General features: G+C 36.6%; 3 protein-coding genes and 2 pseudogenes across 12 annotated transcripts; 1 reads left to right on the top strand and 4 right to left on the bottom strand.

Annotated features, from left to right (window-relative positions):
* Positions 1 to 6932: 6932 nt before the first annotated feature.
* Positions 6933 to 47994, bottom strand: MTARC2 (mitochondrial amidoxime reducing component 2). The gene is made up of 8 exons (XM_074222714.1): positions 47659 to 47994; positions 27154 to 27327; positions 26087 to 26249; positions 25280 to 25420; positions 15308 to 15369; positions 15147 to 15218; positions 14115 to 14281; positions 6933 to 7350 (listed from the first exon to the last, which is right to left on the bottom strand). Exons 1-7 carry the CDS (start codon positions 47952 to 47954, stop codon positions 14155 to 14157), a joined length of 1035 nt encoding a protein of 344 aa, XP_074078815.1. The 5' UTR covers positions 47955 to 47994; the 3' UTR covers positions 6933 to 7350; positions 14115 to 14154.
* On the top strand, positions 38598 to 39124 carry LOC141513162 (ubiquitin-conjugating enzyme E2 C-like; annotated as a pseudogene).
* A 48093-nt stretch (positions 47995 to 96087) lies between the features above and the next one.
* C2H1orf115 (chromosome 2 C1orf115 homolog) lies at positions 96088 to 121642 on the bottom strand. The gene is made up of 2 exons (XM_074222713.1): positions 121260 to 121642; positions 96088 to 98167 (listed from the first exon to the last, which is right to left on the bottom strand). Exons 1-2 carry the CDS (start codon positions 121572 to 121574, stop codon positions 98048 to 98050), a joined length of 435 nt encoding a protein of 144 aa, XP_074078814.1. The 5' UTR covers positions 121575 to 121642; the 3' UTR covers positions 96088 to 98047.
* Positions 121643 to 122573: 931 nt separating this feature from the next.
* Positions 122574 to 123575, bottom strand: LOC141511173 (glyceraldehyde-3-phosphate dehydrogenase-like; annotated as a pseudogene).
* A 9872-nt stretch (positions 123576 to 133447) lies between these two features.
* MARK1 (microtubule affinity regulating kinase 1) lies at positions 133448 to 283251 on the bottom strand. 10 transcript variants are annotated; one of them, XM_074222706.1, is made up of 18 exons: positions 283174 to 283251; positions 221062 to 221265; positions 219309 to 219362; positions 203420 to 203468; positions 200315 to 200380; positions 191411 to 191481; positions 183847 to 183903; positions 179148 to 179384; positions 178896 to 179015; positions 169848 to 169947; positions 168010 to 168122; positions 166230 to 166404; positions 162811 to 163001; positions 154828 to 154928; positions 146051 to 146212; positions 145179 to 145433; positions 138954 to 138998; positions 133448 to 136401 (listed from the first exon to the last, which is right to left on the bottom strand). In XM_074222706.1, exons 1-18 carry the CDS (start codon positions 283189 to 283191, stop codon positions 136047 to 136049), a joined length of 2373 nt encoding a protein of 790 aa, XP_074078807.1. In that variant the 5' UTR covers positions 283192 to 283251; the 3' UTR covers positions 133448 to 136046. The 10 variants fall into 10 exon arrangements, 9 of the variants coding, with proteins under 9 accessions (XP_074078807.1, XP_074078808.1, XP_074078810.1 ...); XM_074222704.1 differs by lacking the exon at positions 283174 to 283251 and adding an exon at positions 281816 to 281921 and having other exon boundaries at positions 133449 to 136401; XM_074222705.1 differs by lacking the exon at positions 283174 to 283251 and adding an exon at positions 281816 to 281921 and having other exon boundaries at positions 133449 to 136401; positions 166251 to 166404.
* Between the last annotated feature and the right edge of the window lie 5107 nt (positions 283252 to 288358).

Here is a 288358-nt window from a genome sequence, read left to right as displayed (position 1 = left end):
GAAAAGCAGAGCTCAGATAACATGAGTTAGAATGGCAAGAATGTGAGGGCTAGTTCTTTTTTAATCATGATATTTGGTGCTCAACTCAGCACTGATTAGGTGGGTTGGGATGCCTGCATCTGATTAAGATCTAAAAAGATTTTACTGCCCACCAGTGTGCATAAATGCTGAGGGCTTGTCAGAAGAAAAAAAGAATTAAGCTGTTTTTCATAGACACTGCATTGTGGTGTTTATTCTGATTTCCCAGAACCTAGAGAAAAGGCACTAGTGGAGCACCTTAATACTTACTGAAACATTCTCATAATTTTCTTCATTCTTGAACTTTTAGAGTTAAAATTATCTCTCTTTTGTATCCCGGTTTTACTCTCTCCACCCTCTCTGCTCACTGCGCAATACCTTCTGCCTATCCACTAGGAAAAATCTATAGATACAAAGGGGAAGGGAAGAAACAGGAAGGATGTTGATGTTTTCCACAAAGAGTTAAAAAAGAAGAGTAAACTGGGACAACTCTAGCTCTAGTGGAAGAAACAGTGAGTAACAGCTAAAGATATAAATCTAGAAAGAGGATCATAAATTTAGAACTAGAAAAGCATTCCTGTGGTTTTCTAGTCTAATCCCCACATTTTAGCAATGAAAAAAAAAATTAAAGTTTGGAGAAGTTGTGACTTGCCAAAGGTCATGTGGGTAGGAAGTAGCTTAACTAGAATTAAGCCCAAGTTCTCTTATGCTAATCCAGCTGTGTTTCCATTTTGTCTCCTGCCTTGGCATAGTAATGTACATGATTTCAAAACAAGTGTCCTCACATACTTACATATGCACATCACTAATTATATTTCTACCTCTCTTCTTCCTCCCACCTCAACTTTTTAATTTGAAAATTTAAGTGTCAGGCTTGATTTCAGCAGCACAAATACTAAAATTGAAATGATACAGAGAAAATTCAAGTCTCAACATCTCTTTTTTTTCTTCAATTTAACATGAAATACTGGAAATCTGGTTTTCAGATTTATTTCTAAAGATAACCCAAGACAACAATGTTCCTTTCCAACTGTTTGCTTAGCTTTAGAAAGAACTCAAGGGGGCCACTAGGTGGCGCAGTGGATAAAGCACCGGCCTTGGAGTCAGGAGTACCTGGGTTCAAATCCAGTCTCAGACACTTAATAATTACCTAGCTGTGTGGCCTTGGGCAAGCCACTTAACCCCATTTGCCTTGCAAAAACCTAAAAAAAAAAAAAAAAAAAAAAAAAGAACTCAAGACCCAGGATTTCATTTGATCATAGATTTAGAGTTGGAAGGGATTTTAGGTTATCTAGTCCAACCCCCTCATTTTATGAATTAAAGAAATTAAACCTACAAGGTTAAATGGCTTTCCCAAGATCACGCAAATAGTAAATGACAGTACTATGATTGAACCATTGGGCCATGAAGATGCATTGACCAAACAACTACCCAAAGAAGACTTTAAAAAGGAGAAAAACCAATCCTTCCTCCTTGACTAAAGTAAAATAGTAGAGGTTGAGTGAAGTGTCAAAGGAGAAAAGAGAAAAGATTATAGAATGTAATTCTCTTCATTGAACTTGGGAAAATTCACAAAACTTTGTGAAATATATCATGTTAAATGCTAGGAGGAGAATAATTAAATACATCTATGATCTCATGAATGTGAATGTTTTCTCTAGTTATGATGATTAAAATTGATCCATATCTGCTCATTCTCTTTGCCTCTTGTACATGTCTTCCCATAAATCTGACTTTGTCAGAGGGTAGGAAGAGAATACATTTATTAAACTATTAGGAAGGATAGAATATTACCTTAACCCAGGAAAACTTCATAGAAGAGGTAGTATTTGAGCTAAAACTCCAATGAAAAGAAGTAGTATTTCAGGTATGTGGAGATGAATGCATATCAGATACAGGGTTAACCTCTGCAAATGCTTGGAGATGGGATATAGAATTTCAAGTTTAAGAAGTATTTGATATTCTACTTTTTATGGAAAGTAGAACTCATAAAATAGAAGAATAATGTGAAATAAGGTTATATAGTATGGTAAAAGTTACTATAGATCTGAAATGGGAAGTTGAGGAATTTGTGCTAGATCCTTGAGGCAATGGACATTTACCCATATCATTCCAGTGAAAAGTTCTTAGTTGAGAATGACTTTTATCTAGAAACTGATCGCAGAAATTAGGTGAAGGCAGCCCAGTGCTAGGTGGCATAGTGGACAGAGCACTAGCACTGGAGTCAGAAAGACCAGATGTTTGATACTTATTAACTGTGCAGCAACAGGCAAGCATTTAACCTCATTGCCTTAGGTGAGGAAAGAAAGAAATTAGATGGAGGAAATATTGCAAGAAGGCAAGTTAGGAGATTGCTATGGGAATCTAAGTGAGATATGATCAGGGCATGAAATAGAGAAATGGTAGCATCAATAGATAAAGGAAGCTAAATGGCTCCATGGATTAGAGGGTTGGACCTGGAGTCAGGTAGACTTGAGTTCAAATAAGCTAGAGTCAAGGATGAATCCAAGGTTATAAATCTAAGTAAGGAAGATAATGGTGGTATCCTCACAAATAAGTAAATTTGAGGAAGGAAAAGAAATTGGGGAGGAGATTTCAATTCTGTTTCAGACATATTGAATTTGATATGCCTATTGAACATCCAAGAGATAGTCTATTCAGTGGTCGTTGTTTGAGATCAGGGCTTGATATAATGATGATGATGATGATGATGATGATGATGATGATGATGATGATAATTAGTCTTTATATAGTACTTTAAGATTCCCCATTCTACAGTTGAAGAAACTGAGACTAAAATGATTTAAGGATTTCCCAGGTCACACAACCAGGAAGTATTTGAAAGAGGCTTCAAATTCAGGTTTTCCTGACTCCAAATCAAGCACTTCATCAAGCTTGCCGCAAGCTGGTTGATTTTTAGATCTATGAAATAACACTTGAAATAAGTAGGGAAAGTAGGTGGCACAGTAGATAGAGTCCCAGGTCTGGAGTCAGGAAAGCCTGAGTTCAAGTCTGGCTTCAGACACTTATAGGCCATGTGACCCTGAGAAAGTCACTTAACCTCATTTGCCTAAATTTCCTCATCTGTATGAGCAAAAGAATAAAATGACAAACCACTTCAGGATCTTTGCCAAGGAAAGCTCAAGTTGGGGTTACAAAGGATTGGACATAACTGAAACAACTGAACAACAACTTGACTAAGTAAAATCATAAAGGAAATGGAGAGAGAAAATATAAGAATATTGAGGACAGAACTCTAGAAGACAACCAGATTAAGTTACAGGAGATAAGTCATGATCCAACCTAAGGAAATGGGAAAGAAGAGTCAGGAGAAATAGGAAAAGGGAATAGCAGAGAGGTCAAAGAGGGAGAGAATATACAGGAAGGGCCAAGTGGTTAACAGTATTAAAAACTAGAGTTCACAGAAAATGAAGACTGAGTCAGAAGCCAGATTGTGAGATTTGAAAATGAGTAAGAAGTGAGGAAATAAAGGAAATGAATTTAGATTATTTTTCCCCAGGAATATGATAGTAAAAGGGAGAAGGGCTATAGGATGATAGGAGAGGATAGGCTGTTTGAGAGGTCAACTAAGAATTTTTTAAGGTATGAGGGATATCTCAATATATTTATCTCCAGGAGATAAGATGAAATAGAACATGAGAAAAGAAGCAATGTTGATAGGACTTCCCAGTGGAGATTCTGAGCAGGACAAAAATCAGTCCTTCCTTGTGGACTGTAGTAAAGCTTTATAGGTTGAGTATACAGGACTGTGTAGTTTGAGTACAGAACATGAAGGATCGTAAGACAGATGTCAATAAGTTAAGTTAGAGATATCTGATGAGAGAAAGGTTTGGTATAGCATTGGGAGCTTAAGGAGAGAAGAGGTTTGCAACGAATATAGGGAATTTAGGGAAAAATTAAAATTATGTCATGTAATAACAAGGACCTAGTTGAGAAAAAAATAGCTTGGAATTTGTAGTGGCACAGTTGGGTTGGGGAATGATTTCCTCTAAAGATATTCAGCATCGTGGAAGATAGGTGATGGTGAAGTTGATCCACATTTGAAGACTGTCAAGGTATGAACACTGAGAATAGGTTGGAGAATAGTGTTTTAGTAGAATCGGTTTACTTGTAAGGTTAAGATTAAGAAGAGAGAAGTGAGGTTGGAACAGAAATGAAAGAATGAAGGAAGGACAGAGGTTCTAGTGAGGACTATGTAGAGGCTATGGGAAGGATAAAAGACAAGAAAAGGGAACATCTCAGTTCAAAACAGTGGAGGTAGCACAGTTACAGGTGACAGTGAAACCTAAGATGTCTCTATTCCTGTATGTAGCTGAGGTAAAGATATAGGTCACAGTTAAGAAGACTGATGAACTAGAAAGCTAGGATGTTCAAAGAGATATAAATATGTATACTTTTAAGTAGCAGAGAAAAGGTTGGGGCTCAGAAGATGTTTACCAAGTACTAACCTCCTTGCAAAAGGAGAATAAGTCATTGAAAGAAAGTGAACTTCAAAAACAAAAGGGGAGATTTTATAATTATGGTATGAGAAGTTCTGGAAATGACAGTAGAGATCAAGGAGTATGCTGCCTCCAGGACATTTTGAAATGTATTTTTGAAGCTAATAATGCAATATCTTCTGAAAGGAACTAAGCTTCTGCAAATACAAAAACAGAATGTAAAAGAAAAAAATCTAGAATGAAAGGAAGCTTGTCAGTGTTATAAGTTCCATGGAGGAGGAAAATGGAAAGAAAACAAAAGGAAAAGAACTAAGAAAGTTGAGTTGCATTTAAAGGATTATAGAGAGATAATAAGAGAGTGGGGTTTTAATCTCAGGAAATGGAAACCCTAAATCACAGGACTCAGGGGAGAAAGAGGGACAAAGTTAATAGCCATAGGACTGGGGAATATCCAGTTGGTTGGTGCCCCCAAATCCATGTCCTTATAATAGTTAAGGCAATGATGTTGTGTGTGTTCACTCTCCAAACATCAGGCGTTGAAATGGTGAAGGAAAGCAGGAGATCATAAGAAGTCTGAGTCAATAAATGATACATACCTACTGCCAAAAGGGCTCAACCAGGGTCTCAGACATCATACTTGACACAGAGTTGTGTGCATGTTCCACCTATGGGAATAGCTTCTAGATGTGACTGCTCTCCCACCAACTTGGGATGAAGCTACTCAGCTGAAGTCATGTGGAATTCTGTTCAGTTCCAATTTCCTGGCATGGATTGTCCCAGGTTTCTTTTGCTATCTTTTCATATTTGTCCAAAATCCCAAGGAGCAATAGCTAGCTATAGAAAACTGTGCATAGGGCTGATTCCTTTAGCTCTAAGAATGTACAGTTAAGAGGGATCCCACAAGCAATGCTATAAAGATGTGAGGAAGATAAGAATCAAGTATTTTTCTGCTTCTGTCCAGTCAATATCTTGTGAACCTTGAGCTGTAGTTTCTGAACAGAAAGAAATGATAAGAACAATCATAGCCTACTAGGGGAGATAATGTTTCCTTCTGAAAAATATAAGCTGATACTGGAAGCCTCCATCCTTGAATTACTGCTTCCTTCACAGACCTTCATCTCAGTATTCAATATTCCTATACTGGAACAATCAAAGACATTCTTCACCCACACCAGGTATAATATAGCTATCACTGGAAATATTATTATGTTCCTGTATCTTTGCCTGGAGACTGAGATCAGCCATGTCCCCTAAATTTCATTCCAGTAATTTAGTTTCATGTAAGTTTGATAAATGGATTGTTTTTTCATTTTTCTAATTTACCAAAAAATCCCAATTTAGAAAACATTTCTTTTTGTATGGTGGACAAAACGAATAAGTCCCTCCTATAAGCTGAACTCTTAATTCACTATTGTGATATGAAGATACAAAGTAATAATTGTAAAGTGAGGTGGCCATCTCTATGAAACTTATTGTGTTCTTTAACACAAAGAATGAGGGGGAAAAGTAAAAATTCTAATATAGCCCATAAGCTTCAAAGTTTAAGAATGTTTAATTCAAATTTATATTTATTACAATAAAATATATCATAAAAGCAGAAGTAGATTATTTCATTGACAGACTGATTCAGGGAGGTTTCTTTCTTAATAATGCTGCTAAAATAGGAAATTTCCATTAGTTTAAGCTAATTTTGAATATGTCTAAAAATATTCATACTCCATTTAGGTCAATCCTTGACTTAAATATTCATTCCAGTCAAAATTCCATTCTCTTGTCTTCACAATTTATTAAAAATATTTCTGTCTCAGAAAAGTTTCAGAATAATGTACACATCAAGTACAATCTTTTTTCCAAATAGCAGGAAAATAAAAGTAACAAGTGATTTGTGAAATAGAATCTAATAGTGATATAAGTAAAATAGGAAAGAAGCAAGTATCTGAGTCCTCCAATGGGAAATATCAGAAACACTACAGTTCAAAAGACTTACTAATTTTTCCTCAGCTCTTTCCATTCTTTATAACTCAATATTACCAAAGTTAGTGATTTGAGATGTCATTTTTAATTAGCCTATTTAAAAAAAATAAGTTTTATTGATATCTTTCAATTTTTTACATCACCAGAATTTCTTCCCATGTTCCATTTATTTTCTCATCCAAGCAAACCATCCCACATTACAAATAAAATTTTTAAAGGGGAAAAAAGGAAAAAGAAAAAGAAGAAAAAATTAGCAAAACTGATTAACATATCAAAAAAGTCTGAATATATGTGCAATATACTGCACCTGTGGACATCCCACCTCTGCAAAGGAGTTAGGTGCAGGGAAGTTAACTTCTCATTTCTATCTTTTGAGCCACACTTGTTTTTTGTAAATTTTCAACTCTCACCTTTGATTATTTTATGGTTATTCTTTCTGTTTAATTGGATTACATTTTTTACATTTACATTTTACATTAATTCTTTTTTTCATTTCATTGCATCATTGTAGTCACTGTGGGTGTTCTTTTCTTTCTTCTGTTCATTTCACTTTGCACCAGTTCATGTAATCTTCCCTTGTTTCTTTGTTTTCATCATATTCATCATTTCTTACAGCACATTACATTCATGTACCAAAATTTGTTCATCTATTTCCAACCAATGGACATCTACTTTATTTCCAATTCTTTGCTACCAATAGAAAGTTTAGCCTATTATGTTATTCCTTCTTCTCCTGCCCCACCCACTCCCCAGATCTTTTTCTTTTGTCACAGTAACATACATAAGTATCAATAGAGTCAGGGCTTTTCTAGACAAATCTACTAAGGTTTTATCTTATAGTGTCTGCAGAGATGTTGCTGCTGTGTGATTCCCGTCAGTCCCCTTCCAGGATTGTGACCTGAATGAATTATAAAAAGACTGGTTATTTTACTTTCTAGATGACTCAAATATAAAATTCCTAGGACCATACACCCCTTACCCCCCACATCATGTCATTTCAATTGATGAGATTTCTTTTTTGGGGGTGGGGGGGGGAGTAAGGTAGTTTCCTACATGTGTTATCGCATATGTAATTAAATCATGGGATCATAGATTTAGAATTGGAAATCACTTCAAGATCATGTAATCTAACTCTATAATTTTACAGAGAAGAAAACTAAGACACAGATGTAACTTGCCCAAGGTCCCAAAGGTATTGCAAAAATTGTGACTAAGATGGATATTCCAAACATGGGAAATAGCTCAAGTAAAGATAGAAAAGTAGGATATGGAACATCTGTAAGACCAGTTTGGTTGTACCTTGGAGAATGGGAAAGGGACCAATGTGTAATAAGATTGGTAAAGTCAGGTGGGACCTTTAAGTGCCAAACAGAATAGTTTATATTTCATACTAGAGGAAATAGGAACCCACTGGAATTTTATTAAGTATGGAAGTAACATACTTCAACTCATGCTTTAGAAAACTCATTTTAATGCCTTTTGGAGGATGGACTGGATAGATTAAGAAGCTAATTGTCCAGTAAAGAGGTGATGTTGACCTGAAGTAGGGTGATAACTACATGAGAGGAAAGAAGAGGACTTAGGGATGACTTAGAGGTAGAAATAACAAAATTTTTCAATGATTGGATTTGTGGGGTAAGAGTGAGGAACTAAGGATGAATTGGAGGAGTTCAAGTTAAAAGGAATACAATGACCTCTGAATTCTAGATTTTGTCTATTTAAAAGAAAAAGAACGCTTTTGTTGGGTGCCTGCTGTGTGTCAAATCATTTCCAAAATATGAGGGGAATATTACAAAATAAATTTGAGATTCATATGAAGAATAGCTTTTTTCAGTTTAAACCAAATTCCACCCAGATTTCCTTACTGATCAAGTACCTTTCTCCATGTTCCCTGATGCCTCCAACCAACAGCTAGTATTTAGACAACAATATTTCTCAATAATTGAGCTACAAAGGACACCCAAGGTATTTAAAATCTCAAATCCTACTCTTCCATTAACAACAATCTGTAAGAGTTTGGGCAAGTTTCATAGTTTTAGGCAATTTGTCTTTTTCTTCCTGTGACCAAATAACTAGTGAATAGAGCTGTGTTTTTCTGGCCTAATTCAATTTTGTTTAATCATTTACTATGTGCCTCTATCTGAAGGGTTACAAACAAATCCATACTAATTTCGATTAGAGAATAATAATAATCCTATATTCATATCTCTTTGTGCTAATTTAGCATGGATATGACAATAGTCAAGACAGATTAAAAAGGATAATTCAAGAAGCTGCCAGAATAAATGGAAAATAGGATTTGTAAAGTTTATAAAGCTCTTCTTGAAAGTAAGGGATTTACATTATTTTTACATTATTTCCATACTGTACATAATTTAAAATGTACATAAATCCTTTATATTATTGAATTTTACATTATATGAATTTTTACAATGGAGGAAACTGAGGTTCACATGGTTACTTAGTTAAGTGCTAGAGTTGGGACTCAAACCCAAGTATGTCCTAACTTGGGTCTAGCATTCTTTCCATTTTATATTTACTATAACAAGAAGAAAACAACAACACAGTTACATTGTATTACTCTTTCAGGTTTAGTCCTTATAGTGATGCAAGGAATTATGGACATAGGAGATGTTGTGATTAGAAACAAATTTTGTGGAAGGAAAAATACTGTCTGCCTAACTGGGGAGCTCTGTAGTTCCAAGAGCTTCCATTGTTAAAATGACTCCCACCATCCAGATGGAAGTGGTTTTGGATTGTTCACCTTCCTCCAGCTTCTAGTTTCCAGCTACCTGACTTTGGCCACTGATGGGTCAAGTTTGCACTGGCCTGACAGGAAATGACATGTTGGATTTACAGGTCATGCACCTTGGGACAGGAAGGACCAAGACACAGCTTGCCTATTGGAGAATACCTGGAATCAGGTGCTAGACCACTCCCCAAGCACCAGCCTTGTCCAATCTACTACTGAAGTACATTTAAGTCAACTGGAGGATCACACACACACACACACACACACACACACACACACACACACCTTTACCCTTGTCTAGCCTGTCTTCATGGGAGAAGAAACAGTTTTAATCTGCACTCTTTGTAGGCTTCTGTAATAAATCCTGAGCAGTTTTAAAATCCCAGGGCTGTATGTGAATTCATTCACTTTCACCAACTCTCAACCTTATACTTGGCTATACCAATCTGGCAACAATAGCATTTCCTTTACTTTATGGAAGACTTCCTCACTCCTCATGGGATCTACGCCTCTAACTTCAAATCCATCCCACTGCCATTCAAAGGTAAAAATTTCTATTGAAGCAACTTCCCTGTGGACTTATGATAAAGAATGTGATCCATCCCAGAGACAGAGCTGATGGTAACTGAGCACAGACTGAAGGACATTTTATTTTTCTTCAGGTTTTTCTGTGTGGGGAGGAGCTATTATATTTACTTTTACAACAAAACTATTGTAGCAATGTGAAAATAAATATATAGGGCAGCTAGGTGGCACAGTGGATAGAGCACTGGCCTTGGAGTCAGGAGTACCTGGGTTCAAATCCAACCTCAGATATTTAGTAATTACCTAGCTGTGTGGCCTTGGGCAAGCCACTTAAACCCATCTGCCTTGCAAAAAAAAATCTAAAAAAAAAAAAGAAAATAAATTATTGCAAAAAAAGGTACAATTTTCTGCCTCAGGAAAAATTCTCCAATTTCACATTGCTTATAATCAATTATAATCAGACTTAGTTCAGTCATTTTTCAGGCATGTCGGCATGATACTAGACTAGGTAGCCATTTCCTTTCCCAACTCATTTTACATATGAGGAAACTGAGGCAGTTAGTAAATGTCTGAGGCCAGATTTGAACTCAAGATGAGTCTTTCCAACCAGACCTGGTTCAGTTTCCCTCATCTCCACAATCACTACCTAACCACTACTTTCAATTTCTCCTAGGAACTCCACCTCTTTCCCTAGTCCAGTCCTTCCATACAAAGGATCAGACCATATCACATCAAACCCCTTCCCCCAAGTCAGCAAGCACTAATGGCTCCCTGCCACTTCCAAAATCACATGGAAAATCCTCTACTGGGAATCTAAAGCCCTTTACAACCTGGCCCCTTTACAACTTTCTTTTTTATTATACTTTATTCCCTCCTATATATTTTATGATCCAGCAACCCATCAGCCTTGTGGCTTTTCCTCATACACAACAAAAGGCTCTAATCTCTTTTCACAGGCTATTCCCCCCCCCCCAAGCCTGGAAGCCTCTCCCTCCTCATCTCTGTCTGCAGGCTTCTTTGGTTTCCTTGAACTTCCATCCAAAATCCCACATTTTCCAAGTGTGGTGTCAAATTTAAAAAAGAAATAGGACCACTGAACCATAAATATGGTGAATTTTAAAATGTAATGCTATCTATGTTTTATTATATTGTTATTTATTTTGTGAAATATTTCCCTATGATATTTTTAAATGATTCTGTATGGCCCTGGAAGTGTTGTGGGCTCTAGTCTATGGGAAGTCCTTTCTGATTCCTCTTAAAGCTAGTACCTTCTCTCTCTTGATTTCTCCAATGGATCCTGCTTATAGCTTGTTTGTATATGGTTGTTTGTCTGAAGTCTCCACCTTTAAACTCTGAGTTCCTTGAGATTGACACTGCCTTTTGATTATCTTTGCATTTCCAATGCTTAGCAAAGTGCAGAGAGGATTAAATAAATGTCTGTTGACTGACTGACCTATTTCAATAGTCTTTCAATTGATCTCCTGGCATCATCTCTCACCTCACCAGTATATTAACCCCATAGCTGCCAAATAGATTTTCCTAATGCATAGGAATAGCAATGTCATTTCTCTGCTCACAAAACTCCAGTGGCTCCCAATAACTCTAGGATCATACAGAAACTTGTTTGTTTGATTATTTCCCTTCAAACCTGAGTCCAACCTACCTTTCCAGACTTATTACACATTATTTCCTTTCACATACTTTCTAAACAACTAAATTGGCCTTCTTCCTGTGTCTCAGACATATCATTCCCTCTTGTGTCTGCTTTTACACAAGCTTTCTGTTCCTCATGCCTGAGATGCATTTCCTCTACACTTCCACCTTTTAGCATTCTAATTTCTTTCAAAATTCAGCTCAAGTACTACTTTCTCTATGTGAGTCTTTTTCCTAATTCCACCAATAATTAGTGCCTATCTTCTTCCTCCATCCACACCCCCCACCCCGACAAATTACTTTGTATCATATTCATTTTTAATATACTTATTGACTCTTGATCCATTGAAAAATATTTGTTCATGGTTGATTGTCTTTCATAAAACTTTATTATCCCAATTCCTTTCATCCCACTTATCTCTGACCACCCCTTTTCTATCTTTCACTGGCTTTTAATTCCTCTCACAAGTTCTGCTCTTCTTTCTCTATATTTTTGCCCTAGGAGATCTTGCCAGGCTTCAGCCACCATCTTTATGTGGATGATTTCTAGGGGTGTACTGGTAAATGTTTAACAATAGATTCTAAAGGGGGAAAACCAGCAAGCACAGTGCAATTTTAAGTTTAATCTTTATCACTAACTTTTTCTTCATCACTTTAAGTCTCAACAATCAACAGAGTAATAAATCAAGCCCTGATTTGAAGCAGCTGCCAATTTCCAAGGTGTAGAATGCCCATGCTGAAAAATCAGCTCCAAGTTGATAGAGCCTGGGTCCATTACACTCCTAGCATCATTGATTATTAAATATAGACTTTTGTCTTTCTATTGAACATCAGTACCATATTTCCAACTAACTCCTGGACATTTCTACATATAGATTACACTAGTACATCAAACTCAACACTTATAAAGCCAATCCAACCTTTCCTTCAAAAGTTTCTCCTCATGATTTCCTTACTTCCATGAATGATCCTACCATTTTCCTGGTCACTCAAAATTGAAATTCCAACCTTCTCTTTGACCTCCTTTATTTTGTCTCCCACATTTACCATCTGCCAAGTCCTGCTAATCTGTCCTTCACAACCACTCTTGGATCTCTCCCTTATTTTCTATTCCTTTTGCCACCACCCACCACTGATGGCTTCATATCTGAACTAGTAAATACTGCCTCCAAATTATTCCTTTCTAACTTATCTTCAAGACAACTCTGCAAGAATGAAATGTCTCACATCTAGGTGAGTAAACATATGACACAGGACAAATTGTGATGATTATTTACTTTTAAATTCACCTTTTTACCCAGAATACAAGGTGTTATTCCAAACACCCAGTTCTTAGGATCATAAATTTATAAAAGATGGATTTCCCAGATAGTGCTATGTTAACTTAAAAATCAATAAGGGGGGCGGCTAGGTGGTGCAGTGGATAGAGCACTGGCCCTGGAGTCAGGAGTACCTGAGTTCAAATCTGGCCTCAGACACATAATAATTACCTAGCTGTGTGGCCTTGGGCAAGCCACTTAACCCCATTGCCTTGCAAAAAAACTAAAAAAAAAAATCAATAAGAGAATGATGGAGGTAGGAGTATAACACCACCCTGGCAAGAAATGTAAATTATTGTTTAAAAACCTGAGGGAAGAAGCTAAGAAAGATCTTCCTGTGGAACTTGATGAAATGGGAAATAGTCCTCTTTCCTGGAATGATTTTGGTTTTTTGTTTGTTTTTTTTTTTTTTGGGGGGGGGTTGTTTTTGCTAGACAATGGGGTTAAGTGATTTGTCCAAAATCATACAGCTAGGTAATTATTAAGTGTCTGAGGCCAGATTTGAACTCAGGTACTCCTGACTCCAGGGCCAGTGCTCTATCTACTTTGCCACCTAGCCGCCCCATTCTGGAATGATTTTAATGCAGCCTATCTGACAGGAAATTTTTGTTTAAGGACCTACAGAGGTCCTGTTCAACCTAAAGGGTAAAGTTCCTTGGCTGAGAGGAAAGGAAGTATCTCAGCTAAGACTGTTCAGGTAGGTCCCTTATGCAACATAACATGTCATTATAGCCTAGGATCATACATACATGGCTGAAAGATCTCTGGGCTCATCAAAGTTAATCTCTTCATTCTATATATTATGGAAACTGGCTATTAAAGAAGTTGAGACTTGCCCCAGATCACACATAATGATGGAGCCAGAGTTTAAATTGAAGGCCTCTAACTTCCAATCCAGGTCTCTTTTCACTACCCCATCAGTTAAAAAGCAAAGTTCTCTGCCCTTGAGAGGAAAATGTTCAAACTTTAAATTGCATTTTTAAAAATTTTGATGAAATTTAAATTTGGTTCAATAACATGATACAATTGCCTTTGAATTCCTTTATCCCTTTCTTTGACTTTTCTAAAAGATATAGAAAATATGAATAGAGAGCTCTTGAGAAGAAATGACCCACATTATAAAAGGACATTTGAAATGAATTAGAAATATTAACCAATGAACATCATCTCACTGGGGGGAACCAATATAAACTTTTTATAATCTAATGGAAAGTTGAGATGGAAAAGGTTAAAATAGATATTACAGTTGCCAGAATGAAGGAGAGAAAAACATTTCTCCAAGTTCCAATATCATATCAAGGATAGTACACTCTCCAGAGATCTAAGGAAAGGAAAATGGAAAATCCTCCAATGTAAGCCAATGTGATTATTATTTCATGATAATTTTGTGCAGAAAGGAAGCTTTGTATTTACCATGTCAACTATGTGGCACTTGTCATCCCCAGGACTTCCATCAATCAGTCATAAGGTACACAGGATCACCAACTTTTAGGCTTCCAATTTTTTCCACTGAAAAATACATCCCAAAGAGTGGGGATGATTTGTATATATGCTTCTCAGCTGGATCACAGAGGCGATAGCTGAAGGGGACAAAGAAACATCATCAGGCATCATCAGGCATATGGAGAAAATCATATATAAAATAAATATAATGGACCAGGGAGTTGTGCAAACAACTTCTAAAACCTGAAAAGTACAGCAAAGACAAATTTCTGGCACTTCCAAGAGCATACTGTTATTATAAATGAACTTAACAACATTGCATTTTCACCTATGTTGCATTAAAAAAGTTTTTAATTTATTTGCTCTAAATACTCTAAATTAATTTAGTTGTTCAGTCATTTCAGTCATATACAACTATCTGTGACCCCATTTTGAGATTTTCTTGGCAAAGATACTGGAGTGTTTTGCCATTTCTTTCTCTAATTCATTTTAGAGATGAGGAACTCAGGTGACCAGGGTTAAGTGACTTGTCAAGGATCACAGTTTATGACAAAAAGCTGAATTTGAACTCGTCTTCCTAATTACAGTCCCAGTGTTCTGTCCACTGCACCATCAACTATGTGGCACTTGTCATTCCCAGAATTTCCATCTAAGTCTAAGATTCCCTTAGAATTATCACAAATTCATGAGTTTACCAGTGAATCAATCACTGGGGAATCTAGAGCAGAGCAGTCAACCATGAAAACAGAGATAATATTATCAGAAACTTCGGGTGTGATCTGAAGCAGAGCTTGAATCTGGGACTTTAAGGTGAATCAAAAAAATCTAAGATTTGAAGGACTCTAGACCCATTCAGTCCAGGCCCTAATACCTACATGTTTAACCCTCACCTAGTTCTGCCATGATAATGGGAATGATCATATTGATGATAACATATAGTAATATCAAAGATGTTGAATCCTTCCCTTACCCCACCTCACACTCCACCACCATATGATCTACCTTTTCAATGTTTCCAGGGGCTCTTTCCTAGTAATAATCCCAGTGTCTGGGTCCACTGTTGTCATGATACATCTGCAAAACATCCAAGAGAGAGTTAGACAATTGTGCACAATAAGCAATTGGGCAAAGCTTTAAGTACTGAGTTTGCTTATAACTTTTACCTGGGGCAAGCCAAAATCTTGTTCATTTCTACACTCCCAATTAGAATTTCATCCCAGGTATCCTAGGAGAGATAAATTAAGTTTTCTTATGAATAAAGGCATAATCATATTTTGTAACAAGTTTGTTAGTTGGTAGCAACTGTAGCTGGTTGTAAAGAACTATCCTCCTCCCTTTAAAAAAGTGCCATTTAAAAAACCAGGAATCTGGGAAGTTTGGGGGGTGGTGTAGTCTAACAGCTTTGCAGAGAAATTCGATTTTTCTTCATACAGGTTTAACTCTTCATGATTCTTTTTAGAGTTTTCTTGACAAAGATATTGGAGTGGTTTGGCATTTCCTTCTCCAGCCCATTTTAGATATGAGGAAACTGAGGCAAACAGGGTTAAGTGATTCTTCCAGATTACACAGTAATTATCTGAAGCCAAATGTGAAGTTGGATCTACCTGAGTTCAGGCTCAGCTATTCTACCCACTGTGCCACCTAGCTATCCAAGACTACTGTAACCTTCCACTAACTGTGTCTAGGGAATAGACTAGTCACTGGATTTCTTCCTAATCCTTTCCATTTCATTCTATCTCCTCCCATCTGGGGAGATCCAGATATCAAGACTTCAGGTTCAGGGTTCTGAGATGCACATTCTTTTTTTTTTTTGCAAGGCAAATGGGATTAAGTGGTTTGCCCAAGGCCACACGGCTAGGTATTTATTAAGTGTTTGAGACCGGATTTGAACCCAGGTACTCCTGACTCCAGGGCCGGTGCTTTAACCACTGCGCCACCTAGCCACCCTTGAGATGCACATTCTTAAAGGGAAGTTTTAAGGGAGTTCAATTCTCAGGGTTACCATTACAGAACTTTAGAACCTAGAAGGTCATCCAATCAAATCCTTACCTAAACAGCAATCCTTTCTAAGACATGCTTGAAGACTTCCAGAAGGAAGTCTGCCTCCAATTATAATGTGGTTGTTCCTTATGTCAAAAATAAATCTGCATCTCTACAATGCCTGTAGGAACATTTTGAATCATATAGGCTTCTGTAATTAGGTCTGAAAACTTGGCCATCATTCATAGCACTATTTCTAGAGGGAAATTCACTCTATGGGAAAGAAACTGAATTATAAACAAAGTTTTGCAAACAAAATCCATTTTGAAGTTGGGAACTGGCTGAGAAATAAATATTTCCAAATCATTTTCTGATGTTGCACTCATTTTAAGCAAGTCAATTCCATGAGACATGATGACAAGATAATTTGGGCAAACATGCAGGAGCAGCTTTGCTTCATTATAAAAGCTGCATGCTATCCACATGTTAGATCTCAGAACATCAATTTGTTGAAACAGTTCACCACAGGAGGGCAATGCAGTCACAATAAATACAAATTTGGCCACCTTTCTAAAAGTCGGAACACAGATCACCCTCAATTCAATGCCTTTCTAAGTAATGCAGATCTCAACAATTTGAAGTCACAAATTTATGCTAATTCCAAATTCTAGTTGTGAATTTAAAGTCACAGAGTCTAGAACTTTAATGAAAAGTTTCTCACAGCCATGATTTGATAACAAATAATTTTTATTCACATGCTGTTTGTTTAGCCCTTGCAAATTAGCTTTCTCAGCAGTCTCAAATGCCAGGCTTACAGTTTCTTCCTAAACAGAAAAATTATTTAACATTTGAAAATAAATTCATCTTTTATACTGAAATAAGGGTATATGTTTAGGAATAGTGAACTGGTTCCAGATTTTTGGGGGCAAAAGATTTATATAAAGGGGAGAAATACAAGGCAATTTGAATATATTACCTTATTTGGGCTTTACAATAACCCTACTACTGTTATCCCCATTTTACAACTGAGAAAACTAAGACAGAGAGAGTTTAAGTGGCTTGTCCAGATTATACAGTCAGAGCATTTGAGAAGGGATTCAAGCCTAGGTTTTTCTGAAGCAGTTAGGTGGCAAAATAGAGCACCACCCTGGAGTCAGGAGGACATAAGTTCAAATTCAGCCTCAGATGCTTAATAATTACCTAGTTGTGTGACCTTGGGCAAGTCAAAGCCTTGTAAAAAAACAAAAAACAAATGTTAGTTTTTCTTACTCTAAACCCCACCACTTGATCTTTTCACTACATTACCTTGTCACTCTTTGTGGCTGCAAAGTATTTCCCTCCCTTTATTATAGAAATAGTCTATGAGTTTGAAATATTAACTACTCTGTCAGATTCTGTAGATGTTTTCCTTTCTTTTTTAAACTTCTGTTGCAAGAACTGACTCTAAATGAAAGAGAAGAGATATTTCAGAAATGAATATGAAGTAGAAACAAAAGAAAAGAATATGATTTTTGGAAATATTAATCTTGGAATCTTTTATTAATTGTTAATTATTAATCTTGGATATACTACCAATTACTGTGTATGTGTTTTAAATAAAATCAAGTTTTTAATATATGGTAGCCAGTTTGCAAAACAAAAAAGAATAAAATGAAATAAAATGCAGGTCATTGAAAGGGCATTATACATGATGGATCTAAATAATCTGTAGCATATTACCAAAGGAGGACTATACACAAGAAACAGCCTAAAATATATCATCAAAGAAGTAAATAACCAAGACATGTAGGAAGACTTGGAGGATGACCAGTGGACAACACATGTGAACCAAGTATCAAAAAAAATTAAAAGATCTAGAGAAATTTCTATCAGCAAGTTCTGTGCCTGTAAAGTATCTATAGAAATACATCAAGTGTCTATAGAAAAGTCCACTGAAAGTTAAGAGAAGACTGCAGAAGAGATGGTGACTGAGCTGAACCAGATATTGAGATTTTTCATTCATCAATTAGAGGCAACTTGGTTTAATGGAGGTAGAGCTAGTGTCTAAGTCCTTTTGCCTCATTTTTTTACCTTGCTTAAAATCACTAAATGGGTTTTGCCTCACACAAACTGAGACCCGAGAATGACCTTAGCTTAAAAGTCAATGTCTCCCATTGGCTCTTGAGGATAGAGTGAGGCTGATGACTTTGCACAGCCCAGCTTCGTTTAAATCCAATAAACTTGCAAGTCAAGACATCACCCTCCTGAAATCATTGATCCTTTTCAAGAACAAAGGACAGCAATAATCTTTATCTTGTAGTAGTTGCCCCTGTGGGGACCCAAGGTCAGTTCCAACTGGACAATCTTCTTTCCTTTCTTGCCTCCTCCTCTACCCTTGTCCACATGGAGAATTATATTCTAACACATGGGTACTCTGCCCAAAACTTTGCAAGATAATCTTGGCAGCTAGATTTTATTTTCTCTTCCCCACTTATTAACTTATCCCTATCATTTAAAAAGAAAAGAAAACTGGGACCATTAACTCTTTTGTCCCTTATAGTCTCATTTCTGATTTCTCGAAAGAACACTGGAAAACAAGTTTGGATAAAGCCCATTAGGATTCAAATGGAACTACCAGACTGTCTTTAAATCCAATCACTTGGGCTCTTGCTGAATCCAAGTCTCTGATAGGTCATTATTTGGGTTTTGATGACTCAGAGTTAGTGTAAATAGGAATCATTTCTCTTCTGGTCAGGAACATTGAGGGCCTACCCCTCACAAATTGACTTTCTCCTTTTTGGTAGGGAAATAGCCATTTTTTGCCACATCTCTCACCTAGTCTTAAGTCACTGAATGAATGTTGCCTCAGACAATTTTAAAAAGTCAAGGTCTCTTACTGCATGTGGGGCCATCTCCAGTTGGACTGAGATGACTGGAGACTAATGACTTTGCACAGTCCTGCTTGGACTTAAGTCCAATTCACTTGCAAGTCAAGACATTATCCTCTGGATGTCATTTGTCTTCTTTGAGAACATAAGTCAGAAAGAAAAAGTCAGAAAGATCTGTATTCAGATTTTGCCTCTGAAACCTATTGACCATAAGACCTTGGTCTAGTCCCTAAATCTTTGCCATGCTCAGTAATTCTTAGTCTAAAAGTGTAATGGTATCAATTTGCATTAGTAATGGGAATTTCCTCATCCAGGCATTCCTCATATCTAGGAAGGCACAGGTCTAAGTGCCTGAGGCTAATCAATTCTGCACAAAGTGAAAGCTGGTCTCTCTCCTAAAAGGAGAAATGGTTCCTGAGCTCCCTCAGCATCACAGGTCGTTTGATGCTTTCCAGCTTACACATATAGCTACCCCAAGAATGGCTGTGGCAGCCAGGCGTTTGTAGGGTGTGGGAAGAACTGGACAGCAAACCAATTCTGTTCTAGTCCTAGAATTTGCCATAAATTACTTGCAGACAGATTATCTGCTACAGCAAGGTGTACGGAGCATGTTCAGCCAATGATCATTTTTGCCAAGAGAACATGAAGTTAAATTCATCTCTGCTGGCCTCAGTATCCCCAAGACTTTTAAATCCAGCTCCCAGAGAAGCATCCCTCCCTCCCCAGGAGAGACCCCCACACACACCCTACCCTTAGGGACTTTGGAGAAGCAAAGCACCTCAGGAGCCAACCTGGGGGGGGGGGGGGGAGGATTTCCTATGGAACATTTCTTTGCTCGGGTCACTGTTTTGCAGACTGGGAGCTGCAGAGAGGCGTGGGTGCTGGCGCAGAGCCCCTTTCTTGCCAGGCTGGCGGGGCCCGCTCCTCGCACAGCCATCGGTCGGCGCTGTCTTCCAGCAGGGCAGCTCGTCCGCACCGAACCACAGGGCAATCTCCCTGGGGGGGGGGGGGGGCGCTTTCCACCCAGTCGCTGCCGTGAATGACATTTTTGCCAACTTCAACACAACAATCTCCTCGGATGGGGCCCGGAGAAGAGTCCGTGGGGTCTGTGGCTCCTCTGAGGGCCCGAGAGGAGCGCCCCACGTCCAGCCCCTGCCGAAGCAGGGCAAGCGCCGGCCCGAGCTCCCCAGGCAGCTATAGAAGGGCCGGGCGCCAAGCGGAGCAGGGCTCCCTCAGGGTTGTTCCTAGGCATGCACCAGCTTCAGCCCCGCCGGCTTGCAGGCCAGGAAGGTCGGCTCCTTCAGCCCGGTCCAGCGGCGGAGAGGACGGGTTGGGCGAACGGGACCCGCGTTGGGGCTGCCCCAGCTCCAGCCGCGACCTAGCCCTCGGCCTAGCCCGCTCCCTCTGCGCCGCCCCCAAGAACATTTATTAAGCTTTGATTACATGCCACGTTTTTCTGGGCACACAAAATAAGAACTGAGGGCACTTGCAGCCCTCAAGGAGCCCACCGTCTCACGAGAGAGACAAGGATGCAGAGAACCGTGGGCTTGGGAAACAGGGAAATCAGTTGAACTGCTAAGTCTTCCTTCTTCCTTTATCCCTCTGTTACATACTAGGCCAAGGCCTGACCTTCAATGTAATCTAGCTTGCATTCTCTTTTGGTAAAGGGCAGGAAGGCTGGAAACATCTGAGACCACCCACACCAGAACCTGAGACCCTGAGACCCCTCCCCAAAAGTCATCTCCAATGTGGTCACTCCCGGGTCACCACCTCTTCCCATGGACCCTGAGGGGAAATTTACAGAGATTTCAGGAGGGGCTGGGTCTCTCTTCCTTTCCAGACTTCAGCTGAGTCTGGCAGCTGGTCTGCCAAGATTAATTAGCACCCCCCCTTTCTTTCCCTGTCTCCAGCCAAACAATCACAGTAAATTTTTATGCTATAAATAAATGCTACCTATTTATTTAAAGCAAGTTTTTGTAACAGCAGTTCTTTTGTAATGTGAATAATGATTCCCTTTTACTTCTACCAGATTAATTTATCTTTTTTCATTTGTTTAAACTTCTTTTTTTTTCTCCTGGGTATCCTAATATGCTGTAAACCAGGTATACTCATATGCTAAAAACCACTGAATACAACAGTCTAGGAAAAATTAAATGTGAGCACCATTCACAGAAAAATCATTACTTCGCATTGCCTTTCCTATGCTAATTCACTAAGTCGCAGAATTCTGCTTTTTTATTCACTTGACCTCTTAAATACTGATATGCGTTAGCATTTCCCAATATTATTTAACAGGCTCACCAGGGAATGGTAGGTGTTATGGTTGAGCAATGGCATCAGGTGGCAAAGTTAATACCACCTTTAACTACTGTCCCTCTTGGGAGGATACATTCACATTAGCAATATTAATCCAGGATAGGATTTTTTTTTCATTTTAAATGGCTACATATTTCACTTTACTATAGGAAAAGGATAAAATGTTTCATAATTTAAAGGGCATAAGGGTTACTTTAAACTTATCCTATTATGGAAAGCATAACTAAAGTTACAATATGAATATTGATAGAAGTTAAAACTCACCTATAATTAAAAAACAAACAAACAACTATCATGTATCCGAGATACCTAAAAAGTGATATTTAATCCGGGTTAATAAATCTATAGCTTTTTCTTGTTTTGTCAAATCACTAGAATATGCAACTACTTCTCGTGGGAAATATAAAAATGTCCTGGATTCCCCTAAACCATGAGTATTTTGTAGAGCTATTGTTTTATAGCAGAATTTTATAAATCCTAACTACCAAGTATTTAACTGTGTAAAATAGTTATCTATAATGCTTAAATACAATTGAGACATAAATTTTTTTTGATGAGACATTTGGGGTTAAAGTGACTTTCCCAGGGTCATATATAGTAAGTGTCAAATGTCTATGACCAAATTTGAACTCAAGTCCTCCTGACTTCAGGATCAGTACAGTTGCCCCTATTTTTTTTAAAATAAATTTGTTGTTGAATGTGTTGTTTCAGTCACATCCAACTCTTCATCATCCCATTTGGGGTTAGGATGTACTTAGATTTCTTTCTTCATTGTACAGAATAAGTATGCAATCCTCATTCCTGCCTCTAAGAATAGTGAACTAGGCACCACTCTCACCTTTAGCAATCTTCCTCTATCAGTCAATTGTCCCAATATATATGACGACAACTCCACAGCCCAGACTTAAGCATTACTCACCATCTTATGGTATCAAGGGGAGAAGAAAAGCCAACTACTACTGCAGTCACTGACTGTGCAATCATCCAATTAACACAATCTGAATGATTTTAGCATCTAGAAGCACAACTTTCTATTCACTTCACCATCTAGCTGCCCTGGAGTCAGGAGGGCATGAATTCAAATCCTGCCTCAGACTCTTACTAATTACCCAGCAGTGTGACTTTGGGCAAGCCACTTAACCCCATTGCCTTACCAAAAAAAAAAATTAAATTAGGTCAGAACTGCTTTCAAGTGGGTTCCTGCAAAATCCAAGAAGTAGACAAAGCAGAGAAAAGTGGTTCCATCTACATATCACTAGAGAGATCAGATTACCAACAAAATTCTTCCAAAACTGTGGGCACATACTCCCCCAAAATACTTGCTTATTATTGATCCTTAAAAGCAAAGTTGAGGACTTGGATGAGAAAAAAATCTGATGATTGTTGTTACCCGTCCAGAGGAGATGCATTCTGGGAAGATGGCAAAGCAGGTCAGAATTTCCAGGCTTTCCAGATTTCCTCCACAAACCATCCTCCCCTTCCCCCACCCCATTTCTTTAGAATTCAGACTATATAACCTAGTATGCCTTAATACTGCTTATTTGTAGCAATTTGATTACTTTCTTGCTTTATCAGCTATAGTAGTCTGACTATCTCAGTGGGGGTCAACAAAGTCTTAGAGATAGCAATGAAATGCTATCAGTCAGGAATTTCTTTGTGAAGGAGATGGCCTATTTTGTCATGGTAATAGAGGAAGAGGTGGTAGAGTTGGAGGTAGAGAATCAGTGTAAGAGAACTTAGGAGTGTTTGGCTGCCTGCCCAGCCCCTGTTGCCTGACTTGGACCAAAAGGACCATAAAGACCATCAATTCTTAACCTGGGATCTTTGATTAGAGTTGGATCCTTCATTTTAGATGAGGAAAAAAAACTCAACTTTATTTCAGTAGAATAGATTTCCTTCTTAATCCTATGTCTTACGCATCAAAAAAAAGATAATTCTGAGAAAAGACCCATTGGCTTCATCAGAGTGCCAAAGGGAATCCATGACACAATAAAGTTTAAGAATCACTTACCTAAATATACTTTTAAGTAAGATGATAAATCTAAAAGGAAGTCAGAACAATCTGCCTCTTTGCTGAGATGAACCCAGGAATATTTCATTTCTAAAGAGAGAACTTTTCAGAACACAATGGGCTGATGAATGGAGGGTTCCTATGGAAATTGGTCTTTAGTCACTCCAACAAGAATAAAACTGGAAGGGAGCTTAGAGATCAAGTGATCCAGGCACCTCATTTTACTAATGAGAAAACTGAAATCCAAACAACAAAATGACTGATTCAATATCATGCAATGATTTAGTGACAAAACCTAGACTAGATTTCAGGTTTACAAACTTTCAACCAACTCAATTTAATTCAAAGAATTGATTTAAGGATGTTTGTAGTATAGTCCATCACCAAATGGAAAAGCTATGTGAAGTCAGGGATTGTGTCTTATCTAAACTTTAAAACTTCCCAGTGTGTAGCCCAGGGATAAATGACTATTGAATGGATCAATGCACAGTGAGCATTCAAATGACATTATTAAGAGTTTTTCAATTGTGTAAGGTGGGAGAATATACGAGGAAAAAAAAAGCATAGCCCCTGCTCCCTAGGAGTTTGGTCAGGGTTAGGGACTGGACCTGTAACTTCATTGATACAGGGAATTTCCAGGTAAAGAAACTCCTTCCACAAAGCAACACAATATCTTCTCTGCAACTTACAGATTTAGAGAGTTGCTAAGAAGTTAAAGTTAAATGACTTGCCCAAGCTAGGAAATTTCAGAGGAAAGACTTGAATTGATATCTTCCTGGCTTCAAGGCTGAATCTCTATCTACTACACCATACCTGGGGAAACAAAATAAATATTCATGAAAAAACTGTATGGCAGAGGTTTTGTTCCTGGGAGGAAGAGAAGAAAGGAATTGGATAAAGGTCACCTACTTTTTTTCTCTTCCCTTCCCAGCACAGCTAGGAATGATTTACTAGGAGCAGAGGTTGGAATTTTCTGACCATAACTCAGAAAACAATTAACTGAGATAATCTGAACTTATAAATACAACAGATAAGTCAATTCAAATGGACAGACTTTAATTCCTAAGGTCTTTTTATAGCTGGCTGGAATATGAGCTCTTCAGAGCTTAGATTCTCATACCTGCCACCATAGCTCATCAAAGGAGCCAAATAAACCCAGTGAAGAGCAGTAGTGGGGAGCTCATCAGAAAGACATCCAGTCAGGAGAGCAACTAGATGCCTAACAGAGAGCAAAGTGATGACATCATCAGAGGGCATCTAGATAGTCATTCAGGGTCAAGGTCAACATTGCCACTGGACACACATATTCCTGGTCACATGGACTCTTTACCTGTATGACCCTCTGTACATGTTCCTTATCACATGCTCCTTGAATGTGCCCCCTCTCTCACTGGTGGGCTGGTAACAAGAATTTACCCCTATGTGGTTGGAGGAGGATGTAAAATGTTTCTTGCTATTTATTTTGCTAGATTATCTAATTAAACGTATTTTGCTTTATATTCTATCTGATTGACCTAGTAAAAAAAACAATAACAACACATCAGAAGGGGTTTGCAGGCTCTGGTTTTGAATTACTTTAAAACTGGAGAATCCAGGCTCAGGGGCGGGGGGGAGAAGATGTGGTCTTCATATGAAAGGGACCTTGAGTGCTACACAACTAAAGAAGAAATTACAAGACAATTTAAGCAAAAAGAGAAATGTATACGTTTGTATGATTGTGTCTGTCTGTGTCTGTGTGTGAAGGGGGATAGTTGTATGATTAAAAATGTCTCTCCCTTTATAAGTAACTCTTCCAGGCACCTAAATCAAGATTATTAACTCAACTTGAGAGCCTTTCTTTTTAGGTTTTTTATACTGCTTAAGATAAAGGATGATACTTAATATTTTTACCTGTTTAATATTTAACTTCAAAATATGAGACAACTCCAGGAGAGATGTAATAAATGAAGGTAACAGCTTACCTCTTCAAAAGCACTGCAACCAGTCACCACAATATTTGGTCTAAATTGTTCCATTTTTATTTTCTTCTCAAGTCTGGTATTAAGATCAATCAGGGAAGCTTCTGAGAGCATCATGATGGGACTGCAGTCAGGATAAGCCACCTGTTATAGAAATATATTACAATGACATTGGGGGAGCCTTGGGGTAATCCTTTATTTCAGTTTCACCCAGGGTTTGGGGTGGGACATTCTGAGGGGCTTCATTAGCAAAGAACTAGTGAGAAGAAACAGTTCATTGCAGAGAAGTGGATGATCAAAGAGGAAAATGTAGTCACTATTTTGTCAGCTTAACTTTGCTGAAAGTTTTTTTTTAATCTCAACTGAACTACTTTTGTGTATGTCCAGTCTACACAATTTGATGCTTATATAGCATGTATCTGTAAAGGGGCAATGACCATCTCTGCTCAAATTTCAAAATGCTAGAGGAAATACCATCTTGGAGTTCTGTCTGAGCTATAGGACAGAATCAATATTTCTGTGGATATGGTTAGGGGCATAGAAGAGGTGGGAAAGCATGAGAAAAAGTAAGCAAGAAAATAAAATGTAGTATAGAAATAAATTTCAGTCCCTTCATCACTAAATAATTTTGTGCCCAAAGTGCTCTAGCTCTTCTTTGCCTGGATGCAGTTGTTTTCTTTCTTAGGCCTAATTAAGTCAAGGAATAGACCCAGAAGAAAAGAAAAATTGACTCCTTTCTCTATCATTTCCCCTCCCAAAAGCTGTTAGAAGAGGGAAAGAATAGGAAAAAACCACAAGGTCTCACCTCACCTGGTAATTCTGAATAAAGGGTTCAAAAATTTCTTTTGACTTTCTTCCCATCATGTGGGTCTCAAACTGAACCAGTCGAAATGTTTCTGTTTTTAAGAAGCTGGTAATCCACTGAGCTACTTCATCTCCACAGTCTCTACCCTGAATGTCAACACCAAATATCCTGAGGGAGGTTTACAAGAGAAAACAGAAAGTACAGGGAGTCAGTGCTCAGAATGATTGCCACCATGATTTCCATTTAAAAAGACAGTCTAGTTTCCCTTCTACTATGAACAGTCTGACCAAACCTGTCAGAGGCTTACCCAGCCCCTTCCAGTGTAGCCTGTGTAGCCTATGTCCTTTGCAATTTGTGGTTGAGCCCAGGAACTTCAGGGTTATTTTATACAGTGATTTGGGATCATGAGCCTCCCTGGTCAGAGAATTATCTTCTCTGTTGCCCAGACAAAATTCCCCAGAACAAAAATCTTGAAATTACATTTGATAACTTTTTTATTCTTCAACTCACCAGGGTATGGGGGGGGGGGGGGGCGGAATTCCATTGCTCATTCTTGTACCAGGTTCAGAGATAGGATGAACTCAGTCTTAACCAGGGCAAGAAGAAAAAAATAGCTTGCAGCTATAAGTTTCTTATCCTAGAAGGAATGTATCCAAAAGCCCCTTATACTAACCTGCTTCTGTTTTTTGATATTTCTTAGAACAGACTCCAGAGTCAGCATTCTTTACAATTATTATGCTGCCTCCTAATGGAAAGCACTAGGTAGGGACAATTCTCCTGGAACATGTGCCAAAGTCTACAATTCAGACTCTTGCCCTAAAAGTTATATTTCTCCACTTATTCTTTATCCCCCCCCCCTTTTTCCAGTTGTAGATAAACTTGTATTATTTAAATCCTTTATTAGTATTAAATAATATGGCTTTTTTTTGGGGGGGGGGCGGATGAATCCTAGCACTGAAATAAAGCTTTGAGAAATCATAAAAAAAAGGAAATCCAGTTCTTATATCCCAGTAAGTAAAGAGTGGAACCTTCCTCCTCCCTCGCACACCCCCACCTCACAGAGGCAGAGTACCTGCAATTCCGAATAGGATTGGTAGAGGGTAATTTTTTAGGTACAACCAGTTCATTCATATCCGGAGCACTGAGGGTCATCTGGTCATTGGCCCACGTTATGGAGACCAGCACCAGGCGAGGCTCCTGCCTTGCAGTAACCATGTGACCATCTTCCTTAATCACCAGCCAAAACCTACCGAGACAGATAAAAGTTTTCATCCCATTAAGATTGGTTCTCTGATCCCCTTCTCTTTCCATCTACAACTACTGGAAGTGGCAGCAGCGACAAAATGCTATGAGGTCCAACAATGGTTTCTAGAGATTGACAATTCCCTTGTAACCTCTTTGATCTGGATGTGGAGCCAAGAAAATTTGAATTTAAATCCCACCTTTGACATAGTTATGTGATCTTGAGAAAGTCATTTAATCTCTCATCTGTAAAATGATGAGCTCCAAGGTCTTTTCCTGCCCTAAATCTATGATCCTATGTTATAGAGAGGTGGACCAAGCATTGGAGTTTGAGGCAGAAATAGATCTGAGTTCAAATCCTGCCTCAACTCCTTCCTAGTTTTATGTCTCTGAACAAGTCATTTAACAAGTCATTTCCCCTTAGCCTCAGTTTCCTCATCTCTGAAAGAGGAATGAAAATATAGCTCTTAGCTCACAAGGTTGTGTGAGTATCAAATGAGAAAAGATATATAAAGTGCTTCACAAATCTTAAGGTGCTACCTAGGAAGCTATGAAATTGCTAGCTATTATTATTAGTTATGAGAGATATGTTCCCATAGTCTAGGAAATTCATCAATTTTTTGTCAAGAGAGGAAAAAAACAACTTATGGGTCAGGATCTGTTATTTCAGAAGTATTCAAAAACTCATATAAAAAATTTCCTCTCACAATGGGTCAGTAGCTTTTCTGTAATATAGCATTAAAGTGTTTCCTACAGCATTGGGAAATGATTTTCCCAGGATCCTATGGTCTGTATCATTTGGGTACCTGAACCCAGGTCCAACCAGGTCAGTTCTCTCCCTCTCTCTGTAAGATAGTTTATTTAATGAGCTTGGCAGAACATCATTCATTAGAAACCCTACCCCCCCACTCCAAACTCCTAGTTCTAAAGAAGAGTTGGGGGGCAGCAGCGGATAGGGTAGTGGCCTGGAGTCAGAAGGACCTGAGTTCAAATGCAGCCTCAGACACTTAATTGCCTAACTGTGTGACCTTGGCAAGTCACTTAACCCCAATGCCTTAACTAAATTAAAAAAAAAGAGAGGGGAAAGAGAAAGGTTCTTCTAGAATCCTTTGGCCTGGAATGAGATGGGATCATTCCAGATTACCCAGTATTACTGCCACATAAAATGAATGATCCAAGGCTTCTGTAATCAAGAGTCTTAAATACAGCCTCTGGGGTGAAATTATGAAGAAGTGAGAAGCACACTATATCTGGAGTCAATGGTACATGGATTCAAATGTTGGACCCTCTCCCTTACTACTTGCATGACCTTGAACTAGATAGCCTCTAAGATCTCTTAAATCTGTGATTCAAAATGTGTCCTCAACATGAATCATTCATATACTTATTCAGTATCCTGAAATCCTTCATTAACAATCCTGTTTAATAAGCAAAGTTTTACCAGCACAAGATTGATAAGAGAGTTGTACTAAAACTCCCAAACTCATGCTCTGGACAGAACAAAGCATACAAAGGCAGGTTAATGGGGGATTCTGTGTGTGTGTGTGTGTGTGTGTGTGTGTGTGTGTGTGTGTGTGTGTGTTTTACAAAATAATGAACAGGAAAAAATACCATCCACATCCACAGACAGAACTATGGAATCTGAATTGTGACACACCAAAGCATTCTATTTTCCCTTTAAAAAAAATTTTTCCCACCATCTGAACCAAATATTAAATTATTTATCTGAGAAAAAAAATAAAATAAAATAAAATTTTTTCCCTTTCTCGTGGTTTTCTTCCTTTTGTTCTGATTCTTCTTTCACAACATGACTAATACAGAAATACATTTAACATAATTATACTTGTATAACCTATTCTTAGTAGATTACTTGGGGAGGGGAGGAGAGGAAGGAAGGAAGGGAGGAAAAATGTAGAACTCAAAATCTTACAAAAAAATTAATGATCAACTTTACATGAAATTGGAAAAAAATACAAAAAAAAATAAAAACAAAGGCAACCATCAAGTGAAAGTCCTCATCTTCTTGAAAGTAGGTGCTTGCCAAGTTTTTGTCTTTGTTCTCTTTCTCTTTCTCTCTCACCACTCTTTCCCTTGGTGATCTATTTCATGTTCAGAGTTTCATTTACCATTTCTTGCAGATGATTTCTACATTTTCTATAGTCTTGATCTCTCTCTTCTAAGCTCCAGACTCATCTGTTTCCTTTGGTGGCAATTACCAAAGTACAGACTCTCATCTCCTCACACCTGGACTAATGCAATAGCAGTTGGTTGCACTGCATATGCAAGTTTCTCTCCACTCCTATATATATCTTCCATTCCGCCTTCAAAGTGATTTTCACAAAGCACAGCTTCAACCATGTCATTCTATTCCCCGTTCAATAGACTCCATTGGCTTTCCATCGTCTCCAAGATAAAATCTTGCTTGATGTTCAAAATCTTTCATAACCTAGGGACCCCTTACAAACACACACACACATACATACACACACAAACACAATTCCAGCCTTCCTATACCTTACACCACCCCACATAATCTTTGATCCAATGACAATGACATCCTTGCTGTTACTCAAACAAGATATTCTTTGTCCTAATTCTAGGCATTTTCACTGGCTATTCCTATTCCTGGAATTGTCTCCTTTGTTATCTCTACCTCCTGGCTTCCTTGACTTCCCTCAAGTTCAAGGTAAAATTCCATCTCTATAGGAAGCCTTAACCAATTAATTCTAGTGCCTTTCCTCTGCTGATTATCCTTCTATCTATCTTGTACAGAGCTTGTTTGTACATCATCTTCTCCAACTCCCCAAATAGATTGTGAGCTCCTCAGGGGTAAGAATTGTTTAGTGTTTTAAATCCCAATGCTCAGGACAATGACTGAAATGCAGCAGGCAATTAATAAATATTTATTGACTGATTACCAGACATTTTCTCCACTTTATTCCCTGATCACCTCAAACTCAATATTTCTGAAACTAAGCTCATTTCTTTCCCTCAACATGCTCCTTCTTCTGACTTCATTATATGTAAAATTAAAACAATTCTGAAGTGCCACCTCTTTCCTATCCGACTGGCTAATGTAACAGAAAAGGAAAACGATAAATGTTGGAGGGGATATGGGAAAACTAGAACACTAATGTACTGTTGATGGAATTGTGAGCTGATACTATTATGGAGAGCAATTTGGAACCCTTTGATCCAGCAAAACCACTGCTAGGTCTGTATCCCAAAGAGATCACAAAAAAGATAAAAGCACCCACATGTATAAGATCTTCATAGCAATACTTTTTGTGGTGACAAAGAATTGGAAATTGAGGGGGATGTCATCAATTGGGGAACGGCTGAATAAGCTGTAGAATATGAATATAATAGAATATTATTGCTCTATAAGAGATGATGAGGAGGCAGATTTTGGGAAAGTCTGAGAAGACTTACATGAACTGATGCTGAGCAAAATGAGCAGACCAGGAAAACATTATACATCTTAACAGCAACTCTGTGCAATGATCAACTAAGATGGTCTTAGCTCTTCTCAGTACAGTGATCAAAGACAATTCTAAAAGAGCTGCAATGGAAAATGCCATCCACATCCAGTGAAAAAACTATGAAATCTCAATGCTTTGTTGTTTTTTACCTTCTTGTGACTTTTTCCTTTTTGTTCTGATTCTTCTTTCACAGCATGACCAATATGGAAATATGGGTAACATGATTTACATGTTTGACCTATATCAGCTTGCTATCCTAGAGTGGGAAGGAAAGAATGGGAGGGAGAAAACTTGGCAAAAAAAAATGAATGTTGAAAAATTATCTCTAAATATAATTAGAAAATGAGAGAAAGGAAGGAAGGAAGGAAAGAAGGAAAAGAGAAAGAAAACAAACAAATAAATAAATAACACCATAAACCCCATCTTCCATATTTATAGCCTTAGAATTGTCTTTCATTCTTCTTTGTTCCTTTCCTCTCATTACTAGGTAGCTATCAAGTCTTATTGAATACATTTGTACAGTTCTAGAGTCTGTCCCTTCTTCTCTGTTATTTATTATTACTAGATCCTTATTTCTATATGCCTGGACTAGAGAAATAGTTGCCTTAAAGTTCTTTCAATCCCCGTCCTTTCTAACTCTAAAACCAAATAATATTTCTTACACACAAAAATGACCATGTAATTCTTCTATTCAAAATCTTCAGTGGCTCCATATTTTCTATCAAATAAAGTTCAAACTCCTCTACCTAATTGGAAAGTTTTCCAACTCAGAGAATTATGAGACCTGAGATGTTCCATAACATTCTTTAACTCTATCTTTCCAATATTATCATCAGTTATTGCTCTCCACACTATCTTGAGTGAAACAAGAAAGCTATCTTCCCCACAAATATACACTGTCTTTTAACAACTATTATGGTGATGATAGTGATAACTAGCATTTAGAGTACTTTAAGACTTGCAGAACATTTAAGAAATATGCAGTCACTTTATCCTCATCACAATCCTAATATGTAGGTTCTATTATGATACCATTCTACAATTGAGAAAATTAAGGCAGATACAGGTTATAAGTGATTTGCCCAGGATTAAACAGCTATTAAGTGTTTAACGATAGATTTGAACTCAAGTCTTTCTGACTCCATGTCCAATGCTCTATCCATTGTACCACATTGCTCTTCTTATTCATTTGTTCAGGATGTCAATAGTAAGAACTGACTTTTATATAGCACTTTACGTGTTCTATCTCATTTGCTCCTCCAAATAACTTTATGAAATAAGAACAACACACCAGATATTGATGGCTGGGAACTACAAAAAGGAATCAACACACTAATTGGCTATGATCTAGTTTCAGAACTTAAAATGCTTTGAGGATATGAGGACAGTTAGATGATTTTGCTGGCAGTGTTCACTTTCCAAAAGTTATAAAGGACAAAGTAGAGCACTTAAGGAAATCTATTTATATATTATCCAAGAAATTAGGTTAACTTTAGATGAAATAAGGATCTCTACTCCAAAGGAATTTGGATCTAAACAAATCATGAATTCTTGGGAATGGGTTTTCTAAGGACTGATTGGTAATCCAACTTGGTTATATACTTTTACCTGGAGATACTGATGCTATTTCACCTGAAGATACTGATGCTATATAAGTTCCAGTATGTATAACATTTATTTGGACTTTAATAAAAAGGAAACAGTTTGACCTCATTTAAAAAAAAAAACCAAGCCCCAGATCTCACCTACAAGATCATTGTTCTTTCAACTTTTTAGTGGAGTGTCCTTTTTTCCCTCTCATCTTTAATACCCAACCTAAAAGTCACTTCTTTTGTGAAGCCTTTTCTGATTTCCCCATCAAAAATAACTTTTCTCCTCAGACCTCATGTAGCCCCTTGTTTTATAACTCAATAAAACATTCATCTTATAACTTAGCATTATATTCATTATATATATATATATATATATATATATATATATATATATATATATATACTTTAAATGATGTGATACCAAGAGGCTAAGTTAGGTAGCACAGTGGATAGGTATTAGATTCAGAGTTCAAATACCTGAGCTCAAATCTAGCTTTTGGACTACCCTCACTTTCCTCAATTATACATTGAAGATAATAACAATACTCACCTAACAGGATTGTCGTGAGGACCAAATGAGATAATATTTACAAAAAGCTCTTGGAAAAGGGTCTTAGCAACAGCTAGGTGGCATAGTGGATGGAGCACTAGCCCTGGAGTCAAGAAGACCTAAGTTCAAATCTGGCTTCAGACACTTAATAAGCATGTAGCTATGTGACTTTGGATAAGTGGTTTAACCCCATTGTCTTGCAAAAATCAAAGTTAAAATAAAAGAACAGTCTTGCTTATTCCTTTCCCCCAAAGAAAGTGTCCATCTAACTTTCTTTGTCTCTCCAGTTCTTAGCACAGTACTCTGCATATAATAGTTTCATAATGAATGTTTTCTTATACTTTTTTATCATCTGAATATTTCTAAATATGAGATGAAAAGAGAAGCATGATACCTTTTGAAATGATTTTCTGAGAGTGCCTGTGAAAGTTCCTTTCCACAATGAAATATTTTTAATATTTTGAAATGTCTTAAATGGTTTAGGTATGAGGTCTCTTTAGAGGCTTTTTTTGTCCCTATTGGCACAATACCATTAAAGCTTGTTTTAGCTGAAAAGTTGTTTGCCTGTTATTACAGTTGAAAATCAGCAAACAACCTTCACATAGCAATGATAATAGATCAATTGTTCGATGATAGACAGATGTGTTTGTGTGTGTGTGTGTGTGTGTGTGTGTGTGTGTGTGTGTGTGTGTGTGTTGCCTTAATCCTATTTAAAGATAAAGATGAAAGGTAAAAGATGTGGTGTTGCTACCTCAGCCACAACCTAAGGAAATAAACAGGTAATAATATTTATCAACCTCTACTCAAGTAATAACCCTTATCACCCATTTTAAAGTACTGTTGCTCCATAAATTCATTGCTAATGTCATTCTTCCATATTTGGAAGTAATGGTGTGGATAATTTGGTCCTTGTTATCAGAAATTATACTGTAGTCACAATCTGTTACAACATATTTAAGTGTTTTAAAAACTAAAAAAGATAACAACTCAATCAAAAAATATAAAACTTAAAGACATTAAAATTTACAATAATATCTCATATTTATATAGGCTATAAGGTTTACAAAGCATATTCATCACAACCATCCTATGAGGTAGGCAGCACAAATATTATTTTTCCCATTTACAATGATCTGAGGCTCATTTAGATTAAGTGATTTCATGGTTACAACAAGTAAATAATGAAGCCAGAATTAAAACCCAAATCTCCTACATCAAAATTCAGTTCTTTTTTCCATTAACTGAAAATGTTTGATAGATAATATAGACAGGATGAATGTAGACATATTCACCAAATTTTGAAATACTATAAGAAAGACACTTTCTATGAAACTTGAGGTAATTTGGGGCAAATAATTTCTCATTCAGGGGGTACTAAACTTAAAATATTCATTCAATTCAAAATCCCTTGAAATGGTTCAAAGGGGATTTTAAATTTCTTTTAAATAGTAATAAGAAATTCTTCAGAGATGAAACTGAAAGGACAACAAATAGATCCAAAAAGAGAACAGATTTGGCAGCATTTTTGTAGCAACCTGGTCTCATCAACAAGAAGATGCTAAAAGTAGATGTGGTTTATATATAGTCTTTTAAGGTTTGTAAGGCATTTTTCTATTGTGTTTAATCCTCAAAAAAGTCTTGTGAGTTAGGTAATAAAGAAACCATTATCTTCATTTTATAGATAAGGAAAAGGTCCCAGAGAAGTTAAGTTATTGGCACAGTCACATCACTAGTAGAGTTCAAAGGTGGAATTCACATTCATGCTTCTGATTCTAGAACCACTCTTTTTACATTCTAATAAATTTTCCTTTGAGTACCTCACCACTCAATACACTTTATGAAGAAGTGAAAAAGACATATAAGATGAAGCTAGGAAAAGCATCTGAACCTGACTAAATAAACACAAGAGTAATCACTGTTGGAGGCAATTATTGAGGAACTAATTTTTAAGAATTTCAAATATTTGAAAAAAAGCAGAAAATATTATTTATTTAAAAAGCAATTAAATGGGGCAGCTAGGTAGCTCAATGGATAGAGCACCAGCCCTGGAGTCAGGAGTACCTGAGTTCAAATCGGGCCTCAGACACTTAATAATTACCTAGCTGTGTAACCTTGGGCAAGTCACTTAACCCACTGCCTTAAAATTAAAAAAAAATACAAAAAAGCAATTAAGAAAACATTAATAACCACCAGCTTATATGCTACCATTCTGATATCTATGAGATCCTTATAAAAATATTATACAGAGAACATCCTTGATGAAAATATGTGAGAGAATGTATGTGAAAGAGGCAGACCTTTTCCAGACAATTTTCCATACCAGACTATAGCATCACAATAATATAATTGCCTGAGAAATGTGGAAAATACATGATTCACCTTGTTGTTTGATGAAAATAGTGAGGTGCTAGGAGAGAAATGTAGATTTATGCACACACACACACACACATATGCATGCACACAAATATAGTCAAATAGAAGAAAATCTTTCTCCAAATATGTGAGCTTATATAAATATGTGTATATATATAGAGAGAAATACACACAAACATATATATGCTTATCTAATTCAATTCAACAAACAATAAGTACCTACTGTAATCAATGAATCAACTATCATTTATTAAGCACTTCTCATGTTACAAGTGTTGTGCCAGGCTATGGAGACACCGAGTATGGTGTGCCCATTGCCTCTAGTCTATAATATCCAAGATCTTTTCAACTGTCACTTAAGAGAGACAAACCATACCCAATTAGAACCAATTACAACATTGCAAATTTGTATTACTTAGTTTTGCTAAAATGACTGTTTTTCTTCTCTTTTCTTCTTCTTCTTTGAGAAATGAATTTTTTTCATATTTAATAATTATTATATTAGTACCAAGTTTTCTACTTCCTCATCCAGAAATCAACCAGTGTGGGAACTCTCTTTTAAAGACTTAGACAGACCAAAATCTAATAAAAAAAATGAAAGAAATTTTAAATTTAGACCAAAGGGTATATTTCTACCCATTGTGTTTGCTCAGACAGGTGCTGGGAAAATGTTGATTCTCCTTATTATCAAGACAAGGTGATATGCAAATTTATGGTCTCTTTGAACAAGATTTGAATGACCTAAGTCATGTACATGGGTGCATAGCCCACCTCATATTTGATCAACCAATAACATTTGAGTAGACACCCCTCAGAAACATCTCCTGTTCAAAGGGTATATAAGCTGTGACCCCACCACCATTAAAGAGATAGCCAAAATGGTTATCCTTTTGTAACAACCTTCTAGCCTTATTAATAACATGATTAAATTATCCAGAAAATTTGTCTCTAGAATATTTTTAATTTTCATGGTTATGGCAGCCATGAAGAGATCAAAGTCATATATTCTAGATTCTTAACAAGGGTATCCCCTCAATTGGGTCCACATGGAGAGTTTTCCCACAAGAAGAACTCTGACAGGACTTTTACCAGTAAGTAAAATTTATTTGAGTAAGCATTTTTGTGTCTATATGTCTATTTTTAATGTTTGCTATGCCACGGGTTTTTTTTCCTAATTTTCACTTTCATAGTGAGGAAATAATCAGGTAGATGTGTCTACTTGAAAAAGATCCCTTAAGTAAGCTATAAGGGATGAGGAAGAGGAAGCCTGTGCACACAGTCAAGAGTCATCAGGAAAATTCAGTACTATGGATATTCATTTATGAAGCCAATTGCTGGTGAACCCCCAAAGCACTAGCAATATATTTTGAATTTCTTTCAGGATTCGAATTTTGAATAGTGAAATCTGGATCAATACTCTATGAGAGAAACTCTAAAGCAGGAATAGAGAATATCTAAACAGGTTGTCATTTAAGACCAATCATTTGTTCTTGAGCTTCCACTGCAACCACACAGGAAGGACTCAAAATTCAATAAATCTTGAAACCTTTCAAGGGCGAATTAATTAAAAATTTGACCAAATATAGCAGATTAATTTTTAAGTTGATAATTTTATATGGTCAGCAAATGAGATTATAAATATCCAACTTATCCTAGGCAGAAAAAAGGTGCCCCACTCCTGCTCTAAATTCTCATTCAAGCTTTTGAGATTACATAAAAATTAAGCAGTTTGTGTGAAAGAAACTCTGTAAGTAACTATATAGAGGTGTATAAGACTGCCCAAAGGGACCTTGAAAGATTCTATTCTTACTGTTTCCGGGCAGATGTGTCAAAAGGATTCTTGTTGGACAGGTAAAATGAACAGTCAGATATTAGAGCAAGGAAAGAAAGTATTTTTAATCTTAACTTTTCATTTTCAGAGTCACTAAGGCTCTGATCTCTTTGTCTCTGTGTTCATTTGTGTAAAGTTTTCTAAGATTAGTTTGTTAAAGGAAAAAAGTAGAATGAGGTTCTCCCAGAAGTTCATTTTGGAGAGGGCCAGGGAAAGCCTTTTCTCTATAAGCATTTCCTTAAAGTCAAAGGTCCAGTTTTTACCATGGGCACCAGAGCTGTAGCCTGTAGAGCTGAAGAGAGAAAGCTACAGTTGACTAAGTAGCCACAAAAGGGATTTCTTGGTGTATTCATGAAGAAAAGAATACAAAAAGTCAGTCAGAGGTGGCAGATGAGTGATAGCTTTCAATGCATTTGAATAGGAATACTCAATACTTAATAGGAAACCTGATAAAATCCTAAACTGAGAAATGTAGTTCTGAAATAGATGCAAATCTATTTTGGCCAGATAAGAGATGGAAACTTGGTTATTTTGGTCAGATGAACATTTTAAACTTGATTTATAGATCTAAAACCTGTGCTGAAGAGAGGACTTTCAAATATATATTATCCTCAATGTTTTAAGGGAAGGGAGGTTTAGAAAAATCTGAGAAATAACTGAGGGGAGTACCACCACTCCCATCCCCCAGAATCACATGGAAGTTTGACTCCTCTGTAAATAGTACTTAGAAAGTTTTTTAAAAAATGAGGGGCAACGGGGCAGCTAGGTGGAGCACCGGCCCTGGAGTCAGGAGTACCAGAGTTCAAATCTGACCTCAGATGCCTTGGGCAAGCCACTTTAACCCCATTTGCCTTGAAAAATCCTAAAAAAAAAAAATGGGGGGCAAGGAGAAGAGTCCCTCTCTTCTCCCTTTCTGACTGTGGCCCAAGTTGGAAAGGTAAAACTATAGAAAGAAATATTAAAATTAGAATAAGTTGCAATCTGTGATGTGGTTGAAAAATTAAGGAAAAATTTGTAACTTAATTTGAAAATCATTATAGGCAATTCTATAAATTTAGGAGAAATTCCATAAGCACCATGCTACTGAGTGAAAATTAAAATCTTTTATATACTGCCATTTAAAAATTCTTTGGCAACAGATTAACTGGTAATAATGAATCCCATAATAGCCCTTGTGTAAAATATAATAATAAATCATTAAAATTATAAATTGAAGTTCTGTATAATAGCATTTGGAAACTACATCCAGGTGTAATTGAATTTATTCTAGTCTCATTTTTAATGAAATTTATTATTATACTATATCAGGAAACTTGTTAACTGTGGGATTTTTAAGCCAAGTTACCCCAGTTATGTGATTTGTAATGTGTTTAAAGATAATGCCTAACATTAATTTGATAACTTACTGTATAGAAAGTATGTTAGACTCTCCCTCCACGATCCCCCATGGCCTCTCAGAACTGAGACCCGGCCGCCACTCCCGTAAGGGGACCGAGCCCGGGGCGGGCGGCGCCCACGGGTCCATGGGCAAGAGGCTGCCGCAGGAACTGTTGACCCTGATGATGTCTGGAGACAAAGGCATTTCTGCCATTCCAGAGTCTGACAATCTCTTCAAATGGGTTGGGAGCATCCACGGGACCGCTGGGACGGTATATGAAGACCTAAGATACAAACTCTCCCTGGAATTCCCCAGTGGCTACCCATCTAATGCTCCCACCATGCAATTTGTCACACCTTGTTACTATCCTAATATGGACACTCAAGGCAATATCTGTTTGGACATCCCCAAGGACAAGTGGTCAGCCCTGTGTGATGTCAGGACCATCCTATTATCTATCCAGAGCCTGCTGGGAGAACCCAACATTGACAGCCCTTTGAACACACATGCTGCTGAACTTTGGACAAACCCCACAGCCTTTAAAAAGTACCTGCTAGAAACCTATATGAAGCAGGTGGCTAGCCAAGAGCCTTGAGCCTGACTGGATAGCCTATCTTTCCTTCACCTCGTGTGTATGTCTTTATGTTTGTGTGTTGGTGTTACTTTTTCCCTTCTGCCTAATCTGTCTTCTTCCCCTTGTCATCTACAGGACTGTATCATAGACTGTTTTCATTTTTTTCCCCTTAAACTCTAGTTCAGCCCTCAACATTAATGTATAAATAAAGTTTGTTTTAAAAAAAGTATGATAGAAATGTGAATTCTTCATTAGTTCTTTTGGATTATGTATTTAAAGTGTTAAAAACTGACATAAAAAAATAATCAATAGCAGATCAAGAACTGAGTTGGGGTGGCAGTATTTTAAGATTTCAGGATCTAGCCTCAAGCTTAAGTGGTTCAACTACAGTGATTTATTTGACTTCAGTTAAGAACTAGAAGTTACAAAGCAAAACATTTTTAATAATCAGTCTGTAACCATCTAGAGTCTAACAATAAGGTTAGATATCTGGTTAATCATGTCCATTCATCTTTCAGGATAAATCTGTGTGAACTACATAAATATTGGATTTGGTAAAGATATTTAGATATTGTTATTTGTGATTGATATAGATTTTTAATTTTTTCCTTGTACTATTCAATTATTGAATTATTATTTAATTCAAATCTTTAAGTAACTCCAAAAACTACTGAAGGTTTCTGTCTGGGGAAACTGGCCACACCTTGCTGGTATTAAATCAAATTCCTTTTGTCTCTTTGAGTGGGTCAAAAGCAGCAGTACAATTTAGTCTTGGTTTATTTTAACTTAGCACATTTTAAGCTTACCTGATAATAACAGATGTGAATTTGAACTGTTTGTAAAACTTGAGATATATATATATATATATATATATATATATATACATATATACATATATACACATAAACACATTAAATATATAATTATATTGTGATTATTATATATTATATGTTTTAATATATATTATATATAAGTGATAATTATATATTCAATGTGTTAATATATAATTTATATATACATATATATATATATATATATATATATATATATATATCCTAGTATATGCTGCTTAAAATTCCCAGGAGGAGGGGCAGCTAGGTGGCACAGTGGATAGGGCACCAGCCTTAGAGTCAGGAGTACCTGGGTTCAAATCTGATCTCAGACACTTAATAATTACCTAGCTGTGTGGCCTTTGGCAAGCCACTTAACCCCATTGCCTTGAAAAAAAAAAATCAAAAAAAAAAAAAAGAAATTCTCAGGAGGAAGGGAATCAGGAACTGGAATGCTCTTTATCTGTTAAGTCTCAAAGGCAGAGACAGGGAATCCTAGTTCTTTTAGGAAGCAGAGGAAAAGATTATTCAGAGACTCAGAAATGTCACTATAAACTTTTTTTAAAAAAGAGGAAATATTTTATTTTTATGGATATTACTCTTTTTTCTTTTAAAGTACTAAGAATATTAGGCCTTAGTAATTAAAATGTTACCATTAGCAATTATAAATCCAGATTTGATTTGATTTAAGCCAAAAAATCTATGCTGAGGGAAATAAGAACAGGGTCTGAGAGTTCTCTCCTTAGTATTATTATGGTAAATTACAACCAAACACAAAAAAGATATTTGGTATTAAGAATTTTATTGACTGGCCCCAAGAAAGTTCTACTTGCCTCAGTTTACTCTTCTGTAACAAGATAATAACAGACCCCACCTCCCAGGGATTTGTGATTATTACAAGATAGTAAAGTGCCTGGCATAAAGACAAAAGTTATTTGAATGTTAACTATTTTTAATCTAACTTGATGTAGTTGCTTCAAAGTGATAATTTTATATGGACTTTTAAGTGTGAGTATACAATACCAATGTTTAAGAGATAAGTGATTTTCTGTGTAAGGTAACTGACCTGAATTAGTAGTGGGATTGTTTCAAAATTTAAATACATAATATTGTCTAAGTTATTGTTATGTTCCTAAATTTCCTTATGTTATATAATTTGGTAAATAATTTCTTCAGCTATGTTGCTAGAAAAACAATTTTTTCTCATAATCTAGATGTTGTGAGGTCAAAATCTAGATGTATTATCAAAAAAAGAAAGAAGTGATTAGGTTATTCTATCAGCCCTACTGACTGTTAGGTTTAACATTCTGAAATACTGTAATTTAAGAAATTATAAATTTGCAAGTTTGCCTATATTAAAAGAAAGTTTCACCTAAAATTATGTGGTTATTACATATGAAAATTATGAGATTGTTAACTAAGCTTATTGGAGTTATTGTTTTAATCAAGAATTTACACAGGTATTTTGAAAGGAAAATTGGTAATTGAACAAAAGATTTTGTAAAATCTCCTTTGTAAACCTACAAGGATTCTTAGAACCATCTAGTCATAAATTCTTTTCAAACCTGTTTTGTGGAATTCCTAATGAGTTAATGGAAATCCTTGAACAAAATGAGGGATATTATTTTCAAGCTTGATTCATTCATCTGTGATGTGTGTGTGTGTGTGTGTGTGTGTGTGTGTGTGTATGAATTTAGGTTTGCATCAATGCTGATTTTCTAGAGGGTCTAAATGAACTATTACATATTCACTATCCACATGGGATTCCAGCATTTCTTAGTGATATTATAAAGTCAAAAGAAAGAAAAATATATTGACCAAATTCTTAAGGAACTGGTAAACTGTGTTACTGTGATAAGGTTATTTTAATCGATTATGTTCTTTTTGGCTTATAAAAACTGAATCTTTTCCCCATTGCAATATCTTTTGATGAAATAGTGGTGTAACTAGGAATTTTATCATAAGGAGGAATTTATTTTGTTTAGGATTGTTTGAGATTTATATGTTACTTAAAAAAAATTATACCACCCTAAGTTTTGATAAATTCCATTTAAAATTTTATTTTTGATTAAAGTTTGAATAAGAGAAAGATATGTCTTTTTTAGAGATCTCCAACCAATTTACTTCATGAAAGTTTAGTGATTATGCTTTCTAACATCGGGATAAATTTTAAGCTGTTATTAAGACAGAAATATTTTTAGGAAGTAATGTTTAAGTAAAAAAAATCTTTTATGCAATTTTTAGAAGACCTACTAATTTTAATTCTTAAGCTAATTTATTGCAATAATTTGATAATATTTATAATAATTAAGTCTAAATCTACTATGAATTTCTAAGTTTCATTCTTAGGAATATTTGTCTTTGGACTGCTCTTTAATGGACAATTTAAGAGACAAATCAGCAGTCAGCACTTCAATATACAAGCAATATCTGAGCTCTAAGGCTAGTGAATATCAGTCCTTGGGAATAAGGTAGAAAAATTATCTTGGGAAAGGTTGGACATTCCCATATAAGAAATCTGTCCACCTGGTTCCACATGCTATACACTTATATTGGTATAGGTCTTGAGGATCAGTTGTGATGCTATTATAACTATGTTCCTGCTTATAACTCTCATAACCAATATCTATTATCAAGGTAAATGCAAAGTGGAAGTTTGCCATTGCAATTCTGAATCTTTTAGTTTTAAGATTAATACTAAAGCATCTGAATTACTGAAATAAACCATAAAAGAAAAGATCATATTGTTTTGAACCAAATTTATGATCATTCCATGGGCTAAACAATAGTTAAGTTAGTGCTAGAATTTGTCATATGTAAAAGATTCAATTCTTGAAGGATGTCATTCTTTCAGAATGATATGAGTATAATTAGACAAAGGTAAACAAGTTTGTGAAACAAAGATGTAAATGTATTGAATTGTGAGGTTAAAATCAGGAATTTCTTTTGTTTTCGTTTTAAGGAGTAGGATTTCAGTATAATCAGTTATGTTAGTGAAGAGTAATAACTTATAAGCTATCTAGTATCATCCTAACTGGAAATCTAATTTTACTTATACTTGTTATTTAATGAGATTAGAACATGTGTAGAAATGCTTGCAAATTATTCAATGTATAAAGATTTTTGCATTTCTTAAAGGAGTTCAGAGAGCAATAGTAGTCTATGCTTCTGTCCATTTGAACATCATTAATAACTGAATCTGTTTTACTATAGACAATATTTAATATGAGTTGTTCTGTATACAATTTGAGATTATTATATTTACACCTCCCATCCCAAGTCTTTTGTTGTTTCCTGTTAAGCATCTTATAACAAAATCAGTTGTGTAATATTGAATTTAGGAATGCAACAACATCTACTTAGCATGAGTACAGTTATATCAATTGTGATTTTTTATGATGAATTTCTGTTACTGATGCAAAATTATAATCAACACTTATCTTGAATATATATGATGCTTGAAAGCCTAATCCACCTGAAATTCTGGATGCTGGAACCTCCTATCTAATATCTTATGGGTCTGTTAACTGATTTTATTCTGAATCTAACACAGATATGATCACTGAGCCAATGATACATTGTGCCAGGAACCCTATGGTATTTTACATCCATGAACTGCCAGGCAATTTCTCATGGAAAAAGGATGAGAGAATGACTTTTGGCTTGGGCTGAGATAATATTCTCTAAGTCAATTTCCCCAATATATCATTTCTTGATTAGAAACTATTCCAGGGGTGGTTAGGTGGCACAGTAGATAGAGAACCAGCCCTGGAGTCAGGAGTATGTGAGTTCAAATCTGGCCTCAGACCCTTAATAATTACCTAGCTGTGTGGCCTTGGGCAAGTCACTTAACCCCATTTACTTTGCAAAAACCTGAAAGAAAAGAAAAGAAAATATTCCACCTGACTGACTTTAAGCTCAATGCTTATAGGTCATTTATGTAACTTTTGCTTGGAATTGATACAAAAATAAGTGAACACTTTCCCTTATGTCCCTATTCTTTTATAACAAATTTTTATAATCTTGTCAGATGATCAGTATGAAAAATTTTGTCTTGTAGTATAGGCTAATAATGGGGCACATGTGAGTTACGATAGTAAGATGAAGGTATAAGATTTGACCTATTGGTCTAGAATTTTCATCCTTTCTATATCCCAGACAACTAAGTATTTAACCTTGACATCTGTTACTGGTTATATATTCCTATGTAACTTGAGGTCCTTTAATTTCTCATACCAGAATGGTGATAATTAAGCAAATGATGCAAAGATTTCTGAAACCAGTTTATGATTTTGTTATTTAACTAATATTATAACACTCAGTTCTGTGTTAAGGAAAGGAATATCAGTGCAATTAGTTACCTTAGAAGAAGAATGGCTTGTGCTTCATCTTGTAAATGTCTTAAAGAGACATCCGTTTTTGTTAGGGGTTATTCATTTGAACATGGCTAGAAGTTGGAAATGTTTTATTGTAAATAATTTATTTGATAAAGACTTATGAAATTTATTATTCAATGTATTTACATATATACATTGTATACATATATACATATATTTTGTATACATATATACATATATACATTTACATATATACTATCCCTGAACCTTTTTGTTATAACTGAAATTAGTTTGGCATTCATTTTTGAATTCATTTTTGAATGAGAATTCATCTAATAAAAAAGTGTTCTTTTATTAATTCCTTAAAGGAATTTCATTCTCCTAATGAGGGAATGAATAATGCCAGGTATAAAGACCAAGTTCTAATTTTCTGTTTGCAGCTGAGTTTCCTATACATATCAACATGACAATTGTTCATTCTAAAATTGTAAAATCCCTGGTCTAAAAGTTTCCAAATTTTATTTTGGAAGTGTTGAGTTAGCTATTGGCAAAGTAAATTTAAAACTATATTAAGCATAATTTTGTTGGACATTTTTTTTGCAAGGCAATAGACTTTAGTGACTTTCAGGATTTGAACTCAAGTCATCCTGATTCCAGGGCCAGTGCTCTATCCACTGTGCCCACCTAGATGCCCCTTTGTTGGAGATTTTTAACAGAGAAAGAAGATCTCTACAAAAGACCTGAATCTAAGAAAGCAGCTGAAAACTGCTCCTAGATCACAACCAGACCAAAGAACTGCATCAGATAGTATCTCAAGAATAAGGCACTGGTCCTGGAGTCAGGAGTACCTGGGTTCAAATCTGATCTCAGACACTTAATAATTACCTAGCTGTGTGGCCACTTAACCCCTTTTGCCTTGCAGAAACCTAAAATAAATAAATAAATAAGGCAGATGTACAAGATGAGACTTGTGAGTCTTAAATGAATAATTTTGCCTTTTTTTAAAACTGTTTACTTTTTTCCCTTTGTGCCTTTTATCTATAAAATATGCTTATAGAAGGGGACTGGCACCTTTGGTTTTGTCAAATTGTGGATCAATTTCATTCCCTTTTCCCCCTCACATTGTTAACCATTATAAACCCCATAATTAAGAACTCTTAATGAAATGTTTGTAATATCAGTTAGTAATTCACTGAGGAGACTTTGTCTCTCAGAATCATATGGAATGTGAGAAATAAATATTTCTCTAATTAATAATTATGATATCAGGACCAAGTTTTCCCCCTTTTCTACCTTCTCATCCAGAAATCAGTGTGAGAAATCTCTGAAAGATTTACCTAGGGTACTTCTAATCAGATTGTAAAAGAAATTCTAAATTTAGATTAATGGGTATATTTCAGCTCATTGTGTTGGCTCAGGCAGATCCCGGGAAAATGTTGATTCTCCTTATTATCAAGACAGGTAATATGGAAATTGATGACTCTCTGTCCAAGATTTAAGTGACTTAAGTCAGGTATCCCAATATAGCCCACCTCCCAATTGACTAACCAATGAGAATTGAGTAGGTACTCCTCAGAAAAACCTCCTCTTCAAAGGTATATAAACTGTGACCCCATTGCCATTAGGTCTAAAAAAGAGATGGCTAAATGACCTTTCTTTTATTAAAAATCTGCTAATCTTATTTAAAAAAAGATTGTTATCCAGAAGCTATCTTTGAAACTTTTTAATCTTCATACTAAGAAATATAAACACATGATTTTTAGACTTTTTCAATGTATTCATCAGTTAGGTTTATTTTTTCCCCTCTCTAAAAATACTATTTGTTATAATGAGATGGCTCTGGCAGAGGAAGAGGAAGAGAGATACCTAAGACAACCATGATGAGGTAAGAAACAGAAAACATCAATAAAAATTTATTTTTTTAAAAAAAAGTTCCTTCCATACTGCTGGTTGTTCTTTTCCCTGTTTCCTTGTTTTATCTTATTTAGATGGCTGTTTTAATGAAAGTGACCCAGCTGGAACAAATAGTCTTTCTCTGGGGATTAAGGATATGCTTGAGAGGTCCACCTTTCACAACTTAGTCAAATGATGGGTACTATATCTACCTATCTTGAAGCATCCAGCAAAGAAAGTGAATGTATACTTTGAATAACAGTAGACAGTCAGAGAGAGGGAAGCATTCTTCAAAGATTAATTTGCTCATACCCTGCACCCCCCCCTAAATCATCCTGGATATATCTATGCACCTTGGTAGAGTAGAAAGAAGATGGAATTAATTATGTCTCAGAGTATACCAGCTCTGTCACTAACTGACTTTGTGACCTCCTTTCATCAATCAAAAACACCTACTATGTGCCAAAGAAAGCCTGCATTAAATTTTACTACTGTATTGATTTTATTCCTCCGTTTGGGAAGATGCATACTGATCTCTCATACACGCATAAAACATTACTTCATCTTTAGGCTACATATTACAAAGAAATATTTTATTTTTTTATTTTATTTTTTGCAAGGCAAATGGGGTTAAGCGGCTTGCCCAAGGCCATACAGCTAGGTAATTATTAACTAATTATTTTTAATTGATTTAATTAATTATTAATTGTTTTAATTAATAATTAATTAATAATCTAAGACCGGATTTGAACCCAGGTACTCCTGACTCCAGCGCCGGTGCTTTATCCACTACGCCACCTAGCCGCCCCCCAAGTAATATTTTAACAATAAGAGGCATTGCCATGTAGTCAATGGAGAGATGGTTTCAGAGCTAGGAAAATTCGGATTCAAATCTCATGCCTGACCCCTAACTGTGAGACCTGGAGCAAGTCACTTGGTGTTTGTTCTTAGGCAACTCTAGAACTCCCAGTTGTAAAGCAAGTGTCTCATCTGCATTAATAAGGAGTTCTCTACCTCATCTGGGAGCTCAGAGCAGCAATAAAACCACAGGTCATTTTCATGGGGGACAGGTGATCACTTTGGTCTGAAGGCTTCGAAAATTTTGATCAGTCTTTGACTATCAATTAATTCCCAGGGTCCTACCGCGACATCATTCTACGCCATTTTTGCCAATACCTGCTTTCTGAAAGGAAACTAGGCCAAAGTTTAAGAACTCTGAAGTTGTGTTACGCGGTGATCATGCGCCCTGGAAGCGCAGCTGGCTGACCGAAGCTGTACCTAGGTGGGCACTGACGTTTCTTCTGCTAATAGGTCCGCTTCGGGAATCCGGAGCCTAGAACCGGACAGCTTCAGGAACACAGTCCCCAGTGCCCCGAGCTATATGGCCTTTGCCATCCTCCTTTTCCGGTTAAGGCTTCCCCTCCGCACCCGGTTCTCTCTACTGCTGGACTCCACAGCCCCTCGGGCCCCCCGCCCTTCCCAGGAGGAGGGCTACCTGTCCCTCAGGTGACCGCTGCTCAGGCCCATCTCCGTGCATTCGGCCTCATTCACACTCACTCCCTTGCAGGACTTGATGGGGTAGATCCAGATCTCTGCCACGGTGCCCACCTGCTGCAGTCGCCGCGGCCCCCGCCGCCGCCGCCGGCCCCTCGTGTTCCAGGCGGCGACCCCCAGAGCCGCGGCGGCGGCCAGTCCCAGCGTGGCCGCCCCGACCAAAGCGGCCCTGGCTTGCGCCGAGGCTGGGAGGGCAAGGCGGAGGCGGGCCAGAGCCGAGGAGGCCGCGGCGCCCATGGCGACCCCTAGACCCAGACCAGCAGAGGCAGTGAGTGCTAGCGGACGCTGCCTCCGGGTGGCTGGGCCAGATGGGTCAGGGAAGGGCACTGGACTCCAGCGGGCAGCCGGCCGGCAGGAGGGGCCAGGTTCCCCCGCCTCCTTTCTCTGGAGGGGCGGAGAACAGAAGTGGGGAGCAGGAGGGGGGCAGAGAGGGAGAGAGGGGAGGAGAGAGACGCCTTGTTTTATACCGAGACAGACTTCCCAAACTTAAGAGCAATTTTGATCAAAAGAAAACTAAAAGTGCTGGGAAGCAGGCTTCAACTAGTGTCTAGTATTTTGTTCGGTAAGAGAATTTATCGAAGTTAGAAAGTGTTTTAGAAACATTCACATCTTAGATCCATAAATCTTCCTTTCTCTTAATTGAACTTTAACTGTTGTACTCTGAGGGTGCCAGTTTGGGAGCAGGATGACTACCTTGCAGTCTCAGATAAATGCGCACATTAAATAACTTCCAGTTTATTCATAGAGATGTTAAAGGCTTCTTTCTCTGTACAGAAAAGTAGTAAATCTACTCCAAACTGCGCAGACTGCCCACCATGCTCAGCCCCCCGCCCTCCAGGCAAGTGCTTTTTCTAATTATTTCCCAGAGAAGAGAAAGCACGCTATCACCCACTTGTTCCCCTTCCCCACCCCCACCGCCACCCCCAAGGTCATTCCGCTCTAAGGACCGACCTCCTTGGCCTTCCTGTCCCCACACCCACTGCCAGCTCCATTCCAGTCCTCGCTCCCATCTTGTTTGTCCAATCCCCTTCCCTGACATATATCGCCCCCAGGAGTCAGCATTGCTCCTTAGGGAGACCTGAGTCTGATCTGGTGAAACTCCGAGAAACCTGAGAGCTTTTTAGAGAATCTATAAGATCAAAGCTGTTTTTCCTTATGATACTAAGCTGTTATTTTCTAATAAAATATACCTCCCCCTTCCTACTGCACAACGGAATGAAGCTGGTCTTTCTTCACATACTTCAATCAAAACAATATTCTAACAATGAACGCAGGACCAGTTATCCCCTTGCCCATTTTATACCGTCCCTTGGAGTCTGTATCACTCTTCCGTTCAGATTTGTTAGAATGACTAAGATCAGAGTCTTATTCAGAGATTCGAAAGCAGGAAAATTTTCGAGATCATCTACTCCAACTATCTCATTTTACAGTTAAAGAACTGAAACCCTGGGGAATGCAGTAATGTGTTCAAGATCCCAGTAAGTAGCCATGGATGGATTCAAACAAAGCCTTCTGACGCTATCTGAAGGCCTCTACCATTTTCACTGTGGCAAAGTGGAGGGAAAACCGACTGAGATTGGCTTCTACTGATTTTTTCACCCTCTCTCCTTTTTGGGCAAGTCATTTCCACTCTCTGGAAACTCTCTTCAATTATAAAATGAAGAAATTGACTTCATGATCTCTCAGTTCTTGCCTGCTCTAACAATACACAAGCAAAAAAAGGGAAGGTGGGATATAATTGTTGAAGATGTTAAGAGGATCCCTTTCGCCCCGCCCCCCATAGGGGAACAGTTACAGAAGTATTTTCTAGAATATATTGCCTAAAGTGACCGAGATTCACCTCTTTCTCAACACACACACACACACACACACACACACACACACACACACACACACGGTTTGGTTTGGTTTTTAAGAGATTGTCCTCTTTTAAATGGTATCTCTGGGAGCTCCCGGAAAACTTCCCGAGACTGAAAATTAGAGGCTCGAAGGAAGCAGTCACTTTCCAGGCTTGGTATTGGCAGTTTCCTTTCCCTCCCATAGGAAAAAATCTCCTGTTCTCTCTTTAAAAAAAAAAAAAAAGGCTGGGGGGAGGAGGAATACCCTTTGACCTAAGTGTTTCTTCATTATATAAAAGTGTGGGAGAAAACCTGGACTGGATTTCGCAAAAAAGCTGTATTATACGCCTCTTAGGAATTACTGCTTTCATTTCCTACAGTTCATGCTTAGGGATGCGGGGAAGAGGAGGGGGAGGGAGAGACAGACAGACAGACAGACAGAAAGAGGCAGACAGAGAACTGCTGTAAAAGATAAATTAAACTATCTTGTTACGTGTGTTTAAATTATTAGCCTGTCTCTCAAATTTCAAAGAACTTAAGGGCTGGAACAGGGCTTATTACAAGGTGTCTCAAAAGTCTAAGTTTATTTTAAAGCTTCATCTTAAACTTTAAAATGCACTAAGATTTTTGGGACTCTCCATGTCTAATAGGGATATTGAATTTACAAAAAAAAATGTGTTTTATAAACATTAAAGTCTCAGATACATTATTACCCGAGAGAAATATATGAGGGTGTTTGGGTTCCACCAGAAAGTTAGGGGAGAATTGTTAGTTTACATTACAAAGACTGAGGTCTGCTCGTATTGTTGCCTATGGGCAGATATGTGAGTTAGGACAAAAGACTTAGCCTCAATTTGATTAAAACCTGAGATTTGGTCAGGTCTGCCCCACCTAGTTCTGAGTTAACCTAGGGTCTCCTTTCTTCTTTGCTATAGGAGGAAAACCATAGGATTGAATGTCTCTATTAGATTTGTGACCCCAGCCAATTGTTGGCATGAAGGAGCAAGAACAAAGCCTTTCAAAGTGCATATAACACCTAGAAGTTACTGATTTCAGGGCTCCTCTTCCCTTGAGAGAGGTATGCCATTTATTAAGATGTCTTAATTTAAAAAAAAAATTTTAATCACTCTGGACCAAGTATTCAAGAGCCATTTATAACATTACTCTAATGGAATTTTGAATATTGTACTCTTTGGATATCAATTTAGAAGTAGGATCACTAATATGTAGTTCCAGATTAATGAACACATTAAATAAATTATAATTCTTTTGATTATAAAACAGCAATTTTAATATGAACAATAAATAGTTTATAACTACACAATAATCACATTTTTCTTATAGATCTATGCAGAAGTAACTATCAGTTATTTTGAAATTCTATTAGATAAATGTTCATCTGCATCCAGGCACTTGGCAGCTAAGTGGTCCAGTAGATACAATGCTGGCCTGGAGTCTGAAAGACCTAAGTTTACATCCAGCCTCAGCTAATTGATAGCTATGTGACCTTGAGCAAGTCACTGAGTTCTTATTATTTGCCTCATTTTCTTCAATTGTAAAATGAAGATCATAATAGGACTATCTCACAGGGTTGTTGTGATAATCATATAAAAAGCATAGTCCCTAGCACATAGTAGTGGCTTAATAATTATTTCTTCTTCTCTGAGCCTCAGTTTCTTCAAATATAAAATGAAGGAGGTGCACTTTGATCTCTAATGTCCCTTCCAATTATAAATATATGATCCTATGAACTTAGTGCCTTTCTTTATTTTGGGTTGTTTTTTTTGCAAGGCAATGGAGTTAAAGGACTTGCCCAAGGTCACACACAGCTAGGTAATTACTAAATGTCTAAACCTGGATTTGAACTCAGGTATTCCTGACTCCAGGGTCTGTGCTCTATCCATTTCCCTATCTAGCTGCCCCTCTATATAATTTTCTCCAGGTTCTGGGAAAGAGACTCTCTTTCTCTTTCCAAGGCCTGCCTATGAACTTGAGCCTTTCCCTTCTCATCTTTTCTGATAGTTTGCCACTTCTATTATTCCTCTATTTCATCTTCAATATCTTCTTATCTATTGACTTCTTCCCTGTCCACGTTTCTTAAAAAAAAAAAAACTTTTTTTATCCAACCATCATTTCCAGCAGTTATCTTTTATCTCTCCATCCTTCATAAACACACAGAAAAACATAGTCTAAATCTATTTTCTATAATTCTATAATTCCTTTTTTCAAAATTTTATTTATTTGCAATTTATGGAATAAAACAAGCATTTTCATAGCATAGTAGAATAATAAAAAGATAATTGCACATGAAACTGCAAATCTTTTAATACAACTTGCTATTCCTTTTAAATTTCTTTTTAGGCTTTTGCAAGGCAATGGGGTTAAATGACTTGCCCAAGGTCACACAGCTAGGTAATTGTTAAGTGTCTAAGGTCAGATTTGAACTCAGGTACTCCTGACTCCAGGGCCGGTGCTCTATCCACTACGCTACCTAGCTGCCCCTATTTTTTTTTAAATTTTCAACAAATTTATCTTTATAAATTGTTCCCACTTATTTCTCAACCTTCTTGTGATCTAGTTTCAGATCCTACCACTCAACTGAAAGTGCTCCCTTCAAAGTTACCATAAAACTCTTGACCAAGTAAATACAATGACCTTTCCTCAGCCCTCATCTTTTTGCTCTCTGCAACTTTTGACTATCATCACTCTCTCTATTCTCCTGACCATTCAGATTTCTTGGCTCAAGTGATAGTGCTCTCTTGGTTGCTCTCCTCCCTGCCTGACCACTTGTTCTCAATCTTTGCATCATCCATATCCCACTCTAATTTGGTGTTCCTCAATGCCACTTTCAGAGAACTCTTCCCTCCTCTCTCTCTACATAAAATCCTCAGTTTTTTATGGATTTAATTATAATTGCTATGCAGATGATTTCTGAATTTATCTATTTGTCTCCAGTCTAAATTTCTCTAGTATCTCATTGTCAAAAACACTAAGTCATTTCCAAATAGATGTCTCAGTTTTTCCTCTTATCCTTGAACCTCCTTCAAACCTCCTTATTTCTTATTACAGGACCACTGTTCTTCCAATCACCCAAATTCATACTCTTGGAGTTGTCTTTGACTCCTCATTCCTCTCCTCTTATAATCTAATTGTCAAATCTTGTAAATTCTACATCTCACATTCCTCCCTTTCTCTTCACTATGAATCCTAAATCAGACCTTATTATCCTTTTACCAGAACTAATGCAATAGGTTCTTAATTTATATCCACCCTCCAATAATCTTACAAAAACTAAAACAACACTGAAGTACCACCTCACACCTATCAGATTGGCTAATATGACTAAAAAGGAAAATGATCAATATTGGAGGGGATGTGGGGATAACTGGGACACTAATGCATTGTTGGTGGAGTTGTGAACTGATCCAACCTTTCTGGAGAGCAATTTGGAATTATGCCCAAAGGGCAATGAAACTGTGCATATCCTTTGTCCAAGCAATGCTATTAGTGGATCTGTATCCCAAAGAGATCAGAAAAAAGAGGTACGAACCCCACATATTCAAAAATATTTATAGCACTTCTTTTCATAGTGTCAAAGAATTGGAAATTAAAGGGATGTCCATCAATTGGGAAATAGCTGAACAAATTGTGCTAAATGAATGAGATGGAACACTATTGATCTATAAGAAATCATGAGGGATAGAACTTCAGAACAGGCTACATTATACACAGTAATAGCAACATGGGTGATGATCAACTATACTGGGTTTATTCATTTCATCAATACAATAATTAAAGACAAGTCTAAAAGACTTGTGATAAAGAATGCCACTCAGAGAAGGAACTATGAAGTTTAAATGCAGACCATTTTCTTCAATTTTTAAAAGTTGTCTTGTCTATTATATTTTTTCTTTCTAATGTCTTTTTCTTCCAGTTGGAATTGATTCTTTTTTTACAACATGATTAATATGGATTAGCATGATTAATATGTATTAATATAACCAGGTTAACATAGTTATACTATGTAGATGTATGTGTGAGCCTATATTGGATGACTTACTATCAGGGGGACAGGGGAGGAAAAGGAGGGAGGGAGAAAAATGTAAAACTCAAAACCTTGCAAAAATATGATTGTTGAAAACTAACATTGCACATAGTTGGAAAAATAAATAAATATTTTTTAAATTCTTCCAAATAACCTTAAAGATTAGGTTCTAATATCATTCTCTTACTCAATAACTGTCATTGTCTATGCCTTCTAAATAAGATACAAAGTCCTCAAACTGACATTTAAAACTTTCTCCCATCTGAATAACTTGCCTTTTCATGTCATATTACTCAACTCGTGTAATTTATATTCCACTCAAACTGACTTAATGAAACAATTCCCTGAAGCCAGCATTTCATTTCCTATTCCCAAGTCCTAGAATAGGCTATCTGTAACATTTGACAATTTATCTCTCTCTTTTTGAACACTTTCTCTCCTCTGGGCTTTTAGTGAAACTGTTGCTTGTTTTTCTTTCTACTTAGTTTTTTTTGCTGGTCCTTTATGCATATAATATTATGTAACTGGATGGACCCCAAGGCTCTAATCTGAGCCCTTTTCTCTTCTCTTTCTATTTATTCTCTTATATTATGACCTCATCAGCTCTCATGGCTTTTTTTTAAAATTATTTCTATGCTTATAATTTTCAGATCCATACGTACAGTGTTAGTCTCTCTTCTGAATTCATCCTGTATCTCCATCTACCCATTGGACATTTTCAACTTGTTATCATGTATGCAACTCCAATTTAACTTGTCTAAAAAAAAAAGAAGTGATTCATTTTCCCTCCCATTTCTGTTGCTAGTAACACTATCCTAATCACCCCAACCTCATAACCTTAGAGGCATCTTTGATTCCTCACTCTACTCTCCTCATATTATTAGTTGTCAAGTTTTGTTCATTCTCCACATTTCACACACTTTTCCTAGCACAGACCCTTATCACCTTTCACTTAGATTATTGCATCAGATTAATTGGTTCACCAGTCTCAGCTCTCTCCTCTCTAATTCATTCTCCATACAGCTGCCAAGAAGATTTATATAAGGTACAAGTTTGATCATGTCAATAAACTCCTGAAGTTTAATAATAATAATAATAATAAATTATAATTTATATAAATAATAATAGAAGAGCAACCTAAAGTCCTTAGGATAAAATATAACCTTCTGTTTGGGCTTTTAAAGCTACCTTTCTAGCTTTATTGTATTGCATAATACTCTCCTTCTTCCACTCTATAGGCCAGTCAAACTAGCTTTTTTCTCACACAGGACTCTCTCTCTCCCTTGGCACTGTTGAATCACAGTTTAGTTCAGTTTTATAAATGGTCCTATAACTCTAAATACATTTGTACTTTCCATTCCCCATGTTAGACTACATTATGGTTTCCCTTCCCATTTAGAATTTTTAGCTTCTTTCAATATTTAATTTAATTTCTCTCCTTCATCAGACAGATAAGAAAACTGAGGATTATAGAGATGATTTAGCCACCATGGTACAGGTAGAAGAGATAAAATTTAAATCTTTTTTTTGTTTTTGCAAGGCAAATGGGGTTAAGTGGCTTGCCCAAGGCCACACAGCTAGGTAATTATTAAGTGTCTGAGACCAGATTTGAACCCAGGTACTCCTGACTCCAAGGCCGGTGCTTTATCCACTATGTCACCTAGCAGCCCCGATAAAATTTAAATCTAAGCATTCCTCTTTCAAGTCCAAGGCTGTTCCATTATACTAGATTAATATTAATAATGATTAAATAAGTTGATAATGAAAGAAGCTGGCTTTCAGCAGAACACAGAAGAAGTAGGGTTTGGGTTTATCTTAAACTTTTGAAATCCTTCAATATATCAGTTTTATGAAACTAGGAAAACCATACAGCATTGCCAGATAACCCTACTCAAGCATGTGAATAAAAACAAATCATCACAGGATCATAGAATTAAAGATGGGAGGAAATTTAGTAGTCCCTAATCTAACTCCTTCATTTTATAGATGAAGAAACCCAAAATTCAGAGAAAGGAAACTTGTCTAAGGACAAAGAGTAAGTAGTAGAGTTAGAAGTCATTTCAAATGGAATCCTTTATTCCATTGAAACACATACATAAAACTAGTTGAACAAAATTAGCAATCATGCATGAAGGCACGATTTATACAAAATCCTTCTCTTTTAATTGATTTCTATCCCTCTGTTAAACAGAATAAATGGAAGAAGATGAAATATGTATACATATATATATATATATATATACATATATATCAGAATTGAAACTTCGGATCATTTAGAACTTGTTATTGTTGATGATATAAAAAACTAATTCAGAGGAAAAAATATTTCACAGGGAATGATAAGTTAATCAGCAAACATTTATTAAATGTTGACTTTACTATGTACTTTCATGTACTGGGGATATAAAGACAAATATAAAACTGTCCCTAGTCTCAAGGAGTTTATATTCTAGTGGGAGATACAACTTGTGAGCATATAAATCCATGAATCAATGAGAAAATTCCCCAGGGGGGAAAAGCTATCTATAAAGGTTACCTGGAATTTGGTGGAGAGGGAAAGAGCTATATTACCTTGTAATATATGGAATACTAGAAGAGAAGAAGAGGAAGATAATGAGAAAGCAGTACAGCTGTTCAAAGCTGTGGAGACCAGGAAACAGAGAAGAATCAGTTTAATGGAATGGAAATCATCTGGTGTCCCCCTAGAATGGGCAACATCACCCTATTTAGCAAACAGACAAGATTGTAGCAGCCTATTTGGAGGTAGGGCCTGATTGGCAGTGGATTTCTCTAATCAGCTTCAGAGGACAGTAGTTGTGGGATGTCTTCTTTCTTCTTTCCCCTTCCCACTCTGCATCTTGGCAAAAGTGAAAAAAATTCAAGCTATGCCCTACTTAGCTACCCACCACTGGCTGAAGGCATTTTGTTATCATGATTTTCTTTTTATAATTTAGTTCATTCCCTTTGTCTCCCTTCAATTTTTATATGACATAAGAATATGAATGAACTGTCCAGAAGGGTTTTGTATTTCACAAACCATCTATACTAGAACCATACAGTTTAAATGTAGAAGATTAAGATCTCCTTTAGGCTACTGAATCACAATTTGGTTGGATGAATGATCCTATAACTCTTTAGTAGAACCCTAAAATCTTAATACTCACATATATTCTTTGGAAGAATGAGCCATTGGAACATGGTGCTTAAGGGTGTGAATGCATGTCCCAGAGGTTAAACTTTGCCCAAAGAGTAAGTGAATCTGGAGTGACTAAAATATTTTGTGTCACATAAATGTATATAAAACAAATGCAAGGGATTTTTAGAGGAGAGAGGGATGGACAAATCATGAAAGAACTTATGTGTGATAAAAATACACTAAAGAAAATTTCCAGAGACTGGGTCTGAGCAAAGAAAAGTTTTTATTTACTCTTCTTGAGAAAAAGGCAGACTCTTCCCTCAGAGAGCTGCCCTGAAAGCACAGCAAGTTTGGATTATATAGATTCTAATGGCAATTTCCCCACCCTAACTCCCTTCCCCTTTAGCCCATTGGCTAGGTTCCAGGGAGTACAGTCTATTCAAGGAAATCTATTCATGGAAATCTACCCCAGAAACAGAAGCAAAGAAAAGAATGTAATATTTCAAAATATGTATCTTACCAGATAGTGGAGTGACCTATTAACAGATCCTCTTAGTTTCGAGATCCTGGTGACCTTCATAACTGTTTTGACTAGAAAAGTAGAATTTTCATGATCAGGATGTCTCAGCAAAACAGTCTTATTGCAAAAGTGGGATGTCCTGGATCCCTTGGAATGTAAGGTTTTTCTTGACATAAACACTTCTTTAACCCTGAAAGGACTTCACTAGAAATTTTCCCACACAGACTCAATTAGGAGATTTGAGCTGATATATAAAAGAAAAAGAATTTTAAGAGCCAGAGGTGAGGAAGAAGTTCATTTTAGGTTTGAGGGACAACTTAAGCAAAGACTGGACAGGAAAAAAGACAGATGGAACACTGAATTTGAGGAATAATAAGCTTGGTTTGGTCTAGATAGTAAAGTTTGTAAAGTACAGGTTTCCTTTTGCTAATAAGGAGTGATTTCTCAATCCTCTTTGAGTGAAAATGTAACAAGCTGCTCAGGAGAAAGGTCATTTTTAATGGAGAAAAGATCAGGAATCTACTCTGGATTACAACACTGCAACAAAACTGTCTGCATCATGTTTTATGTGAGCATTTGACAATTCCATTAATGACTTTGAGCTCAAAATCTTAGGAAATAAAAGTGATTTAAATATCTCATATCCTGAACAAATAGGTAGCAAACATATTTTGTGTTTTTATGGCTTCATCCATCTGGAAGTACTAAATAGTAAAACTGTTCTTTTGTTGTTATACATTGCAAAAAAAAAAGAAAGAAAAAATCAACAGTTTCATTTACCAGGTGTAAGCAGGCTTTTGGAGATGTACTTGTTAGATTTTGGAGACATTAATTACTTGTTTCTTTTTTGTTTCATGGGTTGATCTATTATATAGTAGTCTAACCCTGTAATTTCTAGATTGCCACAACCAGAGATTTGCAGAAGTTATATCCTCATTCACCACTCAGTTAATGTTCCTTACACCACACTCAGCTGTGGCTCAGTAGCCAAAAAACAGTCATAAGGATGGATACATGTGCATGCTCTGCTGTGAAATCAGTGCCCTTCCAAAGTTTCCCCAGTTTGGTTTGGGAAGAGTCAAAGCACAAAAAGCATTCTCTGAAGACAAAGTTTCCACTAGCCCAGTATCCGTTCTATGCATAATTTCACCCAGAAGTTAAGGAGTGTAAATTAGAACACTGTTAGTTCCTGGACCTGTGGGGAATATTTTCCTGGGGAAAGGAAACCCAACCCTAATGGCAAGAAATAGAACTAAGTGATCAATGATTGAGAATACTTGTATCTTTATATCAGTGAAACTATGACCTTGTTCAAGTGGACACTATCTCCATAGCACCTCTTCATGTGCAATTCCAATCCATATCTTTCCACAAAACCTATACACCTTTTATACCCAATGTACTGGATACTGTCCTCTGGTTATTAAGTATAATATGACATAAAGCAAGCTCACTAAAGGCATGTACATAGAATGAATTTAAGGAAGTGTAAATGGAAGGATTGCTTATAAGATGAGACCCATCCAGATACTCTTATTTTTAGCCAGTTGTTCTTGTTAGTCAATTATATTGAGTCTCTTTTACATCACATTTTCTCAGTGAGGATTCTTAACCACTCATTAAGGATAGGACTATCCATGAATAACAGACAAAACAGGTAGATGATGAATACCTATTGCTCAGATTACAACAAGCACTTGGATAAGCAGCCCTTTGAATTAGTCAATTTGTACCTGAATCTTAGACAGGCCTTAAAGATAACAAACAGTCAGTCCATGCCAGACATTGTACTAAGTGTTGAGGATATAAAGAAAAGGAAAAAGCAGTCCTTACTTACAAAGAGATCACAATGTAATGGGAGAGACAACATATAAATAACTATATATCAGCAAGTTAAATAGGAAATAGGAAGATAAATAGTAAATAATTAAACAGAGTTCTATCTCTGTCTTTGTCTCTGTCTCTCTCCTTCCCCCCACCTCCTTCCCCTTTTTAATCCTCTCTCCTCTCTCTCTCTGTCATTCTGTCTCTATGCACATGTATGTATGTAAATATGTATATATAATCCTGAAACACTACATCCCTCCTCGCCCACTGACATTCCATATATATGTATGTGTGTTATATATACTTAGACTGGATATATGAATGTATGCATTTAGAGTAAACATGTTGTTTGTAGTCCATGAAGTTAATAATAACAAACATTTATATAATACCTATTATGTACTAAGGTAAACACTTTACAAATATTATCTAATTGGACAAATGGTGAAAGGATATGCAAAGGCAATTCACAGATGAGGAGATCAAAGCAATCCATAGCCATATGAAAAAATGCTCTAAATCATTAATTATTAGAGAAATGCAAATTAAAGCTTCTCTGAGGTACCACCTCACACCTCTTAGACTGGCCAATATGACCAGGAAGGATAATGATCATTGTTGGAAGGGTTGTGGGAAATCTGGGACACTATTACACTGTTTGTGGAGCTGTGAACTCATCCAACCCTTCTGGAGAGCTATTTGGAACTACGCCCAAAGGGCAATAAAAATGTGCATACCCTTTGACACAGCAATACCATTACTGGGTCTATATCCTGAAGAGATGATGAAGGGTAAAAACATTACTTGTACAAAAATATTTATAGCAGCCCTGTTTGTGGTGGCAAAGAATTGGAAATCAAGTAAATGTCCTTCAATTGAGGAATGGCTCAGCAAACTGTGGTATATATATGTCATGGAACACTATTGTTCTATTAGAAACCAGGAGGGACGGGATTTCAGGGAAGCCTGGAGGGATTTACATGAACTGATGCTGAGTGAGATGAGCAGAATCAGAAAAACACTGTACACCCTAACAGCAACATGGGAGTGATGATCAACCTTGAAGGACTTGCTCATCCCATCAGTGCAACAATCAGGAGCTATTTTGGGCTGTCTGCAAAGGAGAGTGCCATCTGTATCCAGATAAGCAGCTGTGGAGTTTGAACAAAGTTCAAGGACTATTCCCTTTAATTTAGAAAAAAACAGATATCTTATTGTCTGATCTTGTTACCTCTTAGACTTCTTGTCTGTTCTCTAAGGATATGATTTCTCTCTCATCACACCCAATTTGGATCAAGGTACAACACGGAAACAAAGTAAAGACTGACAGATTGCTTTCCATGGGGGTGGGGTGAGGTGGAGGGAGGGAAGTGAGATTGGGGGCGGAAATTGTAAAACTCAAATAATATCTTTAATAAAAATAAATTTAAAAAAAACCAAATACTATCTAATTGGCAGGAAACTGAGACACAAAAGTTAAGTGACTTGTCCATGGTCACACAGCTAGTAGGTGTCTGAGGGCAGATTTTAAGTCAGATCTTCTTGATTCTAGGTCCAGTTCTTTATCCATCATACCATCTAGCTGTTAGTTTCTGAAAACAAAATTCTTTAGATTACCATTTTCTTTGTAGAGTAGGAGGAAGATAGGGCAACTAGGTGTGGCAGTGGATAGAGCACTGGCCTTGGAGTCAGGAGGATAGGAGTTTGAATCCAGCCACAGACATTTGACACTTACTAGCGGTGTGACCTTGGGCAAGTCACTTAACCCTGATTGTCTCACATCTAGTTGTCCTGATCCATATCTGGCCAGTGGACCCAGATGACTCTGAAGGAGCAGATGAGGTTGGTGACTTAGCACAGCACCCTCTTACTCAAATCCAATTCATGTGCTTGTCATGCTATAACCTCTCTGATGAGCTGGCCTTTGAGAATGAAGGACAACTAATGGGAAGAGTTTGATGGAGGGTGAAGTATAGAGGAGAGAGATCATTGGGTGAAGCCCTGTGCAAGAGAAGAGTGCTTGTCAGCTGCTTCTTGGTGATTTTATTACATTTTATTTCAATAAACCAAGTAACCATAGTGTGATAACTATCATAGGTCAGTTTTTCAGTCTTGTCCAACTCTTCATGACCTCATGGACCACATAATGCCATTTTTGTCTTGGGCTTTTTGGAGCAAAAATACTGGAGTGGTTTGTCACTTCAGTGTAAAGATACAGGGTTTACTAGGTTAGACACAATTTCTCAGAAATGGAGTGGAGGCAAGCCAGTTTAGAGTTCCATACTTTTAACATTTCAGAGTTATATTCCATTTTCCTTTATTTCCTTAGATTAATATTGAATTAAGGTTAATGTCAGGCTATGCTGGCAACCAATTTATAAGCATTTAATAAGCACCTGCCATCATCTACCAGGTACCAACCTTACAAAGACTAAAAATAAAAACAGTTTCTATTTTTATTATAATTACATAGATGAGAAAACACTAGTAAGGAAAGTTAATGTATTCAGTTTATTAAATAAGCAGCATTTAATAAATTGGGATGGAAGTTCAGAGCAATTTGACTAAAGAGAAACTATTTAGTTTTTAATAACTGATATGGTACTATCAGAATATATTTCCTGATTTCCTTAAAACATAGTTTTTGCATGATAGAATGATTCTAACAAACATAATTAGGAAGGAAAAGATAAAAGGGAATAATTATATTATAAAAATAGGGTGTGAAAGGAAGAATTAATACAGAGGAAGTAAATGAGAGGGGTGAAGGGCTAATAATGTTGGAACTTTAATGTCATCTAATTGAAGAGGAAAGACTTACATTTGGAAGAATGTAGAAGCCTTCTGAAACATGTAGAGAGGTGAGAAAAGTCAGGGAAAGGGTAGAAGAAGGACTTTTAAAGGGTATGTGGATTAAGACTGAGAGGATTTTTGGAAGAGTGGGAGGTAGGAAGGTAGGAATAGAACATAAGGCAATGGAGATTAGGATAAAAAGAGAGACTGAGAAAGAAAATGATGAGAAAAATAAGATAGCAGGAAATTCACAAATAATAATTATAATTGATTGTGAATAGAATGCTTATACCACTTTCTTTGTGGTAGAAATTACAGGGACCCTAGGGGCTGTTAGGTGGCATAGTGGATAAAGCGCCGACCCTGGAGTCAGGAGTCAGGAATACCCCGGTTCAAATCCGGTCTCAGACATGTAATAATTACCTAGCTGTGTGGCCTTGGGCAAGCCACTTAACCCCATTGCCTTGCAAAAAAAAAAAAAACAACCTAGAAATTACAGGGACCTCAAGCAATTGGAGAATGATTGAACAAGTCATGGTATATGATTGTGCTATAAGAAATGAAGAGGTCATTGATCTTAGAAAAGCATGGAAAGATGAGCATGAAATGATGAAGAGCAAAGTAAACAGAACCAAGAGAATTGTATATTATAATATCAAGATTTTTTGAACAACTAAGTCATTTTGACTATTATAAATACACTAAAAATAAATATAGAGATACTATCTCCATCAGAGAAAGAACTATTAAGTTATATAGAATCATTTTATATTTATATAGAAGATATATATATATATATATATATATATAAAATACACACATACCTCTTTGTATCTAATGGTAGCCATCTCTAGGATGGGGGGAGGGAAAAAAGAAAAAGAAGAAATTTACATGATAACTTGGAGGAATAAAATAACAAGTAGTATGTGGTAGATTTGTAGTTTCATGTACAATCATCTTTTCTTTTTAATTGTATTGTGTTATGGAAATGCTTGCTTTGTTTCCTGAACTGAAATAAAAATACATTTTTAAAAGTGCATAGAATGAAAACTAAAAAGGAACAAGGATTAGTAGCAGGTAGAGATAAGGGTTAATACTTTATGTAATCTACAAGTGAGTATGACTGATCCCCAAACCTTGCTGTGCAGAAATAATAAAAATAAATATAAGGTAATTAGTAGAGAAGAGCACTTGCAGTTGGCATGAAAAGGAAAAAAAGTGGACCTTGAGCTATGATTTCAAGAAAATAAGAGATTCCATGAAGCAAATGTAAGGAGAGTCACACTTGATGGATGACTACTGAAAGAACATAGTGATGTGAGATGAGAGACCATGTAAGGCATAGAGATATCAGTTTGCATGGACTAGAGAGTCCAGAGTAATACACAATGAGGTTAGAATAATGAGATTTGGGGTCAAATTATTAGGGGATTTGAAAACCAGTTTATATTTGATCTCAGAGGGAATAGGTAGACATTAGAGCAGGGATTCTTAACCTGAGGTTTTTGGGGGGATCATGATTATACAGAAGGAAAAAATATTCACTAACCTTTCAAATTTAGCATTTTTTTTAAAGATTTTATTTATTTGGGGTTTTACAATTTTTCCCCTAATCTTACTTCCCTCCCCCGCTCCCCACAGAAGGCAATTTGCCAGTCTTTACATTGTTTCTGGGGTATACATTGATCCGAATTAAATGTGATGAGAGAGAAATCATATCCTTAAGGAAAAAACATAAAGTATAAGAGATAGCAAGCTCAGACAATAAAATATCAGGTTTTTTTTTCCTAAATTAAAGCTAATAGTTCTTGGTCTTTGTTCAAACTCCACAGTTCTTTCTGTGGATACAGATGGTATTCTCCATTGCAGACAGCCCCAAATTGTCCCTGATTGTTGCACTGATGGAATGAGCAAGTCTATCAAGGTTGATCATCACACACATGTTGCTGTTAGGGTATACAGTGTTTTTCTGGTTCTGTTCATCTTGCTCAGCATCAGTTCATAGCATTTCTTTTAATTATGAATTTTTTTAAATTCAGAGAGAGTCCATAGGCTTTGCCTGACTGCCATGACACAAAAAAAGTTTAAGAAGTCCTACATTAGAATTCATTTATCAAAGAAGTGAAATACTTGGATGTGAATCTGAAATTAGTAGTTATATAGAGGATGGATTTGAGTGTGGAAAAACTTGAGGCAGAGAACCAATTAAAAGGCCATTGCAGGGGCAGCTAGGTGGCGCAGTGGATAAAGCACCAGCCCTGGAGTCAGGAGTACCTGGGTTCAAATCTGGCCTCAGACACATAATAATTACCTAGCTGTGTGGCAAACCACTTGACCCCATTGCCTTGCAAAAACCTAAAAAAAAAAAGCCATTGCAGAATCTAGGCAGGAGGTAGCGAAGGTCTGACCTAAAGTGGTGGCTTTATTAATTCAGAGAAAAGGTTGGATGAGGTTGTGGAGATTGAATAGCAAGACTGGCAACTGAGGGAGAAATGGAGAGCTAGAAGCCCTTTAATCACAGTAAGGTGTTAAAGGAGATTCAACTAGGAGTTAGTCTTAGTCGGTTGAACACCCTCTGGTAAGTAACACTTCACTACTCTTAGGTATGAATATAGTTGATCCCTAAACTTTGCACAAATATTTTCAGAATAAAATTTTTAAAAAGGACACATCCTTGTTTCACTCCATTGGTGGAGGAAATCTTGAGAGCATCATCCACTATCCAGAACCCAAGCATGCATGCCATCATGAAATTGATGTACAATATGTAGTAATATTAAAAATATTAATAAATAGTAACATTAAATATTAATTGATATTAAAATAATAATATTTTAATAAGTGTAAAATAGATTTAAAAATTCTCTACATTTATATATTCATATGAATAAATTTTACTACACACTCACACACACACATATACAATATACAAAAGCACACATTTTAATGGGAGAAAAGTATTTACAGTTGAAAAATCAGGAGAGGCTTCATGTAAAAGCTGTTACTTGATCTAAACCATAAGGAAATTAGGGATTTAGTGAGGTGAAAGGGTGGGGGGGGGGAGAGAAAGATTACATTCCAGGCTTGGGAAGATGATCAATGCAGTTTTTTAAGGTAATAGGAACAAACACATGTGATTCAAGCAGTCAATTGACTGGTGGCTTGTCTCTCGCCATCTGGTGTACAATATATGTATAACACCTATTTGTTAAATTTGTTAAAGAGATGTTTTTCTTTTTTGGTGGGAGCATCATATTTTAAAGATAATTAATATGGTTTCCAGTAAATTTTTCTATTAAAATATCACAAGAATATATTTGTTCTCTCATTTCAAAATATTATCACTGAATGATTTATTCCAAAGTTTCTGTGGATGATAAGATCAGGATTTTCCTTCAAAGTTACAAAAATCTTATCTCCTCAAAAATCTTATCTCCAAAAAGGACATCATCCATTGTACATTTTCCCCTCTCTCCACCCCTCTATATTCCTTTCAGGTAAAATTGAGAATGCTTCCAAGAATGAGGACAATTCCTCACAGAATCACAAAAACAGTAAAATTAATGAACTAGTTTATAAAAATTACTTTGAGACCTTTTCCATATATTATGTCAGTATCATGTTGGCAAGATTTTTTGCATTTAGGAAATATGTCACAGTAAGATTTCCAAAGCCAACACTGTACTGATTAGGAAAGGGGCAGGAGGTGGATAAAGTGCCAGGTCTGGATTCAGGAAGATATCTCTTTTTGAGTTCAAATGTGACCTCAGATATTTACTAGCAGTGTAACCCTGGGAAAGTGATTAACCCTGTTTGTCTTAGCTTTCTCATCTGTAAAATGAGCTGGAGAAGGAAATGGAAAACTATTCTAGTCTGTCAAAAAAAAAAAACCCAAATGAACCCATATAGGTTCCACTGAAACAAACAAGCAACAGCAAACTGATTAGGGAAATAAAGGTATGGTATGGAAGCATGTTAACTAATTAGTAGGCTTCTCTACCCAAATAATCTCCTTCATTTTTTGTATTCTTGATATTATAGTTGTTATACACCCAGTCATTCCAACTAAGATAAGATGCAACAGCCATGCTCGAACACTTGTCCCCACTCATTAAACAAGACATGACAAACAATCATGTATTGTTTATTCAATTGAAGTTGAGGCCAGGTATTGTTGTCCACTATGGCGGACATTCTTAATTTAGTTACTTCAAAAGTAACAACTAAGTCATTTAGTTCAGAAGAACATTATGTCCTTTATCCGTTTTAATCAAAACATCTTAAAATTCTGAGATGGAGCAATTTTTCATGGGTTTCATGGTCCTTCCCTCCTCACAGAAGTCTGAAGACAACTAAAATTTCATACATATTGATGCCATTTCTAGTCCTTCCAAATTCAGCAAAGTGAACTTGTTGAACTATCACATTTTTATTTTCAAGCAATTTTGGATTTATTTCAGGTTCAATCTTAACAAATTCAACTTCATCTCACAGACCTTTGAAGTTAAGTCCATTGTCTGAAATGGAGTTCCAACCTTCATGAGTATATTATGGAAAGGGCTTCAGCTATATGCTCAGGTAAACCCTGAGGGCATAATGCCCATATGAAGGGCTCCTGCTGCCCTGATACCATCTATTGGTCATGGCTATGACAACCTCACAGACACCCCTTCCCAAACCCCTGACTTCTTTGTCCTGGTTTGTTTTTTGGTAGGTGTTCAAAAAGAACTTTGCAGACAGATGAAGGCTGCTATTTTTATTGCAAGTACCTCAAAGATCATCTGAACCAGTGTGCTAGGGCCAACTCTAACCAATTCTTAAATTTTCAGCATGAGAACTTATACCTCAGAAACCAGTTACAAATCAAGGCTTGATTTGCCATTTTTTGTTGAGTATCTAGAGTTAAGAAAGTGTTAGTAATGCAGTTTAAGCTTACAAGTGTGAGTACATACATTTTCCCTTCTGGAGAGCCCACTTTTTAAATAACTTACAAGCATATCCCTGTCTTGCTATATGAGCATGGTTTGACAAGCCCAGGACAGGAACCCAACAAGATTGTGGAGGACTACATATTTTCTCTGATCCTTGTAACCTTTCAGACCTCTTCAAAACCGAAATTATATGCCAAAGACTAAACAACTTCAGTTCTCTCTGTGATCTAGGATATCAGAAACCCAAAAACAGATAAAAAGAAACCTACCAGAACCAAACCTGCCTTGAGCTTATTAGCACCCATTCCCCCACCACCTTCCATATTACCATCACCAAACCTATACTCTCTAATCCATGGACATGACTTAAGTCTTGTGACAAAACCCTACCCCACACCCTGGGGTTCTCCCTCTCTCTTTCTAGTGCCATGGAGATACAGACTTCTGACTTCCAAAACCTGCTGGGACCCTAATGGTCAGAGTCATGGGAGTATCTTGGACAGCAAAGGGGAAAGGAAAGACTTGTGATGGAAAATGTCATACACATCCAGAGGGAAAACTCTTGTTGGAATCTGAATGCAAACCAAAGCATATTATTTTCAGTTTTTTGAAACTTGTTTTTTGGTTTCTTATGATTTTTCCCTTGATTCTGATTCTTTTTTTCACAATATGACTGATATGAAAATGTCAAACTTGATTGTACATGTATGTATAAGCAATATCAGATCATTCAATGTTATGGGGGGGACTGAAAGGAAGGAGGGAGAAAGAGTGGAACTCAAAATCTGACAGGAAGATGAATGTCGAAAACAATCTTCCCATGCAATTAGAAAAAATAAAATAACATTTTTAAAAAGGGAAAGGAGGAGGATACATGCCAGCATATATTGAAGTGGAATTCAATCCTACACTCTGACCCCACAAAGTCCCTTCCCAAAGTTTTCAAACAATATAAATCAATCACCAGCTGCAGTATTGCCAATTCGTCAATACTCTGAACTACAGGGCTAGAGAACTGAGGAACAGAGAGAACAGAGCCAGACATAGCTGATGTGATCCTGAGCTAATCCAGGTTGTGGAACCAAGGACCATTAGACTGCTCTGGTGCCCACTCCTCAGTTCCAGATCACAGACCTAGGGTGGAGAGAAACTGGCCCAGAGGAACAGACACTAGCAGGGTTAGTGTGTGTTGAGCAAGAAACAAGTTTGGAAGCAAAGAGTAATTGTGTGGCTCTGATTCCAGGGAAAAAAAAACAGAAAGTCAGATTTAGCCTGCAGCCTAGGATGGAAGGCTTCTGTGGAATAATCAGGTAAGTCCCAGAGCAATGGGGACCCTGCAGAACTTCCCAGTGTTCTAATAGGTCTGCAGGAATCTACTGAAACTTCCAACCAGGGACAAGTCAATGGACTCAAAATTGGTTCAGGTGGAGCTCAGACTAGGACACAGTGAGCAAGAATCACCCTGGATTTTATCACTTAAAAACACTGAAAGTTACAGACACCAGACTGAGGTGTGAAAATAGTAGTACAGAGGAAGACAGAAGCTTAGGCCATACATTCTTCCCATACAAAGTGCTTAGGGTCTAGAACTAACATAAATCAAATAACATAATCAAATTAAATAAATCAAATAAATAATAAATCAAAAATCAAGAAGTAGGCTGAAATAATGTGCAAAAAAAAATAATAACCACATCATTAAGAGCCAATATATGGGTACAGGGAAACTTCAGACACAAACCCAGAAAACATTTACAATCAAAGGCTCAAAAAAAAAAAATACAGCTTGGACATAGAACAACCAGAATTCTTAGAAGTATTAAAGAAAAAGTTTTTTTCAAAAAGCCAAAAATTATTTTAAAAACCAGATGAGAGAAGAATGAAGAAATGGGAAAAGCAATGTGAGTTGTGAAAGAAAGATTTGAAAAGATAATTAATATCTTGGAAAGAGAGGTTTAAAACCTTGCCCAAGACAATAACTTCTTGAAAATTAGAATTAACCAAATAGAATCTAATGACTCCATGAAATATCAAGAAGTATATTTTTGGGGACTTCCAGCCAAGATGGTGGAGAGAAGACAGGCACAGTTCTAAAGTCTCCTGATCTTCCCTCATAAATAATATGAAACAAATCTCTTAACAGAAATCCGATCAACAAAGCCCAGAAAGAAAAGCCAGGAGACGAACATCCACCATAGGATCTGTCTCCCAAGATCCTGGATGAGTCTGGGCACAGGGGGCAGACTCTGCCAGGAGACGAACATCCACCATAGGATCTGTCTCCCAAGATCCTGGATGAGTCTGGGCACAGGGGGCAGACTCTGCCAGAAGCAGGGGACTGGTGAGAGTTTGGGAGCCTGGATCAGCCTCAGATTAGCCTGATTAGCAGAGGGGCTAGTATCATAAATGAAAAAGTGAACTTACCACCAATGAGGAGGAAATTAAAGTAATAGTTCGGAATTATTTTGCCCAACTCTATGTCAATAAATTTGATAATCTAAGTGAAATAGACAAATATTTACAAAAATATAAATTGCCTAGATTAAATGAAGAGATTAAATACCTAAATAACTCTATCTCAGAAAAAGAAATTTAGGGGCAGCTAGGTGGGGCAGTGGATAGAGCACAAACCCTGGAATCAGGAGTACCTGAGTTCAAATCCCACCTCAGACACTTAATAATTATCTAGCTGTGTGGCCTTGGGCAAGCCACTTAACCCCATTGCCTTGCAAAAGCCTAAAAAAAAAAAAAAATCAATAAGCCATCATTGAACTCTGTAAGAAAAAACCTGCAGGGTCTGATGAATTCACAAGTGAGTTCTACCAAACATTTAAGGAACAATTAGTTCCAATTCGATATAAACTCTTTCTAAAAATAGGGAAAGACGGAACTCTGCCTAACTCTTTCTATGACACTAATATGGTGCTGATACCTAAACCAGGAAGAGTTAAAATAGAGAAAAAAAATTATAGACCTATTTCCCTAATGAATATAGATGCAAAAATCTTAAATAAAATCTTAGCAAAATGATTACAAGTTATCACTAGGATAATACCTTATGACCAAGTAGGATTTATCCCAGGAATGCAGGGTTGGTTTAATAATAGGAAAACTGTTAGTATAATTAATTATATCAACAACAAACCTATCAGAAATTATATGATTATATCAATAGATGCTGAAAAAAGCTTTTAACAAAATACAGCACCCATGCCTACTAAAAACACTAGAGAGTGTAGGAATGAATGGACTGTTTCTTAGAATAATGAGCAGTATCTATACAACAGGGATAGGCTTGAGGCATTCCCAATAAAATCAGGGGTGAAACAAGGATGCCCACTATCACCACTACTATTCAATATCATAATAGAAATGTTAGCCTTAGGGCGGCTAGGTGGCACAGTGGATAGAGCACTGGAGTCAGGAGTACCTGAGTTCACATCTGGCCTCAGACACTTAATAATTACCTAGCTGTGTGAACTTGGGCAAGCCACTTAACACCATTGCCTTGAAAAATTAAAAAAAAATCCTTCAACAGTAAGAGAAGAAAACAGAAATTGAAAGAATTAGAATAGGGAAGGAAGAAACAAAACTCTCACTCTTTGCAGATAACATGATGGAATACCTAGAGAATTCAAAAAAATCATCTAAAAAAACTACTAGAAATAATTAGCAACTTTAGCAAAGTAGCAGAATATAAAATAAACCCTCATAAATCCTCAATATTTCTATATATGACTAGCAAGATACAGCAGAAAGAGCTAGAAAGAGAAAGCCCATTCAAAGTAACCTTAGACAAAATAAAATATCTGGGAGTCTACCTGCCAAGGCAGACACAAAAACTTTTTGAAAACAGTTACAAAACTCTTCTCACACAAATAAAATCAGATTTAAATACCTGGGTAAGCATCAATTGTTCATGGATAGGCCAAGCTAATATAATAAAAAATGACAATTCTACCAAAACTAAACTATGTGTTTAGCACCCTACCAATCAAAATTCCAAAAAATTACTTTAATGAGTTAGAAAAAGTTGTAAGTGAATTCATATGGAGAAATAGTCAAGAATTTCCAGGGATTTAATGGAAAAAGTGCAAAAGAAGGTGGCTTAGCCCTACTTGATCTAAAAATATATTATAAAGCATTGGTCCTCAAAACTGTCTCTAAGAAATAGAGTCATGGATCAGTGGAATAGACTAGGTGCAATAGCAGGAAATAATTATAGTAATCTGGTGTTTGATAAACCCAAAGAGTCCAGCTATTGGGATAAAAACTCTCTCTTCAATAAAAAACTGTTGGGAAAATTGGAAGTTAGTATTTTAGAAACTTAGATTAGACCAACACCTCATACCCTATACCAAGATATGATTAAAATGGTTACAGGATTTAGACATAAAAAACAATATTATAAGCAAACTAGAAGATCAAGCACTAGTTTACCTGTCAGATCTATGGAAAGGGAAATAATTTATGACCAAGGAAGAGATGGAGAATATCATTCAAAACAAACAAGATGATTTTGATTACATTAAATTAAGAAGCTTTTGCACAGACAAAACCACTGTAACCAAGATCAAAAGAAATATAGTAAATTGGGAAACAAGTTTTGCAATTAATATTTCTGACAAAGGACTTATTTCTAAAATATACAGAGAACTGAGTCAAATCTTCAAAAAAAAAATCCATTCCCCAATTGACAAATGGTCAAAGGATATGCAAAGGCAATTTACAGATGAGGAAATCAAAGCAATCCACAGTCAAAATTGCTCCAAGTCATTACTTATTAGAGAAATGCAAATTAAAGCATCTCTGAGATACCACCTCACACCTCTCAGACTGGCCAATAGGATCACAAAGGACAATGATCACTGCTGGAAGGGTTGTGGGAAGTCTGGGACACTAATACACTGTTGGTGGAGCTGTGAACTCATCCAACCTTTCTGGAGAGCAATTTGGGATTATGCCCAAAGGGCAACATAAATGTGCATACCCTTTGACCCAGCAATAAATACCACTACTGGGTTTATATCCTGAAGATTTTTAAAAAAGGGTAAAATCATCACTTGTTAAAAAATATAGCAGCCCTGTTTGTGGTGGCAAAAAATTGGAAATTAAGTGAATGTCTGTCAATTGGGGAATGGCTTAACAAACTGTGGTATATGTATGTCATGGAACACTATTGTTCTATTAGAAACCAGGAGGGATGGGAATTCAGTGAAGCCTGGAGGGATTTTCATGAACCGATGCTGAGTGAGATGAGTAGAACCAGAAAAACACAAAACACTGTACACCCTAACAGCAACATGGGGGTGGTGATCAACCTTGATGGACTCACTCATTGCATCAGTGCAACAATCAGGGACAATTTGGGGCTGTCTGCAATGGAGAATACCATCTGTATCCAGAGAAAGAACTGTGGAGATTAATCAAAGACCAACGACTATTACTTTTAATTTAGGAAAAAACCTGATATCTTATTGTCTGATCTTGCTATCTCTTATATTTTATGTTTCTTCCTTAAGGATATGATTTGTCTCTCATCACATTCAATTTGGATCAGTGTATACCATGGAAACAATGTATGGACTGGCAAATTGCCTTCAGGCGGGGAGGAAAGTAAGATTGGGGGAAAACGGTAAAACTCAAAATAAATAAAATCTTTATAAGGAAAAAAATAAGGGGCGGCTAGGTGGTACAGTGGATAAAGCACCGGCTCTGGAGTCAGGAGTACCTGGGTTCAAATCCAGTCTCAGACACTTAATAATTACCTAGCTGTGTGGCCTTGGGCAAGCCACTTAACCCCCATTTGCCTTGCAAAAACCCGAAAAAAAAAGGAGGAAAAAAAATAGAAGAGGATAGCAGAATGGGTTAGAAACCAAAATCCAACAATGCTGTTTACAAGAAACATGCTTGAAACAGAAATATACCCACAGTTAAAATGATCAAATGGAGTATAATTTATTAAGCTTTAGCTAAAGTAAAAAAAAAATGATCTCAAAGAAATCAATAGCAAAACTAGAATGAATAAAAAAGATAAATGGGGAAAAATGCATTTTACTCAAACATTGGATTGATATCAGTTCTAAAGTTACGTGCACCAAAAGCATAGGATGTAAAATCTTAAGGGAAAAGTTAAATGAGTTGTAGAAAAATAGAGTAAGACTTACCTCTTATACCTAGGTAATTTTAATCCAAAAGTAAATAAAAAAGAAACTTTAGATAATAAACAGGAATAGAAGAATATGCTAATTTCTTGATTAATTATGGTATTTTCACAAAAGATATCTATATATTAGAACAAAAAGAAAAATTCACAAATTGGGAAAAGCAGAAATAGTAAGTGTATCTTTTGCTGACCATAATATAATGAAAATAACATTCAATGAAGGCCTTTTGAAGCAAATTATTTTTAAATTTATTTAAGGCAATGGGATTAAGTGATTTACTCAAAGCCACACAGCTAGGCAATTATTAAGTGTCTGAGGCTGGATTTGAACTCAGGTACTCCTGACTCCAGGGCTGGTGCTCTATCCACTGTGCCACCTAGCTGCCCCCCCAATTTTTTTAATCATTTGGAAACTAATCCTAAAAAGAAGAAATCATGGAAACAATTACTATTTTCATAAATTCACTGACAAAAAGGAAATAACATATCAAAATCTTTGAGTTGTGGACAAAGAAGTACTTACAGGAATTAGAAGACCAAACTTCAAACCCCAGCTCTGACATTTGCTAGTCATGTGAACCTGGGCAGATTATTTGACTGTTCTGTAATCAACTCTCTCTAAGACCAAAATTTAACAAAGTCAGAGTGGGAAAAAATAAAGATCAATGAGAATGATGAAAGCCATTTTAGTTTTTTATCTTTTTTTTCTGAAAGTTCTTTTGTCAATAAAGTCATAAAAGGAAGTCCTCAGAGTAATGAAAATAAGTAAAATTTAAAAAGTGAAAGTCTTTTCTGGCCACTGTTGTACTTGCTTTAGATATCCACAGAGAGGAGCTGTGACCAGGGTGTCTGGAGAATGGGAGAAAGAACTTGAGTGAGCTTGCCACTCTGCTTCAGCTGGTGAACAATAAAGGAAACTATTGTCCCGCAGAGGAAATCCTTTTGACCATGGTCCACTCTCTTTGAAACTACAGTAGTTTAAATGATTCAGCCCAACAGAGAATTAGAATTAAGATCACTGGAATTTGGAGGCAGAGAAACAAAGCAAAACTTTACAAAAGGAAAGGGGCTCTGTTTAGGTGGGAAAAGGAAAGGGAGGGACAGGAAAAGGAGAGAGAAGAAAAAGAAAAGTTCTTTCTATTGTAAATCAGACCTTGTTAAAGAAAAAATCAAAGAGATCCTCCTAACTTTGTTGTTGTATTCTAAAATTAGGTCAGTGTGTTAATTGCTCAAAGAGAATTTAAACTCTTTTTTTAAAAAAAGGGATTATTTCATATTTTTGTATTTTTCTGTCCACAGTGCCTAATAATAATAATCACTAATCATCATCATCATCATCATAAATCATGCAGTGGAAATCAATGGACTTAGAGTTGGGACATTCTGACTTAACTAGTTATGTGACCCTGAGCAAATTATTTAACCTTTCTTATCCTTGATTTCCTTAGTCATTTATTATAAGGGCCAAATTGCTTTGAGATAATATGTAAACAGCATTGTGAACCTTACATATAAAAGCTAGCTAATACTATTGTTTAAAGTTTTATTAAGTACTTTATGTTATCTTATTTGATCCTAAAACCTAGAAACTCATCTTGAGGAAGGTATACCTATTTCAAGATGAGGAGACAACTGAAAGAGGTTAAGTGATTTGCCTAGGATCATAACTAATAAGCACCTTAGGCAGGATTCAAACTAAGGAGTTCCTGACAACAGGTCCAACATTCTATTTACTGTGTCATATAGTGGACATATAGTTTGTTAGTTGTATCATTGGTTGATAAGTAGAATTCAAGAAGTACTTTCAAACTATAAAAGAGACGATTTGTTAGGATTTTATCAGCATAAGAACTATAAACTGAATTTTCTTTGGCATCAGCTTCTTCAGTATTTCAAAAGATAAATTCCCAAATCATGTCACACAACCATGAATGTAATTGAAGAATCTTTCCTGAGTCATTTTTTCCTCTATTACCTTCTCACTTGGTATCCACATCAGGAGCCATAGATTTAATATCATCTCTACAAAGATCCATGGAAGAAGTTAAGTAGAGCAATGAATAAAGCACTCAATTTGAAGTCAGAAAGACTTAAATTCAAATCCAACCTCAGATAATTACTAATTGAATGACACTGGGGAAGGTATTAGCTTCTGCTTTCCTCAGTTTCCTTATCTGTAAAATGGGAATAATAATAACAACTTCCTTCCAGGGTTGATGTGAGGAACAAAAGTCATAATATCTGTCAAATATAAGATATTACATAAATGTTAGCTATGATTGTTATTATGATCATATTATTAACCACATAATTAACTAAAGGCTCTCTCCTGAGCTTCAGTTCTAGGTCAACAGCTGCCAAATTGACTATTTCCAACTGGATTTCCCATCAATATCTCAAACTCAGCGTGTCCAATACAACTCAGGATCTTTTCCTTCAAAACCCTCCCACCTACTATCTTCTGAAATTCTTCTGAACTTCCCTATTTCTGTTAAGGGCACCATAATCCTTTTAGTCTCCCAGTCACCTTTTGACTCTTTTTCCCGATTCTGACATATCTAATCAACTTATAAATCTTGGTACTTCATTGCTCTCATCAATCCCTATTTTCATCTCACATAGTTCAGGTCCTCATCATGTCTATCCTGGATTACTTATTGTCTCCTAATTTATCTTTCTGTCCCAAGTCTCTCCCTACTCCAATCCTTTCTCCGTGGGGCTTCTGACAAGTCACTTATCTAACTTAAAAAACTCCAGTATCAAATATAAGATAGTCCATTTGATTTTTAAAACCATCCTATCTTCCTAGGCTTGTCAAATATTACTCCCACAAATTCTAGTAAGTTTGGTCAAACTGGTGTCTTTGCTCTTCTCTCATGCCTCGAATGCACTTCATTCTCACTTCTATCCTCTTGAATCCTGTTTTTCTTCATTATTCAATTCAAATACAATCTTTTACCTTAATCTCCTTTCAATCCTCCTTTCTCCCTAAGCTCTCTTGCATTTATTTTATTTGTATTCTCTTCATATTTACTTACTTATGTCTTGCCTAATAGAATGTAAGCTCCTTGAGGACAGGGACGATTTTAGGAGTTCTGAGTAAAACTCAGAATCCCTCATCTGTAAAAAGGGACAAAAATACCAGTGCTATTGGTCTCATAGAGGTCTTGGGAGGGGCAGATAAGAAGATCTACAGAAAGTACTTCTCATTTAAAAATTCAATAGAATACAATTATTTTTCCTAATTAATTCATAGGCAAATTATAATTTTCAAGGGGCCCCTTGGCCCTTATATGTCCTTGATATAGCAGGAGTGCCAACACAGTTTCTTCAGTGGTCATGTCTTTTGTTTCTCTGATTCTCCAATTGTTTTTGGCTAAGCTTCAGCTGCCTGCTTCCTCCTTGGGTGTTTTTGCCCTGCATTTGTTTTCTTTGGCTGCCACAGAAGGATTTTGCTTTTTATATTTGCAGCATATGTCCTGTTGAAGGATAGGAAAGTATGCAATAACAGGATGGTCTACAGGATGCTATTTTTCTGAGAGTTTAGAAATTCTTTCTCAAGAGTCATTTTTAAGACCTGGCAACTATTACTATGAATGATATTCAATGCAATGCAATCAGTAGTCTTAGCCTAGTAGATCATCTTATAAGGAATCCCTATTCTGTTTGAAATGTTCACTGGACCTCCAACCATCACATGGGACAAATACTTTTGTCAAGCATAGATCTCTTTTTCATGACTTATTTGATATTAATAATCAGAGGTCAGAGAATAAAATTATTTATTGTAACTTATTTCAAATAATTTTATAGATTTTGATATATAACAATGGAAGATGACTCATAGAAGGAAACTTTGGGGCCTCACTTTGCTCTACTGAATCAATGCTTTTTTAAGTAGCTAACAAGCAATAAAGATAGTGAAAACTTATTTTCTCTACAACTTTTGGTTAATCTAATTGCTCTCTTATACCTTCATCAAGAATTCCCTTGATGTGAATATAGACAGCTCTCATAATGATTTTGTGGATATGGGAAAGTGGCATATAGATGAGTTATGATTAATATTCATTAGGGGAGGCTAGGTGGCACAGTGAATAGAGCACTGGCCTTGGAGTCAAGAGTACCTGGGTTCAAATCCAACCTCAGACACTTAATTACCTAGCTGTGTGGCCTTGGGTAAGCTTGAAAAATCCAAAAAAAAAAATTCATTGGTATTGAATCAGTCACTGTGATCTGTACAGGTGTTTGAGATTCCATTGTTTTTCAAGTATTTTGAGAATTGATAACTTATTGACTTATTAACATTATGCCACATTATAATAGAGATATCTTCTCTGATCTAATGGAATGTTTCTTCTCATTTTTTCCCCTTACTATTTCCTTTTCTAAATGCAAAGCATCAAGTCTTAAAAGATTACCAATTTATTTGATGTGACTATGAAACATCCAAGTCTAAGTATCTACTGACAATATGGAAATATGGGGAAAATAACTAATATATAATGATAATAGTATAACAGTATTTGATTAACATGGATCTGTGTTTAGCATGATTATCCATATATAGTCTATATTAGATTGCTTTCTATCAGGGGACAGGGAGAGAAGGAAGGGAGGGAGAAAAATGTGAAACAGTTTTTTTTAAACAAATTTTGCAAAAAGTTGATTGTTGAAAACTATCATTACATGAAGTTGGAAAAAGAAATAAATGAAAACTCCTCTATGAAATTAATAAACACTCAAGGAGTTTTGCCTTAATTATCTAGTCACTCAGTTGTTAGGTATCTGAGACTAGGTTTGAACTCAGATCTCTCCAGCTCCATTTCCAGCAATCTATACACTGCCCCATGTAGTTCCAACAAAGATCTGAAACAATGGCTCATGTTTTTGACAACAATATTCTTTAGGTATGGCTGCCTCATATGAGTAATAGAATATCTCAAGCTCCGAGGAAATTAAATTCTGAGTCAAGGGATGCATACTGGGTGAGTATTGACTAATACATATATTACTAGTAAAAAATAGCTCAGTAGAAGCAGAGAGAGAAGGATATTACCTAAAAGACAATCTGGTTGAAGAGTCAAGCTCTACAAAGGGACGCCATACCTAAAGGGAATTTCATAAGAATTCTAGCAAAAAAGACCTCTAAGGAACCCTTCACCATATAGTCTCGCTAAGCTTTGTCCCACTTTCCCCCTGGATTCTGTATGGGTGTCAATGACTTTGGAGGGTTATTTTTCTATTATCTCTTCTTTTTGTGTACTATGTTCATAATTTAAAAAGCTTTTATAAAAAGTCCTTTTTTTTTTTAGGTTTTTGCAAGGCAAATGGGATTAAGTGGCTTGCCCAAGGCCACACAGCTAGGTAATTATTAAGTGTCTGAGATCGGATTTGAACCCAGGTACTCCTGATTCCAGGGCCGGCGGCTAGGTGGCGTAGTGGATAAAGCACCGGCCCTGGGTCAGGAGTACCTGAATTCAAATTTGGCCTCATACACCTAGTTGTGTGGCCTTGGGCAAGCTACTTAACCCCATTTCCTTGCAAAAAAACTTTAAAAAAAAGTCAGTGACACACTAGAGTGCAGAGAAATGTGGGATAAAACTCAGAGAATGTATGTGGGGGAAAAAAAAGAGAACGAGAGTTTGTGGCAAAGGGTTCCCAGAAGTCCTTTTGTTGGAATTCTTCAATTGTTTTCCTTAGGTACACTGTAGTTTCTCTTTCTTAGTTTCTTGACTGTCCTTGATTCTGAATGCAGATACTACTGTCAACAGATTTTAAGGATGCTTCTATGATATTGATGGAAAGATAAGAAATCCCTCATAAGGTTTTTCTCCACTCAAAAGGGGGAAGGTGAATGGATGCCAAGAACAATGTCTTTCTTTGCTTTACAGTTTCCTTTCCTCCCCCAATTGAATACTTCTCAAATATTTAGCCAAAATATTCTTCTCTGCCTGCTCCAATTTCCTAGATTTTGAACTAGTTCTTCAGTTTTTAACAGGTCTCATAGGACATTACCAAATTTCCTCAGTCAATCCCAGACCTCTTCTTAAGCAATAATATTCCTATTAATCAAGGACTTTATCTCACTAAGTCTAGAACTGATGCCTGATCAATAGATTAAGATATGTTCTCACTTGATGAAGGTATTAGGGAGTGGTATTTTATCAATTACTTTTAATGTATTGGAATGACACAATTGATTTACTCAATCAACTATTTTATTCTCCAATATGTAAAAATATTGGACAATAATAATATTATTATTCTACAATATGCATTCAAAGAGGATGAATGCTTCTAATATTAGGGCTTCTAAGAGGTTATGGTATATACAATGGCCACACCCTAGTAAAAATCCTCTCAAGCAGACAGGCTAAAACCAAGCTGAGGGTAACCACAGACTTCAAACCCCTTGATAAATTAGCTAATATCAACCCAAGTATGTGAAGACTTTCCCTGCCAGAATGAGTGGATGAGAGAATAATTTGTTCCAATGTCCATGAAGGTGGTTGAAACAGGCATTGTGGAATACTTAGAGTTTAGTGGTACATTAAAGATGCCAAGGTCATCTATTGCCTCCTGGGTCATCACCTGTCACATGGACTTTTGTGTAGCCACTGGACTTTGATGACCCAGAAGGTGAGAAGCTTAGGACTTTATGTGACTGTGACTCATTTAAATCCTGTTCATGCAGGAGTGAAGACATACCCTACAATATATCATTGCTCCTCTTTGAAACCAAAGAATGGACAGCAACTCATTCAACCCCACCTTTGTATGTGTCCAGTGCATCTTTATTTTCTCACAATACATTTTTTTTGACATCTCACAAAGTCTAACTTCAGCTTTAAGATCCTAAATGACTTTTTAAATCTCTAAATCCATTAATCTTTTTTGTTCTCTGAAGGCATTGTTGTTGTTCAGTTGTGTCCAACTCTTTGTGACTACATTTGAGTTTTCAGTATAAATCTATTAGATATATTAATGAGGTATCATGGTATAGAGGGTAGAGTACATGAAATCAGGAAGACCTTTGTTCAAATCCTGTCTCACACACTTACCAGCTATGAGACCTTGGGCAAAGTAAAACCTCTCTTGGCTTCAGTTCCTCCTCTACAAAATCTGGGGGTTGGATGTGTTAATCTCTAAAATCCCTTCAAGTATTATCTTCTGTATTGTATGTCACTTTGGAAGACATTGTGAAACTAAAAAGATGTGATACATTAGAGTTTGAGACAGGAAGACCTGAGTTCAAATTCAACTTCAAATACTGATTATCTTTGTGATCCTAAGCAAGTCACATAACCTCTGTCTGCATCAGTTTCCTCATCTGTAAAATGAAGACACTAATAGCTTATATCTTCAGGATTGCTCTGAGGACGATACAATATTTGTAAAGTACTTTGCCAACCTTAAAGGGCTAATAAATGGTAGATGATATCAACATCATCATCATCATCATTATTATTATCAACTTGGGGTCCTCTCATGAAGTTTTTTTCCTATTTTGATAACTGTATTTCAACAGAATTTTTTTTGTAATCTTATGTATTTTATTTTATGCATTCTGAGATGTCTATAGCCTTCACCAGATAGCCAGAGAGGGAGATCACACAAAAAGAGGTGAAGAATCCCTGAGACAGACACTTTCCTCAAAGATTTCAGAGGGTTCTGGGAGCAAACCTGGTGTTATGGAGGTAGGCAAGAATTTTGGGGAAAGGGGAAAGTACGGCTATATGACTAAGAATAAAAGAGTCATAAATCGGATGGAACTTATCAATGGAAGACTCAAACAACAAGGAGTAGGGAAGAAAAGTTGAAGGTTTCAATAAAGGCAGATAGACTTCAATAGTGGTTAGTAAAAAAATCAGGTCCCTGGGCCAAATATGGTCTGAGTGACCCCCCCATTTTTTAAATTTGCTCAGCTTCTGGATACTGTGCTCAATCAATCTGTAAGAGAGGAAGAGGTCCTCTTTAGATTGATTTAATCACCATAGGACTTCTACCATCTTACAGACTACAGAACTAATCTCATCTACCAATGAGCCATAATGGAAAGGAACTGAGATGGCATCTGTCCCATTTCCTCATTAAAATGTCTCCCAGTCAGGATTGATTTATTCTTATGTGTAAATTATTTCACTACTATCTTTAACAGCAAACTGGAGCTTGAATTTGACCTCTTGCCCCACTCAAACTGTTTGATCTGTTGGAATGTCAATAAACTTCTTTTTTGTCTTCTTTCCTGAGCTTGCCTTTAATTGACCAGGGTGAAGTTCAAATCAGGATTTATCTTTAACAGTAGTGCCTAAAACATTTGCCAATGTAGGAAGTTAGAAGCAAATTTTAATTGTTGCATAATTTTGTATTAGAAGACTCAGAAGCCAAGTTCTTTTTTTGACTTTCATAAGAGTTGATATTATAATCTATTTTTCTACTGTCTAAATATAGACAGAATAGCACTCACTAATGATTAATGATAATGATGTTTCTTCTTCATTCTCTAAGACCAGGACATCAGGGAAGTGATGTCAGGACAAGTACATGAATTGGATTTGAATAAGTGGGTGCTGTGCTAAGTCACCAGCCTCACTTTCTCCTCCAGAGCCACACAGGTCCAGTGGCCAGGTATGGATTAGGATGACTGGAGATAGCCCTGGATGTGAGGCAAACAGGGTTAAGTGACTTGTCCAAGGTCACACAGCTGAAGTTGTGTTTGAGGAGGATCTGAACTCAGAACTCCAGGGTTGATGCTCTATCTACTGTACTGTCTAAATAGGGGGCTTAGGAGATGGTAGAAGGAAACAAGAGACAGAAAAAGTTTGGAGAGGAAGGTGCCTTTTAGCCTATGCCCTCCACCTCATGTCATGATCTTAAAGGTGCATTACATATCGTATAACAGATAGAGGTTGGACGTGGAGTCAGGAAGGTTTGAGTTCAAATCCAACTTCAGTTGCTTACTAGCAGTATGACTCTGGTTATTTATCCTCTGCCTTAATCTACTGGAGAAGAAAATGGCAAACCTCTCCAGTATCTGTGCTAAGAAAACTCCATGTGAAATCAAAAACAGACACAACTCAACAACAGCAAGTCCTATCTGCCTTGGAAGTCAGGAACCCAGGTCAGGGATCCACGTCCATATATGTGTATCTTTCAGATACAGAGACTCAGAGGTAAAAATAATGTCACACTGAAAAACAACCTGTCCTTGAGAAACCCGGGCCTCTCTGGATTCCTGGCACAGCCCGGGGACATTGTACTGCTTAAGCAAATAAACAGAAGTCTGAACCTAGAGCTGCTCAAAGAAACAAATCCTTTCCTCATTGTTAAGGATTCCTGACTCTTAAATTGAAAATGGTAGTTGGTCAGAGGTCATTTCCTCAACCCCCTCAAGGGGGAAGGAGAGTCAGAAACCCAGAGCCACACCTTCCCTGAGAAAAGACCAGTGTTCTAGATGGTGGTGGGATGGGGAGAAAGGTGGGAGGAAGGGAGGGAGTCTATGTTACTTAGAAGATTGAAGGAGAGACCTAGAGCCTAGTAGTTCTCTGTTCTAGAACTGGGGCAGCTAGATGGCACAGTGGCACAGTGGATACAGTACCAGCCCTGGAGTCAAGAGGACCTGAGTTCAAATTTGAACTAACTGTATGATCTTGGGTAAGTCACACAACCCCATTGCCTTGCAAAAACAAAAACAAAAGTTCTCTGTTCTTAAATTCAAGTATGTTTGCTCATATCATTAGAATGGGGCTAGAAGGCAATCCCCTAGTAATCAGAAGATAACCCTATAAATGGAGTTCTTTGATGGATTCACTACCATGACAGTCAATGAATGCCAAAGGCACAGCTCTTCATGGATTCATCCATATCCTATCAATTAGTCCAGGTTTTCTTAGTTCTCCTTTGAGTACAGATACAGAGCATGGACCTTGATATACAATGAACACTTAATAAATGTTTATTGACTGACTATTGGTGACATGGTACATTAAAAGTTGGGCAAGAACTTAGAAGTCATCTAGTCTCATTTAACAAATGAGGAAGATGAGGTCAATAGAAGCTAGGTGACTTGCCTAAGATTACACAGATAATAGAGTGAATGGGGATCTGAACCCAGATTCATGTCCAGTATTCTTTCTCTCTTGTACCACAACGAATTCAAGGCTGGTAGGCAGGACAGGAAAAACAGTCACAAGTAAGCAGAGGTACACTGCTTTTCATGATCTCATGGTGCAGTGAAAAAAGCTAGTGTTTGAATTGGAGTCCAAGGACTGGAGTTCCAATTACAGTTCTGCTATTATGATGTGCATGATCTTAGGAAGGTCATTTAATCACCCTATCTTTAACTTCTATAAAAATGAAGAGATAATTATGATTAGAGAAATGCATATTAAAGCATCTCTAAGGTACCACCTCATACCTCTCAGACTGGCCAAGATGACCAGAAAGGACAATGATCAATGTTGGAAGGGATATGGGAAATCTGTTGCCCAAAAGGGCAACAAAAATGTGCATACCTGGGGTGGCTAGGTGGCACAGTGGATAGAGCACTAATTTTTTTGTTTTAAATAAATTTTTATATAAAATATAATATTTATATTAACACACAATTTGTTTATTATTATTTTTAAATTTGTTATTGTATTATTCAGTCATTTTAATCCTGTCTGACTCTTTTGTAACCCTACTTGGGGTTATCTTGGCGAAGATATTAGAGTGGTTTGCCAATTTCTTTAGGTCATTTTACAGATGAGAAATCTGAGGCAAACAGGCTTAAGTGACTTACCCAGGGTCACACCGCTAGTCACACTCAGGTTTTGCTGATCCAGGGCCTTCTTTCTATCCAGTACACTAGTTGCTCTAATTAATTTTAAATTAATTTAAAAAAATTTTTACTTTGCTATACAGTAGATATTGACAGATACAATTCACATAAGCAAAACTTTTTTGGGGAGCTCAGTAATTTTCAAGAGTTTAAGGGATCAGGGTGGCTAGGTGGCACAGTGGATAGAGCACTGGCCCTGGAGTCAGGAGACCTGAGTTCAAATCTGGCATCAGACACTTAATAATTACCTAGCTATGTGGCCTTGGGCAAACCACTTGACCCCATTGCCTTGCAAAAACTAAAAAAAGAAAAAAAGAGAGAGTTTAAGGTTATACTGAGAGGTTTGAGAACCTCTCCTCTAAACCTTCATCTTTCTTCCAATGTGGCAGTTTTGGTTGGTACCTCTATTGCCAACAATATGATGCCAGGGGAAAAATGTAGCCAGATAAAGGTTGGGCAGAACATGAAAGAATTCATGTAAAAGACTGACTCTGACCCAGAAGAAATTTTAACGATTAAAAGGTTTATTTAAGTATTACTACGGTAAGCAGGAATCAAAGGAAAAAGGAGAGAGGGAGCAAAGGCAGTTGGAAGTGGATGACTCCCTGAGGGATGAGCAGTTGGACAGTCAGTAAAACAAAAGGGGGGACAGGAGGATGAAAGAGGGAGGGTCAGTTGGTTGTTGGTCTGGTAAGAATAGCAACTTCTATCTGTAAAGGCTGGATTTATATAGGGAAGCCAGATTTGTAGTAAATGCTGGGTAGAATATGCTGGGGAAAGGTGGGGAGAGATGTTTTAGGCAATTCCCATCTTTAGTGTGTTGGCATCTCAGAAGGGCTTAAGTATTTCCCACCACCTATCTAGTTACCCGGTTTCTGTGAAAAAGACCCTAAGAATAGATTTGGGAAGGACTTAAGACATTTACATTCCAGTAGGGTCTCTGTTTCCCTTAGTTGATGACTAGATAGAATTTCCAGGGCAATAGGGTATTCCTGTTCCCTTTACCAACATTGAAAGTTCTGGCTATTTGCCATTTGAGTGTTGCTCTAACCATGATTTTTCATTTTCCTAATAGGTCATTCAACAAGCATTTACCTCTAAGGTAATTTACCTACTTAATGGACAGCCAGGTGGCCTAGTGTATAGAGTACTGGCATTGGAGTCAGGAGAGCAGGAGTTTGAATCCTGCCTCAGACACTTGCCACTAACTAGTTGTGTGACCTTGGGCAAGTCATTTAACCATGATTGCCTCATATCCAGGGTTATCTCCAGTCATCCTGATCCATGTCTGGCCACTGGACCAAGATGGGCTCTGGAGGAGAAAGTGAAGCTGGTGACGTAGCATAGCACCCCTCACCCAAATCCAACTCATGAGCTTGTCACATGGCATCACCCCCTGATGTCCTGGTCATTGAGAATGAAGAATTTCACCAACTATGTGTGAGTCACTGTGTTAACACTTAGGTTAAAAAGATAGGAAAAAACAAACAAAGAAAACCTAACCCGATGTCTGCCTCTAGGAACTCACAGTCCAATGGGAGATAAAATATGCAGATAAAAATGAACAAAGAATTCAAAGAAAATAAATTGGGGCCAGTCTCAGAGGGAAAGCACTAAGATTAAGAATGACCAGAAAAGGTTTCTTGCAGAACTCTCAATCAGCTAAACGGGAATTCACTGATGGATAGTCCAAAGCACTGGTCAACAATTTTGATAACAGCTGAATGAAAATAAACATCATCTCGAAACCAGAGTTGATTTAATACAAGCACAAACAAGATCCTAATCAAACTTCAGCTAAGGGAAGTTGATATTTAACTTGGAGTTTTTCATAGTAAGAGATTACTGCTTTCATAAGCACTTATTTTGAAACTTTGCCTTCCATTTGTACATGACCCTTCCTTCTAAGAGCCCCTAATGCTTCCTTATTTATCTTTCAGAGAAATCCAGTGACAAGAATTCACATCACATAGTTGATTGTAGTAGCTAAATCTAGAAGATAACTCTGAAAGTCCTTTGATCTAAGTGAGCTCTTTGTTCCTCCTTCTGTCTACTTCCCATCTTTCAATAATTCTGTTTCATAAGGAGGCACCATAGTACAGGAGATGAGTTGGGGGTAGGAGGAAAGTTGCCTTTCGGTCAAGTCCTGGATTCAAATCCTAACCCTATACCAATGCTTAGCACAGTGTTTGCCATGTAGCGGGTACTTAATAATTGACTTTAGGTAGTAATAGATAATAGCTATACAATTATTATCTCATTTGATTCTCACATTTGTTCCAGGTAGGTGCTAATATTATCCTTTACTTTACAGAATAGGAAACTGAGGCAGAGGTCACACAGCCAGTGTCACACAGCTAATATCTGAGGCTGAATTTGAACTCAGATCTTTCTCACTCCAGGTCTAGCACTCTATCTACTATGCCATCTAGCTTCCCCAATTTTCATCTGCAAAATGAAGGGGGTACCCTTTTAAACTAACCCAAAACAAAATATGTAAGTCTATGTGTTACTCACCAGTCAATCCCACTGCTCTGGATTTGTAAGCTTTGACCTGCTCCATTTTTGTAACCTGGGCCTTTTCATCCCTTCTTAGGCAACCTAAGATGGGTCACCCTATTGATGTTGAAATTAGAGAAGACTCTGGATTGGCATAGCCCATTGAAGCCAATGTTAATGCCTTCCTTCTGTTGATAATTTTTCCAATTCATCCTGTCTATATCTTTGTATATAATTGCTTGCATATTGTTTCCTTCAGACTTGAGGTTCTGGAAAGCAGATACTATCTTTTGACATTTTTTTGTATCTCAAGTGCTTGGCACAGTGCCTGACTCATACATAGTAAGTGGTTAATAAATGCTTATTGTTGGATTGACCAGTCTTAGTCTCCCTGGTTCCTGGGATGACTGTACCCCTTAAACGTAACTCCTTAATACATTAACCAGTGTTAAGTAAGGTGAAAGGAGATGTAACTTTAATTAATTCATTAAGTTGGCTACTTCTCAGTTCTGAAGAGGTTAAAATGGAGGAGAAGGAAGAGAATAATGAAATTCCTTCACTTAACAACTGCATGCACCTGTTTCTTCTCTAGCTTGTTCTTTTTCCCTCTTTTCCTGCATTTTTCTCTGACTTGGGTTTTTAATACTCTCTTTTACTTATCCTGAGAACCACAACAGCCTGGGCCCATCAAGGCTTTACCCCCATGGTATGTCTATCTGCTTGACTTGTCTAAGTTCTTTCCCATTAATTTCTTCAGAAGATATGCATATCTCTTACTTAATTTTCTTAACCTGATCCCAACCTTCCCATTATCAGTCATTGCTTTTCTTAGTTAGAAGCTGATGCACTATTTGGTTGGTGCTTTTCAATTTTGCTCCCTCTGGCTGATCTATTTTCAAAAGGTACAGTGATATAAATGACAGCAGAAGTATGAATCTTGTGATCAAGAATTACTAAGTCTGATAAAAGTGCCTCCTTCCAACCCTGGAATAGTCAAATTTACCCAAACCTCAGTAGTTTCTGCCACTCCAATGGATTTCACTACTTTGTTTCAGAGGAGAGCATGTTGGGATAATGACCTTGGTCAAGTGAGCAATAGTCAAGGACATGAAGAAGTATTTCATTCAGCACCCGAAACCAAAGACAGCACTTATCTCCAAGTTTCCTGACTTTATGAAACTGATCATAACCACTACACTATGTTTCCCATTGCCACCTTTCTTTCTATATTTACAATTATCATCTCATTTGATCTACACAATAACCCTGTTCCAAAGAGATGCATTTCTTATCCCCACTTATTCTTACTTCTTATCCCCACTCAATCCCCCTACTTACTTCTCCCTATACACACAGGAAACAGACAGAGATTAAGTGACTTGCTCAGTGATATAGCTAGTAAGTGTCTTAGGCTGAATTTGAACTCAGATCTTCCTCACTCCAGATCCTGCACTTTATCCACCATGTTATCTAGTTGCCCCAATTGTCATCTGTCATCTATATAGTGGGGACCCTCACTATAAAGGATTAGAGCAAGAAGGTGAGATCTCAGATTCAATGGTCTGGACTAGATAACTTCTGAAGTCTCTTGCAATCAAGCATTCTATCAATCACTAAGTATTTTTAAGTGCCTCTTATGAAACAGGTACTATGCTAGATACTATAGATACAAATAGAAAGAATGAAACAATCTACTTACAAAGAGCTGATATTCTAATGGGGAGGCTCATATTATATAAATATAACAGCATAAATATAAAGTGAATAAATATAAACATAGACAAAGGTATTTTAGGTATTTTAAACAGCCTGGGGGGGGTCAGGAAACGCTTCATGCAGAACATAGTTCCAATTTAGGAATACAATTTAGTATCATTTTTTTTAGGTTTTTTTTTTTGAAAGGCAAATGGGGTTAAGTGGCTTGCCCAAGGCCACACAGCTAGGTAATTATTAAATGTCTGAGACCAGATTTGAACCCAGGTATTCCTGACTCCAGGGCCAGTGCTTTATCCACTATGCCACCTAGCCACCCCACCTAAGTTGTATCTTAAGGGCAGTAAAGGAACCTATGAGATCGAGGCAGCAGCAGCAGTGCCCTGGTAACTGTTTAATAACCAGCTCTTCAGAAAGATATATAAATATATATATGACAAATTTTTAAGTTTACTATGCATTATTAATATTTTCTCCATTACCCTCTTAAATTTAGATAATCAACAAAACCTAAATCAATCTGATTTGTAACATTTGCCTAATGGTATCAGTGTAGACTGAAAATTTAACAATTGACTCTCACAAACTGGTTCCAGCACATCCCTGGTTTGAAGTAAGGGAAAGATATGAGAATAGCCAATGTAAAAACATAGAGATAGGAGACAGGGAGCTTTGAGTGGAACTGGATCCAGTTTGTTTGCATTTCAGAGTGTAGGAGGAGGAGTAATGCTCAGTGAAAATGCAACTTAGGTTTCTAAAATATACAGAGAACTGAGTCAAAAGTCATTCCCCAATTGACAAATGGTCAATTTGCAGATGAAGAAATCAAAGTTATCCATAGTCATATGATAAATTGCTTTAAATTATTACTTATTAGAGAAATGCAAATTAAAGCATCTCTGAGTCATACCTCTCAGATTGGCCAATATGACCAGAAAGGACAATGATCAATGTTGGAAGGGATGTGGGAAATCTGGGACACTGTTGGTGGGGCTGTGAAATCATCCAACCTTTCTGGAGAGCAATTTGTAATTATGCCCAAAGGGCAATAAAATATGCATACTCTTTGATCCAGCAATAGCACCATTGGGTGCATACTCTGAAGAGATCATGAAAAAAGGATAAAAACATCACTTGTACAAAAATATTCATAGTATCCCTGTTTGTGGTGGCAAAGAATTGGAAACCTAGGGAATGTCCATCAATTGGGGAATGACTGAACAAATTGTGGTATATGTGTGTTATGGAACACTCTTGTTCTTTTAGAAACCAGAAGGGATGGGAGTTCAGAGAAGCCTGGAAAGACTTGTATGAACTGATGCTGAGTGATGAGAAGAACCAGAAGAACATTATACACATTAACAGCAACATTAGTGATGATCAACCTTAATGGATTTGCTCATTCCATCAGTGCAATAATCCAGGACAATTTTTAAGGTATTGCAATGGAGAATACCATCTGTATCCAGAGAAAGAATTGTGGAGTTTGAACAAAGACCAAAGACTATTACCTTTAATTTTAAAAAAAAGTTATCTTATTATGTAATTTTTCTATTTCTTATACTTTATTTTTCTTCTTTAAGGATATTTCTCTCTCATCCCATTCAACTTAGATCAATGTAAACTATGGAAACAATGTAAAAACTGCCTTCTGTGGGGGGTGGGGGGAGTGAAGTGAGACTATGGGAAAATTGTAAAATGCAAAAAAATAAATAAATAATTTTAATTAAATAAAATTTTAAAAATAAATTAACAATATAGTTATCATATTATAATAATATAATAAAAAATAAATTAATTTAATTTTTAAAAAGGCAATACTTCTGTGTCCCAGTCTGACAGGAAGGTGAATATCTTTTCTGCATGATTACTCAGAAAAGTTAGGAACAAAATGAGCAGTTTAAAGGACAATCTGGCAGGTTGACCCCAGTTTCTGTCCTTTCTCCTAAATTGAAGATAATCTCATTTTGTTGTAGCAGGGGAACCGTGGCCGTAGAGAAACATTGTAAACTTTTTGAAACTTTTCTGTTCTGTGGGGCGGGGGAGGCCTTGGGGGGAAGGTGTTCTCCATTCTGTGTTAGCTCTTTGCTATCTGCATTTCCTCTGCTTCCTCACTTTTTGGTGGTGCTTTTTAGGGTAGGAGAAGCCATGGTGGTAAGCTACCCATGCTGAGTGCTGTGTATTCACTCCTGGGGGACAAGCTCTGTGAGCGCTGAACCACTCCTCAAGCACTGCCCTTGCTCCACGGCGGAAATGTGAGCAAGGGTCCACTCTAGCAGGGCTTCTTTTTGTCTTTGACTCTGGATTGGGCTTCCTTGTCTCTTCTCTAAACTGGATCCCTGGATCCATGTGATCTGGTCTATGATACATGGCCCTAGCTCCGTGCTGCCATATCTATGTTGATCTTAGCTTCTTTTCTTTTAACTTGACTACTCCTTTCCCTTTGTGTCTTACTCTCAATGGTCTTTTTGCTTATTACTTTCTTAAGAAACTTCTATCTCCCTTTTTATTTTATATTTTTCATTTTTATTATTTTTATTTTTTTAGGCTTTTGCATGGCAAATGGGGTTAAGTGGCTTGCCCAAGGCCACAAAGCTGGGTAATTATTAAGTATCTAAGGCTGGATTTGAACTCAGGCACTCCTGACTCCAGGGGCGGTACTCTATCTACTGCCCACCTAGCCGCCTTGACTACTATCTCCTTTATGAAAGTCATCCAGCTACTTCTCCACAGGATCTAATTTGTAAACTTGTGTAGTCATTTGTGGTAACTTGTAGTCACTTGTAAAACATCTGTGCAACCTCTGAATTGGAAATCTAAACCTTTCTTATCTCCCTGAGTTGAGGGTTGCTTAGTTCTTCACAAATACAACCCCACCTTGATGGATCTTTAAACACCCTTTCCTGAAACCCAATTACTCCTGTGTTCTTAACTCTCACCTTAGGCACCCCCCCCACTTATTAACCCACTTTGATTCCCTGTGAAATTCCTCTGAAGATGAAGAAGACTAAGGTTATTACTCCCATTTTTTTGTTAAAAAAACTGGAGTCTGAAGTGGTCTTTGTAAAAAAGCAATTGTAGTATCAACTGGGTGAGGTTCAGGCAGAGAATCTAAACCTGTGATCATATATATCCTCCTATATTCACCAAGAACTGGAATTTCTGATGTAAAATAAATTGTCTTACTTTGGGAGTGATCAATAAGTTATTCAAGGGTGCCCTGAGAAATGTCTTTAAGATTAGTTTTTGCTTAGCAAAGTACCAAATTTATAATTTTGATCCTAATTTTAATTTTTCAATACAGCCAAATGATGGTTGTAGAAGACTAGGGGCACTTGCAAGATCCAAAAAAACAGTCAAAATTTCCCTCTGCAAAAGTCAAAACTGCATAATCATAAATTTGCAAAGAATCCCCAGAGGCCATTTATTCTAAGCCACATGGGACCAAGAATCTCTTCTATAATATACCTGTTAAGTCATCATCCAGCTTTCACCTGAAGGCCCTTAAGCGAAAGGGAATCCATCATTTTCGAATAGTTCCCTTAGGGAGTTTGGGTCTTTTTTCCCTCTTACTTTAAGTCAGATTTTCCTCTTCAAACTCTATCAATTTTATTTTAGTCTACTGAAGTCAAGCAAAACAGTCATCCTTACTGCTTTCTTTGTCGTCCCCTCTCCAGATTAAACATTCCCAATACCCTCACTTTAATCTTGTAAATTCTTAGGGCCCTTCAACATTCTGATTACCCACCTTTAGATTCTCTCCAGTTAATCAATGTTCTTTCTAAAATGTGGTGCTCTAAATTGACTACAATAGTCCACACGTATTCTGAACCAAGTATTATCCCTGGATACTTTACTTATTTTAATATAACCGAAGATAGCACTAGTCCTTTGGACTTCAGTGTTCCATTGCTGACTCACATTGAGTGTGCAGTCCTTTAACCCCACCTCAATTTTTAAAAAATCACTTTCTTCTATCTTATATTTTTGAAATTGATTTTTAATCCAAGTTTTTACTTGTCATGTGCAATTTTTTTTATCAATATCACCCACAGAAAGTACAATGATTCCATTTTAAACTCTGGCACCTAGAGTGTGAAATATTTGAAAAGATTTTCTTTTTTCTCCACATACAACTTTCAATTATGCAGTTGAGATTTGAAATAAAAAAATTCAAATGAGAAAAATAAAACTTTTGCTTCTGCAAAAAAAAGTCTATTTATAACTCAATTGTTCTTAGATCTCTCAAAGAACATTCTGGCAAATTTTAGATTTTTATCCTCTGGAACAACCTGTGTTTCTGTTAAGACCATCAGATCTTCCAAGTGGGATCACACCATGGGTGTGGTGATGGGAGAAGCTGTAAACAACATAGATAAAGAGGCAACCTACAGTTTTAAATAGAAACATCACTTCCATTTCTGGTATGCATAGGGATTTGGTTTCTCAAAGTAACTTGCAGTATGATCATTTATGGCCTGCTACTTGATCTCAAGATTCACAACTTGTTGGTGCCAATTCTCCACCTTTGCAGGTCCAGCTGAAAATACTTTCTCTCATTTCCAGTCCATGTCTTGCAAAGAGGTTGCACTGACATAAAATTGCTATACTTGGACCTATGCCTAAACTTATCTCATGGGGCCATTCCAACACACTTCAGCAGCTATGAAGAGTTTTGCTTTTTTTTTAACAAAAATATCTTAAATGTCCATCTTAAAATGCCCAACTGTATTACCATGTAGGTCTAGAAAAGATGAGGACTGAAGAATTTTTTTGAATCTACTAATGATTCTAGGCCAATATTCTTGGACCTGACCTGCTCAGATTTCCTCTTCGATTGCCAAGCCTCCAAAAAAAAGGTCTCCCTGTTATAATTCACCCTCCATATAGCTATCAAATTGATATTTCTAAAGTCTAGGCCTAACCATTTTAACTCCCAGCTCAAGAAACTTCAGTGATTCCCCTTTGCCTTGAGGATAAAGAAAAAAGTTCCTGTTTAGTATTTAAAAATCCTTCACATTCCTGCTTTCATCTATCTTCCAGACCTATTTCCCCTACTCTCCCATTACTCTTCCCCAGTCCAGTACATGCTATGATCCAATCAGGAGAGCACAATTTGCTTTTCTATGCACACAGTATTCTACCTCCCGCATTCATTCCTTGCTAGACTGTCCCCTTTATCATTCCTCTTCATCTCTGTCTTTTAGAATTCATGGCAGACTTCAAAGTTCAACTAAAGTATCCCTTCCTTCACCAGGTCTTTCCTGATCTCCCCAGCTAATACTCCACTGCTTTTATCCTTAAATTTCAATGAGAAAAGACTTAAACAATGAAGTTTTCATTCTAATGATGGGAAGGAGAGGTGAAAGGGGAAAGAGAATAATAATCCTCCCCTAAGAACAATGTTAGCCAGTTGGGGACAAGGAGTCATAAACGATTGGAAGACCTGAGAGCAATTTTTGTAGTACTTTGAGGGTCTTATAAGAAGGAAGGAAAGATATGTGGAAGGGGGGTGGGAAGGATGTACTAGGGAAGAAAAGGGGAGAAATTGAGCAGGGGGAGCATTTATTTCACATGGGGGGGGCACAAGTAGAAGTGAAAACAAAAGAATTCAGTAAACATTTATTTAATTCTGGGGATATACTTAATAAAAAGGAAAGACAATCCCTACCCCAAAGGAGCTTACAATCTTTAAGGTGGGTAAAAACTTAAGAGGAGATAAGATAAAAAGGGTGAGGATCAGACAGCAAGGGGAAGAGGGAGGGGAAAGACAATCTTATTCTATGGAGCTGAAACCAGACCAAGCTGAAGATGCAGAGTGGAGAGATCTGGGAGTTCTGTTTCTGTTCATTTTTTTTTAGGTTTGTTTTTTTTTTTGCAAGGCACATGGGGTTAAGTGGCTTGCCCAAGGCCACACAGCTAGGTAATTATTAAGTGTCTGAGACTGAATCTGAACCCAGGTACTCCTGACTCCAGGGCTGGTGCTTTATCCACTACGCCACCTAGCCGCCCCTGTTTCTGTTCACTCTTAAGGAAAGCATTGGGAAGAATTTAGTACATTAACCTCCAGTGCTTCTATTAGAGGAAGAAAATTTTAATTCAGGCCTGTATTAGCCATCTTGGTGAGTGATGCAGGGGGTTTTGGGTACAGAAAAATAAGCTTCCTCTTTACCTTTATTTTGACCCTAGCCATGTAATCACCTTTGCATATATCACCTTAAACCAGGCAGGGACTCATCTTACAACCCCCCCTCCCACAGCAATCTTGGCACAAGACCCAGACCACTCCCCCAAAATGCTGCCACTTCCCAAGGTCCCTAAGGGGCATTAAAGAGTCTGGTGAGTGTCCCCAGTCGCCTTTCCATGCACAAATTAATCTGTAGCTGGCATTTCTGTTTAAACTACCTCGCCCCAAACTCACGTGACCTTTAAAGAATTCCTAACTGTATTTCTCTTCCTTTCTTTTGTGTTGTAAACCCTTTTAATAAATCTGCATTTTCTTTTTACACCTTCACTGGGGGAGTCAAGAGAATAGTGAATTGGATAGAACAAATACTCCTATATCATTTCCTGCAACAGTGAAGAGATTAGAAATGATGAGCTTCTCCCTGGCAGGAGAAAGGGAAGAGGGGAGAACACTTGTTCCTTGGAGTTGAACCCAGGCTGAGCAGTAGATGCAAAGTGGAGAAAGGAGAAGGCAACAGGAACCCCTTGACCTTTACTTTGAACCGATGAAGAATGAAGTAAGATTAAAAAATGAACAATTCTGAAAGACATATTAAGTATGATCAGTCAAGATGCCAAAAGGATTGATGACTTTGAATGGTACCCTACCACCGGACAAAGAAGAAAAAGACTAGATATACAGAATATGCACCCTTTTGGATATGGCCAATATGGAAATATATTGTGCTTCATTATTCATATTTGTTGCAGTAGGTTTCTTTTTCTTTTTCTAGTGGGGTGAAGAAATGTGTGAAGGGGAGGGGCTTGTTAATGAAAAAAAATCAATTAAGAAATAAATTTTAAAGCTCTCTATAAATTCCTAATACCATAGGATTTGCCAGAAATTATGATTTTTCTGGTATAGCCTTTAAGAAGCCAAAGCTGGATGCTTTGTTGTTGGTCAGTTGTTTTTCAGTTGAACCCAACAATTTTTTAACCCCCTTTGGATTTTTTGGCAAAGAAACTGTAGTGGTTGTGCCATTTCCTTCTTCAGCTCATTTTACAGATGAGGAAATTGAGACAAATAGAGTTAAGTTAGTAAATATTTAAAGCTATATTGGAACTCAGGAAAATGAGTTTTCCTGATTCCAGGTCTAGCATTTCTCCACTGTACCACCTAGCTGCCCCTAGGACTCCCATGAAGGTCAAGTAAAGCCACACAGTAAGCAAAAAAATTTCCCCACCTTCAATAAACAAATCCAAACTTTTATTTACATTGTCAGATTAGAGAAAAAAAACAAATTTTCTTTGGTTTTTCATGAACAATCGAGGGAAAAAAATTTCAAAAATCTATCAGTAATGATTGGAGAACAGAAAAGGGGGATTACCCAGAGAATTCTGTTATCAATAACTCAATTTGTTAATCCCAACGAAAATGGGAAAAAGAAAAACATCATTGCTTTGGAATAAAAAAAAGAAAGAAAGAATCATTATGGTTAATGGAGATCAACAATTTTCAAGAATTAATCTTTCAAAATGAAGCTAGTTGTGAGGACAAAGACTAGTATGGATTAACTTTCAAAATCTGAGTTAATTCTTAACCAGCCTTGATAGTTGCCAGACTCAGATCATGTGAGACCTTTCTTCATTCATTTCTGTTAGGAACAGTTTCATCCAAAAAGCATCAGGAAAAGGGAAAATACTCTAGGAACTCTTGAATCCCCCCCCCCCCCCCCAAATAAGCATTTTACCTGAGTCTGGGGTTCTCTCTTATTAGTAGCCTTTGTCAGCTTGAACAAAATACCAGGACTTTACACCAATGAATGACAACACACATAACCTTGTTCTTCCCAAGTTTTCATTCTTCTGCAAATAGTAAACACTATAGTAAACAGTTATTAACTGATCTATATTACTAAACTTAGTTTCACTGACAGCCAAAAAAAAAAAGGATGGGGGGAAGAAATGAGTTTGGAAAAATAACAAATTCTACAATTACAAACTTAGTATAAAAATAATAACCTGTATTAGTTTTCTTTCATCATTTTGGCTAAAACTTGACCATTTAGCAATTATTTTCAATGTTGGTATCACTTGAGCAGAGGTTTCATGTCAATTTTGTTATAAACTTGAATATGTTAGTATTAATACTTCTGAATTTGAAATATCTAGGTACATGGCTATCAAGCTCCCCATCTAACCTTTCTTTTGTCCTCATTTTTTAACCTACTTTGTCCTTTCATTAAAATTTCCTCTAAGCTGGAATTGATCAGAAAAACTTGAAAATTGAGACTTTGATATGCTGTTCAAAAGGTTCACCTAGATACAAAATGACATTAAAAAAATTATTTTATAATATTCCTGTATTTTTGGTCCCATTGCTATCAATAGGTTATGTCTGAGATCCATGATAGTGGCCCCATACCAAGATATTTACATAGATAAGGTTAAGTTAAAATAAAGTTATCACTTTTTAAATACTAACTTTGAGTGTGTTTGGGTTTTTTTTTAAATACCAGTTGGTAATATTTCTGCTATTTTATTTCAAGGATTCTAAATTCTGGTTACTACTAATAAAAGCATACTCTTTACTCTAGCTTCCATTTTCCCACTGATCTCATTACTTTCTTTTACTTCTCAATTGTCTCTCATTTTCTTCTCTCTTCTCCTTTGCTCTTTTCTCTTCATTCTCTGCCCGCCTCTCTCTCTCTCTCTCTCTCTCTCTCTCTCTCTCTCTCTCTCTCTCTCTCTCTCTCTCCTGTCTCTCCTCTACTTCCTTGTTACTTTCTTCAATTCATCTATTTCAGGAATAGAAATCTGGAAGCCCCTTGCTTTAAAAATCCTACCCTGACTCAATCCCAACTAGTTCCCAACCCAAACCATCTCAGTCTTTCACTTCTATTCTTTCAAATGAGTAAAAACAAGAAACTTTCTCTAGATAAGAAAATACTAAAAGGAAATTTAGCATCCCCTGTAGGCATTTCATCTGCAATAATCAGATTAACCAATGCAGTTGTTCCTATGGAGGCATGGTCAGCATACAAACTGGCTAGACTGATAAAACCTACAGCTCATCAAACAAGTGACCTTCCTGAAACCTACAGGTCGTATTCTGATCTCATCTTTAGTCAATTCTTCAAGCCAGAGATAAGTTTAGTCTATCACTGGCATTTCATAAATTTAAATAAAATTCTCAGATTCATCAATGCTACTTCCAAGATATCTCATTCTTCAAAATTCATTGCCCCATCCAATTTTTCCCTCCACAATGGTAATTAAGCTTTCATCAATAGAAAAACCAGAGTCAAAAGAAATCTGTCCTTCAAATAAGGGCACCTGTAGGGAGGCATTGCATAGGAACTTCTTGGACACTAGGATTCTAGATAGGTGTTCTGTAAAAGTGGTATATTAACTCAAGATTCACTCTGGAAAAAGATCACCAAACATCCAATTTTCTGCCAAAATTTCTCTCCATCTTAATTCCCTGGGAGTCTCCTTTCCATTAAGTCTAGCCTCCCATATCTTGTTTTTTATATGGCTCTCCTTCAGGCTTTGGAGTCACAGGCTCAGAATTTAGCAAATTCAACTGAGAGTCTTGTCCAAGAGAATCCTCAATTCATCCTTTTGGTCCTATATTTCAATACACATGCTTCCCTTTGACCAGAATTCTATTGATGGCAGGACAGTTCAAAGATAGAAAGCAGGTAAGGAACTGATTCATTAACTCCTCTCATCAACCTCCACAAGAAAAACCAGTGAGTTTTTTTCTTTCTCTCTTTAGTAGTTTCTGGGTCAAAGTCCACATGCTTTAGCTTCATAGTGTTTCCAAACAGTATCAGTGTTCTCTCACAGGACATTGTCTTGGTGATTTGTCAGCGAACCAAGGAAAGGAGGGCAGCTGATGATGCAAAAGGTGATGCATAAGCCGTGGCAAGTCCTTGCAAACCAATGACAAAATATCGACATCCTTTGGTGATCACTTTCCCAACATTCTGTTTTTAGAGAAAGAGAAAAATAATCAGTCAATATTTAAATGGCAACATATTGGATACAGTGAGTTAGGAGAACCTAGCTAAAAATCAGTCTCAGACACTTCCTGTTTGCCTCAGTTTCCTCATTTGTAAAATGAGTTGGAGAAGAAAATGGTAAACCACACCATTATCTTTAACAAGAAAACCCGAAATGGGGTCACAAAAAAGTCAGACAGGACTAAATAACAACAAATAATATTCTACTCCTCAAGGGTGAAGAAAGAATGAATTTAATCATCCTGTCCTAAAAAGTCAGTCCCAGAAGAATTAATAGTTATTCAAGAGAGCTATATTAAATTAGATACTAATGGGTCTGAGAAGGAGGTGAAGGAGTTAATGTTCCCTGGCTGCCTGATACTAGGTGAGTCATTTGACCTCTGTTTCATCTTTCTATTGCTGTAAAATGGGAGTAATGATACTTACAATCATTATAAAGCCCTGTTGTAAACATAAATATATATACATATACATAGATATAGATACTGAGAGGATACCAGGGTAACACATTCCATCATCCTTCACTCTCAATACATTGCCAGTCCATTTCTTTATGTCATTTAACTATCTGAGTGACACCTTGTATTCCTGGTTTTTCCTCATAACTCTTCTCTGGCTATATATTGTTGCCTGATCACATTTGCTATACAATTTTTTCCAATCCCTTTTATCTCAGGTGTTTTGTCTAATATATAACAGGCATTTATTAAGAATTTACTATGGGCCAGGCACTGGTGTTCCATGTCTCAATGGAGATAAACATTTAAATTGGAAAAAAAGAGCCTTTGCTATTATGAAAGCTTGGGGTCAGTAAAGTCTTTTACAGTTTTCCAAAAGTGATACAATCCAGCCAACTTTTTCTTTCTTTATAAACTTTAGGCAGAATTCATTATGCATTTATATTGTGAGTTCCAGACAAGGAATTAGTTGTTAAGTCAGACAGGACTAAATACATAACAACAAATACTCAAGTCATAGTTAATTGTTAAACTGTCATTGTAAGTATTTAAGTACACCTTAGAAGTAAGCAAATACAACCTATCAGAACTCACTGAATTGTTTGGTTGATTGCCCAGATTTAGGAAAGTGATGGTAATGCAGATTAAAACTTAAAAAAATATGTGTGCATACCCCCTTTTTAAATATTTCCTAGTACACTCCAGAATGACTCTATAAATATAGTTTGAGCTCAGCAGAAAGGTAGTAGAAGACTCAGGGAAGGAAATCAACATCAGATTGTTGCAGGTCTGGTGACTATAGGCTAATGATGAGGATGATGATAACAATAATAATTGGCATTTCTAAAGAATTTTATGATCTACAAAGGGCTATTTTTACATTATATCTTTGGCACAAAGTTCCCCAGATAGAATATACATTGTTAGAGCTACACATTTGTTGTGATAGTTCAATTGTGTCCAATGCTCTGTGACTCCCATTTTCTTGGCAAAGATCCTGCAGTGATATGCCAGTTCCTTCTCCAGCTCATTTTGTATATGAGGAAACTGAGGTAAACAAGATCAAGTGATTTGTCCAGGATCACACAGCTAGGCAATGTCTGAGGCCAGATTTGAACTAAGGAAGGTGAGTCTTCCTGATTCTCAGATCAGTGCTCTATCTACTGCAACATTGACTACCCTAGATTTTCACATGATGGTGTTTAATAAAATATTAGATGTCTTGACCTGACTTGGACAAATGCTAGACAATCCAGTCAAGTTAAGGGTATTCAAGGATGAAAATGGAAAGAGTTTAATAGTTATTATTAACATTGGATCAAGAGTCAGAACTATAGGGAAAACAGGTAGACCTGGAGCATGATGTATGTAAGAGTGCGTAATGTAGAATACTATTTAAACATTACTTTTTATAACCATTTATGTTTGCAAGGCTGGGAAATTAAAATGTCCATAGAGGATAAACACTTTCCATATATATGTTTTCTACATTATCAATTCATCATTCTATGAATGGACTGTTTAAAGCAAAAGTGACAAATTCAAGGTTTGCAGTTGCTTTCTTCTCTGGCCCTCCCTCCCCAGTTTTGATGCCTGCTATTTTGAACTTCTACTATTATTGAGTTACTTTCTAAGTCATTTTTTTTTGCTTTTTGTAAGGCAATGGGGTTAAGTGACTTGCCCAAGGCCACATAGCTAGGTAATTATTAAGTGTCTAAGGCCATATTTGAACTCAGGTCCTCCTGACTCCAGGGCCGGTGCTCTATCCACTGTGCCACCTAGCTGCCCCCTCCTAAATCCTTTAAAAAAAAGTGTCCCACACTGAGGAAGCACTTAATTTATGTGGGTGCTCTACTGAAAATATAAAATGCAGACCTAGTTTATATTCCCTAGGGAATCTTTCCCTGTCAGGGGTAGAAAACTGTAAAATGCTAATATAAAGGGGATGCCCAGACAGGATAACTAAACAAAGAAGATTCAAGGCAAACATCTTTGTTGGGATTCCCTAATTCTCTCTGCACTTCAAAGAAGTTAGAAGAGGTGAGGATGCTCAGAGATTGGGGAAAGCGATCTCATACTTCTTATCCATTGTGGGAGCTCAACCTCTGCCTGACTCTATCTCTCCCTGAGTATCTCTTTCTCTCTGTCATAATTTTCAGATCTAACTATTCTTATATTATTTTCTCCTCAACTTGTTCTCGAGATCAATATTTTTCTGCTGAGATGTTTCTCTTTCTCTTCTATTTTTTCATTCTTTTAATTTTGTTTTATGATTTCTTACTGTCTTAGAATATCATTAAGCTTCCCCCTGCCCAACTCAAAGAATTATTTTCTTAACTTTTTGATTCTCCATTTCAAGTTGGCTTACTTTCCTGTCAAAATTTTATTCTTGGATTGCTCTTTTTTTTTCTAATTTGTCCTTGCTCTCTCTTACTTGATCTTTAAAGTCCTTTTTAAAGTTCTTCCAAGAACTCTCTTTGTGCTCAGGAACATCTGATGTATCTCTTTGAAAAATGAGTGACTTTTTAAACTCCCTTATCTTCCTCTGAATATGAACCAAGATCTTTTCTATCCTCAGAGTAATGATCTATATTTTAGTTCTTTCTCTTTTGCTTATTCATTTTTTAAGATTTTGGTTTTAGTACCTATCAGAATAATCAATTTGTAGTCCCAAGGTATGGGGAATGATGCCCCAAGCCTCAGGTCCTTCTTACTGTTATTTTCTGAGGTCTGTCTTGAGACCTAATCTTGAGTTCTCCTCTCCATTCCTAAACCACATCTAGGATCCCCCAGATAATCCTACTGCCTGTGGTCCCTCCAATGGTTGCCCAGGAAATAAAATCAGGGACTCTTGTTCTCCTACAGGTGTCCACAGACAATAAGGTCCATGCCTCTCCACCACTGCATTTACTAGTGGGTCACTTTTTTTAAAATGATTTAGGAAGGGGCAGCTAGGTGAGGCAGTGGATAGAGCACCAGCCCTGGAGTCAGGAGGACCTGAGTTCAAATATGGCCTTAGACAATCTCCTCCCTGCAGTCACAATCCAAGATGTGTAGTCACCACATCTGTACTAAGCATCCTTTATCAGTGGAAGGTCCTTCATTCTCCCCCTATTCAGGCACCAGAGCCCCAGACAGTCTGCAAAAATCAAAATTCTAAGGCTGAGGTTGCTTTTTCACCCAGCTGCCCCCAAGGCTTGTTTGCTCATTCTACTGAGACTACTGGCTGCCCAAGAGGTGTTTGTACTTCACTTAGGCAGAACCTCCTCCTCCCCACTCTAGGTTGGGTCTTTCCAGGGGTTTTCTCAGATCGTTTTAGGAAGACAACTCCTTTACCCATGTTTATTTCTTCTGATATTCTGATAGTGTGTGTGTGTGTGTGTGTGTGTGTGTGTGTGTGTGTGTGTGTGTGTGTAGGAAACTTAAAGGGCTGAAATTTTCTGTGACTTACTCTGCCATCTTCCCAGAATCCCTACCTCAGTCTCTATTTGTCTCTGTCTCTGGATCTGTGTCAGTGTCTGTATTTGTCTCTCACTTGTTTCAGTTATGTAGCTCCAAACCCAAAACACTTCACCCAATCATCACATTTTCAAGAGTGGAGAATAGTCTTACATTCTACAGATGAGAAAACTGAGTCCAGGAGGTATTACCCTATCACACAAGCACACTATCCTAGTTTCTTGACTGCCAAGGAATTTAGACTTTTCAGCAACCCTTCCCCCCTCCCTTCTCCTCCTCTTCTACTTCTACCCACCTCAGTTTTGTAAGTGAGAGAAATATCTCTTCACTGGAGTGTGTGTGTGTGTGTGTGTGTGTGTGTGTGTGTGTCTACACATGTGTACCTCTGCCTGAAGAAACACAAATGAAGGCAAAACTTGAAACTTGATTGGTCCAAAAGTCATTTTCTGATGACACAGAGTTATTTATGAATTTAGTTATGAATCTGAGACTATAATCCAGGTCTCAATAAAATTCCAATGTTTGTCTCACTACCCAATATGATGGCTAGTGAAAAAAAACTGAAGTCTAAAGTCTATGGATTTGGAATAAAGGAATTAGAATCTTAATTTTGTTACTAACTTGCTATCTATATGACCTTGGGAAAACCATTTCTGGGAGTTTACTACTCTGTAAAATTAATGGCTAAAAATAGATCTTCTCAAAGATCTCTCAGGTCCTTCCAGTTCTAAATCCTATGATCCACCATCCCTTTCTTTCCTTCTGCCCCACAATTGCTCAGCAAATCCTTTCATGGAGAGTCTCTTAAAGGAAATAGGCTATGTTTCTTTAAAAGAACCAACAAATATCACATTCCAAGATACTTTTAAGCATGCATCTATATAACAAAGAAACTTGTCTGAAACTGTATACTTAATGGCTACATTGAAGCTACATTTTCTTTCTTTTTTTTTTTTTGAGGCTACATTTTCTGATCTTGCCTTCAACTATTCCAAGAAATCATAAGATTGAGTCAGATGAGATCTCAGAGGGTCATTTTACAGATAAGGAAAGTGTGGATTTAGGGAAGGGTAATGATTTTCCCAGGTTTACACAGGCAGTTAGCAGCTGAGCTAGTATTAAAACTCAGGTCCTCTGATCCCAAATACAGCACTCTCTTTCTATGATCTCATATTGCCTTTTGAGTATCCTGCAGAGACTTGTTGGAAGGTTACATTTACTTCTTCCATAAAGCCTTTTCCTTTTTCCATGGTTACCACTGCTACCTTCTTCCCTCTTCTTGACCCAAATGGAGTCACAAAGAATCAGACATGAGTGAATGATAACAAGTAATGATGATGTAGAGGAGGAGAATGTTATGAAGCCATATATTTTTGGAATGCTCTTACAGAGCTAACAGGAGACATTTTACATATGAAGCAATAAAACAATTTTTTTAACGAAAAACAGAGAGCAATCTTTTTTAATGTTGTGCTACTAAAATCAAAGATGGCTTTTATTTATTTCCTTAAATTGTTTTGTAGCATTTATGGCAGTTATATTCTTGGTGTATTATCTCTTAAGAAGGATTTATCATTTTCATCTTTGCCACTACAAAAATATCACTAAAATAACACATTTATTGGAATTATGTCAAAACATAGCATTCAGATATGTGGAATAAAGACATGTAAAATATATGTCTGCCAAGGTTTATCGTAATTCCATCCAGAGAGGATAGCTTTTCCATTTTTGGATCAAAGTGAAAGAAATTCACTCCCATCCTTACCAATTTCCTGGGAATAGAGTTTGTGTATGAGCTGGGAGCAGAGTATGGGGGAGTAGGCAAAGCTGTCAGCTAACTTTTTTTGGGAAGGAGGAGTTGAAATACAGTATTATTGCTGTTCACAATGATCTTAGGAAAAGAAATTAATCAAATGAATAGGAGAGGAAATTCTTCCTCAAATAGGAATGATTAAAATGGAGCTTTCCAATATAAATGGATAAAAAAAACTTGATATGGTAGCCATATATGAGGAAAAATTATATGTTCTATGGAAGCAGGGTAGAATATTAGGACAGAAAAGAAGGAGGGCATTGCTATTAATGAACCTAGCAGAACTTGGAGCTCCTTACTCCCCTTCCCCCTCCCTCCAGTGCTGACATTATGGGGGCAAGAAGAAGCAAGAAAAAGTTTATCTCCACAAAATGGCTTTAAATAGCCTTAGTAAGGGGCGGCTAGGTGGCCTAGTGGATAAAGCACCGGCCTTGGAGTCAGGAGTACCTGGGTTTAAATCCTGTCTCAGACACTTAATAATTACCTAGCTATGTGGCCTTGGGCAAGCCACTTAACCCCATTTGCCTTGCAAAACCCCCCCAATAAATAAATAAATAGCCTTAGTAAGAAAAAAAATTTGCCAGATTTTTTTTCTTCTGAAAGTATGTTATTATGTATAACCTATTTCAAATTGCTAACTGCCTCAGAGAGGAGGGAGGGGAAAAAGAAAATCTGGGAGTCAAAATTAAAAAAAATGAATGCTAAAAATTGTCTTAACATGTTACTTGGGGGAAAATACAATTTTTTAAAAAATAAAGTGTGTTATTTAAAGATTTCTTTCAGTTATGGTATGGATGGTGCAGAAGTTCCTTCCAATTGTAAGCTCTAAGTCAGCACATGAATCAACCACCATGAGGCACCATGAGGCAGGAGTCCTTGAGAAAGGGATGGACTAAGCTAGAGTTTGGCATCCTAGGCTACCAGGGAGGATATGCAGCTGGTACAAAAATTCCCATATTAAAAAAAAAAAACCCACCAAGAAGACAAATTTCTTCCATCTATCAAAACAAATACCACATTTTAAAAATCATAAAAGACAATGATTATCAAGCCAACAAGTCCAAGGGGAATCTGCTAGTTTCCTCTAGATATGAGTTTTTTCTGAAGCTCAAATTCTTTATGTTTAGTTACTGAGGTCCAGGTTTCAGGCTTTAGCTACTCAGGATTAACTAGAATTTGCTTCTCTTTCTGGGCCTGAATTCTTGATTTCTCAGCAGAAATGGCAATTAAATTCTATTGCCTTTTCCTGTCACACTGATTTCCTTTTGAGTGAAATTACAGAAATGAAAGTCTAGGTAATCCACTATCTGCTTAACCATAGCTATGATTAATTAATGGCGGAAAACTACCACCAGAGTCATTAAGGGTGGAGAAAATCAGGGTCTTCCTCAGCCTCCTGTAATCTGAGTACAAATAGAGATATCAGAAAGGAGGAAGTAATTTCTGTTTCTTGTTAGTTGATAAATAATCAGCTATCCCTTAATGGTGGGAATGTCCCCATTCTATTTCAAAAGGGAAAACAGTTCTTAAAAAAAAAGAAAGCTATAGAATTTCTCCATCAACACTATCTCAAAACATACAAAATGAGGAAGACTTTAGATTTTAATCCTGTGAGGTAGTTTAATGGATCATAGATTTATAGCTAGAAGAGTCTCCAAATTAGTCAGGGAGCAGCTCTTCTTCTCACAGATGAGAAAATTTAAGGCCTGGGAGGTTGTGACTGCCAAAGTTACATGGGTAGAGAGCTTCTCTCCAAGACCACTAGTCTTTCAATATCACCACGCTGCCTGCCTAGAGGTGCTATAGATATTGTTGAAAGAGAAATATTTATCAAGTCTTTCCTATAATATTAAGGAATTATTATTATCTGTGCTTGTCTGATATTTTCTGTGGGCTTCTGACTCCCCCTTTATTGTTCAGTTTAACCCTTTTCTCAAATTTAAATTTACCAAGATAATAGAAAGCAACCTCACCCCCTTTCCCTCTACCCCCCCATCTTCCTGGCTCATAGTCTTTCAAGATAAATGCCTGACTCCATTAATGTCGCTCCTTGACTCCCTCCCCCTGACTCCTCAATGCACAAAAGGTGGACTAGACTCCCTATAAAAATTTGAACAACCCCCTCCTCCATGCTGGATCCACGTGGGTCCAATTTCAAGGCTATTTCCTTTCCCTTTCCATAATGTCTTGCTATTAGCTTTTGTGAACTATTATAGTAACTTGCAATTTTTGTGCAACCTGTGAATCAAAATCTAAGCTTTTCTTATCTCCCTGAGTCAGAATGGTGAGTTTTTACCCTAAAGGAGTCTGATCTTTCAAGCTTCCCCGTTCCCTAGGGGTATTTTCCCACCATCATAATGGCAACCATGAAGGGACAGATCAACTCTCAGTCTCCAGAAGGTGAGAAATAACCTCCTCCTTTATTTTCTCTAAGTGGTCTCAAAAGACCTCTTTACCCTTCCCATTCCCCTGGGCATTTGCTGGAGAAGCAGAAGCAGGCATACTGTGAATTTTGTGGGAGGCAATCACCACAACAAGGCATCCCCTTACTGCAAGTCATCCCATTCCCCATCCTACTAGGATATTCTGGGAGGTGAGCAGTTTTTGCATGGCAGGTACCACCCAGTGGGATCTGTAAGGGCTATTGGACCTCCCCTGGAGCTATGGTTCATTCTTTCAGCTAAGGCTGAGGTTTTTGAAGGCAGAGATAGGGAAATTGTTAGAATTAGCAAACTAGCCACCAGAGCTTGGAGATGGAATTTTTCTACATGGACTCCAGTCACTCCTTCCAAGTGTAGCAACCTAAAGGTTGGAGTACTTACAAGTTGCTTAGCTCCTGCTTTTCTCCTATGCTGGTGAATCATGACAAAAAGGCTCTCTTTGCTCCTAAAAATCTTAGCTTTTACTGAGTTTGATTTATTAATTCTCTCCCCTGCCATCATCAGGTAGATGTCCATCTATTGTATTTTCTCTGTCTTGATTTGGCAAAATCTGTTTTGTCATTTGTAGGTCTCATTTGCTTCTATGATTTCTTTCCAGATGTAAAATGGCAGAAAAATTGGAATTTCTCTCTTAGAATCCATAATCTAAGTGTCATGGATTATATTAATTCAATGATTGAAGTTTGAGGAAAAAGTCTTGTTCTTCCCATTCCTTGCTCTAAGTTTGGTTCAAACCCTCATGACCCATTCAATTCTTAAACTTTGCTCTCTCAGATATCTCTCTTTAGCTGATATATTGAAACTCAAAAGTTTGTTTTAAGAAATGGGTCACAAAATAATAGTTAAGTTTTGATTGACTATTTTTTAAGGATTAAGCTACAAATTGAAGATTGTTTAATGTAAAATTAATTTTGAAAGGTATATTTTAAAAAACTGGAATAATTTTGCTGAAAAGGTTCCTATTTCTGTATTTTAAATTTTAAGAAAAGTCTTGGTCTTTCTTCATCACACAAGATAGGAAGAAATGTGAAAGTGATGAAAACTTTTTGTGACTAATCTAAATAGTTTCTGAAAATTTTTGTAATTAGATTTTTAAGGTAAATTTAAATATATAACTTAGAATGCTAAATAATCTAAAATTCTATTTGATAGAATTTGAGGAAAATAAGATTCATGGGCAACTGAGTTCAGTTTCTAGTCCCAGTTTAAAGGAAACAATTGTTTTTAAAATGTGAATTACTGGAGCAGCTAGGTGGCACAGTGGATAAACCCCAGCCCTGAAGTCAGGAGTACCTGGGTTCAAATCCGGTCTCAGACACTTAATAATTACCTAGCTGTGTGGCCTTGGGCAAGCCACTTAACCCCATTTGCCTTGCAAAAAGAAAAAAACCTTAAAAAATGGGAATTACTCCTTTTTATTTCTTTTGAGTTTTGAATCTAATTGCTTAATTGGCCCTGAATGGGAAAAAAGGAAGAGGGATACTTATTAAGATGAAAAAGGTATGTTGGTTTTGAAATGTATTTTGATATCTTTTTGTGATATATTATGTGAAAACTGGGAATTTTGCTGAATAAACTTTTAGTTATTCTATCTTAAAATCATAGAAGATACTATGGGATATCTCTCTGTGTACACCATCAATGCTGATATGATTTAAAAATTGACCCTAAAATTATAACTGGTCTTAATTGGCTTTATTTCAAAGGAATTTAAAGCTTAGATACCTAATTTATAATGTCTTCTTTAAGGAGATTTTTTTCCTTGTAAGCTCTTTTACCCCAGTTTTCCCCCTAAGCTTGGTATCTGAAAAGTCCTCATGTGGAAACAAGGGATCTTAGTATTTTTAACAAGTAAAGATGGTACCCACCATGTGGAGATTGATTCTTAGCATTTTTTTTAGTTGTTTTTTTTTGCAAGGCAAATGGGGTTAAGTGGCTTGCCCAAGGCCACACAGCTAGGTAATTATTAAATGTCTGAGACCGGATTTGAACCCAGGTACTTCTGATTCCAACGCTGGTGCTTTATCCATTGTGCCACCTAGCTGCCCCTTGTGGGCTTTGTTCTAACAGAGACCAGCAGTGGGTAGTTGGTGAGTACACTTTTTATATGGTATATGATGTGGTTATATTGGAAGCAAAGTGTTGTGGTTTTGATAGGTATACTTAGTCATTTGGGGTCTCTATGGAGGCTATGAATTGCTTGGGGTCTCCAGTTGCAGTTTGGAGTTTCTTTGGAGGCTAAGATTTATTTTCTTGGTTAAGTGTCTGCTTCTCTGGAAGCACTATTCAGGGTTCTAATGGGTAAGAATGAAACTCAGGCCTGGATCCAACACTGAGTTGGAAATTTTTCTTACTTTAATGGTATAACTCTCTAAGAGAAATATGTTTGTTGTTTGGTCATTATGAAAATTGTGAAACTATTAATTGAGGTATTAGGGAACTTAGTAGATGAAATATTAGATAGAGAAATATGTTTTATAATTATCTCCCCACCTCCATCTCACTGTCCAAACCTAGAGAAAGATCAATGAAATTTTAGTAAAGTACCTTGCTTGTCATAGGCAAAAGATAAGCCCCAATCAATAAACAATGGATCCCTGCCTTAGCCTGAGTGACCACACTCATCAGCATACCTCTTATCTCATCTCTGCTTCTTAAGCTTCTGCCCCCTCACAACCATATCTCCCCTCACTTAAATCCACCTTAAGCTCACCTCTCTTCTCAGTTGCACTGCTCTTGGTTCTCTCTGGCTGAGCCACCTTAAGAACAGCCTCCTTATTTGAATTGGTAATGAAGAGACAAAACTCTTACTTTTTTGCACATATGATGGTATACTTAGAATATCATCTAAAAAACTATTTGAAACAATTAGCAACAACCTTAGCAAAGTTTCAGGTTATAATATAAACCCACATAAATCATCTACATTTCTATATGTCACTAACAAGACACAGCAGCAAGATAGAAAGAGAAATTCCATTTAAAATAACTGTAGGCAATATAAAATACTCAGGAGTCTACCTGCCAAGACAGACTCAGAAACTATATGATAACAACTATAAAATACCTTTCACACAAATAAAATCAGATCTAAATAACTGTGCAATTGTCAATTGATCATGGTTAGACTGAGCTGATATAATAAAAATGACAATTCTGCCTAAATTAATTATTGATTCAGTGTCATACCAATCAAACTTCCAAAAAACTGCTTTGTTGAGCTACAAAAATATAACTAAATTCATAGGGAGGAAGGAAAGGTCAAGAACATCAAGGGAAGGGCAGCTAGGTGGCTAGTGGATAGAGCACAGGCCCTGGAGTCAGGAGTATCAGAGTTCAAATCCTGCCTCAGGCACTTAATTACCTAGCTGTGTGGCCTTGGGCAAGCAACTTAACCCAGTAACCTTGAAAAAATTAAAATAAAAACAAACAAAAAACAAACAAAAAAAACTTTGGGACTGGCTAAGAAACAAAGTGGTGAATCAGTGGAATAGTTTAGGTGCAAAAGAAACAGCAGTAAATGACTGCTGTTGGATAAACTCAGAGATTGCAGTTTCTGGAATAAGCACTCACTCTTTGATAACCTGGACATAGTATGGCAGAAACTAGACACAGACCAACATCTCAAAGCATATAATGAAGATAAGGTCAAAATGGGTACAGGATTTAGAAATAAAAGGTTAAATCCTAAGCCATTTAGTAGAAAAGGAATAGTTTACTTATTCGATCTATGGAGAGGGGAGTAGTTTATGACAAAAAAGAGATTGAGAGCATTATAAAATACAAAATGGATAATTTTGATTACATTATATTGAAATAATTAAATAAAAAAAAACCCAATGCAACCAGGATTAAAAGGAAGGCAATAAATTGGGAAACAATTTTTACAATTAGTGTTTCTAACAAAGGAATCATTTCTAAAATATTTAGAGAGCTGAGTCAAATTTATAAGAATATGTCATTTCCCAAATGATAAATGGTCAAAGGATATGAAAAGGTAATTCTCAAATGAAGATATTAAAACTATCTATAGCCCTATGAAAATGATGAAAATCATTATTAGAGAAATACAAATTAAAACAACTCTGAAGTACCACTTTACATCAGATCTCCCAGATCATGAAAAAAGGTAAAAATCCCACATGTACAAAAATATTTATGGCATCTCCTTTCATAGTGGCAAAGAATTGGAAATTGAGAAGATGCTCATCAATTGGGGAATGGCTGAACAAATTGTATTATTTGAATGTGATGGAACACTATTATTCTATAAGAAATCATGAGGGAAAGATCTTCACAATAATCTGGAAAGACTTGAATGAATTGATGTAGAGTGAAGTGAGCAAACTCAGAAGAATATTATACACATTAACAGCAACAATGGATCATGATCAACTATGATGATCTTGTTATTTCGGCAGTATAATAATCAAAGGCAATTCTAAAAAACTTGTGATAGAAAATACCATTCACATCTAGAGAAGGAACTGTGGAGTTTAAATACAGATCAAAGATTTCTATCTTTAATTTTGAAAAGTTATCTTATGTATTATGTCTTTTTTCTCTCTAATGTTTTCCATTTGAATTTGATTCTTCTTTTATAACATGATTAATATGGATCTATGTTTAGCATGAATAGCTTATAGCAGGTTGCTTTCTATCAGAGGGCAGAAATGGAGGGAGAAAAATGTAAAACTCAAAACCTTGCCAAAAAATGATTATTGAAAACCACCATCACATGTAGTTGGAAAAATAAATAAAAAATATTTAATAAAGAAACAAAAACCCCAATAAAAACAGCCTTCTTAAAACAATCTCATTGCTTTGAGCAAAGGAAAGTGGTATTTGAAAATTTTGTGATAAAACATGTAAAAATCCCTTTCTATGAAAAATTTTCATCTATGAGTTAATTTATTATGATGCTAATTTAATATTGATAACAATTGATAACCTATTTTAATTAAGGAGATCCTGGAACCCTTTATATTTTCATTATTTTATTTGCCATTCTGATTTTGTCTTGAACTTAGCTGTGGTAAATAGAAAAATTGGGGTATTTTCTGGGTAGTCAGACCATCCATGTTGCTAGCAATTTAGGGTCCCTTTTCAACTGCTATAAGACCATGCTTACCCCCAGCTTTGTGAAGATCTTTTAAAAATATTATTTTGGAGGTCTATAGAGTGAAGTTTTAAATGTGAATAATATATTATAATATCTATATTCAGTACATTACTGAATTAGGTCATTTTTAAGTTTTAAAAATGCATAAAAGAGATCATGGTTTTTTGAGTATCTTAAGAGTTCTAATATTAAGGTTGGTAAATATTTGTAACAACTAAGATTATTAGTAAGGAAAGATTCTTTCATAAACTAAAAATTTGGGAACTTAAAGTTGTGCTGTTGATAGCAAACAGAATGAATGAATGAAGTTTTCATCTAATGATTTAGTCCTTTGCCATCAGGTTGTAACAATTTGTTATATTATCTGCATTATCTCTGGGAGTTTTTACCTGAGGAACTTAGGTCACTTTGGCCCAAAGAAACAGTTTGGGAAACTTTGTCTTCTTCTGACTGCATGTTTATGAAAGGGGAATATATGTATGAAAGGGGATGTATATGTATTTGTTATTTGACAATAAGATAAAGTGGGGGAAATGCATCTATTTGAAATTTTATTATGTGGTTGACTTATCCTATCTTTATTTTTCAGAGTATTAAAAGTAAGAATTTACTATTTGTGAAAAATTTTGTTACTAGATAATAGCTTCTAAATTATTGTCAGTAAAAAGGATTTCGTTGTTTTTATCTGACTTTGTCACTATTTCCATGGCATAGTAAGAATTATGCTAATGTTGAATTCATCACAAAAACATAATTCAAATTTCTAAAGGATCTCATTTTCTTTTTCAGTATGATATAAGTGTATTTGGGTAGAAGTAAATTTATAAAACAATATGTAAAGTTATTATGTTTACAAAGTTAAAGTTAAGAAAACCTCTATACTGTTTTGATTGTTGTTCTAAGAAATAAGATTTAGATATGATAATGCTATGTTTAATTAAATACAATAATTCATATGTTACCCAATTTGGAAATCTGATTTGTCTTATGACTGTTTTGTTACATTTGAAATTAGTTATATCTGTGAAATTTTAAAGTCATCTAAAATATTCTAATTGTTCTAAAGGGTTCTTAAAAGCAATGATTTGTATTTATCTAGTTTAAACATGGTTAATAACTGAACATATTCTACTTTAAAAACTATTTTTTAAAGCCTGGTTCTGGATGCAATTTAGGATTATTGTATTTTTTACATCCCAAGTTTTTGTTTATTATATTTCATTTTAAAGCATAGTCCTGATGTGCTTATGCAACAATTGATAGAATTAGTTGTAATCTTTCTCTGTATCTCTTTCCTGATATTTATTATAATCACATAATACATTTTGATAATTTAAAGTTGAATCCATCTGAAGCTTTGATTATAGGAAATTGCTGTATTGCAATTTATTGCAACTAAATGATTTGGTCTGATTTTACACCAGGTATGTTAGTCCAAGGGATACCACTGTGTCAATAATGCCATAGTCCCAAGGGGTTTGAGAAGAGTAACTGCAGGTGAAGTACTAGTGAGAATATTCCACTGAAGGAATGACCATCAGCTAGTAATAGCTGATTATATGAAGTTTGATTATGATGACGATGATGATAATGAAGAAACATTACCTTCTGCTTTGTGGCTACACCCTAAAAGAGTAAAAAACTTTCTAATCGACTTGCAACTTAAACCCTCTACATGTGTTGTTGCCTTTAGAATGTGAATCTCTTGAGAACATGAACCATCTCCCTTTTTTCTCTTTGGAGTTTCACAGAGTACAATACATTGTACATAGGAAGAACTTGAAAATGCTTTTTGAATCATTCATTCATTTTAGACAAAGTCTAATTCTGATGAACCTGATAATAAAAAAAAGGAGAATTTTAGATTTTAAATTCACTCTCTAAATGGGTCAAGTATAGTAGACAGAACTCTGGAGCCAGGGTCTAAGAGGTTTTTGCTCACAAAAGTCACAAGCTACATAACCATAAGCAGGTGCATGTATCTTTTTCTCATTTGTAAACTGGGGGATAATCACACTATTACCTACCCATACAGAGTTGCTATGAGAATCAAACAAATTCAATATGAAAAGGGATTTGTGAACCTTAAACATTACATAAATGGCATTATGAGTATTGAGGTCAGATCTTGACCTGGGGGGGAAGGAAACAATTTGTCAAAGTATCATAGGAGTTAGAGCTGCAAGAAGCTCTGGAGGTTATTTAATCCAATCCCCTTGTTTTATTGATAAAAAAAATAACCAAAGAAATTAATTGACCGAAGATTCACCCTTATTAAGTAGTTAAGTAGATTTAGAGCAGAAAGGGACTTCAAAGGTCATATAACACTTTGATATGTGAAGAAACAGAGATCTAAAGAAATTAACTTACTTGGCCAAGCTCTTAGTAAATGGAATATTATCGGGCTATTGGATATAAGTGTCTGAGCCTAGATATAAAGTTCCCAATACTTTCAAACCTGACCCCATGGGAGCTGTGAGTCCATCCCTTAAAAAAAAAGGTTTACTTCCTCCATCTATGTCTATTTCTTATTGTAGATTGATAGCTTTCCTTTAAGTAATTAGATATTATGCCATTCCATGTATATTTATTTAGAATTCATATATTCCATTATCTATGATATCTTTAAATATAATGTAGTTTACCTACTTTTAGAAAATAAGTGACCATTAAGACTTTTCAAGTTGCTCAAATTTATTTACTTTCTAACTTTCTCTTAACTTCTGACCTGGCACTTTGTATTTCTACCAAGCTCTGGGTTTCTCAAGAGAAATAATTAGAAAGCATCGATTCTATTAAAGGTCCATTTTTTTCCCTATAGAAATATGTTAATTACATAGAATGGGTGAGACTAGGTGGTAAGGTTGAGAGTGCTAGGTATGGAGTCAGGAAGACTTGAGTTCAAATTTGACCTCAGACATACACTTGATCTGTGACCCTGGGCAAGTCACTTAACCTCTCTCTCTTAACCTTTCTAATCTGTAGAATGGAAATAATAATGATGCTTACCTCCAAGAGTTATTGAAAGAACAAAATGACAATATGTTTAATGTGTTATGAAAATTTTAAAATATGATATAAATACAATGATGATGCTTAGCTTTGCAAAGCAATGGGGTTAAATGTCACACAGGCCACACAGCTAGGTAATTTTTAAGTGTCGGAGGCTGGATTTGAATTTAGGTACACCTGACTCCAGGGCCTGCACTCTATTCACTGTGCCACCTAGCCACCCCAAAATAAGTTATTCTTGATTGTCATTTGGTTTTAATTTTCTTTTATACTATATTCCAAGTTCTTTCCCCCTATTTAATGTCTATTGCATAATCTTGTGTGATCCTGACTGTAGATGTTTTGTATGTGATCTCTTTAGATTTAACTGTCCTAAGTAAATTTTTTTACTTATAAGTTCTGGAATTTCTGGAATTTAGTGATCATGTAATTGGTTCTTCTTTCAGATGATAATAGTTAGATTTTTGTCTTTTTTGGTTTGCCCACAGATTATAGTAGTTCTAGGCAATTTTCTCAAAATGTGGTAAATAGGATTTTTATTTTATTCTGGTTTTCTGAAAGAACAATGATTTTTAAGTTATCTTTCCAGTTTTAGACAAATCTGTTTTCTGGCCAAATCTTAATTCATTTGATTTTTTTCAACAACTCTAAAAGGTATTTTATCCTCATTATACATATGAGGAAAATGAAACATATAGGTTAAGTGACTTGCCTAGTGTCACATAGCTAGCAAATGTCTAAGTCTGGATTTGAATGCAGGTCTTCCTCACTTCATACCTAGCTTCACTTGAAAGTATAGAACAAGGGCACTCTCATTAATGAAAAATAATTAAAGGGGATGGAATCAATTAATGTCTTATTGATTGCATTGTTTCAACTATGAATACATTGTGCTATTTAAAAAAATGTAAGCAGCAATTCTTGCCCCCCCCAAAAGTCATCTTCCCTGTGTACCTTCTTCTTAGAGACTCCTTTCAGGCTTCTTCTTATGTGCCACCTCCATGGAAAACCTTTTTTTGATTCCTATTTTGGTACGGTAGGGAATGACCCTAAGCTCTTCAGATGATCTTATGTCAATTTATTTACTTAGCTGTTTGTCCCCCATAGTAAGCACTTTGGGGCACATGGGTGGTACCATAGTGCATAGAGTGCCAGGTCTGGAATCATCTTCCTGCATTCTAACCCAGCATCAGATACATCCTAGCTATGTGACCCTGATCAGATCACTCTCCTTGTTTGCCTCAGTTTCTTCATCTGTAAAATGAGGTAAAGAAGGAAATAGCAAACCAAGTATCCCTAAATGTGATCACAAAGAGTAGATGACTGAAAAAACAACTGAACAACTATAAGAACCCTTCCCCCCCCATTAAAATAAGAGCTCCTTAGGGAAGGAGCTACTTTGCATTGGTACTTTGCACATAGTAGAACCTTAATAAATGGTGTGTAATTAAATAAAAGTTCAACCTCTATTTTCATTTCTTTCTTTGTATCCCCACTGTCTTGCAATGTCTGGAATGTAGTTACTATTTAATAAAGGTTTGCTGACTTTAATTAAAATCTAGTACTCTTTTTCATTGCAGTACAGAGTAGAATGAATGGGATATGGGGGCTGGGTAAATGTTGACTAGGGAAGGCACTGCAAGGGCTTATTCATTTATTTTGACCCATTTGTCATACAAAGATTTTTCACACTAAAGCTCAAGAACTACAGCAATTATTGAGATTTATTTTCTTTTTTTTGTTGTTTTTAGGTTTTTGCAAGGCAAATGGGGTTAAGTGGCTTGCCCAAGGCCACACAACTAGGTAATTATTAAGTGTCTGAGGCTGGATTTGAACTCAGGTACTCCTGACTCCAAGGCTGGTGCTTTATCCACTTCTCCACCTAGCCGCCCCAAGATTTATTTTCTTTAAATAGTAGTAGGAAGAGACTGGGACATAAATTGAAAATCTGATTGATAAAAAATGTTATTATCCTTTCTTGCTGTGTTTTAGTGAATTAAATAAAAGCCAGACTTTTTAAGCCTAGTTAAAATTTTCCTTCCCCAGTTTGACTTAGGTGATAGGAAAACAAAATCTTGAAGCAATTAGAATAGCTCACATTTATAACCCTAAAATTTTACAGATGAGCAATTTCCACATGGAAACAGTGTGACATATTAGAAAAAAAAACTACTGGATTTAGAGATTGAGGACCTGGGTTTCCCTTGGAGCTCTGTCATTTAATCTGCATAACCTTAGGCAAATTATATAACCCCATTGGGTTTTAGTGTTCTCAGTTGTAAGATAAGTTGGATAGGCTAAATGACTCCCAAGATCCTTCCTTTCAATCTATGATCTTTGCAACTATAGCTCATTTCTTTCCTCCCAAACTGGTAAACTTGACTTTTAAGACCATATCTCTTTCTAGAGTAAATGGTACACAGTTGATAGAAACATGTAACAAATAGGGGCTAACATTGCTGTATGCAAAAGGTGAAATGAGGATGTTGCTGAATGGACTAGATACTGACTATAGTGCCCACATTAAATATCTTTTCACCCAGCTCTTTTCTTTACCTGACTCACCGGACTCTTCTACTTCCTCATCAACAACCTTTTTACTCTGAAGATGCCTCCACCCTCTGGGTTCCTCCCCTTTCTACCAACACTCCTGGTTCCAGTTCGCTTTTATGTGTTGGCATCTCCCATAGGAATGTAAGACTCTGGAAGGGAGGGATTTTTCTTTCTTGGCATGTATTTGTCTCCCCAATGACTAGCATATAATAAACATTTAATAAGCACTCAATCAGTCTACTCAGTTGGAAGCAAGCTTCTTTATGTAGAGTGGAAAAGAAGACAACTTTGTCACTCTAGAGTGAAAGACATGACATTTCTTCTGCTGGAAAAGAGAGGAGAAACATCCCTCCAGGGAGGGATGAGAGGCTTATTCATATTTGCTGTTTTATGAACACACTTATGGAAAGTTAATAAGAAGTGAAGAAGTTGGAAATTTGACTTCTTTAATTCTGAATCATGAAAAGATGATTTAGAAAAAGATCTGCTTCCCCATGATAGTCATTAAATGTCATGTAGCAGACAGTTTGCTGGCCTTGGAGTCAGGAGATGTGGAATGAAGTTCTGGCTCATTTATTACTTACTAGTCTTACAATGGAGGCAACTTGGTGATTCAGTGAATATATCACCGGACTGGTGTCATGAAGACCTGAGGGGTGGCTAGGTGGCCCAGTGGATAGAACATCAGCCCTGAAGTCAGGAGTACCTGGGTTCAAATCCAGCCTCAGACACTTAATAATTACCTAGCTGTGTGGCCTTGGGCAAGCCACTTAACCCCATTGCTTTGCAAAAAACAAAAACAAAAAAGATTACATGAAGACCCGAGTTCAAATGTAACATCAGATACTTACTCTTGGCAAGTCACTTAATCTCTGGTGACCTGAACCCACTGAAGAAGAAAATGGCAAATCATTCCAGTATTTTTGCCAAGATAACCTCATGGATAGGACTATGAAAAACTGGATATGACAACAACAAATCACTTAATTTCCCTAGATCCCAGTTTGCTGAAAAAAAAATGTCTTAATTGCTAATCTAACTTGTACTCCGAGTGAAGAAGATTTGAGTTCAAATTCTGTATAAGGTTCTTTGTGTCCATAGATAGGTAATTTAATGTCAGCCTCAAACTTGAAGGTGCTGTGTCAGAAGAGAAGGGGAAGGAATGAAGAATTAATTAAGTGCTAAACACATTACAAATATGATTTCATTTGATCCACACAACAACCCTAAGAATAGCTACAATTACCCCCATTTTACAGTGAAGGAAACTAAGGCAAACAGAAGTGACTTGTCCATGGTGACACAGCAAATGTGTCTTAAGTTGAATTTGAGCTCAGGTTTCCTTGGGTTCTCGATCTGCTGCTCCATCTCTATTTGTCTCATCATTATCAGTTGTCATTTTAATGACCAACTTTATGATCCTAGAGCTATAAGTTTTAGGAATAACAACCTGACCTTTGATTCAACAGGGAATTCCTAGATGGGAAAATTCCCCCTGCCAATGTGGGATGATGTCATCCTCAAAGCTTGAGTCTTAAAGAATTGCCATAGATAACTGGGACATATATGAGTCAGAGGAAGAAGTTCATCCTAGGCTTTCCAGGCTTAAGGCAAACTATCATTATATCACTACATTATAGAAATGTGAATGATTAGCAGGACTACTATTTGCAATCTTTGTGGCCTTAATACAAGCTACCTCAACATTATCTCCTCTTCTGTAAAACAAGAGGTTTGGATTAGATGACCTTTAAGGTCCTTTCCAGCTCTAAATCTATGGTCTTGGATATTATATCAGCTTAGATAATATTGTAAAATGCTTGGTACAGTGCCTAACATATTTCTTTTTTTTCTTTTTTAGGTTTTTGCAAGGCAAATGGGGTTAAGTGGCTTGCCCAAGGCCACATAGCTAGGTAATCATTAAGTGTCTGAGACCGAATCTGAACCCAGGTACTCCTGACTCCAAGGCCGGTGCTTTATCCACTATACCACCTAACCACTCCCCCCCCAACATATTTCTTAAAGAGGATAGAAAACATCAGAGATGTCTTGACTTGCAAGTGAACTGGACTTAAGTGAGGTAAAGCTCTGCAAAGTTGTCAGTCTCATTCTCTCCTCCAAAGTCATTGAAGTCCAGTGACAAGACATATGGCAATGGTCCAGTAATGAATAATAATATTTGCTCCCTTTTCTACTCTTCTCCCATACCACCATGAATGAGTTCCTACTTCTATTTTTTTAGCACCCTAGGATAGGTTTAATTTTCCTTAATTCACTAAGGAGTTAAAGTAATGGAAAAAATGAGATTGGATTACTTTTAATTTAAATAATGGCATACAGGGGCGGCTAGGTGGCATAGTGGATAAAGCACCGGCCTTGGAGTCAGGAGTACCTGGGTTCAGATTCGGTCTCAGACACTTAATAATTACCTAGCTGTGTGGCCTTGGGCAAGCCACTTAACCCCATTTGCCTTGCAAAAAACCTAAAAAGAAAAAGATGGCATGTGAAAACAGGGAGGATGGAGAGCTGGTTGCTTTGGTTATCACAGAAACTTAACAGTCAAGTGTTCTGACTCTGAACAAGTTAGAAATCTCTGACAATCTTCATGTTAAGGGAAGTTTTCTCCTCTGTTGAGTGCAATGGAACCATGGAAAACATGGTCTCTACCTGGGAAGAAATTCACTGGAAGGCCTCCTAAGTAAGGCTCTGAGTAGCAAGAAATTTAGAAACTATAAGGATTGGAGTACAATGAGGCTGCAGATAGGGAAAAATCTCAGTTCCTATCTGTTGGGCATGAAACAAAATTCTAGCCTTTTCTCTTGTTCCCTCCCCCTACCTCCAGTACTTGAAACTTTTTCCCCCTTCTGATCTCCTTCCTCCATCCTCCAACCTCAAACAAACAAACAATGCCTGCTGGTTACAAAAGCTTCAGCACTGAAATAACTAACTGGAAGAGGGGCTAGGAGAGTTGACAAATCCAATATTTATGTATTTCTTGAATTTCCCACTCTGGAAATAATGGAGCGAAGTTTGGGGTAAAAGCTATGTCCAAAGGAGACAAAGTTCTACTGATGAAGGTTCATAATGCTGTGAAGGTTGGACTGGATTCTCCAAGGCTATTTGAATATAATAAGAATTGTCTGGGAAGTTAAGTCAACAGCATTTATTAAGCATCTACTAAATATTAAACACCCTGCAGCAGAAGATACAAAGAAAGGCAAAGCCACCAGGAACTTACAAGCTAACTGGGGAGACAATTTGCAGACAATTATGAATAAACAAGCTAAATACTGAATGAATTGGGATACAGTAGATTCAGGTTTTCTGCAGAAGGTGGGGTTTTAGGACTAGTAGATGGGGTTAGATTCCCTGGAGTTGGAGGACCTGGGTTCACATCTTCCCTTTGCTGTTCTGCGTGTGACCAAGGTCAAGTCACTTGACTACTCTAGTCTTCAATTTCCTCATCTTTTAAAGGAAGATCGGTCCTCCCCAGCTCTAGATTCTAAGCTCCTGGGCAACTTGAAAGGCTACATGCGAGGACCAGTCTTTGTGGCCACATTAACTCCTGAAGACTGCCTTAGAATAGGCTTCCTGCCATCTCCCAAGTGCTGCAGCAGCCACACCAAAGCCGACTCACTTTCTCGAAAGTAGTGAAGAACTTTTGTCCGTGGAGGTGGGGTGGAGAAGAAAACTGAAGGGAAGGGTGGGAGGGAGGCAGAGCAAAATGATTTTACAGATGATCTGAGATCTAGTCCCTTTCTGTCACTAATTCTCTGGGAAGTGCTGGACAAGTGATTCCACCTTTCAGCCACCTCAGTTTACTTGTCCGTACGAGGAAGGCACTGGAGCAAGGAAGTCAACACGCATCTATGGGGCATTAGCTGTGTTCTACAAGACGACCTGTTAGCTTCCCCAGGGGTTCTTAGCTCAAACGAGGGCGAATTGGGGTGGGTGGGTGACATTTCCAGGTGGGCCTGGCGGGTGGGGTGTGCCAGGGGCTGGACTGCGGTGAGGGCCCCCGCCGCCACCTGGCCCCCAGCTCCTAGCCCCCCGCGTCTCAAGAGCAGGAGCCGGAGGAGGGAGTAGCGAAAGGATGCTGCGGGCCCCCCAGTGTGGGAGGTGCGGCCAAGGACAGACGGGGTGGCCCCCTCCTCAGCGGCCCCGGGGCACCCCGCGCCCCCCGGTCCCCTCCTACCTTGCCATACTTCTGGAGCTTCTTCCGACACCTCTTCTTGGGCTTCCCCCCGGCCACCTGCTCCTCCAGGGGCTCGTATCTCTGCGGCAGGAAGGCAAAGTGGACTTTCCTGGAGTCCGCCCTCGCCTCGGGCTGGGCGTCCGGGCTGGGCGGCTGCCCCTCCGGCCCCCAGGCCTGCTCCTCCTGCTCCTCCTCCTCCTCCTCCAAGTGCGGGCGCTGCACGATGCAGGCCTCCTCCTCACGCCCCTCCGGCCCCCGCCTCAGGAACCGGGGCAGGCGCCCGCCGGGCCGCTTCCCCCGGAGCCGGCCGCCCATCGCTGCGCCGCCGCCGCCGCTGCCCGGCTGCCCAGGGCTGCGGCGGACGCGAGAGGACTCTGCTCCTCGCCTCCTCCCCACCCACCCGGGCCGTCACTGCCCGGCCCCGGCCCCGCCGAGGGCAGAAGAGCCCGGGGGCCTGGCGCCCCCTGGGAGCCAGGGCTGGAAGTGCCAGCTCTTGGTGCTGCTCTCAGCCACTCTACTCTCCTTCCGACTGGGAAACTTTATAATCAAGACTTGTTGGCAAAAATCTACCAGGCAAGTAGCTAAAGAGTGAAGCTGGCTTGGGCGGCTAGGTGGCGCAGTGGATAAAGTACCGGTCCTGGAGTCAGGAGTACTTGGGTTCAAATCCGGCCTCAGACACTTAATTACCTAGCCCTGTGACCTGGGGCAAGCCACTTAACCCCATTGCCTAGCAAAAACCTAAAAAACAAAAAGAGAGAAGCTGGCTCACTTCCATCTAACGTATGGGGAGGTGTGGCCCTCGGCTAACACCTGTTATTTGTTATATGCGTGCTTAAAAAAAAAGCAAAAACATTCACCCACACTTTCAGCATGCCTAAGAAAAGAGGGCCCTGCACACATAGACATTTGTTTGTTGTTGTTGTTGGTGGTGGTGGTGGTGGTGGTGGTGGTTTTTTTAGGTTTTTGTAAGGCAGTGGGGTTAAGTGGCTTGCCCAAGGCCACACGGCTAGGTAATTATTAAGTGTCTGAGGCAGGATTTGAACTCAGGTACTCCTGACTCCAGGGCCGGTGCTCTATCCACTGCACCACCTAGCTGCCCTACATTTGTTTTTTTTTCCTGAATATGGTGACTTTATTGATGGTACACAATAAAGGACTCTAGACTTCTCCCCCCTACTACCAGGGTGCTTTGGGACAAGGATGTGAATGGGGCACAGGATCCCCGGTAGAGGAACGCATGTTAGGGATGTGGGCTCCCCAGTGATGTAACTTTTTTGGCTGGGGATGAAGATGATTCATCCATGGCTTCCCATTTTATTCTTTGGAGTCCATGAAGACCATGAGGTCAACTACACTGTTGCTATAACCATACTCGTTGTCATACCATGAAATAAACCTGACAAAGTGGTCATTGAGAGCAATACCAGCGCCTGCATCAAAGGTAGAAGAGTAGGTGTCGCTGTTAAAGTCAAAGCATATAACCTGGTCCTCTGTGTAGCCCAGGATGCCCTTCAAGGGTCCCTCTGATGCTTGCTTCACCACTTTCTTTGTTTCTCCAGGCGGCAGGTCAGATCCACAACAGATACATTGGGAGTGGGAACACGGAAAGCCATGCCTGTGAGCTTTCCATTCAGCTCAGGGATGACCTTGCCTACAGCCTTAGCAGCTCCAGTGGAAGCAGGGATGATGTTTTGGGCAGCACCACACCCATCATACCACAGCTTGCCAGAAGGACCATCCACAGTCTTCTGGGTAGCAGTAATAGCATGCAGTATGGTCATGAGTCCTTCCACAATGCCAAAGTTGTCATGAATGACCTTGGCCAAGGGGGCCAAGCAGTTGGTGGTGCAGGAGGCATTACTGACAATCTTAAGGGAATTATCATATTTCTCATGGTTCACTCCCATCACAAACATTGGGGCATCAGCAGAAGGGGCAGAGATAACGACCTGTTTGGCTCCACCCTTCAAGTGAGCCCCAGCCTTTTCCATGGTGGTAAAGACACCAGTGGACTATACAACATACTCAGCTCCAGCATCTCCCCATTTAATACTGGTGGGATCCCACTCCTGGAAGATGGTAATAGCTTTTCCATTGATCACCAGCTTTCCATTCTCAGCTTTGACAATGCCCTTGAACTTGCCATGGGTGGAATCATATTGAAACATATAAACCATGTAGTTGAGGTCAATGAAGGAAGGGGTCATTGATGGCCACAACATCTACTCTGCCAGAGTTGAATGCAGCTCTGGTCACCAGACTCCCAGTGCAGCCAAATCCATTGACTCCAACCTTCACCATCTTGGTTCAGGAATGCGACTGACCAGAGCAGCCAGATCCTTGCAGGGAGCTTGGAGAAGAGCTGAGAGCCCATTTGTTTTTTGTTTTTTTTAAGAAAGATTTTATTTATTTTGAGTTTTACAATTTTTTTCCCCTCCATTCTTGCTTCCCTCTCTCCACCCCCCACAGAAGGCATTCTGTTAGTCTTTACATTGGTTCCATGTTATACATTGATCTTTAGCTGAAATATGTTTGGTTTTTTTGAGTTGAAAAGAACAAAAAGAGAGAAAGCATTCACTGACACTTTCTTACTTAAGAAAACAGGGCTCTGTATATATATATAAAATATACCATCATCTTTCTGGGCCTATCTCCTTCAGGTCAAAAGTCAGAACATATGGAATACAAGAGTGAGGTTCTGTGGTAAGTTTTAGCTCCTTGGCCTGGGAAGACTTAAGTCCATGGTTCAAGTTGTAATAATTCTTTTAAAAATTCCTTTATAATGAATAAGTCATTACTGGAGGAAAGGTTTGGTTATTTCCTATTGTTTGTAGACCTGAAGTAATTTTCTTAAAATCATTTAACTTGCTTTTCAAATACAGGCTTAATTACCTAGTATTAATTCAAAGTTATAGAGTAAAAACCAACAAAACACTTTCCTTACAACTCAGTACAATAGAGAGTGCAAATATTACTGTCCTCAGGAGCAGTGACTTGCCCAAAGTCACTTATCATTATTCTTATTCTTACACAAATTCTCTGATTCTTAGCACTCTTTCCACTAGGCTATATTGCTTCATATCAAAGATATCAATTAGGACTAGCAAGCCTTCCTGAGTAGGCTTGTAAGCTACCTTCTAGTAAAAATAACCTTATTACTTAGCACTGATACAATAACTTCCAAGAACCAAATCCACAATAGTGAATGTGAGGTAAATAGTGTTTAATCATGTACATTTTACAGTTGAGTTGCTTTTGATTTTCCTTTTTATCCCCCTGCCTTTTACTTATTTATTCATTTTCTCAATTATTTGTAAAGATAATTTTCAACATTCATTTTTGTAAAGTCTTTTACTTCTCACCCTTCCTACCACACTTTCATCTCCCATCCTAGGATAGCAAGTAATTGATATAGCTTAGATGTGTGCAATCATGTTGCACATATTTCTCTTTGTCATGCTGTGAAAGAAGAGTCAGAACAAAAGTGAAAAACATGAGAAGGAAAGAACAATTTTTTTTAAAAAAACTGAAGATAGTATGCTTTGATCTGAATGCAGGTGCCATAGTAATTTCTCTGCATGTGGATAACATTTTCCATCAAAAGTCTTTGAGAGGGTAGCTAGGTGGTGCAATGGATAGTGCACTGGCCCTGGAGTCAGGAGGACTTGAATTCAATCCAGCCTCAGACACTTAATAATTGCCTAGCTGTGTGACCTTGGGCAAATCATTTAACGCCATTGACTTAAATAAATAAAATTTATTTACTTATTTAGTTTCGGATTAAAATGATTTTTATTAAGATATCTTAATAAAATGGTACAACTCTCTCATGATGGGTGAGAAGGGCTGGGGAACCCCAAAATACAAGCTCTTTTATGCAGTTTGAAAGGCTTTGTTCTTGCCCCTTTATAAAAAAAGTTTTTGATAATTGTCTTGGATCATTATATTGCTGAGAAGAGCTGTCTATCATAGTTCATCATTATACAATGTTGCTGTTAAAGTATACAATTTTATCATGGTTCTGCTCACTTCTCTCAGTAAGTCTTTCCATGTTTTTCTGAAATCTGCCCACTCATCACATTACAGTCATATACCCCAACTTGTCCAGTCTTTCCCCAACTGATGGGTGTTCCCTCAATATCCAATTCTTTGCCACCATTAAAAGAACTGCTATGAATATTTTTGTACATGTGGATCTTTTCCCATTTTTGTGACTTCTTTAGGATACAAAGTAACTGTATTGCTGGATCAAAGAGTAAGCAAGGTTTTATAGCCCTTTGGGCATAGTTCCAAATTGCTTTCCAGAATGGTTGGATCAGTTTACAACTCCACTAGCAGTGCATTAGTGTCCCACTTGTCCCATATCAACTCCAACATTTATTATTTCTCTTTTCTGTCATATTGGTCATATTGATAGGTTTAAGGTGGCACTTCAAAGTTGCTTTAATTTGTATATCTTTAATTAACAGTGTCAAAACATTTTTATATGCCTATAGATAACTTTAATTTCTTCATCTGAAAATTACCTATTCATATCCATTGATCATTTATCAATTGGAGAATGTTTTGTATTCTTATAAATTTGATTTGAGTTCTCTTTATATTTTAGATATTAGGTCCTTATCAGAAGTACCGACTGTCAAAATTGTTTCCCAGTTTTCTGCTTTTCTTTTAATCTTGGTTGTTTTGGTTTTTCTTTGTGTAAAAACTTCTCAATTTAAGGTAATCAAAATTAGACAGTTTGCATTTCTCCATTTCATATTTGATCATAAATTTTTCTCTTCCCCATAGATCTATGACTGGTAAATGATACCCTGCTCTTCTAGTTGACTTATGGTATCACCCATTATGTCTAAATCATGTACCCATTTTGACCTTATCTTGGTATAGGGTATGAGATGTTGGTCTATGCACAGTTTTTGTCATACAGTTTTCTCAGCAGTTTTTGTCAAATATTGAGTTCTTATCCCAGAAGCTGGAGTCTGGATTTATGGAAAGTGTGGGAGAAAAGAGATATTAGACTAACTACCAAACTGGCTGTTGTGCTGAGCTCATTGCTGTATGCCTGTGAAACCTGAACAATAAGCCACCACCATTCTAGGAAACTGAATCGATTCCATTTAAATTGTGTTAGGAAGATTCTGAGGATCGCCTGGTAGGAGAAGATACCAGACTCTGAGGTCCTTTCTTTCTTCTTTTGTTATAAGAGAAAGATTTTTATTTATTTTGAATTTTACAATCCCCCCATCTTGCTTCTCCCCCTACCTCCCCACAGAAGGCAGTTTGTTAGTCTTTACATTGTTTCCATGGTATATATTGATCTATTGAATGAGATGAGAGAGAGAAATCATCCTTAAGGAAGAAAAATAAAGTATAAGAAATAGCAAAATTACATAAGATAATGTATTTTTTTTTAAATTAAAGGTAATAGTCGTTCAAAATCCACACTTCTTTCTCTGGATACAGATGGCATTCTCCATTGCAGATACCCCAAAATTGTGCCTGATTGTTGCCCTGATGGAATGAGCAAGTCCATCAAGGTTGATCATCACCCCATGTTGCTGTTAGGGTGTACAGTGTTTTTCTGGTTCTGCTCATCTCACTCAGCATCAGTTCATGCAAATCCCTCCAGACTTCCCTGAATTCTCATCCCTCCTGGTTTCTAATAGAACAAGTGTTCCATCACACATATATTTGAGGTCCTTTCTTAAATATTCAAACACTACTATAGAGAGCACAATTCACATGTGTTGAATTGTTCAATTGTCAAATATATGCTTGACAAAAAGACTATTTTATGGGACACTCTCAAGGTCTCTCTGTCCCCCCCCCTTTTGTTTTTGCAAGGCAATGGATTGACTTGCCCAAGGTTACACAGCTAAGTAATTAATTGTCTGAAGATTTGAGCTCAGGTCCTCTTGAATCCAGTGTTGGTGCTTAATCCACTATGCCACCTAGCTGCCCCTCAAGGTCTCCCTTAAGAACTTTTAAATTGATTGTGCAGCATGGGAGATACTGGCACAGGACTGCCCAGCATGAATGTGCCCTCATCAGAGAAGATGCTGTGCTCTATGAGCAAGGCAGAATGGAAGCTGCCCAAAGGAAATGGGAGATGAGCAAGTTTCAAGAACCCAACCCAGAGGTTCACATGGACTATTTGTGTCTGACTTCTATGGAGCACTCAGAGCTCTTGTTGGTCCAATCAACTGCAGTTAGACTCATCATAACTTGCCTCTAACATAGTGATGTCATTTTGTTTCTCTTCAATAAAAAAGGACAGGAACTAACTAATAGCTGCTTACTACTGTGAATTCTGAACGTAATCTATTCCACTGATTCAACACTATTTCTTACCCGGTAACAAATAGTTTTGATAACTTCCACTTTATAATATGGTTTTATATATCTTGGACCCTGACAGTCATGAGGCTATGAGGACATGACAGATAAAGTATACAGTCTGCCTAAGTAAGCCTGAGATTTGATTTGGGTTTTCCCTTTTGTTTTTTCCTAATTTTAGATGAATGAGTTTCTATATAGACATGGACATGGTCAAGTTTAGAGGTGACCTTGTAAATTTGAGAGATCTGGAGGTTCTGGATATTTTTGTGTGGAACCTACTAGAGGTTCTGGGTAATTTTTGGCAACTATTCCAACATTCTTGGAGTAGATTTAACCGCCAGACAAAAGGATGGCCTTTTTCACCAAATCACATGGACTTAGAGTTGTAGTTGAGTTAAGGTAAAATATAAAATGTGTTTTCAGTAATCCTACAACCTGCTTTGTATTCAAAGTATCAGCCCATTAAAACAGTTATTTTTTACAAATAACTGCTGAATCTTATTTTAAGTGATGTTTTAATATTAATTAACATTTATTTTATGTGTAGGAAATAAAAATTTGTCTTGCCTGTCATTTACATGTATATTAAGTATCATTTCACTCCCTCATTTTGGAGAGAGCTTGAAATAAAACAATCTTTTAAGAAGTTTTTCCTTGCAGTGCCATAGTTGGGGTTTGTTGAGCTAAAGAATATGTGAAAAGGTATCATTGTATGTCAGAGTCCAGTCTCTCCCCAGAATGACCCTGGTCAGGAATGAATGCAAAGATCCAGAGTGGAGAGGGAGCCATTCAAGAGAGGGTATAAACACTCTCCCAGTTCCTTGAGCTAGCAGTAGTTCCTTAAATGTTAGATACAGTAACAACAGCATTTACAAAGCACTTTAAGGTTTGTAAAATAGTTTCCATATATGTATAATTGATCTTCACAACAGCCCTATGAGGAAGGTATTTGATTAACCTTATTTTACAGATGGAAAAACTGAGATTAAGACTAAGAGAGGTCAAGAGTCATACATCTGGAAAGCATCTGAGATAGGATTTGAAATCTATTCTTCCTGACTCCAAGTTCATTCCTCTACTACATGACTTAGTTTCCTCTTAATATACATTAACTATATACCATTATGTTAGTATTATGTTTATATGTATATTATATATGTTCCTGCACATATATATATCTTTTTTTAAGTTGCCTTTTTTTTTTATTGCAAGGCAATGGGGTTAAGTGGCTTGCCCAAGGCCACACACTAGGTAATTATTATGTGTCTGAGGCCAGATTTGAACTCAGGTACTCCTGACTCCAGGGCTGATGCTCTATCCACTGCACCACCTAGCTGCCCCTTGAGATAATCTCTTGTATTCAGTGCACCTGTAAACAAGGAGATTAACATCCCCAGACTTTGATCCACTTCCATTTTAAACGAATGCATGCCTCTCTGTATTGCACTCTTTTCAAACTATAAAATTTTCAATGTTGTTGCCAAGCCACTGAGTCACCTAAACATAGTTCCTGGATTAGTTGAACAGTGGAAACAACACAGGTGCAAGATTTCTTTGAATACTGGGAAAAAATTAACATTTTCAAATTCAAAATGACAGGACAATCATCTATTTAGCTTCAGCATTCAGATGGCAAAGCTAAATTATTTAACTTGTGATAAAGGTCTAATTTAAAGATGTGTTTTTGCCACAAGAACTCAAATAGACACATCTTTCTTTGAGGACACACATCTTTGATACAATAAAATTACTACATTGTAGTGAAGAGAGAATTGGGCATGGAGTCAGAAAGAACTGGATTGAAGTCTTGGTTCTGTCACCCTGGCTGTGTGATGTTTGGTGGTTCTCCGAGGTGCAGAATAACTCTCTCACTCTCTGCTTAAATTATTTCAGTAACTCTCCAATGACTACTGAATCAAACCAAACTCTAGACTCCCTTAGCTTCACTGGTAATCTGGTCCAAGGCTACCTTTCCATTTTTATATCCTATACAAAACCCCCCAAGATACCTACTTTATCCCTTTCTTAAGCTGGCACTTTTTATTTTTTTTTTGGTTTTTGCAAAGCAGTGGGGTTAAGTGACTTACCTAAGGTCACATAGATAGGTAATCATTGCCTGAATCTAGATTTGAACTCAGGTCCTCCTGACTCCAGGGCTGGTACTCCATCCACTGTGCCACCTAGCTGTCCCATCTGGCACTTTTTAAATGCTCTTTCCCCCTGTGTATAAGGTCCTATCTGTCTTATAAATAGCTATTTGAACCCTTAACCATCTTTCAATTTCAGTTTTTGTCACATTGCCTTTTGGAAGCCTGAGGAAGGCATTGTGTTATGGAAAGAACCAAGTTATTGTGGGGAAAATAAAAAAAAAATTATCAGAAGTGACTGGAGTGAAGTAAATTTGATACATTTAAAAAACAGGAAAACACTGAAAAAATAGACAATTTCAATGGAAATTGAAAAGATGCTTTTGCTACTATTGCCTTTGCCTACTCCCTCTGCCCCACATGAGAATTTTTGGTGATTCAACAATTTCATGTTAGCTGTCCCATCCACTAGATAGAAGCATTGATTTAATAAAGATTCAATTTAGGTTGACCTTTCATCAATGCTGGAACTCATTTTTTGGGGGAAAGCCCGCAAATCCCCAGTCCCATAAGGGGAAAGAGAAATGAGTTCTTTTAGATGAAGAGAAATTCTGGTCTGCCAACATAAAATAACTTTCTCTTCCATAGTTTTCCCAAGTTTCTCTAAGTTGCTGTTTTTGTGTCAGAAAAATTTAAATCAGAATTTCTTACATGACTGAATCTGACATCATTGCTTCTACATCAACTAGAAAAAGAGAAGAAAGCAGTTCCCTTCTTTAATTCTGTCAGCTCCATATTTTTTGTTTGATTTCAAATACCCCTGATTCTTTTCTTCAAATATTTTCTTATAGTGGAGGAAAACATTGGGATGCCATTTTTTCCAAATGTTATTTCACACTTAAAACAGTATCACCATTAAAAGACAGTAAGTGAAAACTTTTTGTGCTTTTTTTTTTTTTTGCAGGCTAGTATCATGTGCAAACACACTCTTCTTACTAGAGCTGTGATTTCTTTGTTGAAAAGAATTTCAAGTGAGGAACTTTCTTTATTCAGGTAGGTCAGAATCTGCCTAGCAACTTAAGAGTCTTAGAGAGTACCCTGAGATGTCAAATGATTTGTCTAGGTTCTTGCAGCTGGTAGTGGGAAGTGTTGAATCTTCTTGTTTCTTTCCCTTCTTTTCTTACCCTTTCTTCTCTCACTTTCCTTTTTCTTTTCTCTTGCCTTCCCTCTTCTCTTTCTCTCTCCAACTTTCTTTTTTTCTCTTATCTCCCTCTATTTTTCTGTCTCCTCTCTTGCTTTCATTGTTTTTTCCTTTCCCCCTTTTCTCTCCCCTTTTTTATCCTCCTCCCCATCATAGATCCATATCTGTGACAAGTGGTTATCTATCTATATATATATATATGCATGCATACATACACACAAATCTCTATATATGTACTCATTTGTGTATATATAATACACACACACACACACACACATATATACTATAACTGGATATGTGACTTCATTTATGAAGGGGGTTCCCAATGAGGACCTTAATTTTTCTCTCCTCTATACCCAGGAAGTCTATACTGTGACTATCAAAGTACAATCAAGCTATCATCCAATCTTGCCTACTTTACTCATTTCATTATCTTTCTTTTAACTATAGCTTAACTATACATAACTGACCAATCTCAGGGGTAAGGAGCTACTTTTTTTTTTTTAGGTTTTTGCAAGGCAAATGGAGTTAAGTGGTTTGCCCAAGGCCAAGGTAATTGCCCAAGGTAATTATTAAGGTCTGAGGTCGGATTTGAACTCAGGTACTCCTGACTCCAGGGTCAGTGCTCTATTCGCTGCGCCACCTAGCCGCCCCAGGAGCTACTTTAATGGTGCAAATCATCCAATCCTAGTCTGTCTCCAGTTCCACATCATTAACTGCCTGTTAGATTTTTTGAACCAGCTATTTTATAGACATCTCTCAAACTCTTAGATCCAAAACAGAACTTTTTCTTTCCTTCCAAACACAATCTTCTTTGGAACTTCCCTGTAATTTCCCTTCCAATCACCTAGATAAATCAACTTCTCATCCTCCTCAATTCCTCGCTCACCCCTCCTATCCATTCAGTTGCCAGATCTTGTGGGGGAAATTTTTACCTCCATTTTTTTCTTCATTTGTCTCTTCTCTACATGCACAGATACCCTTTTTAAAAATCACTTCTCATTCAACTATTATAATAAACTTGATTGCTTTTTGCCTCGTCTTGTTTGATTTCAATCTTTTCCACCCAATTGTCAAACTGAGTTTCCTGTACCATGTCTGACCATGTTACTTTCCCACTAAATAAGCTGGTGTTTCCCTGTTATCTAAAGAACCCTATATTAATCCTATTTAGCATTCAAAGTCCTTCACAGCCTGGATTTAACCTATTTTTCCAGCATTTTTATAAATTCCTCTTAACCACTAGTTTCGAGTTAAATTGGCCTTTCAATGTTCCATTTCCCATCATTACACTTTTATATTAGCAATCACCTTTTGGTCAGTCATTTTTCAGTCATGTCTCTTTGTGACCCCAATTTAGGGTTTTCTTGGCAAAGATGCTGGAGTGATTTGCCATTTCCTTTTCCAGCTCATTTTATAGTTGAAAAAGCTGAGATAAACAGGGTAAAGTGACTTGATCAGTCACACACCCAGTATAGGCTGAATTTGAACTCATATCTTCCTGATCCTGGGGGCAGCTACTCTGGCACATTGTAGATGATATATTAAATGCTTATTCCTTCCTTCAGTCTCCTCTCCTACTCCCTCCACCAGCAGTATCAAACTCAAATAGAAATGGGGCCATTAAACTATACTTTAGGATTGTTGTGGCCTTAAGTTTTAAAATGCAATTTCTTAATTACATTTTAATCTGGTGTCAAAACCTTTGCTCTAAGCAATTCTCTGAGATTAGATTTCAGAGGTGCCAACTTGTATTGGCAGTTATTTCCTGATTCTAAGGGCATCACAGATCTAGTCTTCAACCCTAACCATGTTAACTGGGCATATGCCAAGAGAAATGTCTCTGCCTCTTTGGTTGGTGAATTCTTGGAATGACATGTGCATTTTTTTCTTTCTAGCTTCCTGTTACACAAGTAGTCATGGAAGTAAATACTTCACAAATGGCAGTGTATATACCCTAAGGGTGACTGTGGGGGATTAACTCTCAGTTTTTGATTAAGGGTAGTGATTGGGGAAAGGTTTCTTGTAGAAGGTGGCACTTGAACCAAAGTATGAAGGAAATCAGCGATCTGAGGAGGGTGTATATATATTCTAGACCTGGGAGATGGCCAGTGAAATGGTAATGGAACTGGGAGAGTTCTGGATATACTGTAGACCAATATGGCTGGATCTCAGAATACTTTGAGGGTGGAGGGGAGTTTTTTGTTACAAGACTGGAAAGGCAGGAAGAGCTAGGTTGTAAAGACATTTAAAGTCTTTTTTTGGGGGGGGGGTTAGGTTTTCTTGCAAGGCAAATGGGGTTAAGTGGCTTGCCTAAGGCCACACAGCTAGGTAATTATTAAGTGTCTGAGACCAGATTTGAACCCAGGTACTCCTGACTCCAAGGCTGGTGCTTTATCCACTACGCCACCTAGCCTCCCCTAAGACATTTAAAGTCTTAATGAGAGATGGATACTTGGCCTTACTCAGACCTAGAAAGTGTTAATTTTACAGTGGAAAAAACATAGTATTTGAAGCGAAAAGACCTAGATTTGGATCTCAGCTTTGCCACTGTTAACTTCTGTAACCCTGGTCGTTAACATTTTAGTTTTGTTTTCCTCACCTGTGAAATGAGGGGATTGGACTAGATAAGTTTTAAATTTATCATCCTATTAGAGAGCTATAATTAGGCTGCAATAATAAACATCCATCTTGTGACAATCCAAAGGGAAGAGTAGAATAGCATGGACACACATTCTAATGAGCAAGTTGGACCTCCTGCTTCATCAGGAGTGTAATATGGAAGGTGGAACCCAGCAAAGGCTGTTTAACATCCCTTATTAAAGGGAGGAAGGTTTTCCTGATTCCTTAGTGGCCCATTATGCATTTTTTTGGTATTAACTAAAACTTGTCAGATATTTAGTATCCTTAGTTACCCTGAAGGCTTTAAGGGAAAGCAGAACTTCCCCCTAAGTTCCTAGGGGAAGCTAGGCCTTGGAAAATGAGCCAGATTCCAGACACTTGTTTCCTCCCACTCCCATCACTGTACTTTCTGTTCCTCTGTCTGATTAAAGGACCAGGGCCCAGCTGACATCTGAGTAACACCGGATTTTTCATAACAACTGAAAAGAAAGTGAGACAAACAAAACCAATATAAAAATTTCATTTTTAGCACATGTGCACATTTTGAATATTTACAGGGCCTCAACTACACATCAATGCTCTAAGGCTGGAATGATTTTACAAAGATTTCTTCTGGACTTATTTGGACTGGTATCTCTAGGGTCTTGCACAGTGTTTGATTGTAAATATTTTTAAGTATGAGTGGAATCAGCCCTTCCCCATTCCCCTTCCTCCAACACACAAGCCAATTTTGGAAGAAATTAAATAGATTCGTTACCATGTATTACACATTTCTACAGCAAAGAGTTAATTCACATTCTGATAAAGAGCAAAAGACAAGTGCTTTATTATGAGAACTGTTCAAGTAAATTTTCAGAGTGCACCAGTGAAAGTGAATAAAGATGACTTGCATCGCTTTTGCTGAATGAACACTGGGTTAAAAGGGGCTACAGTTCTTTTCCCAAACACCACCCTTTGCTAAGGCAAAAATACATGTCCATTTCAGAACAGAACTTTTACAGAAGAAAGCTACATCACAGTACAGGACAGCAGGGAGAATCCACCTTAGGACACCATCATGGAATCACCTACACTCACAGCTTTCTAATGCAGGATAGGGTTACAGAATTATTGATCACAGCTTTATTATTCTTCAAATTTATAATTTTGAATGAACTTTCTATTTCACTAGCATGTGCAGATGGGGCTCATACTTTGATACTTCAGTAATTAATTACAACATTAAGTAACATTGCACAGTCAACCTTCCAAGGTTAAGTACAAAATAACAAATATTAAAATGTACCAGTACTAGTGGTTTTACATAGTTTATATCACTATTTATGAAGGAAAAAATAGGTAAAATGCCCAATTACAAAGCTGCACATTACAAGTATAATGATGTGGAATAAATACAAGGAATTGGGTAAAATATTAAACACAAACATGGGAACAAATTGTACACCATATAAGCATAAATCAATGATCTACTGTTATAAACAATGCTCAAAAGTCTCTTAGGTAATTTCATGTATCTTGGTGGCTGGGAATGGTGGACGATGAATAGAGAAGAACAGGTGTCAAACTTTCCAAACGCCAGTTTATTCCTGAGGTGGCATTATTTCTTAACTGATGAACTGTTCAACACTTCAAAAATGAGTTTGTGCTATGAAACAGTACCGATATTTATTACATTTCCACAAACTGATATTTTCAGTATTCTGAAGGCAGCGACCCTAACTCATATGGTACATAGTGATAGTCAAAGGGGAGATTTATTATTCTTGGTTTTCCTGCTACATTTATCTGTGGGCCAGAAGAAAACACTTCAAAGTTCAGAAGAAATCTGATCTAAGTTTAATTTTTTTTCTTCAGCACCTCTTAGTCCAAGGCAAAGCTACAACTTGTTTTTAATTTATTTCTTTAAATTCTAAGTGCCAACACTGTAAACATTAAAAAAAAATTTAAACTAACCCTTGCTCAATAACAAGAATAAGAGCAAAGATAAGCAGGTACAACATTGGGTACAACAAAAGCTGACTCATCAAGTGCTGATTTAAATGTATATTTGATGTCTAAATTATTTTAAAAAAAGTTCATGCTACAATTGTAAAGACTATTTTGTGCACTTTTAATTCTGGACACAATTTTCAAAACTGCATGATGGAGGTAAGAATTTAAAAAACTTACCAAAATGTAAATAACAATTTCAACTCAAAGCATCAAACATATATTTCGGTGCAGAAATCTAGACAACTATACAAGATTTTTTTAAAGCAATTATCTTTTTTTTATTATACAATTCTATGAACATAAAATGAACAGAATACTCAATTTACTTACCTGTACATGTGAACATAACATTTTTAGCTACAGTTATTTAATATAATTCATACTAACTTTAATTTTACAGTTCATAACTATGTATAACCTTATTGCAATAAGGGCAATTCTATAGGGGGAGTTTCACAGGCCAATCACATTAGGCATTATAAGTACATTCACAAATCGTAGATCATGAATACATCTTCCCTGATCCTGTAAATTTACTTTTCTTTATAGTTTAAGCTCATTTGCAATTTTGGATGCAATGTTCTTAAATGCAATAGAAGTTCCAGATATTCTTTTGAAGCGAACCCCATTAAGTGACAAGCGAGGCAACTTGCAGACTTCCATCTCCCACTGAACCAGACTATCTTGTCTGGCATCTCCGTGTACACAGAAAAGCAAAAACTTCTCTTTTTGTTCGTAATCACAATTATTTGCGTCTAACACTTTTCGGATCTCTCTCATCATATCATTTGGGTCCATAGAACTAGTGGTCTTCATACTCCAAGTGAACCGCAAAGAACGTGGCTTAGAATCTTTACTATCCTCTTTTTCTCTTTCCTTTGGTTCCCCAGAAGCATTTCTGTGAGGGGAAAAAGATGAAAGAAAAAGCCCATCCAACAATGAAATTAATAAACACAAAAATATGTTTCCACATTTAATAAAACTGCACAACAGATGACATAAAGCTAACTACTGACTAGTTAATATAAACTATAAAGACACAGTTACCTGAGTCTAATATTTCTGTAGTGGCTTAAATTAATATCTGAAAGTTTCTTAAAATAAATGTTCATTACCAAACAATGAGTAAATGAGATACTATTCTTAAATGTTAATAATCAAAAACTGGAAGTGAAGCAGATACTTATTTCATTTCCTTCTCCATTTTCTCATGTGTACATACACAGATAGATATAAATGTGTATTATACCTATGTGAATGTAAAATTCATGAATTATGAATTTTACACATACATAAAATGGGGAGGAAGAATATTCTGTATATATGAAATTGATTTTAGAAGGGGCATTATATTTTTCTTCTCTCCAATTAATATTTTGTTTTGTTTAGAGGAAGGAGGGAAGATGGAACCTGGTGGGTAATCTTAGTGTAAAGGGGCAAATAGATGAAGGCCAAAGTAAAAGAGTCTTGGACTATAATCATCTCTTTGAATCTTGAAATATGATATTTGTCTCCTAGAAACAACATAAAACCAGAAGATATATTTCAGACCACAGAAAGGTTCCAAGAAAATTTTTATATATTTTTTGTAATGTACAGAAAAAGGCAATTGTACTAATGAACAATAAAATATCAAAATGCAGCTGTTGGGATATTAACTTTTCAATCATTCTCATACTTCAAGAACAGTTTGAGGAAAAACATTTCATATTTTAATAACATATACTAAAATTCTTCATACTTCAAGTATCTAATCATATTTCAAGACCTCAGAGCTACTAATGCTCTGTCAATTTTGTAAGTTGGATGAAAATAAGGGAAAAATAAAATGTAGATAATTATTCAAAGAATGTTAAATAATCATGGAAGCTGAATTTTTCAGTCCTCTATTACTTATCTTGAACCTGTACTATGTACAATAATCCAAATTTGATATTTTCAAGAACAAATTTTAACCTTACAGTTAGTGGGTAGCTAGTCAAGCAAACTACTACAATCAATATTATTGTTACTACTCTCATTTTTCAAGTAGAGACTGAGGCTACAATATTAAAAGACTTGCCCCCGGTCACACAGTTCATCAGCTCAGGGTTGGGACACAAAGCCAGCCTTTTCTCTGTTCTGCACCACTTCTAAGGAAGTGAAATCATAGGTTTTTGCAGCACAGAAATACAAATATTTAAATTATAATAAATTCTTTCTCTAAAATAGCATCTAAAATAATATTTTTGTTTTTCTAATGGAAGCATCATTCAGAGTAAAAAAAAGGAAAACTTTCAATTATTTGAAAAAGATATGATACATATGCATTTTGTACACTCTGTGTCACTACATCATCATTATTAAAAACCATCAAGTAAACAGGAGCAATTCCTGGCAAAATAGGTTATTTTTGGAGGTGATGGTGGTGGTGGTGGGGTAGGGTGAACTTAATTGTGTAGAGGGGCTGAAAACCAAATTGCTCCATGTTTATTTAATAAGCTAAACAAGGCAAACAGATTTCTCTCTATCTCCCCCCCCCCCCCACAGGCAGAAGTATCTAAAAAGCATACAGAAGAAGGAAAACACAGTAGAAGGGCATTTTTAACTTCAGTAACTAAAATATAAAACTAGTATACTTTTTAAAGAAGGTCTATTTTGAAGGCAATGCTTAAAAAAGCATGTTCAAAACTCTGGCTTTTGCTTCTAGTAATCACTTTAAATGTAGTAAAAATCCAAGGTGAGTGTTCAGCTGTTCAAATACAGCTTGATATCAAGCTACTTGTTAAGGGTTTAAGATTTATAATTTCCAATCCTGAACACTTCCTACTTGCAACATTAAAAATATGATGTAATATACTTATTCCTTAATTCTCCCATGAGCATAATAGTTGTATAAATATTGACAAAATTTATATACTTCTATGATTAATAAAAATGATATAAAGGTCTCAAATATCCCATCAAAATTTTATATGCTTGTGGGTCTTTGAGCCAAAGCCTTCTGGCAAGCTGAACATCCATCTGGAAGTGATGACTAACATTATAGCTTCTTAGATATTTGCTCATCTCAGATGTTTGGATGTTCTAAATTCTACACTCTATTTTATGACATATTAATTTTAATTATATTATTTTTAACATAAGAAAAACAATGAGTTTCATAAGAATCTAATGAGTTACTGAGAACATTCTAGAATACAGAAATACTGCTTCTTTATAAAGTATACACTTTAAGATACTGTTTGGAAAATACAATTAACTATACAATTTTTATTTTCAGAGCCATAGATTTCTAGAGGATAAAGAAAATCCCTCCCAAACAAACTTTTAAATTTACAAAATAAAATCCAGCCCATTGATTTTTTTAAAAGTCAATTTTATGAGCTTCTAACAAATATTTCAGAAATCACGTTTTCATACACAGGGCCCTGGCAGCGAAGTATTTATTAATTAATAGTGGCTCCTCACCTTGAGGTGTCGGTTCTGCCACTGGCTTCACCTTCACTTGGATCCCTCAAAACAAAGTTAAGGTGGAGATTTAATGATAAAGGTGAAAAATAAATCCAGAAAACCTACATCTAAAATGATGTTAAAATAACTTTTTGTTGAAAAAACTTTTAGTATTACACTTGTTCATCATTATCAACCTGATATTAGGTTTCAGTTTTATTTCTTCATAACCATCAACAACTAACATTTATTGAGCGCCTACTGATTATTTATCACTAATGAAAGTTGTTACAGTAAAACCAGTTCATTTATATTATTTTCCAATTGCCCAACCAAGATATATGGTAAAAAAGATTAGATTGTTTAAGATTAGATTAGAATGTTTTTAAAATTAATAGCCACACGACAAAATTTAAATGCAATTCTAGTAGTCGCTCAATTTAAATTTGTAAATTGTTTCACAATGATTGAATTATCTTTTAAGCCAGAGAAGCTTTTTATGCATATATATACACACACCTCAATATACCAAATATTAATATTTTAAATGTTTAATAATTAAATTTAATTACTTAAAATTAAATATTAAATATTTAAAATTAATAGTGAATTTATTAGAATTTCACTCAAAATGTAATACATATATTTTAAATTACTTGATCTGATAGAAATATATAGCAAATAGGTAATAAATAAGCATGTCATAAGTTGGATTCTTTCTAATATAACAGAACCTTATATACCTTAAACTTATTTCACTCATAGGTGTATATGTACATGCATGCTTATGTGTAGGGACAAGTGTGCCTATGTATTTAAGATAACATACTTATTTGCTTAGTGTCTAATTAAGTTTTTACCTATAAATTCACCCTGGAAAAGTATATTAGGTAAAACCAAAGAAACCTTTCTTTTGAATTTACTATGAAAACCCTAATAAAATCTTAAGTAATTTGATGACTGTCAAAAACAATGAGAAAAAGCTGTATGGAAAGTGATTATTAATAAGTTTTAATCAATCATTGATGTCGTGGGATTACATTAATTGGTCCAAATGAAACTCTGAATTTCATGTTCAGTTAAGGAATTTTGCCTTACTATGAAAAATGTATTGTTATGATACATAGAAGTCTGTACACCATTTTGGTTTATGGGTAAGGTTGATTTACCATTCATAAAGAAGCATTAGTCTAATGGGAAGAAGAACTGAATTTTTGTTCACAATTCTAGTTTTGTACAATAACTGTTATTTTATAAGTTTAGAGATAAGACAGTAGAGCATGTTTCAAACCCTACTCTCTCATTCATGGTTATTCAAAATAGCAGTGGACATAATGCAAAGTTTCCCATGTTACTATTGTTTTAATTGGTTGCTATTAGAAGTAAGAGTTGAGAGATATCATATTAAATGTCAGCTTTGAGTAGTCACAATATGCAGGGAAGGTGGCTAGGGAGACACTTGACTTATTAGTTACACATGGGAATTGAGGGAAGAGAGCCCAGATGCCAGAATACTGAGCACAACATCACTTTAAGGATTTTTATTTTGTTTGCTGATGTGAACGTAGATGATAAATGAACTTATTAGTTCATTATTAATCACACTTAACTGTATTCAATTAAATTTCTAGAAAAATTCACTAGCTGTCATATTGTCAACAATTATGTTATAATCTAGAATTAAATATATCTGTTAAAGTTTTTTGAGAGAGCCATTCCATTAACTGCTTTGAGTAAAAGTAAACCTTTAACCTGGAGTTTAAGACTATTTTCTTTTGTATTGACATGATACCACAGACTAGAGCAATCCTTAAAAGATCATATATTTGCAGATAGTTATTAAGATAGTCTTTCTCTTTTGCCTTCCTAGGTTTAATTATTCAAACTTCTATAGCTTTTTCCTCAGAAATTTTATTTTTCACTTAGTGATACTTTGTAACTTTAACATTTTTGTTCTCAAAGATTGCAACAAGTTCCCTTGTTTTCAAGTGGTACTAAAAATTGGCCCTGGCAAATTGAATATGCCTTATTTCTAATGCTGGTCCTACAGAAGTTTGTAGGGGGATGAATTTCTTCAGATTTGAAGGATAATAAAGAAAAGAAGTCTACAGGAACAAGAGAGATAAGAAGAGAGCCAAGGGACTGTCAAGGACTGGAAATATGAGAATAAAATTGCCCACACAGAATTACAGGGCTGTAAAATATGTACACTATGAGTTTGTCTAAGTCCTACTAATGCCAACAATTAGTATGCCATGTGAATGTTCTTAAATACCTCAAATGTGAAAGATCAATGACTTGTTCTCATTCTGTGGGTGACTCAGGATTATTAGAGATTCTAGTCCTGCACTAAAGCCAATGTTTCAGAATCACTTCTACCACAGAACAACCCAAAGTTGCAACTTCAAACCAACAGAAGGTTATACAAAAGATACACAGAACATTAGATGGCACTATATTTACTGTTAATTGACTATAAACATGCAAATGTTTCTACAGAAGCAAAATACAGCTTTAATGATTCTTCTTCAACAAGATCTCTTCCAGGCAAATGCTAAAATTTTATATGACTTTTGATAGATGCTACACAGATAACACTAACAAGCCAGAAAACTCTTTGATTATTAATATCATATAAGGAATAAAATAGGGAGACATAGGCTTAACAAAGGTGTTTACTACTGACATAAAAATTAAAGTACAAAGAATACAAGTACAAATTAAAGTACAAAGAATAGGGTAAGGAGGAAAAGAGGTATTACATCTAGAATCTAGATAGTAAGCTTCTATTTGTGGATGATATTATGGTTATTTCATCAAGTCTCAGAATACGGAAGAGTTTCCTAAATGAGATTCATAATAATACAAAATAATTCAGCCTAATCCAATCATAGAAGGAAAAAAATATAAGTGGATGAAGAATCCCTGTTTAGACTATAAAATGTAGTTGGATGGAAAGCAAAAATAGAGCTGGTCCACTATGATATATATTTTAGCTGTGTAAACCATCTTATGCAATATAATTTGAAGAGGGAGAAAATACTAACAGCTTGGAAGATATCAAGAAAGACTTGCTAGTGAAGATGAAACTTGAGTTTAATCTAAGCTAAGGAAAGAGAAGAGGACAAGCATGGAAGATGGGCTTTGTAGAGGTGGGAGACAGGATGACAAACTGGGGAAGGAGCAAGGGAGCCAATTTGGCTGGGAGAAACATTGAGTAAAGGGAGTTGAGAGGAAATAAACCAGGAAAAGTAAGCTGGAGTTGTATTACTATATCAAGCTGTTGGGCCTGCTTTTAATCTGCTATTGAAGATACTTGATTAGGCTTAGAAGTTTTATTTTGGCAGTTGGGAAGAGTACAAATTAGAAGAGGGAGAGTTCATAAACAAGGAATCCTATTAAAAGGCTACTGAAATAGTTTAGGAGAAAGGGGAGGAAATGTGAAGCTGCAGAGTGTTCTTAAAGACCAGGTCAGGTATGCAAGAAATGCTATGGAGAGAGAACTGATAAAGTGGATAGTTACTATATATTTATTTTGATATTGTCTCTCTTGTAGGTTTCATTGTGTCTTTAGTGAATTACACTAATTCCTTTCCAAGTTGGTAGTTATAAATTTTAAAAGTCTATCTTCTAACTTGAAGTATTTAAGAGTTTGGGGACCAGATAATTACTTTTTTTTTTTGCAAGGAAAATGGGGGTAAGTGGCTTGCCCAAGGCCACACGGCTAGGTAATTATTAAGTGTCTGAGGCCGGATTTGAACCCAGGTACTCCTGACTCCAGGGCTGGTGTTTATCTACTGCGCCACCTAGCTGCCCCCAAGCTAATTACTTTTAATTTATCATTTTAAAAGAATGAAAATCAGTCTCTATAGAAGACTGAATCAACCCCCAAAACCTATAATACCTACTGAAGTGCTTTTAAAACTTAAATTCATTTTACTATTTACTAAGAAATAACTTAAATCCTTTAAGAAATATTATTAAAAGGAAAAACACAGAGAATTTTAAAAGTCTATAAAGACTCCCTCATTTGAAAGATGAGGAAAATTAGGACCAGAAAGATCATGTCATATGCTAAAAGTCATGTAAATAATCAGTGGCAGATACATGCAAGTCTCCAGACTCCAATTATTCTTTGCTGCGTGATAAAATCTTTGTCATATAAAAGAAATGTAAGAAAAATGTGTTGTACAGCGTTTAGTGTAAAATCAAGAGTCAAGTTTGTTTTGTTTACTTTTTCTATAGTTTCAAACTGCCCTTCTTATTTAGACTCTTGCCTGAAAAATTTCATATAATTTATATTTAACATTCTGTGTACAAATATTGCTTCTTTTTTTTTTTTTAGGTTTTTGCAAGGTAAATGGGGTTAAGTGGCTTGCCCAAGGCCACACAGCTAGGTAATTAATTAAGTGCCTGAGACCGAATTTGAACCCAGGTACTCCTGACTCCAAGGCTGGTGCTTTATCCACTATGCCACCTAGCCGCCTACTAAATGTTGCTGCTTAAGAAAAGAAGGTAAACTCCTTAAGAGGAGTGGTTGGTTTGGTTTTTTTTTTTGGTCTATTTTATACTCTTAACACAATGCCTGGCACAGAGTGGATAAGGATAAATAAGGAAATTATTGGAGATGGGGGGGGGGAGAGGGGGAGGGGGGGAGAGAGAGAGGGGGGGAGAGAGAGAGAGAGAGAGAGAGAGAGAGAGAGAGAGACTGATTCTTTTTTTACCTTCAAAGAGATATCATTTGGGGATGAAATCTTATAAATTTAGAGATAAGACAATAGAGCATGTTTCAAACCCTACTCTCTCATCCATGGTTATTCAAAATAGCAGTAGACATAATGTAGAGTTTCCCATGACTTACTGTCATAACTATATGACTACAGGCACTTTTATTCTCACTCCACATGCTGACTATGGTCTACTGAATGCTCAGACATTACTTTTTGATTTCTTTACTCATTCATTAGACCCAGCCATGGGTAATAGTGGGATGGAATGCTGAATGACTCACTGGCATACTGACTCTCAGTCCTTTTATATTGCACTGGATATGACTCTAGAATTTTTAAAAGGTCAGAGTTGGCAGGGACAGTGAAGATCCCTCAGTTGGATGCCTTCGTTTTACGGATCAGTAGGCTGGTATAAAAAAAGGTCATAGAAGAATACTGACATAGGCCATAAAAAATTTCCAAAATCAGATCAAGGTCAAGGAATGCAATGATCCCTCTGGGCTTCCTTCCTTATATAGTTCTTTGATAGGCTTCCTTCCTTATATAGTTCTTTGATAGATCTTTGATGACTTCTTATACCATTCATTCAAAGTTGCTCTTCATGTGCTGGCATGTGTCAAGGGAGGAAGGAGTAGAGGAGGGTCAAAAACGGCCAGATACAAGACACCACTGAGTCCTCTAATTTCTTACGACTATTCCCATAATTATTTTTGAAAAGCATGAGTCCAAATTTAAGCATGCCTCTAAAGTAAATGGAATGAATATGAATACCCTGTGCTTGATATAAGGAAATTAATTATGGGGGAGGGAGGTGGACATAGGGAGGGAAAGCTATCAGTTCCAATTTTCCTAAACAAAATTTAAAAGTATAAAGGTTCTACAATCATCCCCCAAAAGCTTTTCTAAAACATAAAGTGAGGAGCTAAATTAGGTTAATTAAAATTTAATGTTGATATAGCTAGCACATTAGTTTTGGATAAAAAAAGTTTATGACTCAGTGGTTATATTCTGTGGTGCTATATGTACATTTATAGTACACTGTGGCCCCATTTATAATTAAAATGCTCAATAGTTTCTCCATTTTATAGGGAAAAAACATAATTTTTACTATTTTAAATGGACTATAGAGGTTTTTAGTCACTATGTCTACTTTTATGATGAATTTTTATTGTGCCTATAATTTATTTGATACCTATTACAGAATTTTTATCCACAAAAGATAGAAGAGAAAGTACATATTTGTGAAGAACATAACAACAATTTTAAAAACAAGAAAGAGATCTATAAAATTATCTTGAATAATAATCAAAGATCTGGACAATGGAAGTTTGAAAAGAAACTAAAGATAATTAAAATACTTCTGCCAAAGACTGTGGCATTGTAATATTCCTGTGAAAAATTACTGTGCTATAAAGAACTTGTATAGTAAATTTTGCTGACAAAAGTTCATTTGTATTTTTTCCCCTACACTAAGTCTATAAACCATAACTTTTAACAGTGTATTGGTACTGACCTGCGAACAAACTTGGAAGTTATTTTACTTATTAAACCAGTTGATGTCCCCCTTCTGGCATGTGAAAATGTACCAGTTTCATGTGATGGCGATGCAGGTGGTCCATTATAAGTAGCATTCCGTCGTTCTCGAAGCTGTTCTCCATGAAAAGTACTTCGACTTGAACTCCCACGAGGAAAACGGGTTCGGTCTGGTGTAGCAGTACTAATACTGTGAGCAGATGGGGAAGCAGCAGGAATTCTCTGAGTTGTACCACTGGGAAAAATTAATATGCTATTTAAGTTGACATAGAAAAATTATTCACTCAGGAGTCATAATTGAAGCTAGAAGGAAAATTTACAGACCTTCCCATTGGCATTAATTTACTCCTCTCACTAGAGATGTGAACTAAGAAATGTCTTTATAGTCGGAGGTGATCCCATTTTTAGCAATAACTTGTAAAATGAAATATCTTTTGAATGTTTGTCATCTGAGTATCAATCATTTAAATATTAAGAAAACCTAAAGTTCAGAATATCCGATTATAGTACTCTTACTATGAATAAAGAGCAATTGGCTATGTATTAACTAACCTAATATCAAATGATAAAAACTTTCATGGGTAGATAGGCAACATTCTATAAACCAACTGGGTGTAAGAACAACACTGCCATCTCCAAGCCATTGAGTTTTAGAACTAGAGGCACCAGAGAGCATGTGGAGCCTAATTCTCCCTTTCTCTAATTTTTGTAAAATAAAAGTCTGAGGAATAGGGAGACTAACAGTCTTGTCTAAGCTGTAAGTAGCTGAACCTAACCCAGCCTTTCCTGCTCCCTGAGGTATGGCACACTATACCTCATACCAAAGGAAATGGGATCCACCCAGTCCATTACCCAGGTCGATAGTCAGGTCCGTCTTTGATGGTTGGCAATGTCACTTTTATAGGGTGGCCAGAGGCAGACATAGACTTCTGGTGTCGAGGGCGTGTCGACGCTGCAGCAGAAGTGATGGCGGAGCCCGCAGAAGGGGTACTACTTGCAGACATTTCTGTCAGACTTTTGAGTGTAAGTCATCAGGACAGCAATGGAAATATGAAATGGAAAACAAACTGAAATCTGCCTTGATTATAAAATGAGATTTCTACAAACAACCCAAACTGACAAATAACATACCGAAGAGACATTAACAATTAATTAATGAGTAATAAAACACAATTAATGATGTTCTAGCTAAAAGTATGCTGCAATAATTTTTTGTCACCAGTTTCCATGGAAAAGTGCTTGAGAAGATTATGAAGATTTTTTTCCCAATGGATTAAAAAATTAAAGAATGAAGTAATGGATCAAAATTTTTTTTCTCCTTATGTTTCAAAGTTTACAATATCTTATCATTATGGTTATTAATACTAAAATAATGAGGAGCACCAAGTTGGTAAAAATAAAGTCTCTAGCCATAAACATCAATACCTTCACTAATTATCAATTAAATGATAGACTATTATAGTGGAAAAGAAAATGTAAAGTTCTGAGTATCCAATCATGTATATGTACTTCTCCTGTGGCCTAGATAGGTGAGGTGGCCCAAATTGAAGTCCAGTAACTGGGGAAAAAAGAATAGATAAGATCACTACATGGACTTAAAAAATGAAAGCTTGGCAGTCAACGACTGACCACAGGCAGTAGATTTAATGTTGCTTAAGACTCCCACCTGCCCCTCCATGTTCAGGTCCAATGGGTGACTCAAATTCTGGATCTGGAGGCAGGAAGATGTGCTTTTGACTCTCAACTCAGATAATCACAGTATTAACCATGTGACTGAGTATATCAATAAATCTCAGGTTCAGGCTTCTCATCTGTAAAATGGGGATGGGAACACCATCTACTTGGCAAGGCAGTTTTGAGATAATGTAATAAAGTGCTTTTTGAACTTTAAAGCTCAATATTATTACTATTGGAACTAAAATTGGCAAAACTCTTCCACTTCATAATTTTCATGATCAAATCTTCAAACCAAATAATGTGAAGCACATTTTTATCCTCAATCTTATATATCTTAAGCTATATTTTTATTTATATAAATTTATTTATTTTTCTAATTACATGCAAATGCAATTCATCTCTCAATTTATTTATTTATTTATTCTTATTTTTGTACAAATGATGCTTTTTTATACATTACTAAAATATTCCTGTCTAAGAGTGTTGGGAGCCAGGGTCTCTAAGCTGTTTGACACAGTCGCGGCAAGAAGACTCAAGGCAGTCACACTGCCTGATGGAACAACATTTCCTCCTTCAATATAAATAGGGATTCCATTACTCATCCTAATAGTGGAATGACTATAAAGGAAAGATTTCAGAGAAATTCCTTGAATAAAACAGATAATGAACTCTGTCCAAATTTCACAGGACTGCCTCTCCCTGAGACATACAAAAGGCTTCAATATTATGAAATCTTTGAAGATACAGCACTGGGAGTTCCAGGGAGATGTCGGAATATATATAGGGAAACCAGATACAAGATGGGTCAGATAGAACTCCAGGGAAATTAACAGTTTTGCCCCTCTTATCATACACAGGAATATATGATAAAGATGGTGAGAGAAAAGTTAATATAGGTAACCTTAGTTTATTGGGAAAGAATAAAAAGTCATAGAAACTGTAGCATCTACCAACAAGGGCTGAAAGGAAAATTAGTTATTGAAAGGAGTCAACGGACAGGTGGACAAACATAACTACCCTCACTATAGGTTGTCAAAGAAGCATATCGAAAAATATTATATGCGGTACAAAAACATAGAAGCATTCCATTAAACAAATTATATCAAAGATTATTATAAGGAAAGTTCTGTTTAATTAATAACTTTACTATGCAGCAACAAACTAGGCAACAGGCAGGTTGAGGTCATCACAGCCTGAGCAGGGACAAGAAAATTAACTACATGATTGATAATCACACTTGTAACCACTACATGATCAAACTTGTAACCATATGAACTATATGATTAATGATGAAAATTGTATACTTTTGTAACCAAGGAAATGATTTTAGTTTGCTTGTTTCATATGATTTTGAAGACTATAAAAATAAATCTAAGCAGCTGACAGTCAGTCAACCTGCTCCTGCCTTTACCCACTTGTTGACTCAACTCATTTCGCCAACTCTATCCCCCGTCAGGTTCCAAGGACCCCGCGGAGGCTGGACCCCCACATAAGAGCAAACATAATACCCCCTCCCCCCAAAAAATATTGAACCGCATGAGTGATAAAGTAAAGAGAAAAATATTAAAATAAAAAAATAATAATAATAGGCACAGCCAGGTGGCGCAGTGGATGGAGCACCCGGGTCAAAATCCGGCCAACAATCACCCAGCTGTGTGGCCCCAGGTAAGCCACCCAGCCCCATTTGCCCTGCAACCCAATAATAATAATAATAATAATAATAATAATAATAATAATAATAATAATAATAATAATAATAATAAATAAAGAATATGCTTCAGTCTGCATTCCAACATCACCAGCTCTGTTGTGGGTGGATCATATTCTTTATGATAAGTCCATCAACAAAAGCTACTTCCATATTTTTCCACCATTGCCACTGCTGATCGCAACTCTCTCCATTCGTACTTCCCCATTACCTTACACTATATTTTCTCTCTCCTTTCACTCTGTCCCTCTTCTTAAATGTGCCGTAGGGTAGCTGAATGGTGCAGCAGACAGATCCCTGGCCCTGGGGCCAAGAGGCCCTGAGCCCACATACCACCCCTTAGGCTCAGCATCCACCCGGCCCTATGGTCCCAGACAGACCATCCAATCTCAGCCCCTTGCAAGAAGTAAAAAAGAAAATGTGTTATATCTGACCATTCTCACCCCACGGTCCATCCTCTCCTCCCATCACTCACATCTCACATTCCCGCCCCACTTCCCTCTGTCTCCCTTCTCTTTCCTTCTTACTCTAGATGTCTATACCCCATTGAGTATATATGCTGTTGGGGAACGGCTAGGTGGCACAGTGGATAGAGCACCAGCCCTGGAGTCAGTAGTACCCGAGTTCAAATCTGGCCTCAGACACTTAATAATTATCTAGCTGTGTGGCCTTGGGCAAGCTACTTAACCCCATTTGCCTTGCAAAAAAGAAAAAAAAAAGAGCTGTTTCCTCTCCTAGCCACCTCTGATGAAAGTGAAGGTTCCCTCATTCCCCCTTGCCTTCTTCCCTTCCATATCATTGCAATAGCTCAATGTAATAAAAAATCTTATTATATGAAGTATCTTAGCCTATTCCACTTCTCCTTTTTCTTTCTCCCATTAATTTCCCTTTTAGCCATTGACTCCATTTTTACACTATATCTTCAAATTCAGCTCTCTCCTGTGCTTCATCTATAAAAGTTCCTTCTACCTACTCTACTAAATGAGAAGGTTCATATGAGTATCATCAATATTGTTTTTCTATGCAGGAATACATGCAGTTCATCATCAGTAAGTCCCTCATATTTTCCCCTTCTCCTCCAATCTCTATGCTTCTCCTGAGTCCTGGATTTGAAGATCAAACCTCCTGTTCCGCTCTGGCCATTCCAACAGGAACATCTGAAATTCCCCTGGTTCATTGAAAGTCCATCTTTTCCCCTGGAAGAGCACCTTCAGTTTTGCCGGGTAGTTGATTCTTGGTTGCATTCTGAGCTCTTGCCTTCCGGAATATTATATTCCAAGCCCTACAAGCTTTTAAGTTGCTGCTAAGTCCTGTGTGATTCTGACTGCGGCTCCACGATATATGAATTGTGTCCATCTGGCTGTTTGTAATATTTTCCCTTTGACTTGGGAGTTCTGGAACTTGGCTATAAAATTCCTGGAGTTTTTTTTTTTTAAATCTCTTTCTCAGGGAGATCAGTAGATTCTCTCCATTTCTATTTTGCCCTCTGCTTCTAGGGATATCAGGGCAATTTTCCTGTAGTAATTCTTAGAAAATGATGTCAAGGCTCTTTTCCTGATTATGACTTTCTGGTATTCCAATAATTTTTACATTATCTTTCCTGAATCTATTTTCTAGATCAGTTATTTTTTCAATGAGATGTTTCACATTTTCTTCTAATTTTTCATTCTTTTGGTTTTGAAGTATTGTTTCTTGATTTCTTAGAAAATCAGCAGCTTCCCTCAGTTCCATTCTACATCTGAAGGATTTGTTTTCCTCAGAGAGCTTTCTTATCTCTTTTTCCATCTGGTCAATTATGCTTTTTAAAGCATTCTTCTCCTCAATAACTTTTTTTTTTTAGGTTTTTGCAAGGGTTAAGTGGCTTGTCCAAGGCCACACAGCTAGGTAATTAAGTGTCTGAGGCTAGATTTGAACTCAGGTCCTCCTGACTCCAGGGACAGTGCTCTATCCATGCACCACCTAGCTGCCCCTCCTCAATAACTTTTTGAACTGTTTTATCCATTTGACCTATGCTAGTTTTCAACATGTTATTTTTTACAGCATTTTTTTGGATCTCCTTGACTAAGTTGCTGACTTCTTTTTCATGTTTTTCCTGCATCTCTCTCATTTCTTTTCCTTCTCCCTCACTTGATTTTCAAAGTCTTTTTTGAGCTCTGTCATAGCCTGAGCTCAATTTCTGTTTTTCTTGGAGTCTTCAGATGTAGGAGTTTATAGTTCTTCATTTCAGATTGCGTATTTTGATCCTTCTTGGGATCATAGACATAGTATTTCTCAATGGTGTTCCTCTTTTTTCTCTGCTTACTCATTTCTCCAGCCTGTGCCTGGTTTTGAGGTGCTTTCTGAGCTTTTGAGTATTGGGACAACACCCCCCCAAGGATCTCTGTGTGTGAGGTTCTGTCTTTCCTCCTGATCTGTGAATGACCATATGCGCCCCCCTCTGACATGGGGCTGAGGGGGGGGGGGCTAGACTGCGATCAGGATCTGAATGTGGTCAAAGCCCCAGAGTCCTGTTCCAGGGACTGAGGACAGCGCTCGGCAGTCTCTCTCCGCTCCCCTACCTAGGCTCAGCACTCATGCCTGGGGGCTCCTGCTTACTGGCTCTGCCTGCTTCCAGTTCCCGGATCTGGGCTGCAGAGGCCACACTGCTCGCTGAGTGCCCTGAGGGCTGGGCTTCACACGCTCACTCTGCCAGAGGTTCCCCCACCCCCATTCCCCAAATTGTGTATGGTGCTCCCCAGAACCCTGGGGCTCCCTCTGGGAGGCTGAAGTTCCTTCACTCAGGTAGCCGCCCCTCTAACCCTGTGGAGAGGAGCCTTTCTGCTCTTTTCCAGGTTACTTTGGGCTGGAGAATTGCCTCACTGGATCCCTCTATGGATTCTGTCTCTTGAAAATTCAGTTAGAGCCCTTATTTTATAAGTTTGGAAATATCAGAAAGAGAGTACCTAAGAGAGGATCTTTTCCTGTTGCCATCTTGGCTCTGCCCCCCAATTCATTTTTTTTTAGGTTTCTGCAATGCAAATGGGGTTAAGGGGCTTGCCCAAGTCCACACAGCTAGGTAATTAGTAAAAGTGTTTGAGGCCAATTTGAACTCAGGTCCTCCTGACTCCAGGACTGGTGCTCTATCCACTGCACCACCTAGCCGCCCCCAATTCATTTTTCTATAAGATTTTGAGTTCTATATTTTTCTCCTTCCTTCCCTTTCCTCCCTCCTCCACTTAATAGTGAATCATTTGATGTAAGTTATACATATACAACTATGTTAAACATATTTCCATATTACTTTTGTGAAAGAAAATCAGAACAAAAGAAAACAAAAATCTACGAAAGGGTAAAAAAACATAAAGCATAAAACAAATTTTAACAATGGAAAGCAGTAAGCATTTCAGATTTCACAGTTCCTTCTCTGGATGTGGATGATATTTTCTATCACAAGTCCTTTAGAATTATCTTTGATCATTGTACTGATGAGAGGAGCTAAGTCTATCATAGCTGGTCATCATACAATTGCTGTTATTGGTTCTGCTCACTCCACTCAGTATCAGTTCATGTTAAGATTTTATAGGCTTTTCTGAAGTTTGCCTGCTTATTATTTCTTGCAGAACCCTCTACACCTACTTATGCTTCATGCTTTCTTTGTAAAATATTAAAGTCAATTCTATTAGGTTACTTCAATAATCATTCATTAAGTGTTTACTATGTACAAAAAAGTATATTTTCCTGGCCTCAGTGTATTGAATGTTAAGAAATTTGACTTGGCATTGATGATATTTCATTGGACGAAGTGTGAAATTCTTTCCCCAAGATTAATTTTTTTTTTTTAAAGTTTTTGCAAGGCAAATGGGCTTAAGTGGCTTGGCCAAGGTCACAAAGCTAGGTAAGTGTCTGAGGCTGGATTTGAACTCAAGTATTCCTGACTCCAGAGCCGGTGCTCTATCCTCTGTGCCACCTAGCGCCCCAAGATTAAATCTTTAAAAAGTTTGGAATCCCTTTCCTTGTGCTGGATCGATATCACTTTAAGTAAGAATGACTGATTTATTGTCAGATCATGCATTTGGATATACCCTTGGATTTTACCTTTAATAGGAAAAAGAGAGACAAAAGAAACAGAGAAAGGTTAAGAGGTCAAATAAAAAACGTCAGTTGGATTTATGTGAATTTAGATATCTGAGGGAAGCCAACAAAACCACCTATGAATGATGTACTGTCTAGCACATAGTAAGGCTTAGTACATGCTTTTTTTTTTTTTTTGCAAGGCAGTGGGGTTAAGTGGCTTGCCCAAGGCCACACAGCTAGGTAATTATTAAGTGTCTGAGGCCGGATTTGAACTCAGGTACTCCAGACTCCAGGGCCGGTGCTCTATCGACTACGCCACCTAGCTGCCCCAGTACATGTTTTTTTTTTTTTAATCCAATCTACTGTATTTCCTGGTGTAACCCAAGTCTGAATGGGTTGATGAGCTACTGGTCCCTCTAGCAGTCTCTTCCTTTGGCCACTCTCCAAGGTCCTGCCTTCATGATTAGTCCTTCAGACTGATAATAAGACCCTGAACCCTCTCCAGGAGGGCAAATGGAGTTTCAAACTCATGCCATGTGAAGAAGAGATGTAGAGAATTTGGGAATATTTAGTCTTAAGACCTGTGGGGTCATAGCCATAGTCTCCAAATATCTACAGAGCTGTGACAAGGAGGAAGAGTGTTTTGCACAGTGCCTGGCATATAGAAGGTGCTTAATAAATGTTTAGTGACTGACTGTTCTTCTTGGTCTTGAACAGCAGAAGTAGGAGGAATGGATGGAAGACAGAAAGAGGAAAATAAGGCTTGACAAAAAAGAATTCCCAACAGCTAAAGTCATTCAAAACTAGAATGGGTTATGTCACACGGTGGAGGGTTCTCTTTTATTGATGGCCTTCAAGCAAAGGTCACATGAACTTGCAAGGTACACTGTAGAAACACTTCTTTTTCAGAGAGATAACTGTTAAAATCCTAATCCAAATCAGTTAGTCATTTTTAATGTGGGATCAATGGGGCAACCTAGTACAGAATCAAGACTTCACCATTTATGCCAGGAGTTAAACTCATTGAGGGAATTTTAAAGAGATATCATTAGCACCAGAGTCAAGCATTATCAGTGGGAAAGAGGGGAGATTGAAGTTTTTTTTTTAAATCCTCATTGTATAGGAAAATCTCATGGAGGTCCAAAGTCCTCCTCCATAGGGGCAATGAGGATTGAGGATTATGTTTGAATGTACCCAGTACTTATGCAGGACCTCCACAAAAAGTCCTTCTCTGCTGTATCTTCAGAGTTCATCTCTGCACATAAAAGGGGAATGTCTCTGAGTACTGCCCGGTGACAGACTGAGGATCATGTTAGCTTCAGGGTGATGACTTTCTTGGTCATAGCAGCTCCAGCTATGAAACTGTAGAAGGGTGAAAAGCCCTGTGTTTAAGTATTGTGCCAGGTTAGTGTGTGTCTGTGTATATGCTGTACATATGTTTATGTGCATGTGTGTATGTGTGGTGGGGAGGTTAGGGGAAAGGGAATAAAAGAAATACAAAGCAGGATATTGTTCCAGTGTTCAGGGAGCTCACAATATATTTTATCTCCAATTAGGAGGAAAATAAGTTAAAATATGGAAAATGAAATGTCATCAAGTCAATAGTAGAAGAGTAAATAGAATTTTGTTAGAGTTGATCTAATGATTCTTTTAACCTGAACTGATAAGTGTTCATGGAATTTTAGAATTTCAGAGCTGGAAGGGACTGTGAGGATCCTTTAGTCTTATTCCATTTTATGAATTGGGAAACAGACCTAGAGAGTTGCAATAAAGTTACCAAGTGGATAGAGGTGATGATCTGGGTCTTCTGATTCCTCAATTTTAAAAATGAGGGGCTTGGATAAGATCATCTCAAAGGACTCTTTCAGTTCTAAATCAATGATCTTATGACTATGGCTATGACTTACCATTTTTGTGACTGTCTTCATTAGTATCACCCTCTATCACAAATCTACCACTCTGAGCTTTCCTTCCTATCATGGACTCCAGGTCAATCAACTAAAGTTAATCTTCAGGTTCCATTTGCCCTACATCTTTTTACAATGCTTGGGCTATAAACTCTCAGCAGACCCATTATCTAGTTCTTCTAATTCTTGTACCATGTCACAGAATGCTACTCTCAGAATTCTAGGAATAAAACTGCTCTGGTTAAACATCAAATGTTTAAACTACAAATCAAATTACTTCTTACCTGCTGTCTTTCCCATTCTGTATTGCAGAATAACGATCTGTTGTCCTTTCACAAACATATGTGTTTCTTCTTGTCATACCACTTCCAGGAAAGACATTATTCTATAAGAAAAAAACGGAATTTTTCAATTTCAATTACATCTTGGGAAATGGATAAAATATAAACTGCAAATTATACTGAAAACTGTACAGTAAATTTTAATGAACAGAAACCTCAATTATTATGATTTGATTGTTTTTCTACTTAGTTTTTAAGAGTAAAAATTGATAAAAGAATACATTTATATTAGGGTTTACCTATTTACCTATTACCTAATACATCCATATTAAGGTTTACCTACCATTTCTAGTTTATCTTGGTGTCCTTTAAATTCATTCCAATTTCTATCACTGGTGTTAGCAATCTTTGAAAGTGGGAGTAAATGGGGGTACACTGTACTGTGCTAATAATTCTCCTTTAACCAAATGGCTGATACTTCTCAGTCACTACTTTCTCTGAAAGTCTTTGTGGGATGAATGGTTAGATAAGTCAATACCCAAGGAGGTGGCTTCTATGAGTACAAGCTTCACAAAGTTCATCAACACGTGATGAAAGCTATCTTGATCCTAAGTCTCATCCCCATAGCAGTGAAACCAGTTAATTGTAAGCAGTTGGGAGGTTCTCTGATGAAAATGAAAAGAAGGGGTGACTAGCAAGGCAGGCAGCTTTGTCATGTGTCACATAGATTTCTTTGTACACTTCCAATTTCTACATGCCATGCTATTCCAAATCTTCTCATAGGTCTTCTTTGGTATATGGATCTTAATCTGTTAATACCCATCCTATTCCTAATTTTAGAGGACAATAGAAAGAAAAAGGGTAATCGTAATCATGACTTTATGGCACTTCAAAATTCTCAGTTATTAAAGGAGGATTAAAGCACATTTACTAGGACATACTTATAAAGACTGACAAAGGTGCGAATATAATTTAGAAATACTTTTTAACAAGAGATTTTCTACTTAATCTCCAGTTAAACTGAATGAGTCTTAATTAACCCAGAAAACTGTGTGCCTAAATCTCAATCGTACATTTACCTAAAAGGGATGACTTCTGGGACTAAATCACAAATATAAAAAAGTAAACTGAATGGAAAATAGCTGAAAATAAGTTACATTTAAATAGGGTATTTTTCACATTAAATTTAGATGTATGTGACCTATAGTAAACAAGGGATGGACAACTCTAAATTACATCTAGAGTGATCTATTATTTAACCCAAATAATGGGACTGGAAAATTTGCCTGCACTTGTCTGGTATAAGTGGAAGTTAAGAAATCAAAGAGATGGGTTGGGAGATGGATGCCTCTTGTGATCTTCTCCCATACAGTTTCTGTAGAAAGAGGATACATCAAAGCAATATATTATTCCATGTAACAACTTGGAAAAAGCTGAAAACTTTGCTGTTATTAAGGTGAGAAACTCTGAGCACATATGTAAGTTGCTCCCTTGGAGATTGGAATAAATCCAGGGTTTGCAAATAAACCTTTCCTTTTTTTTCTAACATTCTTTTCTTAATATTTAGTTGAGAAAAAATTTGTTACAACTTCAGAACCTTTTTCCGGTATAAGGAAGCATTTTTCTGTTTCTGATTTTTAAAAAAAATTTATTCAATTTATTCATCATAATTAAGGAGTTCTCAATGTGTATCTGTGAAAAAAGAGATGGTTTCAATATAGGAGTTTAGAAATACTGTATGCATACAAGTATAGGTGAAATGAATATTAAAGTACAAGATTACTGATGAGCTGAGGGAGCTACCTTATAGGGCTGTGAGCAAAATACTTTCTTTATGAACTTTAAAGCATTATATATATTTTGAGGAAATACTAAACAATTTAAATTATTTCTAAATGTCATCAACAATAAGGCATTAAATGTATTAAAAGCTGAGGCTGTCCTGGAAGGGTTACAAATTTGCTTTAAGTACTAATCATACACTTTTTTGGGGGGGACATTTATCATTTAAGCCAGATAACATCCAAAAAAGTCCTTATCAACATGTAGTGCTATTAACATGGGGGCCATGAATGTTCCTTTTTAAAAGTAGTCTGACAAAGTTTATTTCAATATAATTAGCTTCCTCTGTAAACCTATGTATTTTACTTTATGAATCGAAATAATCTCTTCATTTAGGCATGATGCTAATCATTTCCCTGTTTGTTTCTTAAAATGCTGTTAAATGTGATTCAAATAAAAACTAGCATTTACTACTATTGCCTTAAGATTTGCTAAGGGCTTTAGAATCATGATCACATTTGAATCTTGTGTGATAAAAACTATATGTATTTTATACACGAGGAAACTACGGCTCAGAAAAATTAAGTGACCTGTCTATGGATACACAGCAAGCAAATGTGAAAAATGAGATTTGAATCCAATTCTTCCTGACCTCAAATTCAGCATCCACTTCCACACTGCTTCAGCTTAACACTCTTCTGAATCCCTAAACTAGAAAGCAATTGTTTGGCTCAGAGGGAGAGATAAAAATGTGATACACACGAACCTGGTAGTGTTTTCTTCAACATTACCAACAGTGTATGAATTGCTAAATATTGTGTCCTCTTCTTAAGCCTATCCTCTTTTTACTTCTTAACAGTATAATTTAGTTAGTGTTGGCTATCTTCTTCACTTTAGATTTTCATGACACTTCTTTTTTCTAGTTCTCCACTATCTGATTACTCATCTTGGCTAGATTCATGTCCTGTCACCTAACCAGATTTACCAAAAAGGTTTCGTCTTGAGTCTTCTCTCTCTACAACCTCATCACTCCCCTTGGCCTCAATGATCATCTTTATGCAGGATGACTCTTGCATCTATCTAAGCTACTCTCTTAAACTCCAGTTCTTTGTTACCAACTGCCTGTTGGAAAGTGGCAAATGAATGACTCATAGGAATTTATCATCTTCCCTCCCAAAGTCATTCCTCCTTTAAACTCACCCAATTTCTGTTGAGGACACTGTTATACTTGCATTTACTCAATTTCCACTTTTGGATTCATCTTTGACTCTTCCTTCTTCACCCCACAAGTCAGTTGATTCTACATGCCTATCCTGTTTCATATTTGCCCTCTCTCTCCTCACAGCCATTACTCTAGCTCAGGTCTTCATCATCTCAGATTATTACAGCAAATTCCAAGATGTATGGCTAACTTCCAATCTTTTCCCACAATCTAGGCTCCACAGAGCTGTCAAAATAATATTTCTAAAATATGAATTGGACCATGTATCACGCCATATTCAAGAACTTTCTATAGCTTTTCCTGACTCTAGTATAAAATATGAAATGTTTAGAATACTTTATATAAAATATTAAAGTATCTCATCAATATCCTCTGCACCTCTGATTGACTCTTCTGAATGTAGGATATGGCCATGGGTTGCTCAAAGACTTCTGTTTAAGGTGGGAGCCCAAAATAGTCTTCTCTCCATTTCCCATCAACTACACTGCTCTTGGATTTTATTGTGCCTTCCTTCCCCAAGAAGATCAATGAGTGGAAAATCTTATTATTCTGCCTGATTGAATGAGCCTTCTGACTCACATCTCCTTAGTACCCTCTGTTCTTCTGATTGGACCCTCTGACTAGAAGACAGAGTTATAGATTCCAGGGTCTCTATTTGTTACCTAAACTTGGCATTTCTTTTCTGGTTTCTTTGCCTTGGTACAGGCTATTTTCAATGCTTGGAACAGTTTCTTCTCTTCTTCGTATAATCACTAACTTTCTTCACAATGCTGATCATGGGAAGGCTTTCTTCTCTTCCAGTGGTCAGTGCTTTCTCCTTACTCCTCAAATCATCTTGCAGATAATTCCATGCTCAAATGCCGTATCCAACTCTCATTAGAATGTAAGCTAGTCTAAGGATAAGGAATGCTCTTTTTTTTAAAACACTGTTAACACCTTTGTTTCTCACATGGCTACTCTCCTGATTTGAGCAGTTCCAGAAAGACATATTCCTGCAAAACACATCTACTCTGAAACTGACCCCTTCTTAGTGTCCCTGCTTCACTCCTCTGACTGGAGAGGACACTGAAGAGCTCCTCCTGGAGTATCATTGAAGAAGGGAGTCCAGGGCAGCTGGCTCATCATTTACCTCATCTGGTCAAAGGAGTTAAATGCTTCCCTCTTTTTACTTCCCACCCCAACCTCCCTTCCAATTTTTTTAATGTCTTATCTTTCCCTATTAAGATTTTGAAATCTTCAGAATGGATGGTGTCTTTTGCCTATTTTGTTATGCACTCTAGCACTTAGCAGGGTGCCTAATAAATAGATAGTGACTGGATGCCAACATCCAGTCTAGTATGTACCTTACGGGCCCTTAAAATGAGAGTGGGATTAGAATGACTGGAGTTTACAATATAGATTGGTGTACCAAGGCTAACTGATACACATGGAAATAATTAACATGAAGAAATACATAATTAAATTCTAATTTATGGATGAGAGTAACAGAGAAATTTACTGATTAAGGATTGGCCTTTGAATGAAGACAAGGGGAAAGAAGAATATTTATTATTACCTATTATGGACAAGATACTATACTAAGCAATTTTACAACAATTATCTCATATGACCCTTAGAAAAACTCTGAAGTAGGTGCTATTACTATTCTCATTTTATGAGGAAACTGAGGCAGATAGCAGTTAAGTGTCTTACCCAGGGTCATACCCTAGTATCTGAGGCTGGAGTTGAACCCCAGGTTCAGTGCACTGTTCACTGTGCCACCAGCCAGCTTTTCTTCCTGATAAAACACAGACTTAGATTAAAAATAGTTTATAGATCATTTTAAGGGTTATAAAGTATTTCTTTGCTTCAACTTCTAACATGTTTTAAGAACAAAGATGAAAGAGATCAAGCACAGTCTTGAATTCTTTAGCATGGTACAATGGAAGTAAGATGGGATTTATAAATGGACTGAAGAGAGAGAGCAAGGGTATTTCAAGAAATGGGAACAACATCAAGTACAGAAGTAGTCCTACATATATCCTGTTTATGGGATACTAACCAGGATGAAAAGTGTAGGCCTAGTATTAGGGAGCAATGAGAAATAAAGTTGGATAGAGGTACAGTGAGTTGGGGCAGGCAACTGTATGGCTGATAATCAGATGATGAATATGAATACTTTGCCTGATATTCCCCAAACAATCTTTTAATTTGGTAAGCCCTACATTCAAAAAAAGCATAAGCTGTACAAAACAGAGATTCAGTTTCATATACCTTTTTTTGTTACTGTTGTTTTCTATAGGAAAATGCTCATAAATATTGACATGCATCAAGAAAAGAGCAGTGAACACTAATAGTTATATAATTGGAACTATTTGCAAGTCAGTTGTAAGACCTATTGATTTCACCTTTGTAATAACTTTCATATATCCTTCTTCTGACACAGCCACCACACTGATGCAGTGTGCCTGTCTCAAGTCACTCCCCATTCTAATTCACCCTCCTTTAAGCCACCAGTGTGATTTTCCTAATGCATAGATCTGACCATGTCACCCTGATCCCTACCCCAATTTACAGTTCCCTGTCCTCTCCAAGATTAATTATAAAATCCAGTTTGGTATTCAAGGCTCTACACAATCCCCCTTCCTTGCCTTCTCTTTAATCTTTTTTTATCTCATATTCCCCACCTCAGTCACATACTCTTTCATTCAGTGAAATACAATTCTATGACAAGAAATAAGATACTCTTATCTTATCTCTTAGTTATCTCTCCTTTTCTGGTGCTGCTCCCCAGGCCTGCAATGCTTTCCTGCCTCACTGCCTCTTGACTTCTGTAGCTTCAAGTGACAGGTGAAATCCCATCTTCTACAAGAAGCCTTTCTCAATTCCTCTGTTGCTTAATCCTGTAGATAGCTTGTTTGTCCACACTGTTTGCATGTTGTCTTTCCCATTAAATTGTGAGCTCCTCAAAGACAGGGACTGTTTTTTGCCTTTCTTTGTAATCCCACTCCACGCACCCCTCCCCCAGCACTTGGCAGACTGCCTGGCCCAGAGCAAATGTTAAGTCAATGCTTACTGACTGATGGGCTTCTCTTGATTTTCTGCTGATTAGCTCACTAATTCTTTTTCATCCAGCTCTCTCAATGTGTGTGTGTGTGTGTGTGTGTGTGTGTGTGTGTGTGTGTGTAACACATTCAGGGATATGCCTCGGGTCTCTTCTATCTTTCCTCACAGACTCCTTTCAAAACTGTCTAATAATCTAAGCTTTTTTCCTCTCAGGCCTGCATTTCTATTACATATCTTTGCCTGTATATCCTCCCAATACCTCAAATTCAGCATGGATAAACCTGCTGAATGAATACACAAACTGGGCTGGGCAGCCTCTCCTTCCAACTTTGATAGCCTGTGAAGTGACCCCAAATTCTGTTTTTCCCTTCCTTTAAATAGCAACCCCCACTTTCTCTCTGTAATCCATGTTAAGAACCTAGGGGCAGTTTTCTTTTTAAACTTTTCCCTCACATCAACTCCTGTCTCTCATGTGCCTGGCATCCTTTTCCTTTATTTCATTCCTTTAGTTCAGATTCTCTTTACTGGACTTCAGTCTCCTCTCCAGATACTTTCTTTTCCAGTCCATCCTCTATGTCATTGCCAGAGTAATTTTCTTATGGTATAGCTATAATCATGTCATTCATCTGCTCAAAAACCTTGAAAGATTTCTGTTTCCTAAAAAAGTCTGAACTTTTTAGCAAGACATTCAAATTAATTCTATCCTATAGTCCAACCCGCCTTCCTCCTTCCACGTATCTACTCTGCCTGAGTTGTCATGTTCTTAACCTTTGCTCGTCATGCTCATATCTTCTGTCCACTCTATACGAGGCATTAAAAAAAATCTCTGCCTGTAGAAATCCTATCAATTAATGCTCATCTCAAGATTACCTCCTTCATGACACTTCTTCTAATCTAGTGACAAAATGTGCTCTTTCTTCTCCAAGTCGCATAGTACTTTGAAGTAATAATAAGAATGGTAGCTTTTATTTATATAACACTTTAAGTCTCATAAAGCACTTTCTGACACCAGTCCTGTAAAATAGGTAGTGCAAGTGTTATCACCAGAAGGAAACTGAAGTTAAATGAGTTTTAATGATTTGCTCACCCATGTTCTTTCAGTTAGTAAAAACCAAAGTCAGTATGTGCCAGAGCTGAAACACAAGCCCAAGCTGCCTTAGAAAGTCTAGTTCTCTTTTCACTTTCCTGTTCTATACATTCAATATGATACTTTTACTATTTTGTGTATTAATATTTGTACATAAATGACATTGTGTATTCAGAGATGGCCTTAAGAGGCCTGGGCTCAGGTCCTGCCTCTGACATATTCACTTGCTGTGTGAGCCTGAGCAAGTTGTCTAACCATTCTGTGTCCCAGGCAATTCTCTTAAGACTTTAAGTTGCAAAGCAGGTTTTGATCTTTCTTGGGTGAGGAAGCTTCCTCATTGTAAATGCCCTATGCCAATGAAGTCACAGGTTTGTTCAAAACAAACAAAACAAAATAAAAAAAAAAATGAGGTCTCTCACTAAATAGTTCCCTAAGTGTAAAAACCACATGTTGCTCACATAGATATCCTCTGCGGTATCTTGCAAGGAGTAGAATTCTTTTCTTTAGGTTTTTTGAAAGGCAATGGGGTTAAGTGGCTTGCCCAAGGCCACACAGCTAGGTAATTATTAAGTGTCTTAGACCGGATTTAAACTCAGGTACTCCTCACTCCAGGGCTGGTGCTCTATCCACTGCACCACCTAGCTGCCCCAAGGAGTAGAATTTAAATCTCTATTGGTTGAATTGATTGGAAAGCTCCTTAGATTATAGAATGTCATCCTTTCTATAACTTCTAAAGTTTATAAATGAGATCAAATAAATACATATGTACTCTGTTATTTAAAAAATAAAGATATTCTGAATTTTAAACCATGATCACAATACACTTCTACATGCAATAATTTATACGAACACTTGGCATAGAAGATTTTTTTCTTTCGGGTCCTACAAGAGGACTTGCTGTCATCTCTGCTTTGGATCCAACTACAGTGCTGCCAAGTTTATGAGATACATCTTTGTCCCATTCCTCTTTTTGCTCACTTTCCGCACTGTTTGCCTGAGCCCTTTTGGTGTATGACACTGCGGCAGGAATTGATGGACCAACTGTAAAATAAAACATAGCATCATCAACTCAAAAGTATTCATTTTTTTCCTGTTCATAAATTAAACTTGATTTTCTTTGACCTTAGAAAAGTGACTTTTTATGCTGAAATCTGAAACAAATATGAGTGCCTTTTTGAAAAAAAACTTGGCAAAAAATAAGCATTTACCACTTCTGATACTATAAATCAGTAATTTAATGGGATGCGGAACAAAAAGGCACAAAAACACAAGTGGATCTTCAATTTTTAAAAAGAAAGAAATAAACCCTGTCCTTTCAAATATGCTTTCAAGAATGCCTGTTCCATAATGAAAAAAAATGTGCTTTCATTTCAAGGTTTTTTTAACTTCCATATTCTCTCGTTGAGATGTGGCTCCCTCATGATGCTACTGCATCCTTAATCACCTTTTCTAATATTGGCTGCATTTTCACTTACTCTCAATTCACAGATGGTGGTAGAGGAGTTGTTCTCCATTCCTACCTCTTAATCTGCCATGATTGCATAATCAATCTCTCTTTCTTAGAGGTTCCAATCAATATTAATTTATCATCCAATCAAGATTCTGGTAGATGGTATCTGCTCACTTCCAAGGTATTTTCTTCCTTCTACCCTCAGTGAGTTCAGTGTTTGACTTTCTCTTCATCCCAACCCCTCCTGTCTCTAACTAGAGATTTAACTTCCCAGTTCCTCTATCCACTCAATTCCCATGATTTATTCAATCATTACACTTCAGCTATAGAGATGGTTACATATTTGATCTTATTATTACCCACGAGTGGAACTCTAAAATGAGCCTTAAAAATAACTTTTGCTCTGCCTTTTGATGACTAACTTTTATTTCTCATCCTCATCCTTAACCTAACCCCATCCCTAGCTAAACTCAACTCCCTTTCCTATATAGAGCTCTTGGTGAATTACTCTAACTCCCATCCTACCTTCTTGCCCCCATATCTCATCACAATTACTCCATCAAATCCAAATCATGACTACCCTCAATTTACCGCCTTTGTTTCTATTCCAATGCTGTTGAACAGAACTAGAGGAAAAATACAAAAGTGTGCTGAATAAATTCATTACAAACTTATATTATGTGACTTCAAATGGACCCTTACCACAACCCTCTAAGCTAAGGATTTTGCTTCACACATCACTGGGAAAATTGATGTCATTTGATGAGTCTCCTCTTCTCCCCTCATCTCATATTACTCAGATGTCTTCCTTCACTATCTTCATTTCTGTCCTACATGAAAAGGCCCCCCTCTCATTGCCATGGTGAACACTTATGCACTCAGAAGTGATCCCATCTATACTATTTTCTTAAAAAAAAAAACTGCTTTCTCTAGTATCTACATTCTTTCACTAATCATCAATCCTTCTTGGACTGCAAGCTGTTTCTCTGCTATCTAAAAGCACACTCATGTCTTCCCCTATCCTAAGTCATAATTACTAAACTGACAATGCTCTCTCAATGATCTCTTGATTATCACATCTAATAGTCTTTTCTTAATCTTCATTCTTCTCGACCTTCTGCAGACTTTGTCATCGTGGACCCACTCCCTTTTCTTGGATAATTTTTTATCTTTAATTTCTTATTTTATTTTACTGTATTTTAGGTTTTCACAAGGCAAATGGATTAAGTGGCTTGCCCAAGGCCACACAGCTAGGTCATTATTAAGTGACTTGTTCAATTTGAACTCAGGTACTCCTGACTCCAGGGTTGGTTCTCTATCCATTGTGCCACCCTGCTGCCTCATCTTTAATTTCTGATGACACTGTTTTGGTCTGGTTCTACTCCAAACTGACTGACCTCTTCTTAGTCTCACTGGCTAGATATTCAACCAGATAATTTCACTATGTGTCCTCCAAAATTCTGTCCCGGTTCCTTTTCTCTTCTCCCTCAATATTATTTACCTTCATGATCTCAACAGCTCCCACAGATTCAATGATCGTCTCTAGGTTGATAATTCCCATATATAGAAATATATGTGTATATATATTTATCTAGCTGAAACTTTCTATATTACTTACAATATATTGATATTAAGTTTAATGTGAGAAATATAGAACTTGCAATTGCCTAATAAAAATGTTCCTAGTATTCTCTTTATCAAATTAGATGTTTCCTAGACATCTTAAGCACAAAATTGAACTCACCTTTTTTTTTTTTTTAAGTTTTTGCTAGGCAATGGGGTTAAGTGGCTTGCCCAAAGCCACACAGCTATGTAATTATTAAGTGTCTGAAGCTGGATTTGAACTCAGGTACTCCTGACTCCAGGGCCGGTGTTCTATCCACTGCGCCACCTAGCTGCCTGAACTCACCTTTCTTCTCAAAGCCTTCTCTTCCTAACTTTCCTATTTCTGTGGGGATTACCACAACTTCCTAGTCAACCAAGCTTGTCTTCTCATTCTCTCACTCACCATACCCACGTAGATGCCCAATCCTGTCATTTCTATCTTCATAACCTCACAAGGAGATGGCATCTCCCCATATGCTCTCTTTTCTCCTTTGACACTGAACCATGATAGTGAAGGCTCTCTCTACCTCTTTCCTGGATGATGTAACCTATTGGTGCCTCAAATCTCTCCCTACTCTTCATAAAATACAAATCGTATCATGTCACATCCCTAGTCAGTCAACTTCAGGGGAACCCTGTTATCTCCAAGATCAAATATTAAATCCTGTTTGGCTCTCCATAACCTGACCCCTTCCTCCATTTCCAGCTTTTTAATATCGTATATATCCCAGCCCCCCCAAGCACTCTATCATCCAGTGTTACTGACCTCCTTGCCAATCCTAGGACAAGACATTCTATCTCTTGACTCTGGATATTTTCCCTGCCAGCTCCCCATGGCTGAATATCTCTCCCTCTTCTTCTCAAGCACCCTAGCATCCTTGGTTTCTTTCAAATATCAGCTAAGCAAAAACCTTTCCCAAGCCCCCTTTATGGTGGTTCCTTCTCTCTTGGTTTTCTTAATTATCTCCAATTTAGTATGTATATATATTTTGTAAATAGTTGTTTACAGGCTGTTTCTCTTAGAACTTACACTGTATATCTTCTATACATACTCAGTTATTTGCATGGTGTCTCCCCCATTAGAAAGAACTCCCTGAGGGCAAGGACTGTGCTTTGCTTTTCTTTGTATCCACAGTCCCTGGCATATTGTAAGCACTTAGTGAATGCTTCCTGAATGATTAATGCTTGCTTGCTGCCTTTGTATATTACATTACTTGTTTGAAAATGCTTCCCACCATGGTCACTGAAACGCCTCTGTTTCTGATTTGCTGATATACTCCTCTGGACCTTCAGATGAGCAGGAGATTGCATAGAACTGTTGTTTAGGTCACTGCTGGGGCGAGATCGCTGACACAAATTACCACTGGACAAAGATTCACTTCCTTCAAACTAGAAGCATAAGAGAAAGAAGACTGAGATTTTTGAAAAAGATCTTAAAAGAAGTGACATATACACTTGCTTTATTAATCTGATATTTTAAAGCTTATTAAGGAAAGACCCTGGGCCCCAAAAGACAGACCCTAAGTAGAACTGTCTGATCCCTAATGACAAAAAGTTTATTGTCTGAAAAGAGCTTGCACAAGAAAATTTTCAAGGGGAGGAAGGGAGGGAGGGAGCGGAGAGAAAGAGAGAGAGAGAGAGAGAGAGAGAGAGAGAGAGAGAGAGAGAGAGAGAGAGAATGAATTTAGTTTTCAGCTGCTCAAAGGGGAATGGAAAAGGAGTGAGATGACACCATGACAAGAGGCTTTCAGGTGGAAATTGGAGGGTAAAGGGAGAAGACATCTGTAGAAATACCAAGCTGGTTCAAGCTGGTTCTGGGGTTTCTGGCAGCTATAGGAATATCCAGATTTAGCTAGTGTTCACCTGCAAAGGATCTCTGCTGTGTGCTGCAGTTATGGGCTTCAGAAGCCTTTCTGATTGGCTAGAGTCATTAGAGCCCAGGTTAACAAGCTATTCTATAGGATTTTACTCTAAACGTCAACACAATTAAAAATTCTTTGCTGGCCAAGTGGTTTCTGGTTCCCAGAGTTTTCAGGGTGTCAAAATTTTACCCCTAGCCCTTCCCTTCAAGAGAAGGAAATATGGTATTCCTTGAAACTTAACAGTTTCTCAATTACTCTTTCACCTTCCCCAGGTTTGTGGTTTAACACTTAATACATGTTCCTGTTTTTGTTCAGTCTTTTCAACTGTTTCTGACTCTTCATGACCCCTTCTGAAGTCTTCTCTCATAAGAACTGTTACAATAGCTTTTTTTTTTTTTATGAAAAATGACCAGTACAAATTTAATGCAAACCTCATTAGAACTATAAACCAGAGGAAAGAAGTTGGGTCACAAATTTATCATTTTGCCATGAATCAATTAAATTCTTTGTTAAAATACCATAAAGTTGTTATTTTTAGGTATTAAAAAGATTACAGTAGTGTGGCAGTATTGTAAAGTAGAAATAGGGCTGACCTTGGAACCAGGAAAACATGGGTTCAAGTTTATTTAGCCTTTGATCCATTCCAGTTTGTAACTGTGAGTAAGATACAATTCTCCAGTAACCAAGGAAATACTTGAAGATCAAGTTACAGTTTTGGACACAATATATGTGTGGATATATTTCGCTTGACTATTCATTACAAGGATTATTTTTTCTTTTATCTTTTTTCCCTCATTAAGCTAATTAGGAGGGAGAGGAGAATTAACAGTAGTGTTAACAGAACAAGAAAAACTTATTGAAGAGAACAGAAGAAAGGTCAGAAGAAAACACAAGCTGGTCAGCTTTGTAAAGCAACAAGTTGAATTCATTACATATATTAAAAAAAAAATACCCAAGTCAGGTATGATAGAGATGAGCAATTTCTCATATAATCCTTTTATAGTCTACTTTGTCTACATAGGTTTTTTTTTTGGGGGGGTATTTATTCACACTTTTACTCCTACACACACTAGTCACATTCATTAAGTTGCAATTATTTACATTACTTAAAAAGTCAGAAAGAAATACTTACTTCAGGTGGTTTTCTGCCCAGAAGTAGATAAGTAGCCATAACTTCATCATATTTATGATTTATTAAGGATACATTTATTTCATCTCTTGAAAAACCCATTGTTACCATGACATCTACAGAAAAGAAAATACAGAAAATCACATTAGTTGGTAGATAGGTTATTGTTTGAAAATAAACAAAATGAGCATGTCAACAAAGTCTAGAAGTGACAATTAAGTCCTGATTTTACAGAGAGAGAGAGAGAGTGTGTGTGTGTGTGTGCATACATACACACACACATAGATATACTGGAAACTCTTGATTACCCAAACTCAAATGATCCACATGGTTCAAGACCATTTAATCACTGCCTACCAGTCCTGAGCTGGTACACTTAACACACATGTTCCTCCAACACTCATGATGATGGACAAAAGTGAACACTTTGACTTCTCCTTGTTCTCCAGGAACAGTCTGAAGTGAGGAAGAAGTATTTCAGTTCTCTAAAGGGTTTGAATTTCACTGCATCTCTCCCATTTAGTAGAAAAATATTCTATAATGCTTTCCCTGTTTACACCCTACTTTTAGGTAAGATGTTCCAATGGTACAACAGGAAATAGTCACTGCCTCCAGAATAAAGAAAGGAGTATTAAGTTTACTCTTCTAACATACAGAGGGGGAATTTCTGAATCTTGGACCTGCAGAGTAAAGAGGAGAGCAGACAAAAAGGCAGGGGGGAAAGGGAATACTTGCAGCAACCTCTGTTGATGATGTGGTAAAGAATTAAGAGGCACCATCAACTCAGAATTTTCTTTAAATTTATCCCTTTAAGGATTTGCATGAACTGATGCTGAGCGAGATGAGCAGAACTAGAAAAACATTGTACACCCTAACAGCAACATGGGGGTGATGATCAACCTTAATGGACTTGCTCCTTCCTTCAATCAGTGCAACAATCAGGGACAGTTTCGGGCTATCTGCGATGGAGAATACCATCTGTATCAAGAGAAAGAACTGTGGAGTTTGAACAAAGATCAAGGACTATTACCTTTAATTTAGAAAAAAATACTGATATCTTATTATCTGATCTTGCTATCTCTTTTACTTTATGTTTCTTCCTTAAGGATATGATGTCTCTCTCATTACATTCAATTTGGATCAATGTATACCATGGAAACAATGTAAAGCATCTTTATAAAAATCTTTATAAAAAAAAAATTATACCTTTAAGATTTTTATTGATATACATACCATATTTCCCTAGTATTCCTCAATTATTTCTTACTCTGTTGGAGAGTCAGAAGAAATGGCAAATGTCTTTACATTGTAAGTAAATTGTTTTAAAGTTTCTTTCTGTCCTGTCTGGATTTTATGAAGATTTATATACAAAGAAGAGACTGTAGATTAACTTAAAATATTTAAGGAAAATGTAACTTTTTAACCTCAACTAAAAAATTAAATTTTGACTTTTAAATTAAACTAAATTTTTCATAGAAAAATTCAAATACTTATATAATAAATATCACCAATTTATGATGTATTTCTAAGCAGTGTGGTAGAGTGTAAATAACAGTGGAGACCTACAATCAGACATCACCTTTGACCCTTATTGTGGCTAACAAAGACAGTCACTAAAGCTTCTTAAGCCTTGTTAAATGAGCATACTAATGTCTGGGTACTCACATAACAGGCAACTTAGTTAGAAGGGTAAAATGTAAAGGATGTAAAGGACTTTTCAAACTTGAGGGCAGTAAATAAATATCTGATGTGCAGATTTTAAGGTTTTCTCCATTTTGACAGATACTGTATTATGGGAGTCATACTGCTACTCTAGAAACATGACCACAAGTACTACTTACCGATTCTCTTTGTGTCATTGAAATCTGGTTCTGGCTCAGTATATGGCTTTAGTTCTTCTTCTTCATGACCAACATTCATCCATCGATCTTTCATTATTTGCTAGGAAATAAACTCAACATTATATCTTGTTGATCAATCTATCCTTCCACCTATTCAATACTACTTTTGGAATTATGAATGTATCAGTTACTAAATCATAGGTTATGTGAGTTTTATATCAAGCAAGGGAGAAAATTAATCTCATGGAGATGAGTAATAGAACTTCATAGGAGAGCTGCCATTACTGTCTAGGTCCACTTCTTATTCCAAAAGGTTCTGTCTCTTTTCTTCTTCCAAAGTCAAGCACAAAGGAATATATAATGTGTTATCTTTGAATATCAACTACAGTCAAAAGGTTTATTGTTTAGAGGTTTTACAAACATATCTAAATGAAAACCATAGTCTTAAACACCTGGGATAATGTCCTTGAGAAACTGATTCCTTTTTTATATCCCCACTTGTTGTGTGTATGTATGTATGTATGTATATATGTATATATATGAAAAAATATTAATTTATTGGGCACAGAAAAGAAAAAATCATGGGGAAAAGAATTAGGATTATTCATTAAACACAGCAGAGAATGAAACAGTATCAAAGCAGAGGGATAGGAACAGGATGAGATATGGAAAGTAGAGAATAGGGGTTAGGAATAGATCCATGGTATCAAATACAAGCCAAGGAACAAAACTGGGTTTTGATTTGAGAGCACCAAAGGGAAGTTAACTAGGAAACCAAGATAGGGTAAAAGTCAGGACAGAAACCTGAAAAAAGAGGAAAACATATGACAGAAACTCTTTATTATAAAAATGTCTAAAGAAAAAATTTCTTGAATGTTCCATATTATCTGATTTATATTATAAATTAGAGTATTTTCTCCTTCCTTCCTAATGTTTCTCATGCATAAACTATATATTCTAACCTTCTATCAATTAGTTTTTTAAACTATCATGCTTTACAAAATTCATTTTTATGATTGAAAATATCTAAGGGGGCAGCTAGGTGGCACAGTGGATAGAGTACCAGCCCTGGAGTCAGGAGGATCTGAATTCAAATTGGACAAGTCACTTAACCCCAATGCTGCCCCACCCCAAATATCCACTAAGAGGACATATTCTGCCCATTTCCTAATGAATTTGACAACTAGGTTACAAAAGTAGTGTTCTACTCTGAATTCCATTATCACATTAATTATAAAGATCTCTGAATATACTATGATGCTCTCCATTAAGTTATTACAAAGGGTTATTATATCCATCTCCCAAGTAATCAGGAAGATTATAAGGATATTTATATTTTGCAAGTAATTCGTGCATATTTTCTAATACAGTGTAAATTTAAAGGTTTTTTTTTACTGTTTTTTATCGTTATTGTTTAGATAACAATGACAGTAGATTCTATTTATTTGTTATCACTCTAGGCAAGTAATTTCATTTCACTGTTTGTCTGATTCATAAAACTCAGTTGGTAAGCTCTCCAAATTCTAATTGTGAAAAACTATAATGTCAGCAGGTAATAACCAGTGCTCAGGGAATATACACTACATAATGGGAAAGATCAGGAATGGTCCTTAGAAGAAAAGGATTAAAAATGTTTCTGGAAAGAGAAAAAAGAAAGACTAATTATCTGCTTAGTATAAAGGACAGAGCTGCTAACTTGTGCTCTGGTGAGGCAAAATACCTCGAAGGATATGAACTGTTCACCCTGATGTATTTCTTATCCTTTACCTGCCCCTTCCAATCTTTATCCATGTGTAAAAAAGAAATCTGAAGCAAGAAATAAATATCAGTGTTTTTCTGAAGATAAAATGTGATTTTTATATTGCTCTGTGGATAGAGATTTCAATGTCTCTCACCATGGTCAAATGTTAGGGCTTAAAAAATGTATACTACAGACCCCCCCCAGACACACCCCTCTTTAAATTCAATTACAATGAAGGAGGGTTCTTTAAGGTACCTTAAAAATAAGGTACTACTATTATAGTCATGTAAGTAAACAGTGCCCTAATGTGGTAAGTGGCATAAGAAGCTGACACATCAGCTGGTGATTAAAAGAAAATAATTTCGAGGTTGATAAAAAGTTATTATATACTTTCTACTTTTACCAAAAGCAAAGGACTTTTGGTGAGGACTGTCCATTCCTCCACCATTAAACATACATATGCTTTATCAGGAGGGAGGAAAGAAGTATGAAATATTGAACTAGATGCCTCCATTCCTGCAACTGTAGTTCTTCAGACTCTCAAAGCATTCAGCAATGTCTATTTTGACAAATTTATTGAAATGCTTTGCTTATGGGCCCACGGGGTAAATGTCTGTTGCCTCAGGACCAGTCTGGTCAGACTTGCGGCTGACCCAATGATGTGTATAACAGCTGTCAAAGACCAAATTCGCCTCACCACCTGGCTCCACTTCTGTCTACAGCCTTTGGTGCCAGCCACATTCCCATTAGATGATAGGCCCCGAAGGCGCAGCTAGTACACCCCTCCCTCCTCAGCGGACCCTCCTGCCTCACCTGGGGCAAGGGCTGCTCTTCTTTTTGCTTATATGGACTTGATACACAGGAAGGCCTCCTTGTTGCTATATATAAAGGCCTTCCATCTGCTGAGGGAAGGGGTGAAGAAACCACTACACCAATAAATTCAAGAACTCTGAAGAACGAGAGTCCATGTTCTTGCATGGTCCAGTGCATTCTCAATGGCTCTGTGAGCTCCTCATTAGTTTGGCTTTTTTCCCCATCACTAACCTATCCACACCTTTTCCTGCTATGTATTCCTTTGGTTCCTATTTTTCCCACAGAGCCTCCATAGAAAATCTATGACACATGGAGAACTTCCTTTAGACATTTTATTTTTCATGAGAACTAGTGCAACACTTGGGACTATCCATTTAATGCTTAATCTGTTACATTGTAGGTTTTATTACATAAATAATACTGTTCATAAATGCATGGTATTTAGAGTTTTAAGGCATGTAAAAAGTTACATAATTTCACTCTAATTTTACAGATGAGGAAATTTAAGAGCCAGAGAGATCTTTCATCAAGGATCACACATCTAGAAAATGGAATGGTAGAGCTAAGATCCTAACCCAATGTTGGACAGAATATATTTAAATGATAAAACAAAGTATAGAAAGAAGAGTTTGCAAAAATATGAGCAGAAGAGATTAAGGAAGAGAGACATCCCTTTGGGGTGAATTTTCAGAAAAGATTTTGTAAAGTTGTGAAGGAAATGGGTTTCACTGGTAAGAGAAATTAAGGCTAGAGAAAGCAGTGAAGCCCAAGGAGCTTGGATTTGATCCCATCATTTTGGGTCCTTAAACAGGGGAAGTAAATTGCATTTTATGAGGGTTAATATGGTAGAGATATGTACAAAATACTAGAATGAGGAGAACAGGAGTAATGAGATCCTCTGGGAGAACAAATGCAGCATTTGAGAAGCAAAAGGGAGATGCCTAAGTCAGGTAGCTGGGATAAGGAATGAAGAAGGAAGAAGAAACTAGAATCAAAGATGACTCTAAAATTTCAAATTCAAAAACTGATAGGATCATTGGGAGAAACAAGGAATTTGAAGAAGGAATAATTTGAGGTAGTGGACTGGATGACAAGTGAGTTTTGGTTCAGGACATGCTGTATTTCTTCATTTAGTAATACCCAAGTAGAAATATCCAAACATTTAAGTAGGACTGACATTTTTTAGATCCAAAGGAAAAAAAGGAAAAATTTGAAAGTGAATGAAAAGTGATATTTACTTTAATATCTCAAGGTTCATTTTTGAATTTAGCATCTTTGTTCCAAGGGTGGTAGAGTTGTTGCAGTTGCAGTTCATCGTCTGTCTTCTGGGAGGACAGGTACATCATTCCAAAGCAGAGAAGAAAGGAAAGGGTAAGGAGAGAAGCTGGTGCATAGAGGGAAAAGCCGGAGTGATATCAAATTCTTTCATTTGTTCTCAACAGGTCAACTGTAAGCAATTCCTTTTAGTTAACTCTTGGTGTTCTCTATTCTATACCAAGAACAGGGTTCCAATTCACAGAAACTTACTCTAACAACAGCAGGTGTCACTTCTAAGCAGAATAAAAAGTGAATTTCCTTGACTCTCTTTTTTTTAGTTTGAGATAGGGAGATTATAAGGAAGAAAACATGTGTATGCACTGAGAGTTTTTCTTCCTAATCCTGAATCCAGTTATAACATTTGAAAATAAGTTAAAGAAAGCAAGAAAAATAAAAGAGATTGAAATGAATGATTGACAAAAATTACTGAAATATATAACCTTCCTTGTTTGGACAGATCTACTGTTCTGGCCATCAGGGTCAGCCTTGGGAGACACTGGGGAGTTAGAACAAAAGAATACTCACTGATCCTCGGGTTGGATGGCATAAGGTTCAGGTAGGGAGAAGCAAATTAAATTATGCACGGCTAGATGATTCCACTAGGAATACTGACAAAAACAGGATTCAAATTTTATGAAAGAAATGATCATACAAACTATCACTGTCAAAAGAATTGAAATAAAATTATTGCCAATATGAAAACAACACTAACAAAATAATGTTATATATTTATAAGGAATCATTTTAATTATCCCAAGGCAATATACACATTAAATTTAAGTTCTACATTCATGAAAGAGGTAAAACGTCAAGGGTTTTCAGACAGAAATATTATTTTAAAATATTTTTAGCTTATATGAAAAGTCATAATAGGAATCTGGAAAACTTCTTCTAATGAGTTCTCACTTTGTGCTAGACTTGGAGTCAGAAAGATCTGAGTTAAAAATCCTCCTTTATGTACTAAGCTAGTTCAGACTAGCTGTGTGAACTGGACAATTAGCTTAACTTTTCAGCTCAAGTTTCCTCCCATGCAAAATGGATATTATCTCTCACAGGTTTATTGTAAAGATCAAATGAAATGAAAAAAAAAGCCCTTTATACAAATATATGTAAGACTTATAGCCATTTTCCAATAGATAAATGGACAAAGGATATGAACAAACATTTCTCAAAAGTAGACTAGCAAACTATTTACAACCAGATGAAAGAATGCTCCAAATCACTAATAGTAAAGAAAATGGAAATCAAACAAGATCCTGAAGTTTCAATTTCCACCCTGCAATTTGACAAAGAAGACAAAAAGTGGCACTAGTTAATATTGGAAGGGTTGCAGAATGACAGGTACTTTACTACTTTGTTGGTGAAACTGAAGGTACAAACATTTTGGAAAGTAATTTGGAATTATGTAAATAAAATGACTAAAATGTCATCACTCTTTTCAGCCAGAGACTCCATTACATGGCTTAAACCCTAAGAAGCCATCAATAAGAAAAAAAGTCCCATATGTTCCAAATATTTATAGCAAAACTTTTTGTTATAGCAAAGAACTGGAAATAAAGCAGATGTCCATCAATTGAAGAATGGCTAAACAAATTATAACAGAAGAGTGTAATGAAATTCTATTGTGCTGTAAGAAATCATGTATGTCATATACAAAGAAGCATGAAAAGATCTATAGGAACCGATGCCACGTGAAGTAAGCAGAGTCAAGAAAACAAGATAGAGAGATTTTAACAATGCAAATGGAAAGAACAATGTCACATAAAAAATCAAAAGTGAATATAAAAAATTACAAAGATAGAAAATGATTTAAATAAAGATGAGAGGACACACCCAACCCAATCTTTCATAGAGGTAGGAGGTCCACAGATGCTACACAATGCATATATTTTTGGACTTTTTCCAACACATCAATCAATTATTCCTATTCCCCCCCCCTTTAAAAAAAACTACTTGTTATATGGGATGACTCTCTGAAAGAGGTATGAATAGGGATTTTAGGGAGAACTACAATGATGTATAACAAACCTTAAAGCCTATATAAATTCAACTTATTATTATAATCTGCCATCAATACCTAAGTGTGTTATAGATACACTGCCCTAGCCTAGAAGCTGCAAAAAAACAAAACAAACAAACAAAAAAAAAAACCTTTAAAAGAAAGCCACTTAATTTTATTGGCCTCTTATCTGTAAAAAGAGAGGGTTAGACTAGCTGATGCCTAAGTTTTCTTTCAACTGTAACATCAAATTACTTTCTTAATTTATTTTTACTTCAGAATAAATCACCTTACAATCATTTTCCTAAATTAGGGGAGAGAAGAAACAGAGAAGGAGAATGCATTAGCGAGAAGAGAAAGTGGAAAAAAGCTTTCAAGTTGGTGATTTGAGAAGTGATACAGTTCATTCTGGTTATGAAATTTCTTCCTCCCAAGTAAAACATTTGTAGGGTAGTGTAGTTTCACATTTGGTTTGAAGCATTGTCATTTCTTAGATAATCATGCAAATTCATATTGAAAGTTAAGTGCGGAAATAGCTTCTGAGGTCAAAGAGAATGTATATGTGTGTATGAATACACACATCCATTTATATCAATATGGAAAAAAAACATCATTTGACTATTTGTCTAGATACTGAAACAATTTATGTGGTCAGTAAAACTGAACATTGATTTCATTCATTTTACTTTCACTATGCCTCCAAAGGGGAGGAAGGAAGGGATGGCAATTAATAAAGTTACATAAATTTATATGTATTCCAAAGGATGATAGTTAATAAATAGTTAATGAATTTAAATAAATTTTAACATGATTGAATGACTATTAGTGCTTATATATATGGGATAAAATCCTAATGATTAGTTAAGTCATCAAGACAGTTTTAAATTTGAGCAAATTTCAGAGAGAAAGAAGAAGAAATCATGAAAGTTAAGTAAGAAGGTCATTTCAATTCATAACTTATTGGTTCTTCATTTGTAGTTTTGCAAAATACCATGGAAGAGGAAGGTGAGAAATAATAAACTTAACTAAAAATATGAGTACCTGATATATATCAAAGGCAATTTCCTGAGGTTCTGTTTAAACATAATTCTAAATGTTCTTTTTCCTTGAATAGCTATTTCTGGGAATTGTAAAATAAATTTCTACAAAATGGTAGAAGCAATCACAATAATACTTCTATTGTGGCCTCTTTGATATAGATTGTTGTCAGAGATTCAGACTGGACAAACTAGGAGGAACCAACAGCAACAATTTGATTTTTCAAACTAACTCAGATTGAATGAAATGTTTAAAGCTGAGGACAGAAGTTAACTTTTGAATTTAACTTTTATGAATTTAAATCACTTAAGTAAATTTTGTGAATGACCGAAAGCAATTTAAATGACACCTATCCCTAAATCCATACATTCTTTCTAATCTGCTCATTAGATTATCCCTTAGTTATTACCCCAAGACAGTAATCACTTGCTAGGCAAATCTCAGGAAAAGGAGGTTCCTATAAAGAAAGGACTGGGGATGAATAGGGAGAGCCAAGAAGATCATGAGGATCAAAAGTTTTTGTGTTGATATTAAATTTTGCAATTAAGCAGGATGTTAATAGTCTAAAGCAAAAGAGCCAGTGCTGGTAACTGACCTAATATTCTGGAAGACTAGGATTCAAGTCTAATCTCTAAAAGATGTTTGACTTGGGGGCAATTTACTGTTGATGCTCCAGGTAACTCTAAGTTTATAAAGTTGCCGATTTGCATCAATGAAGAGTTTTCATATTGGGAATCCCCAATGAAATCACAGGTTCAAACTAAATAAACAAAATGTTATACATTAATTGGAACAATTAAATTCATTAAATTTTTTTTTTAACAAAGCTGGATTTTTTCACACGATAGAAGTTTTCAGTTTTAGAAGTTTTCTGCATTATCTATTTCATGGGGGGGTGGGGGGGGGAACACAAACAAAACCATAAAGCAGAAGGAAGAAAACACATTCAAGTAAAAGTCTCAGAAAAATATATCTAATGTTGGCTCAAAGATATAAATAGTTCAGTACCATTCCCAATAGAAATAAATTTACCATCACTTAATTTTCACCATCTCTTGACTTCCACCAAACACGTTATCCTTTAGTGAAAAATACTTGTGGAAAAAAAATTACAAAGCCCAAACTAACCTGAGAGCTCTGTACACAGGGATGGCTCACTATTAGGATGCTTCCTAACCAGCATGGAATCCGTGTCAGAAAGCCCAATTGCTACACTAAAAAAGTACAGTTTAAATGAAGTTAATTTTCTGAATTTTCTACCTCTTCTATTAAGGCAGACAAATGAAACAAAAATGTCACTATTGCACAATACATGCTGGATTGTTGAAATAATTTCAGTACATGCTGTAACATTTCTAAAAATAGAGGGGCATAACACTCAAGGAATAATCTTTTCCTAAATGCATAGCAAAAGAAAAAATGATAAGAGCATTAGATATTTTCAAGACCAATATTTTTGTCACAAATGGCTTCTAATATAGTTATACAATAGATTTTACCAAAATAAATAAGCCATATTTACTAAATTTTAGAGTGTATGATACTGTATATTAAGTACTCAGTTAAAAAACCTCTAAATTTTTCTATACTAGCTCAAGAGAATATTTTAACTAAAATTTTTAATTGGCTGATGTCACTTGTACTACCTATCTCACAGTTTTTCTGTGACAAAAGCTTTTTGTAAACCTTAAAGTGCTATATAATTTTGAGTTATTCATTTCAAAAGGAATTATCTCCACATTAGATTTTAATCTGTGACAATTTAATTCATTAAACAATTACTGAGTATTTGTCATGTTCAAATGTTACCTTTTCTAGTTAACTACTGAATTTTTTCAATGAGGATCCTTTACAACTCTGAGGAAAAATCAACTGTATTCCTACTTTCATAATGTCTTAAAGTACAATAATCAATAACTAATAGAGTAAATAAGAAAAAAGTTTCTTTCCAGAAAGCCCTCATTAGACAAAGAATAAATCATATAATTCACATTATTAAATAGAATTTCTTGTAGCTCAATGCATTACAAAACTTCCAATTTTCCTAAGAAGTATAGATTGCTGTAAAAGTTCTAGGAAATCATTTCCATCACTGGAATGTTTAGTGACACTCTTAAGTTTGTTTTCATAAATGACTTACTTCCAAGCTGCCTCTTTTTATAGGATTCAGTACTAATAATTTTTTCAGAAGATTTTCACAGTCGGTAGACATATAGAATGGAATACGATACTTTCCTCTTAAGACTCGTTCCCGCAGTTCCTTTTACAGGAAAAAAAAAAAGTTTATATATGTGTGGAGATACATATACATATATATGCAAATGTAACTGTAGCTAACTATTGAAGCTATAAAGCTTTCAAGTACAAACCTATCCTGAATTTAAACCATTACCTTTAGATTTTGACCATCAAATGGCAAAGATCCACTGACTAATGTATACAAAATGACACCAAGACTCCATACATCTACTTCAGGGCCATCATATTTTTTTCCTTGGAAAAGTTCAGGAGCTGCATAGGGAGGACTTCCACAAAATGTGTCTAATTTATTTCCAATTGTAAATTCATTACTAAAACCAAAGTCAGCAATTTTAATGTTCATATCACCGTCAAGAAGGAGGTTCTCTGCCTAGGAGGAAAATGTTAAAAAAAGAAAATGATTTGCAAAGGAAAGTTAATATATAAAGACACATTTTGCCTAATTAAAATCATGCTTCATTTAATAAAAAAAAGTTTCCTTTTATCCTTCTCATTTACTAAATACCATCTCAATATCTTGGAAGTCATCTTAACTTCCTATAATTATCCAATTTAATCCTAACAAATACCATCTCAAAGGTTTAGAAATACCATCTTATCTTTCAGTATATTCTTATTCAGTTTAGTGCTAACAAACTTGATTTTAAAATGTAAAGTTATATTTATAATGTAAAATTACTCTTGTAAATAATTTTCACTTAAATCTGACCATAACCCTTTCATATTTACAATAGTAATAAGAACATATAATGATTTATTTTCAAAATGCTTTATGTATATGACCTCACCTGATCTTCATTCCTCTGACACTGTAAATACTATAGGTTTGATTCACATTTTATAGCTTAAGAAATTAAGGCTGAAAGAGGTTAGGAGCTGGACCTGATGTCAGATTTATCCCATGAGTCTATCTGGTAGATGGACAGATGATACATGGATGGATGGATGGATGGATGGATGGATGGATGGATGGATAGATAGATGATAGATAAATAGACAGACAGACAGATAGAGGACTAGACAATTCCCTCAGTCAACAGATGAGAAACCTGAGGGAACAAGGACAGCTAACACTGATATGGTACTTTCCATAAGCCAAGCTCTTTGCTATTATTAAACCCAGTTTACAGATGAGGAAACTGAGGCACACAGAAGTTAAGTGACTTGCTCAGGGTCACACAGCTTGTAAGTGTCTAAGAGTGAATTTCACTTCAGGACTTCCTGACTCCAGGGCTTGCACTCTGTTCACTGTGCTACTTACTGCATTGTTTACCCCAAAACTTAGTTGTTTGCATGCTTAGTTGCATGCACATCAAGTAAAAAGGCAGAAAAATCTAAATTTAAGTCAACCAGTTTGGGTAGTATTTATTAATAAAAATATACAGTATTCAACAAAAATAAAATAACAAGAATTACAAAGCAGTAATAAACTGCAGTAATAAACCTTTCCTTCCCATTTTTTAAAAAAAGATAACTTAATAAACATGATTGAGAAATTTCTGCCATTAAGTAACTGACACATCAAAAATTGGTTAACTATTAAAATTATATAAAATATATATTTTTTCCAAAGTTCTGCTAAAGGAAAATAAATGTGATTCAGATCCCCAAAATATTAAGAAGGATTTTTTAAAAGGATGAGTTATTACATTTTTAATGCTGTGTTACAGGGAACTAAAAATCATTTTAATATTTGTAGGAAAGTATGCATTTCTGAGAAAATAAATTCAACTTAAATACTCAAATGGATTTATGGTCTCAACAATAGGGAAATTCCTTCCACAATATATTTATGTTCTTCCCATGTGATATTCAGTATGTTTGGAGTCTGTCCTTTCTCTTATCCCAATGGGGCAGCTAGGTGGTGCTAGCAGATAGAGCAGTGGCCCAGAAGTCAGGAGGATCTGAGTTCAAATCCAATCTCAGACACTTCCTAGCTGTGTAACCTTAGGCAAGTCACTGAACCTTGACTGCCTCACATCCAGGGCCATCTCCAGTCATCCTGATTCATATCTGGCCACTGGACCCAGAAGGCCCTGAAGGAGAAAGTGAGGCTGTTGACTTAGTACAGCACCTCCCTCACTCAAATCCAATTCAAATGAATGTCATGGGATCACCTCCCCAATGTCATGGTCTTCTTCAAAAATAAAGGACAAAAATCATTATTCATAGGTTGTTCATTAGTTAAACTTCATTCTTGCCATATGATCAAACCACTTAAAAAAATTTCTTAATGCCATTCTTGATTTCCAGTCATTATTTAGAGTTCCTTCTTGATTATGGATTTCAGTTTGCACCACCATGTGACCTAACGATCTGCACAGAATAACTGAAGTCCTATGCTGATATATTAGGAAATGGATAGAACTTGTCTACTATTATAGCCAGAATAGTGAAAATATACAGATTGAGCCTTGAATTAAAATAGAACAGGTCAAATTTTTCTCAGGAAATTAATGATAGCCAAACATTTTCTGGAATTAATGGTCTATCATTTAATTATCAATAATCTACATTTGTTGCTGTTTGTTTACAAGTCATGAACCATTAGCATCCAAAGAAATAAAAATGAGTATTACTTAGAAACCAATAAAGAAATACATTTTATTTACTTGTTATACCCAAATGAGGAACAACAATGAAAAACTAAAGAAAATATATTTCAAATATTTTTTTTCAACATAATTACAACCCACTGGTTTCCCTTGGTTAAAATTTTCTTTCTGAAACCTCATTTAAATGTAATGAGTATTCAACATTAGAAAACTATCTCAAGTAATTAACATAATCACTCAATGCCACTGAAAACAGATTCAATAGAAGGCAACTTATGGGACATGGTATAATGGAAAGACTAGGGTGACTAGTTCCAATGCTATCATTCTTACTGGTATGTGATCTTGGGCAAATCCTCTTACTTTTATCAGTTTTTAACACTTTAAAATGAAAACATTAAACTAGCTAATAAAAGCTCTCATCTATTTTTTTATAGTTTATAAAGTTTTTTCTCTAGAACAACCCAGTGAAGTTGATATTACAATGTGTTATCTTTCCAATTTTACAAATGGGAAAACAAGGTTCAGAAGTCACTGTCACATTGCTAGTGTCATCACTTTAAGTATTCAGGGTCTCTAGACTTCAAGTCCAGTGTTGATTCCACAATTCTAATTATGTACACTTGACAAGAGGAAATTTTATTTTATGTAATTGTCTTTAATCATTCATCAATACAATCAGAGTTTTGTTGCCTTGGGCAAGTATAGAAGCATAGTTTAATTTTAACCTAATGGGAAGAAAAGCTTTTAGTTATACTGGGGGCAGCTGGGTAGTAAAGTGGATAGAGTGCCAGCCCTGGAGCTTCAAATTTGAATTCCTGAGTTCAAGTATGACCCCAGACACTACACTTAGTAGCTGTGAGACCCTAGGCAAGGGTCCTCATTGCCTCAGCAAACAAACAAAATAATTATACTTGTCAAAGACTGGAATGAACTGCCTCAGGCACTAGTGTGTTTTCAAAGGTAAGCTGTAGTAATGATCTCCCAAAAAGGGGGTTCCATACTCTAAGTGAGTTATGACAGAACTTCAAAGGGTAACCCACAGCATCTCATATTCAATGAAATTGTTAATGGTAGGGTTAGTCTCTGACATAACCACACTCCTTTCCCGCCTTATCCATTACTGTTCAATCTTCCCAACTGCTCAATCAGACCACTGACCTTCTATGGCTATGACACCTTTTATCATCTCCTATTTTTCCTCCTAATATAGGGCTCCTGAGAGAGATTATAAACTCACCCTGACCCAGGCATCAGACCAATACAAGAAGCTACATAAGTAGAATTTCCTTCTGTGCCCAGGGAGCCATTACTTTGGGTTTATAGCAGGCAACCTCAGGGATATCTGGGCTCCTGACACCAATGAGTAGGGTTCCTACCCATCATCTCCCTTTCCATTTTCATGTGTTAAAGTAAACTGAACAGGATGAATAGATTTTTATGGGTTATGATCTTCTATCACAGATTTCGTAGATTATCTTTCACCCTTTTCCAAACTTCCTTATCTCTGCCAAGGATGCCACCATTCTTATAGTCACCTGGGTTTTCAACCTCAGCCTCAACTGTGACTCCTCATTCTCTCATTTCCACATAATCAATTATTTTCCCAGTCGTGATGATTCTATTTTCCTATCATCTCTTATGCTCAAACCCTTCTCTCTACTCATACAAGCATTCCCCTTATTCAAGTCCTATCAGCTACTGCCTAGACAATTAATATGAATAAAAAGCTTTATAAACTCTAAGCTCTAAAACAGAGATTCTTACTCTAAATGACTTTTTCATAAATTGTTAAAAACTCCCTCCTTCCTTTCCCCACTCCTACCCTTGACAAGATAAATGATCTGGTAAAGATTTTACATGTTAAAATACTTCTTTAAGGTCAGTTCCAAGAATAAGCAAAAGTTGAACAATAATGGGCAAAACTGATAGGTGGTTATGTCAGAGACTAGCCCTCTAATCAGGTACTGTATTGAAAATAGGATGCTGTGAGTACCTCTTGAAATTGTGTCTTGGATCAGAGGGAATACAAAATCCCTACTTTGGAAATCACATACAGAGCTTAAGTTTGAAAACCCAAACCACTACTACCTGAAGCAGTTCATTCTAATATTTGAATCGAAATGCTAGCATAATTATTTATTTAAGAGTTCACAAAATATTTAAAAGAAATTCTTGAAATTTTATTTAGCTTTTGGATCCTTGACCTTAATGAATAATATTCATTTTTTCTTGATATCAGTTGTAGTTTGTTGAGTTAGAAAACCAACTACTTACTTTAAGATCACGGTGTACGATACACTTTTGATGACAATATTGTACTGCAGACACAATCTGGAAAACATTTTAATAAAAAATTCAAGACCATTATACAGAAACTTTTTTTCTCTTAATTCTTCCCTTTCCCATATTTTACATATATCTCAACCATCAACTATTCAAATTCCAAAGTTATATTTAATTTTTCTACTATGGTTTTCCTTTAACAAATGAGAATGCTTTAAGTTTTGATGAGAAGAAAATTCTTCTTTAAAGATGTCAAGCAGATATTCAAAATTCTCTTGCTAATGTATTAATAAATACTTCTTAATTTCTTTATGGAATTTAAGTACTTTTATGAAGGGTAATTTCTCTTTTTATATTTTCAAAATTATGTAACCCATGCTCTTGTTCAGATGATCTATCTTTACATATTACTTCAGTGCAATCTTTAGTACATCTCATTTTCAGTCAGTAAGTACATTCAAAAGGCAAAGCTTTATTCCAACATTATAAAAATGTGTTTAAGAGAATTTGTTAAAGATAAATTAGCCTTGTTAAAACGATTTCTTTTAGAGTTATAGTTCCTTTAATACACATAAAAAAATTGTAAAGGATAAACAAGAAGGCCCAGTTTTAAACTGTCAGTCAACACAGTGGCTAGTCTAACTGAACAGAAAGGAGAAATGAAATTTAATCTTAGCTCTGCCACTAATTTACTTGGGCAAAGTATTTAACTACTATATTTGCTCTTATACTTATAAAAAACAGTAATTATGCCAATCTGTAACAGATTTTTTTTTAAAATTTTGCAAGTAATATAGGTTTTTAAGCTTTATTTTAACAACAACTGCAAGACAATTTGCATCTATTAGGAGGAAATATTAAGTAGGAATTCAAATACAAATACAAATAAGAATAAAGCATAACACATTCTACCATTTTTATTTTGTAAAATAGAAACACAGAAAAGACTGCGAAGTAATTAAATTGTGGAAATAATGGAAGGAGCACAAGACTTGCAGAAAACCTGGGTTCAAATTATGACTCATATATTTATTTGGCTGAATAACTTATTTAAATTAATTATTAAAGTTATTAAATCACTCAAGATCTCAGTTTCCTCACCTATCAAATGAATGAACTAGTCTTTGGTGGATGCTTCAAAAGCTAATATGGGTGTTACTTTGTGTAATGAAATGAAGCTAACATATATAGAGAGAATTTTATATTAATGATTACCAGTATGAAAAATTTAACATCATAAATTTGTGGGTTTTTTAGTTGTTTAAATGTATAATGCACTTTAAACAAGTCACATGATGCAACTAGAAACTTGTATTTACAGGAGTATTTATTGGTATTCATAACGTTTCATACAATTATTGTGATTGCTGTATGGAGTACAAAAAATAACAAAAAAAGCATAACTGCACCCAGTTTTTAAGTATTATAAAGTGTATTTTTAGAATGTTATTTGTAAACAGACTATTTCTGAGGTATGGATACTAGAGGCATGTGTAAAAGTTATTACTAGATCCTGCAATCATGCCAAATTTATATGGTAAAGTTAAGGAAGAAGCTCTAGATACTAAATGGAAAAATAGATAGGATGAAGAAATGTAGAAATATGTGCCCTTATCAGTCTGTGTCATTCTTAACATGGCTAGAAGCAAATTTTAAATATTTATTTTTTCAGGTATGTGTTATAACATTGTCACACAATTTTCACTGTCTATATGTATGCTAGTCACTAAAGTAACGATTCACTTTATTGAAATACTAACAATCAATCAACAAGCATTTATTAAGCCCTTACTCTGTACTAAGGGAACTAAGTGCTACAGATGCAAAAAAAAATCAAAATCAAAAACAAAAAAACAGTACCTGCCCTCAAGAAGCTTGCATTCTATTGGGGAAGACAACATGTATAAGTACAGACAAGATACATACAGTGTTCACAGAAGGAAGGCACTATCAGCTTGAGAAATAATAATATTAATAAATAGTAATAATAATGATGATAAAGGACTCCTATATAATGTCCCATCTAAGCTAACAAAATCCCATTTTGACACTATTTTGTAATTTGAACAAGATCTTTATCAATTTATATAATCATAATGATGCAACTAAATTTGATAATCTAGCACCAACAGTATGCAGTTTTACTGGGAGATTGTTTCTGTAAAAAACTAAGAGTCACGAATTTCACATTTGATTCTCAGTTATCTCTTGCACTAAAATGACTGCTATTTCTGGGGTCACTGAGGATACTACCATGCCATCTGATAGATCAATATAGTGGGTGCTTGACAGATCCCAGGGAGATATACCTAATAACCTGCCAAGGCACTCCTGATGTATGAGGTTTCTAAAGGAAATTATTCTACCTGACTCTGAGTGGTTGTAATAATCTATTTATGACCATTTAGTTTCACTAGTTGTGCTGCCACACTGCAGAACTCTAAGCAAAAAGGAAACTATGGAGTTTCAGTGTAGACTTTACTGCTACTGTCCTTAAAAATAATCCTTTGTCCTTGTAGTCTCTGACACGGTCATCTAGAACACTGCAACAGGACTATCAATTAGGATGACCATCTAATCTAATAAATTTGATTCAGGATTGGAATTTTACAGTATCACAAGATTGGGAGTCAGAAGATACCTTAGAGGTCATGAAGTCCTTCAATTTACAGATGAGAACCAGGCTCACAGAGATAAAGTACTTTGATCAAGGACACAAATAGTGAGCAGCAGAGCCAGGATCTGTGTTTTCACTACAGATTCTGGTTTATTTCCATTAAGCCATATCCCTGGTAAAAGGAGATCAGTATGACTAGTCACCAGAAGACCCCATAAAGTGGGATTATGCAGAAGCATTGCAGGATGTGGCTATGACAGGAAAACTATCTTTCTAGTGTTTTACAAGTAGCTTACAAGGTGTCATTTGTAACAAATATAAACTAGATGTGGAAAATGTGATTCAATTCATAAATGCATTATGAGGATGAAGTTAAAAAATATATTCTTTTATATGAATGGAAGACAGTATAAAATATTGTAAAGTTTCAAAAAGGGAAAATGGAACTTTTTTTTAGGGTTTTTTTTTTTTTGCAAGGCAAATGGGGTTAAGTGGCTTGCCCAAGGCCACACAGCTAAGGTAATTATTAAGTGCCTGAGGCCGGATTTGAACTCAGGTACTCCTGACTCCAGGGCCGGTGCTCTATCCACTGCGACACTTAGCTGCCCCGAAAATGGAACTTCTTAAAATACCATTTAAAAACAAGAAGAAAGCTTTAATTAATACAACTAAATGACACAGGCTGATTTGTTGTGGTTTTTTTTTTGTTTGTGGAAAGTAAATTTTTTTCCAAAATTTTAAAAACTATTATTTTTATGTAATGTCAGAGAATTAAATATATTATAAAAAAGGAATAAAGATTAAAGAAGATCTCATTCCCTATTCCCTTTCATTTTGAATTTAAATTAACATATCAATAATTGAGTAATTTGCTATAACTGTTATCTGACTGTTTCGAGTATTCACTTTGGCTACATACATGACAATCCATCCATGCCCTCTCATCCCATGACTCATTAGGTATTGGGCCAGTAAAATTCTAAGATCTCTACTAGTTCTCATTTGTTCATTACGTAATCTTCCACAAAATTCCACTTAAATAAAAAAATCATTTAACTGAATAAATATTTTAGTGCCTACATCATTAAGGTTCTCTATTGATGACTTCTGGAGGAAAAGTATTTGATTTTACTTCAGAAGACCTGAAGCTTGTATTCTGACTCCTTCACTTGTTATGCTCTATGCATGTAAGCTTGGGCAAACTACTAAGGCTCTTTGGGTCTCAAGGTTCTTCATTTGTAAAATGATTGGGTTGAATAATCTGATCTCAAAAGTCTCTTACAGTTCCAGGTCCTATAAAAGAAGTTTTTATATCTGAAATAACTCAATTTTAATGATCACTGGTGATTTTTTTCTGTCCTCACTCCCCTTTTACTAAGTCATCAGCTCCACAAATGCAGATATTATACCTACAATAATTGCCCTATAGAATATGGATATTTACAAAGGCAGTTTATTTGTAAGATTAGAAAAATAAAATTAAGAAAATAAATTATGTCAAACTTTCAAAACACATCTAATCTGCTTAATCAGGTTTTCTTGTACAAATTTCTAGCAAGCTAAAAAATAATATATCAAATTTATGATATTCTAATGATAAGTAACAGAAAACTAAATTTCATCCAAGCATAGACAGACTTAATGCCTCAGTTGTCAATGTTATTTCTTTATCAACAACAATAGGAATCAAAAAGATCAGTTAGACATAAATACTTTCAGAAATTGTTCTGAGCACAAGATTTGGCTTTAAGTATTTTTTTCTTTTTTGGGAGAGGAAGCCTGGGCTTCTTCAGTGTAGAAAAATTCCAGTGCATTTACATCCTCCATGGATGTACATGGACACCTCTGAAACTTACAATCACAGAAAACCACCTGAAACTCTGTGGCCAAATTAGCTTATCTAATGGCCTTCAGTATAATGAAAGATAAACCTTTAATAAGCCACCAGAGAAAAACTAACATATTAGGTATGGAAAAATTCTTAGGGCAAACATTTTATGAAAAATCCTTAAATAGTCATTCATAAATTTTAGATAAGGTGAATTTTCTCTTTACCAGTTTTATGGAGGCATTATAATAAACAAATTGGGTATTTTAGGATAACATACTTTTATAATGAACAATAAGGAGACCTTACAAGGTGAGGCACTGTTGATAGCTAAAGAAAAGTTCATTTTTATTTAATTAAAAAAAAAGACTTTAAAGAGTCACAGATTCGGGATATATCTCAGAAGTCATCTAGTTCTGAATAAAAGATAATATATACTGGATTTTTTTTCACAAACTCCCATATCTGATTTCTGTGAGAATCTATGCCCCAGAACAAAGCTGAGGTGAATTTCTTCCTTGTTTATAAGATCCCAAGCTCACCTAACAAGCACTAAATAAAGCAGATGTTCCTTTAAAACCCAAAACATGGATATTAAGCACAACAATGCCATCTTTATTATGAATGTCAAAAAAATCTAAAACTCTCTGTAATGTAAATGTATGCTGAAGTTCTGTGTAATTAAGCTCCTAGATGTGTTTTTTTTTTAGGGATTCACAAGTATATTCTTTTGCTTTTAACTTTGTTGTCTCCCCTATTTAGAATGTGTTCTTCCAAAGAACAGCAACTCTTAATTTTCTACTTGTATCCTTAACACTTAGCATAGTGCTTAGCACATACTAAAATGAATATATGACTTTACTGATTTGGGAATTCTCTTCAATAATATGTTTTGCAACTGATTTGTGCCTGCTCAAGTGATGACTATTCTGGTCCATGTCACAGGGGATGCATTTAATGTGCTGAAGACCTTCCTCATTTTCTCTTGATATTTTGAGGGCATAAATTCAATACTCTAATCTACTTGTCCTTCACATGACAGTTGTCTTTCATATGATCAAATTATATTTTATTTCCTTTTTGACACTCTTTCCTCCTGTTCTTCACAGTTTCTCAGTGGTTATAAGGTACAGCTTGCCTGTTCATGTATATCTCCATTACTCTCAGTGATCCTTATTTTTAGCATTTTAAAGGCAATGATGTTACAAGTCTCACACGACAGACAGTAATACCAAAAAAAAAAAATGAGTACTAAAAAGGTAGGCCTTTGATTTCATGAGATGTTTGGGGTCAGTCAGTAAATTTCCTGAAGTCAATCCAGTGTCCTTCCTCCTGTTTAACTTTGGACCCAGTTTTTCTGAGCAAGTGGTGTACGAGCTTCCCAGGACATCCTTCCAAATGGATGTTAAAATCTAGATCCCGGACATTCTTCATCCATTTGGTCTTTTCTGTGAAGATGGTTAGGTTAGGTTAAACCTGCTGAAGGTCACAGATTCTATCAAGGAGATTCTTCAGGGCAATCAGCACAATTTCATCTGTAAACAAGAGAATCTGGAGAATCTCAGCAACCACACGGAATTCTTCAACCTGAACTCTGTGTTTCAGGGAATAATTACCTTTATTTTATGCCTCACCTGATATGCCTCACCTGATGTTTATTATTAGAGTATCACTGAATAGTGTTATTTGTATTGTGACATTTTTCAAGAAATCTTGAATGATAATGGTGACAGATAGGAAATGTCTTTGAGGCTATATTTTGTTCTAACGAGCCAAATTTTTTTTCATTATCAAAAAAAATAACAAAACATGTTCTGGTTTTTAAATCTTTCAGTTAATTGTGAAATGATAGTGATGTGGTCCATTTTAAAATATCACTTTTTTAATTTGCTTGTTTCCCACTAATACTCTCCTGTAGGCTTCCCCTGATTTGTGCATATATGACCAATAAAGATTTTACATTAACAGAAGAAGAAGGAAGGTAAGTCAGGAGTTACTGATGGTTCCACTTCAAGGACTTTTTGAGCAAGGATTTTGGAATTTTTTCCATGATTCTGGCATGTTCCCTTCCTGTAGCAATCTTGGAAAAGTATATTGCCTCTAGCACTTATCTCATCTATATAGCCTTTTTCCAAGCCTAGTACTTTTTCTGTTTTTATTATCTTTAGAACCATTTCAACTCCTCTACAAGCACATTTGGGACTCTGATATTAAGGTCCAAGCATGGTAGTTTCACCATCTCTGATGGAGAAAACAGTTTTTACAAATCTTTTCCTTTTTTTCTTGTTTGTAAAAAAAATCCTTCCATTTTCATTCTTGAATATCCTAAGGATGACTTTTTTAAAAACTAATTTACCCTTTACTGATTCTCTCTGCTTAATGATATGGTACTGATAATAATTTTCCATTAATAGTTCTTGGTAAGATTTAAGAATTTATATTCTAACCCAGTGTTGCCCTTGGCAGTCACATTTTTTTCTTTCTTTCAAATACTAAATCAAATATTTGTTAAAGCTCTTTCTGGGCTCCTCTGGGCTCCTCTGATTTATATCAGTTAAATTTCCAGAGAAAAATGATTATAGTGAATATTGATAATCATTTCTGTTGGCAAAAAAAATGCACTTAATAAGTTCTCACTTTCTTCCTTTCTTTCGTTCAAGAGGCTTAAGAAACGATATTAAGTTTCAAAGCTAAAAATTACACAGACTCATTATGTTTCATATGTGGCATAATATTAAATCTAAATTTGATAGAAATGTCTTTGTAAGAAATGTAATCTCTATTCCAAGATGCACAAAGTGTTAATGTAATGAGTCAGTTTTAAAAATTTGGCTGCTTGACTATTCATTAATAAGGGCCTAAAAATATCCACCTATAACTATTTAAATTTTATATTCAGAATTGTTTTCTTTCAGGGACTATTTCTTTTAAAAACAACAAAGCGTACTACAGTATTTTAAAAAATCTGAATTTTACTTTTATTTTTTTTTTGCAATTTATTTTTGCAATACTTTTATTTTTAAAAATACCACTTTTGAATTCTGGTTTCTAACCTTGTGACATTGTTCATTATTTGTGTCACTGAAAATACCAGAAAATACTTTCCATACCTGTCTAAATTTTGCACGGGCCTCTTTCTCCTTCATTCTTCCATGGGCAACTAAGTAATCAAACACTTCACCTGAGTCATAAAGGTAAAGCAGACAGTGAAATAAGCATTATTTTTCAATTTAAGGATATTTGCAATTTCAGGTTGTTTTTAAAGAGGTCATATGGCCAGCAATTTTGTCCATTATTAATTAATAACTGATCATTAATAAACTATGGGGCTTGGATGAAGAAGTTTGCTTAACATGTTAAAAAATGATCATAACCAGATAAAGCTTGTAAAATTGTATATATATATTGCACAACCAGAAAACCTTGCTTCCTGGTGTCATTTTCTTAGAAATACAGTTGAGTCAATTCTCTATTATTAGGTCATCAAAATAAAAATCACAAATATAATTCAGTTTTGGCTTTGGAATTTTTGGGGGGAGGCTACCTGAAGATTCAAGATTTATAACACTTTAACAACAACAGTCACTTTCATCATGACCCTCTCTCTCCTGCATAGTTTGATCTTCAGTCTCTAATTAAAACTCCTCTTCTGCATAAAGTCCCCTACTCAATGCTCTAGTCCATCCCAATGTCTCACCCTCTGAGAACATCTAGAAGACAACTTGTTTGTACCACTGTCTCCTCCACTGTTCCACAAACTCCTCAAAGCTTCAGATAGCATCATGCTTCTGTATCTGGTACATGGAGGCAGCCAGTAGTGCAGTGGATAGAGTGCTGTACGTGGAGTGAACCAGACCTGAGTTCAGATTCAGCTTCAGAGACAGATTTACTATCTGCAGGAGCCTGGGCAAGTCACTTAACCCACTCTGTGCCTCAGTTTCCTCATCTGTATAGATGGGGATAATACTAGCACCTATCTCTCAGGGTTGTAAAGCATTTTGAAAACTTTAAAATGCTAAATAAATGTTAACTATTATTTCTACCCATTTGTTCAGGGCCAAGCATAGTGATGGACATAAAGTATTTCATAAGTATCTGTTGCACTCAAATCTGAAAGCAAGAGAAACCTTGAATTCTTCTAGTCTATTCTAACACTTAACTCTTTCATAAAATGTTTTCCCATCTTGGTTTCTCTATTTATGGCAGCCTCAACACAGTGAGATGGTGAATTACCAAGGGAAGGCACAATTATGGCCAATTAGTATTAATATACTAATGTTTACAAGGAAATATTACTTTATATAGAAAGATAAAGGATATCCTATATCCCCATGAATTATTATTATATACTACATATGACTATAATTAAAAATCAAAGACTGAATTTGTTTTTTATTGCTAGTCTAATTTAAAGTGATGTAGCAGAATGATTTCTGAGAAAAATCTAAGGAAGTATGTTATTTTTGATATTAAAAAATAAAATCAAACAATTTTCTAAGGTCTTGTGTGAGCTAAAGCCTGGTAAATGCAACTCTCTTAAGAGCAGGGTGGGATATTTATTAAGTGCCTCTCATGTCCCAGGTCCTGAGCTGACACTGGGAATAAAAAGGAAAAACTACTGGAGAGCAGGTATGTACCCACACATAGATGTATATATAAGACAGCCACTAGGTACTACTGGGAGGGAGGTCCGGCGGATTGAGAGTTACGGGTGGCTCCCTACTGAGGCTCAGCTGTGACCTGTGTGGGGGCAACCAAGAAGATGACTAGAACAAAGGACAGGAAACTGCCAAGTGACTCTTGTCTCCTCTTTTGCTCTGCCCATGGAGCTCCAGGTACAGGTTGGGAGAATCCCTGATGATCTGGTCTGGTCTATGTGTGCTTAAGGGTAATTCTCAGTCTGAAGGACCTCAAGGAGCCAGTGTCTAGTAATAGGAACCTCAATGAATCCACAAGGCGAGTTTGACCCAAAACTTCCCCAAAGTAGCTTTACACCCAAGGATCTCTCTAGGATCATTTGGACTAACTGACAATGATGCGAAGACTAGCCCACTGGACGCTCTGTTTTCCCAAAGCCTCTGAAGGGCCACATCCCTACTGCTGAGGCAGAATCATACTGACCTATACCTAGCAAAGATAAATTGGCCTCATTTCTTGTTCCCATGTTGTATTTCTATTTATTTTTTTAAAGTCTACAAAACTTTTACTTTTTAAAAAAAATTTTTGTAAGGAAATGGGGTTAAGTGACTGACCCAAGGTCACATAGCTAGGTAATTATTAAGTATGTGAGGCCATATTTGAACTCAGGTCCTCCTGATTCCAGGGCCAGTGCTCTATTCCAGTGTGCCATCTAGCTGCCTCATACAAAACTTTTAAAGGAGAACACTTTTCCACATTTCCAGAACTAATTCAGTATCAATTGAAGTTAACAAGAACATGAGAATGGTTTCCAAAACACTGTCACAGACTTAAGTAGAATTGGCAAAAGCAACTCAGCTAAAAGAAACCAAATAGTAGGAGTAGAACTATTTACAGAAGTTAAATGGATCACTCGCTGACACTGTTTACTTGAGGGATTCTTAAAATTGTCTCCTATCCTACAGCCCTCACACCCAAAACATGAATGAAGTAAAGCTATGATTTTCCTATGCTTAATATTACCCATGTTACTATGCCTCCATTAAGATAGAAAGTTGACCTACTTTGTTGAAAGTTAAAATGCTTATGTTTTCATAATCAACACATCCTTGAAAATAGTTATGAAATAGAGAATTATCATTTGCCAAGGACATTTTGACCCGCTAGTCATGCTTGCCTTAACTCTTCCTACCCCCTTTTAGTAAAGGAAAATTACCTAAAGTTTATAAAGAATATTTGAACTTCTCTCACAGATAGATTGGCATAGAAACTATTCAGAAGGTAGAAAGAACAATTATATAACCATTAGTTCTTTAATGTTAAGTCTGTTATGTTTTAGAATCATGTTTTGAATAACTTGCAACACTGTATTAAAATCAATCTCTCAATATTATCATATAAGTTTGAGGTAATAATCTACATTATTTCAAGAATAAACTTTTAAAAGAACAAATCTACTAAAATATTCAATTCTGCATATCTAAAAATGGCACAATTAAACACAATAAATTAATTAACATTGTATAACACTATTTTCTTTAGAAGACTTGATAACAGACAATTGTAAAAAAGATAGTTCAGTGAGTAGGTTTTTGGATTTGAATTACTTTTGACTCAAGTATAATTTTCCTCACCTACAGAATGTAGTACTTAGACTAAATGACCTCGGAAGTTTCTTGCAGCACTGATGTTTTATATCCCATGTAAAATCTCTTGAACCAGAGAGACAAAAAGTCTTTTACAACTCAGATCAAAAATAGTGTTATAAGTAGTCACTGTAAGCCTTTTTAATGTGTAAAATGATGGAAATTTAAGTGCAAATAAATAGCATTTCAAGTGGTTATCCATTACCACTATGGGAACTTTTTTTTAAAGGAAAATACATTTAGACTTAGAATTTATAAATGAAAAATTCTCCCAGTCCTTGACATAAGAGCAGTAGCCTAGTTTGATGGTCACTACTGCTGGCTCTGAAACCAGGGCCTAAAATCTGGGAAAAGTGGACAGGTAATATGGAAGGAGACATAAGGACAGGATCAGCACTTGATTGGTTGATTCTAGTCCATCTAGCATTATTGCTTCCTTCCTACTTTTACATCCTTAAGTAGGAAACCCTCAAAGCACTGAGTTCAAAGGGTTTTTACTATTGGTAAATGCGAATAAAAGGCAACTAAAAACATATGTCTACAAAACCAATTAATAGATCAAAAAATCTAAAGTCATATGCAATGTTCCTTATCTAAGGCCCCTAGGGAGAAATTTAGGTAATATAAAAACAAAAATTAGCAACAAATATTTTTATCTTACACTGATTCATTTCCTCCTCTTTTTTCCACTAATACCTAAGCTAAAGAAAAGTAGACAGAATTACTGGGACACTCATTATAGAAATTAAAACCACGGGTAAGGCATCTGGGAGAGAAAAAGAGAACAAGGTAGGGAGTTTAGTCCAAATTCATTCCAACAGCTGGTGCCTCCTACATGTAAGGTAAGGTGCTAGTTATAGCTAAACCATCTCTGGATAGCCACCAGGTGGCAGTGCGGAGCCCGGACAGCAAAGAACTCAAAATGGGGCAGTCTGCAGAAAAAGATGAGATGCGGCAAAGTCTGTGTGACAGACAGTAGAACTCTTTTTTAAGAAGCTTTCAAAAATTTGACTACACATACCCTCAAGAACTTTAACATCGGGGGCGGCTAGGTGGCGCAGTGGATAAAGCACCGGCCCTGGAGTCAGGAGGACCTGGGTTCAAATCCGCTCTCAGACACTTAATAATTACCTAGCTGTGTGGCCTTGGGCAAGCCACTTAACCCCATTGTCTTGCAAAAACCTAAAAAAAAAAAATAATAATAACTTTGACATCAATTATGATGTAAGGGGAGAAGGGGAAGTAAATGAAAGACAATTTTCAGAGAAAGAACTGTAACAACTTGGAAAGCAGGAAGAATATTATGAAAAGCTTCCAACAGGATAAATATTTTGATCCCCCAGGCATAAGGAGTCATCGTGCTTTAGGATGACTGTTGTGGCCCTGTAAGCATAATATGTTGGAGAAAAAAGATCTGGGAGGCAGGGAGAATTTTTGCCATTGTCCAGGTCAAAAGTCAGGAGGCCCTAAATTAAAGTGAAAGAAAAGGAGATAGGATGAACTTAGGTTAGAATTACAAAGACTTTTATTTTAGTTTAGTTTATTGGCTAAGATGAGGGAGAGAGAAAAGTGTTGAGGATGACTCCTTGATGGTGAATCTAGTTGACAAGAAGGATCAGAGTGCCCTTCACAGAAACAGGGAAGTTAAGAGGAAGATCAGGGATAGAAAAACAGACTTGAGTTCCATGTGGGACATCCTGAAACCTCTGGAACATCAAGGGTGATAGGACCAGAATATAGGAGAGAGATGAAGGCTAGGCAGATGCAGGGGCCATCTACATAAAGAGGATCATTCAAAATAATGGGAGTCAAGGAAAAAAAAAGAGAAAGTCAATGAAAAAAATGAAGAGGGGAAGACACAGGTCCAACAAAGGAAACTGAGAAGCAATAGGTAGACAGGGAGCAGAACCAAGGAAGAATGGCAAAAGACTAGGAGTCAGCTGATAAAACATTTTTATAAATATCTTCTATCTTCTTGGGGGGGAGGGGGTTTATGTTTATTCTTATGTTTACACTTATAACATTCAATTTACATCAACGTATGGCATGGAAGCAATGTAGAGACTGTCAGACAGCCCTTTGGGGGGGGAGGGAAGGGAGGAGGGGGGAAAAATTGTAGAATTCAGAACCTTGAAAAAAATGATGGGTATAATTTACTATATAATTTACTATATAATATAACTGGAAAACAAATAAAATGTTTAAAAAAATTAAATGTCTTCTATGCTTCAGGTCACTGGAGAAGGAAGTGGCCAACCACTCCAGTATCTCTGCTCCAGTAGAATACGGTCCCTATAGGACCTCAGAGAATCTGAATGATGAAACAACAATACCCAGGCCCTGTGCTAGGCTGTTGGAATACAAAGGAAGGCAAAACAGCCTAAGGGGGGGGGGGACAACATGTAAACATCTACATATAAGACAATTTGGACATAATAAATACAAAGAAAGTTTCCCTTGAATGAAGTTTAAGGGGAGGAAGGGGGACAGGAAAGGTTTCTTGTAGAATTTTAGCTGGGACCTAAGGGAAAGCTGGCAAAACCTATATAGAGAGATGAGGAGAGCCTTTTAGATATCAGGGAACAAGAAGCAGATCAGTGTCAGTAGATCACAGAGTACATGGGGGCAGGAGATGGAGGATGGTGACAGACTATAGAGGGCTCTGAATATTAAGCAGAGAATTTTATATTTGATACTGTAGGCAACAAGATATTCTATAGGGAGTTGACATGGTTAGCCCTGTGTTCTAGTAAAATAATTTTGAGTGAAGAATTGGTTCAGAGTAGAGACAGACTTCTGGAAGGAACAACAATAAGTTATTGTAGCAGTCTAGGTATGAGGAGATGAGAGTCTGCATTAGAGTGAGGGCAATATCAGAAGATAAGGAAGGCATTTACAAGAAATGTTATTAAAGTAAAATTGACAAGTTTTTGCAAAAGATTTGATATGGAGGATGAGAAAGTTTAAGGAATTGAGGATGACACCTAGTTTGCAAGCTTGGGTGACTAGGAAAGGATGATGGTATCTTCAACGGTAATAGAGAAGTTAGAGGGGGTGGTTTCAGAGAGGAAGGAGAAATTATAAATTCAGTTTCAGACATGTTGAATTTAAGATATTTATGAAAATGTCGTTCAAGATGCCCAAAAGGTAGTTGGAGATGTGAGACTCAAGTCAGCATAGAGGTTAGGATTGGATAAAAGAAAGACAAGCATAGAGATGACAACAGAATCATTGGAGGCTGAAGAGATCACAGAACTCAGGGATGCACACACGACTTGGATGAAGATCTATACAGAAAACTGAGAAGGAGCCATCATAGCAGTAGGAGGAGATCCAGGAGAGAGTAGTGTTCAGAAAACCTAGAGAAAAGAGAGTATCCAAGAAAAGAGAATGATCAACAGGGCCAATATCTGCAGAGAGTTCAAGAATGAGGACAGAGAAAAGGCTATCAGATCTGGTAACTAAGAGAACTGTAAAAACTTTGTAGAACATGGTTTTAGTTGAAAGATGAGGTCAGAAGCCTGGTTGTAGAGAGTTAAGAATGTGATTAAAAAAGGAAATAGAGGTACCTATTATAGAGGCACTTTTCAGGGAGTTTGGCCACAAACAGGAGGAAAAATTTGAGATGATAAATAGTAAAGAGGGAAGGCTCATATAATAGCTTTTTGAGTGCCAGGATGAGAGAGGGAACCTGTAGGCAGGACAGATGTAGCCTGTAAAAAGGAAGAGACAGAACAGAATTGAGAGAAAAGGGATGATGGAGAAGCAGCAGAGGCTTTGTACCAGTGTCCTGCAAAAGACTGTAGGCAACCTGAGTCAAGCAAAAGGTATACTACTATTATTACTACCTTTGACCTTGCCCTGGTCTAGTCATAGGCTACAGATGTCAGGATGTTAGAGGATTGGTAAGTAATAGAGAGTAGGGTAATACCAATTAGAAAAGAGAAGTAAACCCTAAGTTGCTATAATTGGAAGAACTAAGGTGTTGTATAATCATATAATCTGGGCAACTTGACAGGAACAGCTGACTATTTAGAGGTGGTTAAGAGGTATGAATATACACAAATCAGACACATATTGGGCATTCCTAAATTAGGGACCCCTATAATTTAGATGATTCTGCCCACACTTTTGATCCATTTCCTTTCTTCTATCTTATTATTTACAACCACAATTCCTCTAATTCCATTTAGATCAGCCAACTAACCCCCTGCTATTACTATATTCTGAATTTCAGTTTCCCACAAAGGCAAAGGGCCTACTTACTGAATGGTGACACTGATAAGCAATATCTAAAATATGCCTCTAAACTCATTTTTCCAAAAGCCCTTAATAAATAGTAATTTTTTTTTAATATTTTTCAAGGCAATGGGGTTAAATGGCTTGCCCAAGGCCACACGGCTAGGTAATTATTAAGTGTCTGAGGCCGGATTTGAACCCAGGTAGGTACTTCCTGACTCCAAGGCCGGTGCTCTATTCACTGTGCCACCTAGCCGCCCTCACTGCACCACCTACCCACCCATCAGTAATTTTTTAAAGTAACTTCAAACTCCGCTGGGAAGTTTCCTATTTCTGAAAAAAGATAAATCTACATGTCAATGATTTTAAGCTACCAAATCTATTTTTAACACATAAAAGCACCTGTTCTTTTTTTTTTTTAGGTTTTTCCAAGGCAAATGGGGTTAAGTGGCTTGCCCAAGGCCACACAGCTAGGTAATTATTAAGTGTCTGAGACTGGATTTGAACCCAGGTACTCCTGACTCCAGGACCAGTTTATCCACTGCGTCACCTAGCTGCCCCTAAAAGCACCTGTTCTAAAATGAAAGGTAGATGAGAAAAGGGAAAAGGAATGCTATTATGGTAAATAATTAGATGTCTTTGTAAATAAAAGCTCAAGTAAAAACTTTTTTCTCAGCACTGTGTTCAATACAAACTATCCTAAATTCAACCTTTTCATTCCTGAAATTGCATGCATGCATGCACACACACACACACACACACACACACACACACACACACACAAACACACTTTAGATTCACGGCTATCTTCTTATTTAGAAACATATTTGGTTCAAACTTTTATGGATTATTAAAAAAATTACATAAATTGAGATTCTAATGTAGTTTAATTTGCAAATCAAGTACTTGGTCTAATAAATGCTTTTCTTTAATTTTTAATCTATGAAATAAAACAAGCATTTCTATAACATAGTACAATAAAAACAATGATTGCATATGAAACTGCAAATCTACTATACACAATTTGCTATTTATTTCAAATATGCAACAAAATTAGCATGTAAATTTCTTTATTTTCCACACCTTGACTGACTAGTATTTATTTTTCTATAGTTAACTTTTATAAAACACAATTTAGGTGTGTTCTTTTTGTCCCTTTATGATCCAGAATTTCAAATTATGCAAAATAGTTTTAAAAACTCATAGTAAGTTGGCCTACAAATTTCTAAAACAAAGTAACTTTAAATACTGCTAAGAATATGAATTTGATTGGCTCTAAGAGAATCCAAAACGAACATAAAATGCCTGTTAGAAACAAATAAACATTACATTTATATGGGTGTTATTTTTAGGTTTTTAAAAAGGCAAAAATAAAACAGATTCAGTAACAATATTTAAAATATACATGTGATATAATCATTGAACATTATTCTACCTTCTTAAATTTTTTTTAAATTTGCTATTTTTATCCCTTTAAGTGGCCATACTTACCCCCACTGGCATATTCCATTACTAAATACAGTGTCTTCTCTGTTTCAATAACTTCAAATAATTTTACTGAAAAAGAAAATTAGAAATAAAATTTAATAATTATCAGGATGAAATTCAAATTCATTTATAGTAATTATCAAGACAATAAAATAAAAAATTCACAAAATTCTGAAAATTAGTTATGATATACTATCAATTACATAAATCATATATATATATATATATATATATATATATATATATATATATATATATATTATTGGTTGGGAAAAATGAACTAAAATTTCTGCTTCCCAGGTTATCATTCCAAAAATTATTTGTCTAAAGGATATTAGTGGATCAAGATTATACAAACTTTGTTGGATCAAAACTAGTTACATTTCCATTCCTTTTAGGTTTGTTGTTTTTTTTTAGGTTTGGTTTTTTTTTTTTGCAAGGCAAATGGGGTTAAGTGGCTTGCCCAAGGCCACACAGCTAGGTAATTATTAAGTGTCTAAGACTGAATTTGAACCCAGGTACTCCTGACTCCAAGGCCAGTGCTTTATCCATTACACCACCTAGCTGCCCCCATTTCCATTGCTTTTACAGCACATAACCTGTCAAGTAAAATGACCAAAATTAACACATTTTTTCATGTGAAATAGGCATATGATAAAGCACTAATTGCTTTACTTTTAAATGAAAATTTTTTAGCCTCATAATTCAACAAATAAAATAATTCATTTCTATATGTTTTTGGACTCTGAGATCTCGTTTGCATAGTTTTTAAAAATGCTAGAAAAATACTTAAGCAATGTTAGCTATAGGGCACTCATAATTTCATGATATTTCTTAGTCTTAAAGATACTACGTAAATCCCAGCATCACAAATTAATGAAAATAGATTATGAAATCAGATCTGATGCCATTATCCATCCATTAACTAGAGAAGTTAAAGATGGTACTCACTGATAAGAGCCACAAAAAAGAAGAAGAAATGATGAGAAAAAGAGAATACAAGTTACAGGAAGATCAGAGAGGGGAAGAGAAGACAATACAAACAATGGAAATAACATTAAATTTGTACTAAATAATTTGGGTTTGAGTCTTGGCTCTGTAAAGTGAGATCTGAGAGAATGAGAGAAAGGTAAGGAGGAAAGGCAAGAAGACTGGCCCACTATGACCAAACATCTATTTTAGCTACAAAAATAAACTGGCTGTTCTCCCTTCACCACAGTCCTCAATCAAAGTCTGGTAAGGAAGAGTAATAAAGGAATTCCCAGTCCCAAGCAGCCTTGACTTTTGTCTCTGCCATAATTAATAGTTTAGCACAGTGTTTGGTGCAGACTAAGTATTTAATAAATAATGACTGATTATGAAGCAGGGTTAGGGGAAATTTTCTAGAGTGCATTTTTTACTACATTATAAAGGAAAGGTATCCTTTGGCAATAAACTCTCCTAATTCTCAGACAGTTGCCTAAGACTGCGGCATGGGAGCTCAACTAGGGCACATGCTTCATGAAGGACGACTCCTCTACAGCACACTGACCCAGTGGACAAGAGACTGCCCTGACCCTGCTCTGGACTAAGCCAGAGGGCAGTGCAGAAAGAAGACAAGCTACTTCAAGGTTAAAAAGAAAAACAAAAATAAACTAAATAGCTAAATGGTTAAAGAAAATAGGCTGAGAGATTGCTTTGGATTAGGTTTCTCTAATATTGACAATGTAAAGCCTACTCAGCATTTAAGGGGAGTATCTGACCACTTCATTGTTACTGACAGACGATAATGGGTAATGAAAAGAGCAGAAGACCTAGTGTTTTAGCACTTTGTTCCTCCTAGTTGCGCAAACAACAGCAAAATAGACTCTTTCAATCCATTCATTCATTTATAAAATTGGAAAGATACTACTTGTAACTACCTTCTTCACAAATTTGTTATGAGGAACAAATGGTCTGATGTATGTAAAGTTCTCTATAACTTTATAAATATAAGCTATTTCCACTTTTAGACATGATTTTTTAAAATGTAATTTTAAAAGACAAACTTTTTATAAGTATCTTTTTATTATTAGTCAAAACATTTATTTAGAGGCAGTTGATGAAGCAGTGTATGAAAAAGCCGACTTAGGAAAAGGCAGGTAGGAAAACCTGAGTTCAAATCCAGTCTAAGATACAGATTATACAGGTGATGCTGGGCAAGGCCCTTTTGTTAATGTCAGTTTTCACAGCAGCAAACTATGGATAGTAACAGTGCCCACCTCACAGAGTGGATGTGAGGATCTAATGAGATCATAATTTTTAAAAAGTGTTTAGGCATCTGGAACTTAGTATGGAGGCATCATAAATGATTATTTCTTTCCCCTTTCCTATTTAGAACTTACCAACAATTGAGATATCACCAGGCAATAATGTGGCACACATAAAATTATTTATGACTATGTTTGGATACAAAATGCTTATATCTACCTTTCGATCCATTCATCTATCCATATAGCCATCCATTCATAATCTATTAATTTATCTAAATAATCATACTAAAAGTTCTTTGAGGATAAAGAACATGCAAAGTAAATAACTATTTGACAATTATTTGTGAATTTAGTGATTTTGCAAGATGTTTCATGTTGGACTCCCATTAAGTTTGTATCAATCTTAAAGTGAGTATTAATAGATTAAAATTTCTTAATTTAGAATTCAAATAAATGGTCATAGAGTATAATGTAAAGGAATTTCATATATCAATAATTTTCTATTAAACCTGAGTACTAATGGCTAAGCTCAAAATACATGTAATTTCAAAGAATTAAAAAGCTATTTTGATAATTCCATTTATTAGGAATACCTAAATCATATAATCTCAATTTAAAGGGAACTAAGATACAAAAGTCATATTAATGGTAAGTAGATCCATCTCTAATCACATCTACATTTTTTATAGTAATTGAAATTCCATTTACCTCCTTATCAGTGGTTTCTTTTTTTTTAAATAAACATTTCATTTTCTGGATTGTCTCCAATTACCTTTTCTCTTTGATTATCCCTATACAGCTCTAAATGTCTCCTTTTCCAATGAAAAAAAAATCTTATTAGACTTCTATATAGTAATAAACACATAAAAACACATACCGATATTGGGATGATTCAATATCTTCATTATTCGTACTTCCCGAAATAACTGTCAAAGAAAGAAATTATTTAAACATTTTTGTAAAACATTTAAATATGATCTCCTTTGAATAAAAGAAGCTACACAGACACAATCACATGAAATCAGAATGAGAATACAACAAATTCCAATATCACAATATTGAACTAGTTTTGGTTCCATCATTGTTACTAATTATTCAAACAACTTTGAGTATAGCATTTAAATTTTCTAAAGCTGAGTTTCCTCATCTGCTTGCCCAAGGCCACACAAGCTAGGTAATTATTAAGTGTCTGAGACCGGATTTGAATCCAGCTACTCCTGACTCCAGGGCCGGTGCTTTATCTCCTATACCACCTAGCCACCCCAATAAGATGATTTTTAAGATCTCTTCCAGAGGTGACATTTTATGACTCAATATGTACATACACACACATATATTTTAATTCAGTACTATATGGATATACATGATTTAATCTATAAAGGCATCTTCTACTAGCAATACAAACTTCTCACCTTAGTGGAAGATTAATGAATTGCAACTGACAAAAAAAAACAAACCCATAACTTGATATTCAATTAAATTCCTGATGATCAATTACCCTGAACTTCTTAAAGTCTTTCTGGTTTGTTAGGATTTGCTTATCTCACAGATTTTTAATTCCAAGATCTACAGTATAAGTAATAATGGAATATACTTCTGGGCTACATGTGACATTCTTGCCAACTATAAAATGAAAATTGTTGATAACAATTATTTTTTAAAATTCAACTTTATTTCATTTTTTTTTTGTTTCAAATGTTCCCCTTACCCTGCCACCCTTACTTATCCATAAAAAAACAAGAAAAATAAAACAATTATAAATACTTAGTCAAGCAAAACAGATTTTAATAATAATTAAAAAGTTTTAAAAAAAGTCAGAATCTGCACTCTAAGTCCATCACCTATATGCATATGTATGTGTGTATATATATATATAATATACACACACACACACACACACACACACACACACATATGTAAATAGGATCATGAGGCTTTTGAAACTGACAGCTGGTTTTATTGTGCTGATGAGAGCTCCTAAGTGTTTCAAAATTATGTGCTTTCACAGTGGTGGTGTATTCTTCTCCTGGTTCTACATTCATCAGTTTGCATCAGATCATATAATTCTTTCATTTTTCTTCCCCTTCATCATTTCTTTAGGTGAAAAAAAATTGTTTTTTAACAAATTACACATAACACTGTTTGAACAAAGGACCAAAGACTATTACCTTTAATTTAGAAAAAAAACAAACAAACAAAACCTGATATTGTCTGATCTTGCTATCTCTTATACTTTATGTTAAGAATATGATTTCTCTCTCATCACATTCAATTTGGATCAATGTATACCATGGAAATAATTGCCTTCTTTGGGGGGTGGGGGAGGGAAGTAAGATTAGGGGAAAAATTGTAAAACTCAAAATAAAATCTTTATAATTAAAAAAAAATCTGCGCAATCTATATATCTATAAATGCTAATCCACTTCACTTCATATAAATGAGCAAAACAATTCCTAATAATTGCTTTAATTTCATTTTCACTGGTGGTACATTCATTCACTCTAGTAATCTGGTTTTCTTCTTTCTTTTTTTTAATGAAATAAACCAATGGCTTATAAATTTTATTGGGGAGTTTTCCTAATACCAACTCTTAGTTTTATTTATTATTATTATTTCAGTTTCTTTCAATTATCTCAATCACTTTCAATTTTAATCTTTTGAATATTAAAATTTCCAATTTGGTGTTTAGTTAGGGATTTTTAATGTGTTCTTTTTTTAGTTGCATGACCAATTCATTGATCTGTTCTTCTTTATTTTGCAGATATAAGCATTTAGAGATAGAAACTTTCCCCTAAGTACTGCTTTAACTGAATCCCATAAATTTTGGTATGCTGTCAGTTATCATTCTCTTTAATGAAATTATTTGTTTCTATGATTTATTCTGTGACCCACACATTCTTTAAGATTAAGTTTACTTTTCAATTAATTATTAATCTAGATTTCCTTGGTCCTTTTTTGAATATAACTTTTATTGCATTGTGATCTGAGAAAGATATATTAGTATTTGTTTTTCTTCATTTGGTTGGGAGGTTTTTATGCCCTGATACATGATCAATTTTTGTAGACTGCCAAGTACCACTGAGAAAACATCTAATTTTTCTAAAATACTATTTATCTCCTTAGCTCCTTTCTTTATTTTTCAGTTTGCTTTATCTAGTTCTGAGAGGGAAAAGTTGAGATATCTTACTTATATAGTTTTACTATCTATTTCCTCATCTAACTGATTTAACTTTTTAAGAATCTGGATGCTATACCATCTGGTGAATATATTTAGTATTAATATTACTTCATTTTCTGATTCCTTTCCCCCGCTTATCCCTTTTAGTTACATCTATTTTTGTTTTTGTTTTGTCTGAGATCATGATTGTTCCCCCTGCTTTTGTTTACCTTAAGCTGAAACATGAGAGATTCTGCTCTAGTTTTTCTTAACTTTACTGTATGCGTTTCTCTGCTTCAAGTGTATATATGTTAAACAATCCACTCAGCTAGCTGCTTCCATTTTGTGGGTGAATTCATTTCATCAATATACAACATTTACAGTGGATTACTGTATATTTTCCTTTATTCCATTCCCTTCCCCCTCTTGTCACTTATCCGTCTGTCCTTTCACCCTATCTCACTTCAAAAATGTTTCTGTTCACCATCTCCCTCACTACCCTCTTTTCTATCAGTCATGAGAGTCCTAAAGCAGTAAGATTTCCCCCACCTTTCCCCCCGATTTTCTCTTGGGGAGGTTCCTGCCCTCACTTGGTAATCCACAGGTAATCCCAGGCTGGGAATTATATATAAACCTTGATGTGACCATTACCCTCTCTTCCCTTTCTGGGTCTGCCATAGCCCTGTCTGCAAAGCCTGTCTCCCCACCCCCCCCATACTTCCAGTTCTGGAAATTGAGGGCTCTGAGAAATTCTGTCAAGGCAGTATTTCCTGGAAGAGTCTCTTTCTTTTTCTTCGTGTGGGAGGAGGGGGTCACCTGCACTGAGGACTAAATGACTGAGACACAATAAAAATGTTGGAAGAAAAAACAAGATACCCCTCCCTCTGTAGTGCACATTATATTTCTATAACCAGTTCAGTGTGTTAATCCCTCTTTGAGCCAATTCTGATGAGAGTAGGGTTCAAACATTGCCTGTCATCCACCCTCGTTTATGTGATAATTTACCACATCCTATCTCTCCCTACTTCATTTCCCCAATGCATCTTTCTCTTCTCTTCATTCTCTTTTTAAAACCATCTCATCATAGCTAACTCATACCCATTAACTATATACATTCTGCCTAACTGCCCTAATAATGATAAAGTTCTTAGAAGTTACAATTATCACCTTTCCCTGCAGGAATGTAAACAGAACTTTTTGAATCCATTATTTCTCTTTATTTGAAAGTTAATTTTCTATTCAGCTCTGGTCTTTTCATCAAGAATGCTTGAAAGCCCTCCATTTCATTAAATATCCATTTTTCTCCCTAAAGTGTTACCCGGTAGGTGATTACTAGTGGTAATTGTAGCTCCTTTGCCCTTCAGAATATCTAATTCCAAGTTGTCCGATCCTTTAATGTAGAAACTGTTGAATCTTGTGTTAAACTGTGGCCCTACAATATATGAATTGTTACTTTCTGGTTGCTTGCAATATGTTCTACTTGACCTGGGAGCACTGGGATGAATTTCTTTCAAGAAGTGAATGGCGAGTTCTTTCCATTTCTATTTTACCATTTGATTCTAAGATAACAGAGTGATGTTTTCTTGATAATTTCTTGACATATGGCATCTAGGCTCTTTTACTGGCCTTTCAAGTAGTCCAATAATTCTTAAATTATCGTTCCTCTACCTATTTTTCCAGGTTGATTGCATCTGACCAATTCTACTTTATAAGACTTTCTTTTCTTGAGTGAATTTTTTATACCTCTTTTCTATCTCGCCAATTCTACTTTTAAAAAGTTTTTCTCTTTGATGGATTTTTGTGCCTCTTTTACTAAGCTGATGATTCTCTTTTCATGATTTTCTTGAATCAACTTGTTTCTCTTTTCAATATTTTCCTCTTTTACCTAATTTTAAAAATTCTTTTTGAGCTCTTCCAGAATTCCAGAATTGGGGCCTGACACCAATTCACACTTTCTCTTTGAGACTTCAAATATAACAGTTTTGATGTGGCTGTCTTCTTCTGAGTTTGTGTTTTGATCTTCCCTGTCATCACAGTAACTTTCTATGGTCAGGTTCTTTGTTATTAGCTAATTTTTGCAGGTAATTTCTTGATTTTGAACTTTATATTAAAATTGAGCTCTGCTTTGGGCCGGAAGGGGCTCTTTTTTTTCATCCTGATGCTTTTAGAGCTAGTTTGGGGATATCTAGAAGTTTTCAGTTCTTTTGAGCTGAGATGATTTAAGGAAAGTTGTGTTTACTGCTCTCCTGACCTGGGCTCTGGTCTGTCAAGTACTCTTTTCCACCCTAGAACTGTGATTAGTCCCCACTTCCATGGGGCCTCAAGTGCCAATGTGTTAGCATTTTGACTTGCTCTAGAATTGAGACACAGAATCATTTGTAGTCAATGCAAGAATCCTGCACTCAATGCCAGAGGATGTCTGCTTGTCCAAATCCCTTATCATCTGTGGGCTGTGAGCTCTAGGCTCAGAGGCCTGCTAGGGCACAGCACTGCATTCCACTATCACTCCAGGGAGATCGACCTCTTCTACTAACCTTCTAAGTCACGGAATAGAAAATTGTTTCACCTCAATGTGGGTTTTGCCATCCAGAATTCATTTTAAAGTTTATTTGAATATTATTTGGAAAAGAATTTGGAAGGGCTCCTGTGACTCCTGGCCTTTACTCTGCTACCTTGGCTTTGCCTCTTCCCCTTCATCAATTCTTATAGCACATTACTACACCATATATATATATATATATACACCATAACTTGGTCAACTGTTTCCTCAATCAATGGTCATTCCTTATTTTTAATTCTTTACCACTAAGAGAAGAGGAGCTAGATTTTCTGTAAATATGGGTATTTACTAATATAATAATACCCTTTTCTTTGAAATCATTGGGGTATAGGCATATACGTGGTATCACAGCATTGCTAATGGGTTTGGGGGCATAGTTTCAAATTGTTTTACACAACGTCTAGGGCAATTCACAGTTCTACCAACCATGTATTAATGTACATGTTTTCCTAAAGACCCAGATGTCATTTTCTCTTTCAGTCAAATGTATCAAAATGATAAGTATAAGAGATGGCACTGAAAATTGCTTGAATTTATTAATATACCAGAGAACTTTTTCAAATGGCTAGTTTTACTTTGGATTTCTTTCTCTTAAAAATGCCATTTATCAATTGTATAATGGCTCTTCTTCTTAGAAATCTGAACCAGTTCCCTAAACATCTTAGAAATAAAATTTTAGAGAAACTTGATGTAAGCATTTTAAAAATTTACCATTTCTATTCTAATTTTAGCTGCACTGTTTTTTTTTTGGGTGCAAAAACTTCTATGTAATCAAAATTGCCCAGTTTACCTTCTTTAAGCCTCTCCATCTCACTTGGTTATGAATTTTTCCCCTATCCACTGAAATGACAAGTAATTTCTTCAAAGCTTCTCTAATGTTTATGATATTACCACTTCTATCTCAATTATGTACCCATTTGGAGCTTTTCTTGTTATGTATAAAAAAAAAATTTGGTCTATAACTGGTTTCTGCTAGATAGTTTTCTATTTTCCCCAAATGAAATCTGCCACAATAGCTGGGATTGGCAGTGGGGCAGTGATGAAATACGACTTTAGTGGTGTGCTTCTATAGGTTGTGTAACTAATCTGATTGACATCTCTATTTCTTACCCTTTTGCAAACTGTTCTAATAATTATGGCTTGATAGTATAATTTGATATCTGGTGATGCTACATACCCTTCACTGTTTTTTTTATTTTATTCCTTTAATATTATTGATTTTTTTCTCCAGATGAACTTAATGGTATACTATAAATTTTAGAGTCTTTATGGTCAGTAAAATATGTATTAGTTCAACCTTTTTGCATTTATTTGTAATTTTTATGTCCTGATATTTAACCAATCAATTTTTATAAAGGTGTCCCCACATAGCTGAGAAACTGGTATATTTCTTTCTGTTTCCATTCAATATTCTTCAAATCAATGATATTAAACTTTTTTTTTAGGTTTTTGCAAGGCAAATGGGGTTAAGTAGCTTGCCCAAGGCCACACAGCTAGGGAATTATTAAGTGTCTGAAACTGGATTTGAACCCAAGTACTCCTGACTCCAGGGCCAGTGCTTTATCCACTACACCACCTAGCTGCCTCGATACTAAACTTTTCTAAAAATCTATTAAGATACTTAATTTCTTGCTTAATTTAGGTTGGAGAGGGGCAAGCTGAGATTCTCCCACCATTATGATTTTACTATTTTCTCTCTTAATTTTAACTTTTCATTTAAAACAATCAAATGCTATGCCATTTAGTGCAAATATGTTTAGTATTGTTATTAATGCACCATGGCACCTTTTACCAAAGGTAGTTTCCTTGTTTATTTCTTTTTAATTAGGCCTGTTTTTTTCCCTTTGTCTGAGATCATATTTGCAACCCTGTTTTTTTTAATTTTAGCTGAAGCATAAGAAATTCTGCTCCATGTCCTTATTTTAACTATGTGTATTTTTTTTGTTTCAAACATCTTTTTTTTCTTTTAAAGAAAGACTTTACTTATTTTGAGTTTTACAATTTTCCCCCCAGTCTTTGCTTCCCTCCCCCCACTCCCCACAGAAGACAGTCCCTGCTAGTCCTTACATTGTTTCCATGGTAGTTTCAAACACTTCTTCTAACAAACATGTCACTGGGATTAAGTTTTAAATCCATTCTACTAACTTCCATTTTATGGGTGAGTTAAATTCTATCCATGTTCACAACTATGATTACTGAATATTTCTTTCCATTCTATTCTCTTACTTTTCCTTTTTTTATTCCCAGTCTCCCTTTAAAAAAGACAGTTTTGTTTCTAATTCATCTCTCCTCAAATCTACATTCCCTTTATCATTTCTATTTGTGCACATATATTTGTTTCACTAATTCAAATGAGAGTGATTCACTAATTCAAATGAGAGTGACATTAAAGTATCTCCAGTTCTCCACATCCACTACTTTAACCCTTTTTCTATAGACTTCTACTTGTACATCCCATTTAAATGAAATAATTCCTTCATTCTTTCTCTCCTTTCTTCCCTTGCTCAGTATACTCTTCCTCCCCATTCTTTCCATTTTTCTATTAAAATAATCACCTATAGTCACATCTCTATTCTGTTGTGCCACACTCTTAAAATACTGTTTATAAGGAAGTGATAATAATAAAAGTACTGGTAGAATGATTCTAGGTTTAATTTAATCTTTTGACTTCCCCCATTCTCTTTTTGATTTGCTATATAATCTTGTCTCTAGGTTTATATCTTCCTCTTTCTAGGGATCAATTGCCCCATTTTCCAAGAAATTCAATTTTCCTTCTCCTGATGTAAAATTCTGTCCATGGAGGACTTTCAGGGGAAAGAATCCCAACCTGTAAAACCCCCTGAAACACTCTTTCAGGGGAAAGAATCCCAACCTGTAAAACTGTTGTTGTTTTACTTAGTCAATCATCTCTGATTCCGACTGACAGAGCCTGCCATTTCCTTCTCCAGCTCATTTTAAAGATGAGGAAACTGAGACAGAGTTAAGTGACTTGGGCAGAGTCAAATAGCAAGCTAGTGACCGAAGCTGGACGAACTTAGTTCCTTTTTATTACAGGGACCAACACTATCCACACCACCACCTAGCAGTCACAGACTGATCACCAATAAGGTTCCAATCTCCTCTGTATCTGCTGAATTGTTTTCCAATTTTCTCAACAAGTTTTACCAAGTAGTGTATTCCTATCTCAAAAATTTAAATCTTTACATTTGTCAAATAAGTTAACTATAATCATTTATTACTGTGAACTGTAGATCTATTCAGGGTTTTGTTTTTCATCAGTCATTCCTTCAAATTTTTTTGGTCAATAATATAGAGAACTTTAAATATTATTTTTTTTGTTATAATAGCTATCCTTTTTAATTCTGACATCTTCTCAACTGATTTTTCTATTTGTGCTCTAGGACTTTAATTGAATTTTTTTCCTCTTAAAATCTTTGGTAATTGTAACTTCTTAATCTTCAAATTCTGCTGCCATTTACTTTTTGATTCTTCCTTCTCTGATGAGATCTAGACTACAACCTTCACTAAACCTACTCCGACTTAGAGGAATTTACTTTTCACTGGCCTTGGTCTTCCCTCTTTCACCACAATTCTTCCCTTCTCCAGCTGGGTGGAATCAGTATATGCTGATTTTTACAGGCTTAAAGGAGGGTATATGGGTTAAGTCTCTTTAGTTAGAGATTTCCTAATCTGAGAACTATTCTCTCTCTTGCTTTCTCTCTTACACACACACACACACACACACACACACACACACACACGGGCGCATGACAGATTCAATGTGTACAGCATGCTGCAATAGTTGAGGAAAGGCAAGAAGGGGGGGGCATCAGCAGAGACTCTACCCTAAGGAGAATCCCTGAGTCCTCCCAAGAATAATCCAAAGGATAAATATGTTACTTTGCCTGAGTGGGTAAATGATATTGGATAAGTGCTTTAATGAATATAGTGCTCCAGCATTAAATAAAAATTTTGACTTCTTCCTTTCTTGTCCAGGGAATTCAGCAGCAACTTTCTACCACTGATGCAGAATTTCTCTTTTAAGAGTGAGGGCAAAATGGAGAAAATGCTGAATCTATCATCTTAGTGGTTGATGTGAACAGAAAGAATTTCAGTTACTTTGCTAGGAAAATTGAAACCTTCTGATCCCAAATTGCTTCTCCAATTATCTTCATTATAAAAACCTTTGACCTCATCTCCCACTCTCTCCTCCTTTTTCCCAATTTCTTCTCCTTGACAAAAGCAACCCTTCTATTAGTGTTTGATCCCATCACTTCCCACCTTCTCCAGATTATTGCAAAATCAATTATTGCCTCTAACTTCCTAATCTTCATCTTCTATCTACTAGTTCCATTCCTATTTCATTAAAAATGCCTCAGTCTCAATACTTAAATTAAAATATAATACCTATAAATTAAAAAAGGTAACCAGCCTAAAAAAATATACTCTTTGGAACCAAGCCTTTTAGACTAAGTATAATGTGCTTAGGTTAAAAACTTGGTTAAAAGCATACACACACACACACACACACACACACACACATAAAGAGAAGTGAATGTATAAAATGGATTATTTAAAGTACATGCAAGTATATTCTCATGAAATAAATAAGATCAAAATCTAGAAAATATGTACTCTTTTAAAATTTGGTAACAATAATTTATTCTCATTTAAAATTTATATAGTATAGCATTTTGTGTATGAGAAACTATTATGGATAATGTAAACTAGGGTAGGGAAAGTATTTTATCAAACAATTATTATTCAGTACTAATTCAGTGAATGCTATTGAAAATTATATTTTCTCCTTATAGGAATTTTTTAAAATGCAAAGGCAAAAAAATCTTTGAGGTTTTTCTAATAGAAAGTAATTATGAGGGCAGCTAGGTGACACAGTGGATAGAGCACCAACTTTGGAGTCAAGAGGACCCAAGTTCAAATCCAAACCCAGACACTTAATAATTGTCTAGTTATGTGGCCTTGGGCAAGTCACTTAACTCTATTGCCTTAAAACAAAATTAAAAATTTAAGGAAAAAAAAAGAAAATAATTATGCTTGGAAATATCAAAATATCACAATAAAATGGAAACATTTCTAATAAGTCATTTTCCTCTCTGCATCATAAGTACTAAAAAAAGCATGCTTAAGCATTTTAAAAACTTATAGAATTTACAAACTTTTTAAAAAAGTTGGAAGTTAATAGTAAATCAATATGCTAATTTCTGGCCATAAGCTGAACATAAAACCTTCTGGATGAAAAAAAATTTTTAAATCATTCAAATTAAAACTAATAATGATGTGTTTTCAGAATCAAAGAGTTTTTTCCATTCTTACTACTTTACCCTAACAGTAATGTAAAATGAACATGGTATTCATGACTAATAATATTTTAATTATATATGTTACTAATGAATTGAAGTTAATAAAATAATCAAAGAACTCAAAATGTTTTCTATGGAAAATTAAGTCAATTAATGAATCTTGGCTTTAGTATATTATTATTATTATTATAATCTGAAAACCTACCACTTATTCCAAGCAATCTGTGCCCAAGAATACTTTGAATCTAAGGACAACCTGACTGCAGATCTCAAAAAAAAAGTTGGGACAGACAACTAGCTACCTGCTACATAATTTTATAGAATACTGGTCAATATGTTATGACAAGGATGAGTCCCTTATTGAGAAATCCTATTGTATTTTCATATATTTTAATGTTTCTAAAAATTGTTTCTGCTTTTGCTACTGTTACTCTGAATTGATGCTCAAGGAGACAGGATGGCCAGCAGGGACAAAAGGGCATTCTACTCTTGTCATTATACCAATTTTAAGAACAGGAAGTGGTGGCTAGGTAAAGATGGGCTCATTCCTTTAGGCCCAAATTAGGTACTCTCTACTTCCTTCAGGTATGACTTCTCCACTATACCTGAATACTTATTCAGAGCTATATTTCCATTAAAAGGGATCAAAGAAATTTAGTGGTTATTTCAGGAAAAGAAAAAGGCAAAAAAATTTAACATCTGAAAAAGAAGGAATTTAAATTTTTCTGCAATGAAAAATATTGTGTTAAATATTCAAATGGTTAAAAAATTATTTTCACCTCACACATGTGAAAAAAACAAAAATAATTCTACTATTTGCAAACCAAGTTTAATCAACGAAGTTAATTCTCTAATTTAATTTTATCATTCACTTTAAAGGTTAGTGTGACTTCATTCTGCTTTTGGAAAATTTAGAATAAATTTTCTAATTAGACATTTAGTTTAATAACCTTTGTCATTTAGTTATTTTTAGCTGCGAGAAGAATTTCATGCTTTGTTTCAAATTGTGTTTATGACCTTATACTAAAAGTACTAGTTGGTAATTACCAAAGAACAAAAATAAGAAACACAACTTCCTGAGTTTCCATTAACTTAAGGTTATCCCAGACAAGTTTATAACAACATCCTGCACAACACATCAACAAATTACAGATTCACTACGGTCAGAAACTGCCTTTGAGGATTATTTTAAGAATGTGGTAACTTTTATAGAAATGAAGAATTTCTATTTAGCTTCAGTACTTCTCCAGTGAAAACAAGTACCCTCATCACTTCAGATAGACAGGGTTAAAAGCAAAGAGGAATAAAAATCAGAATGCAAAAACAAAAATAAGAAAAAGATCAATTTAGAATCATATTACAGTAATACAATTTTACTTCCATTACAGAAATTAAAACTTAGAAAAATTAGGAATGGACAAATGGATAAATTACTCACAAATACTGTCCTTGACAGACAAACTCCACTTTAAATTATGTTCTAACAGTACTGATAAATTTGCACTAACTTTACTCTTTCCACTTGCTCTTCTGATGTTCTGAGACAGCTGGTTAAAGCTGGAAAACTGGGCGGCTAGGTGGCGCAGTGGATAAAGTACCGGCCATGGAGTCAGGAGTACCTGGGTTCAAATCCGGTTGCAGACACTTAATAATTACCTAGCTGTGTGGCCTTGGGCAAGCCACTTAACCCCATTTGCCTTGCAAAAAAAAAAAAACCCTAAAAAAAAAGCTGGAAAACAATCCAAGGACACAGAAAGAAAAGGGAAACTAACATTACCTAGAAAATTTGCTCACCAAAATGCTTCTTGCACTAATCCATTGTTTTCCAACTCTTTGGAAAAGAGTTAATAGCAAAAGGTTAACTCTTAGTTTCCCTCAAGGCTCAGTTGGAGTGCAAATTTCATTCATTCATTCATTCAACAAACTCGAATAAATAATAAATGATATAACATAAATAAAATAAGAAGTCAAGAATATCAAGAAATCAATAAAATGGAGAAGGGAGATACTTTTTTGAATACTATCATGCTATAAGAAATGATAAGTAAAGAGCAAAAGAAAAATCTAAGAAGAATATTGTGAACTGAAGCAAAGTGAAGTGAGTAAAAAAGATCAACTATAAAAGATTTAGCTAATCTGATCTAGACAACAATCCAAAACAATTCCAAAGGACTACAGATGAAAAGTGCTCTTCACCTCCAGAGAAGTGATGAACTCAGAGGGTAAAATGAAGTATGCATTTTTCACTTTCTTTTTATTTCTTGTCTTTTGTTGTGGTGGTATTCTTTTTGCAAAACTGCTCATGTGGAAATGTATTTGCTTGACTTTATATAAATTGATATCACATTGCTTGCTTTCTCAATAGGTGGGGGAGAATCAGGAAGTAAAGAATTTGGAATTCAAAAATTCTAAAGCAGCAATGTTAAAAATAAGTAGATAATTTAAAAAAAAAAGATATGTATGCCTACCGAAACAACTATGAATGGAATAGTTTTTCCTTTAGTTCAAGAACCAGTAAGGAGTAGTTGAGTGGTACAGCCCCAAAGTCAGGAGAGTTGAAATCTGAGTTGAAATCTGGCCCTAACCACTTACTGTAACTGTGTAAAGCCTCCGAAAGTCATCTAACTAAAAAAAAAAAAAAAAAAAAAAAAGAATAAACAACAGATCTGAGACTTATTATAATATTGTACCATTTGGATACCTATTTTGTTTCCATATGTAAAAGAAGCCATAAAAATGGATGGGCCACAGAGTCCAATGTTGATGGTGGCTGCAGGTATAGCCAATAAGGGATCATGAGTTGCAGACACGGAAGGTGAGACCAGAGAGTGTCTCTGGTTAGAAATCAACCCCTGTGGTCTGTCTGAGTAGCTGGTGCTGGCCCAGGCCACGAGGTGGTACTCCAGCCGAGATAGCAAGGACTAAGACCAGAACCAGGAGTACAGGAAGCTACTTCTGAACCCAGGTAGTCCCTCTTGAGTAAGATGCTTGATATGGTAGAAGCTAACTCTCATGGTGTGCCAATAGGCCTGTTGTCCTCCATCCTTGCCAACATAGGCACCAACATCATATATGGAGCAGCAGCAGAGTCTCAGAGCATTGAACAGCATGAGGACATGGACCAGGTAATATTTCCTTCAGGTCTCGAGAATGGTTGCTTAGAGTTAACTTTCTAAGATCTACTCCAACTCAAGAAAGTAGAGTAGGTTAAGGCACATTTTGGAGGTTCTATGAGGACAGTTCCTGGAGATCCCTTCCTTTTTCCTGCCTCCTCTTCCCCTTACTTTTTGCAAAGAAATTTAACTAATAACCACATAAGATTTACTGAAGGTCATAAAATGGAGTTCCCAGGAAGCCTTGGTACCATGTGATCATGGCTAAACACATGGGAAGGTAGAGGCAGAGAGAAGGGTTGGGACAGGGTGGCAGGAACACTGACATGAATATTATTTAGTGACTGATAGGTGAGAGAGAAACTGAACCTCAACCTCCATGGTATCACTCTTTCATGCTGGGGCATGAGCTGATGATAAACATGAAATGGTTATCTTTATTTCTCACACCCACCGTTTTTACATGTATGATTCTTTATTTGTTTTGGTCTACTATTCTCCAGTTATCATAAAACGAAACAACAGACACTTGAAAAAGGAGAAGGAAAGAATTCATGAACAACACAAGATAAAAAAATTATGAAATGAAAAATTGTTACTGTTGATTATATTAAATTAAAAAGATTTTGCAGAAAAGCTCAGAAACAATTTTTTTTACATACAGTGTTTCTGACAAAGGTCTCATTTCTAAATTATATAGAGAATTAATAAAATCTGAAAGAGTACAAGTCATTCCCTAATTGATATTGGTCAAAGGACATGAATAGGTAGTTTTCAAATGAAGAAATTAAGGCTATATATGGTCATGTGAAAAAACACTCTAAATCATTACTGAATAGAGAAATACAAATTAAAACAATTCTGAGTACCACCTCAAACCTAACAAATTGGTTAATATGACAGAAAAGGAAAATGACCAATGCTGGAGAAGATTTGGAAAAATTGAAACACTAATGCATTGTTGGCAGTGTTGTGAACTGATCAAACCATTCTGGAGAGCAATTTGAAATTATGCCTAAAGGACTATAAAACTGTGCATACTCTTTTATCCAGCAATACCACACTACTGGGTATGTATTCCAAGAGATAATTAAAAAGAGTAAAAGATCCACATGTACAAAAATATTTAAGGCAGCTCTTTTTGTGGTACAAAAAACTGGAAATGGAGGGGATGCCCATCCATTGGGGAATAGCTGAATAAGCTGTGGTATAAAAATGTAATGGAATAATATTGTTCTATAAGAAATGATGAATAGGCAGATTTCAGAAATCCCTGGACTTAGTGAACTGATGCTGATGAAGTAAGCAGAAGTACAGAGAACATTGAATATATAACAGCAACACTGCATGATGATCAACTATTGATAGTTTGCTTTTTCAGAAATAATAATTAAGACAATGCAAAAAAACTCATTATAGAAAATCTAACCATATCCAGAGAAAGAACTATGGAATGCAGATTAAAGCATACTATTTTCACTCCCCCCGCCTTGTGGATTTTCCCCTTTTGTTCTGATAATTCTTTTTTTTGCAAGGCAAGCGTTAAGTGACTTGCCCAAGGTCACACAGCCAGGTAATTACTATGTGTCTGAGGCCTGATTTGAACTTAGAGCCTCCTGACTCCAGGGCTGGTGCTCTATCCCCTCTGATTATTCTTTCACTACATAACTAATGTGGATATATGTTTAACATGATTTTACATGTACAAATAAAATCTATATCAGATTGCTTGCTGTTTGGGAGGAGGAAAGGAAGGGAAGGAGAAAAATTGTGGGGGGACTCAATAACTTACAAAATGAAGTAAAAACTTATCTTTACATGTAATTGGAAAAGAAATAAAATACTATTAAAAAAACAAAAAAATAAACAGTCAATAAACTCTGCCGCCATCTCTATCTGACTTTTGAAAAAACTGAGTGTGGCTTAAACTTTCTCTATTTACTTTCCAGGAGGGGTGGTCCAGGGTTCTGATCCTTGACCTAGTGGCCTATACATATACCCCTTCCCAACTGTCTAACTTAACTTTCTTTTTTTTTTAAGGCTTTTGCAAGGCAAATGGGGTTAAGTGGTTTGCCCAAGGCCACACAGCTAGGTAATTAAGTGTCTGAGATGGGATTTGAACCCAGGTACTCATGACTCCAGGGCTGGTGCTTTATCCACTGAGTCACCTAGCTGCCCCCCCCCTTTTTTATAACTTAACTTTCAAGGTATTTTTAATATAGTAATAGTGCAAGTATTATATGTTCCTTTGTCAAAGCCATCTTGTTTTAGGAATGTAGCTTATATTTAGAATTAGTCCAATATATACTATATTTTAAAGAATATATATTTATACAATTATTTTCCATACAATTCATGTTTTTCAGTAGCACTCCCAATCAGAAATTGAGACTGAGAAGTTAAGATAGTATACTGCAGGGGCAGCTAGGTGGCGCAGTGAATAGAGTACCAACCCTGCAGTAAGGAGGACCTAAGTTCAAATCTAGCTTCAGACACTTAATAATTGCCTAGCTATATGATCTTGGGCAAGCCACTCAAAATTTAAAAACATATGTAGTATACTGCATTCAGACAACATCTTAAAATTACTTCCCATAAGTAAATGCAATATTTACCTTTTGTAGACTGGTAGGATTCAGTTGAGTTTTATCTATTATTTTTACAGCAACCTGAAAAAAGAAAATCAAGGAATTATTATTACTTTTGGTTTTTGCAAGGCAATGTCGTTAAGTGACTTGCCCAGGAGTCTGAGGTCGGATGTGAATTCAGGTCCTCCTGATTCCAGGCTGGTGCTCTATCCGCTGTGCCACCTAGCTGGCCTAAATAATGGAATTATTTAAAAGACTTCTAAATTTTTCATTTTTCCAAATGACACAAATATTTATTTATTAAATGCCTAATCACAAAAAAGTATTCAAAAATAAGATTGTACCTTATGGTTCTTTCTTTGTCTAGGTCAGTAATTCTCAAACTGTGGACTCCTGGACAGCTATGTTATTACAAAACAGTCTAGGATTTGCATGTGCAGCAAACATTATTTTGATCTTTATTACCAAAAGAAGAGGCAAAATTAAAATATTTATTAAACACTCACTATGTTCCAGGCACTGTGCTATGTGATGAATAAGTACATAAAAAAATATGAAGAGTCCCTGTTTTCAAGGAATGCACAAACCACTTGTTAAATTCACTAAACATGCAACATGTTTTCCACAGAAGAGTTTCACACATGCATTTATTAATACTTTAAAAGCATATATAATGCTTTGTGACTAATACATTATTAACTCATGTAAGAACATTTCTAATTAATCTTTTGTCATATTTTAAAAACCAATCAATAGATATAGTACAATTATTATTGTGAAGGAATAAAAAATATTTTACTTTAGAAAGAGATGAAAAGACTGAAAATCACTGAACTGGGTGCATATTCTTGTCCATTAAGCTCTAACAACTTAGTTTCAAAATGTAAACAACTGATTTTTTTTTATTCCTCACTCATGTAATTTGGAATCAAAGGAATTTGACACCTGGTTTTTAATTTGTCTTTTGGATGAAAACCATATTGAATTTTAATGTTTGAATGTATTATTGGTAACCCATATCTATTTTTAAGATTATAAAATTTCAACAAGATCCTGAATACTGAATTCAAACAAAATTATTGATGACAGGTTTATTTAGACATGACATGAATAGGATTCATAAAATTATTAAGATGAAAAACAAAAACAATTTAAACCTTTTTACAAGTGAGGTTTTTTTATAGATAATGTTCTAGAAAAATATTCAAAATATTATGAATATTATATTATTAAACCCTTACATATGGAAGTTTTATCTCAAATTTTTATAATTCTAAAAAACCATTTTAGATTCGCTTATATTGAATAGGAAAAAAAAACTGACTTTTAATAAAGACTAGCTAGCTATTTCTGACAGAGAATAAAGAAGCTGGTTTATCCAGCACTTAAAACTGAAATCTGAAACCATTAATGGATGGAAATTATCTAGCATCTACACCTGTCCAAAAAGGCAGGGAGAGTACTGTTAACTGCAGTTTTAAGCAACAAGAATGGAAGAGAGTGTAATGTCTAAAAATAGTTTAAACAAGAGCAAGGGAGAGGTAAAGATGACCCAAGAGGCAAAATACCTAGAGAACTTCTCCCTCCTTCCCACTCACAATCAAAAGTTCAAGTTCAACTTTAAAGTCATGCTGTTCTTTGTGTATAATATACTACTGGTTCACATAATTAAGAATGGACTGTTCTGCAGCTTCATATTCCCCAACAATTAAAAAAAAACCCTTTGAATAGATTTTTTAAAGGTTATAAAGTAAATTAAAATCTTAAAACTGACACTTACCTCTCTACCTGTAAGAATATGTCTTGCCAATTTCACTTTGGCAAAATTTCCCTTCCCTATTGTTTTAAGCAAACGATAATTTCCAATGTGAGGCTGTTCATCTGTAGCAGATGTAAGGGAATTTCTACATCGTGGTATGTTTTGTCGGCTACTTGATTTGGTAGGCTGGATGTGTGGTTCAGTGTATCCATCAACAGATGTATGCTAGGAAAGAAAATTATAAGATTTTATGTTAATTATTTAATGTCATTAAAAAAAAAAGACAGGGCACAACGTTAATAGACCAGTTTTACCCAAACTTAGACTTTATATTTTTTCTTGGGCATGTGACATATAAAAAACACCTATGTTTAAGAGGTCTTGGACAGAATATCATTTTTGTTTCTGATTCTCAAAACTGATATTCAGGCTACATCACATATTCTGACCTCAAACATTCTGTGTTCTTGATTTCTATTTCTTCTGCCCAAATTTTGCACCCAGGCTCCTATAGCTTTGTTCCTCAGGTTATTAGCTTGCAATTCTGATCTCTTCTGTTTGATTACATTAGCTCATAAGACCTATAGCTATCTATCTAGCTCCTTTCTCCTTGCATTCATCTCCTTGACCTTAAGATCTGTCTTGTAATTAGTCTATAGACAATGGATTCTGCTTCTTCACTTGAACTAGGGTCAAGTTGTCATCTTGCCAAAGGTCCCCATTTTATAGAAGAGGAAACTGTGGCTCAGGAAGATAAAATAACTTCTCTATTGATTACATAGGTCATAAGCATGAAACTCAGAATTTGAACCCAAGTCCTCTTACTCCAGAGTTAGTACATTTTTCCACTGTATCCTGTTCATCTGCCAGCAGAACTGGTGTTCCCATTCCTATGCTATTAAATCTCTTTTCTTGTCAATCCTGGATAATTGTAATTACCTTCTATTATAACTGCATAATTAAGTCTGGGCTTGCCCCATTCAGTTGCCAATGAAGTCTTAGGACTGAGAGCTTTCACCATATAGCTAGTGATACACTACTACACTATACAATATATCTGGGCAATGAGGTGAAAATTTGCAAAGTACTCCATTTGGCAAATTCTAGAATAGAGGATCTGAATCTTGGATGCATAGAACCCCAAGGCATCTTTGAAGAGACTTCAGAGCATTCTTGAATTTGTTTTTCGTTTTTTTTTAAGTTTTTGCAAGGCAATGGGGTTAAGTGACTTGCCCAAGGCCATAAAGCTATTAAGTGTCTGAGGCCAGATTTGAACTCAGGTACTCCTGACTCCAGGGTCGGTGCTCTATCCACTGCACCACCTAGCTGCCCCTGGCATTCTTGAATTTGGATCGGAAAAATACATCTTAATTTTAACTGACCTCACTTTTCCTGTCCTTCAATCATTTAAAAAAAATTATTCTGCAAAGCTTTTCTTAGTCTTTACTAGAATACCACTAGCATCTATGACATACAAAAGAGATGGGAAAACCCCAGTTCTAAACAGAACATTCAAATTTTACATTAGAGATGCTATACCTTCAGATCCTCTAAAATAGAAGTGAATAAAGAAACAGGCTCTATAGAAACAGAATCAGATTTGGAAGAGATCCTGGACTCAATCTCCTTGTACCTGACTATAGCACTTCACCCTCAGCCCCTTGGAAGTCTCCTTGTCCTCCCAGAAACGTTCTACCCTTCTACAGTGGTAGACTATACAAGCACTGGGCTTGTCATTAAAGAACTTAGAAAGCTAAATGAGGAAATGGAGGCCCAGAGAAGTGAAGGGGAATTTGCCTCAGGTTACACAGTTAGCCTTCGGAGAACTGAACCTCCTGTTACAAATCTGTTATTCTTTCCACTCCACATATAAACAAATGCAGAACAAAAATAAAGAAACATAAGGAGATACAAAGAAATTTGGTAGGCTGGATCCATCCCACAATCTTTTTATTAAGATGTCTTAATAAATCACCTGGACTAAGTATTCATGAGATATTTATAACAATTTGGGTGCTGGTTCTGGGATATTAATGTAAAACTCTTCTTTGATATTTTTCCCTGAAGAACACAAGAAAATAGTGAGCAAACAACTTGATTTTAAGCCCACTTTCTTGGTGTTCTCTGCAGGGATGGAGTGGGGTGGGGGGATATCAGAGATTCCTGGGAAGATGGGCCCGGGGATTGGTGCCAGGAGTGATAAAAATGTCTGGGGTTAAGCATCATAGATAAGGGAGATAGGGGCGATCTCCAAGGTGGTGGCCAGAGCCTCCCTGACTGGCTGAGAAGTCCTCCAGGTGGGAGATCTGTCCCAAAGGTGAGACCAGAGGATAATAGGGTGCCTCCAACGGGAGAGGGGGAATTTAGGTTTCCTCTCCTGGAATTTCCCCCAAATCTTAGAACCTACCAAGGGTAAGGTGGCAATCAGACTTGGGGGAAACCAAGGAAGCTGGAAGGAAGGAAGCCGATTGAATCCAGTCTGATGTATGGCATGAGTTTGAATGCTCCTCAAAGGTGGGGGGAGGGTGTTGTTCTAAGTCCTGGCTTGTCTAAGTGGTCTGGGGTCCCCGTCTAAGTTTTAAACTGGGAGAACTGGGAGTTGGGCTGTTTGAGTTTCAGAAGGTGGGGGAGGAGGAAGTAAGCCTGTAGCATCCCCTGGTGGAGCTCAGCCCATCCCTCACTGAGCCAGCGGTAGCTGTGCTGGTATGCAGAGGTAAAGAAAGAAAGGGGAGAGGGACTCTTAAAAGAGAACAAGCTGTTCAGGGAGAGTTTAGATGAGAAACAACTTTTAAGGGAAAGATTGAGAAGGATATGAAGGAAGATTTCTTACTCTTATGAATGGGAAAGATCCCATGCTTATTCCCTGGGTTGGGGGCTGGATCCCACCACCACCTTGTTAAGACTTGAACTCCAGACTGGGTTCAGCTGAGGAGTGTTCATCATGGGGGGGGGGGGGGGTGCGGCGGCGGCCAGGAGACTTCAAGGGCGGGGGGGGGGGGGGGGGGGGGGGGAATGGGATTGGGAAAGGAAGAAAATATAAAATCCAGGGGTTAGGAGACGTCTCTGCTCTGGTCACGTGGCCCAAGAGTGATAAATAATTCCGTTTTTAAGGCTGACCCATTTCTGAACTGGAGTTTTGGGAATCACTCTGAGGATTTTATAAGAGGGATGTTATCGTTGTTACATTCTGATAAAAATCTATACAGAATGAGAGGAATCAAATAACCTAGATTGTTAAACTGGTTTGGTATTTTAAACTTTATTATAACACTTTGAAGGAAAGTGGTAAAAATAACTATGTTATCAGGGATATTTACTGATTTCTTTTGAGAAAAAGCTCTAATTTGTTTTAATGTTAAGCTTAATAATGATAACAATTGTATTTTTATTTTGAATGGAGTTTTTCAAATGTGAGTGCTGGATTGTCTGTACAAGGTACTCTAAAGCTTTTCTCAAACTAAACTGTTGGGAAGTTTAGTGTATAGCTGATAGCAAACTAAATGAACTGAAGTTTCATCTAATGGTAAGAATTGCACTAGGGTTTTAAATGTATCATATGTATGAGATTGGATTCTGCAAGGAACTGGGTACAACTGATGTTGGGGGGGGTTGTCTCTGACTGATAACTGAACAAACAGCAATTGTGTGGTCCCACTGTAAGCTAACTTATTGATGAGCGAGATGTATTTATCAGTTATGAGGTATTCTTTTTTGAAATTTTATTTAATGAAATGAGGTGGAGTGACTTTCCCAAGGTCACATACAGCTAGGTAATTATTATGTGTCTGATGCCAGATTTGAATTCAGGTCCTCCTGACTCAATGGCTGGTGCTCTAACCACTGCATCACCTAGCTACCCTGTGATATTCTTGTATAACTGCAAAGAGATTATACTTGCAATATTTGGTTATCTCTTGTGAATATATAAGCTACTTAAATGCCCCAATGTTAAAGCCTGGAATTAATATGTGATTGCTTTGGAAGGGAATAAGGGAAATATCAAACATTATGACAACTTCTGGGATACATCTGTGGGTTCATGTGTGATGTAATAATGGAAGGATTGTTTTGCACAATCTAGTACTTTTTGTGTTTTTCTTAGTGATGCTTTGTTATATTGGAATTAATAACAAATGTTGGAAATTTAAAGTCACTAGGTGACATCTTAAGGATATTCTAATGGTTTTACAGAATTCTGAAGGTAATAATTTGTGTATTGGGGGCAGCTAGGTGGCACAGTAGATGGAGCACTGATCCTGGAGTTAGGAGGACCTGAGTTCAGATCTGGCCTCAGACAGTTAATAATTACCTAGCTATGTGATCTCAAGCAAGTCACTTAACCCCAATGCCTTGCAAAAACCCAAAACAAATCAACAATTTATGTTATGGATGGCTAGTAGCTAAACAAGTTTATATATAGAAGTTTCTATCTATCTATAAATAATATATATAATATATAAATATATATACATATAATAAATATACACACATACAAACACACACACATATAGCTGTGGTTGTTTGCTTTGAAGTAAAAGCACCTATGTAATATGAGAAAGATAAACACAAGAAAGATAATTTGAGATTTTTCTGTGACAAAAATTGTGACAAAATTTAGCTTGTTATGTGAGAATTTAGGAGATGATAGGCAATTTCCTGGCCAAAGGAGGCGTTTGTTTATTATAAAATACAACAGACTAGAAGGAGGCTTCTCTAGCCTAGGGGAATCTGATATACCATCTTTATATAGAGACAGAGTAGATATGATTTCAGACAAAGGGATGTGGGTCTGGAGATCAGAGGCCTTGAGTAAGAGGTAGGAGATAAGGCCTGTAAGGGCCAGCCAAGGTTCGAATTCCTGGTTTTAGCAAGGATCCAGGAAGGACACTCAGAGCTTTTGGTAAGGGACTCATTAACTGGGACTCCATTAAGACTATAATATGAATTTAGTGAATTGGACTCACTGGAAATTCTAATTAGGTAAAACAACTATTTTAGATCATGGGACTTTTAATCAGTTTTCTCTTTTTAATGTCAGATACAAGAATGATCAGCAAAAAGGAAATGTTATTGGGTCAATGTATTGTTCTTAGGCTGAAGATGCCAGGTGACAGTGAGGTAGTCAAAGGGGTGGCTTTTCAATATGGCCTGAGGCTGAACCCTTTTGACTTGATTTCCCCAAAAGTGATATTTTGATGTCTCACCTGGCAGAATAAATCTGGTCTAAGATATTTGACTACCTACATGACCTCTGCCTGTACACTGACATTCAATAATTTTATCTATAAAGGAGTTTTCCTTTGATGTCCTGGATTGTTATAGTAACTAAAGCAAACCAGAAAAAGGAGGTCAGTTGGATTTAATAGCCAGATAGACACTGGACTAGTTCATCTCTACCATCTCTTGTCTACCTTGTTTAGTCAGGGGGTCTGTACTTGTAACTTCCCCTTGATTCTATAAGTATGACACCCCTACTTATGCTCCTCTCCTTATGAAAAGGAGGGGGAGAGGCAGGGTGAAGATGTTCTCCACTGAGAGAAAAGGAGGGAGATTATTGGGTAGCATGATTATATCCTAAAATGAGTCTATATATCCTATCTCTGATTTAGAGAACCGGGTAGTAGTAATGGTGGGAGAAGAATCTAGATGACAGAAATCAATGCCCAATCTTGTGGTGCGGCTAACTGTTGGACTTGCAGTGGTTCACAGCAGTTTGAGAATTGACCTTGGGTGTTAGTCAGTCCGGCCTAGATTCTCAGTTTTTGGTCAGAGGTGCCCTGTGGCACAGGATTCTGGTCCAGAGGAGACAAACCCCAGTGGCATATGACTGAATCAGTTCAGGGTGATTGTTGTTTATACCAGTCTGGAAAGGATATTTTCCTGGGGAGTAGCAAATGTCTGTGGACTTCTGTCTGGAAGCAGGGCACATATTCTGGACTTACAACTTAAAGAGACAGGTAGACTGAAACTCATGTGAGATGTAATGATGGTATCTAGATCACTCATAAGGATCCATTATACTGCATATATCTATCTGCCAAGGATTGGTCAGGGAGTTGTTATCTAGACTTATGGGCCTGCTACTTGGGTACAGGATGGGAGTTGGGGCTATGGAACCCCAATTTATATCCTGATTAGATTCTAAATTGTGGTGGAAACAATTACCAATTAGACAGCTAGGGTTCTGGACTTGCTGGCTGGCTAAGTCACATAAACGAGAAAGAGTTATTCAACATGGAGTTGTATTAGACAGTATGTTGATTGAAGAAGGAGATTGTGATAAATTGAATCTATCAAGTTGCTCCCTAAAGACAGATGACAATAGGCAAGTAGTAAAAGTCATCAGAAAGTTGACCTGTGCTCCTGCACAAACCTGGTCCATGTCTCTGATACTAAAGTAAAAATCCTGATAGAAGAAAATGTCAGTAGTTATGTCAGTAACAAGGATTGTGATTCAAGAAAGAAATCACTAATGAGGTGTGGAACCCCAAATTCTTATTAAAAAAGAAAGGGGGAATTGTGAGGACTATGGAGGTGTTTGGGTTCCACAAGAATGTGAAGGGAGAATTTTTAGTTTACATTACAAAGACTGGGGTCTGCCTGTATTGTTGCCTATAGACAGGTATGTGAGTCAAGACAAAAGACTTAGCCTCACCTGATCAAAAAAACAGATTAGGCCAGGTCCACCCTACCTAGTTCTAAATTAACTTAGGGTCTTTGACCTTCTCCAATGTGCATGCTCAAGGAGGTAATTGTTCTTGCTCATTGGTATAATGAACAGGGTGGGGAAAACATAAGGGGGGGGCCAATGTATCAATTAGATTGTGGCACCAGCTAATGATTGGCATGAAGGGGCAGGAAAAAAAACCTTTCAAACTGCATAATTTCTGGGATCCCTTGCCCCTCTCCCACCTTGAGAGAGGTGTGCCTTTTTATTAAGATGTCTTAATAAAAACCATTTTAATCACTCTAAGTATTCACAAGCCATTTATAACACACATATACTCACATATAAACAAATATTTATTTGGGAAAACATTTTGGGGGGGTGAGATTGGTTTGAATTTCTTGAAATCTAAAATATGCTGCAGACTCAATAGCAATGTGAAGTTGTGAGGAAGAAAATTTAGGCCTGACATAAGGGAAAACCTTCCTTCCTTCCTTTCTTTCTTCCTTTCTTCCTTCCTTTCTTTCTCTTTTTAAGATTTTTCGAGGCAATGGGGTTAAGTGGCTTGCCCAAGGCCACACAGCTAGGCATTTATTAAGTGTCTGAGATCGGATTTGAACCCAGGTACTCCTGACTCCAAGGCCGGTGCTCTATCCACTGTGCCACCTAGCTGCTCAAAACCTTTCTAATAATTAGAATTAGCCAGTGGTAGAATAGACCGTCTTGGACAGGAGGGCTCTCCTTTAAAGGAGGCTTACAAAAGCTGTGCTTGGATGTTTGACCAGCTGCAGAACGGCTCAGAAAAGGGCTTTCCTACTATTGTAGAGGGATTCTTTTTAGAGTATGGTTTGGACTATAGAACTTTTGTGTATCCTTTTAACTCAGATCCTGTTACTCTATGAAAAGGAGAGACAAGAATAAATATATTCACAATAGCACCAAGCTATTCATAGTCTGAATTCTAAAGAAACTTTAGTGATCATATTTGGCTATACTGCTATGTAACTACATCTGGTCTGAAAAATCTGATCTAAAAGGCCACTCAGATGTGAAATTAAGTGCCCTAGGTATAAAGTAGAATAAAAGGGAGTTCCTGTTCTAGAAACACAGAAATATATACCCAAGAGTGGAAGAGACCTCAGATATCATCATCCTTCATTTTACAGATGAAGAAAATGGAGCCATGGCAGGTTAAGTGACTTGCCCAAGGTAATAGATGTGGATCATAAGAATTAGAGGTGGGATTTGAATCCAGTTATGACTCTTTAAAGGGACTATATGTCTAGAAGGCAATAAAATAAAAAGTAAGAAGGATATGAAATCTTTCATGAGTTTTCAGATTATATTTATTCTTCTGATGTGAAGTTTTGTCAGTACTGGCACTCATTCTACCAATATAGACTATACCAGTCTATAACTTCAGAGATGGTCTTTGAGAGTTGATGTGGTTAAAGAATTTAGATTTGAGATAATTTTGATAGGACTTTAAAAATTATGGATTAAAGATCTGATTAAGATTAGTGTGAGGTCTGGTTTAGTCATTTATTAGTTGTATAATTGTAGTCAAGTCACTTAACCTTAACCCAAATTCTTGAAATGATATGAGGATCCGATGAGATAATGAAAGTAAAGTGTTTTGCAAATCATCCAAGAATACTTATTAGCTATTATTATTATTACCTTAAGAACTATAAAATTATTGAGAGCTCTCAGCCTAGCCAGTAAGGGGGTCCAACAAACTCGTCAGAGGGAGATTACAGGGGTCTCTTTGCTAGTACGGTCCATCCTCGTATCAGGTTCACAGTCCTTGGGGACAGTCCCAGGGCTGGAATGAGCACCAGTACACCAGAGCAGTTTGCTGCCATAGGGAGTGGGCTCCTCCTCACAGTTCCAGAGGAGAAAAGAGAGCCTATGACTGCTCACAGACCAGAACACCAGCCATGAGACACCCCTCCTTAGATCATACTATCCTGGAAGACCCCCAAACTTAGAGGTCCCTTAGAAGTATCTCTGAAAACAGCTGCACAAAACCCCTGAAGCTTGGGACAGTGCACCTTCAGCCCTGGTAGCAGAGTTCCATTTTAGAAAGAGTTAAAAGTCAATAAATAGGCTAAGAAAATGAGCAAAAAAAAAAAAAAACCGAACAAAAAAATCTGACCATAAAAACCACTTCATATTGAGTACTTCTAAGGTCATTTTATCATCTACTTCAACCTCAAACTGAAAATTAGAACATTTACTCTTCCCCAGTCTAACAAATCAATGACAGTGACTTAAAAAGGTCACATACACCAGGTTTTTTTGTACTCAATAAGACAGTTTATTTGGGTCAGATAATGTGAATTTATCAAGGGAAACTAAATGCTCTCTTGATGTTGTCTTACTGGTGGTAAGTTAACTTTCTATTAGCCACCTTTGTGCTGTTATTTCCAGTCTAAATCACTATCCTTGTCTAGGAAAACAGAAGCATTCCTAACTTTTCTCCTTCATAATAAACCAGGAAATTTCCAGTCTATTCTTTTCCTCTCACATCAGCCACCTGTTTGTTACAGTATATGGTAAGACACAACGAACAGTATTCTTAACAGAAAAGGCATCAATGGATCTGATTAGAGCATGAGAGTTCCACATAATTTCATCGGATGCTTTTTTTAAAAAAGATATTCTCCTGATCAAGATTCAATAGTATCATAACAAGCAGTGAATGAAAAAAGAGTGATGGATCTGGAAAGTTATATGACCTGGGTTCAAATCTTACCTCTGACATTTAATATCTGTCTAATCATGACACTCACTTAACTGCTCCTGGCCTTCAGTTTCCTCATTAAACTCAGTCAAACTGTGACCTCGGAATGACCTAGCTTTAAAAAGTCAAGGTCTCCCAATGCACTTAGGTTCGGCTTTAGTCATCCTGATCCATATCTGGCCACTGGACCCAGATGTCTCTAGAGCAGAAAATGAGCCTCCCTCACTCAAATCCAACTCATTTTTATGTCATGGCATCATTACTCTAATGTCATGGTCTCCAAGTATGAAGGAACAACAATCTACTTTTTGAAAGAGGAAATTAAATGAGCCAAGTCAAGAAATTAATGTCTGTTTACCTTCTGGCAGAGAAAGAATTCTAGTAGATAGGTGGATAACTGAAGTCACTCTTGCTAGGCTTATGATCTATTTTCCAAACCTCTATTTTTTTTCTCTTTCTGTCCAAGTGGATTGTAATATATGCTAATTAATGAAAAAAATCACTTCTGTTCCTCCCTCCACTGATCTTCACTCAAAAGTTGTCTACAATTCTTCCTCCTTCAGGTCCTTAGAAATCTGTACATTAGTTCATTACAAAATAGAGTGATATTTGTATATACCCCAATTTCTTTTGAGTAAATTCTAGCCTTTTAAAGCTATACTGAATTTTCCCCTACCAAGTCTCAGTACTTCCTATGAGGTCATATTTATCAGAACCTCTAATTACTACTGCTTATTGTTTTTAATCTTGGACATTTGAGGCCATGAGTTTTACTACTGATCCTTTTCTTGGCATTTTGTCTCCAACTTCTAGGTCTTTCAACAGCTATTCTATCTTCCTTATAGTTATTCTATGATAGTAGTACATGATATAGTTTGGTGGATAAACTCAAGAAGTTTCCTGAGATGTGTAATGGAAAAGGATATGATGTGAAGGATCCTGGGCTACATTTATTTTTTATCATTATTTTCCCATCTCTTAAGTGTGAACTGAACACTTAAGGGGCATTGCAGTGAATCCTAGGGACCCAAAAGGGCTAAGATCTCTGCCCCCACAGAAGCTTTCCGCATAGCAAAGGAGATAAGACAGACAAGGGCAGAAGTGAATGAATGAATGGACAAGAATGTATTAAGTGCTTATGATCTGCCGGCCCTCAGAAGTTATCTTAGTCTAACCCCTCATTTTACAGATGAGAAAAATGAAGAGTCAGAGGTTAAATAAATTTCCCAAGGTCAGATAGATTATAAGTGTCAGAAGTAGGATCTGAACCTAAGTCTTTCTTTTTCCCAATCCAGCCAAGTAAACCAGCTAGAAATAATAGTTTAGGTGAATTTTTATTTACTCAACCCATTAATCAGGATGGCTCAGCTTCAAGGAATATGCTAAAGTTTCTATTTAAATGTGTTTATATGTTTGTTTTGGGAGGAGAAGAAACCAGATTTAAAATTTCTTTGGCACAGAAATTTCTTTTACCAAAGCACCAGCTCAGCAATTTTATAATCTCGGAAGTTTGCCTGGGGCATTGACAAATTAAGTGACTTGCCCAGGGTCACATACCTGAAACTCAATTCTCTTTTTTCTGTATATTTAGAGTGTTATATTTAATGTACATTAAGATAGATAGATAGACACTGATTATTAGATAGAACAATAGCATTTTCAAAATAAAGTGATCTTTCCTCCTACTCTTTTATCTAAAATAAAAAGTCATGTTTCTTACAGCTTTATTTTTTTTTTAGGTTTTTTTGCCAGGCAAATGGGGTTAAGTGGCTTGCCCAAGACCACACAGCTAGGTAATTATTAAGTGTCTGAGGCCAGATTTGAACTCAGGTACTCCTGACTCCAGGGCCAATGCTCTATCCACTGCGCCATCTAGCCGCCCCTCTTACAGTTTTTAATGTCTCTTATAAGTTGCATATATTTTGGCTTTCCTGATTTTGTAAGAAAACAATTTTGTATTATATTGCCTTGTATTTCATAGTGATCTAGTCTAGTTTTGATTTTTGCAGAATTTACTTTTGGTTTCTGTCTTATGACTTTAGTCAATTTAGTGATACCATCAAAAAGAACAACAGCTATACAAAGTGGTCCTTCCTGGAAAGAAAATGCAAAGAAATCTGGGTTCTAATGAATGGTGTTGGACTTGGATCAGGAAGACCCAGTTACAGATTTTACCTCTAGATGACACAGTAGATAGAGCACTGGCCTTGGAGATGGGAGGATGGGAGGTAGAATTTGGACTCAGACACCTGGTACTCGCTAGCTGTGTGACCTTGGGAAAAAATCACCTGACCCTGACTGCCTTATATTCGGGGTCATCTCCATCAGTCCTGATTCATATCTGGCAACTGGACCTAGATGGCTCTGGAGGAGAAAGTGAGGCTGGGGATTTAGCACAGCCCTGTGCCCCACCCCCAGCCAATTCATTTCCTTGTCATGGCATCACCTTCCTGGTGTCATGGCCTTCTTTGAGAACAAAGAACAATCAATATTTCCTAGCAAGTCAGGCAACCTTTCTCACCCCCTTCTTTTCAACAGTAAAATGGGAATGATACCTGCAACACTTAACTTCAGAAGATAATGTCTAAATGAGATAATTATGAAAAGTACTTTGCATATCTTAAAGATGGTGTGATGTATTGCTTTGACCAAGAAAATTACTAAACTCTGTTTTAGAGTCTTAATTGACAAAAATAGATATTTAATTGGAAAACCCCATTCCATTTTTGGGACAGCTCTAATTGTTAAGCAGGTTTTCCTTATATCAAATCTAAATCTGTAACTTTAACTCATTAATCACGAGTTTCTGAGCCAAGAAGAACAAATCTAATCCTCTCCAAGTTAAGCCTTTAAATACTCGAAGATTTCCATTATTGCTGCTGTAGACAGTTCTTCTCTAGGATCTGAATATGCCCAGTTCTTTAAACCAATCCTTTTAAGACATGTTCCCTTGACCTTTTACTATCCTGGTGGCACTATTCTAGTCATGTTCCAGACAGTTTCTTTCTTTCTTTCTTAAAATGTGATGCCAATGGGGGGGGGGCAGCTAGGTAGTGCAGTGGATAGGGCACTGGCCCTGGAGTCAGGAGTACCAGAGTTCAAATCCAGCCTCAGACACTTAATAATTCCCTAGCTGTGTGGCCTTGGGCAAGACACTTAACCCCACTGCCTTGCAAAATCCTAAAAAAAAAAAAAAAAAAAAAAAAAAAAAAAAAAAAGTGATTCCAAGAAAGGAAGAGAAGAAACATTTATCTAGCATCTACTCTGTGTCAGTGAGGTGGTGCAGTGGATAGAGTGCTGGGCCTGGAGTCAGGAAGACTGGAGTTCAAACCCAGCCTCAGACACTTGGAAGAGGTGTGATCCTAGACAAGTCACTTAACCTCTGTTTGCCTTAATCTATCCAAAAACAACTTGGCAAACTACTCCAGAATCTTTGTCAGAAAAACCAATAGCCCAAATCCCACCAATATCATGTGTTATTGTGCAAAGGCTTCATAAAGTCCCTTGGGATTCAAATAGAGTTTGTTGACTATACCTTAAATCCAAATCACTCTGGCTCTTCCTGATTGACCAAAAACAGGTTCCCTGCTTAAGCCTGACTTGATCACAGTTTGGGTTTTGATGGCTCAGTGAGGATAAATAGTAATTGTTTTAGTTTTGACCAGAAACCCTGAGGATCTTTCCTGCCCAGTTTGATTTGTACTTTTTCTGAGTAAGCAAATTAGGTTATCTTTTGCCTTATTTCTCACCTAGTCTTAAAACTGAGCCTTAGAAAAAGACTTCAGTCTAAAAGGCCAAACTGGGGCTATCTTCAGGCATCCTGCCCCATGTCTTGCCATTGTTCCCAGATGACTCCAGAGGAGACAGTGAGGCTGATGACTACACAGCCCTGCCTCATTTAAATCTAATACACTTGCAGACCAAAACATTATCCTCCTGAAATCACTGCTCCTCTTCAAAGAAAAGGACAGACAACAATCTGTGAGTTGGACAAAATAAAATAAAATATTCATCACCTTCATTCTGGATTCATCTTGTTCATTCTAGATATTAAGCTCTTCCTAAATGCTGTTTAAGATTTAACTGATTTTTCTGTCACATCATGCTGACTATGCCTACCTGAAAATGTGAGTCACTTAAAAGAAAATGGGGAGGTATAGAGTGAGGGGGAAGAAATCAAACCTTCTTCTCCCATTTTATTACTGAAGGCATCACCAAACTCCAAGTCACAAAAACTTAAAACTTCAGCATTATTCTCAACTTCCCATTCACATTTACCCTAAATATATCCAAAGTTTTGCCAAATCCTGTTGTTTCTATTTTTATAATCTCTCATAGAGATGCCACCTAGATTCAATCCTCATTATTTCAAATCTGCTTCGAGTCTTTCACCATTCCATTCTATCTTCCTAAAGCACAGGTCTAACCATGTATCTTTCTCTCCAACTCAATACTCTCTACCTTTGGGATTGAGAATTGGGAAAATACTTTTTGACCCTTTACTCCTTCCTCCTCCTTGCTCCTGTCTGCCCTATTCCAGTCTTTTTACTAGCCCCTGCATAGAATGGTCTCCCTCTTCATCTCTGCCGCCTGGACTTCCTGGTTTCTTTCAATAATTCCAATCCCACTTTCTGAATTGTCTTTCCTAGTCCTCCATTAAAATCTGTAATTATTTATCAATTTATCTTGAATATCTTATACACATCCATAATTGTTTATTATGTTTTCTCCCTTATTAGAATATAAGCTCTTCAAAATAGGGACCATGTTTTTGCCTCTCTTTGTATCCTCACTTCCGAGGAAAGCAATTGGACATAGAAGTTATTTAGCAAGTGCTGGCTAAACACCTGCCTTTATTCACAGATTTAGAGTTGAATCATCACTGGTATTAGATTAGATTGGAAAGAATTCCCTGTTTTGGGGAAACGATCTTTACAACTAGTATTTCTGACAAAGGACTCATTTCTAAAATATACAGAGAACTGAGTCAAATTTTCAAAAAACAAGCCATTCCCTAATTAACAAATGGTCAAAGGATATGCAAAGGCAATTTACAAATGAGGAAATCAAAGCTATACAAAGTCATATGAAAAATTGCTCTAAATCATTACTTATTAGAGAAATGCAAATTAAAGCATCTCTTGAGATACTACTTCACACCTCTCAGACTGTCTAATATGACCAGAAAGGAGAATGATCAATTTTTTAAGGAATGAGGGAAAAAAACATTGATGGGTTTTTTTAGGTTTTTTTGCAAGGCAAATGGGGTTAAGAGGCTTGCCAAAGGGCACACAGCTAGGTAATTATTGTCTAAGGCTGGATTTGAACTCAGGTACTTCTGACTCCAAGGCTGGTGCTCTATCTACTGCGCCACCTAGTCACCCCAGACACTAATACATTGTTGGTGGAGCTGTGAACTCATCCAACCTTTCTGGATAGCAATTTGGAATTATCCCAAAGGGCAACAAAAATGTTCATACTCTTTGATCCTGCAATACCACTACTGGGTCTATACCCTGAAGAGAATATGAAAAAGGGTAAAAATATCACTTGTACAAAAATATTCATAACAGCCCTGTTTGTGGTGGCAAAGAATTGGAAATCAAGTAAATGTCCTTCAATTGGGGAATGATTTAATTATATGTATGTCATGGAACACTATTGTTCTATTAGAAACTGGGAGGGATGGGAATTCAGGAAAGCCTGGAGGAAAGCATGAAGTGATGCTAAGTAAGGTGAGCAGAACCAGAAAAATGTTGTATACCCTAATAGCAACACGGGGGGGTGATGATCAACCTTGATGGTCTTGCTCATTCCATCAGTGCAACAATCAGGGACAATTTGGGGCTATCTATGATGGAGAATACCATCTGTATCCAGAGAAAGAATTGTGAGTTTGAACAAAGACCAAGGATTATTACCTTTAATTTAGAAAAAGAAAACTGTTATCTTATTATGTAATTTTTTGCTATCTCTTATGCTTTATTTTTCTTCCTTAAGGATGTGATTTCTCTCTCATCACATTCAATTTGGATCAATGTATACCATGGAAACAATGTAAAGACAGGCAAATTGCCTTCTGTGGGGGGTGGGGTAAAATTGTAAAATTCAAAAATATATAAAATCTTTAAAATGGAAAAAAAGAAGAATTCCTTGTTTTGAGAAGGCAGCAGTGTTCTAGGAGAAACTTGCTAGATCTGAATCTAAAGAGCTTGAGTTCGAATCCCAAATCTGACAATCTCTTGAGTATTCCCTGGGCACATTCTTTCTCTCTGGGCTTTAGTTGTTTGATCTATAAAATGAAGGGATAGGACTATAAGCAGCTCTAAGCCTATAAATGAATTAAAGAATCTTTGAGGATCATCTCAGCTCTAAGAACAAATGATTCTATAAATCACGGAATATTTTGTCACCAATTCCGATCTTATTTTTCCACCACAATTTTAATGTTCTGTAACAGAAGTTGCTTAGAAGATAATAAATAAAAGAGAAACTAAAATGAAAAGCACTTCACTGGTTTTTACATAAAATATGATGCTTTATTCCTATCAAACATTATCTCTTGTATAAGGTTAAAGAAAATAAAAAGTAACACGAATTCATACATCACAATATTAAAAACACTCTGGAAATTCCAGTATTTTAATTTAATTCTCTTTGCCATGTTACACTTGAAAAAAAATGCTTCAAAAATCATAAACTCAACAAATAAGAAAAATAAAGAATGAAATTTCAAATAAAACAACCAAAGCAACTTTTTCTTTTTTACCATCTTCGTTTCTGGAATTCTGACTTGCAAGATTTGTTTTCTATATATTTAAAAATAATCAATAGTCTTCTAATTCTGCTTTATTCACTATATAAGTTCATATAACTGATTTCCTCTTTTCTACTGCTATAGGTCATTTTAATAACATTACATAACATTAACATACAACAATAAGTCATGATTCTATGATTTTGTCAGTATGGACAGACTTGATGCCTACTGAAATCAATTACATTAATCAGTCACACTGAGCCAACCACTGGACTTAGACTATCATTTTCAGTTTGGGGCTATTACAAAAAGGAATAGGGATGAAGATAAGACCTGTGATTTCACTGATGTATGGGTAGAATTCTTTTGAAAGAATCAATAAAAACATCCTCACTCCATTTACCTTAATATAGTGAGAATAAGTTCTGATTGAACCAAATCATTCAAAGGCACTCCAATTAAATCCGAAAGAAAAAAAGACACAGACCATGTGTTTGGGTTGTAGGATATGGTCATGCCCATGGAGGACTGTGTAAATCCAAGGAAAATGTTCAGATCAGGAAGAATAAGTTAATTGAGCACCTGGTGATGGAGAGGAAGAAGCAGCAAGCTGAAAAGGCCAGAGGGCAGTGTTCAGCTTTAGCCTTGGCCTCTTTCCCTCTGTCCACACTGCTTCACACATACCCTGGCCAGAAAAAAAGACTTTGTGAGCTTCAAAGGGTCAAGAGAATTTTTGTCCTCCCATCTTTACCTATTTTAGAACTGTCGCCTGGGATCCCAGCAGTGGGAATTCAAACTAGACTAGATAGGATGAGGGACAGAAGATTCACAACTTTACAAGAAGCTGACAGAAAAACAACTCCCCCGCCAAAGGAGGCTTCATGCTCCCACAAAGGGCAAAAAAGAACTTTCAGGAAGCAACCATATCAATAACATGTACTGCATTCCTACTGTTCTAGGCACTATGCAAAGCACTGGGCTCCACATATGCTAGTAGAAGAATGGATCACTCACTTTTAGGGAAAGGGGTGGTTTGTAGCTACTACTCTTATCAATTTGATTGTAAGCTCCTTGAAGGCAGAGACTATATTTGCCTCTTTATGTATTTCACATAACTTAGCATAGTGTCTGGAACACGGCAGAAACATCAAAAATGTTTATGGAGCAGTTGACGATACCAAGCTAATGAATTCTGGTTAAGTGATATCACCTGGAAGTCATGACAATGGGGCAATGGGAATGACAGTGGTAGTTGGGATATAGGAAGCTTCCTCTAAACACTTCACTAACTTTTTAACAACTGTCTTAGACAGCTTTGAGCAATCATAGGTCAAGCAACTCATATAGGTCTTTTTCCTTTAAGATCCTGGAGCTATATTCTTAGTAATACACTGCATCTTTAACATCTTAATCTCCTTTATTTGTCAATTTGTCAGTGTCCTTTTCTAAAATGTGATTACCAGAAATGGTTTGGAGATGAACCCTAGAAACCATGCAACAAAAGTATTAATGAAAATAACTGGGAATATTAAGAAAAAAAGCAAGAGAATGTGATGCTTTACAAGTATTCAAAGGGTTGTCATGTCGAAGAACTACACTTGTCATTCTCAAAGAGTAAGACCAAGAGTTTTTCTTCTAGAAATCAATGGGTAGAAGGTAAATGAGCTTTTAATTTTAAGCTTAATGTTCAGAAAATCTTCTTTACAAATAGACTAGTCCAAAACTATAGTGAACTGCCTCAAAAAGAAGTGTTCTATCTCTTAAGATCTTCAGAGGTAGAGTCAGGGGTGTTTTTGGTTTGGTTGGTTTTGTGTGAGGAGTGTTACAGAGAAAATTGGGGTTTGATTGAAATAACCTTTCCAATTCTCCAGTTGTTCATCATCTACTTGAATCCTCTCTCACAAGGCAGTGTATTTCATTGATGACTAGTTCTCATAGTTCGAAACTTGTTCCTTATACTGAGCTGTATTCTATCAACCATTAACTTCTATCCAGGGCAACTAGGTGGTGCAAGTGGATTAAGAGTGCCAGCCTTGCAGTCAGGAAGATCCAAGTTCAAATCCATCTCTTGACACTTGACACTTAACTAGCAATGTGATCTTGGGCAAGTCACTTAACCCTGACTGCCTCACATCCTGACTTCAAGATCCATAACTGGCAACTGGACCCAGATGGCTCCAGAAGAGAAAATGAGGGTAATGCCTAGCACAGAACCCTCTTACTAATTCACATGTATGACATGGCATCACCTCCCAATGTCATGGTCTTCTTCAAGAATGATGGAGTTTGAACAAAGACCAAAGACTATTACCTTTAATTTAAAAATATTATCTTATTATGTAATTCTGCTATTTCTCATACTAGTTGTTTCTTCCTTAAGGATATGTTTTCTCTCTCATCACATTTAACTTAGAGCAATGCATACTATGGGAATGATGTAAATAAAGACTAACAAACTGCCTTTTGTGGGGGTTTGGGGGGAAGGGAAGCAAGATGGGGGGAATTGTCAAACTCAAAATAAATAAAACCTTTCTTAAAAAAAGAAAACAATCAGTTGAATGTGGTTGGAACAGAGAGCATGTGAAGAAAGTAACATGAAATAATACAGAATGTAGCTAGATTGTAGCAACCCATAAATACCAGTTTAAGGAATTTGAATTCTATCCTAGAGACAATGAGAACCATGTAAGTTTTTGAAGAGAAAAAAAAAATGACACAGACATGTGCATAAGGAAAAATATTTTGGCCTCTAAAAAGACCAAAAGACCAGTAAAAACATTGTCAACAGTGGTGGAGTAGTGGCAGAGTGAACAGGGAGGAGTGGGTTGTTACAAGATATATTGGAAGTAAAATCAATATGATTTGACAATATTTTAGATCTAGGAATTGAGGGAATTAAAAATCATAGAAATTATGAGGAAAGACTAAGTTTACAAACAAGACAAATAATTCCATTTTAGAGAGAGTGAGCATCGAGTGTCCATAAGGCATCTAGGTAGAGCTGTCCAGCTGCCATTTGGAGATGTGTGACCAGTACTCAAGGGATACAGCAATCATCTTCATAAAGATAATAATGAAATAATATTATGATGTCAATGCAAAGTATTATATACCATATATTATGATGCTTCTTGATAAACCTTTTAGAATTAGATATGTCCTACTTATAAGAAAATAGCTTGCTATCACAATGACCCAGTCATGTGAGTCATAAGGATTTTGATTTATCAGTTGTAATTCACAAGTTCAATACCATGTTGGCCTTCACTCAGACTAAGAGATATAGATAAATAAAATTTGAGGCATGTAATTATCTTAATTATACATAAATAAAATAAAGTAAAAAATATAAAATACTAAACAGGTAAGTTAAAAAACACAGAAAAATCACTGAGGTCCAGTATTATTAGAAATAATAGGTTCATGGAATATTATAACTGGGAGGGAACTAAGAGATAATGTCATTTGTCTACACAGAATGTTTGATACCCTTTTTGAAAGAAAAGAAATTAGAAGGCTGAGTTTTCTCTTTGAAATGTTTCAAAGGCCTGGTACTGAGCCTTTCCAAACTTAGTTAAATTCATCCTGACAATAGTTTTTCATCAAGATTATACCTGAAAACCTCTCCTCTTCATCTTGAGAATACTACAAGACCCACACCCAGACCAGATAAGCCTTGGCTCACCTCCATGTTATGAGAATAGAATCTTAGTAAAGGATTAGTGCCACATCTCAGGAAAAACCATGGGATAAATCAGCTTAAAATAAAACAAAGTCCCTTAAAGCTGGACTGAGCTGGCTGAGAGAAAAAAAATCTATTTTTAAGAATTACCTAGCCTTACAGTACGGAGTTAGGAAGTATATAGTCAAAGATTACAGATGTTCTGTTGCCTCCATATCTGTAGTAGACCACTTGGACTCATTTGTGGGGCAAGGGAATCAATATATTAGAATGCAGTGTTATATCACCTCTGATATTATTTCTTTAAATAAACATTTGCAAAGTAACACAATAATTCACTGTGTAATAATATTCTTAGTTTATAAATATATTATTGTATAAAGGTCAGTACAAATATTAAGAATAATCAACGTAAAATAGTTATTAGAAAAGACTTCACAGAAGAGTCACATCTTGAACTGAGTCTAAAAGACGACAGTGGCAAAGAACAAAGTGAAAGACATTTCCACTGAGGGAAAGGGGGTAGCAACAGCAAATAAAATGCAGTAACTATGAACACAGTAAAATGGCAGAGTAAAAAAAAATTGGATAGTTAAAAATTGGACTATGTTAGAGCACTATGAAAAGTAGGGAGGTTTGTTAAAAAAAAAAAGTCACCAAAAGTCTATCTTGCAGGAAAAGAGATTTAATTTTTTTTTCCTTCGTGGTCTAGAAAGTAGTTCTAGGAATAATGAGTTGAACATTTAGAGAAAAATATAGGCTTGATGTAAGAAAAAAATTTTCCTAACAATTGCTATCAACTAAAAGTGCAATGAATTTCCTGAGGTTGGAGACAGTGGGCTGTAAAGACTGGAACTTGACTTATGGAAGATGTTGTACAGCAAGTCTTTTTCAGGCAAAGATTGATCTAATGGCTCCTTTTCTAACTCTGAAATTTTGTGATTTCCCCCCTCCCTTTGTCCCTGCTCTCTCCTAATCTTAGCAGGTGAGAATCCTTATCTTCCACCTGTGGCATTCAGTTGTTCTGGGCCCAAGGCCTACAGTTCTTTAGTTTCTTTATCCTGAGACAAGGTCAGTCTTTTCCTGTTTGTTTTTCTCTTTATTTTAGTGACACAAGGATAGGGATTGGACCTGTCATTTCATTGATAAAGAAGAGGGGTCAGCAAACTATAGCCCAGAGGCCAAGTCCAGTCAGCACCTGTTATCAAATGGCACATGAGCTAAGAATAGTCTTACATTTTTAAATAAAGTTTTACTGGAACAATGACACACTCATCCACTCAGGACTGTCTATGGCTGCTTTTACAGGATGATGACAAGACTGAGCTATTGGTTCAGATTGCTGGTGGCACTCTCATGACTTTGTACTGCTGCTAGGTATACCACATCAGACCTCAAAGCCCCTGGACACCTGGAATCTGAGAGCTGTCATGTCCACAGTAATCAAAACTTTTCCCAATAATAGTCAAGATTCCTCCCGCAAGTCTCTGTCCTTGGGGGCTTTGCAGAGGAGCCCTCTTTTCTTGCTGCTTCCAGTACAGATTAGTCCTGCAAGTCTCTGATTTTGCAGGATAGCTATAGGCTTGTTTGCCTGCACTGGCTTGGCTATTTGACTATTTCCCTAATTTCCATGGGAAGCTAGGTGGCCTTGGAGTCAGGAGGACAGGAGTTTGGATCCAGCTTCAGACACTTGACTCTTAGTAGCTGTGTGACCTTGGGCACTTAACCCTGATCGCCTCACATCCAGGGCCATCTCCAGTCATCCTGATTCATATCTGGCCACTGGACCCAGATGACTGGAGGAGGGGGTGCTGTGCTAAGTCACCAGAGTCTCACTCCCAATTCATGTGCTTGTCATGGCATCACTTCCCTGATGTCATGGTTTTATTCCAGAATGAAAGATGACAATGACATCAACATCAACAACATCATCAATGTCATTATCATCATCAGGTGCACTGCAAATTGCAGTGATGCAATTATAAATCAAAAGAATCAAATGTCATGTCTATCACAAGGAATGTGACTTTTTTTTTACTAGTACACATCAAAACAAGTAAAGGGGAAAAAAAGTTTTATTACAACTTTTCAGCTCAGGGCCATGCTGATTTTTCTGAAAGAGAAGAAACACCTTTGACTGCTATTATTGAATCCTGAATGACTTTAAAAATTAGCTTTTTGCTGTACTTAATGTGTCTTAATGAATTCAACCTAAGATTACAAGGCAAAGAAGTGTTCACATGTGAAACATACTATAGTGAAACATCAATGTGACAACAACTAATTTGAATTACAAGTAATGTCAAATGTCCCATGCTGTCAAAAGTTGAAATAAGAAGCAAGACCTCCAGGCCCACACATTTTTGCAACATTTTCTAAGCTCAAATGTTAGTTTGAGAAGTTTCTCAGACTTCAATTTCAAATGCAAAATAAATTTCCATACCTTAAAATTCATTTAGCTTTTTGGAAGTGATTAACTTCAATGTTAATTACATTTTAAAAGACAAATACCATTAGAAGAGTTTAAAATAATTATTCAAATATCTTCCAAGTGATAAATATACTCAATTAAAATCTTATGGTTAAGGGCTGATATCAGAATTTAGCAGTATGTGTAAAAATTATTTTCAAAGATGAAATATATAATGTCTAATTACAGATCAAGAGTAACAAATGAACATTTGCACTCTATTTTAATGATTTGCTCCAAAGTCCACTAACTTTGAACCTCAATTAAGCAAAATGTGTCAAAAAAGGAGAGAATTCTATTCTCTTCAGTATTATAAAAATGGTATTACAATTATTATTATAATTTGAATTTTATTAATTAAAAGTTTACAAAGAAGGTGTCTGCCTGCACCTAAGTGGAAGTTTTCTTATCTGGAAGCTCTCTATAAGAGGAATTATCAAATCTTTTCTATAAAGGTCAGATAGTGAATATTTTAGGCTCCGTAAACCAAAAAAGCAAAACTGAAGATATTATATAGGTGTTCTTATAACAAGAGACAAAATTTTCAAAATTATTTGATAACTTATCTCTTAAATTATCTTCTTGTGGAAATGGAGAGATGTGGCTTAGAGGACATATGAACTTAGAACTAGGTGAACACAGCTATTCACCTGTATTCAAAGGATACAGTAGTCTTCAATACTTCCATAGAAGCAATGTGTTATCGTAAAGAGAACAACAGATTTTAATTCAAAGGATCTGAGTTTAATTCATAATTCTTTCACTCTACCTTCTGTGCCCTTGGACTCCATCCTACCAAGAGAAGGTCTTGGGCTACATGCCTTCTAAGGAAGGTTCCCAGGCCCTCCCAGTTGCATTTCAGACTTTCTTTACTATGTTCCAGAAACCTTTTCCTTTGAAAGCTCTCTCAAGCCCCAGAATTAACACACTGGGGAAGCTGGCCAGCTTTTCAATTTTCTTTCATGTGTAGTTTTCCCTCTATTTGAATGTGAGCTCTTGAGGGCAAAATCTTTCTTTCTGCCTCTCCTTGTATTACCAGAACACAGTAAGCCCTTCATAAATGCTCTAACTCTAAATCTATGATACTGTCAGATTTCCAGATGACATAAGCTTAACATACTGGATGAGCTCTAGACATACCCCAAAACTTGGTGGGCTAGAAATATCAGGTTGATTCAAGTAAAATTAAATTCATTTCAGTTCCTCAAACATTTTTTAAGTGGCTCCTGGGTGGCAGGTACTATGAGAGGTGGAGGAGATTTAAAGACTTCAAGGAACTGACATTCTACTTGGAGAAAAGGGGGGGGTGGTGAGCATGGGGAGATAGACACACCACTGTCATAAACATGAAATATGTATCAAGTACTCTGAGAGAGGCTAGAGATGCAACAGGATGATCAGATTGTTGGTTTGTTTTTTCATAATATGCCAGGAGTTCTGAAGAGCAAAATGGAAGAACTGATAACAGCAGGGTTGAAGGATGAAGTTGCCATGACTGAAAAAGAGGGAGGTTATGAGGGAAGGGAGCGACAGCCGGACAGCTTACGCCTTGGAATCACACAAATTCTGAAAGAAACAAAAGCTTGGTAGATTGTTGGGCCCTTCACCATAAAAAAAAAGATATTTGACACGAACCAGATTTGGGGAATAAGAAAGATCGAAGGGGGAGGAGGGAAGGATGAACACACACACATACACATACACACGTCCTTTACAAAGCAGCAGGATATATATATATATACACACACACACACACACACACACACACACACACACACACACACACACACACACAATTCCTGTTCTTGCCTAATGAACAAAGCAAAAGTAAGTGGATACTTGAGATTGGGATGATTTTAGAAGAAATAAGTTAATATTTAATAGGGCAAAAGATAAAATCTTATACTTAAGAAAATGACTAAGTACAAGATAGGGAGGCATTGAAGGTAGTTTCTCTGAAAAGGGTCTTGGGTTTTTAATGTCAAATGCTATGTAAGAATTCATTTTTGGGTGCAAGTTAAGACTAGAATAACCAGATGACAGTTTAGGTACCTTCCAATAATGAAATTCTTTAAGCCTGTTAACATTTGAATGAATATTTACATAGATTTTTCAAATTCAATTCTTAATCTTCAATTGTTATTCTTTATTTACACTGAAACATCAGAAAGATACTTATATTTTTTACAAAGAACTGATCCTTCTCTTATCTTGCTCAGTCCTCAAAATGTAATGATTTGTGCCACTGTCTGTATCTTTATAAAGTCATAAAATTCATCCATTTGAACATTGTTTCTTTATGTTTTATAAAATCATAAGTGGAGATAATGCCCAATTTTTCACTGTTACTTAGGTATATTAATTACTATTTATAGAATGAATGAATATTCCAATTATTTTCCTACCTCCCCCCTTTTTGTAACCTATCTAAAGCTTCTAGTTTTACATTAAATGCAATGAACTAAGTAATACAAATGTTCTGCACACTGTAGTTATTCAATTTGCTAACAAAAGATCACATTAATGAGAGACAATGGCACAAGAGAAAATTTATTAGATTTGAAATTAAGACACTCCAGTGTGAACTCTGGCTCTGATACTTAAAAGTTATGTGTCCATGGAAAAAGTCTCAATCTCTCTGAGCTTCAGTCTCTTCATCTATAAAATGGGAATACTAATACCAGTAATCTCCACCTCAAGGAAAAATACAAAATGACCTATGATTATGTGCTCTTTTATTACTTCAGCAATGATAAAGTGAAAGAAAAGGAGTAAAAAGAATCAAGAATCACAACTTCTTAAGACTATTTTTAATAAACTTCTAATTTTAATAAACATTAATACTCTAAATGTGAAATCTTTGTTGAATAACCAAAGAATTAGCATACTACTAGAGGAGCTAAATCATAGTATATTAGTCTTGACATTCTCTATACAAATGCAACTAAGTGACATAGTGGATAAAGTGATGGACCTGGAATCAGAAAGACCAGAGTTCAAATTCAGCCTCATATTTACTGCCTGTATGGCCCTAGATAAATCATTTCATCTCTTTCTTCCTCAATTCTCTATATGGTGCAGTGGATAAAACAATGGTCTTGAAGTCAGGAGAATGAGAGTTTGAATCTGATCAAGACATTTACTAGCTGTGTAAGTCACTTAACGCTGATTGTCTCACATCCAGGACCATCTCCAGTTGAACTAGTTCACATCTGGCCACTGGATTCAGATGCCTCTGGAGGAGAAAGTGAGGCTAGTGACTTAGCACAGTATACCCCCCTCACTCAAATCCAAATCATGTGCTTTTCATGGCATCACCTCCTTGATTTCACAACCTTCTTTGATAATGAAGGAGAAACATCAAAATGAGAATTAAGTTCCTACATCTCAGGACTATGCTGAATAAAAAAAAAATAGCATTTGTAAAGTGCTTCGCAAACTTTAAAGTTCTATATAAATACTAGTTATTGTAAATGAAACAAGAAAAATATGTAGCTAAATGGTTCACAGGTCCATCTTAAGCAAAGAAAAGAATTGGCAGTTATTTTTATTGTTCATCCAAAGACATAGGAAATTTGATTATCTTGTACTGCAGAACTCATGATATATACAAAAAGATGATCATAAAAATAATAGCAGTTTATATATCAAAATATGACAAAGAATGAGGTATAAAGATTCTACTAAAAACTCAGTAAGTCCTTCAAATCAAATCTACATACACTTAGTGAATACAATTCAAATATGAGAATTGATGAGGACAGTAAGAAATCTATCAGAAATCATGTTTCAAGAAGAAGAAATAAGAGAAACCAGCTGACTTGAGACTAACACAAAAGGCTCCCACCTCTGCATCATATATGTGTATATGTACATAAATATATAATGTATATATTGTTAAGCATAATAATTTCTCATAACTATACCGTAGTAAAAGCTTGATTTCTTTAGAAGATACTCAAGCTTCATATCAGTCATCTTGCCAAACCTAGTAAGAAATTAAGACTACAAGGTTTCTCTCCCTATGTAAATTATAAACTTAGGAAGACAAAGAGCAAGATGCTAAAACCATCCTCTCAGGAAGAGACAACCAGATTATATTGTTCAAAGATGATAATCTTTGAGGAGTAGTTTTTCGATACTGTGCAACTCTCACGATATTGTGCAACCATTTCACTAAGGATGGTTAAAGATTTTCCCTATTCTTCGTCCCTATATAAGCCCAAGTTTCTTTCCCAGTTCAGTGTATTCATCTTGAAGATGGTCACTGCCTATAAGGTCCTATGGTAAATTCCAGAGAATAAAACTTCATGTCTAATCTATATTTTTCTTTTATTTTACTTTAATCCAATATTTTTAAGGTTTTCAGTGAAAAAAGAACTGTTAAGTATGATCATGCCAAGCACAAAAAAAATTGATAGGCTACAGTTTATTTAGCAATTCCACAACTGATAGGCATCTGTTTGTTTTCCTTTCTTTGCTAATACGATAAAAAAATTTTTATTTAGATTCTAAACTCAAGTAATTGATATTGATAAAGAATAATAAAAAGGAAAACTGCAATGTGTATTAGAAATTACAGCAACACTTTCAATATGACTCTATACAGAAGTTGAACTGAGGCAAATCAATGATCAAACGGCCTAAAAAGCCCCTAGTCAAAAATCATGGTGATGATCAGAGGTGATGGATAAAGGTCAAAGACAATGCCAATTTAGAATATAAACTTGCTTGTAAAATCATCCGAAGTATAATGATGAGGATTACTAAGATTATTCCCTCATAAAATAAAAGGAAGTAATAAAGGATATAAATTTAAAGAAAGTTTGGCAAGAAGTACAAAAACAAAATTATTCCATGAACACTTAATACAACAGAAGATGAATAATTTATATGACAAAGATTTTATGCCAAAATTTATATGACAAACTTTTCATTATCAAGAACAGGAAAGTTAACACACTGGACTCTAACTCTAATTTCATAATTTAAGATGTATTTGGAGAACAGTCAGAAAAAGAAGCTTAGCTGGAGAAATTTATAGAAAACAGATCCTTGCTGGAGGCAACAATTATAAGTTTCCCAAGCTATCTGAGGAAAGTTTGGAGGGAAAAAGAAACACCTCATATTAGTAATACGGGGGGGGGGGGGGGGGGGAGATCACAAAGATAGGGACACACATGCCAACTTTACATCTATATAAAATCTCTACGAGACTGATCTACACAAGGTACATACATATCCTCAGTGAATATTTTGAAATGGAGCTCTTCTTGAAAATCACACAAATGACTTAAGAATATAGGGTAGATAAGATCTTTTTGTGATTATTAGTTGAATATGAAAAAGTATGTAATTTTATGAAGCAAAAGCCTACCATAGCACTATCTTATAACAAAGTACTCCGAGCCCACATATCACAAGATCATAAATTTAGAACTAGAAAAGTTTTAGAGAACATCCGGACCAAATGTCTCATTTTTACAGATAAAATAACTTGGGTTCTGAGAGGCTGGCAATAGTCAGACGTGTAAGTCCTATAGTGGCAGTGATAAGATTTAACAACCCAAGCACTCTAATTACAAATCCAAAGCTTTCCAAGTATCCTCACTGAAATAAATATGGTATTGAATTCTATTAATTATCTACTGGCTTGAGCAATTACTCAAATTTAAGTAACTACACCAAATTAATATTTATCTTGTTTTCTATATACACATACATTTTCTAATCGACTTCTAAAAAATGAATTGAAATGCATTAAGTAAAAGAATTTTATTTACACTGGACATAAGCACATGTTGGGCAAAGTTAACTATAGGACAGATAAGAAAATAAAATTTAACACAATTTTAAAAAAACAGTGATAACTGGGTAAAATTGCATGCCTGAATTTAAAAATCATCTTTAGTAAAAATGTCAACTTTTTTTTAATATTTATGTTTAACATTACTACAAGCCATGTTGTAAAAGTAAACATAAGCCCCCCCCCCCCCCCCCCCCAAGGAAAATAAAGTGGAAAAAAAAAGCATGCTTCAGTCTGTATTCAGACACCATCAGCTTTGGAACGGATAGCATTCTTTATCATAGGTCCTTTAGAGTTCTTTTGGGTCATGAAAAGGTAGGTCATTCACAACTGATCACCCTGCAGTGTTGCTGTTACTTTGTATAAAGTACATTTCCCATTGGATCTATTTGGGTAAGTTTTTTACTAAGAGCATCCTGTTCATCATTTCCCATAACAGAACAGCATTTCAAGGCAATCACATACCACAGTTTATTCAGCCATTCCCCAACTGCTGGGCATCCCTTTAATCTCCAGCTCACCACCACTGTAAAAGAGCTGCTATAAATATTCCTAAAGATATAGATTCTTTTCTTCCCATATTTCATCTCTTCTGAAATATAGACTTAGTAATAGCACTGCTAGGCCAAAGGGGAGGCTTGGTTCTATAACTCTTTGGGCATAGATCCAAACTGCTCTACAGAATTATTGAAATACTTCTCAACTCCTCCAATAGTGCATCAATGCCTCAATTTCCCTATATCTCTTCCAACTTTTGTCATTTTTCTCCTTCTGTCCTAGCCAATCCAATATATTTAAGATAGTACCTCAGAATTGTTCCAACCTACATTTCTACCATCAATAGAGAGGTAGAACATTTCAAAAAAATACTGAAATAGATTGCATTGATAACCTCATCTGAAAACTGTTCATATCTCATGATCATCCATCAATTGAGGAATGGGTCTTATTTTTTTATAAATTTGGCTTAGTTCTCTGTGCTTGAGAAATGAGGCTTTTATCAGAGAAACTTGTTTCAATATTTTTTCCCACAGAAGCTATTGCTAGCTGTATTTCCCTCTAATCAATCTCCCCACCCCTATTTAATCTATTCTCTCTCACCTCAAAGGTGTATTGCACCTGACTACTCACCTCCTACAATCTTCCCTCACTTCTATCACCTATATCCCCCTCCCTAATCCCTTTCTCCCATCCATTTCCACTCCTATTTTCTCTAGGAAAAGATAGATTTATATACACTTAATGTGTATGTTATTCCCTCTCTAAGCCAATTCCCATGAAAGTAAGGCTCTCTCATTCACCATTATCTTTCCCCTCTTCCATTCCACTGCAAAAGCTTTTTCCTTGTCTCTTTTATATGAAATTACTCCATTCTCCCTCTTCTTTCACTTTTTCCCAGTTCATTCCCTCTCCCATATTAACTCCATCTTTATATTTATGCCTTCATATTCAACTCCCTCCTGTTCCTTGTCTAGATAGATAGATAGATAAATAGATTAGATAAGATACATTCCTTCTAACTGCTCTAATAAAGGAGAAAGTTCATATGATTTATTCCCATGCAGGAATACAAGAAGTTCAGCATCATTAAGTGCCTTATGAGTTGCCTTTCCTGTTTACACTTTTTATGCTTGATCTTGTAGTTGGAGATCAAATTTCTACCTCTGGTAGTTTCATCAACAATTTTTTTTTTTTTTAGGATTTTGCAAGGCAAATGGGGTTAAGTGGCTTGCCCAAGGCCACACAGCTAGGTAATTATTAAGTATCTGAGGCCAGATTTGAACTCAGGTACTCCTGACTCCAGGGCTGGTGCTCTATCCACTGTGCCACCTAGCTGCCCCATCAAGAAAATTTGAAAGTTCCCTATTTCACTGAAAGTTGATCTTTTCCCCCGAAAGAATATGTTCAGTTTTGCCGGGTAGTTGATTCTTGGTTGTAATCCAAGTTCTTCTGCCTTCCAGAACAGAAGCTGCTTTATCTTATGTTATCCTGACTGCAGCGACAATGATATCTGAATAGTTTCTTTCTGGCTGCTTGTAATATTTTCTTGTTGACTTGGGAGTTCTGAAATTTGGCTATAATATTCCTAGCTGTTTTCATTTTGGGATCTCTTTCAGGAGGTGATCAGTGAATTTTTTTTCAACTTCTATTTTACCCTCTGCTTCTAGGATATCAGGGCAGTTTTCTTGAATAATTTCTTCAAAAATGATGTCTATGTTCTTCTTTTAGTCATAGTTTTCAGATAGTCCAATAATTTTTAAATGATCTCTCCTGGATCTGTTTGCTGGGTCAGTAGTTTTTTTCCAATGAGGTAATTTCACATTTTTCTTCTAGTTTTTCATTCTTTTGGTTTTGTTTTGTTTCTTGGTTTCTCATAAATTCATCAGATTTCTTTAACTCCATTCTACATTTTAAGGAATTATTTTCTTCAGAAAGTTTTTGTATCTCCTCCATTTGGTCAGTTCTGCTTTTTGAGGCATCCTTCTCCTCATTGTCTTTTGGACTCTTTTCATTTGACCCCAATTAGTTTTTAAGATGTTATTTTCTTCAGTATTTTTTCTATCTCCTTCAACAAGCTGCTGACTCAGATTTTCCCACATTGCTCTCATTTATGTTCCCATTTTTTCCTCTACCTCCTTTATGTGATTTTCAAAGTATTTTTTGAACTCTTCCATACTTGAGAATAGTTCATATTTTTCTTGGAGGTTTTTTGATTCAGAAAGTTTGACTTTGTTATCTTCTTCTGAGTACGGATTTTGATTCTCTATAGGAACACAAAGTACTTTTGTTTTTGTTTTCTTCTGTTGTTTGCTCATTTCCTCAGCTTATAAACTTGATTTTAGTCTTTGTTAAGGTGGGACTCTGCTTCCAAAGTAGAGGACCCATGTCCTAAGATCTTGAGGGTTTTGTAGCTATTTTCATAGATACCCCTTCTCCCCTCCCAGGGACCTGAAAGTTCTCAATTTCTTCAAGGTTTTATGAAAGGCTCTGACTGCTCTTCTAACCTGTACTCTGATTTGTGAATAATCACAAGCACTCCCCTCTGCCCTGGAGCTGTGAAGAGGCTCCCAGGTCCACTGCAGGCAATGAACTCTATTGCACTCTGCCCCTTTTCCTAAGACTGGGGCCACAGACCATGACCTGAATCTGAGTATGGATGAAGCAACAGACACCTGCCTCAGGGACAGCAAAGAGACCTCTGCAATCTCCCCTGACTTCCCTTACTATTCCTATCACATGGGCTGAGTCTCTGGAAGCAGCTGCCAGTGGCTCCTCCACAGGGGGCTCCCCAGGTCTGCTCCTGGTCCCCTTGGGCAGGGTCTGTGCTGAGGCCTGTGCTAGACTGGGCTTCACTGTGATTGTGGTGTAGCCGTCTTTCTACTGACTTTCCAAGTTGTCCTTAGCAATCCCTGGACTGAGAGTGGACTGGAAGTCTGTTCCTGGATGGCTGGAGCCAGTTCACTTCAATGCTGCCAGCCCTTTTTTGGTATAACAGACCCTTCCCATGAAACTTCCAAGTTGTCTTGCTGTGGAAAATTGTTTCACTCAGTCTTTTGGTGGGTTGTCACTCTAGAATCATTATTTAAAGGTATTTAGAATGGTTTGGGGGAGAGTTCATAGCAATCTCTGCCTTTACTTTGCTATCTTAACTCCACCCCAAAACAAATAACTTTTGACCATTTTTTTGTGGTGAAATCAGTATCTCATACTATTCTTCTTTTAAAACAGAATAAATGCTGTATCACTTCTAGTCTTCAGATCATTAACTAAAGTGCTATCTGTTTCAGGAAAGCTTTCCCAGATGAAAAAAAGCACTTTACTATACTAATAATATACTATACTAACCCTAAAATGATTTCTTTATTCCTTACAGATATAATACTCCAGATATAAATACATCTTTGTTTTGGGTAAAAAGTCTAACAACAGACAAATGCCATTCAACAAATTACTGAATCCTAAACTTCATTTTAACTGTTGGTTCACTGGGAGACTACTGGAACATTAAAGGATAATTTATCAAGTCTGGAAAACAAAATAACCCTTATGTTAACTTTCCACTCTACTGGCTTCCTTATTAAAAGACTACAGATGGCTTGTTTGTTGAAACTGTGTAACTTGACCAATAAACCTCCTCAAGGCAGATAATCTTTGGTCTACAGCTAGAACTCCACTGATTTACCATTTTTATCTTTGTTTTCCTTCAAAAACAAAGAACTACATCACTTCAGATTGCTTTCCAATAGGTCAATCATAATTAACTGCATCTTTAAGTCATACTATCAAAGCCCCTTCCAGCTACCATCACTAGTAAAAAAATACTCAAAATAGGAGCAAGAAAATGAAAAAAAAAAGGAGATAAGATGCAGAAAAAGTTATGGAAAGAATAAAAGAAATCATTAGAGAAGAACCAGAATAACACTGAATTATAAAATCCAAAGGAAGAGAGAGTAAATGATCTGCTGGACTATATGAAATATCTGTGAGCTAACTGGATTATGTCAAAAAGTAAGTTTTAACTTCTATTTCCTTAACAAGTACCAAGAAACTCCCCCATTGATCAGATTAAGGAACAGAAGGGGAGTTGAGGCTTAAGGCTTAAACACATTATCTCCTAGTAATAGAGCCAATTAGCATTACAGAAGGAATCTAAGAGATGAGTCCCATCAGATAAAACAAAACAAAGTGCTCACCTATTAATCAGAAGTCTCCTAGTTATACATTTGCTTTATAAGCTCTACTACAGCTATCTGGTAAGAGGGTGCCCCACCTCTTCCTGGATTCCTTCTACCTCTTTCCTATCTTGCCTCCTCCCATCCTAAATTGGAGGCTGTCCCTTTCTTTGACTGGACAAGTCAGAGGTTATATTTCAGATCACACATCACATGGATACTGCTACTTAAGTCAGGGGACCTGCCCAAAGGGAAGGGCTTGACCCCTACCTATAGAGTGGCACCATTCTCCTCTTAGAGAATAAATATGCTTGTAAACCTTATTCTGTTTGCTGTTTCTTAAGGCCAAAATCTCTGGTAACTTTTGCCCTTGATTAGGAAAAACTCTGGCTTAGTTAAGATATATATATATTTATTTCCCACAGGCCAAACTCAATCAGTACCTTTCCTCATTTGTGGAAGATCTATCTCCCAATTTGTGATATTGAAGACAAGGGAAAATGGACTTCAGGGGAAGGGGGGGAAGATAAAAGATCAATATATGTAGTTTCATTTTGTGAAGAACTCACCAATCTGACTCAGGGAGGTAAAAAAAAGCTAAGACTTTAATTCAAAGGTCCACAAACTAACACAAAAACTTTAAGTTCTTTGGAGAAACAGCTAGAAAATGAGCTTTTCACACCCAAGTAATTATTAAATGTCTGAGGCTGGATTTGAACTCAGGTCCTCATGAATTCAGGGCCAGTGCTCTATCTACTGCACCATCCAGCTGACCCAGGGGATAGCCATTTCTCAGGAAGAGTTACAACCTGGGAAAAGAGGTGAATAGTAAAGTATTTTAGGAAGGAAAAAGGAAAAAGAAAAGAAGCTTGGATCAACAGAGATCCAGTATAGAGAAAGGAAGAGGATAAGAAGCAGGAGCTACAGCAGGACTGACTTAGCAGGAAAAAGAGGCCCTCCCTGGGCTGACCCTTGCTTTGGGGCAAGGGTCCAAGGAACAAAGGTGGCAACTGGCTCCAGGTGTTCTCCAATGTTCATGCCTGAGGGGCTAAGACAGCTCACTGAGCAAGTGCAGTATTTACTGTGCATAGGTCTGCCCCCAAGGGGACTGAACAAAGTATTACATTTGTCAGTTCCCCTGCAACAATAGAACCTTTTTTCATTATGTGAGCTTTTTTTTGGATCTTCCGAAATAAACCCAACAGTGAAAATGGTCACTATAGAAGAAATAGTTTGAATAGGTTGTGCTTATATTCTTTTCTTGAACAGTTGAATGATCTCCACAGTGTTCCCAAAATCCTTAGGGCAGTTTCTAGAAATCTAATCCAACTATCTTATGTGTTCTAGAAGTCATTTGAAGTCCAATGGGCCAACTATTGATTTTAAGGAAGCTTACTGAAAATTGTTTTGTAAAGCAAATAATTGTGTTCTGCCCAACATGATGACTATGCTTATAAAGCAAAGTTTCCTGTAAGTAAAGAGGCTTAAGATGAAGATTCAGATCAAAAACTTCCTCAACTTTAAAATTAAAGTCGAGTGCAGCTAAGAATAAATGGATATCAATCCAATCACTACAGCTCTGTCATAAGTATGATTGAGCAGAGGCTTCAATTAAACTTCAATATTCAACAATATGAATTATTTCAATGAAAAGAATCAAGTCAAGAAAAAGAAAAAAACAGGGATTTTCACAAGTTACTCTGGCAGTCTTCTGCTCTTGTGAACTATCAGATGACTTAAATGAAAATTATTCCATTCAATCCAGCCTCTTCTGCGGACTGGACAAGAGACTAAATATCAGGATGGTCAGCTGGACTTTTTTTTAATTATTACAAATGATGTCATTCACTATACAATTAAAATAAAAGCCCAGGAACCTCAGGCTGCTTAATGTAGAGGCAAACAGCCCACAGTAGCCTGAAGGCATCATTATATTCTAGATAGAACAACATAAAACTTAGTTCAAAATGACAGCCCTAAGGTATTAAGATTAACAATGGAATATAGTATCAGTAAAATAAATATCAGTCACCTTACAAAAGTAAAGACTGTTACAGAATGATAGGAAAAACCTGAGTAGTAACCATTTGCATAGGCAGATTTCAAGAGGATTGGAGGGTGTAAAGATATACCCCATAGGGAACATAAAAATTTAATGCCTTTAATCCTATATATTTGATCAAAATTTGGATTATCTGCCTCTAATTGGGGTTTGTAAATCTAAAAAGTTAAAACTCTGCCATCCTCAAGATCTGTGTATCTCCAGAAATAAAACTAAGGTAGGCACTGCCTCTTTGAAGATAGCCTTTCCCCCTCTATTTGCACATGCAAGTTTGGCTTTCATAGTTATATAAAACAATCAGCGATAAAGACCATCCTGAGAAGGGAGGAAAATTGGTCTAGTTATCTTAGATTAGGAGACAGTAGTCCAGCTACTATTTGGATCCTTGAAAGAAAAGACCTTATAGATGGGTTAGAGATCCATAAAACAAATTAATGACACTTTTATGTACTAATATGTAACCTGACTGTTTGGCTGCCAAAACTTTTATGACGCTTTGTAAGATTTCTATAAATATTTTCTCCTCATTAAACTCTTAGTTGATATTGTTACTAATGTCTTCCACCTATAGGTTACAGAGGTAAGATTTTAGAGAATAAAATGTCAAATGTCTAACCCAGAGCTATCCAAAATGCTGCCACAGTGTGATTTTATATGCTCTCATTAAAATGGCAAATCAAAATATGTCTATTGTTTCAATAAAATACTTTTAAAAGTAAGTTTGGACAGCCCTAGCCTAGCCTATTTTTTTTTAGATTTTTTTTTTGTAAGGCAAATGGGGTTAAGTGGCTTGCCCAAGGCCACACAGCTAGGTAATTATTAAGTGTCTGAGGCCGGATTTGAACCCAGGTACTCCTGACTCCTGGGCCAGTGCTCTATCTACTGTGCCACCTAGCTGCCCCTAGCCTATATTTTTTGACATTTTATTTTAAGTTTCTATTTTAAGGTGTTTACAGTTTTAGAATTCTTAGGGAAATCAAGAGAAAAGAAAGGAAACAAACATTTATTAAGCACCTTCAATGTACTTGCACTGTATTATTCTCATTTTACAGATGACCTGTCCAGTGTTAACACCTTAATGACTGAGAATGAATTTGAACTCAGGGGTCCTTTATTCCAGACCCAGAACTCTACCCACTGTGCCATCTAGTCACCACTGTTGGTTGGTTGGTTTTATCCTTCACTTATAGAAGAATACCAAAATGGTGATGCTATGGGATAAATGTATGTCCAACTGTGGCTGATCAGCTCAATATAAGCTTGGAATGCTCTACCACAGGTCAGACACAAACAGTTCATGTGAACATCTGGGGCATTAACTCTAAACTTACAAATGTCAAGTTTCCTTTGAGTTGTTTCCATTCTGCCTTCCTCATAGAATGCAGCACCCTCATTGATAAGGGCACACCATGCTGGATGGTCCTGTGCCAGTGTCTCCCATGCTGCACAATCAATTCTAAGCTCCTTTTTTTAAAAAAAAATTTTTTTTCAAGGCAATGGGGTCAAGTAGCTTGTCCAAGGCCACACAGCTAGGCAATTATTAAGTGTCTGAGGCAGGATGTGAACTTAGGTACTCCTGACTCCAGGCTGGTGCTCTATCCACTGCACCACCTAGCCGCCCCTATTCTAAACTTCTTAAAAGAGACTTTCAGGGTGTCTCAATATCGCTTCTTCTGATCCCCCGTGAGCCCTTGTGGGTTCTCCATAGTCTTTTTGACAAGCATACTTCTGGCATTCTAACAACATGCCCAGCCTATTGCAGTTGCACTCTCTGTAGGAATGTTTGAGTGCTTGGCAATTTAGCTCAAGAAAGGACCTCAGGATCTGGTATCTTCTGCCAAGTGATCATCAAAAAATCTTCCTAAGACAATTTAAATAGAAGCAGTTCAGTTTCCTTGGCATAGTGCTGATAGGTTGTTTAGGTTTCATAGGCATACAGTAATGAGGTCAGCAAATTGGCTCTGTAGACCTTCAGTTTGGTAGTCAGTCTAAAATTTCTTCTCTCCCATACTTTCTTTTGGAGTCTCCCAAATACTAGCTCCAGCAATATGAACCTCCCTGGAAAGGACACTGCTAAGGTACGTGAACTTGTTGACAGTCCTCAAAATTTCTCCATTTGCTGTAATTGATGGTTCTACATATTAATGGTGTGGTGCTGGCTGAAGGAGCAGCTGGGTATTCTTGGTATTAACAGACTAAAATTAACACAAGCAGCAGAGAATTGATCCACACTTTGTTGCATCTCAGCTTCTGAGGCTGCATTTAATGCACAATCATCTGCAAGATCATGCATGAACACCAACATTCCCTCCACTTTGGTCCCTCCACCAACTAACCAACAGTGTTGACTAGATGGCACAGTGGGTAGAGTTCTGGGTCTGGAATAAAGGAACCCTGGGTTCAAATTCATTCTCAGACACTTATGGCCTTTTCAAATTGAAGAATTTACAATCAGTGTGGGAGCTGAACCTGATGTATTCATTCTCAGTGAAGGCATTTGATAACATGGCTAAAAACATCATGCTAAAAAGCAGGGGAGCAAGGACACAGCCTTGTTTCACTCTATTGGTGATGAAAATCATAAAAGCAGCTTTCATTATCTGAAATCCAGACAACCATCAATGATGTACAATACTGATGAACTTCTCTTAGCCACCAAACTTTGATATAATTCTCATAAGCCCTCATGACTGATGGATATCAAAGGCTGTGGTCAGATCTTCAAATGTTGTAAACAGACCTCTGTTCTTCTCCTGGCATTTTTCCTGGACCTGTTAGATAGCAAAGACTATATAGACCATTCCTCTAACCTTTCTGAAGCCAAGCTGGCTCTCAAGGAGTTGATCATCTTCCAGGTGATCTTCCAGCCCAGTGAGGACTCTGACAAGAATCTTACCAGCAAGGACTAAAAGAGAAATGCCCCTGTAATTTGACACAGGGCAATCTATTCCCTTTACCTTTATTGAGATGGACAATGGAGGCATCCTTGAATTCTTGGGGGATAACTGCTTTATGCCATATAAGCTGGAAAATTTCAGTCAGCTTTTGGATGAGCACTGGATCCCCCCACCTTGTAGTTCTCAGATGGAACAGAATTAGCACCAGTTGCTTTGCCACTTGAAAGGAGTCTAATGACATTCAAACTTTTTTTTCTTTATTAAAGATTTTATTTATTTGGAGTTTTACAATTTTTCCCCTATTCTTATTCTTACTTCCCTCCTCCCACTCCCCACAGAAGGCAATTTTTCAGTCTTTACATTGTCAAACTTCTTTTTTAATTAGAATTTCAGTTGGAAGACAGACTGACTTCAACTTGAGGTCAATGGTCAATGGCTTCTGCAATGATTGATGATGGTCTATTAAGAACAGTATGGAAGTGTTCAGTCCATCTCTCTAGGATCATCCTTTTATCCATAGAACCAAGCACAGTGGCAGGTACAAAGGGCTTAATACATTCTCATTGATTGGAGGCAAAGTCAAGAAGGCAGAGTGGCAAAACCAGAACTGAACCCTATCCCACCACTCCTCCAATAACATCTGACAAATGCTTCAGATCAAGTCCCGATCAGGATGTTCAAGAAAAAAATCCCAAAATAGATCAGGACAGGGAAACAAGCAAAAGAGGTCTGAGTCCACTTGGCAGAAGGTCTAACCAGTGTCAGGGAAAGTCCCTGACCCAATAGGGCCGGAATCTGTACAGGACATAGCAGTAAATGCCCAATGGCAACGCTGTGGCTCACTATGCAGTTTCAGATCATAGGCAAAAGGATAACATCATAAAAGATCTGCACTAAGGGGTAGCGTTGCACAGTATGGACCAGTTACAGGTCCCAGGGAGTGCAGAGTAAGAGTCAGATTCTAATTCCAGGAGTGGACTAGGAGCTCAGTTCCAGCTTCTACACCAGTCTGAAGCCGTTAGTAGGACAAAAAACTTTTTGTAGTAATTGATAGACTTTTTGTGGTAATTTGTAAACCATTTGTACAACCTGTGAATTAAAGTCTAAGCCTTTCCTACCTCCCTGAGTCAGAGATTGCTGAGTTCTTCATTCAAACAAACCACAGCAGTATCGCCCAACCCCAGTTGCTCCGGCAACATTTTTGACATCCCCAGCTGAGCACAGCTGTCTCTCACTCCAGCAACAAAAAGACTAAAGAAATAGAAGTTTGAGATATCTCCCAGCAAAACAACTGATCTTGAAAACAAATCAATGAGAAATAATTTAGAAACAGAAAAGAATTTTGTCTCCCTGAAAGAAATTTCAAAATGAAAACTAAGAATATTGTAGCCAAAATTTTGAGTTTCTAGTTCAAAGAAAAAAAAATGAAAGCAACTAGAATATACCAAATACCAAAAAAACCACAATCAGGATTACATATGATTTAATAGTTACTATTAAAAAAGAGTAGTTTGGAATACAATATTACAAAAGGCAAACAGATACAAGCTCACAAACAAAAATAACTTATCCTTTCCCCCACAAAAAAGCATAACAGCAAATGATAAATGCTACAAGGATAAAAATTATCTTCAATGAGAAAGATTTCCAATGAAAAGATTAGAGGTTACACAGAAACTTAGAAGGCAAAACACAGAAGTCAAGAGGAACATAAAATAGGTAAACATGAGCAAACAATCACAAGAACCAAACAAGGATGTAATATTCATTCAGTGGATAGGCTCCTGGGCCTGTAAGGAAGACACTAATTCACAATCCAACCTCTGATACTTTACTGGCTGTGTGACTCTGGGAAAGTCATTTAACACCTTTGGTTTGCCTTAATCTACTGGAGAAACAATCTAGCTCATTTACAGGTTTTCAACTGAAATCATTGTTTTATTAAGGAGGCCTTTGTCTAAAGAAAGCTTGTCATGGTTAAGAAAGAGAGTTTCTATTTTGCAGTATTATATGGTACAGGGTAAAAAGAAAAGTTTTTCAGAAGTTCCAAATACTTAGATTTGGTTACACAGTGATAATACTGTATTGTCCTTAGAAACTATATGTTACAGAGCAGTTAAAAGACATTACTAGGGAAAAATATTGATTCTGTGATCATAAGACCAAGGTTTAAATCATGGTCTTGCTTGATGTCTTTGATCTTAAGGCTAATACATTATCTCTTTAGGCCTCAGCTTCCTCATCTGTAAAATATGGAACATTTGGATCAGATGGTCTCTAGGGTTACTTCCAGATCTAGACTGGCAATTTCAATATATTGATTTGACAATTAGTCCAATTGAGAGGCAGGTTTGGGTTGTCACATTCTATCACCAAAAATCACATGCTGGCACTTGCATGGCATTGAGATACTGATACAGGAGGAAGAGAATCCAATTCAAAGGCCAAGAGATTCCCTCAGCATCCAGACTATCACCAATAATCCAGTTTCTTTTTAAATCAGGCCATGGGATGGAATGATTCTAGAAGAGGTCAGTGAGAAGGATGTCATGCACAGCAAACTTTCACTATAATAAAAATAATTGTGCAAGTCAAGCCACCAATCACTTGGTTGTTGTGGTCCTCTTCGATACCTTATTTCCCCCAAAATAAGACCAGGTCTTAAATATTAATTTTTACTCCGAAAGATGAATTAGGGCTTATTTTCAAGGGATATCTGTTCCTCTTAGGACAAAGGTGCCCTCTTGGGTATTTACAAATACTTAATTATCATTTATATTATCATTTATTTTAAATATCAATGTCAATAATATTACTTGTATTAAACTATATATTAATATTATTATTTTATAATTCAATAATCTGTTATGTGTTGCAATAGATATAATAAATGCATTCATCTGGTTGATGATCTTAACTGGGGCTTATTTTGGGGTAGAGTTTATAGAATGAGCATCCTGAAAAATCATGCTAGGGGTATTATTTTCAGGAAAATACAGTACTAAAGGTCAACTATTACTGTAGTATGAAATAGCAAACTATTCTAGTATCCTCACCAAGAACACTCCATGGACAGCAGAGTCCATGGAATTGCTAATATTCTAATATGGAAAGCTAATACTGAACTCTATAATCAAATGGGGATCATAAAGGGAATCTAATTAAACAAAGGGCTGAAGAGTGGTTCTGTTATATTTTGATGGTCTTACCAGAAGCCTATAAAAACAAGAAGAAAGTATTGGAGGAAGCAGGTGATTCTTAAACCTCTGAAAGGGTCCAAGGGTAAAATATATGCAGACATAGAAATACATTTCACTCAGAAAGAGGAGAAGAGCTAGAAAGAGAAAGTAGATTGAGGAATCTTAAATTAAATGCAAAAACCTTCAAGGATGTAAAATTTCCCTGATGTTCCCCACCCTTAGCATGTAAGCGGTCTCAAATTTGTCCTGATGACCTCTTTTACTTCTATTTGAAATTGTCTATTACTTATAAGATGCAATCTGGTCTTGGCCATCATGCTGCACTGCCCTCTGTATGGTAATTACTGTCAATTCTTTGATATTTGTTGGGTTGCATATTCAGCAGCCTTACAACATTGATAGAACACTATTACCAAAATGATGAGTGGTTATTTCAGAGAGAAATCTGAGATCATTAATATAAGTTTTGTAATCAGAACCTGTTTCTCTTATCTCCTGTTTAATTTGCAACTGATATTTCTCATTATGTCATCTTTACCATCACAAATGATCAAAAAATAGAGAGAATACAGTCTCTAATCTTTTTTTTCACCTTCAAAGTAAACATTTATTGAAATGAGAAGGATGAATCATTTGAATGTCTTTCTCCCTTTATATAGTCTCAGAGATCAATATTTCCTACCAAAGATACAATGTGCAATTCTACAAATCCTTGACTTACAATCTGTGCCATAGAATGTTAAAAAGGAATAAATCCTTAGAGATTATTTAATCCAGGGGAGCACCAAAACCACCTCTAAACCAATTTTCTTTTGTGTGTGTGTGTTTATTTTATTATTATTTTTTAGGGGTTTTTTGCAAGGCAATGGGGTTAAGTGGCTTGCCCAAGACCACACAACTAGGTAGTTATTAAGTGTCTGAGGCCGGATTTGAACTCAGGCACTCCTGCCTCCAGGGTTGGCACTCTATCCACTGCACCACCTAGCCACCCTGTTTTATTTTTTTAAAGATTTTATTTACTTTGAATTTTATAATTTTCCCCCTAATCTTACTTCTCTCCTTCTACCCCCCACAGAAGGCCATTTGCCAGTCTTTGCATTGCTTCCATGGTATACATTGATCAAAACTGAATGTGATGAGAGAGAAATCACAACCTTAAAGAAGAAACATAAAGTAAAAGTGTCTACTTTTTAAGAAATATTTTATTCAGTAGAATCTATTGCAAAATGGCATTCTCTACATCATATATGAAAATTATTCAACAATTCCCAATAGAAAATTGCAAATTACAAATGTTAGATGAGACAGAAAAAATGAATATAAGTACGCCAAGCATGTTTACTTCTACAATAGAGGACACACATGTACAGTTCACATGGATTATTCAAGTGGGATTCCCAATATATGATGAGATTTTCCAGATACTTCTTTTTCTAGATGACAGTGTACAGACTGCAGCAAATCCTGAAATTTTTGAGCCTCCTGAGAGATCCTTAGCCATTCAAAAGTATTTGATCTAATTATCCACACAGAAAAATCCAGGGGGATAAAAATGTCTATTGCTCAGATTTTTAAATGCATTTGTATGGAAACATTTTTGATTGGCTGAGATTCATTCATATCCTTTAGACCTGATATAAAAATAGCAAGTAATTCAGTAGCTTGGGAATACAGCTACTAAAGCCATTTGCTAAGCACTTTTCAGAGGGAGTACTACAATAGAATCAGTCTTACTGTTGGTAGGGATGTTCAAAGTCACTGAGTTCAAAAAAGTAGGAAATTCCTTTAAGGACTCCTTTCAGATAAGCATCCTGATTCTACTTGAAGACCTTCAGTGAGACAGATTCACAGTCCCACTCTCAGCAGTTCATTCCACTTTTAACAACTTTTTTTTTTTTTTTGCAAAGCAATGGGGTTAAGTGGCTTGCCCAAGGCCACACAGCTAGGTAATTATTAAGTGTCTGAGGCTGGATTTGAACCCAGGTACTCCTGACTCCAGGGCCGGTGCTCTATCCACTGCGCCACCTAGCCACCCTTTACTTCAGGTAATTTTCAAAGGAAATGATTTCAAGTAGAGTAAAATTATCAAAGGGAGGGTAAGCGAGGAATGAGAGATAGGTTAAATTAATGAACAGATTTCTTGGACATCAAAAAAATTTATGAAAATTAAAACACAATAATATATCTGCCAGGTTTTTGTTAGCCATGCCTGCTTTTTATAATGCTGCAACCTTTACTTCTGAACATTTGGGATATTTGGTAGTTGTGCTTTCAATTTACAATATTGGAATTATTCATATTGTTTTCTTGGCTCTACTTACTTTACTCTGCATCAGATCCTGTAAATCTTTCCATGCTTCTTTGTATTCATCACATTGATCATTTCTTACAGCACAGTAATATTCCATTGCATTCATGTACCACAATTTGTGAAGCTATTCCACAATGGATGGGCATTAAATTCTGTTTCCATTTCTAGCAAAATGCCACCTTACGGGTTCTGTTTCAACAAAGTGTCTGTCATATATGCTTCAAAATTCCATGATTCCATGAACCATGAAAAGACACAGAAGAGAGAGAGAAGTATTGAGTGGAAAGCTTGCTCAGCAGTCCTCTGATCATTAATATTAAACAAGAGAAAAACAGGGAAATAACAGAGACACTATGATCTCAGAGGACAAATAGGAGAGTTCAAATCAAAATTACATCTTACTAGGTTTACTCTATTCCTCTTATTTTGATCACTATAGCTTAAATACTGGCTGTACCAGATGACCTCTGATTACCTGTTTGTGTATATTCAAGCACAGCTATAATTACTCTGTTCTTACATTGAAATGGTAATGAAATATCTGAATGTTTCAATATTAAACTGCTCTTAAATAATATTGGCCAATATGAAATTCTCCAACAAGAAGTATAACAAATAACTGCACTCAGAAAAAAGAGAAAAGATGATACATGTGACTATTAAGTGTCACTTTTGGCAACAAATAAAAATATTTCTTTTACAGTCAAAATTGGAAGAGAATGAACTCATAATGCCTAATAAAAATTGGATATCTTGTTTATCAAAAAATTATTCAGAGGTTCTAAAATGTATTTAAAACATTTCTTAGGGGCGGCTAGGTGGCACAGTGGATAGAGCACCGGCCCTGGAGTCAGGAGTACCTGGGTTCAAATCCAACCTTAGACACTAAATAATTACCTAGCTGTGTGGCCTTGGGCAAGCCACTTAACCCCATTTGCCTTGCAAAAAAAAAAAAAAGATCTTAAAAACGTTTCTTAGCAGGTATCTATGGTATGGAGATACTAGGCAACAGGGTAGAGACAAACTTTAAATAAGATACATTCCATTGGGAAATCAGAGCTGGAAGGAACTTTAGAGGTCCCAGAATCCAACTTCCTCATTCTATAGATGAAGAAATTCGGAAGAAAGGAGGTTAAATGACTATCCAAGGTCATACAGGTTAAACAGTGTCAAAGACAGGATTCTAACATAGACCCTCTGATTTCAAATCAAAGGTTCTTTCCATTGTAACAGAAGTCAAACTAAAGTCCTCTGACTGAACCTAGCACTTTTTAGTGTTCCACACCTATACTCATGGAGTTTACAATACATAAATACACAGCAACTATAATACAAGATGGATGAATCAGATAAATACAAAACAAAGAGCCCAATGAGGAAAGGATGTGAAGGTACTTTTGGAAGCCAGTGTATACTTTTAGACAAAAGAGTAAATACTAAAATTAACACAAAAGAAAGATAATTTCTCCACCAGCACAATGGATATAGGAGAGGGAAAGCATATCTTCTTGTGTGGTAACGATTAATCCAAGTACTCAGAAATGAAAACTTGTATTAGAATAATAGAAACAATTGGAACAGAGAAGACATGAAAAAGATAAAGTGTAGATGAACCCAAAGGTGGTTCTTATTATAAGATGAGAGGTGGAAGAATGGGAGGAAAGATGAGAGACTAGGTTAATGGTGCTATCAGACAAAGAGAAGGAGACTGGGAGGAGTGGGAGGGCAATTTACATGGGAATGAACTATGAAAAAAGCTAGGGATTCTAACAGACCCTTGGTCACAAAGTACAGTCAAGGCTCACAGAATATCTGGCACAAAGGCAGGGAAAAGGGAGACAGTATGTCACAATGTGAGGAACAGCTCATGGAACAGCTTGGAAGGAGAGTTAAATAGGATCACTGGATCATTGATTTATAGTTGGAAGAAGCTTAGAGATCATCACATCCAAATCCCTCACTTGATAAATAAGGAAACTAAGGCTCCTGGGGAAGATGATCTAGGATCACAGCATCGTAGATTAAAAGTGGAAAGAATCTTAGAAAAACATGGAGTTCAACATTTTCAGGGTCAAGGAAATTAAGGCAGCAAGAAGAAATAACCTAAGACTTCATGAATCATGGATGGATATTTTATGGAATGCTGGGTCATAGTTGTACAAGATGAGGGAGAGAAAGGGAGGAGAGGAGAAGAGGGAGGGGGAGGGGAGAGAACGAGGAGAAAAAGACAGCCATAGGATGTACCACAGTCAAAGAATAAGCAGGTGGATTATGACTATCAAAGTATAATTTCTTCAAAACTATATTACTGGTCAAAGTTGATTTCTTAGCTATTGTAAGGAGTAGAATGTGTCCTCCTTTAGATTTAAAAAAAGAGTACATGTCTTGTCCTCCTCTAATCCAGTAAAGAAAGGGTCCGCCTTTAGACAAAATAACATAAGGATGATACTCTTTGAGGAGGATTTTGTACAACCTACCCTCCTCCCATACCTACAGGTAAACCTTAAATCCTAGAGAATGTCTAACTCTTATTTTTGACCCTAATATTTTAAAATTTATATGATCTGGAAAAAGAAAATGATAGATGTAGTTAAAAAGGTAGGGAGAGAATCAAGAGAGGGTAGGAATAAAAGTCAAAAGAGGAGGATAGTCAACAGTATCAATACTACAACTGAAAAAAAAGGCCCCTGGATTGAGCTATTGGAATCACTGATAATGCCTACCCTGTGATCCAATAATGCCACTCCTTGTCCTAAACCCCAAAGAGACTGAAGCAGAGAAATAGCCTAATTTTCTTTCTGTACTGGAAACAAATCTTGTAATTTTTTTGTACTTTTCTCCATTAATCCTGAACTACTCTGGATAGAACAGTAGCTAATCACATGCCTGACCATGGTCATACATACACACTTGCCCTTGGGGCAGGGGCAGTCTACTACCTTATACAAGGTGTTAACCATGCCTTAAATACCATCCCAGCCTCCACAGAAGTGCATTTAAAGAAGGTATGGGGGCAGCTAGGTTGCACAGTGATAGAGCACTGGCCCTGGAGTCAGGAGTAGCTGAGTTCAAATCCGGCCTAACACACTTAATAATTGCCTAGCTGTGTGGTCTTGGGGCAAGTCACTTTTAACCCCACTGCATTAAAAAAATAAATAAAAAAAATTAGAAAAAAAAAATTTAAAGAGGGTCTGGTCCCTGGTCCTCTTCTCTGGCTGGCTGCAGGCCACCTTGTAACATCCTCTCCATGTGACTGTTAAACTTGTTTCCCTTTCTTAACCAACCTTGTTGTTCTCCCCAGCCCATCTTGTAACTGCCTCTTCTTTGCTTAAACTACCTTCTTAAAAACTCACCTTCTTTACCTTGTTAAAAAACTTAACTTGTGAACTTTTTGTAGTAACCTGTATAACTTGGGAATTAAAGACCATGCCTTTTCTCACTTTCAGAGAATCTGATGATTTTGTCACCTCTAAGATCTTCCCATCCCAATTGTTCCCGCAGCAAGACCAAAAAGAAGGTAAAGGATTCATATATACCCTCCTCCCGATTTCATAGCTCAAGAAATTGAAGGGGTATCAATTAAGGAATGGACAGACAAATCTTGACACATCAATGAAATGGCATACTATTATGCTGTAAAAAATGAGAAAAGGGACAAACCTTTTATTAAATAAACCTAAGAAGGCTCACTGAGGGAAATGAGTAGAACCAGGAGAAAAATCATACAATAACAACCCTTTAAGGACAAATAACTTTAAAAAATGCTGAACAATGATTATCCATGACTCCAGATGACCAATGATAAAATATGCAACCTATCCAGCTGTAATTAGGGGGTGGAATGAGGCCTGTAATCTGAAATGATCAATGCAGGAATGTGTTTTGCTAGACTATGCATATCTGTTATAGGAGTTTTGTTTTTCTTTTTCCCTGTGAGGGGGGAGGAGAAGTACATGAAGGGAAATAAAATACAGATGTTTGATAATTAAAAATATTCATTTCAAGATGGTGGCATGAAGGCAGCATTTCCTAGAAACTCCTTGCCCCCCAAACTCCAGAAAGTCAACAAATTATGACTCTAATCAAAATTTAGAGGGGCAGAACCCAGAGAGGGGTTGAGTGATACATTTTCCTAGTCCGAGATAATTTAGAAGTTCCACAGGAAAGGTGTGTTTCACTGAGACTGGGGGTTGGAAAAAAGCCGTGGCTGCAGCTCAGCTCAGCTCAGCCCAGTCTAGCCCAGTCCAGGGATCATAGGCAACAGCTTAAAGGGACCATGAGAGAATTCTGCTACACCAGAATGAGTGTGGAGTGAGGAACAGTGGTGAGAATCAGAGGAAACCAGCCTGTACCTCCAGAGCACAGACCACAGACAGTAAGGGGGTCAGGGGATGACAGAGCAGAAATCTCTCTGCTCTCCCTGAGGCAGGACTGCTGTTTGCCCACACTCAGATCCAAGTTGCAGTTTGGTCTTCTCTACTAATATAGCAGGGCTCCTCCTCACAGCTCCAGGGCAGAAGAGAGTGATTGTAGTCATCTACATATCAAAGCACAGGAAAGGGAGCACATGCCCTAGAAGGAATAAAGGTCCCAGTGCAGGGAACCAAAACAAAACAAAACCAAACCCAAAGCAGGTGTCCCAATAATATTCAAAAGCTCAGGAAGCACCCCAAAACCAGACACAGGCTGGAGAAAATAGAGAAAAAAGAGGAACACCATTCAGAAATACATTGTCTATGATCCCAAGAAGGATCAAAATATTCAGTCTGAAGATGAGGAAGCACAAGCTCCTACATCTAAAGACTCCATTGAAAAATGGAAGTTGGGCTCAGGCAGTGACAGAGCTCAAAAAAAAAAAAAGATTTTGAAAATCAAGTAAGGGAGATAGAAGAAAAACTGGGAAAAGAAATGAGAGAGATGCAGGAAAAACATGAAAAAGAAGTCAACAGCTTAGTCAAGGAAATAAAAAAAAATGCTGAAGAAAATAACACATTAAAAACCAGCATAAGCCAAATGGATAAAACAGTTCAAAAGTTACTGAGAAGAAGAATGCTTTGAAAAGCAGAATTGGCCAGATAGAAAAGGAGATAAGAAAGTTCTCTGAGAAAAACAAATCCTTCAGAAGTAGAATGGAGCTAAAGGAAACTGATAATTTTTTTTTTAGGTTTTTGCAAGGCAAATGGGGTTAAGTGGCTTGCCTAAGGCCACACAGCTAGGTAATTATTAAGTGTCTGAGACCGGATTTGAACCCAGGTACTCCTGACTCCAAGGCTGGTGCTTTATCCACTACTCCACCTAGCCACCCAGAAATTGATAATTTTAAGAGAAGTCAAGGCATAATACTTCAACACCAAAAGAAGTAAAACTTAGAAGAAAATGTGAAACATCTCATTGAAAAAACAACTGATCTGGAAAACAGATTCAGGAAAGATAATTTAAAAATTATTGAGATACCTGAAAGTTAGGATCAGGAAAAGAGCCTTGGCCTCATTTTTAAAAAAAATCCTATAGGAAAATTGCCCTCATATCCTAGAAGCAGAGGGTAAAATAGAAATTGAGAGAATCCACCGATTTCCCCCAGAAGAGATCCCAGGAATATTATCAAGTTCCAGAACTCCCAAGTGAAAGAGAAAATACTACAAGCAGCCAGAAGGATACAATTCAAATATCATGGAGCTGCAGTCAGGATCACACAGGACTTAGCACCAACTAACTACATCAAGAGCTTGTAGGGCTTGGAATATAATATTCCAGAAGGCAAAAGAACTTGGAATGTAACCAAGAATCAACTAACCAGCAAAACTGAACATCCTCAACAGCATATATATTCAATGGGATATAGACATCTAGAATAAGGAGAGAAGGGGGACAGGAGGATGGGGGGGAATGTGAGTGATGGAGGAGAGGGTGGACCTCGGGGGAGAGTGGTCAGATATAACACATTTTCTTTTTTACTTCTTGCAAGGGGCTGGGATTGGATGGCCTGTCTGGGACCACAGGGCCAGGTGGTTGCTGGGCCTTAGGGGTGGGAGGTGGGCTCGGGGCCTCTTGGCCCCAGGGCCGGGGATCTGTCTGCTGGGACACTCAGCTACCCTACAGCACATTTAAGAAGAGGGACAGAGTGAAAGGAGAGAAAATGTAGTATATGGTAGTAGGGAAGTAGGAATGGAGGAAGTTGCGATCAGCAATGGCAACAGTGGAAAATTATGGAAGTAGCTTTTGCCATGGACTTATCATAAAGAATGTGATCCACCCACGACAGAGCTGGTGATGTTGGAACACAGACTGAAGCACATTTTAAAATTATTATTATTATTATTATTGCTGTTGTGATTTGGGGGGGGGGTGTTGGGTGGCTCGCCTGGGGTCGCACAGCTGGGTTGTTGCTGGGTGTCTGGGGTCTGATTTGGACATGGGTGCTCCTGACTCCAGGGCCAGTGCTCTGTCCACTGCACCACCTGGCTGCCCCTACTATTATTATTATTATTATCATTTTATTGTATTTTGAATTTTTTTTTTTTTTTGGTTTTTGCAGGGCAGTGGGGTTGGGGTGGCTTGCCCAGGGTCTCACAGCTGGGTAATTGTTGATTGTCTGGGGCTGAATTTGGGTTCGGGTGCTCCTGACTCCAGGGTCCGTGCTCCATCCAATGTGCCACTTAGTTGCCCCTATTATTATTTTTTTAATTTTAATTTTTCCTCTTAACTTTATTGCTCATGAGGATCTATATTTTTTGGTGGAGGTGGTATTATGTTTACTTTTAAGCAAGAATATTTTAATAATGTATTAAAAAATCATTTGTACAAAAATAAAATAAATATAAAAATTCTTTCTTTGGTTTTTGCAAGGCAATGGGGTTAAGTGGCTTGTCCAAGGCCACACAGCTAGGTAATTATTAAATATCCAAGAATGGATTCGAACTCAGGTCCTCCTGACTCCAGGGCCAGTGCTCTATCCACTGCGCCACCTAGCCACCCCTAAATATAAATTAAAAAAAAATTCTCATCAGGTAGATGTTGACCTTACTTGTCCCCAATACAAAGAAAGTTTTTCTTTTAATTTGTAAGTTTCTTCTTTCTGATAATTCTTTTTCAATTAAAAATCATTTAACATTTTATCTATCCCTAGTTAACTGTAAAAACAATTTTAACATTTTTTTTATAACTTTGAGTTTCAAATTCTCTGCCTTTCTCTGCACTCCATCACTGAGAAAATATGCAATTTGATATATGCCACACAGGGGTAGTCATGTAAAACATTTTCATATTAGCCATATGGTGAAAGAGAACATAGACCAAATTTTTTAAAGAAAAATACAGTTAAAAAAAGTAGGTGCTTCCATCTGTATTCACATATCATCAGTTCTTTTTCTAGGTATGAATGGCATTTTTCTTCATAATTTCTTTAGAACTGTCTTGAGAATATTCAAAGTCATTCATAGTTGATCATCTTACAACGTTGTCATTACTTTGTACAGAGTACATTTCATTCTGTATCAGCACATGTAAGTCTTTCCAAGTTTTTCTATGTATTCCATCATAATCACTTACCACAACATATTTAGCAATTCCCCAATTGAGGGACATCCCCTCAATTTCCAATTCTTTGCCATCAGAAGAGAGCTGCCATAGACATTTTTCCTTTTTGTTTTTTTAAATTTCTTTTGTTACCCATAATTAAAATTTCATTTTCAAAAAAAAATAAACTGAACATCCTCTTCCAGGGGGAAAAGATGGACTTTCAATGAAACAGGGGAATTTCAAATGTTCCTGTTGAAATGACCCGAGCTGAACAGAAAATTTGACATTCAAATAAAGGACTCAGGTGAAGCATAGAGAGTGGAGCAGAAGGGTAAAATATGAAGGACTTGATGATGAACTGTATGTATTCCTGCATGGAAAGATGATACTGATGATACTCATATGAAACTTCTCATTTAATAGAGGAGGGAGAAGGAGTTTTTATAGATGAGCACAGGAGAGAGCTGAATCCTAAGATATAATATATTGAAAAATGGAGTTAATGGCTAAAAGGGAAATGCACTGGGAATAAGAGAAAGGAGAGGTGGAATAGGTTAAGATATTTCCTACAAAAGATGCATTTTTTATTTTTTTATTCATTACTTTGTAAATTTATTTATGTTTGTTTTTACAATGAGCTTTTGCAATGATATGGGAGGGGGGGAAAGTGAGGGGGAATGAGGGAACCTTCACTCCCATCAGAAATGGCTGAGAGGAAACAGCAATACATACTTAATAGGGTATAGACATCAAGAGTAAAAACAAGGGAAGGGGGGAATGTGGGTGTGATAGAGGAGAGGGTAGATCACAGGAGAGAACAGTCAGATATAACACATTTTCTTTTTCACTTCTTGCAAGGGGCTGGGATTGTGTGGCCTGTCCAAGACAGGGGTAGTTTGTGAGCTGGGGCATCTTGGCCCCAGGGTCGGTGATCAGTAGCTATGCTACTCAGTAGTCATCCTACAACACATTTTAGAAGAGGGACAGAATGAATGGAGAGAGAAAATATAATATATGGCAGTGGGGAGGAATGGATAGAGGGAATTACAATCAGCAATAGCAAAAGTGCAAAAATATAGAAGTAACTTTTATGCTGGACTTATAAAGAATGTGATCCACCCCAGAGACAGAGCTGATGGTATCAGAACACAGACTGAAACACATTTTTTTTTGCCTTTCCTTTATTTCTCATGAGGGTCTATACTTTTTAGGGGGAGGGGGATTATGTTTCCTCTTAAACAAGAATATTTTAGTAACATATAAAAAAAATCACTTGTACAAAAATATTCAAAGAAGCTCTGTTTGTGGTGGCAAAGAATTGTAAATTAATGTAATTAATTCCTTCAATTGGGGAATGACTTAACAAAATGTGTTATATGTATCTCATGGAACACTACTGTTCTGTTGGAAGCCAGGAGGGATGGGAATTCAGGGAAGCCTAGAAAAATTTGCATGGACTGATGCTGAGCGAGATTAGCAGAACCAGAAAAACACTGGGCACCCTGGCAGCAATATGGGGGTGATTACCAACCTGGATAGACTTGCTCATTCCATTAGTGCAACAATCAGACATAATACTTTTATTTTTCTTCCTTAGGGATATGATTTCTCTCTCATCACATTCAACTTAGATCAATGTATGCCATGGAAACAATGTAAAGACTAGCAGACTGCCTGGGAGGGGGAGCAAGATGGGGGGGGGGGGAATTGTAAAAAAGTCAAAATAAATTAAAAAAAGAACAAAGGAGAAACCAAGTTAAAAAAAAAGGAAAGTATACATTTCTGCAAAAAAAAAAAAAGAATTAATGGTTACTTTAGAGAGAGACCAGTTCCAATATAATAATAACTATCAGGTCAAGGTGAGTAAGGAAAGATATAGTAGAGTCAATGAATAACAAAGATAGCTTTTCCTCAGGGAAAGGGCTGAAAGATAGAGGAAGCCCCTGGGTCTTAATTTTCTTTTTTTAAATTTTTTTTTAGATTTTGCAAGGCAATGGGGTTAAGTGGCTTGCCAAAGGCCACCCGGGCTAAGGTAATTATTAAGTGTCTGAGGTCAGATTTGAACTCAGGTAACCCTTGACTCCAAGGCCGGTGCACCCAGCTGCCCCCCCCTCTTAATTTTCTTAAATGTAAAAAGATCTCTATCTAGCACCCACCTCTCAAGGTAATAATATGTATAAAAGAGCTAATTTTTGTACACTTTGAGAAACTTTTTATACTTTGAAAAACTTTTTTATAACTCTCAGCTGGCATCATTAAAACATATTTTAATTCTTTAAGATTCTCATTTTAACAAGTAAAAATAAAAAATGAAATACAGGATGATGCAATGGAAAGGAAACAAGGACTCAGGATTCCACATAAAACCCTCAGTTCAAATCCTGGCCCTGCTACTTACTTGTATAAATATAGACAAATCATTTACCCTTTGAGTCTTAGTTCCTAAACTCTCTCTAAAATGAAAAGATTGGACTAAAAGATCTCTAAGGTCATTTCCAGTTCTAAATCTATTAACCTAAACCAACATATCAATTATTCTGGATAAAGATTAAATAAACAAATTATAGTATTAATAATACTTCTAGAGATCAATTATTGAATGTTATTACATTTTAAAAGTTTAACTGAGGACATATCTTTAATAAGGATTAAGTCCCTATTAAAAAATTTCAAAGTAATTTTAATAAGTTGTATGTCTTAATTATATTCAAGTTCTGTTTTTAATTTTCCCTTAGAGGCCTCTGTTTCCCCCATCTTCACATGCAAAATCTTTCATCAGCCTCAAAAGACAAAGCAAAATGAGAATCTAACCTTAAAATTACTAGATTAAATATATTTTATTTTTTTTTAGATTTTTGCAAGACAAATGGGGTTAAGTGGCTTGCCCAAGGCCACACAGCTAGGTAATTATTAAGTGTCTGAGACTGGATTTGAACCCAGGTACTCCTGACTCCAGGGCCGGTGCTTTATCCACTGCGCCACCTAGCCGACCCTAGATTAAATTTAAATGTATATTTATTTGTTTGTTTGTTTTCTTGATAAAGATTTAGTCAGAAATGAAAATCAATTCTTAATTATCTGATGTTCCCAGACAACTATTTATTGTGATGACCAGACTCTTAATTTTGATGTCAACACTAAGAAGTCTTTCCCCAAAATTTCATACAGAAAACAGAACATTTCAGAAGGTCATAAGAATTGTTATTTTTAATGTTTCATTTATAAGATTTTTAAAGACTTATTTTTCATATTTTAAATGTAGTTATCACAACTATCCTTTAAGTTTGGCATAGTAAAGCAGTTATTTTATTCTTTCTCAAAATATAGCTAGAGAAAATATTTATTCAACATCCATCATCCCTTACCATACTGCGCAATGGAAGGGGGTGAAAAATACCAACATGGCCCCTATCTTCAAAGAACTTATGATGTTCTTAAGACATTGCCCAAGATACCAAAGATGTTCAATAAACTTTTCTTGAATTAAGGTTTTAAGGAATCTTCTGAAAACTTCATGTCAAAGTTGTTTAGGCTAGGGGAATGTGTTATCACTGAGTGTAGTCCTATCCACCTGGAGGGCTAAGATTGAGGAGGGTAAGAGCCATATGTGTTCTGTCATTTTCCTTCCCTCTTTGCCCTCCTGGTTAAGCTAAAGATCCTCACTTGGACAAGGGAGGATAATGTCTTTGACAAACAAATGATTAAGAAAATATATAAACATCCATACATATTCCAGTACATATCTATTTCATCTACAGCCAATACATTTCAAGTGCTACTTGCCTGGTACATTATAGTAAATGAATATATACATATATACATATTTATTAAGGTTCTTACAACTGTCAATTAGTGTGTTATGGGGAATTTTAACCATTTAGGATTCATTAAGAAAGATAAAAGAAAAACATGCACTGAGCTGAAAAAACACTAATATGGCTGCTAAAGAAAAGGGAGAGATAAAGCAGCAGGAGAAGGCATTAGAAAACTTGAGTTCCAGTCCTGCTGGCCAAGTTACTAGCTCTCTGGTTTTCAGTTTCCTTATCTATAAAAAGAGGAAGACTATGTGGTACCTAAGTTTCCTTCCCATTTGAACAACCTATGATAGAGTCAGTGTGGTTTTTTTTTTTTGTCCTAAAGAAGAAATTCCCTTTATTGATACCAATCAGTCATTGTTGCAGTATTGTAGCTTATCCAAACTCTAAGTCTGGACCAGTCCTCTACTAGTTCTCATGCAATCTTTCAGGCTCAGCATTAAAGGCCTTTTAATTTTAGTTATAATTTAATACTTTCATGCCAATTCCTCCTTTTGGAGCATCCTGAAGGTTAAAAAAAAAATTCATCAAATATCAGACTTAGTAAAGACCATGTTTAAGTCCTGCCTCTGAGCCTTACTAATCATTATGTGATCACTCCACTCTGTCCTATACTCAAATTGTCAAATTAATCTTCTTAAAACATAGGTAAGACCACATGACCCCACTTTCCTATCCAATCAGCTCCATTACCTTTTTATTGCTGCTTCTAGGATCTAATAAGAAAGTCCTCTGGCATTTAAAGCCCTTGACAATTTGTAACTTTTCCGTTGTCTTATATTTTATTCCCTCTAACATACAGTAGAATTTAATGTTTTCACCCGGTTGTCTCCATGGCTAGAAATTCTCTCCTTTATCTTTTACCATCTGGATTCCCTGATTTCTTTCAAGTCTTAGTTAAAGTTTCAGCTTCTGCAAAAGGCCTTTTCCAGTCCAACTTCATCCTGATGCCTGTTCTCCAAGATTCCCTTCAATTTATCTTTGTCTATATTTTGTTTTTGAATAGTTTGCATGTTGTCTCCCCCATTAGCCTGGGAGCTCCCTGGATCACGGGACTGGTTTGTGAGCATATATGTTTGGTTTTGCCTTCCCTCTAGTACTTGGAAAACAATAGATGTTTAATAAATGCTGACTAATTGACCCTGAGGCAGTTGGACACAGTGAAACAACCAAATTCTCAGCACAGGGATCTTTCCTACATTCACCATTCTGGAGAAGGTGAAGCAGTGAAACAGAAAGTACTTATTTTAAGTAATCAAATGGAGTGATAGCCTGACAGAAAACTAAATCCAGAGTTGCCACTATATCACATACAACAAATAAAATTGTACCAAAAATGGAGTGCTAGAAAAAGTTTCAAAAGATAATGGGACATAAGAGGTAAATATCTAAGGAATGCTAAGATTTGATAACTCTTTCTTGGGTCTTTTGCCCAGTCCATACATACTGACTTCATTATCCTGTATCTTGCTCCCCAAGCTGAACTCTTTGCTCCTACTTCCCAAAGTGATTCACTGGGTAACTTAGGTAACATCAGATTTACCTGTTAATTATGAGCTTCTCTAAGCCTGATTACCAATTACCATGGCGACTTTATGTTTGGTACAGTACTCCACTGTAAAGTAGAACTTAATTAATCTGATTTTTTTTAAATAACTGGCACTTCCCGGTAATCCTTCCAATATGTCAACTGAAATTTATGCTGAAAAGTATAACAAAATCAAATCATCATGTTCTTACAAATTATACAAAAAACTACTATAACTTAACCAGCAAATTATCTGCTAAAAAAGAAAGAGAAAAATTAGGAACCTGGGAGATAAAATGTTTTCCGCCTTTTCACCACAAGTCATACTAGAAGACTCAAAATGGGGTATACTGAAACATTTTATTTATCCAGTCACCCGTTTATAACTTCAATTCTTCATTCTCGCTCACTTTCAGCTGCCAGTAGCTGCTCCTAAAATGATCTCAAAAATATTTTGTATATACCTATTCATAAACCTCTATAAATGCCTATATATAGAATGCTTGTATGTGTGCATGTTACCCATGGAGAAATTATAACCTCTTCGAGGGAAGGGCTATTTTCATTTTATTTCTGTATCACCATTATGCACTCAAATGTTATTTGAAGGTCTAGTGGAGGACTTGAGAGTTGAGTTAAATCTCAAAATAAGAGAGGGACTTGCACCTGTGATTCAAAGGTAAAGAACAGCTCAAACAAAAGTCAGATGGAAATTAGTAGAGCACATTATCTGTCCACTTCTATATGGCCATAGCCTGCAACATTTTTATAGTTTCTTTAAAATCATTTAGGAGGAAAGAATACAGAAGACATAATATAGTAGTAAATAGAGAGGTGAATGATTCTGAGTTCATGGTGACACAAGGAGTACTGTTAATTCTATAGTTTTCTACTATATCATACATATACTATAAATAGCCTTTTCATTTCCTTGATCCTTCAGTATTAAGTTCCATAGAGTTCCATAGCAATGGATGGAACCACCAGCAAACATTCTCTAGGAACACAATACAAATATAGGTTTCTAAATTGCTCCAAAAATATCCCAGTTAGTTTTCCTTGTCTTGGTCATATGTAAAAATGATTGAGGAACTCAGAGCTATAAAAAGTTTATTACCAAAAGTTTTGAAGTTTTTTTTATAACAGATTTTTTTTTTATCTTAAACTATCAACATGTTTACTGGTACTATAGGATCTGGGATTACAATTATTCAACTCTGAAGTGACAAACAGTAAAAAAACCAAATCTTGCAAATATCCATTGTCCAAAAAACCCTTAGTAAATTAAATATTTTGCATAACTGGGTTTTTAAACAAGTGTAATTTGTTTTAAAAATTATTCAATATTAGGTGTTTCACCAAATGAGGAATCAGTCACAGCATAATTGTACTTAATCATTTAGAGAATATCAGAATATGTAGATAGGCCCTTAAACTAAAGGAAATATTCTTTGAACAGTATACACATACTGTTCTCAAAAAGAAAAAATTCAATCTTCTCAGGATCATAAAGATGCATGCATAAAAATTTCACCCTCATAAATATATCTTAAAAAGTAATTTTTATGTTAAGAATGATGGTAAAATGTTCAAGTATCTTGATTATTTTCAATTCATCTTCAAAGGCTAAATAAAATAAAATAATCAGTTCTTGACCTTAGTCTTCACATGGTTGGGGGGAAGGTTTTTGTCTTTTTAACATTTATTCATACTGTGTTAAGATTTCTCCCAATTAGGGGCGGCTAGGTGGTGAAGTGGACAGAGCACTGGCCCTGGAGTCAGGAGTCCCTGAGTTCAAATCTACCTCAGACACTTAATGATTACCTAACTGTGTGGCCTTGGGAAAGCCACTCAACCCCATTTTCCTTGCAAAAAAAAAAAAACCCTTAAAAAAAAGAGAGATTTCTCCCAATTACTTTGAAAAATACTTGATTTCAAGCAAAAACTATTCATGAAAACCAAGTTTGACTAATTATGCCAATATTAATATATTAACTGCCAAATTAGCTTATTTTTTCTAGCTCAATGATGAGTCAGATTATTGGGGGGATGTAAAATTAGTTCATTTAACAATCCTCATTAATAATTCTAACACTGCATCTTAAAATAGCCTAAATACTTAAATACATTCTGGTACTGTACACTAATTGTTTTGTTATATTGGCCATATCTTTCTCACAACTAAACTGCAAGTTCTTTAAGGACAAGAATTAATCTACTGGTGGAGCCATGACTACACCACCTGCCCTAGACTCAGGAAGACCTCAGAAACTTAATAGCTATGTGACTCTTGGCAAGTCACTTAATCCCAATTGCCTCAAAAAAAATTAATCAACAGACAAGCATTTATTAAACTTACAATCTCCAAGGTACTGGAACTACAAAGACAAAAAAAGAAACAGACCTGTTCTTAAGCACTTTCCTTTCCTTTGGGAAAACAAGTTGGTCCACACATAAGTGAATTTAAAATATACACAAAATAAATAATCATGCCTAACACAGATTATTAATCAGTAACCTCTTTCTGGTTTGCATGTCACTCTACAAGTAACCTCTATTATCAACTGAGACCACTGAATAAAACATACCAAAATACGTTTAATCTTAGTATTACATGCACATAAAAGTGTCTGTGTAATTTGACTGATCCTCACAATAAACTTAGGAAGTAGATGCCATTATAAGCATCATTTTACAGATGAGGAAAGTCAGTCAGAGAGTGGTTAAGTGATTTGCCCATGGTTATACAGCTACTAGCTATGAAAGAAAGAATTTGAACTCATTCCAAGTCCAGGGCTCCATGCATTATGCCACCTAATTGCCTCCTGGTAAATACATGCCAGAAGGAGTGAGGTACTAGTGATTCTTTAGCTGGAAGTGCTTAACTAGGTTAGGTGTGAGACATTAACAAGTACTCAGTAATTGTGAGGGGATAATATGTGTTTAATATTTAGTACTTTCTCTACATATAGGAGAAAATCAGCAAAATATGAAAAATCAATTATAACTAGAATGGTAACTTCAGGATCCAGATCAAGAGAACTCCTCAGGGGTGGCTAGGTGGCCCAGTGGATAGAGCACTGGCCCTGGAGTCAGGAGGACCTGAGTTCAAATTTGACTTCAAACACCTAGCTGTGTGACCTTGGGCAAGTGACTTAACCCCATTTGCCTTTCAAAAACCTAAAAAAAGAGAGAGAAAAAGAGAACTCCTCAGAAAGGAAAAATATTCATTAAAAGTTCCAGATTATATTAATTTCAAATGAGTGTTTTTTCAGCAGATACCTTTAACCAGAAACCTTCATATTTTTTTATATCTTAATTCCCTCTTCAGAAACTCTACACACTCTATGTTAATTCCTCACACATCTCATATGAATATAGTTTTTATCTCCTTGACTTTTCAGCTTTCTTTCAAGCCTGAAATAGCCCTTTTCTTCACAACTCTGCCCTTGGAATCCCTGGTTTTCTTCCCAGCTGGGCTCCAGAGCCGGCTTTATCACGCCCCTTCGGGTTGCCCGGCTACCACCCACTCTCCAAGGTGATCTGCTTGGCACACATCTATGATAGATGCCACGTGGTCTTCTTCCCCTTAGAATGCAAGCTCCTTGAGGGCAGAAACCGTTTCTTTTGTCTTTGTGTCCCAAGCAGTGTAGTTATGCAATTATCCTGGATGGAAAACATATTCATAGGATGAACACGATCGTTGCTTAATTTAAGTATTGTACAGAAGCCTACACTCTGTACTGCTTCTAGGATACCTGATTCTACACTAGCAGGCTTCCCCACAAGTGTAGGTACACGATGTTCATTTTTTCCAAGAGAGAAATGGGGGAAAAATGCTCTAATCGCAAAAAGAAAATAAACAGACATAAAAATACACTTCATCCTATCTTTCATTCAGAAATATCAAAAGGGAAGGGCAGGTTCTGATGCCGCTGTGCTTTACAACTAATCTCTCCTAACAACCCGGATTACATTTTCTACTTTTTTCCCCATTATATAAAAACAAAGCCACTGAGGATGCAATTTTTAAAAAATCACAATTTTCAAACATGATCACGTTCTCCCAGAGGTGAGGTTAAAAACAAAAGCTCCGCAATCGTTGCTGTGACTTGTCAGAGTCTTAGGGGGCCGAAATGTCTCTCCGTCTGTGTGTCTAGGGACCCCGACCCCCACGAATTCAACCGGCCATTTCGCATCGCTCCGCAGCGCGGCCGGGGCTCCCGGGCCGGCTTAAGCGCCCTCACCGGGTCCGGCTCCGCCAGGTTGGGAGGCGCCGGGCCTGGCGAGCGCGGGGCGCGGGGAGCCCCGGCCGGCCGCCCCGCCCCCTCGGGGCCGGCCGGCCCGGCCCGGGCGGGGGGCGCGTGGAAGTCCACGCCGCCGACTGGCTGCCCCGCGGCGGCGGCTTCCCGGGCTCGGACCCCGCCGGCCCTGTTGCAAACCTGCGCCCCGCGCCGCCCAGGTAAACACGCGCCGCCCCGGCGGCCCCCGCCTGGCCGGCCCCGGGCGCAGATGCACCGCTACAGAAAGCGGAGTCCCGGCGCCCCGGCCCCGGCCCCGGCCCGGCCCGGCCCCGGCCCCGCGGGCGGCCCGAGGGGCGGCGCGGCGGAGGGGCGCGGCCGGGGCGCCGCGATACTCACATTTTCCGTGTCCCGCTCGTTCACGGTCGGCAATGGCGTCCGGGCAGACATCTTGTGCGGGCGCGGCGGCCGCCGCGGGGTCGCTCCGGGGTCTCGGCGGCCCGGCCGAGGAGGGGCGGGCCGCGCCGGAGGGGGGCGGGCCGCGCCGGAGGCGGGCGGGGAGCGGGGCGGCCCGCAGTGCGCGGCGCGGGCGGGGGGACCGGGACGAGGGGGAGGAGGAGGAGGAGGAGGAGGAGGACGAGGAGCCCTTCCCGCAGCGCCGCGGAGGAGGAGGAGGAGGAGGGGGCCGGGGCGAGAGGCGGGCGGGCGGGCGGCTGGGCCGGGGCGGCTGGGCCGGGGCGCCCGCTCCCGCTACGCTCGCCGGGTCGTGGCAGGGGGAGGCGGTGCCTCGATCGCGACAGAAAGGGCGGGGCTGGAGCGGGGGGGGGGGGGCGCCCGGAGGACAGGCGGGGAGCGGCCGGGGCAGCGCGACTCGCCGCCGCCGCCGCCGCCGCCGCCGCGCGTCCTAGGCTCGCTCCCCGGGCAGCGCCGCGCCTCCTTCGCTCGCTCCCCGGCAGCGCCGCGCGCTCTCCGCGCGCTCTCCGCTCGCTCCGCCGCCGCGCGCTCTCCGCGCGCTCCCCGGCCGCGCCGCGCCGCGCCCCCGCCCCCGGCCGGCTCCCCTCGGCCCGCCTCAGGTGCGCGGCGCAGGGCCGGGCCGGCCTCCGAGCCCCGCGGCGCAGCCCGGCTCCGCGCCGCCGCCCGGCCGCCTCCCCGGGGCCGCCGCCGGGGGGAGGGGGCGCCGCGCCTGCCTTCAGCCCCTCGTTAGGCTGCCGGCCTCCTCCTCCTCCCGCCGCCTCCTCCCCCCGGGCCGCCCCCGGGCCCCGGCGCCGAGCCGCGGGCCCCCTCTTGTTCCTTCTGGGCCAAAGCCAATGAAACCGCTTGTCCTTTGTGCGTTGCGGTGTCAAAAACAACAGCGCCACGGACCCCCGTGCCGCGCCCGCCCCCATGAATGTGGCGCCCCCCCCCCCCCCCGCGCCCCGCCTGGACCACCCGAAGAGCCGGGCCGAGCAGCGGCCGCCCCCCGCGCTTCAGAGGGAGGGGAGGCGGCAGAGCCCCTCGCCCCAGCGTCCACGGGCCTAAAGATTTTACTTACTCTGACTTTTACAGTGCCCCCCAATCTTCCCTCCCCCCACCCTGGATTTGCCCTTGGAAGCAAGTTCAAAGGGGGGCGGCCCCAACTTTCCGCACTCCCCTCCCCCAGGTGACTGCCCCACTTGTCGTGAAACCCCCGGAGGACGGCATGCATGTGTGTGGCATCTTCCCCAGCAGTCACCGGACTCCGGTCCAGCCGCTTCAGTTCAAGTGCCCTCACATCTTACCCTCCGGCACGCGATCATGCCATTTGTACTCGGCTTTTCTCCATTTTCCTTTTCTGTCCCACATTAAATCCGTGCCTGGGAGGGGAGCTAAAGGGAAAAGAAACTGTTTTATGGACGAGGGTGTGTGTATAGATGTGTCTACATCTATACATGTGTCCATGTATGTGACCATACATAGGTGTCTATACAGACGCACACTAGTGAATATATAGATAGATAGATATCTATATATAGATAGATAGGTATATCTTCTACTATTTATAGTTTTTTCCCTCAAATTGTTTGGGGAATTCTAAAAGAGTGAAAAATCTGACCTTTTTATGCAATTCATCCAGTTTGAAGGAACTATTTGTATAGCATCAAACTTTTCTTTCCCTGACTCATTGAAGAATAGTTCTGAAAAGCAAACATTAGACTCAATCATCTTAACAGGCCAGCCCTCAAAACAGTAACTAGCAAAGGTCCCAAGAACAAAATGTTTCCAGCTTCTATTTACATTCATCTCAGACCTCACATGTCTCTAGGATGAGGGAGAAAGGGACAGAGAAGGTGTTAATTACCTTTTTTTAAAATTATCTTATTTTTGAAATCACTCCATTCTTCAATCTTACAAAGCAAATGGAAGGGGAAACTGGGTATTTAAAGCCATTCAACCCCCTATAATTAACTATCACCACATTCCAAACAGGAGTTATTTTATGAAATTCCAAGAAAACATCCTGAAACAGAGGGCACAACTGAGAACACCAGGGTTTTTTAATTAAAACTTTTCTACAGAAGCATCTTGTGGGCCACAAGGGGATCTGGGGATGTGAGGCACAAGGGGCTTATATTTAGCTACACTGGTCTATGAGAAAGGTGACCACCCAGAAAGTTGACCCCCCCCCCCAAAAAGTGGAAGCAGTAGGGAAAGAGTATGGTGATAGTGATTCACCTGTATCAGTATTTTTAGAATGCACAATAATTTTTAGTGTATTACTAATTCAAGAAATGAATTATTTTCAAAGGTTTACCTCATGGTAATCCTGTATAATAGTCAAGTATGTGGTTTTTATCCCCTTGGTACACAACTGAAGTTCCAGTGATTTGTCCAAGCTTACAGAAGCATGCCAGACTGAAAAGCAGACAGCTGGCAGTGGTGGCACTAATTGATATCTTGCACTAGGCAACATTCACTACATATAACAAGGTAGTAGAGCTAATTACAAGCAGAGCTGGGACTGGAATCCAGGTTTTCAGTTCTCAGTTTCCTAGACCACATGACTTCCACAGACAAGTAGGTATATTTTAGAAATCATTTGGCTAAATATGCAGCACTATACCTTTTATGTTGGAAATCAGTGAAAGCTAAAGGACAATAGTGAATATGTATTTCATATAATATGCAAGAACTAGCTCTTCGGTAACATGGACACAAGAAGAATACTATTGCTACATAAGCCCCAAAGTGGGCATGTCTTCCACAATTCTGGCTAACAAAATACTACAAAAACAGCTCCATCTGTCCAAAAACCATATCCAAACAAGCTTCATTTGTTTCCATGTTTTAGAGTTTGGTGTTAGTGAAACAAAAATGTACATATGCATTAAAGGATTAATAATTTATTATTGAAGTGATTGGAAATAAACTTATTCAAAAAAAAAGAAATAAACTTACTCAACCCATTATCTTTATGCAGACAAAATCTTTGCCTTCCTTATGTTGACAATTATTACAGTCGAACTCAGCAAATGAAGGTCCTTTTTCAGGTGTTGTGATGTCTTACCTTTATATTTTATACATAGGTCCCTGTATCTATGACTATGAAATTATTACCAAAAATGGTCTTTTACTTACTTTGCCTAGTTGCCTTTTAGTCCAGTAACCAAATTCAGTCTGTTCATTTTAGAAACTTCTCTTGAGAAAAACTACTATTGCCAGTAGTCTGATAATTGAAGAAAAAAGTAAAGGTATTTTGAAAGATGCAATTGGGTAAAAATTCCAGGTTTTTTAAAATTATTTTTTTTATTTCACTGGACTTTGCTCATTAAGGGAATTTAGTATAAGGTCTCAAAATTTCAGTGTTAGAAGGGATATCAGAAGTTTTCTAATCCAAGAAATGCATGAACAGTAAACTCCTCTGCACTGTTCCTGAAAAAGTGTCTTGAAGTTTCTGCTTGGCAGTTTCTAGAAAATGGGAACTCAAGACCTTCCTGGGCATGCCATCATTAAAAATACTATTGTTTTCCCCATCTCATATCTAACTAAAAATTGCTACTTTGTGTAGTTTTCACCCATTTATTTTTATTCTGCCCAGTGGGACAGGTTGGCTCTGGGTTGGACTTGAGACTCCTAGAGGTAGAAAGGGGTCATCAAGTCAATAAAAATATTGTGCACCTATTATTTACAAAGTTTCAGAAATACATGGGGGGTGGGGGGAATGGTACAGTTCTTAATATGAAGAAGCTCAGAGTTGATCTAGTTGGTAAGTGTAATAGCCACCCAAATATATAGAAGTTAAAAATGGGAAAAGTCTCTAGGAGAAATCAAACATAGATCAGAGTATAGAGGTATTTGGGTGGCATGCTGTAAAGCTAAAGTTCTGTACTTGAAGTCAGGAAGCCAGTTCAAATTTTTTCTCATATGGTTAGAAACTCAGTAACTGCAGGAAAGTCATTTAACTGGGTCTCAATTTCCTCATTTATAAAAAGAGAGTTTGGGACTAAATGACCTCAGATCTCTTTCAGTTCTGAATCTATGATCTTATAAGTTCACATCTGTGGTAGGGGAGGAGGAAATCATTGTAAGATCTCACGGAAGAGATACAAATAAATTCCTGAAGACAGGAAAGGATTTAAACATCTAAGGATGTGGAGGAAATCTAGATTAGAAATGGGATATATTCAAAGATACAAATGCACTTTAATAAAAGAGTAGATCTGGCAATTACTTACTGATCTTATTTGACTCTAATGAAGCATATGAAGAAGAGTAGTATGAAATAACAATGGAAAGGCTCATTAGAGCCAAACCATGGAAGGCCTTCAAAGACAAAAATAAGGAGTTTGTCCTGAAAGTAATAGAATCTCACTGAGTGATTTTGAAAAGAGAAATATGCAATAGGAGAATACACTGCAACTGTTCAGCAAAAAATGTGGTTCTATGACAGTATTATGGAGAAGGCTCTGAAGTTAATTTATAGAATTTTATTGTTTAAAAGCCAAATACATGCAGATTCCATCTATCTAAAATCAGATAACTGGTACCAGATTGCTATGGTTTCTTCCCAATTCTATGCACATTTAAATGTGATATTCAGAAAGTTAAACCTATTTTCATTTCCTAAATCCGTTTTTTTTTAAATGTATCTGTTGGCTGCTAGACTCAGAGAGTTAATATTTTTTATACTGACTAACACAATACACTGAACACCATAAGTATGATATATGCTTCACAGATGAATGAATGAATTTTCCATACTTGAACTGCTATCACATGATGCTACAGAAATAAAGTGCCACTGAGAACCTGACCATCATAACAATTTTCAGTCAACTGAGTGCATAGATCTATGTGTGTATTCCATTCATGTTGTAACCCATTTATGTCTTCTCATCCAGGGTGACTTTTGTCAATAAACAAATATTTATTAAATACTTTGAAAATATGCAAAATCCTAATGATACAAAGGCAAATACATTTCCTGTTCTCAAGGAGTTCACATTTCCCCAAAAATTTATCACAGAGAATCTATCCAATATGGTGAGTTACATACATAGAAACCTATAGAGCACATAGACTGTCATTTATCTCTCAGTCAATTATTCCATTGTATTTACTGTGCAAGGCTCTGGGCTCCCTATTAATTGGGTTTTTATTATATTCTGTGTGATTGATATATTGTAGCTATAACAGAACATAATCAAGAAACAACAATTTGAAAAATAACAGTAGACACTATGGAAAATATTTTGCCTATCCCTCAAACTGAAAGACAAGACAAATATATGAAATATTAAACATTAATTTAAAAGGTCCCACTAGATTATATGATTCATTGACACATAGTTAGCATTTAATAAATGCTAAAAATTCAGAGGCAGTAAAGAAATAATTATTAAACCACTATCTCTTTTATATAGCAATGAACATATCCAGATCAAAGAACAACTCAATTCAGATTCAGAAGGAAACACTAGTCAATTGTGTTTCTATAAGTAATAAGAGTTTGTATTTATATTTTCATTGTCAAGGCTACTCATTGACCTAAGTGAAACGTTTGCATTTTCTAAAAAATTTTTAGTGCTCAGGAGAGAATCAAAGTGTTAAAATTTCACATATCTTATATTGGAAGCAAGAACTAGAACTTAGTCAACATATTTTGATTCAAGTCAAATAGTTGTTTTCAGTCATGTTCAACTCTTTCTTGGCAAAAATACAGAAGTAGTTTGCCATCAACTTCTCCACCTCATCTGAGGAAACTGAGACCAAACACGATCAAGTGACTTGCCCAGGATTACTCATCTAGTAAAAGTATAAAACCAGAATTGAACTAAGGATGATGAGGCTTCCTGACTCCAGGCCAGTCACTCTATCAAGTTTGACCTCTAGCTGCCCTATAACCATGTATCCAGTGATTGATTGAATGACTATATTAAATGCTTCCTTCTTTGGCACACTGGCCAAGCCCCTTTAATAGCCTAGTTCCTATAAGGCTTCAATAAACTCTTTATCTTCTTTCATTTTGTATGTCTATTGCTTGTTTTCCCTTCTAATTTGGTAAATAAATTCTATTCATGATAGTTTGTATCATTTACTGGCATCATTATAAATTTATAATAATGGAGATTGAAAAGAACCTCAGAAGGAATAGTGTCCTGGCTCTCTGGGGTCATTTTCCTGATCACATATTTAATGGCTTAAATGGTCAAAGTTTTATGACATGGCCTTTGAAGTGTACTAGGCTGGAGTATTAGAGATGGTCACAATCAGAAGGGGCCCATAATCTGATGAGTTAAGGTATTTCAGATAGGGAGTAAAATTGAGAATAGAAGCAGTCAGTAAATCACCAGGAACAAGACCAAATCTAAAAGAAATGAAGAATCTTGGTCTGAAATCAGGCTACTAAGTTCCATTCTGATGAAATAATGATTTCTTTTCTCAGTTTGCTCCATTTTACTTCCATATCTTTTTGCCTGGCCACGT

Source organism: Macrotis lagotis, chromosome 2 (assembly GCF_037893015.1).
Source record: "Macrotis lagotis isolate mMagLag1 chromosome 2, bilby.v1.9.chrom.fasta, whole genome shotgun sequence".
NCBI classification, from domain to species: Eukaryota; Metazoa; Chordata; class Mammalia; order Peramelemorphia; family Peramelidae; genus Macrotis; species Macrotis lagotis.
This window is presented reverse-complemented; position numbering and strand designations above follow the sequence as displayed.

Bases quoted from the DNA above. Each gene is read 5' to 3' on its own strand.
- MARK1 (XM_074222704.1), bottom strand. From the start codon at position 281,866: ATGTCTGCCCGGACGCCATTGCCGACCGTGAACGAGCGGGACACGGAA. The intron at 191,482-200,314 runs GTAAGTATGGCC...TTTATGACTCAG, and splicing joins AATGGAATATGCCAGTGGGG to GTGAAGTGTTTGATTACTTA. The intron at 138,999-145,178 runs GTCAGTACCAAT...CTTTGTTTTGAG, and splicing joins ACTTCCAAGTTTGTTCGCAG to GGATCCAAGTGAAGGTGAAG.
- C2H1orf115 (XM_074222713.1), bottom strand. From the start codon at position 121,574: ATGGGCGGCCGGCTCCGGGGGAAGCGGCCCGGCGGGCGCCTGCCCCGG. The intron at 98,168-121,259 runs GTAGGAGGGGAC...CTCTAAAAACAG, and splicing joins AGCTCCAGAAGTATGGCAAG to AATGTTGGGAAAGTGATCAC.
- MTARC2 (XM_074222714.1), bottom strand. From the start codon at position 47,954: ATGGGCGCCGCGGCCTCCTCGGCTCTGGCCCGCCTCCGCCTTGCCCTC. The intron at 27,328-47,658 runs GTAGCCCTCCTC...CTGTCTCGGTAG, and splicing joins AGCGGTCACCTGAGGGACAG to GTTTTGGCTGGTGATTAAGG. The intron at 15,370-25,279 runs GTAAGCTGTTAC...TATCTCTCCTAG, and splicing joins GTTGCAGTGCTTTTGAAGAG to GATACCTGGGATGAAATTCT.